This window comes from Tenrec ecaudatus, chromosome 13, assembly GCF_050624435.1.
Source record: "Tenrec ecaudatus isolate mTenEca1 chromosome 13, mTenEca1.hap1, whole genome shotgun sequence".
NCBI classification, from domain to species: Eukaryota; Metazoa; Chordata; class Mammalia; order Afrosoricida; family Tenrecidae; genus Tenrec; species Tenrec ecaudatus.
The window spans coordinates 786,769-1,033,224 of NC_134542.1; the positions used below are offsets into that span (position 1 = coordinate 786,769).

General features: G+C 54.3%; 9 protein-coding genes and 1 non-coding gene across 24 annotated transcripts; 5 read left to right on the plus strand and 5 right to left on the minus strand.

The window, feature by feature from the left end:
* The first annotated feature begins 204 nt into the window (after positions 1-204).
* DTYMK (deoxythymidylate kinase) lies at positions 205-7,088 on the plus strand. Of its 4 annotated transcripts, XR_012779400.1 has the most exons (6): positions 205-384; positions 1,270-1,378; positions 2,138-2,228; positions 2,987-3,229; positions 3,485-3,673; positions 5,793-7,075. XR_012779400.1 is itself a non-coding variant. In XM_075530345.1 (5 exons), the coding sequence occupies exons 1-5, from the start codon at positions 255-257 to the stop codon at positions 5,799-5,801; spliced, it is 582 nt and encodes a 193-aa protein (XP_075386460.1). In that variant the 5' UTR covers positions 205-254; the 3' UTR covers positions 5,802-7,088. The 4 variants fall into 4 exon arrangements, 3 of the variants coding, with proteins under 3 accessions (XP_075386460.1, XP_075386457.1, XP_075386459.1); XM_075530345.1 differs by lacking the exon at positions 3,485-3,673 and having other exon boundaries at positions 5,793-7,088; XM_075530342.1 differs by lacking the exon at positions 5,793-7,075 and having other exon boundaries at positions 3,485-4,264.
* Positions 5,434-19,844, minus strand: ATG4B (autophagy related 4B cysteine peptidase). Of its 4 annotated transcripts, none has more exons than XM_075530340.1 (13): positions 19,688-19,844; positions 16,463-16,564; positions 15,829-15,900; positions 15,439-15,537; positions 15,192-15,293; positions 14,768-14,840; positions 14,230-14,309; positions 13,877-14,052; positions 13,513-13,591; positions 13,285-13,430; positions 13,024-13,080; positions 12,847-12,940; positions 5,434-5,568 (listed from the first exon to the last, which is right to left on the minus strand). In XM_075530340.1, exons 1-13 carry the CDS (start codon positions 19,695-19,697, stop codon positions 5,501-5,503), a joined length of 1,158 nt encoding a protein of 385 aa, XP_075386455.1. In that variant the 5' UTR covers positions 19,698-19,844; the 3' UTR covers positions 5,434-5,500. The 4 variants fall into 4 exon arrangements, with proteins under 4 accessions (XP_075386455.1, XP_075386456.1, XP_075386453.1 ...); XM_075530341.1 differs by lacking the exon at positions 5,434-5,568 and adding an exon at positions 11,471-12,267; XM_075530338.1 differs by lacking the exon at positions 5,434-5,568 and adding an exon at positions 11,471-12,625.
* Positions 19,845-20,322: 478 nt separating this feature from the next.
* On the plus strand, positions 20,323-32,969 carry THAP4 (THAP domain containing 4). The gene is made up of 6 exons (XM_075530337.1): positions 20,323-20,514; positions 21,901-22,913; positions 31,237-31,396; positions 31,719-31,828; positions 31,907-32,010; positions 32,705-32,969. Exons 1-6 carry the CDS (start codon positions 20,438-20,440, stop codon positions 32,822-32,824), a joined length of 1,584 nt encoding a protein of 527 aa, XP_075386452.1. The 5' UTR covers positions 20,323-20,437; the 3' UTR covers positions 32,825-32,969.
* Positions 32,970-35,373: 2,404 nt separating this feature from the next.
* Positions 35,374-42,786, minus strand: BOK (BCL2 family apoptosis regulator BOK). 2 transcript variants are annotated; one of them, XM_075529349.1, is made up of 5 exons: positions 42,487-42,786; positions 41,822-42,070; positions 40,056-40,184; positions 36,165-36,328; positions 35,374-35,942 (listed from the first exon to the last, which is right to left on the minus strand). In XM_075529349.1, the coding sequence occupies exons 2-5, from the start codon at positions 42,039-42,041 to the stop codon at positions 35,817-35,819; spliced, it is 639 nt and encodes a 212-aa protein (XP_075385464.1). In that variant the 5' UTR covers positions 42,042-42,070; positions 42,487-42,786; the 3' UTR covers positions 35,374-35,816. The 2 variants fall into 2 exon arrangements, with proteins under 2 accessions (XP_075385464.1, XP_075385465.1); XM_075529350.1 differs by lacking the exon at positions 42,487-42,786 and adding an exon at positions 42,248-42,421.
* Positions 42,787-66,012: 23,226 nt separating this feature from the next.
* Positions 66,013-71,496, plus strand: STK25 (serine/threonine kinase 25). Of its 3 annotated transcripts, none has more exons than XM_075529455.1 (12): positions 66,013-66,141; positions 66,321-66,439; positions 68,027-68,257; positions 68,373-68,429; positions 68,508-68,616; positions 68,935-69,092; positions 69,177-69,362; positions 69,606-69,751; positions 69,849-69,963; positions 70,047-70,118; positions 70,771-70,907; positions 71,075-71,496. In XM_075529455.1, exons 2-12 carry the CDS (start codon positions 66,410-66,412, stop codon positions 71,112-71,114), a joined length of 1,281 nt encoding a protein of 426 aa, XP_075385570.1. In that variant the 5' UTR covers positions 66,013-66,141; positions 66,321-66,409; the 3' UTR covers positions 71,115-71,496. The 3 variants fall into 3 exon arrangements, with proteins under 3 accessions (XP_075385570.1, XP_075385571.1, XP_075385572.1); XM_075529456.1 differs by having other exon boundaries at positions 66,039-66,202; XM_075529457.1 differs by lacking the exons at positions 66,013-66,141; positions 66,321-66,439 and adding an exon at positions 67,547-67,566.
* A 76-nt stretch (positions 71,497-71,572) lies between these two features.
* On the minus strand, positions 71,573-150,588 carry FARP2 (FERM, ARH/RhoGEF and pleckstrin domain protein 2). 3 transcript variants are annotated; one of them, XM_075529769.1, is made up of 27 exons: positions 150,440-150,588; positions 131,361-131,574; positions 104,255-104,359; positions 103,331-103,373; positions 101,893-101,971; positions 99,550-99,647; positions 98,229-98,343; positions 97,377-97,524; positions 95,100-95,195; positions 92,567-92,730; positions 92,203-92,271; positions 91,713-91,770; positions 89,458-89,686; positions 80,882-81,060; positions 78,840-78,929; positions 78,503-78,636; positions 78,113-78,197; positions 77,515-77,752; positions 76,337-76,467; positions 75,428-75,496; positions 75,072-75,161; positions 73,319-73,401; positions 73,007-73,122; positions 72,689-72,852; positions 72,355-72,462; positions 72,091-72,242; positions 71,573-72,003 (listed from the first exon to the last, which is right to left on the minus strand). In XM_075529769.1, exons 2-27 carry the CDS (start codon positions 131,562-131,564, stop codon positions 71,946-71,948), a joined length of 3,105 nt encoding a protein of 1,034 aa, XP_075385884.1. In that variant the 5' UTR covers positions 131,565-131,574; positions 150,440-150,588; the 3' UTR covers positions 71,573-71,945. The 3 variants fall into 3 exon arrangements, with proteins under 3 accessions (XP_075385884.1, XP_075385883.1, XP_075385885.1); XM_075529768.1 differs by having other exon boundaries at positions 73,007-73,125; XM_075529770.1 differs by lacking the exon at positions 89,458-89,686 and having other exon boundaries at positions 73,007-73,125; positions 80,882-80,986.
* On the plus strand, positions 116,872-116,997 carry LOC142425208 (small nucleolar RNA SNORA20). Its single transcript, XR_012779562.1, has one exon. It is a non-coding gene; the product is annotated as a small nucleolar RNA SNORA20 (small nucleolar RNA).
* A 3,367-nt stretch (positions 150,589-153,955) lies between the features above and the next one.
* SEPTIN2 (septin 2) lies at positions 153,956-170,792 on the minus strand. 2 transcript variants are annotated; one of them, XM_075529901.1, is made up of 12 exons: positions 170,700-170,792; positions 164,061-164,090; positions 163,082-163,202; positions 161,205-161,291; positions 160,466-160,589; positions 159,725-159,859; positions 159,508-159,625; positions 158,094-158,195; positions 157,038-157,183; positions 156,673-156,756; positions 155,911-155,968; positions 153,956-154,058 (listed from the first exon to the last, which is right to left on the minus strand). In XM_075529901.1, the coding sequence occupies exons 2-12, from the start codon at positions 164,067-164,069 to the stop codon at positions 153,957-153,959; spliced, it is 1,086 nt and encodes a 361-aa protein (XP_075386016.1). In that variant the 5' UTR covers positions 164,070-164,090; positions 170,700-170,792; the 3' UTR covers position 153,956. The 2 variants fall into 2 exon arrangements, with proteins under 2 accessions (XP_075386016.1, XP_075386017.1); XM_075529902.1 differs by having other exon boundaries at positions 163,082-163,199; positions 170,700-170,787.
* Positions 170,793-170,964: 172 nt separating this feature from the next.
* HDLBP (high density lipoprotein binding protein) lies at positions 170,965-219,493 on the plus strand. 3 transcript variants are annotated; one of them, XM_075528942.1, is made up of 29 exons: positions 170,965-171,093; positions 200,813-200,874; positions 201,447-201,558; positions 202,874-203,031; positions 203,589-203,804; positions 205,792-205,998; positions 206,124-206,339; positions 206,423-206,629; positions 206,708-206,815; positions 207,244-207,348; positions 207,643-207,721; positions 208,709-208,848; positions 209,748-209,852; positions 209,968-210,081; positions 210,697-210,783; positions 210,864-210,995; positions 213,996-214,214; positions 215,202-215,423; positions 215,499-215,717; positions 215,800-215,938; positions 216,220-216,282; positions 216,695-216,849; positions 217,079-217,183; positions 217,295-217,429; positions 217,588-217,731; positions 218,118-218,297; positions 218,610-218,726; positions 218,819-218,947; positions 219,033-219,493. In XM_075528942.1, exons 3-29 carry the CDS (start codon positions 201,483-201,485, stop codon positions 219,117-219,119), a joined length of 3,864 nt encoding a protein of 1,287 aa, XP_075385057.1. In that variant the 5' UTR covers positions 170,965-171,093; positions 200,813-200,874; positions 201,447-201,482; the 3' UTR covers positions 219,120-219,493. The 3 variants fall into 3 exon arrangements, with proteins under 3 accessions (XP_075385057.1, XP_075385056.1, XP_075385058.1); XM_075528941.1 differs by lacking the exon at positions 170,965-171,093 and adding an exon at positions 196,842-196,989; XM_075528943.1 differs by lacking the exons at positions 170,965-171,093; positions 216,220-216,282 and adding an exon at positions 196,842-196,989.
* A 1,427-nt stretch (positions 219,494-220,920) lies between these two features.
* ANO7 (anoctamin 7) lies at positions 220,921-243,672 on the minus strand. Its single transcript, XM_075529522.1, has 24 exons — positions 243,565-243,672; positions 243,277-243,334; positions 243,207-243,209; positions 236,966-237,105; positions 236,530-236,637; positions 236,027-236,163; positions 235,308-235,365; positions 234,411-234,521; positions 234,069-234,234; positions 233,508-233,598; positions 232,581-232,677; positions 230,930-231,073; positions 230,716-230,853; positions 230,212-230,307; positions 230,027-230,129; positions 229,238-229,349; positions 229,004-229,058; positions 228,092-228,189; positions 227,688-227,833; positions 226,451-226,656; positions 226,158-226,300; positions 222,133-222,223; positions 221,675-221,794; positions 220,921-221,579 (listed from the first exon to the last, which is right to left on the minus strand). The coding sequence occupies exons 1-24, from the start codon at positions 243,670-243,672 to the stop codon at positions 221,508-221,510; spliced, it is 2,601 nt and encodes an 866-aa protein (XP_075385637.1). The 3' UTR covers positions 220,921-221,507.
* Between the last annotated feature and the right edge of the window lie 2,784 nt (positions 243,673-246,456).

Genomic DNA, 246,456 nt, shown 5'->3' on the forward strand with positions numbered 1-246,456 from the left:
ACCTCTCACTACCCATACCCGTTACTACCCTCAAAAAACAACCCCACTCGTCAGCCACGTACGCAGAGTGCGCACGGCCCGAGCTCTCTGCGGTTCGGCGAAGGGGCTCCGGAGGATGGTGCTAAGCGTTCAGGTCGCACGGCTGACGGAGCCAATCCGAGCGCGCGCCGGTCGACGCCGGCCAATAGGGCCTTGGCGCGGGGGTGACGTACTAACCGCGCGCGGATCGCGCGCGACGGAGGCGGGAAACTACGATGGCGGGTTGGCGCGGAGCGCTGATCGTTCTGGAAGGTGTAGACCGCGCTGGCAAAAGCACGCAGAGCCGCAAGCTGGTGGCCGCCCTGTGCGCTGCCGGCCACAGGGCCGAGCTGCTCCGTTTCCCGGGTGGGTGCCGCCCCCGGGCCCTCGCTCTCCCGCCAATGGCGGCGGGGAAGAGCCATCTGCGCCCGGCAGGCCCGTGACTGCCCTTGGGGGTCGCTGGGCGGACGGGGCGGGTCGTGCTGCGGGCCAGGCGCGTGTGGGGACCCCGTCCTGCCAGACGCTGGCGGCCCCCACTTCCCCGGCTCCTACTGCGAGGTTGAGCTGCGCAAGCGCGCTGTAATGCTGCTGCTTGCTCTCCAAGCGGCGGGGACCTGGGGCCCAGCTTAAGGCTCGGAACATTTATCTGCAGCCACTTGGGACACAGGAGTCAGGGCACCAGCATTCCTAATAATTAATTTGCCTGGGCAAGGGGACTAAATTTATGCCCCGTGGCATAAATCATGTTGATGCCCTGCTGCTTTGATTCTTCTGTGTGACTTAATGGGGATGTAATTTGGCGTAGAGACTCGTGCAAACCTTTGTGAACCATCTCCTGAGGGCACTGATGAGTGATCCCAGATTGGGGCGGGGGGTGCCTCACACTTTATACAATCCCTGTCTCTCCCCGTTTATGGACAGGTCTCTGATCTCTGAGGGGTTTTATGGCGTAGCTTTAAAGTAGTGGCCTTGAACACGATTATTAAAATGTAATCAGTGTTCACATGCCAAGGGGTGTGGAAAATGGAGACTTGTGGATTCTGGTTGTGTGGCCAGTTCATCCACGAATCTTAGGGGTTTTACTTTCTTACCAGGAGCCCCCTGTATCTGAAGCGTCACCTGCCCAGTGTTTCTGAAAGCCGTTCTTGTGTGATCCCCAAGTCCAGGAGATGTTGAACCCAAATAGTCCTGTGACATAGATGGAAAGTTTCATCTCCCTTTGACTCGTGTGTGTTTCCCATTTCTTGTTAGAAAGATCAACAGAAATTGGCAAGCTCCTGAGCTCGTACTTGGAGAAGAAAAGCGAGGTGGAGGACCACTCGGTGCACCTGCTCTTCTCTGCGAACCGCTGGGAGCAAGTGTAAAGCCTCCTGCCCCCACCACCCTCATTGTCCCCAGTGCTCTAGTGTAAACAAATACACCCTTGGATCCCTCGCAGCCCCCCGCCCCTGTACTCAGTGGGCAACCCTGGGATTTATGGAATCTGCAGAGTAGGTCTGAGTTACGCTTTTTTTGCAGAAGCGTTGCTTCTTGCTAATATCACCCCTCACTGTGTGTCCCAAGATCTAGGTGACCTTGGGGCAAGTGTCAGGCGAGTGTCACCCAATTCCTTGGTGGCTCTGGGCTCAGAGCCTCCCAGCACTGTTTCCCAGCTGGGTTTACCCTGTTGCAGCTTCACCCTCACCCTTCAGTCCCATCTTTTGTGCTCCCCCCGCCCCCTTTCACCTCGTCTTCCTGCCCTTTGCGGAGTCAGTGTAGGACCTCTGTCTCCCGTGCCCCCTCCCCCACCAGCTGGGGCTTTGCCTTCTTTGCCTGCCATGGTCTCCTGTCTGCCGGTCAAGGCAGGAACCTCACCCCTTGGCCTCCTGCTGCTCCTGTCTCCCTTCTGCCCTTCATGAGTGAGTGCCCCATACCCCCGCTCAGTGCCTTGTGCATGCTTTGCATCACCAGGGTATGGGCCTGTTGAGGGGGCCTTGCCAAGAGTGCCAAGCAGCGGGATGAGAGAGCCACAGCAGAGACCACCCGTGCCCACTGCAGAACTCTGACCCCGCAGCCTGTCAGCCAGCCATGTTTGGATGTAGGATGGGGCGGGCCAGCTTGACACAAGCTCACTTTGCAGGCCTTTAATCAAAGACAAGTTGGACCAGGGTATCACCCTCATCGTAGACCGGTACGCCTTCTCTGGGGTGGCCTTTACAGCAGCCAAAGAGGTGAGTGGGGTGGAGAGCCCTCTCCCTGTAGCCCTGGGGAGCTCAAGCACTCCTGCTGTGATCCCTGTGTGCCAGACTGACTGCCAGTCTCTATACTGCTGCCCCAGGCAGGGATTAGCACCCCTCTTTCCTGCCACTGCTCCTAAGTTTTGCTGTCCTACCTGTCCTGCGCTGTGGTGGGACCAGGCATGGCTGTCCCTTCATCAGAGAACTCTGAGCATCAGACCTCAGCCTCAGGGTATCTTGCCAGGAAGTGGGCCCAGGGTGAGTGCTCCCACCCTTCTCTCCTTCGACTACATATCCTTTACACCCCATTTGCCTGCTCCTTCCATGGTCTGTGCTGCCATCCCATCTGTGTCACCGAAGTGGGAGGAGCTGGGCCCGGGCTTCACTGAAGTACAGTGATGCTAGATTCTCCCACCTTGTCCTGTGGCTGGAACCCTTCCAGGGTCACCCCACACCACACGACAAAGGCCAGCACCCAGAGAAGCTGTGGGAGCAGGGTATCCGTTTGACTGGAGCCATGGCCTCAGTGCTGAGGTGTGGTAGGTAAGCTGGGCCAGGCTTCATCTTCATTTCCTGGTCAGAACTGGAGCCAGCCGGCAGGATCAGGAACTTACATTTTCAGGTTTCCATGAAAACACTAAAGAACAGTTTCCTCTTATGAAGAAGCCCACCACTCCCCCACACCATGCTGACTCCACGCTGTGACTAACATCAAGCCCCCTTGGCTTCTGACATTGTCTCCGCCCACACAGCTCCCCTACCTCGCCTCCTTCCATAACCGCTGGCTCCACCCACAGAGCTTCTCCCTGGATTGGTGCAAGCAGCCGGACGTGGGCCTCCCCAGGCCGGACCTGGTGCTGTTTCTGCAGCTGCAACTGGCTGAGGCCATGCAGCGTGGTGGCTTTGGCCAGGAGCGATACGAGGACAGGGCCTTCCAGGAGCGAGCACTGGGCTGCTTCCAGCAGCTCATGCAGGACCCAAGCCTGGTCTGGAAGGTGAGGCCCCCTGCACTCCATGTCTAGACTGCCCCTGTCCTGTGGGAACCACACCCTAGGGTGCCTTTGAGCTGTGCCCCACCCACTAGGAGCCCCTTCTCCAGCCCCACCCATTCTAGGAGCATGGTTGGGACAGTGTAGAATCACCACCTGGGAAATGGCCACCCCCTGCTGAGTACATGGCTGCTGGGTGGCTTCCCGGGACATTCCTTGGGAGGTCTATGCCAGCACTACCAGCCCGCCTTCCCGGAGCAGACTGTCGACGCCTCCCGGAGCATTGAGGATGTGCACGAGGAGATCCGCGCCCTGACCGAGGAGGCCATCTGTGCCGCTGCGCACCAGCCGCTGGGGGGGCTCTGGGTGTAGGTGCCTGGGCTGTGGGGCAGAGGGATGTGGAGGACGGGCACCTGCACACTGGCTCCCAGCCCCCCATTGCTCATGATGGTAAGAAACAAGTGTTAGAAGTCTCCTTAGATACCTGGTCACTGTCATACCCAACACTGTTTTCCTAAGGCCCCACAGCTTGAGTGCCAGGGCCTTGCCGCTGCTGCTTCATTGTGAATTGTCGGGGCAAACCCTCCTGCGTGGGTCCTGAAGACTTGGCTGCAGGCAGAGGGGAGTCAGTGTCCTGGCAGCAGACCCATTCACTGGGCCTGTGGAGTCAGACCTGCTGGCCCTTCTGGAAGTGGACCAGGAGGGGTCTGGGCCAACCAGACAGATATTGGCAGGCACCTTGAGCAGCACCTGGGCACTAGGGGTGAGTGGGTGACCTGGGAGCCTCAGGCCACACCCTGTGGGGGTGCCACTTGGGTCAGCATCACCTATCTTGGGACCAGGTGACTGCCTGGGGCGTGACCCTGGAAGCTGCCCCTCTCTGCTGGCACTCACAGGGTGCCCACATGGGCCTGGGCATTGCTGTAGGGTGATGTGCAGCTGCACCTGTGCCCACAATAAAGTCTGATCTGGTCTGAGTGTGTCATGCTTCCACTCCTGTACCTGGGCTGCCACCTCTGGGCGGGAAGGCTTGTAGAAGGATGCTGTGGGTAGGGGCCAGCAGGGACTTGTGGGGGCAGGTGGGTGTGGTAGCAGTCTGTTCCGGAGCTGCACAGGGAAAAAGCCCAAGGGCTGGGGGCCTGTGAAGTGTGTGGGGTTGGATGTGGCCCTAATGGGGGGTGAGGGGCTGCAGGCAGAGGGGAGTCAGTGTCCTGGCAGCAGACCCATTCACTGGGCCTGTGGAGTCAGACCTGCTGGTCCTTCTGGAAGTGGACCAGGAAGTGTGGACAGGGGCCCAGGGCAAACTGGCCTGAAGCCACACTCACTGAACCCTGCCCAGCCCACTCCTACAGGGTTTCTCCCTGCAGGTCTGGGAGTGGCCCACCTGTGGCCAGGGCTGTACTGTGGTCCTCACAATAAGTAGTTGCAGCCTGTACTGTGGTCCTCACAATAAGTAGTTGCAGCCTGACTTCAGACACTGGGCATGGGGGAACACGGCCTGCGTGGATCTTGCTTTAGCCTGGTGGCACAGAGGTTAGAAGGGTTACCCTCCCTGAGTCAGCCCACTCCGGGGGCAGGGGGGTTCGAAAACCAAGGTGCCCTCAAGGCAAAGGCAGTGATTTAAGCCCCCAGCCCCACCTTGAAAGAAAGCCAAGGTGGCCACTATGGCAGACGGCCATGCAAGTCCTGAGGGTCAAACACTTGAGTGGGTTTGTGCAATGGTTGTTTCCTGTCCTCTTTCAATTTGGCACCCAGAGGTTAGAGGTTCACCGATTCAGCTTACACGGAAGCCACCGGTAACCCCCCAACCAAGCAGCGTGTGCCGCCTGGCATGCAGAGGACACCACCCAACTCAAAGCCTCATAGTAATTGAGTAAGAGAGACAGCCCTGACGGAGCAAATTGTTCAGTGCCTCCTGGGGACCCGCGTACAACCACAAAATACACTGCCCAGGTGTGCTGCACCCGCACAATCGGAAAGTCCTCAAGGGTAGGTCCCTTCTGACCGCAGCTGAAGAATGAAATAACATCTCACCCTTTCTTAGAGCGTTCTGGCTGGACTTCACACAGGACAGGTTGGTTGGTTCTGGCAGCTGATGGCACTTTTTGTCAGCAACACCAGTCTAAATGCACCAACTCTCCTTCCTTACCGTCCTCTTCATAACCATGAGGTCAGTGAGGACATTGCCTGGGGCAGGCACTCCTTACTCCTTGTTTTAGGCTAGGTTATTTTATAGAACTTTTGTAGATGGAGAGAGGTCTGTATCAGGAAAGTGGCTCAAAGAGTCCTATAAGTGGAGAAGTTCCAAGGCTGGAGGCGCTGACGAGTCCATGGTTGGCAGAAAGCTGTAGAGACAAATGAGTCCAAGGTCAGGTGGCAGGCTGAGGATGACTCCCAGGATAGGCAAGGTAGCAGACTGGGCTCAAGTCCAAAGAGCTGGAGGTTAGGGGATGAATGAGACCCAGTGAAAAGCAAGCAGAAAGCTCCCTAGGTTGACTGGGTCAGGGGTAATCTGAATAGAAGTGTTGCAGCTTGCCCTAATTTCACAATGATTGGTTGTTCCTTGCAGGTCCCATAAAGGAGCACATCGAGCCGCATGAAGAGCTGACTTCTAGGAAGCAGAGAGCAGCACTGGGAGTGGAGGAAGGCTTATTAACAACTTGCACTCCGCAGATGGCACAACCTTGCTTGGTCAAAGTGAGGAGGACTTGAAGCACTTGCTGGTGAAGGTCAACCTTCAGTATGGATTACAACTCAATGTAAAGACCAAAATCCTCACAACTGGACCAGTGGGTAATTGATACATGGAGAAAAGTTTAATATTTTGTCATGCTTGGATCTACAATTAGTGCTTGTGGAAGCCGCAGTCAAGAGATCAAAAACCATCTTGCTGCACACGACCTTTTGTGTTGAAAGCAAGGATGTTTCTCTGAGGACTAAGGTGCACTTGACCTAAGCCATGGTAATTTCCATTGCCGATTATGCATGTGAAAGTTGGACACTGAATAAGGAAGACCAAAGAATCGATGCATCTATATTGTGGTGCTGGAGGAGAGTTTAAAGTACCATGGACTGCTAAAAGGACAGACTGATCTTTCTTGGAAGAAATATGCCAGAGTGTTCCAGAAGCAAGCAAGAGTGGCAAGACTTTGTCTTCTGTACTTTGGACATGATGTCCCTGGAGTACATCACACTTGGCAAAGTTGGGGGCAGCGGAAAAGAGGTAGGCCCTCAATGAGATGGACTGACACCGTGGCTGCATCAATGGGCTCAGGCACAGGAACAATTGTGAGGATGGGGCAGAACCAACCAGACAGTTTCTGTTGTGCACAGTGTCACTATGGGTCCGAATGGCACCCAACAACAATGGCACAACAACAACATCAAAGGGTATTACTAGGTCCTAATGGCCAAACCACCAAGAATCTTGGCCCAGCCAAGTTGACACAAAGCCTAACATCACAGTCCTGAAAATGACATCTTTGCTTATGAACACTCAAGAGAGCTAGCTCACTGCCAGTGGTGGTGACAAGCACGACCGCTTGTCCGTCAGTCTGCCTTACTGTGGGATTAAGTTATTGGTAGTAGATTTGCCCAATGCGATTTGATTTCTTAGCTGCTATTTCTGTGGGCATTATTTATGGATCCAAGTAAAATGAAATCCTTGGCAACATCAATCTTTTGTCTGGTTATCATGTGTATCGATTCAGTTGGGAGGACTTTAATTTCTTAAATTGCAATCTGTATTGAAGATGGTCTTTGAGCCTCATCAGTAAAGACTTCCAGGCCTGTTTAGAGCAAACAAGTTTCTGTCATTTGCATAACACAGGTTGTTAATAAGCCTGCCTCCAATCCTGATGCCACATCCTTAATATATTCTGGTTTCTCAGATTACTTGCTCAGCATACAGATGAATAAGCATGGTGGAAAGATATACCAACATTCCCCTTCTTTAAGCCACGCAGCAGCTCCATGTTTTCCTCTCATGGTTGCATCCTGATCTGTGTCGAAGTTCCACTTAAGCACAATGAGGTGTTCTGGAATCCACATTCTTTGCGATGTTATCCGTGGCTTGTTATGATCCACACAAACACCTTTGCACAGTCAATAAAACACAAGCATCTTCTTGCTATTTCTGCTTTCAGCCAAGCTCCCTCTGATGTTGGCAATGATAATACCCTTCAGAGTCCATCTTGGGTTTCAGACAAGTCCTTGTCAACATGCTGCTGCAATTACTGTTGACTGCTCCTTAAACGGACTTGCCTGTTTGATCACGTCCACATTCTGGGAGCCCTGGTGGCTTAGTGGTTACTCAAGTTAGGCTGCTACCTGCAAGGTTAGCAGTTTGAAACACCAGCAGCTCTATGGGAAAAAGATGAGATTTTCTACTCGTGCAAAGAGTTAAAAGTCTTTGAACCTGATAGGGACACTTCTATCCTGTCCTATTTATTACAGAGTCACTGAGAATTGATTTGATGGCCTGAGTTGGGAGTTTTTGGTTTGGGTCACCTTTGGAATGGGCACAAATATGGATCTCTTCCAGTCAGTTGGCCAGGTAAAGTGATCTTTCCATTTTCTTGGCAGATGAGTGCATGCTTCCAGCACTGCCTGTTTGTTGAAATGCTTGCAGTTGGTGTTGCATCTGTTCCTAGAGCCTTTTTTGCAAATGCTTTCAGTGCAGCTTGGCCTTACTCAACACCATTGGTTCTTGATCATATGCTACCTCTTGAAATGGTTCACCACCAAACCATTCTTTGTGGTACCGTGAGTCTTCCATCTTCTTTGATGCTTCCTGCAGCCATTCACTATTTTGCCCATAGAATCCTTCAATATTGCAACTTGTGGCTCAATTTTTTCCTTCATTTCTTTGTTTGACACATATAGACTGTGTTCTTCCTTTTGGGCTTCCTAACTCCAGGTCTTTGTACATGTCACTATAGTGCTTTTCTCTTAAGCTGCCCTGAGATTTCCGGTTCAGCTCCTTTTTTCCCTACTTTATTCTCTGTTCAAGAGCAACGCCAGTCCTTTCTGATGTCCATTTTGCTCTTCACTTTCTCCTTTCTAACGACTGTTTGCTTTCTTCAAGTATGATGCTTTTGATGTCACCCCACAACTACTCTAGTTTGGGATCGTTGGTAGTCAATGCATCAAATACGTTCTTGGGATGTTCTCTCTCTAGAGTTAGGCGGGGTGGCTCAGGGCTGGGCAGCATTTTGTTCTGCTGTGGGTAGGAAACGATGCCATGGCACCTGACAACCTATTCAGTTACATTTGGCTCTTATATATTTGTTTTGTCCTCAGCTTTAACCAGGACTCATGTATAAGCAATTGATGGTCTGTTCCACTGTTCATCCCTAGCCTTGTTTGGGCTGATGATTCTCTCTTCCCACAGATGTAGTCAATCTGACTCCTGTGTTTGCCATCGGGTGAGGTCCACATGTATAGTAACCATTATATGTTGTTTGAAAAAGTTTTGCAATGAAGAAATTTGGGGGATCCAGCCCCACAATTGTATGAGTCCTAGAGGCAGCATGTACAGTTAAAGAAAATAAGGCAGAAAAAAAAAAAAAAGAAAATAAGGCAGGCAGACAAGCCAGGTATAGGGGCTCATGTTGGGGCAGAAGCCAGAAAGCAGGTTTACGTAACAGCAAACCTCCAGCAGGCACACACATAAGAGAAAACAGGCAGCGTCTTAGCCTTGGAGGTCTCCTGAGCGCACCCTATGGTAAGTATCAAAGTCCACTGCTCCTTGACACAATAATCTGATTGTTTTTAAAGACAGGTCTTCTTCAGTCTCAGAGGGTAACCAGGTGCTTGTAGGAGACATCTTTATAGTAGACACCTTTTTCATGGAGGACTACAGTGGGGACGTCTTTCCGTCTGGAGAATATTTGACCTCTCTCTCCCAGAAAGGTGGAGATCCTCCTCTAACATGACAGTAAGCCTCCCAAGTCCTGTAGTGTCGAGAGTAGAGATTAGGCCAAATACACTCCCTTCCAGGTAGCTCCTCAGTTTCACAAAGAAAGGGTTGGTGTTGCAAACTCCTATCCGGCAGTTTTCAGTTTCCCTTCTATCACCAACATTGTATTTTCCAACCACTGATGTGATCTCAGTTTCCAATTCTTGCATTCTAGTCACCAGTGATTACCAGTGCATCTGGATCACATGTTTGGCCAATTCCAGGCTGGAGACTTGGTAGAATTCAATTTCCTCACCACTGGCTTGGTTGGTTGGAGCCTAAACTTGCGTGATAGTATTAACTGGTCTTCCTTGTAGTCAGAGAGATATATCTTATCACAGATCACATTATACTTCAAGAGCTTGAAATGTTCCTTTTTTGAAAAAAAATTAATGTATTGAAAAAGTTTATATTTAGCATTAGCCAGCTGGACTAAGTTTAGATGATTCTGATTTTGTTGGCAACATCTAAAGTGCCATAGTCAGAAGCCAGTCGAACATATGTTTTCTCCTGATCAAGGTGTTGACCTTGACTACATCAGTGTCAAACAGTTTCTTCACAGTCTGATCTGGTGCTTGTTGGTCTTGACACCCACAAAGAACAGTGTGTTATCTGCGTCTTCAGTGTGGCAGACTCCGTGGTCAGGGGGAACGTGATGATGGCGTAGTGGTACAACTTGTTTCTCCTGGGGGGGATGCTCTTCACAGGGTACTTGGGCTGCCATTTTAGTCTCAGGCCAATCTTTTGTGTGTGGGGGGCTCTGGAAGCCTTTCAGCACAGCTTTCTTGGCCTTGAAAGCCTTTGCTTTGGCTTCCACTTTGGGAGGGGCAGGGGCTTCCTTCTCTGCCTTCAGCGCCATCCTCGTAGAAATCGCAGTGTTCTTTTTGACAACAAAAGTGACATCGTTCCTCTTAACCTGTCATTCCTAGCACAATAAGCCACCACGGTCCAATTCCAAACGGCCAATACCAGTCCATTTTAGCTCACTTGTGCCAAGGATCTTGATCTTCATATATTGTGTTTCAGTTCTGGTGAGTTTCCATTTTCGCAGATTCATACCTCGTACACCCCATGTCCTGATCGTTATTGTATTATGTACAGCTGTCTGTGCTCATGTTGACCTGGGTCCCATTGGCAAATCAAAGTCCCCAAAGCTGTACTCCATTCATGTCATCAAGGTCAACCATACTTCTCCATTCATGCCACCATGGTCAACCCTACCACTCCATTCATGCCATCAAGGTCAACCCTACCACTCCATTCATGCCATCAAGGTCAACCATACTTCTCCATCCATGCCATCAAGGTCAACCCTACCACTCCATTCATGCCATCAAGGTCAACCATACTTTGAGGCCGTCTTCTAAGTGCCTTCCAACCGGAGGGGTCGGCCCACATCTGGTGCTCGGGCAGTGTTCTGCTGCCGACAGTAAGGTTTTCAGGGGTGAACCATCTATTTATTCCTTCTTGCCAGTTGGTCTTTTGGAGACGCTGCTGGAACCTGTCTACCACGGGTGACCCCAATAACATTTGAAATGCTGATGGCACAGCTCCCAGCATCACTCATGAAGAGGCCACCGGAAGTGGGGTACACGGACAGAGGAGTAGGAGCCAGAGTATTAGTAGATGGTTCAGACACTAGCGTGTTTTGGGGGTTTTTTTTAGCCTTGGTACATCGGTGCGTGTAAGCTGAACCCACAGAAAACACATTGGTTGTTAGATGAAACAGGGATATTTTCATAAGAACTAATTTCTACTACAACGGTACATTTTCCCATGCCCCTCTGTAATCGCCCTGCCCTCCCAAGGGTACAAGTGTGCGCAGTGGGAGTGGACCCTCCAGGGTTCACTTGTTCCAGTGGCCACAGAAGCCACTTTGGAGAGGTTTCTATCAGGCACTCAGCCAACAGTTTCCAGCCACGACAGTCAGTTTCTGTGTCCACAGGCACCCAGAGGACATGAGGGTGGTAACATGCCCCAAGTAGTCTAGCATGCCACATGTCCTGCAACCTGGTCACCCCGAGAGTACAGGCTGTCGCTCCCTCCCAGTGTTCCAACACCAGATCGCCCTGAGGCTGGGTACAAGGTCTGTCCAGCCAGTGAGGTGGACAGTGGCCAGCCACCAGCCAAGGGCTGTCCTGATCCATGCACACTGGGCACACATACACACATACACACGCCTGCTCACGCACGGCAGTCGCCCAGCTGTCCCATGAAAGGCCCAGCTTGATGTGCTGTGCACTCCCATCCTTCCTGTCCGGGGACAATGACAACACAGAGACAGGGGCTACTCAAACAGGTTGTTATTTGCCACTTAAACTGCACACTACGCTACTCAGAACGGACACCTTCCTCCTCAGGAAGCCTTTGCAGAGAGCCAGCCCCACACGACCTGCCCCCTGCCCATGCCTCTCTCTGGACACAGAAATGCTAAGCAGGGAGGGAATGGAAGTGGCCCCGCACACACCGTGGCCATGTTGTCAGTGGCCAGGATGAGGAAAAGGGACAGGGGTGTCACCTGCCACCATGGGTGGGGTGGCCCACCAAGTTCTCTCACAGCGAGGCTTCCTGCAGGATAAGAGGGGTGGGCTGTAACGGGACTCCTCTGTGAGGGGGTACCCACCTCCCCAGCTCAGGGGACCAGTTCAGGGCCTGTTGGAGGGTGCTGGGGCTGAGGGTCAGTGGCAAGGCTGGCAGCGCATAGAGGTGGAGGCTGGGTGGCGCTCCCATCTCTCAGTCGGCTGACCTGCCTACCTCTCACCCTACAGCTGGGCCACTTTCAGCTTTGGCCCTAGACCAACAGGACCTTCAGCGACCAGGAGGAAGGTGCCAAGCATACTGGTCGCACGGGAGCCAACATCCTGCTGGGGTCCCCCAACCCAGAGACGAGACTCACATCATTTCAGCTTTGCTGTTGTGTCCCCCCATCTTCTCCCCAAGGCGCATGGTCCTGCTGAGGTAGCCCTTGGTGACAGCGCCAGGGCAGCTTCAAGCAGTGGGGATGCTATGCCCCTGGCCTTGCCGTCTCAGGTCCCGGGCGCTGTGCACTTGGGTCCCGTCAACACGACTCCGTGTCTCTGAGAAGCTGCACACGGGACTTTAATTCCAGAAGAAGAACCACAGGGCAAGGCGCCAGCAAAAAGCGGAGAAAGCTGGTGGGTGAACGCAGGGCTGGCAGTGTTGGGAAGAAGCTTCCGGAAGCATGGAGACCTGCTCTGTCCCTGCTGAGCTCCCTCTCGGCCACCCCCAGGGGGCTTTGGCTGAGCAGCCCTGACTCCGAGGGCAGGCCCGGTTGCAGTCCCTGCCAGGCAGGCAGACTGGGATGGATGAGCTATGGGTGCCAGACACCAAGGGCCAGCAGAGTCTGCCTTAAAGGGACAATATTTCAAAGTCTTCGTCTTCTGAGTCAAAGAGCCTTTCCAGCGGCTCCACGTCAGAAGAATCTATAAGGGGGAGGGAGGGGACACCAGCTCAGCAGCAGCTCTGCCAGACCCTGCAGGACAGGGATTGGCAGGGGTGAGTCTGACCCGCATGCAGCCCTGCACCCCAGGGAATGTTGGGAGGGACAAGCAGGAGCTGCCGGGCTGGGCGGAGTCAAGACATAGCGGGGCAGCTGGCAGCACTGGCACAGCCAGAGAACTCGGCCTAGGATCCGCTCACTCACCCAGGGAGAGGTTTAGGACGTCCGGGCAGGCCAGGTGGGAGGGCTGCTGCTCCACCAACTCGAACATGGGCAGGGCGCCCGGGAGCAGCGACAGCTGCGGGAGGAGGCAGTGGTGACCACAGCTCCAGGTAACCCCAAGGAGGATAGTGCCCCCATGTACGGACAGTCCCCCCTCACCTTTTTGACTTGCTGGCACCAATCATCAAAGTCTTCCTCCGTCTTGCAGAAAAAGCCCTGGAAGGAAAATGGCCCCATGGTTGGAAGCAGGGTCAGTCTCCTTCCTGTGTGACCCTGTGCTCTCCCCGACCCCAGGCCACCCAGCAATGCCAGGCCCCCTCCCCACAGGCGGCCAAGATGGCTTGGCTCTGGTCAGTCACACGAAGGCTCGCTGGTTGTGGGGCATGTGTCCCGGAGCGGCTCCAGGAGCAGTGAGCCTACCACGGCAATGGACGGGTCGAGCTCAGCAATGCCCATGCGGCAGGGTGGGTGTGGGCAGTGAAAACTCTCATCGGGGATGCTGTAGGTGCCCGTGAGCTCCACGGCTGGTTGTGTTGTGTGTGGGTCCAGGTAGATCAGTTCCTCCCCTGCAGGGGTCAAGGGTCAGGGTCAGGAAGCTGAGCCCACCCCACATGGGCTGCAGGGAAGGGGCCGGGGAGTGGCGCTCACCCACGTAGCCAATGAAGTAGTGCGCACTGTTGGGCTTGCCACCAATCACACCCAGAGACTGGGACATCCGGAAGCAGTGCTGCAAGGAAAAGGGTGCTGAGGGCTGGGCTCTCCGGGGGCAGGAGGACCCCCAGCTTCGGGGCAACCTTGGGGGCAAACGGGGTGGGGATGATGGACAGAACCACTTCAATTTCAGTTGCAAACAAGCTAAGCTCAGAGATGACTGGTATTCTGCAGGGGAGGGTCAGTCTGGGACAGAGACCTCGGCCTCAGCGGGAGCCACAGACAACAAGATGAGCACCTCACCCCAACCCCCACCAGCACTGGGGCCAAAGCGGGGAGAGACTGGGGTGGTGGTGCCCACCTTGAGCGTGCCCACATAGGCCTCGTTGATGTCGCTGAGTCCCAGGCGGAGGGGGATGAGCAGCACCAGGGGCCTCCAGGGGGCCGCTGGGACCGGGAACCCATTGCAGTGGCTACTGGGAGGCTCAGGAGCAGCCATGGCCCCTGTGCTCAGGGGCCCACTCCGACACAGCCGCCCTGGGGGAAAGGCACCTGTGGTGGGTCTGAGAAGGGCTGCCCCGCGGAGGGGAGCCCACCACTGCACCTGGCCAATCCCATCTCCAAGGTGAGACGAGGCAAACACGGCAGAGCGTGAGCCGGAAGCATTCCTAGCCACCTGAGGCCCATATCCTCTCCCGGGCAGGGACCACTTACGGATCTCCTCCATGACCACAGTGTTGTCCATTGCTATGTGGACAGCCAGGGAGCTCCAGGTGTCGAACACAGCCAGCTTCCTGTGTGGAACCACATCGAGCAGGGTCATCATGGGCCACGGCTGTAGGGTGGGGGGAGGGCAGTTCCAGAGGCAGTGTGTGTGGGCACTGGGGGAGCAGGCTGCCTGACCATGGTCAGCCCTCAACTGCGAAGCCATGGAGAAGAGGGCACAGCAGAGCGCAAGTCAGCCCAGAGCCTCAGAGTCAAATCCAGAGAGGCCCAGGATGGTGGCAGGACAGGGAGGGAGGGAGCAGAGGGCCGGACACCATTACAGTCATAGAACTAGGGGCAACGCAGTGTGCAGTACCCCAGGGAGTGCAAGGGCATGTGGAGAAGCTCAGTGGGTAGCGCCGGACTGACCAAGCCTGACTTCCCTCATAGCCGAGGGACCTGCCCATAGACAGGACAGACTCCAGAGAGGCAGGACAGGATTCCCGCAGCCCTGCCTCCAGCATGTCTGGAGCAACTGGGCACCTACTTGAGGACCTGGGCGACGGTGTTGGGGCCATACCACTGGCCAATAGACTTGCCCTCGCCGACTCCCATTTGCGCTGCAGAGAGAGAGGGGCAGGCAGGTCAGAGCCTCTTTTGCAGTAGGGGGCAAAGGAGAGAGAAGTGCCCAGGTGTGGGGTCACTTCGGGATGGGGGAGGGAGGGGCTGCGTCTACTCCCTCCCTGGTGGTACAGTGGGTGACTCACTAGGCTGCTAACCACAAGGCCGGCAGTTGAAAACCACTGGGTGCTCCACAGGAGAAAGATGAGGCTTTCTACTCTTATAAAGAGTCACGGTCTGGGGGATCCACAGGGGGAGCTTGACCAGTCTCCCCAGGGTGGCTGTCAGTAAGCAACCCCCTAAGGGCCGCAGATTGGGGTTTCGTGGTGGCAGGTGAGCAGGGCCCGCACCTATCTGGTGGATGGAATAGTAGCTGTCCTTCCTGTCGATGAAGGCATGGAGGACGTTGAAGTAGCTGTCAGGCTGCCTCCGGCGCCGGGCCCACCTCCAGTCTGCAGGACAGGCGACGTTATCATGCTCAGACTTTCTCTGGGCACCAGGTACCCACAGGCCACCCTTCACTACACTGGCGTTGGCCAGCAGCAGGCTCAGCAAAGCTGGGGCTCTGCACCCTCCCTTCACTTGCCCCACGCTCACCTCGGCCCAGGTGCCGGCACAGCAGGGCCTGGGCAAAGATCATCTGGCCACAGCGAAGCATGCAGCCCCAGCCTGTGTCCGACGTGGGGCCGGTCCCTCCTGCGTGGGAACAAGGGACAATCATCGTCAGCCACCCAACAGCAGCCAGGACGCCCAAAGGGATGAGAGTCATAGCTGGCAAATTGCTGTTGGCACCACAGGCACCTGCCACGCCATGGCCCTGACCGACCCGGGACTCACAGCAGGGACCACTGGCATGCCACTGTGCTGCCCCAACAGAGGGACCAATTTCAGCTGCCACCTGCATGCAGAAGGCTCAGGGGTGTCAAGGGGTAAAGGGGCCCCCTAGCCAGCTGCTGCCCAGCTCCTGCCTGAGCTGTGGGCCCTTACCGATGGCCGGGAAGTTCTTCCTGTAGGTAAACCACAGTCTCGAGGCCACGTCGGACAAGAGCTCATCCTTCTCTGCAGGGTTTTAAAATGAAACACAGTACGTGTGTGCATGCGCGCACACACACATGCAGTTATTTTGGTGAGAGTAGTTCCTGAACTGAGAGCTAGCTCCTGTCCAACCCCACGGACACACTGGCTGCTCTGATCTGCGAGGTTTTCAGGAGCTCATTTCCAAAAAGGGCTCTGCTGGTACAGTGGTTTGTAGCTACAAGGTTGGTGGTTCAAACCCACCAGCTGCTCCTTGGGAGCAGAAAGAGGAGGCTCTCTACTCCCGTCAAGAGTCATAGTCTCGGAACAGCCCTGTCCTCCAGGTTCGTCTGGAGTCAACGTGGACTTGATGCCGATCTGTACGGTCTTCACAGATGTCTTCCTCATCTTAAACACGTCTACCACCACAGCAACACGCAAGTCTTCCCAACACATGGGGTGGCCATGCATGCAGTGCACTGCCTGGGTCACTCTGCCTGAAGTAGACCCCTCACCACAGCTCTGGGGCCCTGTGGAAGAAGCCCTGCCCCAGGTGGTGGCCCATCCCTGCAGGGCAGTGGTGGTCATCTCATGGCAGAGCCAGTACCTGTGAAAACGCTGTACTTTTTTCCCAGGATCCACACAGGCTCTGAGGTCTCAGGGAAGTCTTCAAACTCGGCGAATCTGAGTGTGTCGTAGGTCAGAGTCGCTGTGGAACACAGACCGACAGCGACATGAGTCCCAGGAAGCAGGACTTCTGCAGGTGCCCCTGCCCCAGAGCTAGCCTGGAACCCAGGGAGTGAACAGAAACCCCACAATAGCTCTTGTTGTTTCAGGTTTAACCTTCAGTTCCCAAAGGGCAGAGAAAACCACACTGTGCGCTGACGGCTGTTGAGCTGAAACAGTGGTTTCAGCCACCCGGGGAGCCCCTGCCTTGACCTGCACGGCCCACCAGTGCTGACGAGGTGACACAATGGGCAGCCTACTTCAGTGCAACCCCACCTTCCTGTGGGACTTCCCCCACTGTGGGACCACTGGGGCCAGGAAGACCAGTGGCCCCTTCTGGTTTACATCACTGGAGGATGGGAGAGGCCATTCGCCACAACAGCCATGCAGTGGCCAGGCCATCAGGGTGTAGGCTTCTGCCCCCCCTTACCCATGGTGCCAACTTCACAGCTGCTGCCAGAAAGAATCAGTTTCTGGATGCCCCTGCTGGCTTTATGTCTGACAACAGCGCCCCCATGTGGTAAAAACTACAGGTCAGCCGACATGCTAGACCCAGCAGCACTGTCCGCTGACTGCCCCAGAAAGCCCCGCCCATGCCTCAGAAACCCCACTGAGGCCTCCTGAGTGGGAACTGCTGTGGGAAGGCATACGGGTAAGGTGAAGGGTTGGGGGGGCGGGGCACTCCCCAAGCGGCCCGCCTTCCACCTGAAACCTGCGGATCCAGAGGGCCCTGCTGTTCTGGCCCTGCCAGTCATTCATGTGTGGGTGGCAGTGAGAGCAGGTGTGCTTCTAGCAGAGTGGTGCCAGGCTGCAGGCCATCCACAACCTGTCTTCCACTGCTGGAGGCCCCACCATGGGTGAGCAACAAGAGATGCTGGAGGATGCTGACCATGCCCAGCATGTGAGCTTGTCAGTTTCAAGGCAGGGGCGGTGGCCTTCAGTTATTAGTCTTTTACAGGCAAGGACGCCGAGGAGGACGCGTCCCAGGGGCGCAGCCGTCTGTGTAGTGGCACCCGGCAGTCATGGCCTCCCTGGGTGGGATGGGCCTCCCCACCTCCCCTTCCCCCTCCCCCACTCACTCTTCCTATGGCAAAGCCCTCCTCCCCACCCTTTGTGGTCTTGGGTGTTCCAGGCTCTGGATCCGGAGGCGGGGGAGAGAGGGGCACGCCAGCCCCACTACCCACTGACCCCTGACCCTCCCAGGCCTTACTGTCCATGAAGGACAGGGAGACTTTTCCCATCCTCTGAGCTCCTGCAGGGGCAGAGCTCCTGTTCTTTGGCTGGCCATGTGGCACCGTCAGCCATTGACTTCTGCAATGGGGGCAGCACAAGGTTCTGCAAAGCAGGGTGAGGCCCAGTACGCACGCGGAGGCCCTCTGCTTCCCCTATTATTTCAAGCCTCAGTACTTCCGAGAGATCAAAGCACCAGCTCCCATAGACGCTGCTCTTCCTCCATGGATGACCTCGACACACAATTGTACTTTTCCTGGTAACTACGGACCACCTGGTTCGCAGAGTCTAATAGGGATGCTCACACCTGCTCAACCAGCATGGGGTGGGATGGGGGTTCCCCGCAGGTTCCCTCCTCACCTATGAGACCACGGGGTCCCACTGCACTGGGCTCCAGAAACCAGATCAATGGCCTGTGGTGTGCTCTCACTGTCTCTACAGAGCCTTGCATCTACCTGCCCACGGCACCTCAAAGTCCTTCCCCCGGCATCCCTGTTTATCTGTCCCAGCTCAGGCATACCTCTATGCCATCGTACTCCTCCTCCAGCCGCCCTCCCAGACAGCCCTTGGCGTCCACTCTGCTCCTGCTGCCCTGCTCCACTCCCAGACTCATCCTGTCAGGCATCACCACGGGCCTGACAGTTCAGGCCAAGCCCTGAACTTACCACCATACCAAGGGCCTCAGAGAGCCCAGGCCTCCCGCCTCCCACACCCCCTCTGGTCCAGGCCCAAAGTGGCCATCATGAAGCCCTTTCTGCCCCTCAGCCAGAAGGAAGGGTTGGTCGCTTTTATCTGTCCTGCCACCTCCCCGCCCCAAGGTCTAGAACTTCATCCAGCACACGCAGACATCCAGCACATTGGATCTCAGTGCATCGATAATGGGGAGAAGCGGGATTCCCCCCCGAGAGGCGGTGGTTGTGTTGTCAGGGGTGTGCACTTGGGTCTGACTAACAGCGACCCCACGGACAATAGAAACACGGCTGCCAGGCCTGCTCCAGGTAGGCGGAGCCACCAGGCTCCGAGAGATGGGCAGCGTTGTATCAAGAGAAAAAAACACCGCAGCTCACCAGAGCCATCTGCACCTCCATGAGGAGCGACCGCTGTCGGCCCGTGAACACAGCACTCTATCTATCCTGCATGCAGTGGACCTCACACCAGAGTACTGCTGCACACCAATCCCTGCCGTCTCAGTAACGAACAGTAAAGACCACAAGCAGCCAGCCAAGTAGAGGAACCCTCGCTGATGCCCCCCGCCTGCCAAAGCACAACAGTTTCTGAAGCATCCGATGCTTCGGGTTCCCGCCCCTCAACCGGCGTCCCACGGGAGAGACGCGAGCATCCCCAAGCCCGGTTCTCGGAGAATTTACATGCAGTCATCAAGGGTAGAAAAACGCAAAAGTGACCTCCCCCAAAGAGAGCAGTGGGATTGGGGATGCCCTCTTCCTTGGCCGAGCACTGGTCACAGGAACGGGCGTTAGAAGTGCTCGGCGGGGACACCAGGGCCTCCCTGAAGCTTTCGGGGCCTCCGGGCCGGGAAGGGACGCCGGGCGGAGGAAGCACCGGGAACAAACGATCGCCTCGTTCCCCTCCGTGCATCCGAACCCCTAAGTCCGGGGTCCGGCCGGCGCTGACCCGCCCCGGGGCCCGGAGGAGTGACCGCGTTCCCACTACCCGCGCCCAAGGGCTGCGGCCTGACAGGCGAGCCGCGCCGGGCACCGTACCGCTCCCCCGTAGCCGCCGAGTCAGCAGGCACTCCCCGCGGGCGTGTCCCCCGGCGGGAGCGCGGGCCCGGGCGGGGGCCTCACGGCGGAGGCCACGGGGCACAACGGGCGACCGCTACCCACCCATAGGGACCCGGCGTTGAGCGACTCCTCACCTGCGTCCATCTTCCCTCAGCGGCCGCCGACTGACCCGCGGCGGCGTCGCTCCGACGAGTCCACAGCGCGACGCGGCGACGGGGCGCCGCCGGGGCCAATCCGGAGGCGGCGTCGCGAGGACCGGGCAGGGAGCGGAAGCACGCGCCGGGCGCCGCCATTTTGACGTACGGCGCAAGCCGTCGCGCAGCAGCGCTGGCTCCGGCCCGGCTGCGGGGGACACATCACGGGCGACCCCCGCCTAAGGGCGACCGAGCCGCCTCTCCGCTCTCTGACGGTGCGCTGCGAGGTGTGCACAAGGCCTCAGTCGTCCCGGGGTCCCCAGCTTGGACCCCTAGAGGCCGTTGAGCCTGAGAAGCGCGCCCCGCACGCGCCGCGCAGCGCAGGGAGCCGGCCGGTAGGACAGCGGCGTTCCGGCCAGCGCGGCCATCTTGCTGTACGGATGGGCTCCGGGGCGCCCATGTCGCTTTACGGAACCGCCCTGATCCAGGGGCGGCCCTCTCGCCCGCCCCCGGCCGTCCCCACATGCGCCCCGGCGCCCTTGCGCCCCGCGACTTCTCCGCGGGCGCCGTGGGGCTGCAGACCCGGCGCGGCCGTCGGGCCCGAGCTGCGCGCCGCCATCTTGCCGTACGGCAGACGCCGCCGCGCCGGCTCCACGTCCCGCGCCGCGTCCCTCCCTCAGGGCGGTCCGCGGGCGACTCGGAGCGAGGGCCGGGGCCTCGCGGCGGCCGGCAGCAGCGTCCGGGTCCGAGATGGTGATCTGCTGCGCGGCCGTGAACTGCTCCAACCGACAGGGCAAGGGGGAGAAGCGCGCCGTCTCCTTCCACAGGTGAGCGCCTGCCCGCTCGCTCCGGCCACGCCCCCGCGGGGAAACTGAGGCCGGCCGCTCCGGCCCGGCCTCGCGGCCCGCGGCGTGAGTCAGCGGGCGGCGGCGCCGAGTGACCTTGGCCGCCCCAGGTCCCGCAAACCCCGTGTCTACTCAGCGCTGCAGGCGGTTTCCTCGCGACCCGCCACCCCGCGACCCACCCCCCGGCCCGTCCCCCGCGACCCCTGCCCCCGCTCGGCCCCTACAGGTACCCCCCCACCGTGACCCCTTCCCCCGCCCGTCACTCACGACCCTCCCCCCTACAGCCCCTCTCCCGGCTCGCTTCTCCGCACGACCCGCCTGCCCGGAACCACCGGCGCCCGTGCACTGAGAGCCTGGGCGCCCGGCCTAACCCCGGTCCCTTCCCGCGTAGACACGCCCCCAGGCACCCTTTGGGCGACTGGTGGCACCAGGCATGTTGCAGCCCCCTCCGCCTGAGAGCAGGCACCTGGGCCTCCCGAACCGAAGCCAAAGCCCCTCTCCTCGTGTTGCCCAGCGACCGCTCCCCAGCCCTGCCTGGCTCAAAGAGCCCCCTGCCCACAGCAGGCCCCGCTGCAGCCAGAGAATTTAGAACCCCAGGTGCTTGGCCCGAGCGGTGTTTAAACGTCATTCCGTGAGCCATTTGCAATCTCTACCCTGGTGCCGGTCGAAAAAGAACCGCTCACTTTTGCCGTGGGAAGTGCAGCAATTGTTCAACGGGCCGGCTGGGTGGGGTGGTGTCTCCACATTTCCCCTGTTTCCGTATTTTGCTGTCTTTTGTGAAGACTAGGTACTTGGGCGTGCTTAGTGGAGTGAGGGACTTAGAGCCCTGAGGCCACCCTGCACAGGCCAGCCCTGTGGACCCAGGAGAGCTGCCCCAGGGGGTCTTTCTCCTGCCCAGGCACTGGGGAGAGGGATCCCCACTGCTGGATTTCTCTGTCAGCAGCCGCCCACAGAATGACTCTGCTGCAGGGGTCCTTCCTGGAGGAATGCCACCCTCAGCCCAGTGCCTTGGCCTTGGAGGAAGGCCTTTGGGACTCCTGGTTCAGTGATAGTGCAGCAGAGGGAGTGCCAAGGCCGCCCGCCTGGTGTCACTCCCCGGGGCCTCCCTTACCTCTGAGAAACATTTTGCACACTCAAGTCAGCACTTCGAATGGGGCAGGGCCCTGGTCATCTGGGCCTTCAGTGCAGCCCTCGAAGGTGGCTGTGTTCCTAGCTTCCCAGGACTCTCTTCCCCCTGGGGCACTTACCCCTCCCCTGGGGAGGAGTCCTGTGGCCTCCCTCCAGGGCAAACAGCCAGCATTTGGGAGGTCGCGCTTGGGGAAGTGCTGCTCTGGGCTGTGCCCTCCTGACCTTCGCCTCCCCCCACAGGTTCCCCCTGAAGGACTCCAAGCGTCTGCTGCAGTGGCTGAAAGCTGTCCAGCGGGACAACTGGACACCTACCAAGTACTCGTTTCTGTGCAGCGAGCACTTCACCAAAGATAGCTTCTCCCGGCGGTTAGACGACCAACACCAGCACCGGCTGCTCAAGCCCACCGCTGTGCCCTCCATCTTCCAGCCCGAGCAGAGGGGGGCCACTGGAGCCCAAGGTGGTGCCCGCCGGAAAGGACGGAGCCAGGCTCAGGGCTCTGGGAAAGGGCATCCCACAGCACCTGCCGGCCCATCCGCTCCACCTGAGCCCAAGCAGCCAGTGGATGAGCGTGACGCAGCCACAGCCACCACTGACCAGGCAGCCCGGGGCCCAGCCACCCCGTCGCTGGAAAGCCTGGCCACGGACAGTGGGGCGCCCATGAGGGCAGATGGCCAGGGCGAGGTGGGCCTCTCAGCCACATCGGTGGATGACTTCCGCCCACCAGGCTCAGGGGCCCGGCGTTTCATCGGCTCCCTCCACTCCTATAGTTTCTCCTCCCGGCACACTCGAGAGCGGCCACCCGGCCCCCGGGAACAGGGTGAGCGCAAGAGACCCCGTCGGGAAGTGGAGCCGGGTGACAAGGCCTCTGCTGGCCACAGCCCAACCAGCGCCTCACGCTCGGCCACACCGCAGAAGGCTTCGCCGAACCCCTCAGCCCCGCCTGCTGACGTTCCGCCGCAGCCAGCCGCTGAGGCCATGCCTAACGAGCTTTCGGACGCCAGCCCCATGTCCATCAACGAGGTCATCCTGTCAGCGTCAGGCGCATGTCGCCTCATCGACTCGCTGCACTCCTACTGCTTCTCCGCTCGTCCTGGCCGCAGCCAGGTGTGCTGCCTGCGAGAGCAGGTGGAGAAGAAGAATGGCGAGCTGCGCAGCCTGCGCCAGCGCGTCAGCCGCTCCGACAACCAGCTGCGCCAGCTGCGGGAGAAGCTGGCACAGCTGCAGCGGGCCGGCCGCCTGCCCCCTGCCTGTGGTCAGTGCCCGTTCCCTCGTGCTGTCCCTCTCTCTGTCTCCATCTCTCCCCAACCCCAGGGGGTGGGCTACTTGAGTACTTACCAGGTGCCGCTCGGGCACTGCAGACAGCATGTGTCTCTTAAGCAGACTCACAGCGATCACCTTATTGGATGGGGGTGGAGCTGCCCCAGTGGGTTTCCAAGACGATAATTGTATGGGTGTAGAAAGCTCTGTCTTTCGGTGGTTTTAAACTGCTGACTTTGGTGATGAATATCCCAATGCATAACCACTCCACTTCCAGGTCTGCTTGTTTCCAGTCTTGAGTCCCTTGAGGCCTTTGCTAAAGTACAGATTCTGATTCAGTCTGTGGGAAGGCTTTGGAAGTTTGGGCTGTCCCGTCGTTGGGGATAGCAAGGAGGTGAGACCCTGGGCTTCTGCGGTTTGCCTTCCATACACCATACTCCTTGGGAATCCACTACCCCAGAGCTCCTCGATGTGAAGGACGGTCGGCAGACTGGTGGATGGTCAGAAGCGTGTGGGCCTCGCTGCTCTTGGGGGGGGTGGGGGGGTGGACCGTTCCTGCATGTTTGGGTCTCAAAGGTATTTGCTCAGAGGGTGGATCTTGAAGCTCTTGAACAAGCACAGTCAGGGAAGCTTGGAGTCTGGACCCATGGCCAAGTCTCGGTTCTATGTGTCCACTAGGTTGTCGTCACCATCTGACCATTGAGTGGTCTGTTTTCTTACTGTGAAGTAGGCAGGCCTTATACATCCCATCACTGGTTTGCATTCAACACCTTTTCCTTGGCGCCCCACACTCCATCCCCTAATTGTGGCTCTCCCTACTCATTGGGCCAATAACTATCAGGTCAGCAGTTCAAAACCACCAGCCGCTCCTCCAGGGAAAGGGATTCCTGCTCCTGTGAAAGAGTTACACTCTTAGGAACGCCCAGGGCCGTCGGACCCTGTCCTATGGGGTTGCTGGGAATTGGCTTGGACTCACGGCAGCGAGTTGGGTTTGGTTTTCCCTCTGACAGTGATGGCCTTCTCTTCCAAGTCAACGCTGTCTGCTCTCCAGCCTGCTTCTCCCCCTGCCCACCTCGCCCCACACAGGTTTGCTGTTGGTGCCCTTGAGGTTTGGGGGGGGGCAGTCTGTTTGGGTTGAGGCTCCTGCCTCCCAGCCTGTCTAGAAGCAGGCAGTTCTCCTGAGGAGGTGGAACTGTTATCTCCAGCCTTCTAATGGCCAGTTCAGCGTCCCTCTTGGGAGTGGCCCTGCTGGTGCTGGGGATGAGACAGTGAGGGGTTCCAGACACTTATCTGCAGTGTCTCCCTCCCCCACCCCCGGCAGTGCTTCACAGGCATGTTCTCAAGGACCCTAAGGATCCTGAACCCCAAACAGCCTCGGTGGTGAACCAGGGAGCTAGACTGCATGGTGCTCTTCGAGCCAGACACCTAGTCATAGAGCGTGGCCTGGCCTCTGGCTCTACCAGACTTTGGTGCAGGGCTGACCCCTTCCCTGCTCCACAACATGCTCTGCCCTGCCCCCATTGCTGGCCTTGATGGCGGGCCAGACTTCGGCTGATGGGTTGGTTAGGAGCCTTGGTGGCACAGGGTTTAAGTGCTCAGCTGCTAACCAGAAAGCCTGAGGTTCAGTCAGAACCTCCCCCGCCTCCAATCTCTGCTTCCTTGAAGAGTTCACGGCTGGTCTGTAGGCTAGTATCTACTGGAACTGGGGGATCTACAATGGATACAGTCTGGATACAGTTCTTTGGTCTGGATGGCTTTGCTCTGCATCCACAGACAGCCTCTCCCTGGCCCTTGGTGCCTCTCTAGCTCCACTGTGGGATACCTAGATCTCCCCTCCTCCAGGGAGCCTCTGGTCTCAAGGTGCTTGACTGTCTCTTTCCCAGACCAGGAAGCCTACCTCGTGGTTGGCTGCTGTCTCCTGCTTCAGGTCCCTTCAAGGGCTGCTGGAGACCTTGCCGTGGTGTCCCAGCCCATGCTGCAACCCACCCGAGCGCTGACAGGATGCCACCGGTTTCCAGTAGGTAGATGGGGTTGGTATGGAGCTGCCCTGGGAGGTCAGCAGTTCAAAGCCAGCTGCCATTCCTGGAGAGAAAGGTGAGGCAGGCAGCCCCCTAAAGACGTGCCACCTTGGACGCCCCTGGTTTCACATCGGGGCTGGGAGCAGCATCCTAGATCCTTACTGTGTGACTCGGGGCTCTGCTTGTTTAGTGATTCTTGATGTCGGTTTCTGCGAGGGTTTCACCATTGCTGAAGACACCGCCCTTGCTTGTTTCTCAGAGACGGAACCTGGGCTTGGCCCTCAGCTGCTGGCTCGTGCTAAGGTTGTCAGGGTGGCCTCTTGATGTGACTGTGGCTGTCTGCCTGTCCTCTGCCCGGAGCTCAGGACATGGTGATAGGTTGCCTGCTTCTCCGCTAGCTCCCTTGTGTGGACTGCCCGGGGGTTAAGTGAGTGTCATTGGGTGACAACTCACTCCAAATGTGTATTTGTTAGGGAGCTCACACACCAGAGGTCGGGCCTGTGGTTGGTGGCTGTGTCTCAGAGTCAAAAAGTGCTCCCTGCCTGCCAGCCCGCTGTGCCCCAGGGCTCATGCTCAACTTTGTCAGGCCTTGTCCCTGGGTCCTGGAGCACCCTCACTGGGCTGTGTCTACCCCACAGTGACCTTGCATCCCAAAGGTGCCTGCTGCAGGCCTGGGGCATTCCCTTGGTGACCCCCTCCTCTGGGTGTTGGGTCCCAGCTGGCTTCTTCTATGCAGGGCGTGGCTGCCCTGGGCAGGAGGGACTGACCACAGGGGGTTTGGGCAGTGGGTATTGTCAGCAAGTGGGCTCAGCCACTGGAGTAGAGAGCTGGGCCCTGGACAGAATCTGAAGTAGAGGGGAGCAGGGGGAAAGGAGAGGGCAGTGCCAGCCATGAAATTGGGGTGCTCCTCAGGTGCCAGTGCTGGACAGGTCGGAGCTGTACTACCAACTAACCTTTTTACTAAATCCAACGTTTCCCCTCCTGTGCCCTGCAGCCCATCGCAGTGGCCACATGAACTCGTTCCCCTTCCTTATCCAGCTCCTCCGGGCCCCATAGGACAGCCCGCCCCGCCCCCCTGCCCCACCTGGGATTCTGTTCCTGGGATCCTTCTAGGCCTTTTGTTGTAGAGTGAGTGATGCAGCCTCTGCCCAAGTCACAGATCTCTGGGGCCTGTGCCCCCTGCCCACTGTGGCTGTCTGTCTGTTGTCCTAAGATATTCTACCCAGAGAACTGACCCCTGTCCAGCCACAGCCTGCTGGTTTGCATAGTGGGCTGTGAACACTCTGTGTGTACGGTCCTTAGACCAGTCCCTATGGGGAGCAGCCGGAGCCCAGGACCAGGCTGGAAGAATCAGACCAAGTCTTTCAGGCACCCAGGAGTGCCAGCCAGCCTAGACAGAGGCAGCGCCCGGGGCCTGGACCAGGCACCTCCTCGGACCTAGGGCTCCTCTCAGGACAGTTCTTGGAGGGACCTGGGCAGAAGGCCTTGCCACTCACCATGGGTGCCTGTGGCCCATGAGCCTTAGCACATCCTGTGGCCCCTGAGGAGGACTTCCCCTGACCCTCTGTCTTCTCGTCTGTCGAGCTCTGCCTGCCCTCGCCTGAGTTACGAATGCTCTCTGTGTGGCAGGAGTACGTACCCATTCTGTCGTGTATAATTCAAACGGTTCTCTTGTTTAATAATTCAGTAGCTGCTTTTAAAAAACCTGTTTCCTCTCATTGCTGTGCGGCTCGTTGTGTGGGGACTACCAGCCCAGCACTGCAGCCTCTTGCCTTGGTGTCTCTCAGTGGGACCTGTCCCTTGGTCGGCATGGTCCCTGCTGAAGGTCAGCTAGTGGGACCCTGGTCCTCGTGTCGGCAGGAAGGAAATGTGCCTGATGCACCGCACCCACGGCACAGGGCACCCCGCGTGTCCATGGTACCTGGTTGGGGGGTGTTGGTGTCAGAATCAGTTAAAGAAAGGTTGCAGGTCAAAGTTAAGTCTGACTTTAGTACTCTCGGGGCTGGTTTGTCCTGCCCACTCCACCCCACTACCTTACCCCAGGCTTGTGCTGCTGCACAAGGTGCCATACTGCCGGACTCGGCCCACCTGGCCCTGTGCACCCTCTTTCCCAGGGCAGTGACGACAGCAGTGGCACGTGGCCATGTCATCTGCCGCTGCCCCACAGGCCGCCTGTGGTTCGTGAGCCCAGACTTGCTTGTTACTGCCCATTGATGTTCCCTGTGGGCATGGCCAGGCCCCCTGCCTGCTGCTGGGAGAAGGCCCCTGTGGGAGTGTCCAGTGGGCCTGCTGCTCTCAGCCTCCTTTCCCTGGTGGCCTGCTCTGCTGTGCCTGAGACCAGCTGACAGGTGTTTGGCGGGGTGGGATGGGGTGTGTCTCGGGGTCTCTTCTGTTTTCATTCAAGATACGTTGACGTTCTCGGCCTGTGTGTATTTAGAAGTATCTTATGGACTCTCCCAGGCTCCAGCTGTTGCAGTTTCTCCCTTCTGTGTCTTGTGGCCTGAGCAGAGCCTGCATGTGTAGCCTAAGCACATTAGCTGTGTGTGGTGGGTCCTCACAGTGGGTGCTGGGTAGACAGCAGTCATGAGGCTGGTGGGCTGTGCTGTTGAGCCTCAAAGTGCTCCTGGCAAGTCTCCCACAAATGTGCAGATCCCCTCGTGCCCGCATGGGCCCGGGGCCTGTGGGGCTGGATAGGCAGGCCTTGCCTCTCCCCCTTAGGAAACTGCCGCTCCTTACCAACCTTCCTCCCCAATCCACACGACCAGCGGAGCCTGTGCCCTTGTTACCGTGTGGCCCAGCCTCACCTCTGCCCTGTCCCTTGAACCCGTGCCCTCAGTGTTTGAAGCAGCCCTTGGAGTAGGCTCATTTGTTCGTGGTGTTTGGATTACCGTCCCTCCTTTCTGTGGTCTCCCCCTGCCCTTGCCCCTCTGGTGTCTCAGTGACAGCTACTTGAGAGTGGGTGGTGGTGTCTTCCTTGCCCTTGAGCTGGATCCCCTGCTGTGGTGTGTGGCCTGGCAGCGCCGTCTGTGATCTCTGGGCTGCGTTGCGAGGCCTGCTGTGTGGAAGGCTGTACCACTGCCCATCCTCTTCCCCCAGCATGTGCTGGAGGCACATTTTAGAGGTATCACGCCAGGCCTTTCTGCCCAGCCTTCTTGAGTCTGGAGCCCCGCCCCAACCCACCCACCATGTGACCTCACAGTTGCTGGAAGTGCCCAGGGCAGGGGAGCCACTTGCTGAGGGTCACTTGTCATGTGCACTGGGTCGCTGAAATGAGGGAGGGGCTTCCGGAGGTCCCTCTGCCACCTTGCCTTGTCTCCGTCCTCACAGGGCTGTATCTGGACTTCCGGCCCAGGACTCGCTGGGTTACACTGGAACCTGTTGGAGTGGGGGCTGTGTCCCTGTGTGTGACCCTATGTGTGTTTCCTTTAACCCCCGGCCTACTGGGGCAGCCAGAAAGCCCCTCTGGGTTTCAGAGCGTGCCCTGGGCCACGCCCACTGTGATCTGGCTTGTACTGTTCGCCTGTCTGCCAGTGGGGAACTACAACTCCCAGAATGCCTCTCATGGGCCCCGCCCACTTCCGTTGGGTGCTAGCCCCAGGTGTCTGTTTCCGTGAGGCTGCGCCACCTTGAAGAACCTTGGCGAGTGTTGGGCTGGAGCGAGCTGGGGGATGGGTAAGCGTGCTCTTGGATCCAAGGCCAGGAGCGCCAGGCGCAGGCATTGGCGTGCCTTGTGGGAGGCTGGACCGAGGCTGCAGCTTACTGCTGGCGAGCTTTAATAAAGGACCAGCGAGCACCTCGCACCTGGGGCTGTTGCTTCAGAATCGATCTGGCAATGAACTGGGGGCTCGGTGCAGGGGCAGGCACCTGGCCCACCGCCTGCTCTGGCACATGGACAGGAAGTGGGGTACCATGCCGTCAGAGCAGCTGGGTGAACCTGCCCTGCCACCTTCTGTTCATGGCCGGCCCATTTTCCTTGTCTGCATTGAAGTTTACTCAGGTTGAAACATTCAGCAGCAGCAGCCAGGAGTCCTGGCTGAGGGATAAGAGCCCCTCTCAGGACCACCACCATCCTTCTCTGCCCACGGGGACATTTCCACATCCCCGTGGATACCCTGTGGTGCCCTCACATCCAAGCACGCCTCCTGCTTCTGCTGTTTAACAAGGACGTTGCTGGAATGTTCTCGTACTGTAGAGTAGCCCCTGCCCGCCCATGGGGGAGGTCAGCACTTGCTGTCGGCCCTCCATGGGCATTGGGCTCCCTCCCAGTGTCTGTTTGCACTGCCTAAGACTGGCCATGGCCTGCACAGAGTGCCGTGGTTGGTGAGTGGCTGCTGCACAGCCCCAGCCAAAAACACTGGCCTTGTAGGGCTTCTGGCAGCGCATGCACCGTGCTGCCTATCCTCAACCAAGGCCACCCCCTCCTCTTCCCTGTCCAGTGTGGGGCAGCTCACAACTCTTCAGTTGACCTGCCTCTGGTCTGCTACTCTGTCCTCCTGGTGCTACCTCAATCCTGAGACAATTCCTCCATCCCAGAATCTCCAGTGCTGTCCTCTCCCTGCCCACCCTCGCCTCGCTCCTACCTGCCTGCCCTCTGTACTGCCCCCTTCAGAGAGCCTATTTACATGGGCGCCTCCTGCTATTCTTGCCTCTGCCAGTTGTTAGCACGGCTGGGGCAGGAGCTATCTCCCAGCCCCATGTCCCCAGACCCTGGCCAGCCCACCCTAATCATGGTGACACCTGTGGCCATAAGACCTCCCCCGGGGCTGTGTAATGGAGTGTGTCATCAGACAACTTCCATGAGAGATTGTGTCAGCACCAAACCGCCAGGGTTCCAGCCCTCAGCCGCCACTTCACCACAGGAGCCTGGGCCTCACAGCTGGAGTGGCTGGGCCACTCCTCGAGGTGGCCTTGGACTGGGTGTGGTTGTTAGCTATGTGTGGCTGGTCACTGCCTGCTTACCTCTGCCCCACCTCCACTGGCCCACCCCCCAAACCTGCCTTCCCACAGGCCATGAGGTTTTTCATAAAAGGTCTCTGCTCACCTTGGGGGGCAGCAGCTAATACATGACCCACTGTGCAGCGGGGCAAGTTTCCAGTTTTAGAATGGGTCTTCGTTTCTTTCTGTTGGGGGTGGGAGGGAGGGAGTATCTGTTCAGACATCCAGATATGTTCTGTTGTTCCAGCTGGCCCTTTGCCCTGCCCAGGGCCCCAACACTGTGCCCTGTACTTCCCAGGCCCCATTTCCACTTGGATAAGCACTGCCCCCCTTGTCCCTGTGCGCCATCCATGCGTGTCTGCAGACCTGGGCTCGGCCTCCTGTGTATAGATGTTGTAGAAGCTGTGTGAAAGGGACACTCGAGGTCATTTCAGCGTGGAGGCAGCAATGACTTAGTGCGCCTGTGTCCCTGGTCCATGTGGTCTACCACCTCAGCTGAGCTGTCAGCACCCAGTGAGTTATTGCACTCTGGTGTCCGGTGCACACTTGAACCTTCTGCCAGTGCGTGCTGCCTGTGGAGAATGGGGTCCAGCCCTGCACAGTGCAAGTTCTAGGCCTGCCGCCCACTGGTGTCCGAGCGTCGATTCTGGGGTGAATTCAACACCTTTCGATTTGGCCTCTATTGGCTGCCCGGCTTAGCCGGAGGCCAGCTGCTCACTGCATGCGTGCACTCATGCCCCTACCTGGCAGAACGCAATTCTCCTTCCATACATCACCATCTCTAGTGCACAGATGGGTGGGTTTAAGCTACTCACAGAACCTTTCCTACCTCCAGGCCCCTGCTTCTGTACTCTCAGCAGGCGGAGGGGCAGGCCCGCCAGAAACACCCCTGCCTCCACCCTGCCCTCCTGCAGTGGTGCCAGGAGCCCCTAGGGGGCAGCCATGTGCACCATGGGGAAAGCGCTTGGCACATGGGGCCCCTTGGAGAGGGTCTGCCCACTGGGAGGGAGGCCACAACCCAGACCTTTGGTCCTTGCCAGAGGCCCTGACCCATGGGGGAGTGTGCACCTTGCCCACACCTGCTGCCCACCCACTGTCACCAGGGCATGCTCCTGCACCTGTTGCAGGTACTACAGGGCTCAGGTGCCTGGAGGGGTCTCTGCAGCTACCTCAGTTCTGGTCTTGGCCATGTGCTCATCGAGCTCAGGCAGCCCTGTCCCTGAAGAGACCCCACTTCCCCTCGAGCTCTGTCTCCCTGCTTGTGGTCCTCTGATAACTTGCACCACACACTGCTCCTAAGCTTCCACGCCCCAGAGGCAGCCAAGTATACCGTCTATACTCTGACAGCCTGACCTCTGCCCCCAGAGCCCCCTGTGATGCACCCCGTGCTGGAGCCGCTCTCCTGGATGCTGGGCACCTGGCTGTCGGACCCGCCCGGAGCAGGCACCTTCCCGACACTGCAGCCCTTCCCGTACTTGGAGGAGGCGCACATCTCCCATGTGGGCCAGCCCATGCTGAACTTCACGTGAGTGCCTGGCCCCATGGGGCCCGCGGAAGCCCTCCTGCTGGGCCAGCCCCACCAGGACAGATGGAGTGATCTTAAATGAGAAAGACAGTGGGGGGCAACCTTGAGGGAGCAGGTGGTCTGTCGGGGATGTGTGTGTGTGTGCACACGTGCATCAGGGTTTTTGGGGTGAGTGCATGTTGGGGTCTCCTGCATGCCAAGAGTCTGACCTTAGAGCAGGTGCTCAGCCCTGTAGGAGGCAGGGTTGGGCCTGGAGGGCACATGATGGGTGGTGTGCAGTGGGGCCCTGAGTCGGTGGGAGCCTCTCGCTGCTCCTGTGCAGGTTCAATGCCTTCCACCCGGACACCAGGAAGCCGATGCACCGAGAGTGTGGCTTCATCCGCCTGCAGCCAGACACCAACAAGGTGGCCTTTGTCAGCGCCCAGAACACAGGTCCGCCCTTGCGCCCTCTGTGTGGGGTGGGAGTCGGCCAGGGGCCTGCAGCTCCGCCCTGACGCCACCTCCTTGCAGGCATTGTGGAAGTGGAGGAGGGTGAGGTGAGCGGGCGGGAGCTGTCCATCGCTTCCCACTCCATCGCCCGGATCTCCTTCGCCAAGGAGCCCCACGTGGAGCAGGTGAGCTGGCTGGTCTCCACGTGAGCTCCCGCCCCATCCATGTGCTGTGTCCCTCGCTCCATCCGATGCCTAGCTACTCCCTTCTGGGGGGCCTGCTGGGCAGGTGCTTTCCCCCTAGTTACAGAGAACTGAGCAGGCTGCTGTGGTCTGGTGGCTGTGGCCTTGCCTCTGCGAGTGCAGCTGGCTCAATTCAGCAGGTCAGTGTGAGACAGGACCCTAGGGAGCTTTCTCTGCTCGCCATGGCTTTGACAAGGTCCTCTCCTGGCTGTTACGTTTCTGCCCATAGCAGGTCCTGCACCAGGTGTTGAGGACCCGCTGCTGGGGTGCAGGGTGGACAGCCATCAGTGTCATGTGCACACAAAGCCCCTGTTTCCCCAGGTGGCCTCATGGCCTCGGCCTCTGCAGCTGAGTCTGCCCTCATCCTTTTCTAACCTGTCAGCCCTTCTGGTGAAAGCAGAGCCTTGAACCCTCAGGCATGTGGGGTCGCCTCCCCACTGCTGACAGGGAGACGCATGCCTGGCTTTATTGGGATGGACTCATGCTACCACAGGCTGAGTGTCCGGTGAGCGGGGCAATTCTGAGCAGGTGCCTCCTCAGTGTGGACAGCCCTTGTCCTGCCGGCTGGTGGTCACCCTGGGCAGGCCTGTGATGTCCGGGCTTGTGAAGCAGAGCTTGAGGGTCTGTGTCTTCTCAGATCACCCGAAGGTTCAGACTGAATGCTGAGGGCAAACTGGAGCAGACCGTATCCATGGCAACCGCCACCCAGCCGCTGACCCAGCACCTTCAAGTCACCTACCGGAAGGTGACCCCGTGAGCCCTGACCCAGCACAGCAAGGCCGAGGACCATCCCCGTTGGCTCTGCAGTTGGACCATCCTGTGTCCCCGCGTGCTGAGGCGGGAGTACTTTGTTGGGTTCTTGTGATGGGGAGAAACCAAATAAAGGCCTTTATTTTTATGGCTGAGGCTGTGCAGCTGTCCGTGTGCCTCGTCCGCTGGCCTGGCCGGGCCCCTCCTCTCCTCTCCCTCCCCGACCCAGCCCTCCACTCGGGGCAACCTGTAGCATGTCTCTGTACTGGGCTAGGGAGGCAGGCACAGTTTGACTGCAGCTTCCTTGGTTTCTGTTGATGCCCGTGCCTAGATGCCCCCTTACAGAAGTGGACATTGATTTGTACAAAGTGTGCACGGGGTTATCACAGCCATGCCACAGCCCAGTCAGAGGTCCCCTTATATACTTGTCTCCTCCGCTACTCACTGTCCTCTGCGTACACATACTGGCTCCCCCTATGTCCCCTCCACAGCTCACCAACCCCTGCGTGTAAACAGTTGGGTCAGATGTGCAGGAAACCCCTAAAAGATCCCCCCCATGTGCACATCATCCCCTTGTTGGGGTTCCACAGATGGCCCTGCAGCCAGGCCAAGAACCCCAGCAGGGAGGGAGCTGTCAGCTGGCTTTCTGCTATACCTATCCTGTCATGGGTGCCCCACCCCCCTGCTGTGTATGGGTAGACCCGTTTGGTCACAGATCTGGAAAAGAGCACTGGGGGGACCATGACTGCAGAAGGAAGTAGAGGCCCCCTTGGGGGTGGGGGGGTTGTTGGTCCCGGAAGCAGCCTGGGGCAGGCTGTCCTGCAGGGTCTCTGCTCATAACTTGACTCAGCCACCCTGTGAGTCCAGTCGGAATCACAGGGATCCTAGAAGCCGGGGAGCTGTAGCTCGAGATCAAGCACAGCATGAGGGGCTCCTGAAGCCTTGGGGCCAGTTCCATGGTGGCCTGTGCCACTTCTTGGGTCCCTGAAGCTTCCTCGGCCCATAACCATGTTCTCAAGCAGAGCTGACTGAATCCCCGGCAGCCCTTCCCAGCCAGCGGCCTGGCTTCACCAGGCTCTATGGGCTGGGTGCTGTGGCTCAGGCCCTCAGGAGGTGACTCATGGTCTCAAAACCTCAGTTCCAGCATCAAGTAGGCTTTCCTCCGGGACACATACAATTCCCAGGAGCCCTGCCAATGCCTGCCCTGTTGAGGGCACCCCCGCCCTTACAAGGGGGCTGGCAGCCATGAGGCACAGGGAGCAGTCTGCCCTGGCCTCTTTGGGACCTTTTTGTTGTGGGGACTGAGCTGAGTGGGACCCAGAGCCCCGAGCTCGCCCACCTCACTCTTTCCCCGGGGCATCAGCAGCCCCTGGCCATCTCAGTGCCCTCATGACGGGCCAAACAGCCCTGGAGCTCACAGCCATCAGAGCCCACCTGTGTGGGTGCGGTGTTAAGCAGGCAGCGGGGCCTGTGGTGACACAATCCCTAAGCACTGCACTGCTTCCAGGAGAAGCTATGGGGGTCAGCTGCAGTGATTACGGCTCTGGAAACGGGGGCACTCGGTCCCCTGGGGTGACCAGGAAGTAGGGCTGATTGGGTGGCAGTGGACGGCTCTCTGTTGCCCCTCTACCTGGACCACCAGGCACTGACTGCTGGCTGGCACCTAGCAGAACCCACAACGGATGGTAGGGTGGCAGGCGGGGCGGGAAAGAGTGGGTGAACAGCAAACTGCAAAGCCAGGCTCCAGCCCTCAACCGGACGTCCAATCAGAACCCCAGATAGGGTAGCTGCCCCTGGGGGCTTCCAAGACGGTAAGTCTATGGCAGTAGAAAGCTGAGTCTTCCTCCCGATGAGCGGCTGGTGGTTTCAAACTGCTGATCTTCCACTGGGGAACTATTCAGAAACAGCTCCAACGTGCATGAACCTGACACGTTCTGTGGGGCTAGCCAAGAGATACATGGTACAGGATTGCCCATCTGTGAGCTAGAGAGCCCCAAAGGAGACTGGTGGTGGTCAGGCTTCTCAGGGAAGGGAATGCAGGGACTGGGCCGGACAGTGAAGAGGCCAACCAGTCACAGCATCAATCTGCAGACCTGTGTTTGATTGTATTTTCACAAGAACACACCAGGGGGCGTCAGATGGTGGGATTTCTACATGAACTGGAGTACCAAGGTACCCATGTGTGTATGAAAACCAACTCAACACATCACCTCTGCTGCCCCCCATCCAGGTAAATGTCCACCTTGGGGAGCTGCCACCATCTCTGTGGACCAGGGCATGCTGGGCTCAGGTTCTGCAGCCCCTCATGTGCCCAGCCCAGCCCTCCTCCCTCCAGAGGGTCTGATGGGGCAGTGCTGGGGGTGGGAGGTAGGGGTCAGCCCCATGGCGTGGAGTAGCCAAAGGGAGGGGCAGGGTTCCTGCGGCCTTGGTTTATGGTATACCACACGCCTGCTGAGTGCATACAGCTAGTGCCAGGGCACCCAGAAAGATGCCACATGCATGGTTCACCCTGGTGACCAGTGGAAGGGCAGAGAGGAAAGCCAGGTGGAGGCAGCCTGGGGGACATGAGGCTTTATTGGGAGGATGCCATCCGTCCTGGCCCACAGCTCGCTGTCCTGGTCAGGGACACACCCCCACCCTTGAAACTCCGGGCAAGCAGTCCACTCCAGGGTGTGCAGGACCCCTGGGGGTGTACCTGGGCTCTGGCCAGGCCTGTGCACACGTCCCTTGAACACACAGGGCCCATTACCCAGGAAGACTGAAACCAGCTCAGCCCTGGGGGACCCCTGCAGGGACGGTGAGTGCCTGCCCAGACTCCCCGCCTCCCCTCGCCAGGTCTGGAAGCAGAACTCACTAGTTCCAGGGGCAATGGAACTGGGTGCTCCCAGTTCCAGAGCAGGGGCCTGTCCCTCCTGCATACCCACAGGGCCCCCATGCAGGGGCTTGGGTGGGCGAGTGCCTCCTGGTCCAGCGCTGAGGGCTCCTCCATTTTCAGGGGCTCATCTCTCAGGCAGGAGTGTGAAGAAGATGGCTTTGAGGAAGCGCCCAAAGCCACAGAGCGCAGCCACCAGCCAGTGGGCACGCAGGCCGGGCTCCGCACTGACCACACACTGGAGGACGTCAGTCTGGGGGCGGGACAGCCATCAGGGTTTGGTGGGGTGGGCTCAGGAAGGTGGTCCCATACCCACTGCAGCAAAGCTCCCCACGAATTCCACTGAATGCATGATCGGGGAGAAAAGGGGGCAGCTGGACCTGGCCCAGCAGGTAGGATTCTCCCTCCCTGGGTGTCACTAGACCAGGACCCCTTGTTCCCCGTACCCCTGTAGCCTCCCCAGCACCTTGCTCACCCATCCACCTCGCCTCCGTAGCCAGGGCGCCAGGCTCTTGCGTACAAACTCCCCCAGGCAGTCCACCAGGGCGTGGACCATGGCTGGCTGGGCCTGCCGCACACAGTCCACAGCCAGCCCAGCAGCCACTGCATACAGGGACACCACCTTGCCCCATGTGATGCCTGTGAAGAAGAAGCTGTTGAGCATCTGCAGATGGGGGGGAAGTGGGGGTACCCCAGTATAGTCATTGGGTGTGCTGGCCCTTCCCCATAGCCTCTCCTTGTGGGTACTTGGCCAGCTGGCCAGCAGGCAGCTCCAGCCAGGACTTGACGGTCAGTCCTATGCAGATGCCATGGGCCACCACTGCACCCTGCCCACCACCCAGTAGTGCCTGCTGGAAGGGCCAGAAACATCAATGTCATGGGGGCAAGGTCCACTTCCAGGGTTGCCACCCCAGACCTGCGGTCTCCTGAGATGGGGTCCATAGACCCAGCTCCCTCCTTGTCTCCACCAGACGCTGGGCCAGGTGGTCCATGGCTTATGCCATGGTATCTATCTCTGCCTATCTGCATGGTCGTCTCCTCTGGTCTGTTTTTTTTAAAACGTTTTATTAGGGGCTTCCTCTGGTCACTTTGAAGGACACTGGTCACTGGACAAGGGGACATCCTGTGTTGATGGCCTTGTCTGTCATTACATCCGCTGCTGGGGACATCAAGCTGGTACTGATTCATAGCGACACCATGCACGAGGCAGATCTCTGCCTGGTCCTGGTCGCCCTCACAGTTGAACGAGCCCATTGTAGCCACTGTGTCCTTCCATCTCCTCGAAGGGCTTCCTGTAGTTCGCTGACCCTCTACCAAGCTTGATGTCCTTCTCCAGGGCTGGCCCTTGCTGATGACATGCCCACGACCATCTCCAAGGGCCCCTTTTCTGAGTGGGCCTGACTCAGGAAATGGGACTGTCCACGGACAGTCCAGTGACGGGGACAGGGGGCATGCTGGTAAGTGACACTGTGTGCTGTGTTGAGTTTTACATCAAGGGGCAAAGGAACCCTTCAAAGGAACCACGGGCACTGAAACTGGACAAGAGATTCACAAAGGCCCAAGCCCCACTGCATTTCTCACATGAAAGAGAAAAAGAAACTCGGGAAGAGACCTGGGGCACAGCGCAGCCTGGGTTCCCTAGGGGCACAACTGCTGGTGCCACAGGCCGAGTGTAGCCCATCGGTGTGGCAGGGAACGCTGTGTTCTTGTTCTGAAGGTTTCTCCCATGCACCTGTGGCTTCTTTAAAAACCAGGAGAGCTCTGAGCTGCTAACAGGCCGAAAACCTCCCAAATGGCCACTGGAGGCGTGAAGTTGGGGACATGGGCGGGGTGGGCACAGGGGAGCCCCTCATTCCACAAGCTTCCCAGGAAAACTGCAGGGGGAGCAAACACCTGTCCACTCTCCCACAGCGGCCAGGAGGGGCCTGCACAAAGCCTGAGCAAGCAGACAATGCGCTTGGGATGAGCAGGTGTCAGGTAGCCCACCTCAGGCAGCCCCAAAACCCCGCCAGGGCATGCTCCAAGTGGGATTGCAGGCAGACAGCCACTGCTCCTGTTCCTTCCACTCCCACCAGCAGTGCACGAGGTCCTGGTCTCTGCACCCCTTCACCAACGCCTATTAACCTGCAGGTTTTTTGGCAATCGCCATCCTGGGGAGGCCCAAGTGGTACCCATGCTAGATTGACGTGCCCTCTGGGGCTAGTGAAGGAGGCCAGGGGCCACTGTCGGTCAGCGGTGGGCTAATAACCATCAGGTCCGCGGTTCAAACCCACTGACCACTCCTGAAAAACAGTCTGGCTGCTCCCTTGAAGGCTACCAGCTTCGGGGACTCTATCCAGGGTCACTGGGGGCCTGTGGCTGGGTTTGGAACTACCCGTGGGTGGTCGGGGGTTTGGAGGTGGCTTGGAGGTTTCTTGGGAGGATGTCAGTTCAGCCCGTTTTTAAACTGATGGTCTTCTTCATTGGTGTCTTTAAACATTTCTGCCTGTTTCCTTATTTCCGTCGTGAACCGCTTTACTTTGTGTGTGTGTGCTTAGAGCTCATAAATTATTTCAAGAACAATTAGAAATCTAAAGCTTACCCCACTTTACACTTGTAATAAGAAAGTTTCTCTTCAAAAAGGGATGTCAGCCCCCTCACCCCTTAGAGCAGAGCCAGGGATGGTGTCCAGAGGACGTCGCTGCTCGGCCACCAAGTGCTGGGTGCAAAGTGGCCACGGTGACACCACAGCCAGCCAGAGGGCACAGACCAAGAGCCGTTATTAGCAAGGGTGGACAGACTGACAGGACCTGGCAGCCCCACGCAGCCCACAGGGAACCCCCCCATCCCGAGCCCCCAGGAGCCCTCTCCTAGCCCCTGGCCATGACCTGGCTCTGAGAGGTCAAGAAAGCAGCAGTGCTAATACAACTGCAAGGTGCTGTCTCAGGCCCAAGCGCACAGGGTCCCAGCTTCCCTGTGACCAGGCCACCCAAGAGCAGCGGCCTCTCCCCTGCCCCCCCATTGATCAGAACCCCCCTCATCCTTTCTTTTAAAGTCAGCTTGTGCCCCATAAACCAGCTGCCACCACCAGGCCAGGCCAGGCCCTGGGCACAGCTGTTTTCCAAGGAACCTATTCCTCCCTCTCCAGCCAGACCCCCAGGGAACATCCTCCAGGAAGAGGCCCCCTGCCCCCAGTATTCCTGCCATCCCCCCTCCACAGGCCCACTCAGCTGTAGACACCCGCTACCACTGCCATGCAAGGACCAAGCCTGAGTCCACACTCCCTGCCTAGCGGGGGCCTCAGATTGGCTCTAAGCCCCAAGTACAGAGGTGGGAACAGCTTCCCAGGAGCAGAGCAGGGCCCATGCTTGTCACTCAGGATCTAGCCCCGCCCTCTGCCCCCACACTCCTACAGAGCCTGGAAGTCCTTTCCATGAGCCAGTGGGGCCCTGCCCCTCCGCCACGCCCCTTCCAGACTGGGCCACACGGAGCCTCACAACCAGAGAGGTCAGTCAACCTTGGAAGAAAAAGGGGATGGGACTCCCTGAACCCACCCCATCCTGTAACAGGGGAAAGGTAGTGGGGGCGAGGCTGAGCTCTCCCTGAAGAGGTAGAAGTCACCTGGCTGGCCCCTTCCTGCATTGTCAGGTGGGGAGGGTCAGGAGTGCAGTTCTCAGACTGCCAGCCCCTCCTTCAATGAGCACGGGCTGGCGGGGAGGGGCGCCCCATGGCCTGGGCACTGCCTGGGACTGGTTCTCAGACTGCCACCCCCAGGACTCAGGCTGAGCCTGGACAGCTTACAGGGAACCCTGAGCAGGAGCCTCAGTATGAAAAGGAGTTGGGGGCCACCCCTGGGCTGACCAGGCCAGGGCTCCAGGGAGGAGGGGTGCCCTGAAAAGGTGCTGGGAGAGGGGCTGGCTAAGTGCTGCAGGCAAGGGCAGGCGCATGGTCCCCACCTCCTAGGCGTCCGGTGACCCAGAAAGACTGTTGGGAGAGACAGGCTCGGACAGGCTTCTCAGATCCTCCATGGAGCCCATCCACCCCACCCCCACCCAGGCTGCCCTGGGCCTCACCCTTGCCCTGCAGAATCCAGCAGTGGCCCTGCGTGGCCAGGCCCACCCACCTGGGGTTCACCCTCAGAAGCTCCCCCACCGGGGCCCAGCCACATGGTCAGGAGTCCATGTGGGGTCACAAGCAGCATCCAGCCAGCAGCACCCCTGACTAGCCAAGAACTGCCAGCAGACCTGGCCTCAGGCACCCATGTGGGGCCCAGGGGAGCTGCCCAGATGCCCCAAGTCACTGTGCTCTCAGTTAGCTGGTCACGGATAATAAAGAGCTCCCACAGGTCTGTCCCAGGGTGCTGGGGTGTGGTTGGCTGCCCACCCACCTGCAGAGAAGATGTGTGTAGCCACGGCTAGGAAGGCATCAGTCACCACCGTCTCGGACTGCAGGGACAGGTTCAGCTGGCGCGCCACATTTCGGTAAACGCTGGGTCGGATGTGCTCCAGCTCATCCCCTGTGCAGGCACAGGTCACAGGGCCAAGCCCACCTGACCCCCGGGACCCCTGCTTCACCCGGCCCTGAACCCACGGAGCCTGATGCCCCTTCTCTTGACCCCTGCCTGTCCTCACCTGCCCCCATCACAGTCCTGGACAGGGGTCAGGGAAGTGCCCCTAAGTTTGCCTTTGGGGGGTCTGGGGGGTTGGTCCTGCACAAACCCCACCCCCAGGGAGAGCCGGCTGGGCCAGTGCAGCAGGATCTTGGGAGCCCAGCATGGGCTCAGGCTGCGTGGGGTGACTCACGCCGCCCGCCCCCCCCCAGCTGCCCGGCGGCGCAGGCGTGGGGGCAGCAGAGCGAAGCCAGAGAGGCTGAGTCTATGCCCCAGGGCACCGTCCCCTGGCAGGTTCCAACCTGGGGGCCTCCAAGTGCCTGCCAAGAGGCAGCCACCATCCCAGGCCACCCACGCCTACAGCAGTTTCCTGGCCTCACATGTCCCCCCTCAGCAATGGGCATGTTGCCCACTGGACAGCCAGTGATGAGGCCCCCGCCTCCCACAGGCCAGCTGCTCTGTGTCTGATTAATTAAAACGGGAGCCAGGAGGGCCGAGGGGGAGGGGTGCTATGGAAATTTCCCCAACTGGCCCTGCGTTCCCACAGACTGTGGGCTGCTGAGGGCCTGTCCCCCGAGGCTGGCCACTGGGGTCACAACCTATACCTCGCTGCTTCCCCCTGTGTCCTTGGCCCAGGCACTCAGGGACTGGAGGGGGGCAGACCCCTGAACTAGAATTCCTGATGTCCCAGTTGTTCCCCCCACTCACCCAGAACCCCTTGGCCTGGATGAGGCTGAACCCAGACCCTGGGAATAGGAGATGGGCGTAGGGACAAAGGCTGAAGGCCCTGCCCTGCTTCCCCTCATCGCAGGGCAAGAAGCGCGGGGAGGGGGGGGGGATGGGGGGGGCTCAGTAGGCCCCACAACCTGCAGACAGCTGACCCAGGTCGTCTTGACAACTATCCTTGTGCACCCTACCTCCCACCCCTGGCTGCCCCCAAACCCTGCAGGTGCTCTCCACCACCCTTCCTGGAAGCCCCCCAGCACTGGCCCCCACGGAGGGCAACCTCTCATGGGGCCAGAACTGGGCCCAGAACCTGGAGTCCCTCTCTAGGTGCACCCTCTGCACACCTGTCCAGCTCAGGGTTGCTCCTGATCTTTACACCATAAAGTCGCCGGTGGGCGCCCCAGGCCTGCTGCAGTCTGAGGACACGGGGACACGTACAGAGCTGGGAGTTACCGGGAAACACGCATACAGAGGCTCCCACCTCGCCCCAGAGGTCCCCGAAGGTCTTGTCCACCTTGCATCCCACAAGAAAGTGTGGCCCAGGCAGGACGCTGGGGCCAGAAGCCTAGGGCCGAGTTCCCTGAGCAAACTGGACAAGAGGTCTCACAAAGGATTTCAGGGCCCCGCTGAGGTCAGGCCGGCAGCTCGGCCACCGCTACCGCTTCATTCTTTCCAGAGCGCTCCATTGTTTGTGGCCAGAAGGCCTGAAAACCGGAGGCCAGGGGATGGGCCTCCGCGCAGGGGGCGCGCCTAGGGTGCCTCCACCGCGCACTCTCAGAGACCCAGGCCCAGCGCGGTGGGCAGGGACCGGCACTCACCCAGGCGCAGCAGCACGGCGCACACCTCCGCCAGGCGGCCGCCCGGGGGCGCGGCGCGCTCCGGCGCGCTCCAGGCCAGACCGGCGCGCAGTAGCCGCGCGTGCACGAACTCCCGGCCGAGCGCCTTGGCCTGGGCCACTAGCTCCTTGTCGGTCGGCGAGCGGTCAAAGGCGTCCATGATCTCGGCGGCGAAGACGGAGGAGCGCCGCAGCACTTCCATGGCGGAGTCGCAGGCTGGGGGCGCCGCACCTGCGGGAAGAAGCGCTCAGCGGCGCGGCCCAGGCGGGGACTGGCGACCCCGAGGCGCGCGGCCGGCCGTCAGCAGCGATCGCCTCCGCGCGCCCGGCTGGGACGCACTGGGGAGCCGGCAGGGCGAGGCCCACCTCCAATCACTAAGGCCCCAATCGCAGCCAGCAGCTACCCTACCGTGGAGGTTCTGTGTGGAGCCGCCAAGACCCGCGCCACGCTCACCCAGACGGCGGCGGGGCCCCGGTAAAGAGGCGGCGGGGCGGCCCGGTGCCCGGAACTCAGCGACACCCCGGGTTCCGTCCCTGGCCCCGCGCGGGCTCCCGGCCGCCCACCTCCCGGCCTCGCCGTGCGCGATGTTTGTGCCCCGGGCCCGCGGTTCCCATGGCGCGAGGGCACGCCGCGCCCGCCCTGCTCACCTCTCCCGCCGCATGGCGCGGGCGCCGGGGCGGGGTCCTGGCTTCACCCCCGGCTCGCCGCCGACTCCGCCGCCCCGGAGCCTTCCATTCAAAGCCGCGGCGCCGCGCCCCGCCCGGTCCACAGCGCACCCGCGCCAGCTCCGGCAGGGGCGCGCGCTCGCTGGGCCTGGCGCGCTCTCCAGGGCGCACCAGTGGAGTCGGGGAGCACGGGGAGACTCCCCGCCAGCGGGAGGCCCGGTTTGGGCCTTTGCCTTCTAAGGAAAAGGCATCCCCGGAGGAGGAGTCGCGGGGACGCGCCCGGAGCCGCCTTCGGCGCCTGCCGGCTTAAGGAGGGCCGCGCGAGCTCCCCGGGGCTGCGGGGGAGTGTTGGGGGGCGGGCAGCAGGGGTTGGCTTGGGGCGGGGCCAACGAGCCAGTAGGGCCCAGCTGAGTCGCCTACGACCGCCTAGGTTCCATCCTCACCCTGCTATAGCTGACAGTATTATTTACTGGGGGAAGGGGGTTCTGGGGTTCACTTACCGCCCGGCTCCGTCTGATAGGGGATGTCTTTTTCGTGTCGATTCTGTCTGGTGTATGTGTTTCGGATTTCGTCTGGCGCACTGCTGCCTGCCTTTAAGGAACAGAATTTAACCTCAGGGAACCTGGTGCCGGGCTTTCCTAGGCTGTGTATCCGGATGCTGCTTTTCTCCTGTCTCTGTCGAGGCGAGTCACTGTGTTTGCACTCACCTTTGGATCTGTGATGCGTCACAAATAAATTCCCGTGAATGGTGTGCGGTAAGGAAGGAAAGCCCTTTTTTTTTACTCCTTATAAAAACCAACCGACCCAACCCCATATATTGAAAAGATCATCCTTTCCTGCTGAATCGAACTTTTGCCCTAACTGTCCACGGGTGAGGGTCTGTTTCTGGTCGCCATGCAACAGCCTGATTGACCCCTTATCACAGTTTGAACAACAGATCTGGCTAATTTGACTTACTTCACAAATATACCACACTTTACCCAACAAACGTGGAACACCCATTCGGATGAAGAACAAATAGAGACCAACTCCTAGACCGTGAACAAGTTGCAACCAATTTCACTGGACGGAGATCACACAGTGTCCTCTCTGAGTTAACTTGAACTCAACAGTAGAAAAATGACCAGAGATTTCCCCAAATGTCTGTAAATTAAACATCATCTATATGGATCAAATAAGAAATCACAGTGTAGGTTATAAAATGTTTTGAAAGGAGCAGTAATGAAAACACAGTGTCTAAAGCATTGTGGATGCAGCTACTGCAACACTTAGAGGTCAACATATAGCTCTTTTTTTAAAGGAGGAAAGTAACTTCTAAGCTTTTTTATTGTACAAATGTGCTTTACACAATTGATGTATGTATGGATTGTGATAAGAGTTGTATGAGCCCCTAATAAAATGATTTATTTGTTTATTTTTAGGAAAGTGACTTTTAAAAAAACTAGAAAGAAGAAATAAAAGCAAGATTAGAAATCAATAAAAAAGAAAATATCAACAAATGAAAATTTGTTTCTCTTAAAAGCTAACAGAACCCACAAATCCTCAGAAAGATTGATTCAGAAAAAAGTAAACACAATAAATAGAAAGGGGGCCCAACTAGATCCTGCAAACTTTACAAGGATATGAACAATGTTGTGGCCATAAATTTGAGGTTTTAAATTAAATGCAATTTACTAAAACTGACACTGAAGACACAAATAACCTGGATAGTACCCAACTAAATTGATCAATCTAATGCATAATGTAAAACCTTCCCACGAAGGAAATTCTGGGGTCAGTTGGTTGCGTTGAGGAATTTTTCTGTTAATTATCACCATTGAAAACTATGTATGGCTAAAGAGTTGTGTGAAAGTGTCAAGTCGACAAGGGGTGGACTGTGGCAGTAATACAATCTCCTGCCATCTTGTGAAGGGGCGGAGTCTGGCCTGTCAATCAGGTCTCAGCTTGATGACCTCATTTGGGAGTGCTAAGGAAATAAATCGCTTACTGGAGACCAGATGTACACACTCCCTGCATGACATCCCTCTTGACACATGGCGTTTCGCTGATGAAACCCGATCCCTGGAGCTGGAGGAACTACGTGGAGACCCCTGCCAGCACTGCGATGCTTCCACTGCCACTGGATCCGCAAGACTTCCCACCCACTGGCCTGTGATCTTCCTGCATTCGGCGTCATTGCATGTGTTGTGTGAGTCTGAAGAAGAATATATAGACTAGTATGGGACACATGGGCTACTATTGGGTTTATGGACTTGATCTGGACTGGGCTGGGATGTTTTCTCAACATGCAATTGCTCTTTGATATGAAGCTTTCTTATACAAAGAAAGAAAGACTCGCCAGTTTTGTCGTCCTGTGCAAACCCAGAAAGGAAGCCCCCCAGCCCATCCTCGGAGACTTACAACATGTACCCTTACTGCCAAAGACACTCTCTCCAAACTCTCTGCCCTCACTGCCCTGTCTACAGGCCGATGAAAGCAAGTAACCAACCAGGCTCGACGAGGCCCTGGTGGCAGAGTGGTCATGAGTTGGGCCACTCACCACTGGGTCAGCAGTTCAAAGCCACCAGCTGCTCTGTGGGAGAGAAGAGAGTCGCCGTCTTGGAAAACCCGGAGCAGCTCGCCCTGCCTTACCCTGTCTGCTAGGCAAGAAGCCGTCCAAGAAAGCGGAGTCGATGAAGTAGGCCACCAAGGCTCACGAGGCCTCAGGGTTGGAGGGAGGCATATGAACAAGCTTCGAGGTGCAGATGACCCCACCTTGCTTACTGGAAGTGAGGAGGACTTGACGCACTTGCTGGGAGGTTACTTTGAGGACTAAGGTGCGCCTGACACAGCCTTTGGTGTTTGCAGTGACCTCCTCCACATGCAGGAATTGAGCGTGCCAAAAGAACACAGATAGGGCTTGGCAAAAGACAGCCGAAACGCTTCTTAGAGGCAAGGATGATGAGATTTTGTCCCACGTACTTTGGACATGTTGTCAGGGGAGACCAGTCCCTGGAGAAGGACATCATGCTTGGTCAAGTGGAGGGGCAGCAAAGGAGAGGAAGACCGAGCTGGACGGACACGGTGGGCTCAGGCCTCAGAACATTCATGCCGATGGCGCAGGACCAGGCGGTGTTTCGTTTGGTGTGTACAGAGTCACCGTGAGTCAGAACTGACTGCCCGACATCTCACAGCCACACAAGGAGCCTGGTGGTGCAGTGGTTGTGGCTCTCAGGTCAGCAGTGTCTCAGAGGGAGGAGGATGAGGCTGTCTACTTCCGTAGACTTAGGGCCTCAGAAAGCCACAAAGGCAGTGTGATCCCGTCCTGTGGGTCGCTGTGAGTCAGAATGAACTGTGGCAGTGAGGGAGGGAGAGGTTCTGTCGAGTCTGTCTGCTCCCACAGAGATTACAGCCTCAGAAACATCCAGCACTGCATCTAAAATGATTATTTTTCAAAATAAATAAGTAAATAAATAAATTATTGTTGTATTTTATAGACAGGACACCTGGTGGTGGGGTAGGTTAGAGGATTGGCTGCTCAGTGAGAGATCATTAGTTCAAACTCACCAGCTGCTCTGAGAGAGAAAGATGAGGCCGTCCACTCCTGTGACGATGGTGGTTTGGGGAGCCCCGGGGTGGGGGAATTCTGAGTTGGTTTGTACTCAGTGGTAGAGGGGTTACTATTTTATAGGTGGGAGTATGGAAGCTTGGGGACGGGGCAGGGTCAAATTGGGGACACTGCAGCCTGACTCCAAGACTTCTGGAACGTTCCTCCCAGAGAGGAAGGACCTGCATCTGCAGGTAACAGCTTCCTGCCCCACGCACAGCCTCCTTTTTCTCGTTGGAAAGGGTCATGCAGTCTGCTCCCGGCATCCTAGGGGCCTAGGGTCTTGGGATCCCGAGAGAAGGGGTGCATGTGGGGGCGTGGGCTCCTGGGAGAGGGGATGCATGAGGAGAGTGTGGGTTCCCAGGAGTGGGGGCACATGTGGGGTGTGAGTTCTGGTGTGGGAGTTAATAAAGGTGTAGATACAGCAGAGCCCCTATGTCTAGAGCAGGTCTTATCAACAAACTCTTGAGACTGGAGTCCCTCACAACAATTTAAAATTTCTTGGAGAAGACCAAAACCAGGGATGCACATGGTAGACAACGGTGGAGGAGGTGGGGAAAGGAAAACAAAAGGATGAATACAAGGAAGAAAAGGGAGTGGGGTCATGGGGCATTAATCCACCCAAGGGGAGGCTATTGTTTATATCTCCACAGGGAAAGTGGGACCAGACTTCAACCCAGTGTCGCAAGGTGTGAATGCAATATCCCGGCGTGGAGGAGGGACCAGTGGAGAGGTCTGGGAGGCTGGCCCTAGCACCATAAATTAAGTGGATTCCTGCCCTTCCCCGAAAAGAATTTGTTCCAAAGGACATTGACTCTGCAGCTCCGGGAGATGGACATATCTGATCAGAGCACACAGGAGCAGATGAAGGGGCAGGAGGAGAGAGTGGAGCACAGCCTGGCCCACCAGGCCGTGATGATGATGTTCCTGAGTAGAGCAGCCAGTCCACAGAGAGAACAACATGGCTGGCCCTACTATGAGACATGATGCCCCTCAGTGACTAAGGGCGATACAGGGGACAGCACCGGAGACACAGTGTGGGAATTGCACCTGACCTGATCCCACCACACCGAGGCAAATCACTGGGGGAGTGCAGAGGAACAGCAAGGGAATGGAGTGGCAAGGTCCCCAGGGAATGCTGAAAGTGGACTTTGGGGCCAGGGCGTGGTGCCCCAACAGACTGGACTGGAAAACGCTCCTAAGGGCCAGCATACGATCCCTGAACTAACTACAAGCTTTTCTCTTGTGAACTGTTTTGTTCTGTTCTTTGTCAGTGGTTTGTTTTTGTTGTTTTGTTGTCTGGTTGTATACTGTTGCTTTGTTTTCCTCTGTCTTGTTTTCGTGCATGTTAGTGACTCCACAGGTCTGTCTGAATAGGACAGGCTGGATGAACTATCTGGAGGAAAAACAACAGGACCGACAGTTCCAGGGGGACTTGGGGTGGGGGGGTGGGGGGGTAGGGGGTTAAGGAAGTGGTGTTAACAAACCCAGGGACAAGGGAAAAACATGGGACCCCAAATGGTAGAGAAGGGGGAGTGGCAGGCATGGTGGGAAATGATCAAGGGTAAGGTTGCTTAGAGAAGAGGTATACTCTAGTCCAGGTGGCGACGAAGCATGGTAGTAGGGCAGGAGGAAAGTCAAGGGAGATGGAGGAAAGAGCTAGGAGTCAAAGGGCATTCATGGAGGTCTAGACAAAGACATGTACATGCAAATATATATAGGAGGATGGGGAAATAGATCTATGTGTCTATATTTATAGGTCAAGTATTAAGGTGGCGGAAGGACCTTGGGCCTCTACTCAAACACTCCCTCAATGCATGAATACCTTCTTTTATTAAATTGGAACTCCATGATGCTCACTCTCCCGACACAACGGCTGGAGCCAGAGTGGGTGAACAAGTAAATGTGGTGAAGAAAGCTGATGGTGCCCGGCTATCAAAAGAGATAGTGACTGGGGTCTTAAAGGCTTGAAGATAAACAAGCGGCCATCTAGCTCAGAAGCAACAAAGTCCACATGGAAGTGATCGAGTGGTCCCAGGGGGATCAGTTACCAGGCATCACAGAATAAAAAATCATATCATTGACTGCACACCTCCATGATAGGATCGCTGAAGACAAATGGGTGCATAAGCAAATGTGGTGAAGAAAGCTGATGGTGCCCGGCTATCAAAAGAGATAGTGTCTGGGGTCTTAAAGGCTTGAAGGTGAACAAGCGGCCATCTAGCTCAGAAGCAAAAAAGCCCACATGGAAGAAGCACACTGGCCAGTGCGATCACGAGGTGCCAAGGGACCAGGTATAAGGCATCATGCAAAAAAAACAAAAACTATATAAGTGTGTGTATATGTATATGTGTATATATATACCATATTAAATGAAGGGGGAAGTGCAGAGTGGAGACCCAAGGCCCAAGTGTCGGCCAATGGAGAGCCCCTCATAGAGGCGTTTAGGAGAGGAGATGGGTTAATTAGGGTGCGAGGTAGTACCGATGGGGAACACAGCTTTCCCCCAGATCCTGGATGCTTCCTCCCCCCAACTACCATGATCTGAATTCTACCTTGGAGGCCTGGATAGGACAGAGGCTGTACACTGGTGCATATGAGGGCTGGAGGTACAGGGAATCCAGGGTGTATGATACCTTCAGGACCAAGGGTGTGAGGGACGATGCTGGGAGAATGGAGGGTGAGTGGGTTGGAAGGGGGGAACTGATTACAAGGATCCACATGTGACCTCTTCCCTGGGAGAGGGACAGCAGAGAAGGGGGGAAGGGAGACTCCGGATAGGGCAAGATATGACAAAATAACGAGGTATAAATTACCAAGGGCACATGAGGGAGGGGGGAAAGGGGAGGGAGTGGAAAAAAAAAGAGGACCTGATGCAAGGGGCTTAAGTGGAGAGCAAATGCTTTGAGAATGATTGGGGCAGGGAATGTATGGATGTGCTTTATACAATTGATGTATGTATATGTATGGATGGTGATAAGAGTTGTATGGGTCCCTAATAAAATGTAAAAAAAGAAAATAGGAGAAAAAAATGATTAGGGCAGGGACTGTACAGATGTGCTTTATACAATTGATGTATGTATATGTATGAACTGTGATAAGAATTGTATGAGCCCCTAATAAATTGTTAAAATTAAAAAAAAGAGTTGTACGAGCCCCCAATAAAATGATTTTTTTTAAAGAAAAAAAAATTTCTTGGAGAGCCATAAATATTAAATATAGTTAACCCACAGTGAAATCACCACTCTGAATGATGCTCTTTACATGGAACTACAGGGGCCTTATTTTCATTTTCGGCTATTCCGCCGAGCCACACGTAGATGCCCAGAAAGCCTCCGTTTGCAGACCCTGCTCTAGGGCAGGCGTCCTCACACTATGGCCCGCGGGCCACATGCAGCCCACCGAGGATATTTATCCGGCCCACTAGGTGGTTTTCCCTGTTTGTTTTTTCACTTCAAAATAAGATATGTGCAGTGTGCATAGGGATTTGTTCATAGTTTTTTTTAACTATAGTCCAGCCCTCCAATGGGTCTGAGGGACAGTGAACTGGCCCCCTGTTTAAAAAGTTTGAGGACCCCCTGCTCTAGAGCCATACGGTGCGGTCAAAGGTCAAACAGAGCTGGCAACAGTTAGCAATGGGCATGGACCAGGAGGACGTGTCGCAACCAGCCCCAAACGGGACTCTGGCCACCACACAACCTGGGTGATGGGGCTCAGCAGGGCCCTCCCTGCCCCCTGGGTCTAGAAGGAGGCTCCACCTCAAGCCCCACCCCCTATACACACACACTTACACACTCTCACAAACACACACATGCATGTGCACACACACACATATATATACACATATAGGCACACAAATAACCACATACACACTCATACATGTACACATATACACACTCACATATACACATACTCAAAGGCACTCACACAGAGATATACGTATGCAAACATACACACACATATACACATATATAACCACATACACACATATATACACACTCATATATGTACACATGCACACATTCACATATACACATACTCACAGGCACTCACACACAGAGATATACATATGCAAACATACACACTCACACATATATACACACACATATAGACATAATCACAGGCACCACACAAACACATACACACATATACATATACAAATATACACACATACGTGCACACACAGGCACTCACACTTACTCCCAAGACACCTGGGATCAAGCGTGGCCAGTCACCGTGGGCTGCTCTCCACGCCCACTGTGGCCATGCGGTGCTGAGTTGCACCCTGTCTGAGCTAAGGTTTCTGCTTCCTGCAGCTGAGAGCCCCACACACATGGTGAAGGCTCTTGTCCCTGGATGGTGGGAGTGTCATCTCAGGAGGGCTGCCCCTGGGGGGGGCTTATATGTAGGGGGGGAAGACACAAGGACACAGGAGAAAAAAACTGGACCGACGGTTCCGGGGGACAGACATGGGAGAGGGGGAGGGGGGAAAGGAAGTGGTGTTAACAAATCCAGGGACAAGGGAACAGGTGATCCAGATTGGTGGTGAGGAGGGTGTAGGAGACCTGGTAGGGCGTGATCAAGGCTAATGTAACCCAGAGGAATTACTGAAACCCAAATGAAGGCTGAGCATGAGAGTGGGACAAGAGGAAAGTCAAAGGAAATAAAGGAAGGAGGAGGCAAATGGACATTTATAGAGGTCTAAATAAAGGCATGTACATATGCAAATATGTTTATATATGAGGATGGGGAAATAGATCTATGTGCATATATTTATAAGTTTAGTATTAAGGTAGCAGATGGACACTGGGCCTCCACTCAAGTACTCCCTCAGTGCAAGAATACTCTGTTCTATAAAATTGGCATTCTGTGATGCTCACCTTCCTGACATGATCGCTGTAGACAAAGCAGGTGCTTAAGCAAATGTGGTGAAGAAAGCTGATGGATCCCGGCTATCAAAAGATATAGCATCTGGGGTCTTAAAGGCTTGAAGGTAAACAAGCAGCCATCTAGCTCAGAAGCAACAAAGCCCACACGGAAGAAGCACACCAGCCTGTGCGATCATGAGGCGTCGAAGGGATTAGGTATCAGGCATCAAATAACAAAAAAATCATAACATTGTAGATGAGGGTGAGTGCAGATTGGGAAACCAAGACCCATTTGTAGGCAACTGGACATCCCCTTACAGAAGGGTCACAGGGAGGAGACGGGCCAGTCAGGGTGCAGTGTAGCAATGATGAAACATACAACTTTCCTCTAGTTCTTAAATGCTTCCTCCACACCCCCACAATCATGATCCCAATTCTACCTTACAAATCTGACTAGACCAGAGGGTGTACCCTGGTACAGTTAGGAACGGAAATACAGGGAATCCAGGATGGATGACCCCTTCAGGACCAGTGATGAGAGTGGCGATACCGGGAGGGTAGAGGGAGGGTTAGGTGGAAAGGGGGAACTGATTACAAGGATCTACATATAACCCCCTCCCTGGGGGACAGACAACAGAAAAGTGGGTGAAGGGAGATGTCGGACAGTGTAAGATATGACAAAATAATAATAATTTATAAATGACCAAGGGTTCACGCGTGAGGGGGTAACGGGGAGGGAGGGGGAAATGAGCTGATACCAAGGGCTCAAGCAGAAAGCAAATGTTTTGAGAATGATGATGGCAACAAATGTACAAATGTGCTTGACACAATGAATGGATGGATGAATTGTGAGAAGAGTCATATGAGCCCTCAATAAAATGATTTTTTTAAAGACACAAGGACACATGTCACAGGCCCCTCCCTGAGGTCACCCTCCAAACTGGCGCTTGCAGGGGCTGGACAGAGGGTGTAGAGAAGGAGGTGGTCAGGGAGGTGCGTGGGGCTGGGTGGGGTGGATGGTTCAGAGCTGAAGTTTGGGGGAGCCGTAGCCCGAGAGGGCTGAATGATGTGGAGGGGCTGTGGATCAGGTGGGCCATGGATGGATGGGTATGGCGATTTTTGTCAGCTCCTTGGAATTGACACTCACGTTATCATCTGCAAGCACAGGTCATTCACTCCTTCTTCCCCAGTGCATGTGTCCTGTGTTACCATTTCTTCACCAGCTGGAATTCAACTTGAAGAGGAGTGGTGAGCAGGGGCATCCTTCTTGAATGGGACACAGTGAGAAGGCAACACTTTCCTTGAATGGATTCCCTACACCCCTAGTTGCAGTCTCCCCCAGGTCACTCGTTGTCTTCTCTGTGTTTGGTTCCTGGCTGCAACAATGGCCAAGGTCAAAGACAGCCCAGAGGGTTTGAAGCAGAGTCCCCAAGATGTGCAACACACCCCTTGCAGGCCCCGGCTCTGCCCTTGACTGACAGCAGAGCACCTCATTGGGACATCATCTTCCATATTGCCTTCCTGTGGGCTGAACGGCCCCTCCTGATCCTCTTCAAGTTTCCAACAGGGCCCACCTTTTCTCCTGGGCCTGGGGAGGAGGGGCCCATGCTGAGGAGAAAGGGCCCTGCCAGCGGGACCTGTGTGAAGGAGCCCAGAGCAAGGCTCAGGGCTTTAATTGTGGGCCCCACCCTCAGCTAAATGCTTTTTTGGGGGTGCCATCATTCTTTGCCTCTCTCTCCATCAAGCCTGTCCTTGCTACTGCAGTCCCAAGGGGACCCTCCCGCTGGGTCACTTGCCACAGACAACCAGCCCTCAAGGCTTCTGACTGGAAGACTTCATCATTCCTAGACCAGGATAGGATTCAGAAGTTTCTAGAAAAGGCAAAGGAGACGCCAACCTCTCTCAGGGATTCAGATGAATCACTTGACCAAAGATGACGGTGGACACCGGACAGTGAGGGAACAGAGGGTCTCTGACCTGAGCTCTGGAGACGTTGCAGAGCCCAGAGCAGAAGCAGACAGAGGACTAAAGAGAGTGGCCATGCAGATCCTCCTGGCTTGGCCCCAGGAGGCCATAGCCCGGGACCAGCAGAGTCCCAGAGGAGGGCCCATGGAGTGGCTGGCCCCAGGGAAAGGTCTCCCCACACCCAGTCCAGGGCTGACCGGTCAAGACCATGACAGTCTAGCAGGTGGGAGCTTCTCAGAAATCCCGACTCCTCACTTTCTGCGATAGGTGCAGGCCCTTCCAGGAAGGCCTGGAGACAAGTGGTGAGGGGCCTGAGCCGGTATCCACCCCTGCTCAGGGACCTAGACAGGCCCTGTCCTGGGGACACGTAGCTGGTACGATCATGTGAGATGGTTCTGTGGTTTGCAACCCCACTCAGCAGGGAGCCAGAAGTTCAAGCCTGATTCTGAAGAGGAAGTGACAGGAGGGAGGTCAGGTGGATCTTGGCTGAAAGCAGAGAACGCCACAAAGATGTTTCATTGACAAGGCATTCGACTGTGTGCACCATCACAAACTGTGGGTAACTTTGAGAAGAATGGGAATTCCGGGGTGCCCGGTCGTGCTCCCGCGGAACGTGTGCACAGATCAGGAGGCGGTCGTGAAAACAGAACAAGGGAATGCTGCCTGGTTTAACGTCAGGAAAGGTGCGTCAGAGCTGTGTTCGCTCACCGTGTGTGTTCAGTCTGTGTGCTGAGCAGGCCATCAGAGGCGCTGATTACTCTATGAGAAGCATGCTAATTATACTAAGAAGAATGTGGCATCAGGACTGGAGGAAGGCTTACTAACAAAGTTCGAGGTGCAGGTGACCCGACCTTGCTCTCTGAAAGTGAGGAGGGCTTGAAGCCCTTGCTGATGCAGATCAACGACTGCAGCCTTCAGTGTGGATTACGACTCAGTGTGACAAACTCAACACTCACTCATAGCCACTGTCTTACTCCCACCACACAGCTGCTAATGGTCTCGAACCGCCAACCCTGTGGGTCACAGCCCAATGTGTGACCACTGGCCTCCAGGAACTCTCCTCAATGTGAAGGAGACCCAGATTCTGACAACTGGACCCCAAGGTCGCATCATGACCAATGGAGGGAAACCATCAACGTTATCCAGGATTTCACTGGGTCTGGACTCACCATCAATCCTCATGGAAGCAGCAGCCAAGAATCTCAACTGTGCAGGAAGATGTCTCTCCAAGCACCAAGGTGTGAGGGGATTTCGGGAGTAAACAATGAAGGTGGGGGAGGCACTGGAACTGATTATGACCACACAACTCATTTTAAAGGCAATTTAACCATGGGGGTGGGGGGTGTTCTAAAATCGATTGTGGTACAATTCTTGACATGATCAGAACTATTGGATTATATGATATGTGGATTAGGTGGCCAGAATGTAAATAAAAATAAAGACCAAGGTGTGTCCGCCCACACCAGGATACTTTTCGTCTCCGGCTGCATGTGAGAGCCGGCACTGAACAGGGCCAGCGCCCCTCAGACGGGCTGTGTGTGCCGCAGAGCAGCCCACACGTCTGTCTTGGAAGAAATCTGTCCATCCAGAGTGCTCCTGGGGGGTAAAGACGCTGAGCCGTGGTCTCGGGGACTGTGGACACCCTGTCAGGAGAGCCCAGTCCCTGGGGAAGGAGATGGTGCTTGGTGAAGGGAGGGGCAGAAGAGAAGGGCTTCCATGAGATGGGCGGACACAGTGGCCGCAGCCAGGCTCAGCTGTGGGGGTGCAGGTCTGTGCGGCGTCTCCTTCGATTGTACAGGGTCGCGATGGGGCAGTGAGGAATGGGTGGCCTGCATCGTGTTCTGCAGTTTTCCCAGTGAGGCCCTGTGTGCGGCTGGTGGCCTGGCCATTTCCTGGAACTCATTCCTCTGGGTCAATTGATCCATAAGGGAGGGATCAGACAGGAAAGATTCCGGTCAACTCTGGTGAGTGCTGGGTAAATAACTGGAGAATCAGGGGTGGGGAGGAGCCCTGGGGGAGGTGGTGCACATACAGCTGGGCGGGGGTGGGGTGGGGGTGGTGAGCTGGCCACCACAGGGAATTCACATCGCCTCAGCTCCATGTACCTGACTCTCCCTTGCCCCCCCCACCCCCATCCCGCCATGCCTGGTCAGGTCTGGAGGGGTGGGCTGCAGCCTTGGGGTAGCTGTGGGCAGGCACTCTGTCCTCACAATCAGGGGACCCCTACTCTCAGTTCACCCCTTTGGGCAGCACCCAAAAGTGCTTTCTACTCTCGTAACGAATTGCAGTGTCGGAAACCCACAGGGTAATTCCACCCTGTCCTACAGGGTCTCTGTGAGTTTGGTTTGAGGTTTATGGGAACATTGAACACAAATAACTGGACATCCGAGCTTCCCACCCCGTTTCTCCCCCTGCCCCGCCCCATTCCTGAAGGCATGTCTCTGGTTTACATTGGCCACTGACGTTCGTTCAGGGCTACACAGCCCCGGACAGAGCTTGCAGACTAAGAGGAACAAGCAAGGAAGGTCTCCAGAGCACCTTCCCCAGTCAGCAAAGGGAGACCTAGAGGCTGGGGGTCCAACCCCCAGGACGTGGGGCACCCGAGAGGGAGTGGAGTTCACAGGAGGGCATGGGTGGGGCTATGAGTTTGGACAGAGGCAGATATAACTCTGCCTCCTAAGTGTCCCTGCCCCTGTCCCTCTGGACAGCATTCAGCGGTGATCATCGGTGTTCCCCAGGCTGCTCTCCTGTCCTCAAGAGCTGCCCTTCCTTTGGGATGGAGTCTGTGATGTGAATGTTACACTCACCCCACCCGCCCGTCCGTCTGTCTGTCCAGCCCATACCTGCAGCGCAGCTGGCTCCGGGCCTGTTTTTGGAGCCTGATGGTAGAGGGCTTTCTCTGGCCCCAGGTCACCAGCATGTCCCCTTGCTTAGCTCCAGGCCACTGGTGTCTGTGGAAACTGCCCCTAGACGTGAGGGGAAAGCTAACTTTGTCTCCGCCCTCCAGGACCTCTCTTTGGCCAAGGGTCTGGCGCGCTGGTGGAGTTTTGTGGTTGGGGGTCCAGCCCTGCTGCACCGCCCCCTGCCCTACCCCTGGCTTTGTCACGTCAGGAGAGCTGCCTTTACATGGCAGCTGTTGATGTGATCTCGAGCCTGGCATAGCTAGGAAGAAAGGCGTGGCCACCAGTGAAAAACCCAGTGGACCACAGTGGACCACCTGGACAGCAGCTGGCCGCAGTTTCCCGGGCTCTGGGGAAGCCACCTGAGACCACCGCCTCCTCCCTCGGCCACAGCCTCTGGGACACCTGCTGGCACAGCTGCCTTTCCCGTGGGGGTCTGGGGTGGTCTACTCCCTCCTCCCTGTGAAGGAGGGACCCTGAGGGCCGAGAGATACATCATGGGCTGCTAGCCGTAAGATCGGTGGTTCAAAGCCACCAGCCATTCAATTCTGGGAGAGAGATGAGTTACAGGCTTGGAAACCCACGGTCATTCTGCCCTGCCCTACAGGGCAGGAGTGTGTCAGCACGGCTCACAGTGAGTTTGGCTTGGGTTACTCCCTCTGCCTTGGCCCCTCCCCTCCTGACTCAGGTCAGGCCTGCTCCAGTGGGTGACCCACCTCAGGGGCTAGTCGTTGGCAGCCCACCAGGCCACATGTCCCTGTCCAGCCTCTGCTAACTCTTACCTGCTCGAACACCTGAAGCTCACTCGTCCTGGGTTTCCCCGGGAGGTCATCCGATCAAACCACGCACCCCCACAGCCACCCAGGAGGCTCAGGTCTCAGGACCCCGCTGCACAGGACCACTGCCCCGAGGTTTTCTTTTTTTTTTTTTAATATTGAAAATGTTTATATTTAGCATTAGCCAGCTGGGCTCACTTTAGATGATTCCAATTTTGTTGGCAACATCTAAAGCGTCATAGTCAGGAGCCAGTCGAACTTATGCCTTCTTCTCCCCGTCAGGCCTGATCAAGGTGTTGACCTTGGCTACGTCAATGCCATAGAGCTTCTTCACAGCCTGTTTGATCTGGTGTTTGTTGGCTTTGACATCCACAATGAACACAAGTGCGTTGTTATCTTCGATCTTCTTCATGGCAGACTCTGTAGTCAAGGGGAACTTGATGATGGCACAATGGTCCAGCTTATTTCTCCTGGGGCGCTCTTCCGAGGGTATTTGGGCTGCCTTCTTAGTCTCAAGGTCTTGGGCCGCCGGAAGGTGGGTGACGTGCGGATCTTCTTTTTTTTGTGGCTGTGGACGCCTTTCAGCATGGCCTTCTTGGCTTTTAAAGCCTTTGCTTTGGCTTCCGTTTTGGGAGGGGCAGGAGCTTCCTTCTTTGCCTTCGGCGCCATCTTCGTGAAAAGGGGCCCCGAGGTTTTCCCAGGCTGTGACCTTAACGGAGGCAGACAGCCTGAGTCCTCGCCAACACCAGCAGCCCCTCCCCAAGAGCCTCCTGCTACCTGATCTGTTACCTGATCCCAGGATGGGCGAGCCACCTTCCCAATGGGGCTGGGGGAGCTGCTGTCTCCCACCCCTCACAGGGCCTCCTGCTCCTGCTCCTGGGATGGGGAAAGTGGTACCTACCCCCACCCCACCCCCTCCCCCCCTGGCCCCATCTCTCCCAGATGGAATACCCTTTCTTGGGCTTATCCTAAGGCACACACCCCGACCCATGTCTCCACAATATCTCGATACAAGAACATGCCCGCGCTTCCACACCCCTCTCAGGGCAGCCTCCACCACCCTTTCTCTGGGTAATCTTGGGATAGGTCTCTTCTTGGGATGCCCACGCTCCTGTGCACATTAACCAGGGTCTCTGATTACTGCTGGCCCAGCGCCTCCTTCCGAGAGCTTAATCATTCTCTCCCTTTCCAGGGCTTGGGGCGGGGTGGAGGAAGGGCGCCGAGGAGACCCGCCCCAGGGCCCCTGGTCCACAGAGCAGCTTTCTTTCCTTCCCGCGGACCCTTCAGTTAGCAGAGAGCGCTTCTCCCCTGAGCCTGACCACCAGGACGGTTCCAAACAGGGCGGCCTCATGCACCTGGCCCTGCCCTGAGGACAGAGGTCATTCTCAGATCTGGATGCTGGGAGTCCAGTGTGGGGCTTTTTGGGGACAGCCTTCCTGGTCTACCCTCCACCCCCAGTTCGGATCCAGGACACCTAAACTGCGCCAGCCTGGGCCACCCACTCCTCTGCGGCCCCTCCACTTTCCCAGCCCGTTCTCCATGACTGTCTTCACAGACCACCTTGCTGCAGGCCTTGGGGGGCACATTTCAGAGCACCCCTCCCACACCCAGGCTGCTCCAACTCATCGCTAACTGGTCCTAGGCCAAGGGGTCAGTGGCCTTCCACTGTGAGGCCTCTGTCCTGCCCAAGTTCCTCTGCTGGACAGAGAGGCGCTCCTCAGGGCTGAAAGGCTGCCCTGCCAGATGGCCACTTATGGGAGTGGGGTCCCCTCCAGGTCTTGGAGGTCACTCTGCTTTATTTATACCCAACTTCTTGGTGAGGCCAGAGTCCCTCCCCTCTTTCTTCTCTCCATTTCTCCCTGGGGCTGCATGTCTCCCCGGGAGGGCCCTGTGTCCAGCCTGGAGCTCACCCTGCGTCCCTCCCATGTGTCCCCAGGCCTCTTCCTGCTGCGGGCTGGGCTGTTTCTGGTCCTCCTGCTGGTCCTTCTTGCTGGGCACAGGGGCCACTAGGGGGGCTGGTGCTGAGAAGGGCAGGGTTGGGTGCCCGAGGGATGGAGGAAGGCACGGCACCAGGACAGGACAGCAACTTGGGGGACTGAACCCCACTGCTAGGGTGTGTGGTGACTTGCTCCTCAGGGTCACCCAGTGGCCAGGGGCCCAGCAGCCACCACCAGCAACCAGGCAGATGGAGCTGACTGCTCTCCACCGACTCCTTCTGCTGGAAGCAGTGGTCCCCAGGGCTCCTGAGGCCGCAGGTTCCCAGTGTGGACTTCCTCTTTTATCCCAGGAGAGCCCACCCAAGGCCTGACCCCTGGGGTACTCACTCCGCCCCGCCTCCCATGTCTAGCAGCAGAGTCACAGGGGCCAAAGGTCACACTGGCAGCTTGGGGTCTCAGTAGGTCAGTCCCAGAGCAGCTCCACAAAAACCAACCCTCTGCCTATCAGGACTTGCCCCTGGGGCAGCCCCAGGGGGATCCCAACCAAAACTGAGGAAACTGAGGCAGTGTGGTCTGCATAACTCACCCAGTCTCCTACCCCCTGCGCCATGTGAGGTGGGTGAACAGAGCCGAGGAGCAGGGGACACCTGGCAGGGCCCCAACCTGCTCATAGAGGTCCAGGGGGAAGGAGGGTGGCAAGGCAGCCACATGGAGTGGGGTGGGGCCTCTTGATACCCTGAGATACTGAAGAGTGCCCGGCTAGCGGCTTATTTTAGCGATTCTACGAATAGAGGGGTTTGACCAGGGCGGCCCCCCACTCCTGCCTTCTCGGCAGCACTTGGACAGGGTGAGTTGGGGTCCCCCAGCCCACCTGCCCTCCACTAAGCCTCCTGTATGGACACAGCCTCACTTGGAGTGGGCAGAGGGCTCTCACCCAAGAACTAAAAAGGCCCCACCCCCATCCTGGGCCTCCCCCACCCCCACAGGCCCCGCCCCCACAGGGCATCCCAACCAAGGCCCTGTGTCCACCTTGAAGGATTCAAACCAGGGAGTGGAGCTATGTTTTCTGTTGACCCCAAACCAGGGACCAAGTGAGTATGACAAGCCAGTTCTCAGAAGGTGGATCAGCCCCACACGGCCCCTCAGTGTCCCAGGCCACCTGCCCCGCTGGGAGAGAACAGGAGGGCCTCTGCTGTCCCCCACCCAGCTGCCGGGGCCAGAGGACTGGCCCTTCCTGAGACAGCCAGGGGGGAAGGGGAGCCTCCCCCTCCTCCCTTCCTGCAGGGGAGGCTGCTGGCCCAGCTGCCCTCCTGAGCCCCAGCCAAAACCAACATCGGAGGGAGGGAGTGCACCAAGGGGGCGGGGCCGGGCAGCAAGCAAAACAGAGCTCCTCCACTCAGAGAGCTGAAGCTCTTAGCCACTCACTGACCAAAGAAGGACCGAGGGGGAAAAACAAAGGACTGACTGATGTTTTACTGTGACTCTGGTGAAGGCTGACAGGGTGGGCAGACCCCCTTTCACACAGTGATGACAATTCAGACAAGTCTGGTGGCAACCCCCATGGTGTGCATGAGCCAGCCCCTGCCTTCCTTCCTGACTCACTCTGTCCCTGCTGCACTTGTGACCAGAACCAGGTCAGTCTCGGGCTGAAGGTGACGGGAAGACTCTTCTCTATCTGACCAGCGTGCCCGTCCTCTCCTCATGTGGGGGTTTGTCCCACATTTTCTCCCAAGCCGTCCAGGGCGTGTTCAGGTGCCCCTTTCAGGGCAGTTGGTGGTAGTGGCCAGGCACCATCTAGTCATTCTGGTCTCTGGGTGAAGACTCAGGCTATTCTGGGACTAATTGCTTCCATATGTCTTTCGGCTTCTTTCTTTTAATCCATGATGTTTGGGGCATCCACTTCACATCCCGTACAAGTCAGTGTCCCATGATATTACGAAGCATGTCCAATCTATCTTGTGTCTTTTGATTTTCTGCACGGTGGCAGTGACACCGTCCCCGGCCAACTTGTGAGGGGATGGCCTCTGTTGGATGGCCTCATGTGGAGGCGTAGCCCGCTGTGGGAGACATTCCTGTTGACAACAGACACCCTAGAGCCCTGGAGCGGGAGGAGCCCCGTGACATGGAGACCCACGCCAGCGCTGAGATGCTCCCACCACCACTGGGTCTTCCACTCACTGGCCTGTGATCTTCCTGCACTCGGGGTCATTGCATGTGTTTCATGAGTCTGAAGAGGACTTTATCGATTGGTATCTATCAGACTTAAGGGCTTGGTCTGGACTGGGCTGGGATGTTTTCTCAATTTACAAGCACTCTTTGATATTAAGCTCTTTCTTGGACACATATGTCTATGAATTTTGTTACTCTCGTCTACCCGGACTAGCACAACCACTTCTTCCCTAAGGACAAGGAGAGGCCAGTAGCTGTGCCTTGAGGGCTCTCACAGTGGTGGTGGTTTTCAGAACCTGCTTCATGGCATGGCGTTCGCATGTCATACGAGTCACTGGCTCTGAGGACCTCAGCGGAGCTGCAGAGCTCGTCACCAACATCGGCTTTAGAACCTCCCTTTGTTTGGGGGCTCGTCCCCCAACTGCCCTTCCACACTCCTACTCACAGCAACCCTCCTGTGGGTTTCTGAGACGGAAACTGGTGACGGGAGTAGAAAGCCAAGTCTTTCTTCCTTGGAGCTGCTGGTGGTTTCAAACTGCAGACACAGCCCAGCTCACAACCACTACACCACGCAGGCCCCTACACGCTGATGCCGCACCTCCAAGGGACCATTGAGTTATCGATCCTGGAGTTCATATGCAGAACAAACCAACAATAACAGTGTGTTAGGCTGGGTGGATGAGAGAAACAAAACCAGAGACACTTGTGTGTGTGAGAGAGAGCTTTTTCTCAAAGAGCAATTGTATATTGAGAAAACATCCCAGCCCAGTCCAGAGCCAGTCCGTAAGTCCAATATCTGATACTACCCCATAAATTCCTCCTCAGCGTCCTGCAGCACCTGCAATGGTGCTGAATGCAGGAAGATCGCAGGCCAGTGGGTGGGAAGTCCTGTGGATCCAGTGGCGGTGGACGCATCTCCAGGGCTCTGGTTGCCATCAGCGTGGCTCCATGTGGCTTGTCAACAGGAAGGTGAAGCAGGGAGAGTGCGTCCTGCCTCCAGGGAGGCAGAGAGGAAGTTCCGAGCATCTCATGAGCAGGCCACGCCCACAAGGAGGGACCATCAGGCTGTGACCTGATTGACAGGCTAGACTCCACCCCTTCACTTAAAAAAAATCATTTTCTTGGGGGTTCATACAACTCTTACCATAATCCATACATCATCCATTGTGTCAAGCATATTTGTACATTTGTTGCCATCATCATTCTCAAAATATTTGCTTTCTACTTGAGTCCTTGGTATCAGCTCCTCATTTTTACCCTTCCCTCCCCCAACCTCCTTCCCTCTTAACACACTCAAGTTGACATGAGATTATGTAACTGCCACACAAAGTCAGACAGAATTGCAAGCTTTGAAGATCCCAGCGGATGTAGCACCCTGTCTTTATGCCAAGTGACCTTGGTGTCCCTAGAGACGGTGGCCCTTTAGTCCTGCCACAGCCACTCCTCCAGGCGTGCTCTGGGAACCTGGTCTTCCCACGTGCCTGAGAAGAAAGGCCTGGCCACTTACTTAGGATGGACTGGCCTGGGGGTCCTCGCAGGACCCAGGCCAAGTGCCCCAAGGCACCCCTCGAACTATGTGACGTTCCCTCTGGGAACTGGAGGGCTCAGCTGCACACCCCAGCCCCGGCCGGGTCACAGTGTGGAAGGATGGCCTGGCCTCAGCTTGGGATGCAGACTGCTGAGGGACTCAGCCCCGGGGCCCAGAGGCAGCCGGGCCTCTGGGTGCACAGTCTGCACTCAGGAGAACCCCACCCCACACCCCTCAGAGGGGAAACTGAAGCTGGGGGAGGGGTTAAAGTCGGAGTGCTGGATGCAGCCCCTGGATCTCCACTCTGGTGCGTCCATCCTGCTGCCTCTCTTGGCCCCACAGTGGCGTCTTCCCGAAATGGGCATCCCTCAGTCCCCCGCGTCAGCAGGCCCATGTCCCCGTCCCTCTCTGGCCCTGCTGCCAGCCCTGGGCCCCGGGGTCAGCAGTGCCAGAAATGCCCCTAGGGCACATCTTCTGATCGATTCCACAGCTGCCGGACACCCTGCCCATGTGTGGGGGGGCCTGCGCAGACCCACCCCGCCCTAGAGGGGCTGCCCAGCAGCTCAGCAGCAGCGGAGCCCAGCTGTTAATGCTCCAGGCAATGACACTGCTTGGGGAGTGCGTCTGTCCACCATGCTGACCCTCGGAGACAAGGCCCTCTGGGTGGGGGCAGGCAGAGCCCCAGTGTGGTGAACCCCTCAGCCGCTCCCTGCTGGGTCTGCTGTCTGGGTTTACACCTGCCTGGCATGTTTGGTGGATAAGGCTGTTTCCACTGCTGTCTGTCTGTCAGGAGAACCTAGGGTTGGACCAGCCAGCAATTCAGATGGCAGTGGTTGTGCCTCACTTTGCCCCTCCTTTTTGGGAATTCGCTCCCCCATCGGAGCCCTTACTCCCCTCAAGGGCTCTCTGGCAGCCCGGGCAGCCCACTGGTTAAAGCCCTTGGTAACTAACCAAAAGGCCAGGGCTTCTTGCCTGCCAGCCATTGCACCGTGTTTGGAAGCCTCTAAACTAAGCCCAAGGGGCTTCCAGGGGACAGGTATTCTCTGACGGGGACACAATGCTCAAGAATTGTTGGGTGGCAGCTCTGAAGGGCCCTGGGGGTGCCCCCACTGGTGATCACCTAGGGGCCCGAGCCCAGCAAAGACTGGCCAATCTGTGCCCACCAGGTCACCCTTCGGGTAAATTCTGCCCTGTCCTGAGCAGGCCTGTGGCGGGAATCTGGCCGCGCAGGGAAGTCCACTCAGTCGGAGCAAGGGTGGTCAGTCAGTCGGCATCGCCTCGATGGTGGTGAGTGGGAATGAGGACGGAGGTCGGAGAGCCTCACCCCCTTCACCCGAAGGGGCACTCTGCTATAAGTCGTTCATTTCTGAAGTTTTTACTGGTGGTGGGTGAGGCTCACAGGCCCACCACTCAACAATTCAGACACATTCCGTCACGCTGCCCGGATTACCCTCACCTGCTCCACATCCCTGCCCTGTGTCCTGTTTCCACTCTTCCTGCCCGCCCCCCGCCCTGCTGAACTTTGTCCCTGGGCAACGGCTGCCCTTTGTCCTCCAGCGGCTGACGATTCTAAGGCGCGCTTACCCCTCTGTGGCATCGGGCCTTCCTTCGTAGCGGAAAAAACAAAACAGCACAAAACAGCAGCCACCCTCTGACGCAGCACAGGGGCCACGGCAGGGTGGTTTCTGAGGCCTTGAACCTGGAACCAGTTGACAGCCGTTGTTTTCTTCTTCTGAGGAGAGGCTGGTGGGTTGGAACTGGGTGTTTGTCCTTCTGTGCTTGACTGATTTCACCCAGCACGACCTCTGCCAGGCTCATTCAGGGCTGAGGTTGTAAGCCTGCCTCCTTGTCCTGTACAGGTGTGTAGCATTCCTATGTGTGTGCACGAGCATGCACGCGTGTATGTGTGTGAGTGTGTGCATGTGTGAGCGCACATGTAGGTGTGTGAGAGTGTGAGTGACTGTATGAGGGGGTATCCTCAAAAAACTGGAATTTTTTCCCTCAAGCTATGTATTTAAATTTAAAAAAATCATTTTATTGGGGGCTCGTATAACTCTTATCACAATCTATACATCCATTCACTGTGTCAAGCACATTTGTACATTTGTTGCCATCATCATTCTCAAAACATTTGCTTTCTACTTGAGCCCTTGGTATCATCAGCTCCTCATTTTTCCCTTCCCTCCCCGCCACCCCCCATATTTGTTTTTTTTAAACATTTTATTAGGGGCTCATACAACTCTTATCACAATCCACACATATACATACATCAATTGTATAAAGCACATCCGTACATTCTTTGCCCTAATCACTCTCAAAATATTTGCTCTGCACTTAAGCCCTCTGCATCAGGTCCTCCATATTTGTTTTTTACAAAACAATCTTATCTCCTTCAAAGTGCTCTCTGTGACACTAAATCAGTGGTTTTCAACCTGTGGGTCAGGACCCCCTTGGGGGTCGAACAACCCTTTCACAGGGATCACCTAATTCATAACAGTAGCAAAATTACAGTTATGAAGAAGCAACAAAAATACTTTTTTGGTGGGGGGGGGTCACCACAACATGAGGAACTGTATGAAAGGGTTGCAGCATTAGGAAGGTTGAGAACCGTTGTACTAAATACATTTGTCAAATCGGCGATTCCAGTCTTGGAAACATTTTTCAAACTCATCTGTTTGGATGGCTGACAGCACCTCCTTCGTTTTTTTTCTCCACCACTTCTATATCCTCAAATCGCTGTCCTTTCATGACCCTGTTCATTCACAGAAACAAAAAGAAGTCTCACAGAGCAAGGTCAGGTGCGTGGGGCAAGAGTCATACTGGGGTTTGTTTTGCCCAAAACTGGTGCACTGAGATGGCTATGTGAACAGGTGCATTGTTATGGGTTAATGTTAGGGTGGAAATCATCAAACACTATTATTTCCAATGACATGCAAGTAAAATGTGGCCGAAACGAATTTTTAAGAACGATTACAACAATGCGCCGACTGGGAGCTGGATGCAGAGGAGAATGTAGAATGAGGGATATATATCATGGCTGACGTCAGACACACCTTGGTTCAAAGCAGAGATGCCAGAGTACTGGTGGACCACTGGAGAAATGTCCATGAATGGGACACTTGGTGAGAAACCTGTACCCAGACCAAGGGGCAATCTTTGACAGAATAAGAGGCTATCGAGTGGTTTAAAATCAGGAAAGTTGTGCTTCATGGTTGATTGCTGCGGAGGAGGGCCCAGTGTAGACCAAGGGATTGCAGGTGCAGGCAAGGGGTGGGGCCAAATATGGGCAAAAGAGAGGGGTCAGGTATGGACAAGAGGTCATCCAGATGCGGACACGAGGGCATCCAGGTATGAACCAGAGAGGTGCGGGTGCAAACAAAGGGCGTCAGGTGTGTATGTGTGTGCGTGCGTGTGTGCAGGCGTGGACTAGACTGTCTCGGGGCAGCCGGTCAGGCTTGGGGCGGGAGCGGAACGGGTGGAGCTCCGGCGCTTTCCACGGTTCGCGGGCGTGTTTGGACCCGAAGCCCACGCCGGGCGCCCAGCGATCCAGACCACGCCCCTGCCGTCGCTGCCCGCCCTGCAGCCTGCCGGGATATGTAGTTTAGCGCCTATTTGGGCGCGGGACTCCAAGTCCCAGCGCGCCCCGCGGCGGCCTGCGTGCTCCGCCCTGTGGCCTGCCGGGATTTGGAGTCCAGTGTGCACAGTGCCGGGGGCGCGGGCCGTGCGGCGGGACTCGGTTTCCCAGAGGACGCCGCGCAGTCCAGGACGCCGCCGCCCTGCCGCCCCGCCGCCCTGCCGCCGCCCCGCCGTCTCTGCCGCCGCCGCCGTCGTCTGACCGGCCTCGATCCGGCGCCCCCACTGCCGCTGCTCGCGGGCTGCGAGGCGGGTTCCGCGGTCGGAGGCTGCGGGTGGGGCCTCAACGGGCACTGCGGAGCGGGCCGGGGGAGGCCGGGATGGAGCCCCCCGGAGGTGGGCCGCTGCCGGGCCGCGCCGGGCAGTTGGGGGCCGGGAGCCCGGGGCGGGAGGGGCAATGCCCGGGCCGGGGTGGGCGGAGACCGGACGGAGCGAGCGGCCTGTGTCCCCGCAGTGGACTGAGCTGCGGCCGGCCCCGCGCCCCAGCGGACCCCGGCGCGCCCTCGGGCTGCGGACGGATGGTGAGGCGGGCCGCAGGCGGACATGGCTCACCTCCGGGGATTCGCTAACCAGGTGAGTGCCGGCGCCCCGCCCACTGTCTGGGCAAGTGGGGGTGGGGTGAGGGGTACCGGCCTGTGTGTGCGGGGTCGGGTGTGTGCCGCCCAATGTGTGTGCACCGGTGAGTGTGAATGCTCAGGTGTGCGCCAGCGAGAGGTAGTGTGTGGTTGTGCACCTGGAGTAAATACGTGAGTGCGTCTGTGTCCAGAGCAGTGTGTGTACAATTGTGTGCATGTGGGTGTGCAATCAGTGTGTGGGAAGTACCCCCCAAATGTGAGGGCATGTGAGTCAGCGCGTGTGCTTCCATGCACACCATGTAGTGCGTATGTATGTGTGCACACGTGTGCCCTCAGACAGCACTAGGGGCCTATTGTGGGCAGGCGAGGATCCAGGGACATCTTGGAGTCTGTGGGTGCAGGTGCAGGAGCAGCTCTGACAAGTCTGTGCTAGATAAGGGGGAGCTCACACTCGCAGGGTGCAGCCTGTGTAGTGGGGCGCTCACACTGCTGGCTGGGGTGTGTGCGGGGTGGTGGTGGTGGTAGTGTACTCGCATGTGTGTGCACACACAGGCGTGCAGAGACTGAGACACTGAGACGCTTCTGAGCTTGGTGGCTGTCAGCAGGTCAGAGGGCAGTGTGTGAGAGAGGAGACACTGCCTGGGGGTGGGGCAGGGTGTGGACAGGGTTCCTGCTGAACACTAGACCTCAGCATGGACAGGAGGTTAGAGGTCAGGGTCCGGCAGATTCGGGTGGGGAGAATCTGGCAGTGCCAGAGGGGCAGGTTCTGACCAGGAAGCCTGCTGAAGTGTGGCAGAGCAGGCCTGGTGGAATTGCTTGTGCCCTTGGAGGAGTGGACAGGAAGGGAGGAACAACCGGACAGACACAACACCTGGAGCATGGCATTGCTGTGGCTGTGAGCGGCCACCCATGCTGGCCTGGGGCAGGCTGTCCCAGCTGTCCACGAGTGCTGGGCAGAGGTCTGAGGCCAGCTCCGGGCTCTGTAGACCTTGGGGAGCTGGTGCCCCTCTGATGCCAGACGGAGTCCAGCTGACAATGCTGAGTGGATGTTGAGCTCTGCTCTGACAGATGTCCTGAGGAGAGCCCAGTGGACCTTAGAGAGTGTCTTCCAGTGGCCACTCAGAGGTGGGTGGCATCCTTGGAGTCACAGATGCAAGCTTGGGGCAGCAGCCACACTTGAGTCACCTTGGGTGCAGGCCGGTCTGTGGGTGCTGGTTTGGCGGGAAGCCTTGAGGAGGCCCCGTTCTCACCTCTTGCCAGTGGAGGGGCTGGTGGGGTCCCGAGCTCGCTGGCTGTGGCGCCTTTTGAAGTGTGGGTGGGACCAGGTGCTCTGCGACGTGAGCATGTGGAGCAGAGGTGCTCATGTGGAGTGTAGCTGATTTGGGCATTGAGGGGTGGGGATCTGTCCCCACAGATGGCGATGGCCCCCAGGCATCCTAGTCATGCAGCATCCTCTGCCCAACGTGACATCCCTGTCCCCATAGGGGAGTGGTAGGCACAGACCCTGTGGGCTCCCCAGGGTGGCATTGGGTCTGACTAGCCAGGTGGCTGCCCCACGTGCTGACGTCCCCCTCCCCCCCCACAGCACTCGCGCATGGACCCGGAGGAGCTCTTCACCAAGCTGGACCGTATTGGGAAGGGCTCCTTCGGGGAGGTGTACAAGGGTATCGACAACCGCTCCAGGGAGGTGGTGGCCATCAAGATCATCGACCTGGAGGAGGCCGAGGATGAGATCGAGGACATCCAGCAGGAGATCACTGTGCTTAGCCAGTGTGACAGCCCCTACATCACCCGTTACTTCGGCTCCTACTTGAAGGTGCCCGGCGGGGGCGTGGTGCTGCGTCTCCCTGGGGTGGGGTGGTGCCTTGGTCTCCCCGAGGGCTATCACGATGCACTCTGTGACAAGAGCACTGTGGCCGCCCTCCCTGCAGAGCACTAAGCTGTGGATCATCATGGAGTATCTGGGCGGCGGCTCAGCGCTTGACCTGGTGAGCCCTGTCCCCCTGTCACTCTGGGCCCTTGAGTGGTGGGTGGGGATGGAGGCTTTCTCTGAAGTCTTCCCACAGCTCAAGCCAGGGCCCCTAGAGGAGACCTACATTGCCACTATCCTGCGGGAGATCCTGAAGGGCCTGGACTACCTGCACTCGGAACGCAAGATCCACCGAGACATCAAAGGTGTGGGGGGGCGTGACTCGGGGTCCTGGGTCCTCAGACTCCGAGGTGTTCAGTCTTTCAGCCTCAGTTCCAGCAGTAGCCACAGTGCCCCTCTGGCGTGCGCCAGTCCCACTCGGGGCTCTCCAGTTTGAGCATCAGTCGGGGTCTGACCTGTGGGGGCCCCGCCATCTGAAGACGGGAGGGGCGGACAGCCTGAGGCTGTGCGACCCTCTGCAAGCAGTCACTGTGTTCTTGGGGGCGTTTGTCTGTTTCCACGGCCAATGATAGGCCCTCGTGGGGGACCCAGCTGAGGTGGCCCTTCCTTGCTCTGTCATGTAGCCGCCAACGTGCTGCTGTCCGAGCAGGGGGATGTGAAACTGGCCGACTTTGGGGTGGCAGGGCAGCTCACCGACACACAGATCAAGAGGAACACATTCGTGGGCACCCCCTTCTGGATGGCACCAGAGGTCATTAAGCAGTCGGCCTACGACTTCAAGGTGTGTGTGTGTGTTTTGTTTGTTGTGTGTGCTTCCCCTCGCCCGAGGGTGCTGCTAACCACCTGTGTGTGTGCCCACGTCCAGGCCGACATCTGGTCTCTGGGGATCACAGCCATCGAACTGGCCAAGGGGGAGCCCCCGAACTCGGACCTGCACCCTATGCGAGTCCTCTTCCTCATCCCCAAGAACAGCCCGCCCACGCTGGAGGGCCAGCACAGCAAGTCCTTTAAGGAGTTTGTGGAGGCCTGCCTCAACAAAGACCCCCGATTTGTAAGCCCTTCAGAGGGCCCTGCCCGTTCTGCCATCTGGGGTCAGCCACCGGAGAGGGTGAAGCCTCTTGTCCTCCTTATGTGAGCCCCTCACCCCAGCGGTCCAAGGCCCTGGGTCCGGCATGTCCAGTGGAGATGCCTGCGGGTGCCCTGGGTGTGTGCCCCTCCCTGTGTCCGGGCAGAGGCTTCGGTCCTTGGTGGGTGGGCCTGCTCTGGGCAGGTGGGCAGTGTGTGTCTCCGTCAGCGACCCACCGCCAAGGAGCTCCTGAAGCACAAGTTCATCGCCCGCTACACCAAGAAGACATCCTTCCTCACCGAGCTCATCGACCGCTACAAGCGCTGGAAGTCCGAGGGCCATGGGGAGGAGTCCAGCTCTGAGGACTCAGACATGTGCGTCCTGCCCACTGGGCCCTGCAGGCCGGGGCCTCCCTCGGCGGGGGTGGGGGCAGGGCATCCCTGGGTGCTCACACTGCTTCGTCGTCCCCAGTGATGGCGACGCGGAGGATGGGGACCAGGGCCCCATCTGGACCTTTCCCCCTACCATCCGACCGAGCCCCCACAGCAAGCTGCACAAGGGCTCCGCCCTGCACAGCGCGCACAAGGTCGGTGGGTTTGGGCCAGCGCAGGGGTGGGCTGGGGGGCCCGGGCCAGGTAGGGAGCCTCAGGCCGGATGGTTTTCCTGCAGTCCCTGGAGCCTGTGCAGAGGCAGCCGAGGTCCCAGAGCCTGGCCACGCTGGTCCGGCCTGTCTTCGGAGAGGTGAGGGTTCAAGATGGGGAGCTGGCCAGTGGGTGTGCGCATGGCCTCCCCTCATGTGGATGGGTTGCCCAGAGGCATCATTTGGAAAGATGGCCAGTGGCCCCCTGCCCTGGCCAGTAGCGCTGGAGAGTAGGGCCGGGTGTCAAGGGAGACGGGTGCTGGGGTGGGGCTGTGGCTGGGTGCAGGGGTGGGACCATGTGGAGCTCAGTGTAGATGCCTGGACCAGGAAGGGGATGGGTGGGGGTTGGGGGAGTACTGGCAGGCCAGGCTCTTAGAAGCCCTATGAAACTGAGAGTCTGACCCTTGGTGCCACAGGGGGTGGGCTGAAGGCATGTGGCCTCAGGACTGACCCTGTCCTAGCCGTGGCACGAGGCCCAGCCTGGGGGCCCTGGCTCCTCAATGAGCGCAGTGCAGGTTTTGGGCAGTGGGGGGGGGGGGGCCGGACCCTGCTGGCCCACCCCCAGGTCGCTGCATGTTCTACCTATTGGTGTTCACTGGCTGTGTTGTGAACGGAGATGGAAGGGCCCCCGTGAGTGATCTCAGTGGGGGCTGTGGCAGCCCTGTCCCTCGGGAAGGTGGGCGGTGGAGTCTCCCGCCTGTGCGGATGAGAGCTGGCCTGGGGTGGGCAGTGGCCAGCAGCATTGGCCCACAGCTCAAGGAGAAGCAGAGGCAGTGCGGTGGCCGCGCGGGAGCCCTGGAGGAGCTGGAGAATGCCTTCAGCCTGGCCGAGGAGTCCTGCCCCGGCATCTCGGACAAGCTGGTAGCCCACCTGGTGGAGCGGGTGCAGAGGTGAGGGCCTGGGGGGCGGGCCGCCACCACCTTCCCTTGACGAGAAGTCTACCTTCCTCTCGTCTACCTCCGGGGATCAAGAGGAAGCTCTCACAGCCCAGCGAGGGAGTCAGCCAGGCCGGCGCTGCTCCCCAGACAGCATGCTGACCGCTCCCCGCTCCCCACAGGTTCTCGCACAACAGAAACCACCTGACGTCCGCCCGCTGAGGTCCCGCTGCTCAGTGGTGGACGGGGCTACCCGAGTCTCTTCCCCACCCACCCTAGGGCAGCAGCCAGAGCCGCTGGGTGGGGAAGAGCTGCCTGTGAGCCACCTGGGAAGGGAGGCCGCCTCAGGCTTGTCCCTTAGGGCTCCTGGACATGGGAACCTGGCTGTCCCTTCCGGCCGCTTGGACTGAGGCAGAGCCAGGGCCCCTGGTCTTCCCATCAAATGAGGGGGCCAGGGTGGAGGACCCTGCCCCTGCCCCCACCCTGCTCCCACGTGCTCGTGTCCCGTGTGCTGTTTTTTAAGGAAACTGAACTGTGTCCCCCTCCCGTGTCCCAGGGTTAGGCTGTTAGTGCCCAGGACGCCTTCAATAAATACGTAACCTGGCCTCTGTCCTGAGATCAACTGGCGTGGGGGAGGGAGAGGGATGGGGAGGGCAGGTCTGCACAGAGGGCCACACATGGTCTGTGGAGATATTTTATTTGGAAGCGTTATATTAGTATGACCCTCTGTGTCCCCAGAAGGCTGCTCACAGGAGTTGGCAGGACTAGTGCCGGCTGCCAGCCACGCCTTTATCCCAGGTGTCCTGCTGTCTCCAAGTTCACCTGGCCAGGCTGGGCATGGGAGGATCCAACTTGGAACCTTGCTCCCAGACCCCTGCTTATCTGCTCTGGGCCCAGTCAGGCCCTGAGAAGGGTCTGGGGTGCACCACACCAGTCGGTACGACAGATGGCTGCAGGGCTGTCTGCTTCCTGAAGTCACGGTGTGCAGGGGACCCCCTCTGCCCTGGACACACCACGCTGGCCGGCCTGCCCCTCTGTCGTCCTCCGGGGGACTCAGCCCGAGGGGCTTCCTTCCAGAGATGCTGCTTGCCCTGAGATCACCTCCATCCACCTGGGAGGGGCGGGGCGCTCACCTGAGGACTGGGTGTGGGTGCCGGTTTACCTACCCAGGAGGAGGTGGCGCAGGTGGGTGGGTTACCTCTCCAGTGCGTACTCGCTTTCAGCACGGAAGTAGTACACGTGGGACTTGAACTGGAGCTTGAAGACACGTTCCTCGTGGACGCTGTCGACCTCCTCGGGGCGGCTGATACTGTAGCCCAGCAGAGGGAGGCTGGCCAGCGGATAGTCGTCCTGCAGGACAGGGTGCTTGGGTTCCGAGGACCGCCAGGCAGGCCACCCTGCTCACCACCAGACCAGGTGTGGAGGGGCCGGGCTCCCCTCCAAACAGACAGGAGGGCCCCACCTGGTGTGTCTTGTAGAAGAAGAGGCAGAAGTTGGTGAAGACCACCCAGAGCTTCTGCCAGCCGCTGCTGTTCTTAAACTTCCTCAGCAGGTACCCTGACAGCTGGTTCTGCCGGGATGGGGAGGGCAGACACACGGCTCAGCCTACCCATGGCCCCGTGGCCAAACCCTAGGAGCCGGGACCTGCAGGCTCAGCAGATCCCGACTGCTTCCAGTGTCTGCTTGCTGGGCTGCGGCCTGACCGGCAGAGTCCTAGAGCAGAGGCTTGGAGGGAGGGCAGAGGTGGGGAAGAGACAGGTGGGGCCAGGGCACAGGGGGTGGGGTGGGGGGCATACCTCAGCAGCAGCGCTGAGCTCTGCCCTGGACACGCTTGTGTTGCGGAACCAGCACACGTGCAGGGTGGTGTTGGCACGGTGCTGGCCCAGACCTTCCAGGGAGCCGTGGGCAACTTGAATGTCGTCCTCGGACTCCTGCTCTGTGGCAGCCTCGTCAGTGGGTCCTGGGGAGTTGGTGTGGCATGCAGGCTCAGTGGGTGCTCTGCAGAGCCTCGGGTGGCCCAGGTTGGCAGTGTGCTGCCAGGGGTGATGAGGGCCTGCCCTCTGCCCCTGCCCAATATGCTCCACCCGCCCAGGGGGCAGGGCCATGCCACTCACGGGGGGTTCGGGCACATGCAGGGCTTGTCGGGAGTGCAGGGCTGGGGCCGCCTTTCTTGGCTGCCTCGATGGCTGAGCTGAGGTCCCCCAGCCACTTCTCCATCTCTAGGCGTGTGCTGCTGGGGCGGGGACGTGGTAGTGGTCAGCCTGCCCCTCTGCTGGGCACCCATGGCCAGAGCAGCAGGAAGGCAAGATGGGCCTGACACCCTGAGCCCCGGGTCAACAAGCTGGGAGAGGCCGCAGACCAGCTCGTGGGGTGCATGGAGGGGCCCTCTGCAGCCCCACGTCCTGCAGAGTGGCACCTGCTTTTACCTGGCTGCCACCAGGACCGTCTTCTGGGCTGTGTAGATGGTGAAGCAGTGGGGGACAGACCACTCCTGCCTGCTCTCCTCCACCTGGGGATGGGCACAGCAGGGGTCATGGGAAGAGCAGTGCTCGGGGAGCCCACCTCTGTTCTAAGCTACATGGTGCTGAGATGGGGCTGGGTTGGAGGCCCAGCTACTCACCGGGGGGTCCAGCACTATGAGCTGCAAGTCAAGCACAGAGGACAGTGAGGGTGGGACCCCAGGGAGCCAAGCAGAGGGGACAGTAAGGGTTGGCAGGGAGGAGGCCCAAGGCACAACACCAAGTTGCTCCCACACCCCACACTTCCTCACAGCGGTCAGCCAGGAGACAAGGCTGGCTACCACGGAGCCTACCCGTGGGGCAGCGGTGAGAAGGCATAGCCTTCCAGCCAGAGGGCGGGCCCCGCACGGGCCCCACAGAACCGTGTACAACTTGGCACCATGTACAGAGGGTTTGAGTCACGTGCACAGCAGGTGCCCCTAGCCAATGGAAATCTCAACGTTCTTTAAAGGATTTTGTCCTGGGATGCCACGGGTTTTCTACAGGATGCCCGGGTGTCCCTGCCCAGGACGCCACGGAGGCTGGATCAGGGACAGCCGTCCAGTCCTGGCAGCGTCACTAAGTGAACACAGGACTGGGTGTGTGGCAGGGCCTCGTGAGCTGGCTCTCGGGAGGAGGGCAGACATGGGTGGCACTGCCAGTGGCTTCTGCAATGACAGCTGCACAAAGTACTCAGGGCGGCAGCACTCAGGTCCCACCGTGCAGCCAGCCCTGGGACCAAGCTGTGGGCTCCTGCACTGCCTCACAAGACCCAGGGGTGGGGCTGGAGGTGAGGGGTGCAGAGCTGCCAGCATCAGGCCTCCACATCTGGCAGCCTCATGGAGGCGCACGGCGGGAGCCCTCAGGCCTGGACCTGTTAAGAGGACTGGCCCAGGAGGGCCCCTGGAATGGGTCACCGGCCACAGTGCACTGTAGCAAGGACAGTCAGGAGGCCGGGTAAATCCCCCAGCTCATGGTCACCTGGGATTGGTGATGGAGCAGAACTCAGTCCCTTGGAGACCAGGGGCACAGAGACTGGGAACCCGAGACCACGGTCCCTGGGGCCCTTCACCCGGGGTCTCCACTGGCAGCCAAACCCCAGATGGGCTCCTCAGGGGACAATCACCAAGGAGGACCAGTGGCCAGCAAGAGAATGTCCCAAGTGTCGGGAGGGGAGGAGGAGAGACCAAAAACATGGGGGGCAGGAGGGGCTGCAGTGCACTGCAGTGGACTGTGGGCCTGCCTTAGGAGGCCCTGCTCTGTGGACTTGGCCGGCCAGTTCACAGGGAGCCTCCGACCCAAGTGTGGACAATAGCAGCAAGGCAGGGGCATGTGGGAATAGGGCAGTTGCATTGTGGGGTTGCCATTGGTGCTGTCAGCGAAATCATCCACGGGAGAGGAAAGGGCTGGCATTTCCCAGCAGGGAGGAGGGCTGGATGGTACTGGTGCACTGAGGGGCTGCAGTGGGCATGCTGGAACAAGCTGTCTGAGCTGTGGGCTCTTTTAACTCCCCTACCCCCTGCAGTTCACAAGGATCAAGCTGTGTGTGTTTGCAGCTCCCACAACTGGGGGTAGTATGGCCAAGACCTGAAACCTGGGGGGTGGGGTGGGGGGTTATTTCTGGGTCAGAGCCCGGCAGTGACAGCAGGCCAGGTGTGGGGTGCATGGGGCCCACACTCACCAGCATGCCGTGCAGGGGCAGCAGGCCCCGGACCTGGAAGCGGCTGGTCCCTGGGAAGCCCCTGCTGGTGTACAGCAGCATGTCGGAGAACTGAGGGGCCAGGAAGCAGGAGGACATCTCAACTCCTGCCCTCCAGGGTTGGCTCATGGGCAGAGGCCAGGGTCAGTTTTAATTCATCCCCTGCCCCCTCCTTTTCCAACTGATGGTACTTGTCAGCAGCCAGCCCCACCCTTCCCCACCCCTGCCGGCTGTTGGAGGAGACCCTCAGGTACCCCCCACCCCTGCTGGCTGTTGGAGGAGACCTTCAGGCACCCCCCACTCCCACCCCCGACTGCATAGGCCCTGCCCTGACGCACCAGGAAGAACATCCTGGCTTGCAGCCCCTTTGTGGTAAGCTGGCACAGACAGCCCTCCCGGAGGAACTCCTGCGGATGGACAACAAGTCAGCCAGCCTCATGGGCCTCCCCAGTGTCCTCCCCCCCCCCTCGGCAGGGGAGTGCCTTGACCCAAGGGTGGTGGTCAAGGCAAAGTGACAGTGGTGGGGGGGGGGCACAGCGGGGCGGCTGAGGAGATGCCTGGGGAGGGTCGGGTGTGAAGATGCCATTGAGATAAACAGTGCAGCGCAGACGAGAAGGTCCCTAAGCTTTAGATCCAGAGGGACAAACCACGTGAGTTGTGGCAAGGCCGTGTTGGGATTTCCAGCGATGTGGCCTCAGTGGCTCATGAGGGCTGACAGGGTCAGCCCTCTCTGGCAGCACACACCTGTGGCTGCAGGTGACTGGGAGCCCAGGGTCGCCAAGATGGGTCTCAACGAGCTTTGCTCTGTGACCACTGCAGGAAACAGGCTGGCAATGCCACAGAGTTAAGCACAGAGCTGTCATAATCCCCTCTCTCCTGGATGGACCCCCAGCACTGAGGGGGCACCTCAGAGTGACAGGAAGCCACCCAGAGGACCCATTCTGCGAGGCCCAACCCGCCAACAACGGGTGTTCACCACCTCGGCACAGAGGGACTCACGTGCGTGTGTGCGTGCATATGTGCGGCTGGTCAGGAGCAGACTGATGGCTTCTCTGGTGTGAGGTGCCCAGCAGAGGTCAAGTGGCAGACAGAGCCCAGCCTGGTGGCTCCCAGGGTGAGGGGCAGTTTTGGTGATGAGACTCAGGGTTGATGTGACAACCCCGTGACTATAGAATGAAACCCCACTGAATTGGTGGCATGTGGGCAGGTGAACCTGCTGTGGGCAGCCCGCCGAGCCCCTGGCTCACCCTGCCGGGCACCACGAGCCCCTCAATGCCGGCCAGGTTCCGCTGCAGCTCCCTTAGCTTCTGCAGGTTTCCCAGGCGCACGAGGCTGGGCTTCAGTGCCGATGTCACCTCCGTGGTGGCTATCAGAGCATCTGTAGGAGACACAAAGGAAGACAGGTGTCGTAGGTCCAGGGGCCCCTCTCACTGAGTGCTGACCCTGAGCCCAATGGCCACCAGCCACCGAGCTCAGCTTGGTGAGGGGGCGGGCAGGCTTGTCAGTGTGGTTGGCCCTTCCCTGGGGAGGCTGTGGGCTGACCCTGGCCCCCGAGGGAGCATCTAGCTCTGCCAGCCTGGTCCCTATGTGGGGGAGACAACCTTGTCCCGCCCAGCCTGGCCAACAGCCTGGAACCCTGTCCAGTCTCCAAAGATGGGTTTTTTGGAAGGGAAACTGAGGACGAGGGAGGCCACAGACAGACAAGCACAGCAGAGACATGGCTGGGCGTGGAGTCTGACATTTCCCTGGTCTGTGGCCACCCGGGCCCTGGCTCCTGTCTGGGCACTGCCTGTCTAGTGGTGTGGGGTAGCTCCTGTGCTGCAGTCACCAGCCCCTGGACAGCGCAGGCAGCTGTGTCCCTCCCATTTCCAGGTGACTTGAGGGTTTGGAGAGATGGTGGCTGCTCCTCAGGAAGCACCCAGGCGCCCTTCGGGCTCGTTGGTTTGGAATTGGAAATCGCCTGATTCACAACTAATTGCAAAATAGTCCCCATCTACCACCCCTTCCTTGATGTTGTGCCGGGCAGTGGGCAGGCTGGAAGCTGCCACCGTGATGCCACACGGCAGCAGGGTCACCCACGGAGGACATGTCAGCAGGCCCTCTGGACTCAGACGTGTAGGAAGAAAGTCCTGGAGCTTCGCTGCGGGAATCAGTCCAGGAAAAGCCTGGGCGCAGCTGACTGCCGTCCACACTAGTGCTGGATGCTGGGTCCCAGGTGGGAAGACACTCCAGGCTTTCAGTGCCATGAGCATTAGCTGTCCCAGGAGTGTGAGGACAGCGCAGCCAGGTGGTGTCCGTCAGTTGCAAGTGGAGCTGCCCGAGTTCCAGCCAGGAACACCACCACTGACACAGGGACAGGCAAAAGCTCAGAGTGCTGCCCCTCTCACAACGTCACCCAGGATGACCCCATGGACCATCCACTCGCCTTGGCAGTCCGGAAGGTCGGGGTGGCCGGGCGGGAGCTGGCTGCACAGCCGGGTCAGCAGCAGTCGGTAGTGGGCCAGCCGCTGGGCAGGCTTGAGCAGGAAGGCGCTGAGTGGCAGGTAGCAGACTTTCTGCAGCTCGAAGTCCTTGCACACGGCCTCCAGCTTCTTGGAGCACCTGGTGGCCTTGTCCAGCGCGGTCAGCACCTCAGCGTGCCTCTGGAAACAGCCGGAGAATTCCTGAGGGGTGCGAGGGACTCTGGTCGGTGAGCCAGGCCATCACCAGGCCCTGGCACCTGACAGGGCTGTGCAGAAGCTCCTGACTCTAAAATGGGCATGAGGGGCCCTCCACGGCCCCAGGAATTGAGGGGTAGGGCAGATGGAACCCAGCACAGGCAGGCAGAGCCCCGTGGCTCAGAGTGGTGGCAGGAGGACCCAGGTACTGTGGACCAGGCCTCGGAGCTGGGAAATAACTTCTGCTGCCTTCTGACACCAAAGGCCTGCACCTGCAACCCCACCCTGACCCAGTCCCACCAGCACAGGCAGGGTGCAGGGTCCCATGGACCGGCTGGGCAGGGGTGTGGCACACAGGTGGACTACCTGTAGCTGCTGCATGTTCCTGAGCAGGATGTCCCCGATCCTGAGGGGGCCGCCATGTGTGGGGGTGCCTGAGGGTGGTCCCTCCCTGGGCAAAGCCAGACACAGAGGGTCAATCGGTGATCCGGGGGCCACAGTGCAGCAAGTGGCTGGTCCTTGGGGGTCAGGGGACCGGGTCACAGAGGACAGACTTGCCTGGGCCTCCACACTGGGCTCCTTCCTGCCAGGTCCCCACGGGGAGGCAGAGTGGTACTGACACAGAGCTGGCCATGCGCTCAAGCTGAACCTTGACCCGAGCGGGGCTCAGGATGATGTCTACTGGGGTGGGGCTGAGGAGGGGTTGCCACACCTATGTAAGGCCTGGGAGGGCTGCCGGAGTGGGTGGGGTGTTACCAGAGGGCCAGCCTCTGCTCCAGCCTGCGCAGGAAACCACGGTGCAGCTCATACACGGGGTCGATGCTGGAGAAGAGCAGGGTCCTCAGGTCCTCGGGCATGGCATCCTCCTTCACCACGGCGCTGCGGAACCACTGTGGGGACCACACACTGACACGGGCCCTCCCAGGGGCCGGTGCCGACCACACCTCCCAGGGACAGACACACATACACCCCCACCTTCACCCCCCTGCAAGCCCCGCTACGGTCAGGGACAGCTTGTCCCAGGCCGGGCCCCTCCTTGGACAGAGCGCCTGCCTTTGGTGGGCGTGGCCAGTGATAAGGCTGGGCTGCGTACCACAGTGAGGACCTCCAGGTCCTTCAGGTAGGTCCGCTCCGTCGTCAGAATCTCCTTGGCTATAAAATAGGTGTGGTCTGTGGGCAGGCGCTGGAGGAGAAAGACGCTGGTTGGGGGCACAGCATGTCTACCCGCTAGCCAGAGGGGCCATCTGTTCTTGTGTCCCTCCACCCAAGCAGCTCTCGGCAGCAGGGCCTCCCGACTGGGCTCCTGGCCTGTGACCAGGTCCCTGCTGGGCAGTTCACATGGGGCACGGGTGAGCAAGCCGACTCAGAAGTTCAAGGGACCAGACCGGACACCACTGTGACCCTGGGTACAGCGTGGGTGAGAGCAACTACTCCAGCATCTACAGTTCCTGCCTCGGAGGTCAGACAGAGCCGAGCAGTGGCTCTGACGTGTGCCCCCTGCCCTGCTCCCAGGCCCACGGCTTCCCCCAGCAGCCTGTGGGCCACAGCACCCCAGTAACCTAGCTCTGTGAAGGCCCTGGCCTCCCTCGGCAGCCCCCACCTGCATGGGCCTCAGCCGTCAGCCAGTCGGGAATGCTGTCTCTCTGCCCTTCATGCTGGGACAGTGACTTTTGAAGTTGTGTTCTGAAAACCTCAGCCATGTTCTGTTGCTTCCACATGGGTCAGGTGGGGCCTGGGTTTGGGGGCTCCTGCCCTCTTTGTTCTGATGCTCAGGAAGCCCCCACCCCACAATGGGGACAGGGCTGCAAGCCTGGGCTTAGCGAGGAGCTGGCTCAGTTCCTGAGGGTGGAGACCTTGGCCTGCCCGGGAGCCTTGTTCCCGACGTGGAACTTGTTGCTCTTGCTTGATCCCCATCCTGGAGAGATGAAGCTCTCCAGAGTGAGAGCCCAGCCCAGCCCAGCCCAGCGAGCCCCCAGCTCCCATGCAGAGCGGACTTAAAGGGACATGGCTGCAAACCAACCCCAGCATGCCTGGCGGACCCGGAGGGTGAGGGACTGTGGACCCCCAGGTCACTGAAGCGGAGACCACTACCTGGGTCTTGTACCTTTCGGATGTTGTTGGTTCTCACGAGTCTCTATTGGAAAGGGGAAGGTGTGACAGGAGGGCTGCAGAGTCAGTCACCCCGGGGCACTCAGGGACCACGGAGGCATGGCCAGATATGCCAGAGGCCTGGGCAGAGGACCTGCAGAGACTCTGCTGCCCCTGTAGCTCTTATGGTGGGCTCATCCACGTGGAGGGTGGCTGCGACCCTGCCCTACAAGGTCCAGGACCAGGAGGGCTCTCGGGGTGGTGGCCATCCCACAAGTCCCTGCCCTCAGGTGCTGCACAGGTGCCCACCCATCGAGACAGCCCCTGTGCACAGGCTGTAGGCCTCTAGGGGTGAGCAGAGGGGACAAAGCCCTGGTCCTGCCAGCTCCTAGCTGAGCGGCTTCCAGGAAAGCACTGTGGCCCCTGGCTGGCCCAGGGTCCCAAGTGGATGGCACACAGGAGTCTCCTGCCTCTTGTAACAAATGACGGGGGTGAGGGAGAGGCATGGAAACAGAATTCCTCTCCAGTTCCAGTCGTTACTGAAGTGACTGAACTAGACAGCATGGAGTGGGGGCTCACACGCCAACCATCTCTCCACTGGCCAGAGCGTCCAGGGGCTACCCGTGCCCTTCCCAGCCAGTCCACTTCCCAAGAGGTACAGCCAGGAGGGGGGCCCTCACCCACGGCTACGCTTAGGGCACTTCTGCACTGGGCCAGGACTGGCCACCCCCGCCTCGGGGAGCCCTGCCCCCACCGTGTGAAGGCCACTTGAGCAGAGGTTCCGCCTCCACTCGGAGCTCCAAATGTCCGGTCAGTCCAGGAAGTACCCACGTGGCTTACGACCCTTGACAAGCCCAGACAGCTATGCTGTTCTGGGCATTGACCCTTCCCCTCTCGACACCTCCTGCCCCCGCTTGTCCTGGCCTGTGGCCTTCCTGCACAGTGCTTTCCAGGTAACTGGTGAGGAGGGCCTTGGTCATGCCGGCTTCCTCGTCCCTTACACCCAGTGCCCGCCCACTCGGGAGGGGTTGCCCATTGGGTGCCCACCTTGTGTGTGGGCTCGTCGTTGTTGTCCATCCTGGCTCTCCCTGCATCACTGAGGACAGGGCTCAGGAGTGGGGAGGGGCTCCACTCCCTGGGGCTCAGGGTCACCTGGAACGCAGAGGTCAAGCTTGTGGGGCTCTTCTGGGTGGAGGGGGAAGGCTGAGGCGTCTGCGTGGGGAAGCCTACAATTGGAATGGGGTGGGCGTGAGAAGGGCCAAGGGTGGCCGTGCACACTGACCCTGCCTAGACTACCTCACCTGTCACCTCCGAGCATGCAAATTCAGCCCTAGACTATCCCGGAACGCCTGTCACTGTTATGTTCCTGCAAGACACTCATCTGGGACCCTGGATCACGTGGTGTTTCACACCGGACATGAGGCAGGGTCACTGCAGGTAAACCTGACCTCGCGAGGCCCGCATGCAGCAACAGAACTCCCCGGGACTCTGCAGGGTGGGGGTGGGTGGGGGGTGTCTCTGCTCTAGAGGAGACACACTTGGTGTGAGGTTAGGCCCAGGGTAGGCTGGTGGAGGCCGAGGACCTTGTGCTCATGCCCTTGAGTCATCCTGACTAATGCTTTGCCCTCAGCTACAGGAACACACATGACATTGGTCCTGACCAGACAGGCCTTGCATGGATGGCTACCACTGTACGGAGGCCACTGGGGAACTGCAGCCCAGTAGAGAAACCCTCCTAGCTAAGTGCTCATCTGCGAGAAAACAAGCTGTCAACGTGTAAAGGCAATCTCTAAGGGTTTACATCAAGTCTAAACCCAACTGGAACATGCGTTGGAACTCCCTAGGGGTCCCCAGGACTAGAACAAGGAGCCCCCATTTCTAACCATCACCTCTAACTCACTCAGAGGGGCCCGGGAGCGGGCAGCCCACTGGCTGGCCTGGACTCCACAATGGCCGCCACGCTGCAGTGAGGGGCGGGTAGGGAGGGGGTCCCTTTTCACATTGACAAATCCTGAGTGCCAAGAAGGCCACAGCACGGTGAGGGTCTCCGGGGCCAGGCTCCTTGTGATGAGCGGCAGCTGCTCCTCCGGGGGCTGGTGATGGCAGCGTGCTCTTCTGGAATGTTCCAGGGCTGGGGAGCAGTCTCTCCAAGGTGGCATGGCCCCGATGTTTGGCTGCACCCGTAGTTAGCACAGACTCACTGCCCCCCACACCCTCCCCCCCTCTCCACAGTGAGGGCCAAGGGGTGGGCCGAGGGGAGTGCCCGCCAGAGAACGGGGTCGTTCCTGTCCCAGGAAGAGGCGTGTCCAAAGGGAAAGGTCCTGGGTTGCCTCTCCAAGTCCCATCCTTGCGAGCTGGAACTGCATGCTTCCTGCTGCCCCTCAGACACCTGCCCATCTGTCTTGCTTGTCGGTGGGCGGCTCGGCTGGAGGAGCTGGCGCTCACTGCCTCTTGGCACCAACGAGGGCTCTGCAACCTTGCTCACGTTGGGGAAAACCACCCCTGTAGCCAGTTCAGGGACTAAAGTCTCGGGGCAGGGCAGCCAGCACGGCCCCCGGGAATAGACCTCCTGGTCCCAGCAGCCACCTGGTCTCTTCACTGCTTGTGCCGCCTTTGTGGAAATGCACATTCTGGAAAAATGATGTGTGGCTTAAAACTTTTTGCCCCAATATAAACTCACACTAACGTGTGATGTGATGTCCGAACAGGATCTGGTGAACAGGTAGCAAACTGAAGAGGCCCATGAATTCCACTACAATTGAAGCCAGACGAACCTTCAATATTTGGGGAAGCTTGGCAGGAAGGATGGCGAAATTCCGATCTTTCCTGAGACAGGCCTGGGGACGCTGCCCCGAAGAGCCAGCAGTTTACAGAGAGAGAACTCGCTTTGGGGGCCAGACCATGCTGACGGTGGGGAGGCTACGTCATCCGTGTCCCCAGAGACAAGGGAAGATAACAGACAATAACCTGCACTGCTGGCACTCACCTGGCCCCGCGACATGATTCTGGTGGGCGAAGCCAAGTGGAGCAAACTCCCTGCTAGAGGGGCGTCAAAGCTGTTGTCCCAGAGCAGCTGCAGACAGACTCCCCCAGGGACCACACACCCACGGGATCCAGGTCTGGAGCATTGCCTGGGCAAACCGTGAACAGATAAGACTCGGCTTTACGGGCCGGTGCTCCTGAAGACAAAGCCCATCAAAGGCATGGCTGCCGGGAGGGGAGTGGTCCCAGGACAGTCAGGAGATGCTCCCATGTTGCTTGTTGACTTAGGGGAGCACATTCCTTATCAAGAAGGAAGGTTTGAATAAGGTGCGCTCAAGCTTTAGCAGAGCAACGCTGCCCGGGAGGGGAAGCTCTGTCCCACCCCCCTCAGTCCGTCCTTCACGACATGTTCCTGCTCAAGCCGAGGTCTTGCAAGGGTGTCCATGGGAAGTCACAAGGAACCCAGCTTACATTCCCAACCAGGCTCCTTCCGGCTTTACAATCTTGAGAGGTCGCCCTGAGTGTCCTCAGTGAGCCAGCCTGGTTAGGAAGCTTCTGGAGGGAGGGGTTCACGGCTTATGTCTTTGATCACAAAAGCACCTGGAACTTCACGGAGCATATGCTGAGAAACACCACTTACATTCTTAATTTCAATCTTTTAATTCCATTTTTCCACAGGCTTACTCGTCAACTCAGTTTATTTGGATGTTAAAGTACCGCATACTCTTACTAAACGCTTTTGTTCTTTAAGTCAGTCTGCTGTCCTAAGACGTCAGTCACTAGTCACAGCTATTTTGTGACCTAAACACAGATCCGAGACCGTGCATCGGGAGAGGTTCTCAGGCCTGGAGTGGGCGAGTTAGGCCTTTCCTTCGCTGCAGGAAGCTGGCGATCCTCTGTGGCGGCCTTGAAAGCACTCCAGTGTGAGGGGAACTAAACCCTGCCAATCGCTTCATGAAACCTCAGGCCTCCTTGCTCCAGTGGTAATGAGTAACCTGCACAAAGATCTGCCTGATAGTGGAGGAACCACAGGCTATTTGGCAAACTCAACGTCAAGGCTGAAGTTCAACTTCAGGGTGAAAGGGGAAGGTCAAGGGTGGTGAGGTCCCCAGAGGAGGAAGCTGGCAGCTGGGCGGCACAGAGAAGTGGGCTCATGAAAGTGGGCTCATGAAAGCGCTCATGAGAAGTGGGCTCATGAAAGCAGAGTGCCCACCCGGCTCAGAGGCTCCTGGTCCCGAGAGCAGCTGCACTTCTAACCTTGGCTGTGGGCTGGCAGGGTTCACACCCTCAGCAGGGACTATGCAGACAGGGACAGCACACCACAGGCTGCACTTAATAATGAGGCCGTTTACTGGGACAATCAGGCTGCTGGCCTGGACCACAGTGCACCTGTTACTGCTGGGGCATGCGTACAGGCCCTGGGCTCATGGACAGGCCAAGTGCAGTGCCAACCAGCAGTGTCTGTGTGGGAAGGAACTTCAGCACTGCATGGTAGGGACAAGGCTGCTGCGATCCCCTGAACAGCGGAAGTCCTCACGCGGTGGCATGCCCTCAGCAGGACCTGTCAGAGACCCAGGAGAGAGGTTTGGGATCAGAACTGCCCAGAAAGCACCTCCTAGGTAAGGAGGCCAGGCTCAAGGCCAGGGGCTCTGGTCTGCTGTCAGCTTGGAACCCAAGAAGGGAAGAGCCCCCTCTGTTCCCTCATGGGCTATAAGGTGCTCCCGCACACAGGTGAGCATCAGGCCCAGCGCTGCCAGCAGGGCTGGAACAGCTTTGTGAGGCAGCAGTGGGGTCCTCACTGTCCAGGAGACAAGGGACCTCGGACTGGGGCTAGGCCTTGATCAAGGCAGTCCCCCCAATCACACCGCGAGGTTCCTGCCGGCTGGGCCAGACAGGCCATCATCACTGGCTCACTTCAGAATCCAGACCAGCGTTATCTGTTGGGCCCACGGTCTGAACCCCTGACGTGGCAAACAGTGGGCCCAGGCTGCACACTGCAAGAGAGAGCCAGCCCATGTCCTGACTGGCCCCAGGCCCCCAGGGCAGGGTCGACCAACCTGGCACGTGCCTGCCCGACCATACAGGCCACAGCTGACCAGGAAAAAAGCACAGTGCCTAGCCCCCAGCCTTCCACAGACCCATCTCCCCCCCCCCCCCCGCCCCAGTGTGAGGCCAGGGCTCAGGGCCGGAGGTTCTGTGGGGGCTTGGTCCCTGGGAAGGAAGGATGTACCAGTGGGGCTATGGAAGAACAGGAGGCTGCTCTAGGGACTGGTCTTGCAGCCAAAATCAGCTTAAGTCAAAATTACGAACAAGTGGAGGGAAAGAAAGCTAAAAGCCCATTATTGAATTTGTAGTAAATATTTCCTTATTTTATTGAATAATCAATTAAAAAACTCCGAATTAGTACATATCTGAAGGTTTAGAAATGGCAATTTGAACAGTAAACAAATGTACCAGTACCACAAACCAGGCAGAGAAGACGTCCCTTACAGACAGAATGAGCTCCGGTGCAGAGGGAGCCTCACGTACCCTCGTCACTCAGGGTGCATCACAGAGTGCTCCAGCATGCACCCGAGCGCAGGACAGGTGCAGGAGGGGGACCAGCGCCAGGCAAGAGCTGACACAGAGCAGGAACAACTGTGTATGCACCGTGAGCACGGATGCTTTGCCACCTCTGAAGCAGGTGACGAGGTGTAGGGGTGTGTGTGTGAAGGCGGTATCAGGGTGTGTGTGTGTGTGTGCGTGTGCAAAGCTACTGGTGGGTGAGTGAAGGAGGTGTCCAGGGGTGTGTGTGAAGATGTGCGAGTATGTGAAGGTGTCCGAGGAGTGGGTTTCTACCTCAGGATTTCAGGAGTCATGCAGGTGCTCACTGGCACCCAGTAAGGCTAGCCATTCACTGCATGACCACATCGTGACACAGGCTGACAGAGCACAGCCCATGTGGGACACCACCTGCCACCACCCACTGGGGCCATCAGTGACATTAACTGCAGAGGGGCATCCTAATCTACTTCCGTGCTTATAAAATGTCACACAGAAAGGCCCATTTTGATGTCAGTGATTCAGGAATCCAGTACGCACTGTTTCCTGTGGTCAGCGGGGGCAGTTTCAGTAGCTCATGGGTAGCTGCATTGCTGTGAGGCTCCTGAGTATGCAGATTGGCATATATAAAACACCTGGACTTTGGAAAAGTCAATACAAAAATAGACTTGACACCTAATAAACATTCTACAAAGAGCAGAGGATACTGTCTAAGCTGCGTGGAAGGAAGGCTGGTTCTGTCTTAAGGCCTCAGGCTGCCCAGGCAGTCCCCATTCCACCTACCTGCACCAATGCACTTGGCTGTGTGAAGTGACAGAGGACACGCCCCCTCTTGGTCCCCAGGGGCCTCCTCAAGGTACTGGCACAGCAGCAGTCAAGGCCCCACCATCAGGCTCTGGACACAAGTGGGGAAGCCTGTGCATTGGCACAGAGACCCAGGCAGCTTGAGGCCTATCCTGGCCCGCTGATGGGCAGAGCGGGCACTTCAGTGTGTCTCCTGGCACATAGGTCCTGCACTTTATTACCCTCCAATGCTTGCTAATTGGCTGCATGTCCTTAATGCCAGGACTCCACAAGATCCTGGGCCACATGTTGTAGGGACAGTCACAGTGGACGGCACACTCAGGCCTGCTGAGCTGCTCTGAGTGTCTAGTCTCCATCACTAAGGACCATAGAGCTGGCCACTGCCAGACAGCTGGACTCACAGGAGGGTCAGGAGGGTCTGCTTTGGCTGACTGCTGGTGTCTGAGTAGGGCCACACTGCCCCCAGGTGGACTGCCAGAGGCATGAGGAGCAACTCCAGGGAAGGTCACAAACTGTGTGAGCTGCTTTACTGTGGAGGAAAAGCTAGAACTGAAGAATAGCATCCAGGTCTCCCCAGGAATCTTCCCTGAATCCACAGGTCACACGGATACCCTATGTGGTGGCCCGGGTGCTGGCTGCACAGTTGGGGTGGGTGAGGGTGCCGCCCATTCTGTGCTCTAGGCCCTGTGGTTCGTGTGGGAGCAGAGAAGGAGAGGACTGTGGCCAGCCCCTCTGGCATGCCTGAGAGAAAGTGAAGGCGAGGTGGCACGAGGAGGGCACTGTGGGCTCAGAAGCCCATGCTGAGCAGGGAGCAGTTGGTTCAGTTCTAGATCTGGAGCCATAGGAGAGGAGGAAGGGTAGACAGGAGAGGCAAACATCATGATGGCAGCGGACGCCCAGGCATCCCTTCCTGCATGCCCTCTGAAAATGCAAACACTGAAACCCCAGTCGTCTCCGGAGAATGAGATCACCAACACACACAGACAGAAGGAGGAATAGCCAGGCAGAGGATACTCCTGGCCCCTTCCTGAAGCAGGAGAGCCCCCACCCCTGCCATGAGCTGGCTGACCCCTCTGACTTGCAGCCCAGCGCTCAGGGCAACCATGAGGAGTAGGGCCTGGTGAGGAGTGAGGAGGCCATGGCCCCACTAAGGGGCCGGCGGCAAGGCGAGCATGATGGGAAGGGACTGACCAGTGAGTAATGTCCTGCTAGCTTCAGCCTTGGGACTGACAAGGGATGAGAGACTGTGGCTCAGGATTGACGACGCAACAGAGGGGACATCAGTTGGGGGGCCTGTCCCATGCCCACTGGAGCTTGGCTGACGGCAGCCTCATGCCCCCTGGCCGACTATCTGTCTGTCACACCCCTCCCTCTGCCTACTTGGGCAAGAGTGGAGTGCCGGGATGAACCAAAGCCTCTGCAGCAGCCTTGCCCCAGCAGACAGGGCCCATGAAGACTGGGAAACAACACCGAAGGCCCGACACTCCACCAGCTGCCTCACCTGCTTGCTGGCCTCTTGGCAGCACTGGCCTGGGGGGGCTCCTGGCTGGGCACATCACATGTGCTTGTTCCTGAAGTGCCCATCCTGTCAGAGCTGAGCTCGACTTTCAACAGTGAGTCATGGCGGGTCCAGGGCAAGGCCTTGGGAGGGGCAGCGTGAGACTGTCCATCAGGGCACCTATAGGACATCTCCGAGATGGTCAGGAGCTGGGCAATTCAGCAAGGCTTCAGGTTGCTTTCCCGTAGGGCCCAAGGGGCTGCCCTGAGGGGGGGACAACTGGCTGGTCTGGAGGCAGCCCCTTCCTCCTAGGGAGCTCCAGCCCCATGTGGCCTGGAGTGGCCTGGCTGTCACCCCAGAGGCCAGCTCTGGTATTGCCTCTTTGCAGCCGCCTCTCTACCACCCAGTGGAGCGCATCGTTAGCCCTGGACAGGCAAATCAGGGCCTCGCTGAGGCCTCGCAGTAGCAGAGAGCTCTGCTGGGCTTGGGTTCTGAGGGCTGAGACTCAGCTGTGGGGTGGCGAGTCACAGGAAGGCTGAGGCTGTGAGGCCGAGGGCCAAGCTCCATGTTCTACAGAGTGGGCTCCTGAAGCTGTGCAGGGGTGGGGACTATGAGCACTCCCCAGGAGACTCAGAGTAGAGCATTATTACCATTCACAGTGCAAGTTCTCTCTCTCTCTCTCTCTCTCTCACACACACACACACACACACACACACACACACACACACACACACACACACACACACACACAGTCAGTCCATCAGGACACAGGGAGCAGCCAGCAAGCCAGCCAACCACATGGGGTTATTGCCAACACCTCCACCCAGGAGCCCCAAGTGCTAAGTGGATGGGTGGCTGGGGCCTGGCAGTGGTCAGTGGGGGGGTTTATCTACGTGCTCATCCCAGGCCATGGCATTTAGGTGATTCTGCAGATCCAAAGGGAGCCTCTCTCCGGGAGCCTGTGCAAAAGGGTTGCTGAAGAAGAGGCTGGCGTCCAGGGGTGCCTCAGCCTCTGAGTCCCACGAGTCTGTGTCTGAGCCGCTAGAGGCCTCGGTGGCTGTGGGCGGGTAGCTAAGCTGCTCCAGCTGGTCCAGGATGTCTGAGAACTGGAAGGCGGAGCTGCACTCGGAGCGGACGGAGCAGGCGGGGAAGTTCACCAGGGAACTGGCCCCCGACTGCCCGGCCAGTCCACTGGCCAGCGGCACGTTGCTGAGCGAGCTGCTCTCGGAGCGGTTGTTGCGGAGCGAGCTGGTCTCTGAGGAGGCGCTCAGCAGGCTCTGCATCAGGCTGGCCTGGGCCTTCACCTCAAACAGCTCACAGGTATCTGAGGGCCGCATGCTGCTGAGACAGCCACCTTCCTCCTCAAACTCAGACTCGTCGTCATCCACGTCCATGTCCACTGCCTCAGTGGAGTACCTGTCTGGGCTGGCCTGCAGGGACCCCAGGCCTGTGCCACACCGAGACGGGGTCCCCGGGAGCAGGGAGGGTCCCTGGGCGTCCTGCAGAACCAGGGAGCCGTAGGGACAGGAAAACGCCTCAGAGCCTCCGGCAAAGAAGGAGATTTCTGCGGGGTCGTCGTCTATGAACTCCTCAGACACCTGCAGCTGGGGGTTTGTCAATGTGAAAAGAGGGGGTCCCCGCCTGCCCACCCGCCCGGGCCAGCACTCCCCATTAGAGAGGCCACCCTCACCCCGCTCTTGGGCACCAGCTGGGCCCTCCCTGCCCGCCTTCCCTACATCTGGGTCAGAGGTCCTGCTCCCAGCCCCCAGCAGACCGGAGGGGTGAGAGAAGCCAGCACCTGGGCCGGCCTGGGGGCCTGGAGGCCCTGGGGGCCACGTGGTGTTGGGGCTTGTAGCTGAGGCGCCACTGTTCCTGTCTGTGGCCACACTCTGGGGGGCCGTCAGGAAGCAGCTGCTGTCCTTGGAACCGAGCAAGCCTGCCGTTGGGGACCCAGGTAGAGAATAGAAGGCCGCGTGTGCTGAAGAGGGGGAAACAGGAGTCCTGATGCCCTCCGTGAACGAGGCGCTCTGGGGATCAAGACCAGGGAGAGAAAACAAACACATAAAACTCCAAAAGGAGTGTCCTGCCCAGCAGGCCTCCTGCCAGCTCTCCTGCTCTCTTGGATAAACACCCGTACCCCAGGACACAGCTAGAGAGAGCCAGTCTGTTCACCCAGCACAACCTGAGGCCCAGGGTTCCCGTGTGAGCGCAGTCAGGCCTTTCCAAGTTGTGGCTGGCCTGTGTGAGTGCCCAGGGTCTGAGGAAGGTGGTGAGCACTGAGAACCCCAATAGGAAGGAGGGGAGCATCCCGAGGAGCAGAACAGATGAGAGGCAGCTGAGGGCAGAGCTGCCTGCCTTGCTGTCTGGGGACTCTCGATGCCTCGTGCTCTTGTTTGTTCACGGCCGAGTCCTCCCTGGTCATGGTGTGTCATGTGGCTGGAAAGTCCCATGTGAGCGCACACACACGCAACACCAGTGAGAGGGGTGAGACAAGCGTGGAGCCAAACACCGCCCTGTGCAGGGGGCTGTGCAGAGTCCCTCACCTAGAAGCAGCCCCTACAGCCACAGATCAATCTCTGCGCAACGGTTGACTTACCACCATATCTTACTATCCGATACCTGGAAGCTACGTGTAACTGCTAGACTAGTAACACTGTGCCATCCAATTTGGACTTTGGGGAAAAGCAATCAATGATCGAGGGCCAAGGAGTGCCACTGGAGCAGACTAGAAATGTACAGTCTCCGAGCTGCATTCCAGCGACACCAAGCAGCTGCAGGACTTCCTGGCATGCTCCTGCCAGCTGCTTTTCTGCGAACGGAGTGTGGCACAGCTTTCATAGTGCTGTATTCATCGCAGACACACACACATATAATTCGCGCCTGCTTTTTGACCCTCAACACGAGAGCAAGACTTTGTCCAGTTAATGCACACCCTTGACAAAACCCAACTCACCGCCATGGAGTTGGCGCTGACTCATGGCGACCCTATGCTGCCGCCGCCGTTGGCTCTGACCCGGGCGACCCCATGCACAACAGAAGGAAGCACTGCAGGTTCCCACACCACCCTCACAACTGTCCCTATGCCGGCCCACTGATGCAGCCACTGTCAATCCAGCTCATCGAGGGTCCTCCTCGGTAGTAACCCTGTAATAAGACTGAGTAAGAGGGCCTAACCCACAGCACCAGCTGGCTCGTTTCTACTACGTGGTGTTTTCCTGGTTTCCGAGAATTCCACCGTGGAGACAGCTTAGCTATGTGAACCCTTCCTAGGCGGGCATTTACCAAGGCCTCTGCGGCTATAGGAGTCGCAGTCCCGCAGCTGTTGCTCGGGGCACAGAAAGCAGTCTGTGTTCACTGTAGGACAACGGAAACAGGAAAACAGCTGCCACCCACACGCCAGCACTGGGAGCAGAGCCGTGCACAGTGTCCGTCCAGGAGGTTATTCCTTCAGCGTTTCTCCCACGTCCCGCCCCTGGATTTCAAAATCAAACACGGACCCTACTACCTACAGCCGCTGCGTGACCTGTTGTCTTCACTCAATACCACATCTGGCCATGCCCCTGGGACATTCATGTCCTCCCACACAGGCCACACACCATGGTGCCAGAGTGCTCCTTGTCTGGGACTCCGTCCTCACAACAAGGGCCCAGAAACAGGGTTGCTGCTTTGACAGAGGTGACAGATTGACAGATGTGACTAACCGCATTCAGGAGCCCTGCTGGCACTGTGGTCTGAACCCAGAACTGCTCTGTGGGAGGTCTCACTGCCTCCTACTGGATTGCTACGACTCAGAGTCAACTTAGTGGCAATGGGTTTGTTTGTTTGATTTGTGAGAACATTGTCAGATTGTTTTCAAAGGAGCGAAGCTAATTGAGAAGGAAAACAAAAAGGTTGAAAGAAAAACTCAACAAATGAATGGAAAAGACAATAAGGAAGAAAAGCCAACACTGATATCGATGGAAAACGACTCTGTTAACGATCAAGCTCTGCCATCACAGGGTCCCCAAGAGGACCCTGCTCTCAGCAGGTGCATCCCACCAGAAAAGGACTGACCTGCTTGGGCACGTCCACAGTCAGAGCTCGAATGGACATCCGTGTCTTGCTGTGCCGTCTGCAAGAGAGAACAGGTCGTGAGCTGCTGGACGAAAGAGCCAGGTGAGCCACTCCCCTGATACAGGCAGTGCCACAAGGGCCCCCTCGAGGTGGAGAGGGGAAGGGAGCACCACTGCAGAGACAGCAGCTGTGGTCCGGCCGAGTGGATCTGACCCACCCCACTGAGGAGAGCGGGGCCTGCCACAAAACCGGGCTCTGGCGCCTTCTCGGCGGAAAAGCTGACCGCAGACTAAGCTAGGCAGACGCTCTCAGACCCCAAAGTCATGACTGGAAAGGTGCTGCAAATCCATTCAACTCACAAATAAAAACCACTCAAGGGTCAAATACGCATGTATGCAAGCTGCTACTTAGTCAAGTCAAGGTGAACAACATTGAATGCTCATTTAAAAAACACATACTGTACTTCAAGAAGACCCCAGACAGAGCTCACCTTTCATAGGGGATTTTCTTTATTCCGCTGTCTTTCACATAGTCTACTAGCTGTTTTTGAGTTCTGCCACTGTGAATAAAGATTCAGATCTTTTAAAAAGAGAAAACAGTAACCCACACATGAATTAATTAATTTCTTGCATGGACACATGAGTGTATGCACGCATGCTGCCCCCTTGCACACTCTGGACAAGCAGAACCAAGCTGGTTCCTGTAAGTTGGCCTTTAGGAAGCCAATTCCTCACTAACCCGTTTAGTCTTCAGTTATAACATTGTACAGTAGCTGCATGACAGACGAAGTCTCCAGAAGCAGGGGCTAGCCCTCCTTCCTCCACCTCATCGGCAAGTGCCTGGAGCCAGCCTACCTATATCTGAAGGAGGAGCCACGGCTGAAGAGGACTGCTTTAGCTTTCGGCTTAGGTTGATCCAAAAGCCTAAAAAAGGTGTGGTACTCCACACAAATCTTCCAGAATGTCTTACATCCATCTCTGCTGCCCAATAGAAACTCTAAAGTATCCTGGTAAGGCCCCTAGAAAGAAATGCAGGGGTTATGGAGTTCATTCAAGAATAAATACTGGACAAGAGTAAGTAAATTTAGAAAATAGTTCATACAATATGTGGGAAACAGAAAGATTTCTCCCAAGTTGCTTGCAGCTAATGGTAAATGATTGTCAAGTTACCTCCCTGAAGGCAGTCAGTTGCCAGACTATTTACTGTCTGGGCCCACCACAGGTAGGGCCCCGCTCCCTGCATAAGGACAATGGGCTACTTCTCCCTAAAGGCTTGACCATTAGTCTGGTCACAGTAGGTGGGGTTTACACCCTACTGATAATGGTTTCTATGGAGACCCAGAGAACAGGTTACTCAGTGACATCCAAAGTTAGGCTGCCATCCGGAATCTACTATCTGCCCATCTTGTCACATGTATACCCCCAATCCCTCCTCTTCCTATTGCCTGTATGTCCCTAGATTGTGCCCCTCATTGCTGTATTACCCATAGTACAAACCCCTTCCTGTGACGTGTGTCTTTACCTGTAATTAGGGGGCTTACATGCCCCCCCCAAAGGTATATAAGCCTTGGTTAGTAATAAAGATCCCTCTTGACCTCTCATCGGCTCCCTCTCTTCCCCCAGTCCTCACCCCCGGCCCCATTCCCCTTGTCCTCCTTCCCCTCCCCTCTCTCCACGTGGACCACCAAGCAGGGCTGAGGTGAGCATGCTACCATGAAATGTGTCTGATTCCATTATTTCGATCTTTCTTTAATTTCTCGTGCTCTCTTGGACTTTACGATAATCTTTACATATATTAGCCGTACAGTTGTGCCCATCGAACTCGTGATTAGTTGTGGGGGCCGGCCTTTCTCCCACAGTGATAGCATTCCCACATGGAAAGTAAAGCAGCTGTTCAAAAGCAGGCTGTGCAGGCTGCATCGCTGGAGCGTGGATGCTATTTGGACTCGCAGAGCATCTGGGGAATTTAGGTGTCTAGGCTCACAAGTGTCACCACAAAGAAACCGGGGTGGCCAGCCCATCTCTGGGTGGACACTGGCCCTTGGGTGAAGTCCTGGAAACGACACTCTGGACCCGACAAGGCACACTGTGAAGCTCTTTGATGCTGGTCACCAGTGACCTTCCAGAAGGTCGGTGACACTGTGTCTCCACATTTCTTCCCGATAATCTACCAAGGGTTAGCGCAGATGCAGAGCCAGCTCTTAGAAAGTACACTAGCCAGTGAGCAGAGAGAGCTCCTCCTCACTTTCAGAATAACTTTCAGGGGAAAAAAGCAGGCTTTTACTTGTTTTGTAGATATAATTTGGTTATTTGGTATCTCTTCCTTTTTCCTGAGAAGAGACGCTGCTAACAGTCAACAGTAAGCCAGGCGTTCAAGCACTGAGCACATAGAGGCTCAGCTCAGAGCCCAGCCCAGGACGAAGCCCACAGGCCTGGCAGCAGGTAGCCTCTGCAGCAAAGCCCTGCAGTGCTTGGTCTCAGGCCTAGGTGTGGTGGGGCCGACACAAGGACAGAGTTCTGTTCGGCGCAGGCTGGGCTGCTTCTCCCACTCTCTGTAAAGTGTGCTGGCAGGCTAGGAGAGTAAGGTGTTGGGACCCCCATGGTCAGACGCTACAAACACACCATTGTATGACCATTACTGTCTCATGCACGATCACACTCATGATCAGTACGCATTGGTGGTCCTTAGTTGCTGCTGAGTCTCTTCTGACCCTGGTGACTCGTGTGTGCCTAGTGCAGTTGCCTCAAAAGGGTTCAAGGCTGTGGGTGGCTTCTCTGAATCTGATTACCAGGCCTGTCTTCTGAGGAACCTTGGTGGTGGTGGTGGTGGGCTTGGGCTGACTACTGTTGGCTGAGTTGAAGGCTTGATCATAAGACTCAATCTCCTAAGAAAACATGTGAAGCCAGGGCGTAACGACTCCAGAGGGCCGAGCAGGATGGCCCCATGGGGCTCCAAGGCTGTGAGCTGTGGAAGCAGATGGCCGTTTCCCCCCAGAGCGCTGCAGCAAAGCACCACCAACAGAACTCTGCTCTCATGATTCCTGATCAGGGAGCTCTCCTGAGAGAAGGCTGTTCAAGCGGGTTTCTCACATCAGTCATGAGACGATGGGGAGCTACCCTGTGGCCTAGAAACAGCCCAGTCCACCTGGGGTTGTTGCAAGTGCCACCCTTCCCAGACTGCCCAAGCCCAAACTCCAAGACTGTTGGACAAGGCTACAGCTGGCTTGGGGGCCCAGGAAGCTTCAAGACCCAAATTCCAAATCCTTCCTTTCAGCTCTGGTTCTGACTTGATTTGACATTGAATTGATTGAGGAGGTGAATCAAACATTCCATATTCTAGCAGAATAAATTTCCTAACGATTTTAAAAGTACAAAAAGTAATACTTACATGGACTTCTGGGTGGAGTTTAATAAGAAATCTTTTCCGCTTAAAGCTTAGTTTACGGACTTTGGACCAATTGAAAGTATTAATTTTGGTGGTGCCCTGAAATGGAAGAGCAAGCACTTCATAGCATTCATGTAATCTCCACAGCACACACCTGACTTCCTGGAAGCTACTGCACTTAAATCGCATCCTGACGGTGAGGTCGGCCTCCACTCGGGTTTATACCATAAACACAGGCTAACATGGTCTAGCGCATACATGAAGAGAAGCTACAGCAATTTCCGTGATCAGGCACTTTATAGATCAGGCAGACCAGGGCCAACATGAACAGTCTGTCTGGGCCACACTTGTAGACAGGGAGCAGGGGCTGGTCAGGCAGCTGGGCATGGGAGACTTTGGTGTGCATTATGGTTTCAGTGGAGGGAGGGAGGGAGAGAGGAAGAAGGACAGAGAGAGAGAGAGAGACAGGTGTGTGGGGGTATATGCGCTCATAGTTTCAGTAAGCAGACAGAGGGACAGACAGAGACATGTGGGGAGTATGCAGGCATTGACTTGAAGACTGGCTTCTAGACACGTGCTTGCTCTCTTGAGCGACGGTGAACTGTGGTGCAGAGCAAGCAGAGGACAAGATGAGCCTGGCATACCTCTTGCCACAGAACAAAGTAAGCAAGAACTTAGAGTGGGTGGACAAGCCAACATGACACAGGAACTGTCTTGAAGACACTCCCATGGCCACATCTGGGACAAGACAATGTCAAGGTGAGAATAAAAACTCCTTGACACTGAGCTGGTGCTGACTCAGAGTGACCCTATAGGACAGGGTAGAACTGGCCTGTGGCAAAAGCACAGTCTTTCTTCCTCGCTGTGGCTGATGGCTTCAAACTGCTGACCTTGCTATTAGTGGGCCCACATGTAACCACCATGCCACCAGGGCTTCTGAGGTGAGAATAAGGAGCCCGTTTTCACCTGGATTAGCAATCCTGGAACGAGAACGTGATGTCACATGGCTGCCTGTTCACAGTGACAGAAACAGGCCTGGAAGGCCTGTTATTTTTGTACACACACACACACACACACACACACACACCCCAAACAAAAAAAAAACCCAAAATCAAACTCGCTGCCATCAAGTCAGTGTGACTCATAGCAGCCCCTGTGGGTTTCCAAGGCTTAACTGTTGGTGGAAGCAGAAAGCCCAGCCTTTCTCCCTCAGAGCTGCTGGTGGTTTCTAACTGCCACCATGCGGATCGCAGCCTAGTACGTAGCCACACCACTAGGGCTCCTCGTGTGTCTCCTCGAGTACTCTTTAATGAAAAGGAACAATGATCACGGGGGATACTAGCCTGGAAAAGACCATGCCGACGGAGAGAGAAACCTCCACCTCCAGCCCGTAGGCAGAGCAGTCTCGTCTGCATCTGACTGAAGCCCCACAGCAGTGTCGTCAGAGCCGTACCTGCCATGGAGCTAGCTGACTGACTACTTCTGAGGAAGGGCCAGACCACTCCAGCAGCCCATCATCTTCCAATGTCATAGTCATGAGCCCAGGGAAGGAGGAAGGGCCATCCCAGACCAGGGGAGGCTAAGAAGACTCATGACCTCAGCCAGTGCTGGACCTAGAACAGAACTCTTGCTGTGAACAGTATCCCTGGGCAACTGCTGGCAGCAGACTGGGCTCGGGGGGTGGGGGGGGGGAGGGTAAGCTGGAGTCCCCTGCACTGTTTTGCCAATTCTGCTGGACGTGTTAAACTGTTGAGAATAAAGTGTTGTCAATGAAACAGGTTTCTAACATTTAATCTTCCTCCCCAGCACGGCCATGTACTCTGTCCTGCAGCCCTGAGATGGGGAAGCACGATCCACGCTGCTTCAGAGGCAGTTGACGACAACCAGAGGGAGCACTGATGCGCCCGCAGCACGGGGGCGGCCGGGGCATGGCACTGACAGAGGGGTCCAATAGTGCAGGGCTCCACTGACAGCAAGTCCAATCATAAAGAACACAAAGGTTGCAGAGGGAAGGGGGTGTATGTGTGTAGAGAAGGTGACCGCTAATAGGTGGTTTGGGTGGGTTGTCCTAGGGCTGGGGGCTCTGTGACGGCAATGATGGTTACTCAGGCTGACGCAGGGATGCGACACTGCCGAGGGAGACATGGATCAGAGGCCCAAGACCTTGCTCATGAGGATGAACACTTATCAACCTTTTATCTGGAGACCCGAGGAGGGACTGCAGAGCACACCCTGCACACCCCCCCTCACCTTGGCATGACAGGCAGCCAGCCAGCCTACCTGGAACACAAGGACACCCCTGTGGGAAACGGCCAGGTTAATCTCGGTTCCCTCCCGGTCAGAAGCCACGTGAAACCGGACGCCATACATGTCCAGCTTACGTGCAATCTCCAGCACTTGGAAGTCCGACTCGGCCGGCGTCTGGCCCCTGCAGCAAACAGCACAGACTTGTCTCAGAAGCTTCTCCCCAAAGTCAGACGGGGCACCAATGGACATGATGGCACAGCCCCAGCAGAGAAGGCGTCGGGTCTGCCGAGGGTCACTAGTTCACTGTCCTTAAGTTGAAGTGCACTTCCACACACTCTTCCTTATGCAACGGACCAGAGATGCTGGCTCTCAGCTGGGATGAGGGCATTGACAGGGGGTGGGGGGGTGCAGGGAGCAGCATATCTCAGGAGAGCTTCACCGTATACAACAAGCCTACCTCTCCTCAAGCTCCTGGGTGAAGAACAAGGTTACAAGCATGTGGGCTCCATGCCGCTGCCTTGGCACCTATGGGTCTCTTCGGCCTGCCCTAGCCCCTCCCATTGAGTCTCCTCCTCTGCCGTCCAGACAGAGCCCAGCTGCCCCTGGGAAAGGCAGATCTCAACATTAATGGACACTTCTAAGCCCAACAGGAATGCTTCTTCCAAATGGTTACCATCATGCGGCTATGTCTGCAACACTGCGTGAGTTATGAAGAACAACTCAGCGTCTTGAGCTCATGAGCAAAGGGTCTATGGATGTGTACAGGATGGTCTTGCCTAGAGTGGGGCTGTGAGGGGGCAGGACATCACCTTCATCCCAATCTCTGAGCTGCTGCTCCCTGGGCCAATGTGCCACCCATGCAGGGCAGTGACCCAGGAGACTCACGTGTGTTGCCGGTGGAATTCCAGCACCTTCTCCAGAGAGAGCGCCTGGTCAGGCAGGTACTCATTGACTTTGAGGTGCTCTCGGTCCAGCGTCTCATCATAGTCCCCGATTTCCGCTGCGGTGAACAAAGCCAGTGACTCTATGCTCCAGCACCAGACAGCCGTTTGCATGAGCAAGGGGCTAAGCAAAAGTGAAACCACCACCCCGGGTGGACAGTGAAACACATGCCCCTAAAAACCCAAGATCGAGCCATTAATTTTTCTAAATATCTATCTCATGGCGATAGGCAGGCCGGTAGTAAGGCTCTGGCTGACTCTGAGCATGCCTTCCACCTCGGTGCCAGTGCCTGTTAGGTCCATTATTGAAGTCAGCGTGTCTTTCAGGGTCCCACACATTTCTGTAGCACACTGTCCCTAACTGCTGTGGCTTAGGGCTGCAAGTGTCGTGCAAAGAACAGTGAAGCTCAGCAATGCCAGCAATGCACTTCATTTTTGTTCTGGAACCTTCTTCAGTACACAGAGGTAGGGTGGCTTGGAGCCCCCTGAGCTGCCTGTGAGCCCTGCTGCCCCTCAAGTGGGGTCACCAGTGGCTCCCTGCCTGGATCTGGGCACCCCAACTTCTCCCCAGTTAGTGACGGCAGAGGGATAGGGGTCCTGGAGCCACTCTGTCTCAGCTTCCTTCAACCGAAGCAGCACAAAGGAGAAAGTTACAGCTGGACAACATGCTGTGATGTCACGTCCCATGACAATACATGTGCCTCCAACGAGCCTCCCCCGGGTACCAGCTAACCAGTGCTATATAAGGGCCCTGCAGAGCTGCCGTCCACCTGGGACACCCCGGCCAAGTGAGAGAAAGCCCGAGTGTGTGAGCAAGTCCCACCTAGTAGGACGAACATGTGAAGAAGTGGGTGTATCTCAATTCCCACAGCCACCTGAGCATGGCACCCTATCCTACATTTCTGCACTCCCAGCCCAGAGCCAGGTGGCTGCTTCATCCCCTGCCAGCTTGTTTGGGTGACTCCTCCCCTGGCCGGAGAGCCTCAGGTTCCCTCTCCTTCCAGGACAAAGGGGTCAGCTCTCCTAAGGAGGCCTCCCATGGGGCTACGGAGTCCCACTGGGTCTGCTCAGAGACAGCAGGTGGACCGACAGGAAACCCACCCTCAGCACACACCAGCCCCCACACAAGGCATCAGGCTGCAGGCTTTGGCCTCGTGGAGACCGTGAGCCAGGAGGAGCCCCATGCCGAGGAGACTCCTTAGAAATGCCTGCGTGGAAGCCCCACTCTGCCAGCCCTGCCATTGCCATGCGCAGGAGATACTGACACTGCAGGAGGTGGGATGCCAGGAGAGCCGCAGTGGTGTCGCTGCAGGTCAGTTGTCCCTCCACCAAGTCCCTCTTGAGCTGTAGGGCAAACAGGTACCTGGAAAGAGGCAGGGAGCATGCCAAAGGTCAGCACCCAGTCCCAGTGCTCAGGAGCAGGGAAAGGTGGTACCCAGGCCACATGAAGGCCTGAACACAGTCACAAAGGCCTTTAGTCCAAAGGTCAGTTGCCAGTCCAGTCAGATGGACACATAGTGAGGTACCAGGTACCCCTAACATGACGTGGGCTGCAGCCACACCTTCGAGGAGCCAGCTCATCAACTCTGACTACTATGGTCACACAATTTTGTCAGAAACGGCAGAAGCACCAAGCAATGACACAGTATGAAGTGTGGTCGTGGAGGGCTGGGACTTGGCCCTGGAGAGGAACTCAGACCCAGGCTCCAGGAACCAGAGCGGCAGCCTGAGAACAAACATCTGCACGCTCACTCTGTCAGTGAGTCAACGCTGACGGAGTCTATGCAGGAGGCTCTGGCCTTGGAGCTCGGAACATGGACAGACTCCTGCTCTCTCCAATGTTCAAGGCTGCTAACCTTCTAAGACAGCGGTTCTCAACCTGTGGACCGTGACCCCTTGGGGGGGGGGGGGAGTCAAATGACCCTTTCACAGGGGTCGCCCAATTCATAACAGTAGCAAAATTACAGTGATGAAGTAGCAATGAAAATAATGTTATGGTTGGAGGGTCACCACAACATGAGGAACTGCATTACAGGGTCGCAGCATCAGAAAGGTTGAGAACCACTGATATATGACATCCTCTTACACTGAACCAGGGGTATACACTGTAACTTGCCAAATGAGCGGGCTGACTCTTGCCTACACAAGGACCTCCCTGAGTTCAGAAAGGTATGTGGACAAGAACATGCACTGGCACCATTACGACCGAGAGAAGGGAGAAGTACTCCAACTGAGCACTGATACGAGCATGTTGAAATAAGTTACAGGGAGCCATAGATATTAACACGGAAAGATGTCCATGACATGTTTCTTTCTATGCAGGGGAGAAAAAGACCTCAACCTCTGCGGCTCGGAGAGAGTCAAGCACTGTTCTGTGAAACAAGGCTTTCTTGAGAGCCCAGTGCTGCATGGACACTGCTGTGGGGCCGTTTGGAGAGATGCTTCGGCTGTCAGGGTCTGTATGCAGACAGAGAGGGGAACTTTCACTGCTGACAAAGTTTCACTTTTACCACAAATAGGTAGTTTTTCATGACAACAGATGCCCCAACACAAAAGTGTGTGTGTTTCTATGTCACTATAAATCTGACTCCCAGAACCAGTCTTTAGGCTTGAAACCAGGACCCTAGGTTGAAGGATGGCCCTGGTCCCATCATTTCCCAGGCAAACAGTTCAGAGTTATTCCTTCCAAACGAATCTTTTCGTAAGCCACCTCCATATCCGTCTAGGAGGACACGCTGAGCTCCCCCATCAGCCTACCTGGCACCTGAGCACCAGACCTTTCTTGCCTGCAAGAGGCCAAGCTGCTGTGACAGCTACACCCCCTCTAGCGACACCTGGGGCTCTGGGGCTTAAACAAGCTGCAGATACCTTTGCCTTTCTGAGAGGCTCCTAGGCTTCTAGGGGTCAGGTCTGGAGACATTCTAGCCAGGAAGGCACAATGCCACTGCTGTCACTACTTTATTTCTTTTTTTTTTTTAACTACTTTATTTCTTACCTTGGCTTTTGGGTTGTTGCTTTAACTGTTTCTTTTAAAAAAAAGTTTTATTGATATAAAATTCACATATCACACACTTCGATAGTTAAGTCACTTCTAAAAAGAGTTCTATACACGTCATCACAATCAGTTCCAGTGTACCCTTCTCCCTTCCTGAAATTTTATTCTATCAAATGGATACATGCAAGGGTATATAAATAGTCAATCTTCTTGAGAAAAGATATATTTGGTCCTTCTTACCACCGAGTATGTTTCGCTGATAAAGAAGTAAACATATCCCCATAGGCACCAAGAGCTGGACGAGAGTGAAGCGGTCTGCGTTAACCTGGAGACCGTCCGCTCAGCACTGTCCTAGCATTCCAGGTGTCAGTCTCAAGTCTGTACCACAAACCTTTCTTCTACATCGTACTTGCATTGATTTTGTGTAAGACTCAAAATGTTTCTTCTAACTCCCAATTGTCTAGTCCCTTTCCTACGTGCCCATGAGGCTCATCCACTCCCCCTCAATAAGCACACTCTGAGCACTTGGGCAGCCAAGCCGGTGGCCCGTCAATGGCCAAAGGGACGACCAGAGCCCTGAGCATGTCCGCCCCAGCTCGGAAGCGCTCCCTACCTTGTGTATTCTTCTTGCAACTGGCCTGGGTCAGGCGGGAAAAACTTCACAGCTAGGCGCAGCAAGGTGTTCTTTGGGCCTAAAACAACAAAAAATGTCAACTCCACAAATAGTCAATTTTGATATGCACTCCACATGTTACAGTGTACCTGAGCTGGTGCTTGAATGGACTTTTCAAGAAAATCTTAAATGAAATGTTAAGGTATTTCCTACACGTGAGATGGTCAGTCCTAGGTAACCAATCGCAGCAAAGAGAAAATGTAACTTTCTGTATTAAGCACACACTGTCATTTAGAAAACCCTAAAAAACAAGTAGAAGATGGATCACTAAAAATGTCAAATTTAAAAAAAAGTAAAAAAATAAAAATGTCAAATATATGTTGCCCATATTCCCAAATCCTTCTGTTTAGAGCAGAAAGTTTGGGGCTGACAGTGCCTCTCTCCCAGAGTCACTACAGCTGATGGACAGACATGGAGACACTATCATGACCTCCAACTGACAACACTCAAGGACTTACAAATGTGGCCACGTGTCCACAGGCCGGCGCCACACAGAGCACCTCACTGCCGTCAAACTGCCCTGTGCTCATAATTTTGGATTAAGAAAATAATAAATATAAAGGGTTTATAAAGAAAAGCCATAAGATTCATTAGCTGCAGTGAACACAGTATTCTAGCAGTCTCGGTATTTCACAGGAACACAGCCAGGTCACTTCCACACAGGAGAGAAGGGAGCGATTAGTGTGGGACCTGAACTGGCACAACCGTCCTGTACACAGCTGCCTTTCCCTCAGCTCAGCCCCTTGTAGAGAGACGAAGGGACATTCCTATAGGGCTTCATTTAAAAATGTAACAGAGAATAATAAATACAGGTAGATTCACAATTCCGCGTACAACTATTGAACCATGTGAACTACATCATGAACACTGTTACTCTAAAGAGAAATCTCAGTGGCTTTTCATAACCTTAAGAAAAACAACTTACTTTTGGGAGGAGGAAATATTATGCTGATACTGAACAGCATCCCGGCAGTAGTAGGACCACATGAGGTCAATTCACTGCCCTTTTCCTGTCGTATGGAGCCCTGGTAGCACTGTAGGTTAAGCAAGAGGCAGCTAATTGCAAGGCCTGAGCTTCAAACCCACTAGTTATGGCACAGGGAAAGATGAGGCTGTCTGCTCTGGCAAAGGTCCTGCCTCGGGGATCTGGAGGAGCAGTGCTACCTGCGCTGCACAGCCAGGGCTGCGAAGAGTTGGGACGGACTTGATGGTGGTGGATTTGGTTTGGGTTCCTCCTCTCACAATTCAAAATGAAATAGTTAAGCATGGCCAGATTCCCAGGACGTAGGTGGCTCAGTGAGCATCAGGGTGCCCTGGAGCTCAGCACACAGGATGCTACGACAAAAGCGAACAGACCCTTGCAGAAAAGAGTACTCACGTCGGACTTGCCTAACGATGGGCTTCAAAGGTTCGAGCCAGATCTAGGGAAAGAGATGGAGTGCGTTAAAACCCCCTTAATTAGCATCCTAACACACAACTTTCCCAGCGTCAGAGAAACACTCAGTGTGTGTGTGTGTGTGTGTGTGTGTGTGTGCACACGCGCGTGCTGGGTAGGGGAGAATTGGGGAGATGGAAGGTGGGCGCGCCCTGACCCTGGGAAGAGGTGACATCCTAATGCCACAGGGACTGGGCGTGCACCTACCCACAGTCCTTCAAGCACTTGATGGGTGACAAGCGGCTCCCGCAGAGAGGTGCTGCACGCACACTCAGAGCTGTGAACATACATGTTCCACCATTGCAGCCCACCCTGAGTTGAGAAGCAGCGCCTCGTGCAGCAGTCTGTCAGAGCCCCCACGGGAAGCAGCATGCAGGCGCACGGGCCTGTCAGCTCAAGCTTAGAGAAAGGTAAATAGATTGTCTACATCTATAAATGAACTGCTTCCACGTTGTCTTGGACTGTTGAGGGGCCCTGGTGTTACAGTGGGTTATGCATTGGGCTGCTAACCTCAAGGTCAGCAGTTTGAAACCATTAGCCACTCCATGGGGAAAAGATGGAGCTTTCTACTTCTGTCAAGACTGCTAGGCCTCACCTGGAGCACCCCCCGCAAAAAAGAGTGATAGTCTCGGAAATCCACAGGGGCAGTTCTATCCTGTCCTGTAGGGTTGCTCTGAGTTGGCATCGACTGGATGGCAGCGGGGATGAGGTTTTGTTTTTTGACAGTCAACAGTGTGCCAAGCACTAAGTACCCCCAGTCCTCCACCACCCTTGGCCCTAGCCTCTGAGGGTTCTGTGCCAGGGGGTATGGAGACGCTTGGTCCCATCCAGACCCACATCCACAATCGGCACCAGAACCTCACGTACCCAGCATGATGGGGTGTTTTGGAACTCCAGTCCAAAGTAATCAGACTCCACCAAGTTGAGCCGCATCCACACTTGAGTCAGTAACAGGTTGCCTTGACATTTAGGCTGCAAGACAGGGAGAAAAGACAGGGCAAGGATGAGGGAGGAAACCCACTTTCCACACAAACCCCATGGGAGGGAGTGCGCACCTTGCTTCTCCTTGCCATGCAGGGCACAACTACGGTTACCCCTCGATCATAAAACAAAACAGATGTGCTTGAGGCAGTCATGATGAAACATGGATACAAACAATGCTAGTGGATCCCTCCACTTTTACATTCTTGGTGTCGTCTTAAGTCTTTTTCTCTGGAACCTTTGGCTATGGAATAATTTTTGGTTTAGGTGGACATTTTCTCAAATCGTGTTAGGACTCACCAGAAAGGTGAGTCTCACCCATGTCTATGCTTACCAAGATCTCTGGACATTAGGGAACACTCCTTGTTAGCTGCTGAGTCACTCCAGAGGCCCCAGGACTCTAACCACTGTGCAAGAGGGATTTGTGAGAGGCCTTATAGACTGACTCTAAGGAAAATGCAAGGATGGCCAAGAAAATTCTAGAAAACAAAACAGGGGAGATACAAAATGTATTGCAAAGCCATAGAAACCAGACAGTTGGTGCTGGTATGTGTTGACCGAAACAAAGCAATGGAACGGATGAGGAATATGTCAATCCCTGAAGTGTTTCCATCAGTGTGGGGGAACAGCACCCATCTGGAAGAATGTCTTTGCCCCCCCGCCCCCCCACCCCCACGGCTGGCTTGTCTGGAGCTCCAGGAAGGAAGGTCGCTCTGGGCACACTGCAGAAGCTGCCTGTGTGCCAAGAGATGGGCCATGCAGACAGACCCACCTTCATGGAGAGAACACTGTCTTCAAAGACAAGCAGGGGAAATAGCTGCTGCTCACAGCAGGACTTACAACCTACTGGACTCAAAAATCATTAGTAAAAAAGATGAAACAGAAAAATGGGCAAAATGAAGGCCATTGACAAAACTGAAACATAAATGACACTTGAACACAAGAAAGGCCCCTGCCCTTGTCTTTAGAGGGGTAAAGAGGTCACATGGTGACACCACTCTTCACCTGGCAGACTGGCAGTGCTCACTGCATTGGAAAACCTGGGTGCCTACTGGATCATGGAAAGAGATGTGCTCACTGTGGGGGATGGAGGTGGTATAGACCAAACTGGTACTGCCTTTCAAAAACCTGACTATGCACACAGGACCTTAACAATCCACATACACAATGTCACGATGAAGGTTTCACATGTAAAATGCTGCTGGAAAGGTGTATTGTTACTTTGATTGTGCTAGTCAAAGATATATGATAAACCTAATAGGAGGGGTGGGGGGCTTAAAAAATTTCATGGAAAACCGGGAGTAAAACATCATGGACTTTCCCCACAAACTTCCCAAAGCCCATTGTCCATTACAGTGCATCCATCCTGCCCCCAATGGTGGGAATGGACGAGAACTTCAGGGAGTGGTGAGGTAGCCTCATGGGGAAAAATGGCCAAGGTCTCGTGCTAGGAGAAAAGGGGGTGGTGGTGTCAATGCACAGCAGGGTGCCACTCTCTGTGAGGAAAACACTGTCACCATGAGCTGCCTTTGAGTCACTGCAGCCCCATGCACAGCTGAACATATGTCAGCATGATGCCGGCATGAGGTGCAGTGAGCTACTAGACATAGCCAGGGTTCAAATGAAGGGCATGTGTCCCACCAAGGGGACTGAGCAGCTTCCTGATGAAGCAGACAAGGTTAACAGCAGCTCTGTGAGTGAGGGGTCATGCAAATAAGGTGTGTGGAACCCTATGAGGGATTGGTCAGATTTACCGTCCTACTAGGTTTAAAATGAGTCATCCTAGAGACAGATGGGGAACTCGCTACCATCAAGGAGAATCAGGAGCAGAGTAAGTCCTTTGGCCATTGGGCCCCGTGCTGGGAACCTTCTAAACCGAAGAGACTATAGGAGCTGTAACATGGAAGACAGCAAGAGATGATGGGGAGAAGCCGAGGTGGAGGAATGGCAGCAGCAGAGGCAGCAGAACCAGGAGGCCATCAGGAGACAGTGTGGTTGGCTGCCAGGCTCACACTTTCTCAGCCAAGCACTTTCAGGCAGGAGGCTTGCTGACAGTGTGGGTGGCCCTGTGCTCTTGGCAAAGCAAGGCTCCCCAACCCATAGAGCTAAGGGAGGTTTAACACTTGCTTGAGAAGGTCCTGACAGGCCCCTGCAGCAGCAGGCTGTATTGAGTTGTATCCTGCTACCCTAATAACCCGGCAGTCCTAAGTCTGCTCTGTGAGTTCTGTACAGCGATGCCTTCATAAACCCAGCAGAGTGCTGTAGGAGAGGGGGCTGGTGTGAGGGCTGGCAAAATGGAGAGACCTCTACTTCACAGGAATCAGTTTTGTGGGTTGATGCTGATTTCCACCTGCCCCTGCACCCCCATAAACTAAGAGGAGAACAGACCCGTGTGGCCCATCCTCCTTATAGCTCCACAGGGATTTCAGGAGCTGTAATCTTTTGGAAAGAGTTGGCTTGGCCTTTCTTCTGATGCAGTCCAGATTTTAGTTTATTATAAAGCATCACTGATAGCTGCAACTTAGAAATATAAAATAAGACCCACAAGTCTCATGCTTTTTGCCCGATGGTCTTTTCACTTACTGCATAATCACTTCCAATGCAGCACAAGCAGCCTGTGACCTGCCCAGCAGAAGAGGAGCCAGGCATCTTTCCCAGCTCTTCATTTTGCCACAAAGTTGCTGCTGCTCATGCTGCAGAGCAGGGCTGGACCCTGGCTCCCCCACTGCACTGTGGGGCCACCCTTGCCCTGGGCAGCTGCCGTGAGGGCAGACTGAAAGAAGGCAGTGCCCCATGCAGAGCTGTTGCCCATCGTCTGCACACAGGCCTTGCAGCACCTCCAGGAGCCACCCCTGCCCCAGGACACAGAGGAGATTTGGTCTCATCGTCCCCGAATGAGACAGGTGCTCCTCACTCTGGTATGGGAGCATGCAGCTCTGCCCTCACAGCACCAACTACTCTGCGACTCCTGCCAATGTGTTACAAAATCACTAAGGCAAAATTAGACCGCCTTTCCCGGTATATGTTTTAGAGACAGCAAACCATCAGGGCATTTTCAACATGACTTGCCAAACTAATTTTCTCAAAGCTCCAGCACCTTAACTTCTCTGAATAAACCCCACCCAGGAGGGTGATCCTTACCACCAACAGTCCCTTCAGAGTCACTTCTGTCTTCACATGGCAAGTCTGCCCCTCCAACATCTTCCCCATGAAATAGCATCTTCTGGTCACAGAAGTTCAGAAACCATACCCAGTTGAGCTGTAATGCCCACCCCCGTCCCCCCAAAGCCTCAATAATCAGAAGGACCAAATGCACTAAAATGGAAAGATCACTTATATAAGGGAGGGGTACCCCCCAAAAAACCAAAATTGCTCTCGGCAGAGCAGAGCTTTTGTAATACATATTTTTCCCACTCAGAGAGCATCGAGCAATGTGCTCTGAGTCAGTGCACTCAGTGGTGTCGCCTGGGAAGATTCTCTCTGGTCACAGTGAATTTTTATGTAAAAGTAGTTTCGCTTGAACCTCATTTTTCCTGATGTCTGATTTAAGAGAACAGCGTGCAACTGTGAAATTTTGTTTCCTGCTCTGAAAAAAATGCTACAGAAACTGTTACAATGGTGAACACAGCTTACACGGACAGCGTTATGGAAAAACTCAAGTGTATGAGTGGTTTCCTCATTTCAAAAATGGTAAAATGTCAACTGATGACAAATCTCGATTTGGACATCTATCAATTTCCCAAATAGACTAGCATGTCAACTAGTAGTGCATTTGAAGTTCGTTCCACCAGGTCAGACTGTTTGTTAATCCAGTCTTCTATTTAGAGGTTCTGAAAAGATTGCATAACAGTGTGTGGAAAAACAGGCCTTATTGGTGGCAGACAGGGGACTGGTTTTACCACTACGGCAATGTACCTGCTCATGCAGCCATCTCAGTGCACCAGTTTTTGGCAAGAAAACAGCATGCCTCTCTTGTCCCACACACCTTACTCACCTGACCTCGTACTGTGCAACTTCTTGTTTCTGCAAATGAAGACGGACATGAAAGGACAGAGAGTTGAGGGTGTAGCAGGAGTGAAGAAAAAAACAAGGGAGGTGTTATCAGCTAATACATCCAAACACATGAAGCTTGAAAAATGTTTCCAAGAGTGGAATCACAGATTTGACAGATGTACTTAGTGTAATGGAGAGTATATTGAGGGAGATAGGTTTTATTAAAAAAATTCAATACATAGCCATTTTGGGGGGAAAATTTTGCTTTTTTTGGGGGGTTCCCCCTTATATATGGCTTCTGGCACCTCATTCCAAAGCCACTGACAGCACTGGGTCATCAAGAGAGACTCAAATGACACCTGCCCCACAGCTGCTTCCCTAGGGAGAAAGCAGGTTTGGGCTGGAGTACATTCTGCTTGACGTCAGATACAAAGTGCAGGTTGGAAAACAAGACAAGCCTTTCAAGGACTCCATTGTTGCAGCTGGCCATGGACGTAAAGTCCTTCTTCTAGTGTGGACATAAAGCATACTGTTAAAAATTCACATCGACAAAAGTACCATGTTGTCTTGATGAAAATGGGCTATAAAAGTTTGGTCAACAAAGTACTTCTTTATGCTTTGTCTGAAGTACTGTGGGAAATTCTCAAAACAGCTTGACTTTGTCCTGCCACTTGATTATTTCATGTACCCATTTCCAAATCACTTGCCAAATCAAAACTCCTCCAACTCTCTAGATGCCTATACCGATTAGGAAGCTCCTATCTACACATCTAGCGTCATCACTTAAGAGTCTCTTGTCTAGGGATGAGATTAGCAGTGTATCCCCCTTGGTCATCTTGCACTGTGCTGTGAGAACGCTCTCCAGGGCCCACAGGAAACTGAAACGGCATTCATTCCGGATTTTTCAAAAGGTCACCAACATTTTTGTTCAGCATTTCACTCTCACTCTGGCACACTTCCAAAGTCTGCAGTTCCCACAGTCATAAACCAGTGCACAGCACGGCTCCAGTCCACATTGCACGAAGAGCCACAAGGTCTTGTGTTATCTCTCAGCACACAGACTCGTACCAGCTACACTGCAGAAGCCAATGCAGTGTGTCAGACAAGCGGCCATCTGGTGGAGACAGTGCCCACCATCAGAGAAGAGCTGCATCCTTAGTGGCTCCGTAGGTACCGGGTACCGAGCTCTTTCTGGAAGACCTTCTCTTAAACTACTGAAGAAAATAACATTGCCAAACTTGAATCTGCTGCTATGGGAATACCAGCTATCAACGATTGCCTCTCCACTCCAAAGTCATCCTTCCTTGGCTGGCTTTGCGGTGATGGGCCTAATCTTGTGTCCCTGGCCTTATCAGTAGATCCCACCAAGGAGGGGCTGCCAGCAGATGTTTAGTCCCCAGGTGGTCTGGAAGACCCTACAACTCCTATCCCAGTGGTTGTGGCCCTTCCTGGTGTGTATCTCGACTCGTAAGCTTCCCAACATCTAGTGGCTGAACTGCAGCTTTGGGGGAGCAGCTCCTTCCTGGGGTACTCTCATCCCCAGATGGGGCGGATACTGTTGCTAACTGATGAATGCCAGGAGGCTGGCGATCATCATACTGCTTTTTCATTCCATAGCTTTCTATTTCCAAACCAAAAAACTTATTGCCTTTGAGTCAACTCTGACTCATAGAGACCCGGCAGGATTGGGGAGAAATACCCTTGTGGTTTCTGAGACTATAAATCTTCACTATAATAAAGCATCATCTTTATTCTGTGGAGCAAACTGCTGACTGCCATTGGCAGCACAACATATAACCTGTTATGTCAGGTGTGACAGCTACAGGCTCTCCTGTCAACTTGAGTAAAGGGGTAGAGTCTAGACTGTCAATCAGGTAGCAGCTTGATAACCTCATTTGGAGGCTTGATGGAGATAAATAGCTCACTGGAGTCCAGACCCACTCTTTCTGTTTCATCTTCCTGCTGACAAGATACACAGAGTCATGCTGATCCCAGCCAGAGCCCTGGAGCTGGAGCAGCCACATGGAAATCCATGCCAGAGCTGAGATGCTTCCACTGCCACTGGACCCACAAGACTTTCCACCCACAGGCTTGTGATCTGGCATTCGGCATCATTTCAAGTGTTGTTGTGTGAGTCTGAAGAGGCATTTATAGACTGGTATCAGACATGTGAGCTAATATCAGACTTATTAATTTGCTCTGGACTTGGCTGGGATGTTTTCTTAATATACAATTACTCTTTGATAGAAAGCTCTCTCTTATATACATATGAATATCTCTGGATTTGTTTCTCTAGTCAACCCAGACTAACACACCAGAGAAACCACAAAACAGAAAGGTAACATGGTTCTCAGAAGGGACGTCTCAGCAGCGGTGTTGGCGCCTGCCCCCCACCCTGTCCCAACTGTGCTCATTAGCTAAGTCCAGAAAGGAGCCTGGCTGTCAAATGTTCTGGGCCCTATTCACCCCTGCTCCTGCAGCCAGTCAGCCCTACTCAGAAGGGACTGTCCCTGGGAAAATCAAATGGTAGTCTTCAACATTGCTGGTGATAGGTGCCAATGAGTCCATTCTGATCCATAGCAACCCTGTACACAACAGAATGAAACACTGCTCAGTCCTGTGCCATCTTCACAACTGTTTCTATGCTATAGTTCATGGATGCAGGCACATGTCAATCCATCTTGTTGAGGGCCTTTCTCTTTTCCGCTGTCCCTCTACTTTACCAAGCATGATGTCCTTCTCCAGGGACTGGTCCCTTCTGATAACATGTCCAAAGTATGTGAGGCGGAGTCCCGTCAGTCTGGCCTCTAAGGAGCACTCTTCCAAGACAGACTTGTGTGTCTATGGCACACGGCACAATTCAAATGCATCGACTCTTCTTCTATTCCTTAGTCAATGTCCAACTCTCACATGTACATGAGGCAACTGAAAATGCTATGAGTTGGGTCAGGCAGCCCTAACTCCTCAAAGTGATCTCCCTGATTTTCAATACTCTGAAGAGGTTTTGTGTACCAGATCTGCCCAGTACAACCCATTTTTTTAACCTCCTTAAAAATTTTAAAAAATTATTTTGACCTCTTGACTGCAAGCTTCATGAGCACTGATTGCGGATTCAAGCAAGATGAAATCCTTGACAACTTCAATCTTTTCTCCATTGATCATAATGTTACCTATTGGCCCAGTTGTGAGGAAGGATTTTGGTCTTTTCTCCATTGAGTCATAATCCATAAGGAAGGCTGCAATCCATAATCTTCATCAGCAAATGCAAATCTTCCTCGCTTTCAACCAGCAAGGTTGTGCCATCTACGTATCACAATTTGCTAACAAGCCTTCCTCCAATCCTCATGCTGTATACATTCTTCATCGAATCCAGCTTCTCTGATGATTTACTCAGCACACAGACAGAATAAGTATGGTGAGAAGATACAACCCTGTGTTAGTCTGGGTAAACTAGGGAAACAAATCCACAGAAACTCATATGTATAAGACAGAGTTTTATGTAAAGGGTAAGTGTACGTTAAGAAAGCATCCCAACCCAGTGCCGTCCAAGCCCTTAAGTCCAACATTAGTCCATATGTCCGACACTGATATACAAAGGCCTCCTCAATCTCACAAAAACACACGCAATGATGCCGACTGCAGGAGGAAAGCCGAATCAGTGAGCGTGTACGCATCTCAGCGCTGGCAGGGGTCTCCACAAGGCTGCTCCAGCACCCAGGGATGCATCAGAGTAGGTCCATGTGGCTTTTCCTCAGGGATGTCTTGCAGGAAGTGAGCCCTGCCAGCTGAAGCAGGGAACTGGCTAAGACAGGTGTACCTTGGTTCAACCATCAGAAAGCAAGAGACCCAAGAACTAGAAAGGCGAGGCTCACCGAGCCATTTCTCTCTCCACTGTCAGTTAATCCCACATGTATTTATTGGCCGGGTTGGCACAATAAACCCTAACTATCTCAAACCCTGATACACACCTTTCCTGATTTTAAATCATGCAATATTCCCTTGTTCTGTTCATAAAATTGCCTCTGGATTTAGTACAAGTTCCTCATGAGCACAATGAAGTGTGATGGAATTCTATTCTGCTCAAGGCTATCCATAGTTTGTTATGATTCCACAAAGCAGAATGCCTTTCTGTAGTCAATAAAACACAGGAAGTATTTTTCTAGTATTCCATCCGCAATGATTATCTCCCTACTCTCCTCTGAATATGCAATGACCCTCTGATGACTCCCTGTCAATGTACTGCTGTCACCATTGTTGGATGATCTTCAGTAAAATTTTATTTGCATGTGATGTGAATGATGTTGTTCTATAATTGGAGCATTCTATTGGATCACCTTTCTTTGGAATGGGCCCAGAGATGGATCTCTTCTCATCAGTTGTCCCAGTAGCTGTCTTCCAAAGATCTTAACATAGACGAGTGAGTGCTTCCAGTGCTTCATCAGCTCAGGGAAACATTTCCATTGGCAGCTCATCCACTCCTGGAGCCTTGTTTTTGGCTAATGCTTTCAACGCAGCTTCAACTTCCTCCTTCAGCACCACTGCTGCTCATATGCTACCTCTTGAAGTGGTGGAAGGTCGACTAGTTCTTTTTGGTATGGTGCTTCTCTATGTATTCTTTCCACTTGCTTTTTTCCTATTCTTTTTAAAAAATAGTTTTATATTGGCACATAGCTCACATATCATATAATTTAATAGTCCAATCATATTAAGATTTGTGCAATCACCACCATAATCAATTTCCGTATATTTTCTTCTCGAACTTACTGTTATTCTCTGCTTTCAGCCAAGATACATCTGACATTAGCAATGATATCCCCGTTTCCACATCCCCCTCTCAATCGGGCCTGAACCTCTGCAGTGCGTTTGTCAACGAGGTACTGCTGCAACTACTGTTGGGTGATGATCTTCAGCACATTTTGCCTTAGGGGCAATGAAACCTCCAGACCCAGGCAGCCTTCCTTGGAAGGGATTGTGAAAACATCTACAGCTCCATCCAAAACCTGATTTAGAAAACTACATAGTAGCCAAGAGAGATTATCAGACACTTAAAATCAAACTCTGGAAACAGAACCCCAATCTGAGCAACAAGGGGATACCCCTTCATGAGCAGAGCAGACAGAAACTTCACTGACCCACAGCAAGCAAGTGATAGAAGACAACGGGGACAGTCCACAGGAAAAGAGCCCTTCTTCAGAAGCCTACAGGAGACAAGCTTCAGCCAAGAAGAAAAGGAGCGAGTCTTACAGCAAAAGGTGTCCCACAGAATATATAATGTATGTGCCAACCAGTATCATGCTGACATGCAGCCAATAGTAGCTTGTGGACAGCAGCCGCTGGGTTTGGTTTCACTGTCTGTAGTGGTCGGAGGGGCGTGAGGGTGGGGTGGGGAGCCGCCCTGGAGTAGCAGGCGGGGGAACTTGCCCCTCCCCCCGTCGGCTGCTGGGGAGCAAAGAAGGGTTTGGGCTGCTGCCGTCAAGGGCCCCCTGCACTGCCCCGAGTGCGGGCTTTCTGTGCCCGACTTCGCCAATGCCGGGCAGTGCCCGCACAGTCGGTCCCAGCTCGCAGAGTCTCCTCCCCGCCCCGTGACGCCCCGCTCCGTGCAGGGTTAAGGGTCCTCGCGGCCCATGATATTAGAAAGAGCCAAACTCCTTACTAATGATCGGAACCGGAGTCTGTGAATGGCAGAACGCTTGGCTACGTTGGCAGCCAGAATCCAGCGAGGCCCTTGGAGGACAGGTCGGGTCCATTCTGACAAACCAGCCAGAGAGCCCCATGGAACACAGTTCTTGAACACCTGCGTTTTGAGTCAGAACTGATGGGATGGTAGCTGATTCTTTCTTGGACAATGGGAAGCTAACTTACTTTCTCAGTTCTTAATTAAATGCATAAAACTGTGTGGAGGGAGCCTGGTGGCAATAGTGGGTTTCATGTTGGGCTACTAACTAGATCAGTATTTAGAACCCACCTGTCGCTCTGCAAACCCAAAGAAACAGCTCTACCCTGTCTTAGCAGGTCTCCGTGATGTAATGATTATGCATGTGCACGTACACGAAGGGCATGAGCAAGTGCGGGGAAACATCTGGAAGCATTACATGGGAGGCATGAGGTTTTTCCCAAAGAGGTGGGGGAGAAACAGGTAATTTTAATGTTTTGCCTCTGTCTCCTTTTTATCAACTATGAATATACATTATATTTTTAATTTACAAAATATTTCTAATAACTATTATTTTATTACAGTTAAAAAACCCACCTGACTTGAATAATTAAAAATAGCAGCATTCATTTCTAAACTGAGAAAAACTACCATTATCAGAAGCTTTAACTCTTTTTCATCTTTTTTGATAGCAACAATCTTCCAAAACGATCTATCCCCTTTCCAGTGTTCTTAATTTTCCAAATTTAACTCCCTTTAAAAAAAAAAAAAAGGGAAGATTTACTAAAAAACCCTGTGTGCACAGCAAGAGTTTCTCAAAACCTCTATTTGAATTCCTTAATTAACAAGTTAACTGGCTTAATTTACCCATTAGGTTTTAGGTATATTTCATTCATTTTGGGGGATATATTTCATTTCTTAATGTAATTTGCAGGTAGCATGTGCTTTTACTAAAAGGGACAGAACAGATATAAATGGAAGTATACCCAGCTATAGAGCTGAACCCCTTTGATTTAACATGTTTGCTTTAAAAGAACTCACCTCATATTTCTAGCATGTACTTGGTATGTTCAAATATATTTGAAAAGTACAGAAATGTCTAGAACCTTAGGCTTATTTCTGAGTTTTAAAAGGAAATTGTTTTAATGGTGGGAGAGGGCGGACAGAGCTAGCTTACCAGTTTCAAATAAAGCACACCTAGAAATCTATATGGTCCTACATTAGTAAGGAGCAAACAAATCCAAAAAGAATACAAAAATTATGATGAAACTTATGACAATTAAAAATATTTTGAGAAGAAGTGTCGTTTCTATGATTACAAGCACTCCTTTAGGAAAATTCATGTCAGCTAGTTTACGCCAGTCTAAAAGTGAAGCTCTGGGAAAGGTTCAAGGACAAGTGTGGACGATAGGGACTAGGGAGAAATACTGCTTTTTTCCCTTTTCTTTCTGTCACCAGTTAGGGCTGTGGCCCTCTCTGCCACTGTGGCAGGATAAAGCTGTGCTATGAAGCACAAACTCACTCACAGGGCGCTTCACTCATGCACAAAACATTCTGGAGCACTCAGTCATCACAGGGTGGAAGAGCTGAAAGTTTTTTTCTTGTTTTTCTTTTAGTGACTACTCAAAATCTCTAAAATAAAAAGCTCACCATGACTGCCCCTCAACAACCCCACCACCCCCACAAACACAGCTCCAAGGCTCACAGCTGGGGTACGGCCTGGGTGGCCAGGTCAGTCTGTCTTAGGGTTTATATTGCGGAGCAGGGAAAACTCCAAGTAAGCAGCCCTGAGGCAGGGCATGAGGGGGCCTGCATGGTTGGAGGGGTGGGGCGGTTGCATGGCTGCAGTGGACAGTGCCCTGGGGGCTGAGGCAGAGGCCTGGTCTTGTTGAAGTGACTGCTCCACCCTGTCCCAACTGCTGTGTTCTCAATGTTCACTGTCCAGGTTCACCCTTCTCCTCATTGTAACGTATGGTGTCATTTTCATGACATCTCTACCATCCCCCAACTCTTCATTGCTATTTTAGACTTTTAAAACAATTTACTGTATATATTCAAGTATTAGCCGAGTTTTTCAGCACATTTTTAATGCAACTTTTGTGGTAAAATTAGGTGTCTTGGCAGATATTTGGGTCGGCTTATACTGGAGTATATATGATACTTGGGGGAGGTGGTGATAAAGGGGGACTGATATCAAGGAGTCAAGAAGGAAGAGAATATTTCAAAACTGATTGTGGTAAAGATTGTACACTCTTGCTTGATGTGATTGAATGGAATGCTTATATGGAATGGCATCATGTCTAGATTAGCTCCTAATAAAATGGTTTGGGGAAAAAAAAAACTTAAGTAAAACACAAATCAAAACAATTTACTATTACTATCTTCTCTGCTCTGAACTCCAACTTTTGTGTCCCCTTCAAATAAGAGCTACCCCAAACTTAACGCACAGAAAACAAAGTTTGCTCAGACTTGGCCTAACCATGCAACCTTCTTTCCTGTGAAGCTGGACATGTGTTAACGCCACAACCCTCAACTCACAGAGGGGCTGACACAGCCAGTGCCATTCTGCTGCTTAGGGGTATAATCTGGCACATTTTGATGTTGTGCACACACTGTGTGACCCTGAAATCTCTTTCCCCAAAGGAGAGAAGCACGGGGGCACAGGTCCACTATAGAGGGAGGCTGTGAGAGGTGTGACCAGCCATCAAATATGGCGAAAGAGCTACTATGCAGGGAAATGGTCATGACACAGGCTTGGGTCACAGACCCACAGAAGTAGGATGGTCCCTTTCTGGGCCACCGCCCTGGGGACTTGTTTTCTACAATGAACATGTGTTATGATAGAAAAGGCATTTTCCCCCCCATTGATTTGCTGCTATTGTCTGTCAGTGATGTGAGCAGTTATACGCATGGGATAGAATATATGAGACCCCTGCAAATTGAGATGAAATCATTTTCTCTTTTCTGCGTGGTCTGGACATTGGGAGAAAAAAAAAGAAGAGGCATTTTTAAAGGATGGCATTCGATCCAAAAGAAGACCGAGGAGCTCAGAGTGGCTCTTGGTCCCAGGTCTGGAGGAGTCAGATCCACAGAGCTGCAGGGTGGCCTAGGGCTCAGCCGGGGGGATAGCTCCCCACTGGACAGAGATGCTGTCTGGTGCAGTAGGGTGGACAGGCCCCTGTACGACAACAGGAGAGCTTGCCTTCTTTCACGGAGGAGCACAGGGTTCACTGGAGACACCAACACCCATGCTCGGGGGTGTGCACCTCTACAGACCCTCCTGGGAACCACTGCACCCCCATATGTGATATATGTGAACGATGGGCCTTGTCTGTGTTGTTCAGTGAGTGGGGCAGAAGAAATGGCATTAGGAAAGGCGACTGCTGTGAGCAGGTCCAAAGCAGTTTGACAAAGGCAAAAGTGGGCTCAGATGGAGGGCAGATCATCTCCTTGAAGCCACGGTTTCCACCCTGCTGCACCCCACAGAGCGGTTGTCCAAGTCAGCATCCTGGGCTGACCTGACTGAATACCTCACCTGCCAGGTTTGAGAGCCACCCCCTGGGGCGCAGAGGACAAGTAGGCTGTGCAGAGCAGAAGAGCCCCCAGAGGAGTGCTGCTGAGAGGGTGTGAGGAAGGAGTGCAGAGAACAGGGCCAGGAGGGAAAGCAGCCCACAAGCTTAGGCAGGACCCTGTGCTGGTGAAGGACGAGGGACAGAGCAACGCCCCACCTAAATGAGGTAAGGCTGAGGTGGGCACACCTCCATGCGCAAGCCCAGGCCAGGTTTATAGCACAGAGAAGCACACACGCACACAATGCAGTGGCTACCACAAGAGTTACCTGCTTGTAATATTAAACTCTGGAAGAAGGCTCCTTGTCCACCCCCAGGACAAGGGCATGCTACTGTGGGCCCAGGTGAGGGACTAAGCCAGAACCTTAGGGATCCACATGCGCATAGACACAGCTGCACCCAGGCAGACAAGCACCATTTTCAAAGGGCCACATCACCATCAGGGCATGTGCTGGGCAGCTGGGGAGGGCCTGGGAGAACCTGGCCTCTGGGAACTAGCTCACCTGCAACTTCCAAGCACCCTGCCCCCTCCAACTCCCCTCCCCACAGGTGGCTGGTCTCCATGGGACACCAGAGTAGGGCTGTTCCCAAGGTCCCCCTCCTGAATTCAGACTGGGTGGTGAGAGCGCTGAGCCTGAGACCCGGCAGGGAGAGTCTGGAGAGGCAGGATGAGTTGAGGGCAGTGGAGAGGAGGCCTGATGAAGCACTTGGACTGGAGCGTTAGGGGGTGGGGGCAGGGTGCACAGGAAGCCCACTGTCCTCAAGGGGAAGAGAGGAGAGCAAAAGGGAGCCTGCTTGACTGAGGTGAGGGAAGAAAACTAGCACTCAGCTCTTCTCAGGCTGCAAACTGAACCTCTCAGTTTAAGGTGGGGCGAGCCTTGTGTAAGTACAGGGCCCCTGGGCCGGCTGGGGCCACATGTGGGCTCTCAGTTCAGCTGCTGCCTACTAACTGCCTCCCAGGCCGCTCCCTGCCCTGTGCCTTGTTTCCCAAGCTTTCTGGGATAAGCCACATCAAGTGCCTAGCTCTCAGGCACTCCACAGGTGGCTTGTAAGTCCTAATACCCCTGAGGCCCCAATGCTGATCCTTTGCAAGCACTGCAGTAGCCTTCTCCTGCCCACAGAGCAGCAAAGTGGCACCACCAGTGACTGTCACTTTATTAGCTAATGCCTACTATGACACACCAGCCTTGCCTGTGTGTGTTTGCCAAGGTGTGTGCACACCTGGGTAGTGGGGGGAGCTGGCACTGGGCAACAAAGAGTAAGAATGCCCACGTCCCTGGTATGTACCACCCATGCCACATTTCTGGCATCAGTGTCAAAATCATGGATCATCCTTCCAAGACAAAATAACAGGTTTCCATAGCTAGGGCAGGACCACGTATAATAGTTGTGCATACTAGAAACACAGAAAGTCTTTTGTAGGAAGCCTCTATTATCTCCAACTTTGAGACGATGAATTACTAACTTCTCATCTGAGGTCAGACCAAAGAAAGGCCTAAGGCAGTGAGTTTGCCATATTTAGGATGCTTGAGTGGGAGCAATGACAAACATTTGGCTATGATCCTTTCTGGAATTTTGACTATTTCTTCCAGGCCAGAAACTAAACATTAACTTTGTACTGAAATAGCACTTAAAAGTAGTCTAACATGGAACTTCACGATTGAGGATTTGCCCTCCTACTTATCACATATGTAATTTAAAGCTTTTGCAATTCTTAAAAAAAAGCCTATTCTAAAAATTTTGAGTATGGTAAAGATAAAGGAAACATGAAAATTCAGATTAATAATAATTTAAAAACTCTTCATGCTTAATTGAAATTGACCCCCATTGCCAGCAATGGTGCAGAATCACCTTGTGGATGAAATTTCACACAGAACTGAAAAATTTCAAGCAAGATTGGTTTTTTAACAGTATCACTTCTAAAAATTAATGAAAAAGTAGTATCACTTTAATTCACACTAGATAATTCCTTTTAAAAAATCATTTTATTAGGGACTTGAATAACTCATCACAATCCATACAACCATCTATTGTGTTAAGCACATTGGTACATTTGTTGCCATCATCATTCTCAAAACATTTGCTTTCTACTTGAGCCCTTGTTATAATGATGCTCTCATTTTCCCCTCCTTCCCCTCACTTCCTTCCTCATGAACCCTTCATAATTTATAAATTATTATTATTTTGTCATATCTTATGCTTCCGACGTCTCCCTGCACCCACTTTTCTGTTGTCTGTCTCCCAGGGAGGAGCCCACATGCAGATCCTTGTAATCCGTTCCCCCTTTCTATCCCACCTTCCCCCCACCCTCCCAGTATCACCACTCTCACCATTGGTCCTGAAGGGATTATCTGTCCTGGATTCCCTGTGTTTCTAGTTCCTATCTGTACCAGTGTACATCCTCTGGTCTAGCCAGATTTGTAAGGTAGAATTGGGATCATGATAGTAGAGGTGGAGGGAGCATTTAAGAACTAGAGGAAAGTTGTATGTTTTATCATTGGAGGAAAGTTGTATGTTTTATCATTGCTACACTGCACCCTGTCTATACACATGTAAATTACTTATATATGATGATGGGGGAATAGATCTATATGCATATATTTATAGATAATTTCTAAATGCATCGTTTAGATTATGGATTAATAAAAGTTCAGCTGCTGTAAATAACCTGCCCTCAGAAACACCCGGAAGAGCCACTTGGGGGACTCTTGTTCTCTGGCTGAGACCTCTCACTGTGCCCGTGTCCAGTTACTGGTACTACTATCTCCTCACTGCACCCATCAGTAGAGCACTGGACATGTTTCCCAAGGGAAGGGCAGGCTGACCCCCCGCCATGTCCCACTGCTGCTCTGACGGCTCAAGGATAAGAGCACTTGATCTAAGACCAGATTCTGATTTTAAAACCATAGCAGAGGAAACTCCTTAATGAACTACAAGTCAGAACTTTACAAAATAAAACACTGAAACCCTGAGAGATCTTGGGGTATCAAAAATTCCAACAATAAATATTACTGAAAATAACAGATGATTAGATCCTATTTTTTTACAGATGGCTCTCTACCCCAAGTCTCCCCCCACAGTTTCTCCCCTTTCTCTGCACCATAAATACCCTTCTGCATAAATTGTTCCTCGTTAACTAATATAAAGAACCAATAAGTGTATCTTACATAATTATCTTACTAAATCCTCACAAGCCTCAGCAAATGATATACAAACAAGGACAACCAGAGATCCAAAAATACTTATAATTGAGATGAATGCTGATTTAAAAATTGCATCAGTAAAAGTTCCTAGTTCTAAACAGCTGCATAACAACCACTCCAGTGCAAAACTCCATCATGTCCCAACATAGAGGCCACATGCTGTCAGCAGTTTTCTGGGGCCAGTGTCAGCGCTGTGTGCTATGGACCCTTAGCTCCTTCCTTGCCTGGCTGTCATGCTGTGGGGACCAGGCTGAGTAACAGTGCTAACTAGCTTCACCCTAAGGCAGCAGTTGTCCAAGGGACAGTCCCACAGGTGACTTTTTAATCAAAGTGCTCCCTCTTTAGCCATGAAAAAGAACTTCTGAAATCTCATCTCAGCCTGACCTCAACATCATGGGACAGGAAAAACTTCACTTTTCATTGTTTAGAAGGTCTAGTTTTAAACCATCTAGACACATGGGTAGAAAGAACAGACAAGCACGCATTATCTAGGTCAGGAAAGAAATCACGGGAACAAGACACACTGTGATGCACATTTGGTGTCATCAGATGTCTGTCAGCCCCAAAGGCTTCAAAAACCCTCACTGTGACACAGCCTTACCGAGGTTTCTTTGCTCCCTGCCACTGTGACAGCCACACTGTTCACTCACTCTGAGATGCACGGTGGTGGATGGTGTGTGCAGAGCTCAACGCTCAGAAGGAAACCCTGCGAGGGGGCAGAGGCTGGCTTACTCATTAAACACAAAGAAACCATTAGCCACAAGTGCTTGGAAAGAGACAGGCACCAAAGGGTACCTTCAAGCCAAAGCAAAAAAAAAAAAAAGGCATCTGTAGAACAACTCAGAATATTCTCTAAGCGAAAATGACCCCTGGAAGTAAACCTGCGACATCAGCTTGGGGACTCTGCATGGTCACATTCAGAGGTAGCATTTCACAGCTGAGTGTAGGTGCAGGAAGCCAGTGTTTTCCAAGTGTAACATCAGCCAACAAACCCCTAATGTTATAGACACTCCTGCTAAGATTTAAGTATAAAAAATACATAGGTTATAAAATGCATATAGTAAACAAACAAGATAGGTTTTTATGTCTAAAAACATCCTCAAACACACTTGGCTTTTGGAGGCTAGAAAGCTCTTTTTTTTTTTTTTTAAATTGTTTCATTAGGGGCTCATACAACTCCCATCACAATCCATACACACATCAATTGGGTAAAGCACATCTGTATATTCCCTGCCCTCATCATTCTCAAAACATTTGCCTTCTACTTAAGCCCCTGGCACCAGGTCCTCACTTTTCCCCCTCCCTCCCCGCTTCCCCCACCCATTAGCCCTTGATAATTTATAAATCATTATTTTGTCATATCTTGCCCTGTCTGACTTCTCCCTTCACCCACTTTTCTGTTGTCTGTCCCCCAGGGAGGAGGTCACATGTAGATCCTTGTAATCGGTTCCCTCCTTCCAACCCACTCTCCCTCTACCTTCCCAGTATCACCACTTACACCCCTGGTCCTGAAGATATCATCAGTCCTGGATTCCCTGTGTTTCCAGTTCCTATCTGTATCAGTGTCTATCCTCTGGTCTAGCCAGACTTGCAAGGAAGAATTTGGATCATGTTAGGGGGCGTTGGGGGAGGGGGGGAAGCATCTAGGAATTAGAGGAAAGGCGTATTTTTCATGGGTGCTACATCATATCTTGACTGGCTCGTCTCCTCCCCTAGACCCCTCTGCAAGGGGATCTCCAGTGGCTGACAAATGGGCTTTGGGTCTCCACTCTGCACTTCCCTCTTCATTCACTACGGTAAATTTTTTTTGTTCTGATGATGCCTTATACCCGATCCCTTCAACACCTTGTGATCCCACAGGCTGGTGTGCTTCTTTCATGTGGGTTTTGTTGCTTCTGAGCTAGAAGGCCACTTGTTCACCTTCAAGCCTTTAAGACCCCAGACCCCTTTTGATAACCGGACACCATCAGCTTTCTTTGCCACATTTGCTTATGCACCCATTTGTCCTCAGCGATCGTATCATGGAGGTGTGTACCTAATGATATGATTTTTTGTTCTTTGATGCCTGATAACTGATCACTTCAGCACCTGGTGATCACACAGGCTGGTGTGCTTCTTCCTTGTGGGCTTTGTTGCTTCTGAGCTAGATGGCTGCTTGTTTATCTTCGAGCTTTTAAGACCCCAGACTATATCTTTTGATAGCCGGGCACCATCAGCTTTCTTCAACACATTTGCTTATTCACCGCTTTGTCTTCAGCGGTTGTGTCAGGAGGTTGAACATCATAGAATGCCACCCTAATAGAAGAAGGCATTCTTGCATTGAGGGAGTACTTGAGTGGAGGCCCAATGTCTTTCTGCTATCTTAATACTAAAGAGGTATAGCTGAAACCCAGGTGGGGACAGAGCATGATAGTGGGACAGGAGGAAAGTCAAGGAAAATAGAGGAAAGAGCTCGGAGGCAAAGGGCATTTGTAGAGGTCCAGATAAAGACATGTACATATGCAAATGTACTTACATATGAGGATGGGGAAATAGATCTATGTGGCTAGAAAGCTCTTAAAGGAAGCCTACTAACCAGCCTGACTTTTGGTTTCATTCATTCAACATGTATTGACTGAGATGAAGATTCAAAGGGGGAGATACAGACGCCCAGCCAAGATGTGTTATTCTGGGCAGGAAGGACCTTTGTGGAGACCCAGTCTACTGACACAGAGCAGTGTCAAAGGACCCTGTACAACTGCTGCCCTGCACCCTCAAGTTTACATGATGGAGCACAGTGGTTCTCAACCTTCCTCATGCTGCCACCCTTTCATACAGTTCCTCATGTGGTGGTGACCCCCAACCATAAAATTATTTTCGTTGCTACTTCATAACTGTCATTTTGCTACTGTTATGAATCTTAATGTAAATATCTGATATGCAGGATGTATTAGGCGACCCTGTAAAAGGGCTGTTGTGTCCCTGCCCCCAAATGGGTCACGACCCACAGGTTGAGAACCACTGATCTAACAGCACGAACACAAAGCCTCTTTGTACACAATCAGTGTTTCTTAGTGCACACAGAGGGTGGGTGGGGGGATGTTAAAGGGGCTGAGAATACAGGGACTGGTTAAGGGACACTTTGGGCTTTCCATGTTCTGGATCAACAGGAAAGAAGAATTATCATACTGAGTGGTGACTGATCCTGATTACCAAGGGGAAACAGATTGATACTACAAAATGGAGATAGAGATGAGTCGATTTGAATACAGACAGCCCCTAGGGTGTTTCTGAGTACTACCACACCCTGTGATTCAACCCAGGCATCCGCTGACTACTAATGGCTCAGACCCAAACTGGTCCAAAGAAGTTGGAGATTGAAATAGCCCCAAAGTCTAACTCTGTTCTGTCCGGAGCCCCTACCCCTTCTCCCTTGAGTGTAGTCTCTCCCGTCTCTGGGTTCTTCTAATTGTTGCAGTGTCCCAGAGAACTCCTGTTTTGAGGAAATGTCTCATGAGGTGATGGGTGCAGTTCAGTCCAAGGTCTGAAAGTCAGGCAGGTTTTGTAAGTGATGCTGGAGTCAAAAAACACACTTCTCTCCTGGCTCTTGCCAGTGATGAGTTCACACCCCAGTGTTTCTCAGTGAATTCATTTTACATGCAGCGGGTGGCATTGCCGGAAGCTTGTTCATAATTACTCATAGGTGAATCCTATCAGTATCTTTCCCCACCTTCTTACCAGACTGTACAGGGAAAGGTCGTTTGATGGGAGTCACATGGTACAATCAAATTTCCCCAAATGTAGCAATCTGTTCTCCACCCCTGGACTCTCTTAGTCATGCATATATGACCTGGGGTCTCTGGCAAGATGTTTCCAGTAGGCATTGGCCTCCTACTAAGCTAATGCTGTCAGGCTTTCTCCCAGGCCACCCCAGAAACAGCTTTCTTTTTCCCCTTCTCTCAGCTGTAGCATATAAATTCTTACACGCAGTGTAAATAATAGTAACTAAGTTAACCATTAAAGAGTATGGTTCGATTCACACCCTTAACTAAGGTCAGAACACAATCTCATCCCATCCCTCTTGTGAGCCAATAATGCATGCCCTCCAAAATGGTACCACGGCCACAGGCATGGGAATTTCAGAATGATTACACATCACATGAGGAGTTAGGGCTGGAAGGGCCATAGTAATGGAGTATAACTCAGTTCCAATCACCAGTAATTGTCAATGCATTTTGATTGCATGTTTGACCAATTTCAGGCTATAGAACTTGGTGATTAGTGGACTGTGTGTTAATTTGAGTGACAGTTGTATTAACCAGTCTTCCTTGTAGGTTATGAGTATTACCTTATCACTTACTGGTTATGCTTTAAGATAGAACTTTCTTCTTCACATGCTTGGAATTAACTTCTATGTCACTAAAGACGTCAAATCCATTTGTGTTACTTTTTATTTAGCCACTCAGACCAATATTTAGGTCTGATGGGTAAGGAATCTGGAGGGGCTCTTTTTATTTTTAAACCTGTGAACTTTTATTCTTGTCTTTATTTACTTATTTTCAAAAGAAGTACACTGTACATGGTTAGAAAGCCCATCTAAACAAATGAAATCAGCAACAATATCTCACTAACCCCCCCATAAGGGTGGTTCCCTTTCTACTCCCCTGTCCCCCAGTTCTTCCTTAATAGTCTACCCTTTCCCTCTCCCTGTTGATGGCCTCCTTGTAGTCACCAAAGCCTTATCTTTGGGTGTAAAAATCACATTTCTTTTTGTTTTCCCTTATAATAATGGTATTATTAAATATTTATCTTTGTAGGACTAAGTTTGTTAAGCATCATGTTCTCTAATTTTGTCCATGTCTTGCGGTGTTTAAGAGTGTTTTCACTCTTTTATGGACGCATAAAATTCCCTTGTATGAAAGTAACAGTGTTTATCTCTTCCTCTACAATCAGAGCTTTTTCACTGTTTCCATGTGTTTGCTATAATGGAGACTGTTGCAGTAAATGCAGGGGTGCATGTGTCTGCTCATGTTGTCTTCTTTACTTCTTTAGGGTCTACACGCAGTAGAGATGGCTGGACCATAAGATAGTTGGGTTTGCATTCTCTAAAGGAGTGCCATGCTGACTTCCATAGCGGTTGCATAATTCTGCAGTCCCCCAACAATGAAAAAGCATTACAATCTGTCAGCATCCTCTCCAGAATTTATTACTTTCTGTTTTACTGAATTTTGCTACAAGTGTCAGTGTGAGGTAGTATCTCACTGCTGTTTTAGTTTGTATTTCTCTTATGACTCATGAACTTCAACATTTATTCAGACGGTTGTTGGTCACTTGGATGTCATCTTGGGAAATTGTCTGTTTATGTCTTATGTCAAATATTTGTTTGGGTTGTTTGTATTTAGCTTGTTAAGATGGTTTAGTTTTCTTTTTTGCGTGTGAAGAACTAGAGTTGATTTTAGGCTTTTGGTTTGTATTAAATTTGTGTGCCTGTGCGTGTGTACATGTGTGCACACGTGCCTATGTGTACATGCCGTGCAGTTTGTCACTCTGAACTGTCTCTACTGTGACGCAGACATTCACAGTTGACAGATGGCCTTCTGCTGTCGGGACCCAGGCTGGTTGTGACTATGCCACGTGGACAGAGCTGTCCGGCTGAGCTCGGCTGGCAGCCTGTGTCCGTGAACCACAGGGAGTGGCGTGGTGAGACTCCACAGCCTCTTTGGACATTGACCTGGCTGAAGTTTCTAGCTCAGGATGGTTTAGTTTTCTATAGATTTTGGAGATTAGCCTTTTATCTGATGCATTATTACTGAATTTGCCCCTAATCTGGGGGTTCTCTTTTAATTCTTTAAAAAGTTTTATTGGCATATAATTCACAAATCATCCAATGTAAGAGAGCAATCATATTAAGAAGAGTTGTATAACCATCACCACAATCAATTTTAGAACTCGGATAGATATTGAGACCTTCTTTTTGACATGGAATGTGATGTCATCCCTCTTCAAGCTGTCATTGTCTGCAGAGTGAGCATATGATTCCAAAGAATTCAAATTGGCCAACACCAGTTCATTCTAGTTCACTATCACCTAGGATATCTTTCAGCACTTCAGTTCCTTTTTGGTGACATAATTTTCTGAGATTCATACTTTGTACATTCCACATTCTGATTATCATTGGAAATTTGAATCTATTTTTTCTTATTTTGAGTTGTGCCATATCAGCTAATGAAGGTCCCCAAATTATTGGTCAAGGTCTGCCAGCATCATTAAGGTTGACCTACTTTGCGGAGGCAGCTCTCCCCAGTCAGATACTGACTGCTTTCCAGCCCAAGAGCCTATCAGATAACGTCTTACTGGTATTCAAAAAATTTTAGTTGGCCAAAAAAAAAAAAGTTTTTTTTTTCCCCCCAGATACAGATGGCCAGATCCTTTTTTAATCTGTCTGGAAGTACCAGTAAAACCTGTCCACTATGAATGACCTGTTGCTACTTGAAACATCAGAAGCATAATTTCCAGCATGGTAGCAATAGGCAAGTCACCCGAGTATGACATACTAACAGACATGTGTGTGTATTGCTGTCAAGTTAATTACGACTCACAGTGGCCCTATAGGATAGAGCAGAATGGCTCCACAGGCTTTCTGAGGCTGTAAAATTACATGGAAGCAGACTGTCATATAGTTTGGCTGGGGGCTGAAACCACTGACCTTCTAGTTCATGGATGAGCATGTTTAACCACTATATCACGAGGGTTTTTTATATAGAGGATACATATGTATATAGTGTGAGCATGTGCATATGCAAATATCTCTTTTCTTCCCTCCCTTATCCCATGACCCACCCAAACCAAACCCATTGCCATTGAATCAATTCCAACTCACAGTGACCCCTTAGGACAGAGCAAAATTGCCTCATAGGGTTTCTAAGGCTGTAATCTTTTTTTTTTTTTAACATTTTACTAGGGGCTCATACAACTCTTATCACAATCCATACATATACATACATCAATTGTATAAAGCACATTTGTACATTTTTTGCCCTAATCATTTTCAAAGCATTTGCTCTCCACTTAAGCCCTTTGCATCAGGTCCTCTTTTTTCCCCTCTCTCCCCGCTCCCCCCTCCCTCATGAGCCCTTGATAATTTATAGATTATTATTTTGTCATATATCTTGCCCTATCTGGCGTCTCCCTTCACCCCCTTCTCTGTTGTCTGACCCCAGGGAGGAGGTCACATGTAGATCCTTGTAATCAGTTTCCCCTTTCTAACCCACTCACCCTCTACTCTCCCAGTATCACCCTTCACACCCCTGGCCCTGAAGGTATCATCCACCCTGGATTCCCTGTGCCTCCAGCTCCTATATGCACCAGTGTACAACCTCTGCTCTATCCAGACTTGCAAGGTAGAATTCGGATCATGGTAGTTGGGGGGGAGGAAGCATCCAGGATCTGGGGGAAAGCTGTATTCTTCATCGGTGCTACATCGCACCCTGACTCATCTCCCCCTAGACCCCTCTGTGAGGGGATCTCCAGTGGCCGACAAATGGGCCTTGGGTCTCCACTCTGCACTTCCCCCTTCATTCACTATGGTAAGATTTTTTTTTTTTGATGCCTTATACTTGATCCCTTTGGCATCTCGTGATTGCACAGGCTGGTGTGCTTCTTCCATGTGGGCTTTGTTGCTTCTGAGCTAGATGGCCACTTGTTCACCTTCAAGTCTTTAAGACCCCAGACACTATCTCTTTTGATAGCTGGGCACCATCAGCTTTCTTCGCCACATTTGCTTATGCACCTGGTTGTCCTCGGCGATTGTATCATGGAGGTGTGCAGCCAATTATATGATTTTTTGTTCTTTGATGCCTGATAACTGATCCCTTTGGGACCACGTGATCACACAGGCTGATGTGTTCTTCCATGTGGGCTTTGTTGCTTCTGAGCTAAATGGTTGCTTGTTTATCTTCAAGCCTTTAAGATCCCAGACACTATCTCTTTTGATAGCCGGGCACCATCAGCTTTCTTCACCACATTTACTTGTTCACCCGCTTTGGCTTCAGCAGTTGTGTCAGGAGGGTGAGCATCATTGAATGCCAATTTAATAGAAGAAAGTATTCATGCATTGAGGGAGTGCAAGGCTGTAATCTTTATGGAAGCATGCTGCCTCATTTTCTGTGTGATGAAGCTGGTAGGCTCAAATCTTTAACTTTTTGGTTAGCAGCTGAGTGTTTTAACCACAGCCCCTCACCTCCCTGCCCCGGGCTTCTCCTTATTCCATTACTTATGAAAAAACAAATGTAAAAGGGTTAGTGCACTAAATGGACATATGACTTTAAAACCGTCTCCATTTGGAGATTCTGTATCATTCAATATGATTTAAGGAGATATGTACAGGTGTCAAGGAGTGGACTGTGGTGGTGAATTGTGTGTATCAACTTGGCTAAGCAAGGATTTTCAGTGTTACGTAATGTAATGTGAATAACATTGTGCTGTAATGACTTCTCGTGAGGGAACTAGCCAATCAGTGGATAGGGAAGTTTCCCTGAGGTGTGGCGTGTGTTCTGCCTCAAGAATGGACATGCTATTCCGGCCGCAATCACTCACTCTCATGTGCATGCCCCATCTCTGGCTCTAGTCTAATCTGCAGATTTAGGAATGCTAGCCCCACCACTGCTTAGGACATTTCCTTGAAATAAATCTCTTTGGCACTAGTTTTCAAGTAAAATTCCTTAGCACACATTACACTGGTAACTCTGGTGGGCATATAAAAAAAACAAACTTGATGATTATATTTGAGTAGTAAACATAATAAACTCAACTTATTAAAACTTTTGACAAGCTCAAAATATTTTGAAGCTTTCACCAATATCCTTAGGCAGACGATGTCTCTAAAATCCTTAGGCATACGATGACCCAGATCATCAGTAGAAGCAAGTTTCTCAGAGAGGGCTTGTGTCTTACTTAATGACTCAAATAATAAACCTGTGCTTTCCCCCCATTTGGTACCAGTTTTAGTTGGTAAAGATAATGTAGAAACAAACAAATAAATGGTTAAAAATAAACATTAAATAGCATAATTAAAACCACAACATTTTTTAAAACTACAACCTTTTAAGATGTTATAAACCCTGATCCAGCAAATGCATTTGTTATAAATGGCTGTATGGTAGAAGTTCTTCTGACCTTTCACCTGTTTCCTCCAGGTGACTCATATACCAGGAGCAGGTTCAAAGGCTGCCTGGCCTCACCCTAGGCACTCTGTAAATGCTGTGTCTGCTTTTACAACACAAGAGGTGACTGTGGAAAGCTGAACAGACAGGTCTTACCAGTTTCAATCACCACTGCCCTGATGAGATGATATTTTATTTCCTCCTCAAATAAGACCTTACAAAAAATTACTCAAGGTCCCTTGAGTTCTAACTCTAACATCTAGGCACTGGTCATTCACTATCAACACACACACACCACCACCCAACCCCTTCCCCCCCGCAAACCCCCCCCCCCACCGCCGCACAGAAGACTGGTGTGCACTGGGCTTCACAGTAGGAGCTGCCTACAGACAGCCTCTTGCCACCCCTGCCCCCAATTCCTCCACACAGGCCCAGAGCTGGAGTGCAAGGGAGCCTCCTGGAGGTGTCTTCACAGTGCTACCTATCACCCCACCACCCTGGTTTCTCTGCAGAAACTTCCAATACTACCACGCCTCCAGCAACATTTAAGTCCCTTCTCTTGTTCTTATTTCTGTAATGGAGAGCAAGGAAAAGCCTATAAAGATGCCACTTTATGTTAACAAGGAAATACTAGGAAAAGAGAGTGTATTCAATTTTTAAATTAATTATCATTCTAATACTGTTTAACAAAACATAAAAATGTGTTCCACTGTATCACAGGGATCGTCAAGGAGTGAACAAGACTCCTTAAATAGCAATGCCCTTTTGTCAACATTATTGTAACAATCTATTACTTGAGAATTTTCAAAATATAGATTGTAGTATGGCCACCCTTGAACATGAATTATGTTCACACTACATAAAGTGCATTCTATGTCAGGCTGTGTCCTGTTGTTTGCTTAATCCGCACACCTGAACAGGGATTACAATCAACCCATGTCCAGACACACACACACACACACACACACACACACACACAGACACCACCGCCACCACCCCCCATGAGATCTACCCAGATGGCCAGTGGCTTAGTCAGAAAGTCCTGCCACAGTCAAGCTGGCTACAGTCTGTGACCCTCAACACTACTAAAGCCGCGTCTAACAAGAGATGAAGAATGAAAATAACCACAACAACATATGAAGATTCTGGTGAATCCTAAACTGCAGCAGGATTTCAGTTTTCCATGTTGGCATTCTGTTACTTTAGAGTTGATCGAGGGCTGATAAATTGTAAAATAATATGAATGCCCCCAAATTGTAAATGTTTAGGAAGCATATTTTCTGAACTTCAGGTATTGCACGTGAAATTCCTGTTTGCTAGTTAAACTTTACAGTGCTACTGGGTTGACCAAGTCACGCTCTGACGACAGCAAAGCCCCTGGAGACAGTCATATCCAGCTTTCTCTTTGGGGCTCAGAAAGCAGAATCTTCTCACCTCAATGTCGAACGTCTCCACGGTGCCATCAAGCAGCTTCACCCTGACTTGGAGGTGCTTCTCCTGCGCCCGGGTCGGGTTCCGTGCCATCGCTGCCAACAGGCCCTGGCCGGGCTCCAGCGTGCTCACCCCAGTAGGGCTCTGGGCTCCCAAGCGTGTCCCTGGTGTTTGTAGAACTCTGTACGTCCCTTCAATCTCTCCCATGCTCTGCTTGCTAGAAGTGAAGCAGACAGACCACAGAGTCACCACTCATTAGTTGGACAATGAGACAACGGAACAGAAATATTGAATACACAGGGACTCTCTACACTATTTTCTCAACTTCTGGCAAGCCTTTAATTACAGCAGAAGAGAAAGTTCAAAGAGCACAATCAGCTTCTATGAGCGAGGCAGGCATCAATGCGTTAGTTAACCCACAGCCCGCAGTGAGACTTAATGCCCAGTGGTTACTGAGGTTACCATTTGGAGGACCTACCCCCACTCACCAAGTGAAGGGTCTCTCCTCTGCCGGGCTGCCCAGGGCCCCCCATTCTCACACCCCCACTGCCATTATCTGATTCCCCATTGGCTCCAAACAGACCCTGTCCAGACGAGCTTTCGATGTCGGCACAGATTCAGAATCTGTCGGGCAATTCTTAGCTGGCTGGAAGCACTCACAGGTGCTCATTTCTTCTGACTGCCACTCAGGGCAGGAGAAAACACAGAGAAGTCAGTGAGGACTACCAGGCTTGCCTTCTGTGCCAGCTTTCCACTCTTTGGACTTTCTATATCAGCGTCTCACTGAGGTGGCAGGGACACCATGTGGCCAGGAGGTAACTTCAGACATCACACTGGATGACAGCTGGGTGGTGGCCATGAGGATAAGTACTTAGTATCAACGTCCCCAGCACCTGCCAGAAGCCACCCTCACAAGAGCCAGCTATACCACCACCATTTCACAGATAACGACACCGAGGGCTGAGAGGGCCCCGTAACCGGCTTAGTGCTGATCTTGGTGTGCCTAAGTCAGGCCCGAGTAATGGGAGCACTGGTGGCACTGCCAGCTAAACATAGGATTGCTAACTGCCAGGTTGGCAGTTCAGAACCACCAGTGGCTCCTCAGGAGAAAGATGAGGCTGCCTGCTCCTGTAAAGGTTGACAAAGCCATTGAAAATCCTATCTAGGGTTTTTATGAGTCAGAATGGACTGGACAGCAGTGGGGTGTTTTTTGTTTTATTTTATTTTTTTTGGTTTGGTAGCCAGATTAACAAGCTTATCTCTTTGCTGATTTTGACAGCCTATGTCTCAGCTAGAAGTGAATATCAGTAGCTTATTTTTAATTATATTTACTAACAGAAGTACCTTCCCTTTATGGCAAGTTTTGTTCATATATATATAGTGGGAACAAATATATATATATATTTGTTCGTATATATATAGTGGGAACAATTGTGAGGATGAAGCAGGACCAGGCAGTGCTTTGCCTTGTACATAAAAGTCTCTGTGAGTCAGAACTGACTGGCCAGCATCTCACACCACCACTATTTTGGAAAGTTCACTTAAAGAAAAATCTCTTGCAGTGTCAGCAGTGCGAGAGATCCTGGTCTGGCCTGGCAGACAGAGCCCAGAAGGGGGACCCGGCAGCAGATGGTCAGAGAACATGCAGCTGCTGTCGAGAGCTTTTGTCCCACAGCTTCACCTTTGCAGAGTCTACCAGCCCGCCCCACAATCAGTTGGCAGTCCTCGTTGATAGAGCACCATGGATTAGACGGTGTCCGTCCACTAACAGCAGCATTCTCAGCGGCTGAGCAATTATGTAATCTGGCAGTTGTACAAAGATGTAACTACCCTGCTGATGTTCTCTGCTCAGCAGTTGTCAGGAGATTGGGGTGAGATATAGCACCCTCACTCAGGTCACAGTCCTGATTTGACCTAAACAGAAGGAGTTTCCAGGCTGTGATCTGCATCTCCTTTTAATTTCTAAGGGAAAGAAGTGAGCAAAGGAGGGAATGAAGAATGAAGAGCTCAGAGTAGAGTATGTTCAGGGTCCCTGAACTGAGAACCTTCTAGACTCAAGGAAAGACTGATGCCATGACACATGGAGATCTCTGAGGAATTCAGGGCCCTTTCTCCTTCATGTCCCAATATTCTTATTGGGACAAATCAAATGTATTATCTTTTATCACTTGTGTTAGGTTCAAAGCTTTCCATCTTCCCTAACTAAGGCAACCTATCCAAATTCACTAAGGGGATCTTTCCCACGCTCATCTGACATGTCAAACAAGCAAGCAGAAAATGAGAACGCTAGAACCCCTGGGAAAGTAAACTGTAAGTAGTGGAGCAAAATGATGAGGCAGCATGTCCTTTTGTCAAGTTGAAGGGCCATTGCCCTCCCTTCATTGAGCTGTTTCCAACTGCAAGGGACTCAGGCCTCTACCTCTCACTGACTGTACATCTCTGACGCAAACCACAGGGATGGGTCAGGTCAGTGCAGTCTAGGTAGCATCTGGTGTCACCTGAGAGTGTCCCACCAGCTGTGCCCCACAGATAGGAGTAAATCACTACTGTCGCTGATATCAAAGAGAACCAAATGTCTCAGGATGCCAAGTTACTTACTGTAAAACTACTACAACAAATAACAAAAACATGGTCACACAAGACTTTGGAAAACTACCATTTCCATGCCACTGATGGTAACAATGAGTTAGCTGTGTGAGGGTTCTGAGAACCCGCATAAATATGAACTTTCTGATTCCAATTTCACAAACTTTTATTGAGTAGTTAAAGAAAGCACGAGGGAACATGAATGGTGCCCCAATGTGAAAATTGATCAAAAACAAATAAATGCAGTCCACAGCCTCGGCCAGTCACATGTACAAAACTCGAAACAAGCCAGAGTGAGTTCTTTGCAAACAAGGCACAGGAATGGAATGCTTCCTCCTTTCAATAAGGCTACCATCTCAGAAGCATGCATACCACCACTCTTGAAGTCCAAAGTACACTTTTAGAAAAGTCCCATCTTTTCTTTATACTGTTTGGTATTTCCCATTTATCCTTTTTCTGCAGGGGAATATTTCTTTAGGTTCTTTTCTTTGTACGCATTACAAGTCATGTCTAAGACGGACCTGCAGAGCCTAGTCAGGGTGATGGTCACTCCTGAGGAAGAGGGTGCAGGGGTGGCAGGCTCAGCCCTTTCTCATGACCAAGACTGCTCCCTTTAGAATTCATGGTCATACATTTGGTGTGCGTGGCTTTACTACATTTGTGCTTACAAGTTTTTTTATAGTAATAACATACTTTAATCAGGAAACTTCTCATTTAACTTTGCTCTCTCTTTCCACTACTGTGAGGGCTGAGATGAGCAAGTCAGCTAGATTATATTACACACATAAAGAACACCAGAGCTCTCTTGTGGAACAAGTGGTGCACAAGTAGGAACGCTCACAGGCTTCACACCTTCTACACAGCAAACTCACACCCCACTTATTGCTGCCCAGAAGAAGACATATGGTGTGAGCATAGACTTAGAGTCAATGCAAGGCAATGGCTTCTCTTTATGTAGGGACCTTCTGGCCTTGGGCTTATAAATCTGCCCTATGATTGGATTATTTTATATACTTTGCAGGATGACTCTGTTTACTCTGCAAATATGATGCATAAAGTCACCAATATAGGTTAAGTGACCTTGTGGGGATTGGTCAATTTGTGGCCTGGCTGGGAGGGCCATGTCTAGAGATTGAAACAGAACTCATACATATTAGCGGCCAACCTGACAGAGGTAGAAAGAAGTCATGGGGGAGAGCGGGAACCCCCTAAGAGCTATAAGATGTCTACAGAGCTGTGATACCGAAGATGGTACAAGAGCAAGTACAGTGGCACTAGCAGTACAAGTGACAGAAACCACAGGATCTAGAGGGGCTGTGGTGCTGCTTGCTGATAAAAAGAACTGAGCATGCAAGAGGCTTGCTGGAAGAGCAGAGTGCTTCTGGTCACATGCTGTCAGAACCAAAAGAGCTGTAACATTTTCCCTGAGCAGTGAAGAGACCCAAGAAGGTCCAACATCAGAGGCCTGGCTCAGGGAAGCACAAAGGGTAAGAGATGGGCTGCCGCCTTGCAGGGAGCCGAGAGCTGCCCCAACGGAAGCTGTCCCCATTGACTAAAATGATCCTGAGTTTAACCTGTTAATTGTCCTAGAAAAACATGGACTTGTGGGCATGGTCTATGAATTATGAGTGGGCACCACAATGATTACCAAACCCAGTAGAGAAGTAGAGAGTGCCACGTGGAGAGAGCTGGTGTCAGAAATGGTGAAGAATTTGGAGTGGAGATATGTCTGGCATTACATAGAAATTAGCTGTGTGCTGATCTCCCTTAGGTGTATACATGAGTTCAGATGTTAGATTCCCACTAGCCAGTCTTGTCCTTGAGAAACACTTGAGGAAGACCAGCTCTCGACTGAGGAAAACCCAGTGAGGTTGCCTGCTGCTGCTATTCCAGAAGAATTTTCTGCTTACTATTACACAACAACATGACAAACATACCATATTTAATAATTCCATTTTAAGTTTAAGAGAGTCTAGGAAGTTAGGAACTGAACAGAAAATTGCTATGTAACCCGCATGACCTCTGCATGCCAGTTAGCTTGGTTTCTGAAGCAGAGGCATTCTCGGTACTTCCAGTAGAAACACGAGGGTGCCCAGCTAGCAGTCATCAGCTGCAGTCTGGCAGTGCTACCTACGGAAAACCAGGCTCCTGTGGATCTACTTTCACTTAATAATAAAAAACACACACACTGACATAACATTTCCATTTTACCGTTGAGAAAAAAATCAGCTAAAAAAGTTGCCAAGGAATACACAACTCAGAATTGGCTGAGCCAGGACTGAAACCCAGAGCTGGTTACCACGACAGTGTCTCCTCCCAGCCAGTGGCTGACCATAATGCATAGCTCCTCGGCCAGAAAGAGAGTCCACGTTTCATGTCAGAGGATGCTGGCTAGCATTCGTCACACTATAAAATCCCATCTTTCTTGAGACATTTTTGGTTGCCTCTTTCAGGAGGGTGGAAAACAAATTTCTATACGGAGCAACCAAAGCAAACAGAATACTTGTTACCTTTACTCACTCAGCTCACTGCTATTGGCCAAGTTGATTCAGACTTATAGCAACCCTACAGGACAGTGTAGAACTGTGTCCATGGATTTCTGAAGATGCAAATCTTTCATCTATGCATGGAAGCATTGGGAATTAACTTTTATGCTAATGACTCACTGGTGGAATTCTTACCTAGTCACCCAAACCTGGCTGGCCCACCAGGTAGCAATAGAAAGGCCCCTTTGACTCCTTTTCTGAACACCTTTTAGAATGAGTGACCAGACAATTTGGTCAATGCAGGCAAGCAAGTGAAAGCATTTCAGGACTTTAACTACAAGATCAAGACTCAAAATAGCTGATGACAAACAGCTGGCCCTGGGTCGGGTCTGGGAGCTGCTGGAAAAGCAGGGAAGTGCCTGGCTGAACAAACATGAACACATGGGCACGATCTTCCTTCAGACAGGAAGCTGACACAGCTGAGTGCCATAGAAACTTGGCTAGTGCCAGGAGCCTGAGAAGCCAGCAGCTCACCTGCAAACACAGCAGAGTGCTTGGGCAGTGGCCAGATGGCCTGCTTGAAGCCCAAGGACATGCCATGACAAACAGCAAGAAGGGCAGCCATCTGTCTCAAGCCCCTCTGGTGCTGAGAGGGTGGCCTACAGTCATAGGAAGGTGGCCAGCTGGCTGGGAATGTAGAATAAAAAGGCTAGTACCAGTGGTGATACCAAAGGGCACAAAAGCAGCCTAGTGCTGGAGAACCCAGGTCAGAACACCTGTTATAACCCCACCTCTGCTGTGAATCCGTCAACACAATGCTGCCAGGCCCTATAGCAGGGCTGATCCTTCTCAACTGCAAGAATCTCCTATTCTGTGATTGGACAGCTCAATGAGAAAGTAAAACAAAATGTGGTCACAATTCCAACTAGTTTACATTAAAGAGAAGTGCTTGGCTGCTCTCCAAAAGCCGGTGGTTCAAACCTACCAGTTGCTCGTGGGAGAAAGATGTGCTCTGTAAAGATGTATGGCCTTGGGAACTCTGTGGGGCCATCCCACGCTCTCCTATGGGCTCTGATGCCTCAGAATGGATGCCAGCAGGGCTTCTTTGGTTATTGTTTTGAGAAACCAAAAATTGTATTCTCCTAGCCTTCCTCCCTTGTCAGAAAACCAGGGCCAAGTGCCACCTAGAAAAGGAATCTCTCCTTCAGACAAATCCAAGAGTATCTCATAAACGAAGGTTATAGGTCACCACAGTATGTACAAACCTTACAATTTCACTTTTACTCCTTAGGTCTCAAAAAATTGCTTCAACACGACACTGTCAATATTTATTTCCTTTAAATAAATACTGAAATGCATGTGTTATGAAGTGCACAGGTGGCACATCCTGCTCATGCTCAGCTTCTAACCTAAAGGTGGAGGTTAAAGGCCACCCAGTGAGCCCACGGAGGAGACGCCCAGCAACCTGCGCTCCAGACAACTCCCGTTGCTAGGTGTTACCGAGCTGGCTCCACCTCAGCGACCCCATGTTCAACAGAGTGAAACACTGCCCAGCCCTGCAACATCCTCATAACTTGTTCAGCTTGAGGCCACTGTTGCGGCCACTGTCAGTCCATCATGCTGAGGGTCGCTTGAGCCTCTGATCCCTTGAACAGTTCTCTGTAGCTCATGGGGTCACTGTGAGTAGGAATCGACTCAACAGTTAATGGGTTTGGTGGTGGTTTCTGTTCACTGTGAACTGGGTGAAAGTTTACACATTGGTTTTATAGTCACCAATTCAGAAATTATTATTCTTGGTGTAACCGACTGCAATCCCCACAATGTAATATCACTCTTTCTACTTCCTCCCTGTGTTACCATTTCTCTTCTTTCCTACGTCTTATCTGCTTTCTGAGCTTTATCCCTGGACAAATGCTGCCCTGTGATCTCAGAGTTGATTGTTGCACACCACGTTGGTGTGATTATTAACCTTATGGGTTTATCACCTAGTTGGAAGTAGAACCACTAGTGATTTCAGTTTCAGGTCTAAAGGGTGTCTAAAGGTCACAGTCTCAGGGATTCCATCAGCTTCTAGAGGACCAGTAAGCCAGTGTCTTTACTATTTTGAGTTTTCCTCCACACTTTCCCATTCTATCCAGGGCTTCCTACTGTGAGCCCACTCCAAGCGTTCATCTGAATGAGCTAGGCACTGGCTAGGTTTCTGGTTTCAGGGTTCATATGATCCTCTGGACGAATGGTTCCTTGGGTCTTTGATTTCCTTCAGTTTTCTTTGGTTCAGATGTGATGAGACCAGTCGTTGCAACTTCGATGGTCTGGTGTTTTTCTTCTTAGCATTTCTGACCTTCTATTATCAGGTGTTTTGACTTTATGTTAAATACAAAGCTACAGACCAGTGGTTCTCAACCTGTGGGCCAAAACCTCTTTGGGGGGCAAACGACCCTTTCACAGGGCTTGCCCAATTCAAAACAGTAGCACAATTACAGTGACGAAGTAGCAACGGAAATAATTTTATGTTTGGGGGGGGTCACCACAACATGAGGAACTGTATGAAAGAGCTGCAGCATTAGGAAGGTTGAGAACCACTGCATATATGCAGAAAACTAAAGTGGTAAGAGTGGCAAGGATCTTTGAGATAATCTGGCTCAAAGGCTCCTTCTCAACACTTTCCCCCCATATGAAGCTGACTTAACATCAGAATGTTCACAGAGAAGGTGGAAAGGTCCAATGTACTGTTTTGGTGTGAAGGTGAAAAGAAGTGAGATACAAACCTAGATGCAAGTTCCTTAAGATTAAAAGACACACCACTTAGTTTAACACACACATGCACACGCACACACACACATTCACCAACTCCCCTGTCGTTTCTATTTTATCTCAGTTATTGTACTTTTGGGTTCTAAAGCTCCCTTTGTTTCTTCTTTACATATTCCACAGATTTGCTGAGACTTTCTATCTTGCTATTTGCTTCAAGAGTACTTACTTCCTGGAATACTTTTGTAGTTGCTTTAAAGTCTATTATTAGTTTTTTATTGCAGCTTTCATAAATCACTTCAAATGTAGTGACTTACACACGCACTTGGACCATCTCAGCTCCCATGGGCTGGGAGCCAGCATGGTACAGACCCAGGTGGGTTCTTGCAAGGACATGGCAAGGCTTAAGTTAAGGTGTCACTAGCTGGGGATCCCTTGCTGAAGATCATCCAACAACACTGACAGGGAGCTGCTAGAGGTTCAGGCTAGATTCCGAAGAGGAGACGTGGAGCAAGGGAGATTATTGTTGTCAGATGGATCTTGCTGAAAGCAGAGGATCTCAGGAAGATGTCTGTTTCATTGACCATGCAAAGGCATTTGACTGTGCAAGCATAATAAAGTATGGATAGCCTTGAAAAAAATGAGAATTTCCTAACACTCAATTGTCCTAATGAAGAACTTGTACATGGACTACGAGGCAGCTGTGCAAACACAACAAGGGAGTACCACATGGCTTGATACCAGGAAAGGTTGCATGTGCCAGGGTTGTGTCTCCTCGCCGTGCTTATTAAATGTGCAAGCTAAGCAAATCATCAGAGAGCTGGCTTTTCAAGGAAAATGTGGCATTAGGATTGGAGGAAGCCTTATGAACAATATGGCTTATGCAATATGCAGATGACCCAACATAGCTTGCTGCAAACGAGGACTTGAAGCACTCGCTGATGAAGATCAAGGACTGCAGCCTTCAGTGTGGATGACGACTCGATGGAAAGAAAACCAAAGTCCTCACAACTGGACCAATTGGTAACATCATGATAAATGGAGAAAAGATTGAAGTTGTCAAGGACTTTGTCTTTTTGAATCATTTTATTGTGGGGCTCTACCAGATCTTTTGACATTCCATCATTCAATTGTATTAAGTACACTTGTACATATGTTGCCATCAACATTTCCAAAACATTTTCCTTGTACTTGAGCCCTTGGTATCAGCTCCTCTTTACTCCCCTCCCTCCCCCACCAAGGATTTTGTCTTGCTTGGATCCACATTAGTAGCCATGGAACCAAGAGTAGAGAAATCAAAACAGACACTGCATTGGGTAAATCTGCTACTCAAGAGCTCTTTAAAGTGTTAAAAAGCAAGGCTGTTACTTTGAGGACTAAGGTGCGCCTGACCCAAGCCATGGTATTTTCAGTGGCTTCATGTGTATGTGAAAGTTGGACAATGAATAAGGAAGACAAAGAAGAATGGATGAATTTAAATTAAAGTGCTGGCAAAAAATATTGAAAGTACCATGGATTGAAAAAAGAACAAACAAATCTGTCTTGGAAAAAGTACAATGAGAACGCTCCTTAGAGACAAGGATGGTGAGACTGTGAATCGTGTACTTTAGACATGTTGTCAGGAGAGACCAGTCCCTGAAGAATTACCATACTTGATAATGTAGAGGAGCAGTGAAAAATAGGAAAGCCCTCTTCACTCAAGTACTCCCTCAATGCAAGAATACTTTCTTCTATTAAATTGGCATTCTATGATGCTCACCTTCCCGACACAACTGCTGAAGACAAAGCGGGTGAATAAGCAAATGTGGTGAAGAAAGCTGATGGTGTCCAGCTATCAAAAGATATAGTGTCTGGGGTCTTAAAGGCTTGAGGGTAAGCAAGTGGCCATCTAGCTCAGAAGCAACAAAGCCCACATGGAAGAAGCACACCAGCCTGTGCTATCACAAAGTGTCGAAGGGATCAGGTATCAGGCATCATCAGAACAAAAAAATCTTATCACAGTGAACGAGGGGTGGGTAGTGCAGAGTGGAGACCCAAAGCCCATTTGTAGGCCACTGGGGATTCCCTTATAGAAAGGTCTCAGGGAGGAGACGAGCCAGTCAGGTGAGATGTAGCAACGATGAAAAACACAACTTTCCTCTAGTTCCTAAATGCTTCCTCCCCCCACCCCTATCATGATCCCAATTCTACCTTGCAAGTCTGGCTAGATCAGAGGATGGACACTGAAACACATAGGAACTGGAAACACAAGGAATCCAGGGCGGATGATCCCTTCAGGACCAGTGGTGTGAGTGGCAATACTAGGAGGGTAGAGGGAGGGTGGGTTGGAAAGGGGGAACCGATTACAAGGATCTACATGTGACCTCCTCCCTGGGGGATGGACAACAGAAAAGTGGGTGAAGGGTGAAGTCGGACAGGGCAAGATATGACAAAATAATAATTTATAAATTATCAAGTGTTCATGAGGGAGGGGGACACGGGGAGGGGGAAAATGAGAACCTGATGCCAGGGGCTTAAGTGGAGAGCAAATGTTTTGAGAATGATGAGGGCAATGAATGTACAAATGTGCTCTACACAATTGATGTATGTATGGATTGTAATAAGAGTTATATGAGCCCCTAAATAAAACGATTAAAAAACGAAGAAGAGAAATAGGAAGGTCCTCAACAAGACAGATTGACCCAGAGGTGGTAACAATGGACTCAAGTACAGAAACCATTGTGAGGATAGAGCAGGACCACACAGTGCTTTTTGTTGTGCATAAGGTTGCTATGGGTTAGAACCAACTGCACACAGCACTTAATAACAACAAAAGGTACTCCTACAAGGCCCTCTTGTCCTTGCTACCTGTCAGCAAAGTGCCACCTGTATTCCTGGGCTTTCAGCCCACCATCATTGGAGCCAGCAGTAGTATGTCAAGTTCTCAGGCTTTGAATAACTTTGCCTTCCCATTACTAGTTTAGGGGAACCTCAAATAGGATGCAGCCCATAATAGCATTTAAAAATAGATCAGTCAGTACCTTCAATTCTATCCGCAAAGTTTCTTTTGCCATGTAGTATCTTCATAGAAGGAACACCAGGGGATGATGGTAATGGGGTCAACATCTGCCCACCACAAAGTCTTTGTCACAGGATTCTGATATTTAGATTACTGTGACATTAACACCTGCTATCTTAAACAAGAATCGATGTTTTCCTGGTTGTGTGTATGCTGAGTAATTGTGGACTGTATCCTGGACATTTTTATTATCATGGGACTCTGGGTCTTGTTTAAATCCTATGGAAACGTTGATACCTTTGTCTTAGAAGGCAGATGTTCTGGTTGGAAAGAGCCCTGGTGCTGTACTGGGCGATGAATGAAGATGCTAATCACTAAGTCAGCAGTTCAAACCCAGGAGTTGCTATATTGGAGAAAGATGAGCCTATCTGCTTTTAAAGATTTAAATTCTTGGAAACCCATGAGCCAGTTCTACCCCATCCTATTAAGTGGATATACAGCTGGAATCAACACGATGGTAGTGAGTCAAGCTGTAAGAGAAGAGACAAAAGGCAATAGGGTTCCCCTCCCTCAGGGAGGTAAGAATAAGGTGAGCCCCTACTTTCTCTTAGCCCTATCCAGGTCCTCCCCAAAGTAGAGGTTTCCTTCCCCTGGCTCTCAGAGTCTGCATGTGAACAGGCCCAACTCTGAGTTTCAGGCACTTGAGCTGAGGGAATACTAAAGGAAAAAGTAGGAGACTCATTGCTAATTCCGTGGCATTTGGAATTCTGGCCTTGGTGCCAGTCTACTTGTCACCATGCACTTTCAGTAGTCCTCAATGGACTGCTCTGTGTCACATCAGCAGAGAGGGGGGTGGAGTGCAAGTTATTCCATCTTTTCCACATCCATGCATTAAAAATACGTAGAGAGCCAACACCGGGAAAGGGAAGAGAGCCACTTTCAATGTTCTACTTTCTAATTTTCTACATTTTTATCATTGCCCACAGGGATGAGTATGCCACACTGTTGAAGTGGTTTTCAGCAAATTCCTGCATAAGTATGGTGTACTTTAAATGCCCCAGCTGACAGGGTAACTGCAGTGTGCCGCTGCTCACCTTTTAAAGGATAGCAAGAATGACTGTGCTCTCTTCCCTAAGGATCATACATGTTCTTCTTTAAAAACACACCCTCTATTCAGACCTCTATAAATGCTCGTTGCCTCCTAGTTCTTTCCTCTATTCCTTTTACTTTCCTCTTGCCCCTCTATCATGCTCAGCCTTCATTTGTACATTACCCTTGATCATGCCCTCCCAGGCCTCCTATGCCCTCCTCACCACCAATTTGGATCACTTGTTGTTACCTTGTCCCTGGGTTTGTTAACACCACTTCCTCTCCCCCCACCTCTCCCTCTCCCATGTCCCTGCCCCCCCCCCAACTGTCAATCCCGTTGTTTTCTCCTCCAGATTGTCATCCAGCCTATTTTATTTAGACAGACCTGCAGAGATAATAACACGCACAAAACCAAGACAGAGCAAAACCAAGCAACAAAAGAAAACAACAAATAGCCAATGACAAAAAACCAACAACAAAAAAGAAAAGCCTGTAGTTAGTTCAAGGACTGTTCATTGGCCTTTAAGAGTGTTTTCTGGTCGAGTCTGATGGGGTGCCATGACCTGGCCCCAAAGTCTATTTTTGGTATTACCTGGGGACTTCATTGCTCTGTTCCTCTTGTTTTTCTGTTACACGCCCTTAATGTTTTGCCTCAGTTTGGTGGGATCACATAGGGCGCAATTCCCACACTGTGTCTCCATCCAGTGTTGTCCCCTGTAGGGCTATGGGTCAGTGAGGGATGTCATGTCTCATAGTGGGGCTGGCCATATGGTCTTCTCTGTGGATTGGCTGCTCTGAGTAGGAATATTGGCATGTACATATTTAAACATACTTATATATGAGGATGTGGAAATATATCTATGTTCATGTATGTTTAGTATTAAGGTAGCCAATGGACACTGGGCCTCCACTCAAATACTCCCTCAATGCAAGAAAACTTTGTTCTATTAAACTAGCATTCCATGATGCTCACCTTCCCAACACCATTCCCAACGGCAAAGTGGGTGCATAAGCAAATGTCGTGAAGAAACGTGGAGCCCGGCTATGGCTATCAAAAGACATAGTGTCTAAGGCACGCATCCTCCCACAGGCCACATGCGGCCCGCTGAGGACATTTATTTGGCCCACCGGGTGTTTTTGTCCCATTTGTTTTTTTACTTCAAAATAAGATATGTACAGTGTGCATAGGAATTTGTTCATAGTTTTTTTTGTTTTGTTTTTTTTAACTATAGTCTGGCCCTCCAACAGGTCTGAGGGACAGTGATCTGGTCCCCTGTTTAAAAAGTTGGAGGACCCTGGTCTAGGGTCTTAAAGACTTGAAGGTAAACAAGCGGCCATCTAGCTCAGAAGCAACGAAGCCCACATGGAAGAAGCACACCAGCCTGTATGATCACGAGGTGTCGAAGGGATCAGGTATCAGGCATCAAAGAACAAAAAATCAAATAATTGTGAATCAGGGGGGTTGCAGATTGGGGACCCAAGACCCATCTGTAGGCAACTGGACATCCCCTTATAGAAGGGCCGAGGGGAGAAGAAGAGCCAGTCAAGGTACAGTGTAGCAACCAAGAAACATACAACTTTCCTCTAGTTCCTAAATGCTTCCTCCCCACCTATCATGATCCCAATTCTACCTTACAAATCTGGCTAGACCAGAGGATGTACACTGGTACAGATAGAAACTGGAAACACAGGGAATCCAGGACAGATGATCCCTTCAGGACCAGTGGTGAGAGTGGCGATACAGGGAGGGTGGTAGGAGGGTGGGGTGAAAGAGGGAACCAATTATAAGGATCTACATATAACCTCCTCCCAGGGGAATGGACAACACAAAAGTGGGTGAAGGGAGACTTCAGATAGTGTAAGATATGACAAAATAATAATAATTTATAAATTATCAAGTGTTCATGAGGGAGTGGGGAGTGGGGAGGGAGGGGGAAAATGAGGAGCTGATACCAAGGGCTCAAGTAGAAAGCAAAGGTTTTGAAAATGATGGTAATAAATGTACAAATGTGCTTGACACAATGGATGTATGTATGGATTGTGATAAGAGTTAAATGAATCCCAAATAAAATGATTTTTTTTTAAAAAGGGAAAAAAATAAGACCAGGGGCCTGAATTTTAGACAAATTATTCAAAGAACAAAAAACAGAACAAAAAAACATACCCTCTGGGATCAATTTGTTGTTCTGATATTGTGACCTGCTCCCTTATTATTCATTTTCCAAAGTTGGAAAATTATCATTTACTGAAGCAATTGAGATTTTAATCCCAAAAGACTTAATAGGCTGGGCCATTTCTAAAGTCAATTTATCATTTCACGCTTGCCTTGCCAACCACATTCCATCAGCCACTGGGAAGGCTGGATAGGCACCCTCATGCACACACTCTGCTGGGCAATCAGGCAGCAAGCAAAAGCCAAACTAAAAAGTGATTCGTGATAAGATTCTGGGCCCCTCACAGACACTGGTCCCTCCAGAGGCCCTGAGAAAGACCCCTAGTCAAGGTATATATACTGTGATGTGTTTTAGTAAAATTTTAAAAGATATTCTTTGCAGTCTGTTAAGACTGCTATTGTTTCCAGATTCAACTAAGAGCCTGCTGAGCTGAAGACACATTTAGTTTGGGTTTACCAGGACACATTCCTGTTACTGGCAGCCACTTCGGTGTCTAAGTAACTGCTGGAATATAGGTGTGGCTTCTTGGAATATAGGCGTGGCTTCCAGGATTGTTGCCATTCCTGCTGCCCAGCTTCCAGGTGTCTAGACAAAGGAGCAGTACCAGGGGTCTGATGGCAACGTAATTCTGTACTACAGTGTCTGGTGCTAGATGTGGAGGAAAGATCTGAAATATAGGGAGCAGAAGCTGGTGTGTGGAAAATTCAACATTAGAATATTAAATTAAGGATCTACATGTGACCTGCTCCCTGGGGGACGGACAACAGAAAACTGGGTGAAGGAAGATGTCGGACAGGGCAAGATATGACAAAATAATAATTTATAAATTATCAAGGGTTCATGAGGAAGGGGGGAGCGGAGAGGGAGGGGAAAAAATGAGGACCCGATGCCAGGGGCTTAAGTGGAGAGCAAATGTTTTGAGAATGATGAGGGCAATGAATGTACAGATGTGCTTTACACAATTGATATATGTATGGATTGTGATAAGAGTTGTAAGAGCCCCTAATAAAATGATTAAAAAAAGAATATTAAATTATAAGCAGAGAATTCAGTTCTCAGTCATCAAAACAGAAGTTCTCTCTGATCAGAAAAAAACACAATTATAAATGCATCATAGATGTCTTCTCCTTTTTAAAATGTAGCTATGCAAAACAGAATTTATCAAAATTCTTGCATTTCTAGGGTTCAAATCTCTAACTATACTAGAAAGGAAACCAAGTCTACATGTGAAATCACATGTGTTGTGCAAACCAACGATCAGTAACAAACAACATGCCTAATGGAACAAACAACTGGAATTATTTCCATTCTTACTGTCATATGAAGAAGCAAGTAAAGAGTATACAGCCAAAAACAGTATTGGGGAAAACACAGTAGGGAGGTGTGTCAGATAATTGAGAATAAAAATGCGCTTTTCAGTAGGCAGTGACAGTTTTTAATCATTGGTCCTGGAGTCCTGGTGGGGCAATGGTTACTCATTGGGGGCTGCAATCTGCATGGGTGGCAGTTTGAAACCACCAGCAACTCCTTGGGAGAAAAACTGGGCCTTGTACTCCCATAAACAGTTACAGTCTGTGTCTTCATTGATCAATGGCAGTGAGTTCTTAACCATGTGTCTGCTTTTGTATTTAGAATTTGTAATTCTAAATAAATATCACTTTCCAAATTTATTTTTATTTACAATTTTGAATTCCTTTTCTTAAATAGACTCCTCCCTACCCCAATTATATAAACTTCAGGCCCCATAAAATTTAGCTCAGATAAAAACATAATTCACTCATTTCAACATCTAGGGCAGTGGTTCTCAACCTGTGGGTCACAACCCCTTTGGGGGTTGAACGACCCTTTCACAGGGGTCGCCAGATTCATAACAGTAGCAAAATTACAGTTATGAAGTAGCAACAAAAATAATTTTATGGCTGGTTGGGGGTCACCACAACATGAGGAACTGTATTAAAGAGTTGCAGTATTAGGAAGGTTGAGAACCACTGATCTAAGGAGTACCAGGTCTGTAATAAGTTATTTAAAATGCCTAGGGATAAAGGAGCTTAGAAGAGATTACCACAGGAGCAGGCAAGCAGGCAGCATGTCCATTAAATGACAGTGAATGCTATGGGGAAAAATAACTTTGCAGGTGGATGGCGTATTTGCAGTTTCCAATATGGTACGCCTGCATGAGAAGCGGGTACACGGCAGGTCTGCGGAAAGTCTTGGAACACACTGCCACACTCTCACCTCCTGAGGGATCACCAGAGGCCTAGTGGGCATATGCCACCCCTTTCACTTCCCAAAGCACCTCCATTCTCAGCACAAACTTGTAGGGTGGGTATGGGTTCCTTACTCTGCAGATAAGGAACTCTCACTAAGAAAGCTTAAGACACTTTCTGGGTCAAGGTCACATAGTGAATGAATTAAGGAGCAAGGACTTCAGTGTGGGCTGGCCAGCAGCCTTGGTACCACCCTGATTCCATAGCTGGCTGACTCTGGTGGGGTTTAAGAGTGGCAGCATGTCAGGAGTAGTTTAACTAGAGGAGACATACACGCACCATTTCACTCCTGCAATAGCAGAAAGCACCAAGGTAACACTTCTAGGCTGACCCAGGTAAACCCTGAGGGTGAGCAGGTACTTCCAGGTGAGTGTGCAGTGTGCACACAGGCTCAGACTTTGGAGACTGCAAGAGCAGCTGAGGTTAACTAAATGCGGCATGAGGCCAGGGATCTCAGAATGTCCAGAGTGACTAGGAGGTGGCCTACGAGGGATCGTGAGCACCAACCTGAGAAGGAAATTCTGTAGCTGGAATGAGATTTATTAAATTTTAATTTGGAGGAACAAAATGGAACATGAGCTGGGGAGGGGAGAGATGGAATAAAGTATCATCATACACCTTTTGGTTTTTGACTTTTAAGCCAATTATAAATGAAACATCTGTCTTGGAGAAAACAGTCCCAAGACTCTTAAAACACAAACTCCCTACATACTCCTGGATCCTGCCCACATCCTCATGTGTTCTAACATGAGTTCCTATGCACACACTGTTTTATTTTAAAAGCCTGTTTCTTTCGAACAAATGGTTCAAATTGGGCTTGGAGAAGTCTGTGAGCAGGATTGCCAGAGTGTTTTTACTGGCAGTGGAGTATTTCACCATATTGATAAAACAGGGTTTGGGCACTGGATGATTTGTTTCCAAAAGTGGGATTTCAAAATCAGAACACCATGGTTCTTTATCACAAATGGCTGGTGACACTCTAAAACTCTCAACTAATTTCAAGATTAGCCTAATTGACAGACTCACCACCAAGGTGATTGCTTCCAAGAAACACATCTAGCCCTGGGCTTGCGCATACTGTTGTGTGGGACCCTCCGCTTTTCAATACAGTTGCATCTGCCATGGTGAAACCCCAGAGCTGAGAAATATGAAGTGGGTTCTAGTGTCCAGTGACACACTCCATGTTCTTACTTAAGTGAGCAGGCCCTGAGCCTCGGTGGCATGGCCAGGACCCTGACGGATGGGTCCTTGCGTACAGAGCACCATGCTGTGTGCAGGAAAAAACACCATGGAAGCTAAAAGGGCAAGCAACAATAGGCAACTCTACTGCTAGCTGGACATACAGGAAGTATGTATATGACTCAAGGCAGGGTTGTTTTGGAAGGAAAAAGGGGGATTCTTTGTGGGCATACGGATTTAAATGGGCATGCATGGAACTATTCATTCCGATTATTCTTTGCTTTGACGATCCAGTTCTTATATTTCCCTCCAAGCAGAGCAACCCTGCCTCACGACTGCCTAATTCTGCCTCCCCTTTACGTAAATAGCCTGGCTGGTTCTACTGTATTCAGACTCTTTTGCTGCCTGATAATCATTGGTGATCTGCTTTCAAAAGGCAAGTCTTGAAAAATCCCATGGTGTGCAGTGCTTCTCTGTGAACTCAGCTTCTCCGGAATTCAGAAATGACTCCAGGGTAGCTACCATAACAAAACATCTATTAGCCACTTGCGTGTGCCCAGCAGCAAGCTATTGGCTCTTGTGTTGGCTCTGAGTCCTCACAACTGTCTATCAGACCAGAGTCCATTCACATTCATGTGGCTGTTGTTTGGTGTCATCAAGATGGTCCAGACTCCTAGCAATCTCATGTCCCAAAGGACAAAATACTGCGTGGTCCTGTTCCACCTCACAATTGTTATGCTTGAGTCCACGGTTGCAGCTACTATTGTCAACCTCTGTTGAGCATCTTCTTTTTTGCCAACCTTCTCTATCCACAGAGATTTGAGTCTTTCCCGGGAGCAGATAGCCTCATCTCTCTCCTGCCAATTTTGAGGTTAGCGAACCCAAAGCGCCACCAGGCCTCCTTCACAATCACCTGTGAGATAGATAACTTCTTATCCCACTTTTTCTAGAAGCGACCTGAGGCGATGGTAGTGAGTGCGTGAGGCAGATACCTTTCTGCACTCAGCAGGGAGAAACTTCACGAAATTAATTTATGCAAATAAGCGGGGCCGGTCTGCAGTGGGCCCCGCCCCGCCAGCACTGCGGCCAGCAGAAGCCGGCGGCGCAGCGAGGCGAGGCCAGGGCTGAGCCAACAGCCCCGTCGGCCAGCTTCCTGAGCCTCCCTCCACCTGCACTCTTTCGAAGAGCGCCCAGAGCTGCCTCGGCTCGGCTCCACACGGGACCCCGCTCCGTCCTGCCCTCGGCCGCCCCTCAGCGGAGCTGCAAGCGGAGCCCCGTCCTCTCTTCAGCGCTCCCTCACGGCCCCCGTCCACCTTCGGCGGCTCCACGCGGGACCTGGTCCTCCGCCCGCGGCCCGGCAGAGATCACTCCCCAACCCGCCCTCCCGTCGACGGCCCCTCGCGGGACCCCCCGTCCTCCCCTCAGCGGCCCCACGCGGGAAGGACCTCAGTCCCTCCCCCACCCCACCCCCGCAGCGGTCCCGCACCGAAGCTCGGTTCTCGCTCTGCAGCCCCGCGCGGCCCCCAGACACACGGCGGCGCCTCAGACTCACCACAACTAGTAACGGCCTTCTGGGAAGGCCCACCGCCTGCGAGCGGACTTCTTGGGTGGACGCCGGCTGCAGGGCCTGCCTCAGCGCCCGCCCGCCCGCCGCCCCGCGCCCTTACGGCCCTCCGGCCCCGGCGCCCGCGTCCCCTCCCCACCGGCCGGGTCCTTAGCGCCGCGGCCGCAGGCGCTCGCTCAGCCGCCCGTCTGCCGGCCCCGCCCGGCCGGATCCCCCGACTGCCCGCGGCAGCCCCGCGCCCCGCCTCCGCCCCCGCGGACGCGACGCGGATTGGGCCTGCGGAGGTGCTGGGGCGGGGCCAACCGGGCCCGCGGCCTGAAACCGCGTCTCGGAAGCTCCACAGGAGAGAGCGGGAGAGGCGGGGCCAGACCGCGGGGCCAAAGCAAGCCTGGGCGGAGCTTGGGCGTGCTGGGTGGGGCCTAGACTACGAGGGCGGGCGCATTCCGGGACCGGGCTTGGGTCACGCGCGATCCTGAGCATGGCGGGACTTGGCTGGGTCGCAGGGCGTGGCCTAAGCTGATGAGGCGGGATCCTGAGCGCTACAGGTGGGCCGGTCCTAGTTCTCTGAAACGGGCGCGTTCAGGAGCCAGTCTGGGTTTTCCTGGGATCATGAAAGGGGCGGAACCCGCGCGGGTCCATCATATGGGGGCCCAGTTCTCTGGGAATGCGCTTTCCAGGACGGATCCGGATATCGCGCAAGACTTGGGGGGAGGAGGGGCGAGGCCTAGCTCCGTGGGCGTAGCGCTTTCTTTGACAAGATTTTGTCCTGAAGCCTGGGATTGGTGGTGCGCTGCCGCTCTCCTGCCTTGTTCCCACCCTGCCGGGCCCACGGCCAAGGACGACAGTCTTAACAGAAACATTGCTGGCCTTGGCCTGACCGCCCACGTGGGTGGGAGGACTGCATCATGTACGAGGGAGGTGCCCTCACCCCAGAAACTTCTCTCCTGGAACAGAAGCAGGTGTCCGATGTCCATCAGAATGCCAATCAGTCCTGTCTTGTCCGGTACCAAGTCACAAAGTGCTGATGCTCCAAACAGTTCTTACCAGTTCTACACAATACAACTGCCCCCCTCAAGAACCACACACGAGGTGTCTAAATAATAGTCCTTTATTGATAAAAGGTTAGTTGTAATGAGTATAAAATTGCTGTGTAAAATAAGTGTTGACAAAATACATCTCTAGGTGAAGAATCTCTTCGTAACAAGAGTGCTGCTACCTGTGAGCCAGTTCAGTGAAGTTTGAAATCTGTTCAAAGTCCTTAAGTGTAGCCAGTCAGCCCTGCAGAGCCAGTCCTAGGGGGCAGTGGGCCCCAACTAGTACTTTCTCTTAAACAGATGAGGTATAAACCGACTGCAAATGCGTTCTGACCACTTTTTAAGGTTTTTCTAACATGGTTAGTTGACCGACTGCAAATGCGTTCTGACCACTTTTTAAGGTTTTTCTAACATGGTTAGTTGATAAATAGCCCTAATAACTTCCCCTGGCTGAGGTGTCCTGAGAAAGTCCTGGCCACTCAACTGAGGAGGGGATTTAGCAGAGTGCCGTGTATTTTCACAAGTAGTTTTTTTAGTGCTGGATTTGGCCCCTTAATCTCTGGCCAAAACAACTGCCCATGTCCCACCCAAATCTAATCGCCTGTCTCTACACTTGGACGAAACCTAGATGGATAGCCTGCACTACCCTGCACCATGGTACCGCATTCTGGGAACACACCTCCAAGCCCAGAGCTTTGCATACCCCACAGGAGGGGCTCACTGGCTACGACTGAGAACTGTATTTCACAAAATAAAGAGAAACGATGGCTGGAAATTAAGGAACAAAGTCACACTGCCTCTTGCCTCTCACTGGAAAACCACTGAGATGCCAGCAGCAGAAGGCACTTTGGATCGTAGCTGCCTGGTGACCTAATGGGGTTCCCATCACAGAACCCCAAGTCCCATTGCTGGGACGATCTATACAGGCATCACAGCAACACCCCGAGTAAAGTGCAGTATAAAAGTACAAGAGGTTGATTTCTCCAAAGGCCAAATGAATGTTAATTTTCTTTCAAGTGTCTTTAAAATGGTGGAGTAGAAACTGTGCAGACGAGAACCTTGACGGCACGTCCAGAGGGCTATGGGGGGCTTAGTTCCTACAGTGCAGTGTTGGCCACGGCGGCTGTGGAAGGGTAAGTGGCGAAGGCTGGGCACTTTTATATATTCACCTTGAATTTGAAATTTAAAAGGTAGAAACCTGCATTTCGTCAGAGAATCTGCTCTGTATTACTGGGCAGAAGGGATCTGTGCAGAGAAGTGACAACGTGGGGCGGTAGCTGCAGAACCTGCTCAGCAGACTGGTGGCTGGGGCCTGGTGCCCTTGTCATCAGGGACTGCCGGGAGTCCAGCACCCGGGGTCACCCAGAGTCAATGAGGATTTGTTTCTACACATCAACAAGCCTGTTTCTCAACATGTGGTCAGTCAGGCCGGCTGAGAGCTGGGAAACCCAACTGCTGAATGGAACCCGGGCTGACTTGGAAACCAATTCTGTGTCAGTGGTTAGTAAAGGAGAAAGGAAAGTGAAATTTTCAACCCACAAAGAGAAAGAATAATATAGCAATGAAATAACAAATGTTACAGTACTTCGTAACAAAAATAATAATGTAAAAAGAAGTTGCATTCTCAGGTACAGGTGCTGAAGATGTCAACGGCACTCCTCCTCTGCCTTCACAGGAAATATCCCCATGTGACTCATCTGGAATGTTCTATCGTGGAGTTGTTTTCTAGAAAAAAAGTCAACAGCACATTTCCACAGCAGCAGCCCAGGCCCCGCTCTGCCCCCTGACGGGGCCCTCTCTCTCTGGAACAAGGGAACAGCTAGAGCAAAGGTTGGGTGACCAGGACTTCGGGCTACTGGGAGCTAGGAGCCCTGCTCAAAACCAACCTCACTGCCGTTGAGTCAATTCTGTTTCACTGGTGACCCAGAAAGGGCAGGGGAGAACTACCCCCGATGGTTTCCAAGACGATAACTTTGTACGGGAGCAAAGAGCCTCCTCTTTCTCCCTTGGAGCGGCTGGTGGCTTCCAAGTGCAGCCCCCTTACTAACAGGACTAAGCAGGCTGCTGTGCTGTCCTGGGAAGGCATGGCTAGGGTTCTATGATGACAGTCATCTTTGAGATACATGGAATTATTGTATTCCTGGTAATAGAAATAAAATCATTTCAGGCATCTTCAGTTTTCATGACCCAGTAACATGGAAGCATAGTCACACCTTCTTGGGATGCCACAGCAGCCCCTGTGCCTGGCCACTCCCCTCAACTGGTGGGTCTTGAATCCACCTTTCAAGTCTTCTGGGAAGGAAATGGTCTGGTGGGAGGACAGCTGTCTGTTGTCTACAGGGGTGGACACTTCCCTGGTCCTGGTGGAATTCTCTTGAGCCTGGACTGGAGCCCAGCCCACATGAGGATGGGAAAGGATGTGGCCTCCCACTCGCTCATCTTCCTCTCTTTGTATCACCTGATGCCGTACCTCACACGTGGTGGCCATGTGCGCTGCTGTCACCGTCCCCAGCCTGCATCTGCATTTGCATCTGCGCCTGCATCCGGGCAATCATCTCCTGCATGCGGCGAAGCTAGATAGGGGTGGGACACATTCCTCTCAGTTCATGCTCTTAATGGGCACATGGTGTTCTGTGACCTTCCAGAGATTTAGCTTCTAGGCCTTTCCGAAACATGTACCATGGCCACACAAAGGTCTCTCATCCATCAGCAAGGGAGGACCAAGGACAGAAGGTCCATGGAAGAACCGCAGCTCAGATGAGACATGAGGCCTGCGCTCTTCGACCACCAAGGCAGGAACAGCGGGTGATGCTCGGGACTCAGTGTTAAATGGAGAGAAGTGTTCGGCTTTGCTGGGAGCCACCAGGTCTTAGCTGTTCAGAGAACAGTGGTGTCCACCTGCTGGTCTCCCTGGACTAGGTGCTTTAGAGCCCCCTTTGCCCTCCATGGATCTCCCCGCTGCATGTACAGGCTGTTCTCCTGAGCCCACTTCCACAATACTACCTGCCTTTTCCAACCTTTCCTCCAGATACATGCTAGAATCATGGGTCACCTCTCCCTAAAGGGAAGACTCGGCGCACACCTGGGCAGCCCATGGGGCTCTCTGGGCCTTGCAATGGTGCCGTGAGGCAGTCAGTTAAGACGACCCTTCTGGCCGCAATTCCTTACGTGAGGCATTACAAGTTCTGGGCTCTGCCCGTGGCTCTAATGCTCATTTGGAGGGAGTTCTCTGCTCGGCTGACAGACAGGATTTCGGTAGGGTTAGCAAAGGACATCAATCAAGTCACACATGTTCTTTCCTTGGAGGGGTGGCCCTGCTGAAGGACAAAAGCCACACCTCAAAGCCATTCTTGTGTGTCTGCGAACCATCAGAAGCCCAGGAGCATCAGAAGAAGGGCACGTTGGAGATCTCTGTCTAGACATAGTCTGAGAACAGAGAAGTCAGAGTCTCTGCTTTGGAGACAGACCATGGGCAGAGCAAAGGAGCCAAGCCAGAGCAACAACCAGCATTATCACTGTGAGGCAGGCCCGGGGGCTGAGGACCAAAGTGTGAAACTCAATTACGGCTGAGGAGTAGTGCTTGGACTAATGACTATACCCTTATTTTTCACTGTAGGGTAACTTAGTGACTTCTCTAATAAACCCCCATAATTGGTTTTGAGTTTTCTCTCGAGTTCTGTCTGGCTACTGCAGTGAATTCCTGCCCCAGCACAGAGGCAGGTGCAGTGGGAGGAATGCTTGGTGTCAGAGCAGGAAAGCGGGATGGAGGGTGGGCCCATATCTGAGTGCTGCCTCGTGGCAACAGGGAAGCCAGTGGACAGCACAAGGCTGCTGCTGCTGCAATAATGCTTCACTCTATTTCTCAAGTGTTTCCTACCTATGTACAGGAAAACTGTGTTGTTGTTTTTTTAAGTTGGCAATATTGCCTTTGTTTGTTCCGCTTTAGCTTAGGTGTTCATGAAGATAAATACTCGCATTCAAAGTGAGAACCGGGAGAGTCTCAAAGGAGAAGGCTGTGCGACCCATGCACATCTTGAGCACTCACACCGCAGTCTGACCGCCCCAAGCTGTGGACTCGCACTCGAGGCGGCCTCACCCGCCGTCCTCAGGTCTGCAACGGCTCTGGGCTATCGTCAAGTGGACTGCCAGCCTGCTCTTCCCGCAAGGTCACCACGCTCCCGCCTTCTCTACGCTTTCCAGTTAAACTAGCCAACGCGGAAAAGCACCTCACACATTATGTCATGTCCCTGTGAAACGTGCATGTGATTGTGTACCAAGAAGCTTCGCAGAGTCTGTGAGAAAACGCCATTACGTTTATTTCCATTTCCTGACAAACTCTGCCAAGCCCCTTGTAGATCTCTGTAAGAACTTAGTAAGTTAATTAGAAATTATATGATCAGAATATAGAAATGCTTGTCTACTTACTTCAGCCTCCTTTTCCAGCAAGATCTGGTCTTTATTCACATCCTCAGTTTCTACTTTCCTAAGAGTGGACAGAAATTTACAATGACATTATCACCATCACAAAGTTGGCTCTCGCTGACCACTTCACGACCCTGTGAAGCATGTGAAGGGATGCACCTGTTGGTTTTCTGAGTAAGAGCACAGGTGAGGAGGGCGCATGGGTGAAAAGAGGCAAGTGGCCCAACCCGGGAGCACCAGGCACCTTGCTGTGCTGTGCTAGGTGATGCCGGCACAGCATGCACTGAGCCGACCCTTCACCACAGGCTCCAGCACAGGCCAGTGTCACGCCTCACCATGCTCAGGCACCACACATTCCCAGCAGCATGCCACCGGAAGCAGAGGGAAAGGGGGGGAGGGCGGCAGAGCCAGCACAGGTGGGCTGGCCCAGACACCTTGGTGAAGCTATTGTTACTGTCCCCCTTCCCAGTGTCTGCTGCACCTCTTGCTTATGCGCTCCCTGGCATACACTGTGGGGTGACGCCAGAGCTGCTCAGTAGCAAGGAACGTGCATGGCGTTCCACAGCAGTGCACAAGATGGGACCCAGCCGTCCTGTGAGGGCTGCCAAGGCTGCCCAACCCCAACTAGCAAGTCTCTGGGGCACCTCCAAAGAGAGAGCCCAATCTCACTGATGAAGCTAAAGAGCGGGGCAGGCAGCCCGCAGGAGTGCGACGTGGGGAGTCACAATAGGGAAGGCTTTCAGGGGACACAATGACTTGGACAACCTGCCGCCTCTCTTGAGCCTCTCGGAGCGGAAGTTCTCATAGTGGAGGTCCTGGGTCACCTCCTGGAGGTCCTGCATATGTGTGCTGGAAAAGAAGATGATGCCCGAGTGGAGCCACACAGTCCATCCGACTGACACAGGACCATGCTCCAGGGCACACGGACACAGACACTGCACCACATGGGAGGGCACGCAGGCACTGGGTCACAAGGAAGGGCAATCGCCCACATCCAATCACTCACTGGATTGCGCGCTGAGACAGACAAGCATGTACTACTAGGACATGCACCGACACTGGACTACATGCTAGGACACATGAAGAGTACAGAACTGGGCAGATCCAGCGTCAGGCCCCGAGGGTCTCACATGAGCATGGTCCTCAGCTTCAGGAAGTCGTTGTGTTCAGGGTTCTCCACCTCCACCACCCCCCACGGGTACAGGCGGCCTCGGACCTTCTTGCCTTTGGCTTCAATGAGTTGGTTGGATCCCACGACCGAAAATGGGATGCTGGCCTAGAGGGAGATAGGAAGCCAGAGTAGACCGAGGGCCAGGCTTCCAGGGGAAGTAGAAGGTTCTGGCCTGCTTCCTGGAAGTGCCAGCCGTCTACCACATGGGGCACATCACAGCTACAATGAAAACTCAGAAAAAGAGATCTCCAAGTAGAGGAAACCTACAACACCCAGCTGCCCAAGGTGTTTGGGTTTTAGGGGTTATCATTCCCCCTAACAGTTTCCAAGTCGCCACATGCAGACTCTTGAAACCCAAGAGTACCTGTGGGTTATCAGCAGGCAGGATAGAGGACAGGGCTCTGGGTGGTGGTATCAGGTGGGGTGGGTGCACACCTCTTCCACTCCCACCTGTTCCTTTGGCCTCTATTGGCTGTTTCAGCAGACAGCATCAGAACCAAGGGCAACAGGAAGTGGGCTCCCGGTGAGGTTTTAATAGTGTTTGCAAAATGTGACTCCTCTAACACAGCTCTTCCAGCAAAAACCTTGATTGAACGACTATGCTGACATGATTCAGTTGGTTGATTACACGTGCCATCCTGCTAGGTAGAAACAGAGTCATATCAGAAGCAGGATGGCAGGCTCTCTAATACCAGCAAGAGAGAAGAGCCAGGAATGGAGCCTGCACTTAGGACCCCAAGGAGATGGCAGCTGAATCAGTCAAAGTAGTGGGCCACCCAGTTCAGAGTGGGTAATGCTGAGGGCCTTAGGCAGAGGGCTGGCTTGGGGAGTGGGTGCCAGCAGACACTGGTGGGGAAGAAGCAGGGTTTGCTGATCATAGAGCTGGAGCTGAGCACCTTTGGGGTGAGGTTAACTACAGAGTGACATGTCCCTTGGTCATTTACTGGTAGCCAGGACAGAGGCCTGGGGCAGCCCAGAGGTCACTCCCATCGTGTGCCAGGGACAGCGTTCTCACCTTGAGAAGCCTGGTCTGCTCTTTAAAATCTTCATCTTCGTCTGACTCTGCATCAGGTAAGTGGTAGATTTTGATGCTATGCTCTTCGATTTCATCTAGAATCTGAGAGGATAAGCAGACCAGACACAGTCAGCAGATGCACCCAGCTCCAGCAGCTCCTCAGGCAGAGATGTTGCCCAAATACCACAAAGAATCACTTTCCAGCAACTTTACGAGCTGCCGGAAATAAGGCTCCACATGGCTTTCAGAGAACCCTCCTCTGACAGACCATCCCCAGCCAGCACCTTGCCATCAAACACGTGCTGCCCTCCTGCCAGCAGGCCCAACCAGCCAGCTGCACCGGCACGGCAGGCCCCAAGACCAAGTATGGCAGAGCTGCAGGGCGGGATGCTGTAGGCGCAGTGAGTAGGTGGTTCCCGAGGTGCCAATGGAGGAAAGACGTGGCCTGTCCGGCTAGAACAAGACCCCTGGCTAGTGAGGGGCAAAGGCAAGAAACCAAACCATTTGGTCAGCAATGGAGGATTGGCTGGGCTCCAGGCCAGGAGTAGGACATTGCTAAGGGAGCAACCAGCTGGCAGCGGGGGACCACAGTCTGCACTATCACCCAGGCGGGTGGGCAGGCAGGCAGGCAGGAGGCAACACCGCTGCGACAGGAGCAGAGCCCACTCACCCTTGCATGAGGAACGGGTCCAAGGACTACTGCACGCTGCGTGCACCCCTAGGCACTAGGAAGGCTGCAACTCTGCTCCCAGGGCTAGCCACTGGGGGGTGGGAGGTGGCAGAAGACACCCGACCTCACCCTCTGGTCATGAAGGCAGACACTGCGTAGGACCTTCCAAACTCAATGTGATCAAAGACAGCCCACCTTCTGCTGCGGGCCACATCAGGAAGACCCCCTACCTCACACCCTACAGCCCACTCTCAGGCCTTCTAAGGGGAAGGCTGCTCTCATTCTAGGGAGTGGGGACCATGCAGTCGGGGTTTTCTGCCCCGAGGCCCTCATGCCTGCTGGCCTTGCCCTGCCGTCTATATGGCCTCTGCTAACCCAAGACTCAGCTTCGTGGGGCTGGGGGCAGAGTGGAACGCTGACTGCTTCTGATGTGTTGAACTCAGAGCATTTAGCCTGGGCTGGGGTAGGAACTGCGGAGCCTGTGTGCAGAGAGCCTGCAGACACGCTCCTTTCTAGGTTAGACAATGCATGTCTATAGGAGCAGGAACAGAAACTCCACCTGGGCGGACTCGATGGCACAGGGCTGTTGTAGGGCACCCTCACCCCACCAACACACACATTCTGCAGTCCCAGGAAAGCAAGTCTGAAAGTAACTGCTAGTCAGCTCGATGCTGGGATTCGTGAAGGACACCCAGCCAACCCAGAGCAGCCCAAGGCCCAGTCCTCAGGCAGGCTGTTGCTCACCCTCTTCTTCAGGCGCTCCCGCTCCTTCAGCGTCAGGGTGTCAGCCTTGGCGATGACGGGCACAATGTTCACCTTGTTGTGGATGGCCTTCATGAAGGCCACATCCAGGGGCTTCAGCCTGTGCCCGGGAGCACACAGGAGAGAAGAAATTCGAGGACTCGAGATCTCTACCCACCATCCCTGCCCACTCCCCCATGGTCCAGCCCACCCGACTGACCCGTGCCCGAAGGGCGAGATGAAGTAGAAGCAGCAGTGGACCCTATTGTCGACGATGTGCCGCCTGTTCAAGCCACTCTCGTCGTGCAGGTAGCGCTCAAACTGCTCATCAATGTACGAGATGATGGTCTTAAAACTGGGGCCCAGACGATAACAGTCACAGGGCGCACAGGCCCGGCCCCTTCCTCCCTCCCTCCCTCCCTCAGTGTCTGCATGACTCCAAGACTCAGAAAACCTGCTTCCGGGGTTTTGGGAAACTGGCCTGAGGGGGCCAGGCAGTGTGGTGTGTGGGCATGCAGGGAGGGGGAAGCCCAGTAGATGACCTGCACCGCAGCGATGGCTGGCTCCAAGGGTCTCACTGGGAAAAAGGGGAGGGGGGTGTCCCAGAGCACACACATGACCTGTGCTCTGTCAACACTCACTGCCACTGAGTCAAAGCTGACCCACAGTGACCAAAGAACAGAACAGCCCCGCCCCCGTGGGTTTCTGAGGGACTCGATTTCTCCTGAGGATCAGCTGGTTCAAACTTCTGACCTTGCAGTGCTCAATGTGTGACCCACTAGGCCACCGGGCCCCCACCTGCTCTGCAAAACCTGCATTTTACAAAGTCCACATTGGACAAGCAGGCTCATCCTTCTCTATGCTGTCAACTCCAGTGCAGTGACCACCCCTCACTCATACACTCAAAATGTGCAATGTCACTAGAGGCATAGCATGGCAGCACCCACACAAGTGCACGCACCAGTCTCGGCAGTTGATGGCATCGCCATAGCCAGGGGTATCCACCACCGTCAGCCGAAGCTTGACCCCCCGCTCCTCGATCTCCACCGTGGAGGCCTCAATTTGGACAGTCCGCTCGATTTTTTCTGTAAAGCAAAGAGCTGTTCACGAACAGACCTTGAAAGTCAGCCTCAGAGGAGCAGCATCAGACTGTGTGGGGAGGGAGGCCTGTGTAGACTAAAGCTCAAGGTCAGCAAGGACAGGGTCAAGGCAAGATGGACATGCCCCGCCGGGCGAAGAGGAGGACGCCATGATAAAAAAATGAGTTGTTCTGCCCTCGGATATAGAAGTGGAGAATTTAAAAGCTGACACAGAGACAAGTGAGTGCCCTTGCCCTAGCCATGTCTGGTCTGTCAGGGGACCTCACTGGTCCACCCCACAAACATACAGGGATGCCTACAAGGTCCAACACCTGGACCACGTTCACGCCTTAGTGGTCCTCTCTTTACTGTACATCCAAGTGTGAAACCCTCTCCTCAGTCTGCCCACCAGCCAAGGAGAGGCTGCTCACCACCATTTCTGATGTAGAAACTGTGCTCAGAGGGCCACCCCCCTGCTCTGCAATCCCCACCCCCACCCCCCCACCCCCCCAAGTCCATCAGAACACTGGAGACAACAGCACGCGCAGCACTGCTTTGGCGCCCTCTGCTGGCGTCCATGAGAGCTGAACCCAGAGACAGGCAGAGTGGGCAGGGGCTCACCAGCAGCTCCGGGGATGACCCTCTCTGGGTAGAGGTCAGTCAGGAACAGGCTGTTGATGAGCGTGGACTTTCCCAAGCCTGACTCACCTGTGGTGCGAATGAAAACTCTGTCACAATCGTGTCCACATGGCCCAGACAGTTCTGCCCTCCGAGGCCCCTCTGCCCCAGGCACTGTTCTCAGCCACGTCCTGGCCCATGACCTTTGCAATGCCTGCACACGGGCACTGCCACCTCGTCCCTACTGGCTACTGGGCCTGAGCCTCTAAGGCCTGTGGTCTAGACCATGCCCTTTCTGGCAAAGGGAACACAGAATGGGCTTACAGTTACCTGCTCTGCAGACCACATTGCAGGAAACTGAGCCTATCCATTCAACAAGCCATGGGACTGGGTGAAGGGTCAGAGCATGCTATTGGGGCAAGACACGGAAACCTGCTCCGCACCTCCCTATCTCCCACCAATGCTGGTGGCCACCCATTCTAGCTTCCAGCACCTCTGCTCCTGCCGGGCACAGCATCCACTCAGGCACTGAGGAAGCTCCTGCTCTCTGTAAGCACTGGACTGTACAGACAGAAACCCACACTGAGGCTCAGACCTTACCCCAAATGACTCACTTGTCTCCGGCTCGTTCTATCTACGACTCAGCCCATCTACCAGAGGCATGGACAAACCCCACACTGTTCTTGTAGGCCATTCATTAGGCACAGTTCCCAGCACTTTCCGTCTCGGCTAGCTGGTGTGCACCAGGGTGAGCACGCTTGCCAGGCCGGGCATCTCCATTTGTAGACAAGGCGGGGACGTCCCATCCTTGCTAGGAGAACCCAGGAGAGGGAGAGTGAGAGGCGCAGGTGGCTCTCTGAAACCCAGTGAGAATGGTATCAAGAACAATCATCACCGCCTGGAAGGTGACTACCAGTGAGCGACCAGGGCACAACTTCTCATGACAGAGCTGGCGTACTCCACAGCTGTTTCTCAACAGCAAACTTCCAAATGTACGTGAAGCATGTATGACTACTTCCCGTGGAGTGGGCCCACTGTCGGGAGAGGGAGTGTGAAAGGTGCCGCAGGCAGCACGCATGTCAGATGTGACACGCATGCAAAGAGGAATGTGGACAGGAGACCCAGGACTGTGTGTTGGACACGCTCTGACCCATGACTGGGGAGAAGAGACACACAGGAAGAGAACTGACCACGGCGAGTCCGCCTCCATCCACACGCTGAACCCACAGGCCAACGTCCTGCGCAGCCCAGCAAAGCGCATACTGACGGCGCAGGCACCAGGGGGCCACGAGGTAGAGTCAGTGTGGGGGAGCCTTTCCTCTAGCTGAAGACTCGTCGTGTGTAATCACCTCAGAGCCTGCTCTGAAGTTTCCTGCCAGAACCTCTGGCTCAAACAAAACAACACAGGAGGCTGCTCAAGAGCCGTCAGATCTGGGGGACCTCTGCGTGCTCGCAGTGCTCCACGTAACACGAGTCTCCGCCACCTCAGAGAGGAGCACGTTGGCAGCCCCATTCAGTGAGGAACGGTTGGGCACCAGGAGACAAGGATCCAGAGGCTTGCTACTGCCGAGTAAAGATAACTTTCACCCCTTGCAATAAGTGACACACACACACACACACACACACACACACATCACCACTCAGCAAAAACTTTCAACATCCCTACCCCACACCTGTGCCCCAAACTTCCAAGTCATTTGATTCTGTCATCAAAAATTTTCCACCTTACATCTCAGACCCTAAAACTATTACATTCCACAGTTTGGGAACAGGGGGTAGTCATGTTATTTAGTCATTTAGTAACTTATTAAATCTAATGACTAATTAATTATATTAAAAGACAAACCAAAAGTTATTAAACTGGTACACAGACTTCTTACCAACAACCATTAGTGTGAATTCAAAACCTTTCTTCACTGATTTTCGGTGAACTTGATTGGGAAGGTTTGCAAATCCAACATAGCCAGGAGTTTCAGGATTTATAAACTGAGCTGGTTGCTGCTAAAATGAGATTTAAAAAAATAGGGCTTTAGTGGTTACTTTGAAAATATGAGGGAACATCAAAAAAGATTATAGACAAAAAAAAAAAAAGATTATAGACAAATGGAATTAAAAGATGAAAACGTCCCCCAACTTTTTATAGCTTTCTCGTATAAACAATGTACATATTCTAAACTCTCAAGAACTAGAACAATATACACATAAACTAAGACTTTTAAAATGTGGTAGTTTTCATCTTGCCTTTTTGTTTGTGTTCCCCAGTGTGTCGACAACTAAAAACCCTTCTATAAAGAGGAAGACGAAACCTGGACAAAGAGTTTGCGTCTGAGGCCAGCAACTCACAAGATCAAGGACAAAGCAGAGCCAGAACCACCCACCCTTTCACTGGACTCTGTACTCAGCTTGCCCCTGGCGTGCTCTCAGGGCTCAGAGCCCATTTGCAAAGGTGGGTCCTCAGACACATCAGAACTCTCTTTGGCCGTTTCTCATTGTGCAGTAACGAACCTCAGTGCCTTCAGCCCACGGGCACAGCTGCTGTGCAACGGTTCAGGGCGAGTCTGCTCCGGCATGGGGGTGGACCATCATAAACCCAAACCCATGCTCATCATAAGGATTTTAATCCATATCTAACTGGCTTAACAGGATTTTCCTGGTGTACTGAGGAACCAGACACCGGGACACAGAGAGAGCTTCCCGAATGACAAGCCCACTCCATGTCCTCTGGTCCCAGTGTCTCAAATGCATCCATTGTCCCAATGCAGCGAAGCATGGAGCACGGGCACCGGGATCTTGACCGTAAACCCTGTGAAACTCCCATGGGTGCTCTTCCACTGCAGCCCTACCGAGTATGGCTCTCACCTTAGACATCTTGAGCGAAGCTTCGTCAACCTGTTGGAAAACACACACATGTTTTTGTATGCACACGTTCAGGACGGACAGATTTGGGTGACCAGGCCAACAAACAGAACTACAGTCACACTGCCACACCTTAGTAAGGCCCTGTCACCTCTTCCCGCCCCATTCATCTGCAGGCGAAACTAAGCACTGCAGACTCTGAGCCCCTGGCCCCTTTCAATAAAAAGATACCCAACCCCTTGTCTATGCCATGCCCTGGCTCTGGGTGCCTCTGTAGTGGTCAGAGGGGAGGGGTACACGATGCATAGACACAAAGTCCTTAAAGTGTTTCTGCAATGGCAGAGCAGGGGAAACCCTCGGAGCTCCAGGAAGAACTTCCAATGAGGCCAGACCCAGACTGTCCAAGTCGCCCCGCCAGGTCCTAGAGTCAAGATAGAAGTAAAATGGAAATGGTAGGCCCGAGGAGAGATGGAGGAGACCTCGGAGAAGCCTCTGGCACAGGAACAAAGCAGGAAGGAGGGCGGAGAGGCCAGCTTTGGTGGTGGTGCCAGATGAAGTAGTCGATAACTTGTGTCCAAACAATAGACAAACGTGTGACGATGAAAGAAAAGCATAAAATCACAGTGGACCCTGCTGAACCCACTTCCTCTGAGTGAGACGGATCCGAGAGAACATCCCACGAGTTTCTATGGAACAAAGATTTGCCACAGAGAAATACAGTCCAGTCTAGGGAGATAGAAATCTGGTACTACTGTCTTGCACATTGAAGCATGACAAGGAAGGATTTCAACTTCTAACTGGGTTGTGAACCAAATCCATTCACCTGACTCCAAGCAGGGTCAGAGGTACACGCCCATTAGCATCCTGTCATGGCTTTAGAATCTTGGAAGCTCTGTATAGTTCTCCTGTGTCCATCTGCAGCTTATATGTCTAACTCTACTTGATGCCTGCAGATGGTGCATCACCAGCAGCTTAGAGGAAGGAGGAAGAGTGCCTTGTATTATTACTTTTGGGATGTCCTCATGAGATTGAAATTTGTGAGCATCATTAGAGCTGATCCAGATAAGACAGAGCATCCCAGTTGCCTGTAGTGTCCTAAGGACCAAAGAAAATGGCCAAGGCTCAGGAACCACTGACATTCAACGATGTGGCTGTAAAGTTCACCCGGGAGGAATGGCAGCTCCCGAACCCTGCTCAGAAAACCCTGTATCAGGATGTGATGTTGGAGAACTATTGCAACCTGGTTTCCATTGGAGTCTCTCTCTGTTGACTCCCTGGGAGACACTGCAGCTGACAAGACACATGGAACTATGCGAGTGCCCTCAGCTGGAGAAACCACGTGGACCCATGCCAGCGCTGAGATGCTTACAACGCCACCGGATCCAGAAGACTTCCCACCCACTGGCCTGTGATCTCCCTGCATTTGGCATCACTGCATGTGTTTTGTGAGTCTGAAGAAGACTTAAAAAGGTATTTTAATCAAAACCAACAAAAACCTGGTAGAGGGAGTAAGAAATCGCCCTCACAAACCAAACCCAGTGCTCTCCCCTCCTGACACCTAGTAACACTACGGGTTTCTGCGAGTCAGTCTTTCGGGGAGCAGACATCCTCTTTCTCCCACTAGCATCGCATTTAGCCACCCAGCACGTAACCACGGCGCCAACAGGGTTCATCAATCAAGCTGAGCAACTACAAACCATGACCAGAGTCCTCAGATCAGGACAACCAGCCCCCAAGGGGAGGAGCCAATTGTTCTCAGTCAGAGCCGGACCTTGTGGCACCGCAGACACAGCCAGCTATGTGCCAGGTGGAGGACATCCATGTAAAGTAGGGACGAAGGCTTTAGGCAGGCAGGGAGAAGACAAGGAGATTGTCAACCGGGGGTGGGTTAGGGTGACAATGACAGAGCACAAAAGGGACATTATGTGATTATGGCCCAGGGAGCAATTTATAAAATGACAGACCGCTCCAATCTAACAGCCGAGACAAGCCCCCACAGCAGGCGGAGACATGCACAAAGCAAAGGCCTTGAAGGATACCGGCAAACTTGGTGCCAGTGCCGTCCTCTGGTGAGGCGCTAGTGCAATCTCTCAGAGCTGGAGCGTCCATCAGCACACTGCCAAGACCACAGAAGAAAGGAAAGAAAGGGCATTTTTTACAAGGTGAAAGAACAGCACAAACCTGGTGTGCAACTGGGCCCAATTACCAGTGAATTGGTCAGACGAAGTCCAAATGTCGCTAGGACAGTGTTTTGTAAATGCAATTAGCACTTACAATCAGCTGATTTTAAGGAAGCTAGACTCAACATAAGTGGGCCTTGACCAATCAGTTCTGAATGTTGAGAGCAAACTCTCCAGACTGACACAGAAATCCAGTGGCCCAGAAGATTTCTGATATCAGCCCCACAATCACAGGCCCCAGATCAAAGCTAGCCAGGCTATCCATCCATCTACCCACCCACCCACCTGGCTGCTGGCTCGGCTTCTCTGGAAAACCAGGCTCATCCACGAAATAAGAGAACACAAATGAAATTTAAATTCCTCATCTGCATATGAAAGGTGGCCAGTGAAGACCTGAGAAGAATGGATAGGCCTGAGCTGGGGAAGAACACGGAAAGCACCCTGGACTGCAGCGAGGAGGAGGAGAAAGACGTACAGCCAGTGTGCTCCTTAGAGGCAAGTATTTTACATACTTTAGACATGCAGGAGACACCAGTCCCTGGACAAGGGCATCATGCCTGGTAAAGTGGAAGGGCAGCAAAGGAGAGGAAGGCCTTCCAGGAGATGGACTGACAGTGACAATGGGTTCGAGCATAGGAACAATAGGATGGAGCAAGGCCAGGCAGTGCTTCATTCTGTTAAGGTCGCTATGGGTCGGAGCTGACTCAACAGCACCTAACAACAATAGAGCTCTTAAATCATAATTTAATAAAATTAGAAGCAGCAGAAGATAAAATATCCTCAATTGTTTGGAAAATCCCAGGAAAACTCTGGGAGCAAGGGAGTAACAAAGGTGCACCCCAGCTACCCAGAGAGCAAAAGCCAGACAAATGCGGACCTACAGCACCCAGCAAAGCCGGGCTCGTCAGATTTCGGGGTTTACAGAGCTTCACAATCACAGAACACTGAAAGAGCAAAACGTTGCATTAGGACATGAACAAAATAACTTGAAAGAAAACAGAAACTCACTGCCATTGAGTTGATGCCAACTCAGCACCTCTGTGGGTTTTCAAGATTGTGACTTTTTACTGAAGTAGAAAGCCCCATCTCATTCCAAAAGAAAACGATTAGAAATGAATAAAGAGAAAAACCAAAATGAAAGGCAAATAAATCCAAAAGCTGGTTCTTTGAAGCCATTTTCTACAAACTTGATTCCAGGAGGAAAGCAGGTCTAGCGCAAATACAGTAAAGGCAGGGCAGGAGAGATCCCAACACAGAAGATGCACCTGACAGACATAGCAATCTGGGAAGGGGGCAGGGACCTGTCCTGGACCCTGAGCACCACCAAGCAGCTGGTTAAAGACCACCCAAGGCCAAAAGGAGCCTGGGTGAAATGGTGGATTATGCCCTTGACAGCTAACAGCAAGGTCAACAGTGGGAAACCACATGAGAACGATGAAGCCTTCTACTCCCATAAAGAGTTACAGTCTCAGTAACCCACAGGAACAGTTCTACCCGATCCTGCAGGGCTGCTGGGAGCCAGCAAGGACGTAACAGTAGTGTGTTCTGGGTTCAGTAATGAACAGGGACAAAGACCAGCCAGAATTAAAGCTGAATTCCATCTAACACCAAACAGGGAACACCAACGTCAGTTGTCACCCATGCCCATTGAGAGCGCGCAGGAGAGCAGCCCTTCTTGCCCTGGGAAGACAGCACCATTGTAACAACCAACGCAGGTAGAGACACACCAAAGAGGAAACAAAGGACAAATTAAAGGTCAATGTCACCTGTGAGTGCACATGCAAATATGCCAAGGAAAAAGTGTACTAGTGATCAGGACTCCAGAATCTTGTAAGTCAACACAGCAACAGCTTAAGGGAGAAGAAAAGTCATAAGCAGATGCTGAAATTCAACAACTAATTCTAAGAAAAACACTATGCAACGAAATGGAGCAGCAGAAAAAGGTCAACATAATTTGGAAGTCCTTGTCCAAACACTGGAATGAATGCTAAACTATTTAAACAAATGGAATTTCGGGCAAATGATAGGCAGGCCCATGACGGGACCACCACCAGAGGGCGCGGCACTCCTCAGAATCCTGGGCCATTAGGATAAGCAGGCCGAGGTCCAGGTTGGGAAAGGAGACAGAAGCAGAGGGAAGAAGGCTGTCTGAGTGGGCTGCAACCACAAGCAAGCCAAGGCCCGTAACCTGAACAGAAATCCTATCTGCTCTGAAGACCTTCACCCAATTCACAACAAAGTTGAAAACACACAATCAATAATTAGGCAGGGACACATAAAGTGCTAGCCTCAGCAGGCACAGGGGCAGGTCTCACTATGCCCTGTAGGGTCCCGATGAGTCAGCATCAACTTGATGTCAGTGAGTTTGAATTTTCTTTTTTAAAATATGGCATGGACAAGAAAGACGAAGGATTGATGCCTTTGAGTGAATGATGATGCTGGTGAAGATTCACAATACTATGGACTGCTGGAGTAACAAGCAGATCTGTCTTGAACCAGAAAGTTCCTCAGAAGCAAGGTCACATTATCAGGAGGCACCAGTCCCTGGAGAACACCATGCTTCTTAGGGGGTCCGTCAAGGGGATCGATTGCCACAGTGGCTGCAACAATTTTAACTCATTATTTTACTTAAACACAACGTGGTTAGAAAAAATCCCCCTCACAAAATGCAGGTAGAAAGCAGTGTCTGTGGAATTTTTTGTCACTACACTGAAGTCACATAGAAGGGACAAATAACCCTGAGTCTCCCCTTCTGTTCCTGTGAGTGATTAAAGACAGGGCCCTGCTATCTAGTTAGTCAACAAAGACATCCTGAGACAGGCTTAAGACTTCAAGAACCTTATTGTTCTGTTTGCTGGCTGAGGGTCAATAGTTGTTTGGCATGGCTACTCTGAAACCTGAGTTAATGTAAAACATGCATCATGAACCCACAAGTGTAGATTTCAAACAGGACTGACAAAGACAGACAGAGACCGCTCTCAACCTCCTCACTGGGTGTCACCTTCTAAGAAAACTTCTAATTCTTCCCCAGACTAGGAGCAAGTAATTGGCTGTAGCACTCAGGGTGAACATAACTGTATTTCAGGGGACATAATGGGCTCACATAGCAATGACTGTGAGGAAGGCACAGAAGCAGGCAGTGTTCGCTTCTGTTGTGCGCACCTACCACCGCCACCACATGCTCTGCTACCAGTGGACGTTAGTGACCAACCAAAGTGAAAGTTGGAAGCACACCTGGGGTTTGGTGAGTGCCATGCTCCAGCAACACCGACCAGCAGCCTTCTATTTAGTGTAAATGGTGGATGCCTACCACGAGGGTCTCCTAATCTCAAAGTAGCCAAGAAAAAAAAAATCTCCTTCCAGGTGGAGCTCAGGTCAGATGTTAGTGGGTGTTCCTTATGGGTTGCCCAATGCTGCCTTCACCCACAGAACAGCGGATTCACCCAATTGATATGAGATTAGTCTTCTGTTTACACGCCTCACCCCTGAATACTCAGAATGTCCCTGTATAGCATGTGCTGATCCAGAAGACTCCGAGCTCACGGTGGTTGGAAAGTCGGTCTCTGGATACTGGAACAGAACAGAGTGGATGCTGCACACCATCTGACACCCCCCCCTCCCGCCCCCAGAAGCCCTCAGGATCTGCAGTATAACCAGGGCAGTAAAGGTCGATGCAGGGCCCTGGAGGCTCCAGGTGAGGGTGAGAAAGGCCACAGCCTGGCGACCTGGGAAGCCGGTGTTGCCGGTCACTTGTCAGTGAGAACCCACCAAACTCGAGGCCGGAGGGTAGTGGCCGGGCGGAGGCCCTACCCACTCCGCGGTCACCTCGCCACCCGGTCCCCGAGGGCTTTGCCTGCTCGGCCAGTCCAAGGCGCCCTCCGGCCACCGACCTCGGTAAGGACGGGCTCAGTAAGTCTGCACGTCCATCCCGGGAGCCCCAAGAGTCACTCTCCGCCAGGGCTCGTTGGCGAGGCCCTGACTCCGAGAAAATGGCCCCGTTGGGGTGACCACAAGATGGCCACAGGATGCAGGCTTGCTCGGGACTCTGCGGCCCCTCGAGGACCGCCCTACTGCGCGGCGGGCCCGAGTGTGTCTCCTGCGGGCCAGAGGTCGGCCTGGTCGCCCTGCCCGAGGCTTGGAGGCCCGACCCCGGAACGCGCCCCCTGCGCGCCTCCGGAAACGGGGTTCCTGGGCAGGAGGACAAGGGCGCGGGAGGCGGCGGGAGACCGGGTCCGGACGGCGGGGGGTGGGTAGAGGCTGGTGCCTGGACTCCCCAGTGGAGAGCGACGGGGGATGGGTGGAGACAGACTCGGTGGCAGTCCCCGGTCGCCCCTCCCCCACCTGCGCTACAGAGCGCGGCCGGCCGCCGCCCAGGGGCCGGGGTGACTGGAGCCGTTCCCAAAGCTCCTTGGAAGGGCCGCTCGTCTCCCCCGAGGTGGTGGAACTCCGAGCAGAAACTCACCAGCCGATGAGCCGAACACCAGTCGCGGACTGTAAGGAGCCCAGAACCCGCCCAGAACCCAGAGCCCGCCGCCGCCGCCGCCGCCGCTTGTGCCCCGCCCAACCCCCGTTCTGCGTCATGACGTCGCTCCGCCCCCGCCAGCGCTTTCCTCTCGTGTCCTTCCTCCCCGCGAGTTCGCCGGCCTCCAAGTGCGCAGACGCGGGCCCGAAGGTGTCGGCCGCCTGTGCGCAGGCGCAATGCCCCTCCCACGGCGGTTGGCCATATAGAGGCTGGGGGTGGGGGGGGGAGGTCAAGCGTAGCCTCTTCTCCTTTACCAAGATGGCGGCTTGTCCCTGTTTCGCCACAGTTTCTACCTTTTGAGCTTGATTCTCTTACGCTAATAAGAGTGGAACAGGTAATGTGATTCTCTGTCTTGTGGTAGGGAGGATGGGGGAAAAGACATTTGTTTAGAAGGAGCTAAGTGACCATTGAGGAGGCGAGAGGCGGACGGGAGGAGGGTAAGTGGCAGTAAGAGTGTGGAGCCATCCCGGGGAGGGGGAGCCCTCGCCTTGATGCTCTCCTCCTGAAAGATGGCGGCAGCACCGAGCTGCGAGAGCCGGAGCTGAGCCGGGAAGGGGAAGAAGAGCAGCCGAGCGGGGCTGGTCTAGGCTGGTCGACCGTCGTCTCTATGGTACGGACGCCTCGCCTCGATTGGCGCCCACGGGTCACGTGGGGTTTGCGCGCCGCCGCCGACCATAGAGTTTGGCCCCGGTCCCAGCGGGGACACGGCCTTCCAGCGCCGGCTACCAGCCGGTAGTTGGGGCCTACCGCCTGGGGGTCGTGAGCGGACGCGACCTGTGTGCCCTGGCCTTTGAGTTTCTCCTTCTGGCCCGGGGACGAGGTGCGATCTGGGGAGCGCCCTTCAAGCCCACCCCAGCGGCATAGCTCAGGCCTAGGAGAGTGAAGTGTCCGACTGGGACTTAATCTACTCAGGAGCGAGGGCTTGAGGTCCCAGCTTGGAGCACCTTCCCCCTCCTCCCGTAGGACTTGGCACCCCAATGCCCGCCTGATCCTCCTGGTTTCAGTGCACGAACCACGCGTGCGTCTGAAAGTGAAGTGACAAGCTTCCGAGTCCGCTAAGGAACCGAAACTGATTGACTCTGGTGCACCGTTAGGTGTCTTTCCCAACTGGCTCCTTCCGAAACCGGCTCGGGGCTCAAACCCGCTGCCATCGACGACTCATGGCGATCCAGTAGGACAGGCTGGACCCGTGGATTTCCGGGTAGAAAACCTCTTTATTCCACAGGACGACACGTGGTCTCTAATTGCTGACCTTGTGGCTAGCAGACACATATGTAACTCGCTATGCCATCAGGGCTCCCTTATTTCCTATTTCAAACCAAAATGCACCGCCATCAAATGGATACTGACCACGGCCGATACTGTCCGCATGGGTTTCCACAATGTCAACCACGGGAGTAGAAAAGCCATGTCTTCTCCCTGGGAGCAACTGTGGTTTCCAGCTGCTGACCTTCACAGCAGCACCTAACTGCTCTGCCGCCAGGGGTCCTTCCTCTGGGCTAGACAGCTCTTATCTCCTCACCCACCTGCTTTAGGAAATGAGACTCGCTCGCTGGCTGCCAGTGAGTGGATGCTGAGATTGTAACTGTCTACCAGAGTAGACAGTCCAGTCTTGCTACCTCAGAGTTGCTGGTGGTTTTGAACTGCCGAGCATGCAGGTCGCAGCTGAATGCATAACCACACCACCACGGAGCCTTAAGAAGTGAGAGGGTCCTGTATAAGCTGAAGGGGAACAAATTCTGTTGGGAGTTCCATTAAACTTAGTGCTTATAGTGCAAGAGGGCATTATGACTGGTACTCTGTGGTGGGGTTGGGGTTGTGGTCCAAGGACTAGATCTGTAGGCATTGTGGTTCTGAGGGGGTGGCGGTGAGTGAGTAGCTTTTAGTGACAAGACCACTTGTGTGGGGCTTTATTCTGTGTGTCAGGCCCTCAGAAAATGGCTTCACGTTTGTATGGTATCTTCTTAAAGACAGCCTCCCCATTGGCGACACTTCTCTTAAGCTCCTGTGAAAATGGAGCTAGTCACTTTTAGGGTATGGCCTAGGACACTTGGTAGGCTGCGGCTCATGGAGCTTAATGGTTGTTCAGGGAAGTGAGCACCTTGGACGAAATCTAGTGTTGTTTGCAACACGAGCATCCCGAGTACCACCAAGTACCTTTACAACTCAGATACTCAGAAGCAGTGCTTGTTTCCAAGTTGAGAAGATGATTGGCTAAGAATGACTTCCACTGCCTGTATTCCCAGCTCACTGGGTGTGAAATGCAGGCTATCGAGTTTTAGACTCTGGAGGACACTCGAGTATGTCGCTCCGGGTTGAAAGCCAGTTGAAGTGTTTACGAGGAGGATTGAACTTTGCTGTAGCTATCACTACTTCCTTTAGGGGCATGCCTCACCTCATGAATCAGCGCACCTGGTAAGGCCACGGGAGTGGGAGCACCACGTAGGAAACAGCCGTGGTGCTTAGTGCCCGTGCCCTCCCACTTCCTCGCCGGCTGTCCTCACCAGTGGGTCGAGTTGACTCGAAGTGGCCTTTTCCCTACTTGGTTTTGTTATTTTAAGCTTCTAGGTGTCTCATGGTCTTCTCCCACAGTTGAATTCCGGAAACATTTATTGGAAACTGTAGGCACTGTTTGAGGTTCTGGGGTGCAGGCATGAAAAAGAGACTCCCTCCATTTCCCTCAAGCAGCTTGTGGTCACCCGTGAAATAATTACTTATTTAAAAAACGACATCACAGTGTCATAAAGGCAATATCAGAAATACATGCAAATATGTGTCTGGAGGTAGGAAAGAGGTGAAATGATTACCTGTAGGAAGGCTTTCACAAAGAATGTGGGCCTTGGACTGGGTTGTAAAGGATGATAAGTGATTTTTCTGTGGACATACAGGACTGGCTGGCTGTTGTTGAGGAAAAACTAGTTTATGCAAGAGGGATGCCTGACATTTATGGTTGGGAGGTGCCTGAGTGACCTGCTAAGAGTCCAGGGTGCTGCTGATATCTCAGAAGGTGTAGAGTTGGCTGAGATCATGGTGTGAAGGGCTTTGCGCCCTTGAGTCCGTACTGCAGAAGACTCTCCAACTTGGACTGGATTTCAGAAGGTTGCACTGTGCCCACGGACATGACTTGTGACCATTGGTGGGTCAGATAAATTTCCCATCTGTGCTTCCTGCTTGTAACAGAATTTTTTTTTTACCAAAAGGGCTTGAGCCATGGTGATTGGTGCTTGTCTTTGGCATGGCTATTGGGGTGAGGAAGTGGGGGGGGGTGGCTTCTCCTGTGAAGCAGATCCAAGCTCCCTGAAGAAGGACTACCCACAGCTGAGCGCTCACCAAGGCCAAGATCGCCTTGTGAAGGAGGCTCCAACCAGAGGAAAAGCAGCTGGCCAGTGCCAGGCACCAGAATGTCTGTCCCCGAGAATGCAGTGGCAGAGTAACACAAGAGGAACCCACACTAAAAAGCTGGTCACTCAAACTTGTTTTGGACTGAAGCACAGTGCATTTTTATGTTTCTGTAAAACTTGTGTTGGGCAGGGTCTGACCTGCTTTCCACAAGATCAACAGCCCACGACGGAGCCCTAAAAGGTGGAGGTTAGACTTGCCTCTACCCTCCAACCATCTTAAGGATTCTGATATCAGCCGTCACCTCCCACAGCCTTCTTGCCTTCTCTGCTGGTTCTCGAGTGTGTTGAAATAGCCATACAGAACTCAGAGACCATACTCATAGTTAAAGGGTTGCATGGAGAAGTAACAGGATACAATTCAGGCTTAGAAATGACCGGGATACAGTTCTTCAATTCCGAAAACCTCTTCTCAGCCATGCCTGCAGGCAAGCATTTTTCTGGCCCTGTGGCCCCTTGTTTTCTAGCCTCTACCCTCTGCCCTGCTCCAGCAAGTGTTATAAAGCTCTTTAGCGCCAACACCGAGTTTCTGGTATCCCACTCCTCCAGCATGCCTCTATCCAGGAGGTGCTCAGCTTCCTGAGTGTGCTCTGCAAGAAGTCGACCATGCTGGCTTCTGCCACTCTCCAGGTTCTGCTGCCTCTGCTTCTCCTCGCCTTCTCTGATGTTACAGCTCGTTTTCTCATTTGCACACACTCTCCTGGGTCTACAAAGTTCAGTGTGGGCGGGATCTGAGTCCAAAGGTTGCGCACCATTACTGGCTACTCTCTGATCATCGTGTGACCCTCCTTCCTGCTCTGGGATGGCTCATTTTAAGTCAAATGGGATGGCAACACTGACCAACCCTCACGTCTGGGTTCCATGCTCTGCGCCCACAAAGGTGCTACTTCTATTTCTACGTTGTTTGGAGGCCTTCGATTCCCCGGTGCCACAGTGCACCCAGCCATCGGGCATGAACAACACAGACAGTGACCACAGTGTCCACATGGAGGCGTTGACTGGCCGCAGTCTGCAGCATCAGTCTAGAGTGGTGTCCCTGGACTGCTGCTGTCCCAGTCCCAGTAAGGCTCTCTAAAGTATGCCCCACCCTCTAAGGGAGGCATGCTGGTGGACGTTGCTTGACACCCTGAAATGCGGCTGTTAGTTTGGTGACAACGCAGTGCCCTTGTACGCAGCCCCTTTTATTGGCATGCCTGGCACTAGCAGTGAGGATGTCTTTTCCCTCATAGAATGTATGAGGTCTCAGGCTTCTAGGGCAGCATGTCGGGGAAAGTACTGATCTCCCACGGCTGCAGTGGCAGTCAAATGTTGACACGCCCCCCCCCCACACACACACACACCGACACTACGCTCTTGATTTTCTCTGCTGCCGCTGCGCTCACCGTTCCCTGCACACTGAGGCGGTGGGGGCGAGGCACTCCAGCCTCTTACTTGGAGGAGGATCTGTCAGGGTCTCACCCAGAAGGTCCTGCTCCAGCTCCCCTTCCCTCCCCCTCAGGTTAGCGTAGGACAAACCTGGGCCACACAGGCCAGGTCATGCTTGTCACGGGAGCTGGACTGTGGCACAGCTGCTCTGGTCATGAGCCCAGAAATGTCGGTGTTGGTAGAGCTGGGCCGAGCTGGCTTGCAGTCTCACAGGTTCCATAGTGAGGAAATGCAGCACAGGGATTTCTTGTTGCCCAACTGAGGAGGCCAGCTATACGCCCAGTGTGGGCATGGACCTGGCTTCGCTCACTGGGGCTGCCATGTTCACCTAGTCGTAGCCCTTGGCTTCTAGAGGTGTCAGCCCCGTATGAACAGGGCTTTCTTGGCATGGCTGTTGTAAAAGTGAAAGAGCCACCTGGGGACTTTGCCACCGATGTATGCGGCGGGCCTCACCGTGCTGCCTGCGGAGCTCGTCTCTGGACTCCTTTCCCAGCTGTGTGCGCCATTTCTGTGCCATTCTAACCATGTTTCCACTTTCCCATCACACTGTTGCACCTTCCAAAGACCATACTCAGTGGGAACCTAACTGGGGAGCCAGAAATGGGGGCTCAGCTCATTGGAACCCTGCTTTTTGGCAGGGTGTGGATGGCACCTCCTACAGGGTTCCCTGTGGAAGGCTTGGACTTGCGGTGTGTAAGTGAGGTTAGGGTTAGGTGTTATATTTTAAAATGAAACAAAGGGTAGCAAGTGGAGAGACAAAGATACAGCAGGGGGTGGGGGCTGGTCACAGAGGCCCAGACAGGGCAGTAAGTGGCTCTTGGAGAGGCTTCCCAGGAAGCGCCTGTGCTTATAGTTTTGTGGAATTTGTGTTTCATGAAGCTTCTCAGTCCTTGTCAGACTGTGGGAGCAGCAGACAGCATACCAGGGTGCCTGTGGCCCCTGCAACAGACCCAGGCACCCAGCATGGTGGGGGGCCAGGCTAGGGCCCCTTGCCTACGTTAACCAGACGTTTAGGCCGGACAGTCTCGGGCTTTAACAATTTGTCCCACGTCCCGCGGCGTTTTTAAAAAGTCCTGACTTTTGGAAAGAAGGCATGGCAAGCTAGGGAATGGCGGGAGAACGGGAAGGAAATGTACGGTTTTCAGCTGCCATGTGGCTATTTCGCCAGAATATGAGTTTTATCAATGGTGTCCCGCTTTACCTACGTAAAATCTGGTCACCTTACCCTAGCCCGGGAGGTAGAATGAGCCTGACAACAGCCAGAGGAGTACAGGCAGTACTGCACAGTCATCTGCACCTTCCCTGCCTCCTAACACCCCGGGCCGCCCTTGGCCTTGGTGAGGGGTGCGTGGTGTGTGGGCCCTGAGGCACAGGTTTGTGTGAGCATGCCAGGGCGAGGCTTTGGGAGCCCAGTGTGAGAGCGGGGCGTGTCATGACTGGGTGTTTCTTGACCTTAAAGATTAGGAAGCTGAGGGTCTGTCGGAGTACTGCCCTCCTCTACTAGCTCACCAAACTTGTTTACAGTGGTGGGAGCCGCCCAGACACTCCAAGCGGCCAGTTCTGTGGTCTGTCATCAGGATGCACAGGTCACAGGAAGGATGGATGTCACCTGTAGAAGCCTTGTTTCTCACTGCTTTCTGTACCCTGCAATGCACCCTTGCCAGCCCAAGGTGATCCCACCCCAACCCCCAGATCACTCTCCCACCCACCCCCAACCTCCCTGCCCGCCGCAGTGTCTGGAGACTTTGTGTAGTTTCACAGTTGGGACTGCTTGCATCTAGAGGGCGGAGTGAACAAGCTACATTGGATACCCCCACACGAAGTACTGCCTGGCCCCGGTGTGAACAGTACCTCCACTGTGGTCCTGCAGCACAGCCTTCCAGCCAGGGAGAGCCATGGTTCACAGTGTGGCCGAGAGGAAGGCCTCCGGAGCTTCTCGTGCCCTAGCGGCCCTTGCTGGCTGGGGCCGTTGCCGTGAGCAAGGAGATGCAGCTGCTCCGACATGCCCAGTGTCCCTGGGTGGCTGTATTGTTGTGCTCATTGGTCCAATCAGTGATGGTTTATTCCTCCCTGGGTGCTTTTCAGAAAGTAATTTCAGGGTAAGGAGGCTAGTGATTGGTCCCCAAGGCCCTCCAAGCAGGGGCGGGTGGCAGGAGGCACCTTGCCTTTGCTCAGAGTCACCTGGTCACGGTAGGCACCCTGTGTGTGTTTGGGGGTGGGAGGCTACTCCTTGGAGGAGTGGGGCTGAGGAGGAGCTGCATGCTACCTGCATGTCCACCCTGCGGACCTGGTGGCCTCCATGGGTGACTTGAAGCTTTGTTCTCTAGCAGCTGATATGTGCCTGGTTAACAAGCCACTGGCACTTGGGCATCAGCCTGGCCGATTCGGGCCCTGCTCCTCCCCAAGAAGACCAGTGACTCCTGCCCTCTTCCCTTCGGCAGGCTACCCTGGTGCTTGGCCTTGTTCTGTCACCTGCCCCTCAACTTGACTCCGGCCATTCTCAAGCCCGACCAGACACGTGGTCTTTTCAGACAGGCCAGGACCATTGATGCCTGGAGTGCTGTCTGGACAAACTGGCCGAGGATGAAATTGTGGGGCTTAGCCCACCTGCTCACTGAAGGAACTGGTCTTGAGTGCCCCAGGGGCATCGCAGCCTAACTCCAGGGAAGACGAGCACTCTTCTGATAGACCCTAGGTAGCAACGACTTGCATAGCAACCGTGCCTAGCCCAGGGGAGGCTCGGGAGAGGTTGCGGCAGCATGCTGCCTGGGGTGTGAGCAGGCCAGGGTGCCCTTCTCCTGGGGAACAAGCTCCCAGGAAGGAAAAAGGGTGCATGGTGCAGGGTGGGACTGCGGCTCCGGAGGGTGCCGTTAGGTGTAAGGGGTGGGGCTGTGCTGGAAGGTGGCCCACCCGCCCTCAGGGGACTCAGTGCCTACCTGCTTGTACACGGACAGCCCTCTAACTTGTAAAAAAAAGTCTGGCTGGAGTGATCCTGTCTGCCTTTCACCACAAGGTGCCCAATAAGAATAATGATGAAGAATCATCACATCCCTGGGAGGGGTCTTGGGGTGGTGAAGCAGGAGCCACTGCAGTGTGTGAAGGGGCTCGGCAATTCTGGGCTCTGGGTAGGTCTTGTCATTAGATCAGCGGTTCTCAACTTGTGGGTTGTGACCCCTTTGGGGGTCAAATGACCCTTTCACAGGAGTCGTCCGATGCATAACAGTAGCAAAATTACAGTTATGGAGTAGTAACGAAAATAAATTTATGGTTTGGGGGTCACCACAACATGAGGAACTGTATTAAAGGGTCATGGCATTAGTAAGGTTGAGAACCCCTGCATTATATGGTCTTGTAAGGTTTGCTGCTTGTGGGGACCAGCCTGGCACCGGGCACTCATTCCTGCAGCAGAGGTGTGTGTTGTTCAGCAAACAGCGTTTCTGAGTTACACGTTCCCTTTTTCTGATTAACAGGAAATTAGGTGATGTGTATCATCAGTTTACATCAGTGTGGGAGAGAGAAATGCTATCTGAATGCAGTGTCCAGCGAGTTGTCACCCAATCTGGACGCTCTCCCCACAGGACTCCTGTCACCCTCAGGGGCGTAGGGATGGTCCCTGTGTGGACCTGAAGTCATGTGGGAAGTGTGTGTGCATAGCTTCCCTGCGATCGCCTGGTGGTTTTTAAATGGATGAACTTTGATAACCAGTTAGATGAAAGATTCTGAGAGCGCTTTGCCAAAACAGCCCCATTCCCAAGAACACGCATCTCAGAGTCGAATGGCCTGGCTGAATTGACAGCCTTAATCACACACTGTCTCATCTACCTTGGGACCTGAAGAACTGGAAGGTACCCCACTGCCACTGATGGCTCTTCTGCTCAGGGCCATGGTGGGTGGGTCGTGACAGATGAGAGTAAAATGTGAAAGCAGCCTCATTCTTGAAATGTCCAGCCATACCGTGTGATGGAAACAGGAGGACTGCCTGAAGCTGTCCTCCTGTGACACTTCTGAAACTTGTATTCCGTCACCTCACATATACCGGGGCTTCAGAAAGGATGCAGGGCATGGAAGGGAAAGACAACGGTGTCTGCCCACTAGCATTCTGGCTCCTGAAGTAGGACATGGCGCCGGACAGTACAGGGACGGCATCAGCTGGAAAGTCTCTTCTTGGCTCCATCTGAAATTAGCTAGGGTTACAGAGTGCACACCAGAAACACTGCCAGGAGGGACAGCACTGTTGCACCAGAAATACTTTATTTTCATTAAAAAGTCCCACTTACATGTACCCATATGCCAATCATACCAAAACACTGCCAGTTGCTGTCTGTACCTGTGATATCATGTTAATTAGTATTGGTGAACCTGTATCAGCAACTGTTTTAAAATGAAGTATTAATTAAAAGATGAGAAGAAAAAACAAAAAGCGGCTTCTGCTTAGTTGTTGGTAACTTAACAAAAGTGTAATTCAGTGTGGGAAGATTGTACAAAATAATGTTGCTTATTATTCATATAATCTAAAATACTATAGGAAGAACATGCTCCTAGTATCGTAAATTAAAAGAACTAATAAAAACTCAAACCTCAAGTTGCAGGAAGCATCAGAAGATGATGATGGAAAGGAAACGCAGTCGCTATGCCAAAAAGATCGTCATCCGTGAAGAAAGCACAAGGTCATAAAAAGAAACAGGAGTACTGCACAGTTTAAGATCAGGAAAGGTGGGTGTCAGGGTTGTATTCTCTCACCAGACTGTTGAATCTGCTGAGCAAACCATCAAAGAAGCTGGACTACGTGAAGAAGAATGCGGCATCAGGATTTGGAGGAAGGGTTACGAACCGCAGCTGTCACAACCTTGCTTCCTCAAAGTGAGGAGGACTTGAAGCCCTTGCTGATGCAGATCAAAGGCTGCAGCCTTCAGTGTGGACTACAGCTCCGTGGAAAGAAGACAGCATCCTCACTACTGGACCAAGGGCAGCATGATAAATGGAGAAAAGATTATAGTTGTCAAGGACTTTGTCTTGCTTGAGTCTCCAATTAATGCCCACAGAACCAACAGTCGAGATTAAAACAGACATTGCATTGGGTAGCTCTGCTGCCCAAGACCTCTTTAAAGTGTTGAAAAGCAAGACTGTTACTTTGAGACTGAGGTGTGTGTGACCCAAGCCAGGGTATTTCCAGGGGTTTCATGTGGGTATGAAAGTTGGACATTGAAGAAGGAAGACAGGACATTTGAATCATGGTGCTGGTGGCGATTATTGAATGGATCCAAAAAAGAAAAAGAAAGTACCATGGACAGCCAGAAGAAAAAAACGTGTCTTGGAAGAAGTACAGCCAGAATGCTCCTTAGCGGCAAGGATAGTGAGACTTCATTCACGTACTTCGGACATGTTGTCAGGGAGACCAGTCCCTGGAGAAGGACATCATGCTTGATAATGTAGGGGGGCAGTGAAAAAGAGGTAGGTCCTTGACAAGACGGACTGATTCAGTGGCTGCAGCAGTGGGCTGAGTTCTCTAATATAAGAACGGTCGTGAGGATGACGCAGGGCTGGGCAATGTATTGGTTGTGTTGTGTACAGGGTTACTGTGAGTCAGAGTGACTTGATGGCGCCTAACAAGAAGTGCTATATTTAAATAACATAACTACATCACAGACCATTCTAAGATTAAAATTGATAAAGCATTACTAAGGATTCTAGGTCTGCTAGGAAGAGGTCTGGGGGTGGGGTAGGGGTGTTGACATCAAGAGTTTACATACTGAGTGACACCAACCCTCACAATAGCACTGCCAAGAAGGTGGCATTTGCTAGCTTTGGAGATGGCTTAGTATCTGGGAGGGGCAGGCTTCAGCCTACTCGCACTGATACATGGGTTTTCTCGGGGAGCACTGGGGGAGACTTGGTGAGAACTGAGGTCTTTGCTTCTTTCCCCTGGAGACGTGATGTCATCTCCATCCTGTAGGTCTTACACGTGCCCACCACCCGTGGATGTGTGGTGGTGTGGAAACGAACACTAGGCTGCTTCCTCTCTGGGTGGACTAAGTCCTCAGAATGTCATGGGTTGTGTTGGCATTGGGAATCACCTCTTTTCTCTCCCAGTGTTTTCTGATCCAGTGGTATGGAAGGGAAAAATTCCAAACTGCACTAGAGGTGAGAGCAAAAGAGAAAACCTTTGCACACAGAGCCTGGCCGCTTCCTTCAAGATGGGGCTAGTGGATGAGAAACATGGTGTGTTTCGCTCTTGTTCTGTTGAGAGTCTTGTGGCGTGCCTGTTGTGTGTACATTCCACAGGACACAAGGAACAGAGGTAAGAGTTGGCCAGTCTCTGGGGCATTTTTGAAGTGACCAACTTTTTTCCTACCTCTGATGGAACTCTGGTGATGTAATGGTTATGCATTGGATTGTGATCCGCACGGTCGGCAGTTCAAAACCACCAGCAGCTCATCAAGAGAATGACCAAGCTTTCTTACTCCCATAAAGTGTTACAGTCTCAGAGACCCACAGGGGTCACTCTGAGTCAGCACTGACTTGATGGCATTGTTGACTTGCTGGGGATCTGTCATTGTGAGAGGTGCATGTTTCCTCCCTCCGAGGTGTCACCGCCTTCCTGGACCAAGCCCCGTGTGGTCCTGGCGTGTACTCTCTTAGTTCAGTTCCAGCCTGGTTGGGCTAGTGCTTCGTTTTATGCTGAATGTCGGGTGGCTTGTAGTCACTCTCGCTTTTGTTTGTAGCATCCACTCATTGCTTGTGGGAGACCAACAGCCCCTGACTTCCCTCTGGGGAGCCATCCCTTCCACTGGGTACCTGCCGGGTGTTCTGGGTGACTCTAGTCCCAGCTGCATGGGGGGCCCCAATTGGCTGTGGCTGTAGACAGATGACATCCCACTGGCCCCCTTGGCTACAGATATTGGCCCCTTAATTGGCTTTAAACCCAATTAATGCCAGAAAGATACATAAATAATTTGTCAAGCCCCTTGGGGGAGGCGACTGTCTTTCCTTGGGAGCTGCCAGGAGGTACCGTTGGTGCCATGTTTAGCTTGATTCTGCAGGGGCAGGGGTGATGGAGCATCCCTTGTGCTTTGCCCTTCTCTTCCCAGGGCTCTTTAATGGCTCCTTCTTCTCGGGTGAGTTTTGATGGGTTTGGTCAGACATTTTTGGTCTTTTGGTGGTGGTTTCCATTTCACCTGCTCTATTTGGTTTTTAATGTCTTTCCTCCATTCCCCTGGGCTCCCCTTCATCTGGGTGCAGATATTAAACCCCTGTGTCCTCTGTCCTCGGTCTTGTTTGGCACAGTGGCCACTTTGGTTTGCCCTCTGACACAACTTTGGGAGCATCTTGGAAATTCTGATCAGTAGGGCTCTTGCTCCTTTCCTTGTAACAACATATTTTTAGAAAGGCTTTTCCTCGGATTGGAAGGGCAGAATGCTCTCTTCTGTGCCCATCACCCAGTGCCAACAATGATCTGCAGGTTGCCCTCTCCACGTAGCAGCATGGGTCCTGTACATGTGGGCTTCAAACCGCATGTCTGAGGCTATGAGCAGCCCCCTTCCATCCTTGACAAGCTTGGTCTGAAGGTTTCACTGCTGATTTGATGGTGGTTTTGTCTGGTTTCATCGGCATCTTAGTTTACAGTCCTTGCTGTAACAAATGAACACAAATGTGCTAGCCTGAAACAACATGCCTTTCTTCTCCTTCCCTCCCCCCTCTCCTCTTCTCTTCAGATAAGAAGTCTGAAGTCGGTTTCAATGGGCAGAAGTCGCTGTGTTAGCAGGGCTGGGGAACGTCTGGCTGAGGGCCCTCTAAAGCTGGAAAATCATGAGTACCAGTTAATGTCATCTGCTATATCAAAGAGAAACCCTTTCGCCCACCGAGGACGGTGTGCAAACATCCAATGGCCCTGGCAGAGGAAGGTCCTAGAGGTTCCGGGGAGGACCCATCGCCTTCCCCAGCTTCTGGAGGCCCCCGGCAACTGATAAGCGTGGGTTTACTTGTGCCCATCCACTCATCTTCAGCACGAGTAAGCAATCACAAGCAGCCTGTGCTTACCTTGATTTCTGGGTTCTCTGTTCTTGGCAGGGATTGTGAATGTAAAGAGAGGCTTTGGCTCCTAGGCAGGTGCGATGTGGTTGGAGCAGAGACAGATAGGGCTCAGCCCTTGCTAAAGCACAGTCTTTGATGTGGTGAGAGACCGTGATCAGCAAGTCTGTGCTTGCGTTGCTGGGGGCCTTCTGAGCCCAGGCCAGCTCCACTCCCTGGTCCAGAGTACTCTCCTTCTTGGAACAAGGCTTTACTGTCGCTATTTCCAAGGCCGCATGGCTTTTTCTCTCCTGGTCAGCCCCTTGGCATCCCTCTCACAAGAACATGTCATTCTCACCCTGGAGCTGCACAGCATCACCCGTCTCAAAAGCCCTCAATTCAACCTAACTATTCACAAGGTCTGTTCCTGTGGGAGGCCACGAATACCTGCTCTAAGGTGCCAGGGCTGGGACCTGGGTACTGAGGCGGAGGTGGGGCTAGAGACCATCCTACCCCAATTGGCCGTTACAAAATGAAGAATTTGTCAAATGAGTATTGGACTACTAACCACAAGGTGGGCGGTACAGATGCACTATGACTCTGGGTAAAAGGCGAAACTGCCTCTTCATGTGAAGACTTTACAGCCTCGAAAACCTGCCAGGGGGTTGCCTTTGATAGGCGTGCGTCTGCTCGTTGGCATTTTTACACAAAGAAAGTTTTCCTTGCAACTTTGACTATCTTGAAATACAGTTTTTACTGGAGAGAGAGAGAAACAGATTGTTCTTCCTAAGTTTAGAAGGTGTTGGAGATAGCAACTTCCAAAGGTGACAATTCATGGGTGTTTCCCCTCGTTTGTATTTGCGTCTGTAGTAAGGGCAGAGGAACTGTAGGACAACCGCAAGACCATCTGAAGTCAAGACACCAAAAAGACAGCAAAGAAAGAAGGTGCCAACCTCGGTGTCACAGGAGACCGTTCAGCAGTTTCAAGAGGTAGCACAGGATTAAGGACATGAGTTACTCAACCTGTGCTCAAAGGCTTTAGCAGAAAACGAGTCTGGGGACTGATGGACTCATGATTAGAATGTCCCAGCAAGCTGCCGCAGCACTGGAAGCACTCACTGGTCTGTGCCCCAATATTTGGAAGACAGTTACCCGGCTGACTGACGGGAAGTGATTCATATTTGTGCTCATTCAAAAGAAAGGTGACCCAATAGAATGTGGAAATTATTGAATGTCACGATTACTGTACGCAAATAAAATTGTGCTGGCTGTAATTCAGAAATGGTTGCAGCAGTACATCAACCAGCAGCTACCAGGAATTCAAGCCTGATTCGGGAGAGGATGTGAAAAAGAATATATTGGTGACATCAGATGGGTCGTGGCTGCAAGCAGAAAATGCTAGAAAATGGTTTACTTGTATTTTATTGACTATACAAAAGCATTCGAATGTGTGGATCCTCATGAGCTGTGGATTACCGTGAGAAGAATGGGAATTGTAGAGCATGTTACTGCACTCATACGAAGACCACGAGGCAGTGGTTCAAATGGAACAAAGGAGTTGTTTAGAATGCCAGGCCTCGACCCTTGTAGTCACAGCCAAGAATGCCAGCCGTGGATGCTCCCTGGGCTCCCCGGTGTCACCACTGTCAAACGGGGCTTCCGGAAGTTTGTGGGACATTCTGTGATCTTTTCAGTCCATTTCCCCCCTAACTTTTTGAAGCCCTATCATATTACTCTATAACACCATCATTTACATAGTTTTTAAAGAAAAAGAGATCAAACTTTGAGCTACCCGCAAATTGATGAGGAATTGGGGTGATTTGCCATGTTTGTTTCGTTGGTTGCTTTGGATGTAATTTGGTTGCCCCAAAGCATGGGTTGTGAATCTGGCTCCCATAGCTTATCTCATTTGGAAATGGATTCTCTCTTCTCTTCTCTTCTGCCTGTGTGTGTCTGGGGGCCTCTCATTTACTTTTGTCCTCAGCAAAATCTCACTGCCATCAAGTCAATGACAACTCACAGCCAGTCTGTTGGACTGGGTCGAACTTCCCCTTTGAGTTGTAACTCTATGGGAGTAGAAAGCCCTGTTTTTCTCCCAAGTAGTACCTGGTAGTTTTGAACTGCTGACCTTGTGAATTTCAGCCCAACTCATAACCACTAGGGCTCCTGTGTCCACCTCATGCTTGAAGACTGCTTGCTCCCCTGCACTGCTCTGAGGCCTGGCCACCCATTGGACATCACTTGGTTTCCGTGATGCTGGGCTTTCCCGGGAGCATTGAGAACATGCCTGTACAGAAATGCTAAGTGTATTCCAGGTGGTGGGCTTCTGCCGACTGAGCCCCCTCCAGACTCTGATCCAAGGTACAGGGGCAAGGCCCAGTGCAGGGCTCTATGTTCAGGATACAAAGCTGTGAGTGTAGCGTCTTTGTGAGCTCAGCTTCCTTCCTTGGTTTCCCTTCTTCCTTCACTCCCAGTTCCTTCCAGCGCTGCAGGCTGGCACTGTGGCTGAGCCCAGGGTGCCAGTGCCTCACATGGGATGCCAGAAATGGGGTCTTTGCATTAGTGCAGTGTCGTGGTATCACTTTCCTGGGGGACAACTTTGTCATTAAGCACTTCCAGTGGATCTCAAAAACTGAAACTCTGTGCCACGGTGGTGATCCCAGCTCAAAGCAACCCTCAGAGGATAAGGAAGTGGTGGAGCTGCCCCTGTGGGTTTCCGAGACTGGCACTCTTCACAGAAATCGAAAGCCTCGTCTTTCTACCTTGGAGTGCCTGGCGATTGTGAACTGCTGACCTTGAGGTTAGCAGCCCAGGGCTTGGCTTCTTCAATACCAGGGCTCCTCTTCCAGTGAATCCACAAATCCAAACACCGGGTAAGGGAGGCTATTACTGAAGTTGGCACATGGTCTCTTGCTCTACACACTGTGGAGGCAGACCACGTTGGGAAGGTGTGAAGTGCCCTGTGTCGCCCGGGAGCCATCCTGGAGCACAGAGGGGAGGTCCTGGGGAACTGGCAGATTCTCTGACTGGGTGCCCCTTTGTAGAAAAGCCATCGACAACTGTTTGGGTAAGATTGGGCCTAAGATGAAGCTTTCACATTCTGTTTTTCAGCCCTGCCTTAGTGTGCTCTCTGTCCATGGCAGAGCCCACTATCACCAGTGGGATTCTTTGCCATCTGTTGTGGCAAGTAAAAACTCCTGCAGCATCAAGTGTTACCCTGACCAAACGGAACTTTTTCTTGACATTAGAGGTGGAGCTGAAGAGAGTGCCCTCCCTCTGCCCCATGCCCTGTGCCCCTTTGAATCCAGCTTGCACGTGCCACCTGCTCTTCCCAGAAACACCGTTACGGGGGTGGGGCGGGGGATGTACTCGCCTACACATGGGCAAGGGGTGCATCTCCTTTCAAAGTAGGGGTGAGTGCCTTCAAATAGTTTCTGGAGAATATGAGGCTTGGAGACCTCTGGGGACTCCCCAGGTGGCATGGCGCTGCTGCTTCCCTGTAGGCAGGCTTGGCCTCTCCAAGGGTGGAGTCCACTTCTGGGAGGCTCCCCTCCAAGTGTCTTTGGAACCTGAGACCAGCTCTGTAGATGCTGAACCCATGCTGCCAAGCATGTCCCCTCCACTGGAGGGAGAGGGCAGTGGAGAAGCACTTGATGATAAGAGTCCGAGGCTGCAGTTCCGTGTAGAGAACACACACAACCTCACAGCTGCATCGATGACACCTGGGAAACAGAAACAGTCGGAGTTGTCGGGGATCTCCTGTCAACCTTCATGGAAGCAGCAGTTAAGGAATCATAGAATGTGCATTGCACTGGGCAAATATGCTGCACATGACCTCTGTAAGTTGTGAGATAAAGAGCAGGGAGGTCACTTTGAGGACTGGTGTGCCTGACCCAAGCCAGAAGACTTGATACATTTGAATTGTGCCAAACAATAGTGAAGGTACTATGGACAGCCAGAAGAACAAACAAGTCTATCTTGGAAGAAGTACAGCCAAGAGTGCTCCTAAAGAGGCTAGAATGGCAAGACTTCATCTCACATACTTTGGCCGTGTCAGAAGAGACCAGTCCCTGGAGAAGGACATCGTGCTTGGTAAAGGAGAGGGGCAGTGAAACTGAGGAAGGCCCTGGACAAGGTGCATGGACCAGTGGCTGCTGCAGGGCTGGGAGCCCGATCCACAGCGCCCAACCAGCCACAAGACCTGAAAGTAAACGAAACAAGTGAGAATGGTTCCAACAGTGTATTTTGTTTGCCTCAAAAAAGCTAAAATCTTATTTAAAAATAAAGCCAGCATAGAATGATTGATAATATTGTCTCATTGAGCGTTCATCATGTAAGGGACCCTGGTGTCACTCACAATCATTGTGTGCTTCCTAGCAGTTAGAACTGCCCGCGGGAGAATGGGGGCAGAATGCCAAGGTGAAGTGCTGGCCTCTAACTGCCGGGTTGGGGTTCAGACTTCTCCCCCACTGCTCTGAGGGAGGGAGATGTGTTGTCTGCCCCCCTGGAAAGGGGATAGCCTTGGACCCCTGGGGGGCAACTTCCCTCTCTCCTCCAAGGCCTCAGTCTGCCATAACTGCCTGTCTGGCCACATTCAGGTGTCGGTGCCCACAGGCTGGCCCGCACGGCTTTGATTGCAATCTCCCGTCTCTGGCACGATCCAGTAACCTGACTGGCCCTACGCTCGTCCTAAAGCCTGGACAAGGCAAAGTCATGCGTGTAAACACAGTCCCTGAGTAAACAGGGCTCATTCTGGTGGGGACTTCCTAGGGGCCAGTCTCTCCTCTTGTGCAGGTGTTGTACTTAAACTCTTTGACAACCTTCAAAAACCCTGAAAGTTACACCTGCAAGCCGTGAACCCTGAGTGCCTGGGCTCTTGAGCCAACGGGACTCCAGGTGTGTGAGCAGGAAGCCGAGTCCAGGTGTCCGGCAGCCTGGGTCTACATGCAGCCTCCTCTCCCGCTCAGTGACACACTCTGGAGTTAAGTGTCACGGAAAAGAATCCTGCTACCCTTTCAGTCACTTCCTGAAAAAATCGAAACTGACAAAATTAGCCAGGGGCCAAGGCACCGGCAATGGGGTGGGGGCGGGGGTGGCAGGGAGCCTGAGGGTCTGAGGGAAACCAATGGTGGGGACAAGTGACAAGAGTGAGAAAGGAGCCTCATAGTTCTCCATTAATGAAACTCCTCCTCTTGTCACCTCCCTGAAGTGAGGCGCAGGATAGTCACTGCCCACTGGAGCTTCGGCCATAGCAGATCTCCCAACCTTTCTTCCTGGGTGCAGCTGTCTTCCAGTCACCAGTGCTTTATTTCAGTATCCAAACTCAGTGCCATCGAGTTGATAGCGACTTAGAGACCCTATAGGCCAGGGTAGAACTGCCCCTGTGGGTTTCGGAGATTGTTGCTCTGAACGGAGTGGGAAACCCCACGGAGAGGCTAACCACTGCCAGCAGGGCTCCCTTGTCTGTACAACCTGGCAGGTCGAAATGGCTGTCATAGTACGACTTCACACGGAGGGATGAGAGCGTCTCACCTTCTGCTTGAACCGGCCAGTGGTGTACTGGGGCCGTGGGGGCAGGGGGACAGGTAAGAGGCTCCAGCTTGGTGGCAGCCTTTTAGGTATGGCAGGGCCATTCCCCAGGGACAGCCACGGCTCCCACCACTCTGGAGATGCTCTCTAGTCCTGTCTCATCAGTAACTAAACAACTGAGCCATACAAGCTGCCTCTCAGTATGTAAACACATGGCCTAGTGGCTGAAAGTTGATGGCTCTCACTGCTGGCTAAGGCCAGCGGGTGGGTGTCCTCCCAGCCTTTCCTGTTCTAGAGGTCTTCTCTCCTAGGCCCAAGTAGGCCTTGTGAGCAGGCTGAGGGAAGAAGCTCGCTTCTGCTCCTGTAGACGTACAGCCCCTCCAGGGTCACCTTTGGCCTAGGTGACAGGGTCACTTCTCCCAGTGGGTCCGGGAAGCACTAGAACCTGCTGCCCACAGGGTTTCCAAGCCCCTTCTCCCTCAGTGGTGAGTGGGCTCTACCTGCCGACCTTTTCATTAGCAGCTCCTTGGGGTGGGGGTGGGGCTGTGGGTGTCCTTCCCCCTCTGGCTTTCTGAGTCACCTTTCTGCAATCAGCTGCTAAAGTTCCACCATGAAAACAAAGCTGCCAACATGCACAGCTTTTGGAAATGGGGTTGCATTTACATAAAATTTTTGGTCTAATTAGGGAGAGTTGCAACTTCTATGATTGTTTCAGCAGGTGAGCAGGGCATTTCTCATTTATATAGATAGGTCTCTGACATGTTGCTAAAGCTTCTGGTCAGAGTCTCCGTAAACCATGTATTCCATTGATTTCTAAGCATCTGAGTTTTGTACGCTTCTAATAGTTTGTGGCTGTCATGTAGGACATGGTTACTTTGAAGGTATGGGTTGGGTTTCAGTGTGCCATCAAGCATTCTGAATCTTCTCTGAACAACTGCTGTGCAGGCAGAGCCTCCTTGCCTTGCTCCCTGGTGGGACGGTCCTGGACACTGAAGCCAGATGCCCGCTAGCCTTCCTTGTGATCCTAATGTGTGTCTGGGCTGGGGGAGCTTCCTGGTAGAGTCTGCCCTGCCATGTCATTCTAGTATCCAGGAATACTCGATCCTTTCCCTCCCCTCTGGGATTACTGTAGGTGCTCTGTGTAGTGGTTACAGTTGGACTGCTTTCTATCTGAATGATCGGCTGTTGGAAACCAGCAGTGGCTCTATGGGAGAAAGGCAGGGCTTTCAGTCACAGAATCCCATCGAGGAGTCCCTGTGAGTCAGCATGGATCTTGATGGCAGTGAGGGGAGTAAGCGAGCTGGGATTACTGCCACAAGTTACCACCACTTCTGTATCACAGAAGTGAACTCAACCGGCCATTCCTATGTTACTTTGACACCTTTGGAGTCTTGTCTCCTGCGAAGGTTTGGTGCTTCCCCTTCTGAGTCCCTTCTCCCACACAGCTCTGCGCTGGGGATCCAAGTGTCCCCTTAGTTGCTGAGTCAGGCTTGTTCACCAACATTCTGAGCTGTCTCTTTTTGAGGATTTTTAGGTTGGTTGGTTGGTTAGTTGGTTTTCTGGGATGAAGAGCATTGGTTATTCAAATTTTTCTACTTGTAATTGACTCAATTTGGGTCACTTATTTTCCTAGAATTTACCCATTTCATCTGCCCCAATTGTTTGGTTTTTTGTCATACTTTCTGAATAGAATTCTCACATGGCTTCTAGCACCCTGTTGTGTCTGCAGTTGGGTCCCTGTGTAGACCTTCTCTTTCTCCGACCACTCTGGCTGAGGTCTCTGTGGGCTTGTGAAAGACCCAGCTGGAGGTTGTTTCTCCTCTCTATTGAGTGGTTGGACTCCACGACCTTCTCTTCTTGAGCTCCCTTACTTCTGTAGGCATATGCTATTGTTTTTCTAATTCCAGGAGGAGGAGGATGGACTTATTGCTTCAGCATAGTTCCTTTTCACTGGTGTGGTGGCTTGAGGCTAGAAGCTTGCCCTCCCAGAAACACTCTGACTGCGTCCCAGGAGTTTGGTACATAACAGCTTCATCCTTCAGCTTGAAATATTTTCAGATTCCTACTTTGATACTTGCTTTTATTTATTTATTCCTTCATTCATTCATTTATCTATTTATTTATTTTAAGGAGCAAATTTTCATACTTTCAGGTTTTTGGAAATGTTCAGGTTGCCTTCTACTTGGCTGTGCTGTGATCAGAGAATGCAGTAGCCTGGTGTTACTGGGTTCCCCTCCCAGGTTCCTTCTTGCCCGGGCCTAGCCAGTCACTCATAGTGTCCCGAGGCCACCAGACAAGAGCTTGTCTTTTTGACCACTGGGCTCCTGGTTACATAGGAAGGGATCTTGGGCCCCCCCCCCCCAAAAAAATTCAAAGCTATGTATTTAAATATTTTTACAAAACAACCTTATCACCTTCAAAGTACTCTCCATTGCACTTAATACATCTGTCAAATCTGTGATTCCATTCTTGGATACATTTTTCAAACTCATCTTTGGATGGCTGACAGTAACTCCCTGGTTGTTGTTGTTTTTTCTTCGCCTCTTCTGCATCCGCAAATTGCTGTCCTTTCATGTCCCTCTTTATTTGAGGAAACAAAGAAGTCACACTGAGCACGGGTAGGTGAGTCAGGTGGGGGGGGGGGCAAGAGAGGCATGCTGGATTTTTTGCCAAAAACTGGCGCACCGAGATAGCTGTGTGAGCAGGTGCTTTGTCGTGGTGGCAAAAAAACTGTCGCATACTGTTATGAAATCTTTTCAGAACCTCTAAATAGAAAGCTTGATTAGCAGTCTACCTGGTGGAACGAACTCCAAATGCACTTCAAGTCAGCATTTTCATCTGTTCGAGAAGTTGATGGCTGTGCAAAATGAGGTTTGTCATCAATCGCCCTTTTACCTTTTTGAAACAAGAAAATCATTTGTACACCTTAGTTTTTCCCATAGCGCCATCCCTGTAAGCTGTGTTCAACAACACAAGAGTTTCTGCAGCGTTTTTCCATTGTAGGAAACAAAATTTCACCACTGCACGCTGTTCTCTTAAATTGGCCATCACACATACAAAAAAACAAGTTTCAAGTGAAACTGCTTTTATGAAAGAATTCACTCTGATCAGAGAGAACCTTCCCCAGTGATACCACTGGGTGTACTAAGAGCAAGTTGCTCAAAATGGGTACTATGAAAGTTCAGCTCCGCCCAACACAATTCCGGGTTTTGGGGGGCACCCCCTCATATGTGTCCAAAGTAGGTGTATTCATTATGCCGTTTTAATCTTCTGTCCTGTTTCCATCACCACAATGTATCTTTCATGGGAGTAAGTCTGAATGCGTCCGCTTCAGGTAATGTGTCCGTTTTTAATTAATTTATGGGTAGTATATGACTATTAGGATCCCACTCTTCATCAGCATTAATTAGGCTTTGTTTGGTTTTATTTTATACTTATCCTACTTTGCCCTTTAGGATGCTTTCTTATCCTATATAAAAGTAATGCCACCAGCCTGCTCTAAGGAGTCCTGATGGTGCAGTGGGTTGTGCAGGCTGACTGCTAACTGCATGTTCAGCAGTTCAGACCTGCCAGCTGCTCTGCAAGAGACAGGCAGGGCTTTCTGACTCCCACAGGGGGTGGAATTTGCTTGTGGCGCTTCCATCTCTTTCTTCTCTCCCAGCGGCCCATCCTTGTGTTTCAGGATTTCTAATAGTCTGTGCAACTTGGTTCTGTCATCTCTCCCTCCCTGTGTGTTTGACTTCACTGCACTTTCCCAGTGCTTGCTCACTCCTTTCACTGCCTAGGTTTGGATCTTGTCTCTTTCAATACTTGATGCTATTAAACAACCTAGACGGTAAGTCAGTGCGGGTTGTACTGAATACCTCTCAACCTACGAAAAACCTGTCACATTCGATCATTTCCATTTGAATGAAACTGATTTTCATTATGAATTCCTGACAAAGGCTAAAAATTCTATTTTGAGCCTCTTCCCAAGTAATATCAAGATCTGAGAATATTGCAACTTCAGTCTCCGCCCACCTTGTATATTGCTACTGTCTGGTGTTTTAACTGTACCTGATGCTGAGTGCCTCTCCGGTTCTGTTGTTAATTAGCATACTGCTAGTGCTCACTTTCTTAGGTCGTCTAGGATATTGGTTTTCCTTCTGTGTGCCTTTTTTGTGCAAGTCACTTTGGGAGGTGTCATTCAGGGCCCTGGTGGGCCCGTTCCAGAGCTCAGTCTGGAACCCCAAGGCTGTTCTGCGTGCCTTGTCAGCTCGCTGAGAGGAGCCTGCTCAGGGCAATAGCCTTGTGTTCCTTACGCCACCACTGTTGGTGGTTCTGATGGATTGGATTGTGATCACCCAAAGCCATTGCTATTGAGTCGATTCTAATATAGGGAAACCCTCCCTGTACAGGGCTCCTAATGCTGCACATCGTTACAGGGAAGATGGCCTCATCTCTCCCAGAAGCAGCTGCCGGGCTCAAGCAGCTGACCTTTTGGTGAGCTGACCAAGACCATGGGTCGGAGGGGCCGGAGGGGGAGTGGATGATGGGTTGAATTCCTAACCCTGCAACCTGTATGTACTTGTTTTGGAAAAGAGTCTCTGAAAAGATGTTATCAGTCAATGTGAGGCCATACCAGGGTGGGGTGGGTCCCCATCCAGCTCCAACAGTGTTCTGAGAGGGACAGACTCCTGCAACCAAGGGACTATGTGGCAGGCCTCGGCCAGCGTGCCCCTGGGCATACCCAAGCCCTCTCCCTAAAGTCGTTGGGGAGAGCTAGGCCCAGAGCTGGGGCAGTGCGCTTGAGTTGTAGAAAGTTACCAGATGTTGACTCTCAATCGCTCTTTCTGCAGTGACTTGCCCTTGGCTTACTTGGTCCTCATCCTTCAACTAGATGCAGGGCAGTTGTGGACTAACAGTAACTTTCCATGGATTTGCTGGGTGTGTCCTTTTGTAGATCAGCCTTCGCTTCCTCTCTCCACCAGTTTTTTTTTTTAACAATTTATTAGGGGCTCATACAACTCTTATCACAGTCCATACATATACACACATCAATTGTATAAAGCACATCTGTACATTCTTTGCCCTAATCATTTTCTTTTTTTTCTCTTTTCTTTTTTTACATTTTATTAGGGACTCATACAACTCTTATCACGATCCATACATATACATACATCAATTGTATAAAGCACATCCATACATTCCCTGCCCCAATCATTCTCAAAGCTATCATCCACCCTGGATTCCCTGTGCCTCCAGCCCTCATATGTACCAGTGTACAACCTCTGCCCTATCCAGCCCTGCAAGGTAGAATTCGGTTCATGGTAGTTTGGGGGAGGAAGCATCAGGATCTGGGGGAAGCTGTGTTCTTCATCGGTACTACCTCGCACCCTAATTAACCCATCTCCTCTCCTAAACCCCTCTATGAGGGGATCTCCATTGGCCGACACTTGGGCCTTGGGTCTCCACTCTGCACTTCCCCTTCATTCAATATGCCTTCATTCAATATGGTGTGTGTATATATATATATACATACATATATACACACATACATATATATGTACACATACACACCATACACACATATATATCTTTTTTTTTTTTTTTTTTGCATGATGCCTTATACTTGGTCCCTTTGGCACCTCGTGATCGCACTGGCCGATGTGCTTCTTCCATGTGGGCTTTTTTGCTTCTGAACTAGATGGCCGCTTGTTCACCTTCAAGCCTTTAAGACCCCAGACATTATCTCTTTTGATAGCCGGGCACCATCAGTTTTCTTCACCACATTTGCTTATGCACCCATTTGTCTTCAGCGATCCTATCATGGAGGTGTGCAGTCAATGATATGATTTTTTTGTTCTTTGATGCCTGATAACTGATCCCTTCGGGACCACTCGATCACACAAGCTGGTGTGTTCTTCCATGTGGACTTTGTTGCTTCTGAGCTAGATGGCCGCTTGTTTATCTTCAAGCCTTTAAGACCCCAGTCACTATCTCTTTTGATAGCCGGGCACCATCAGCTTTCTTCACCACATTTACTTGTTCACCCACTTTGGCTCCAGCTGTTGTGTCGGGAGAGTGAGCATCATAGAGTTCCAATTTAATAAAAGAAAGTATTCATGCATTGAGGGAGTGTTTTGAGTAGAGGCCCAAGGTCCTTCCACCACCTTAATACTTAACCTATAAATATAGATACATAGATCTATTTCCCCATCCTCCTATATATATTTGCGTGTACTTGTCTAGACCTCCATAAATGCCCTTTGACTCCTAGCTCTTTCCTCCATCTCCCTTGACTTTCCCCCTGCCGTACTACCATGCTTCGTCGCCACCTGGGCTAGAGTATACCTCTTCTCTACGCAACCTTACCCTTGAACATTCCCCACCAGGCCTGCCACTCCCCCCTCTCTACCATTTTGGGTCCCATGTTGTTCCCATGTCCCTGTGTTTGTTAACACCACTTCCTTACCCCCCTCACCCCCCCACCCCAAGTCCCCCTGGAACTGTCCGTCCTGTTGTTTTTCCTCCAGATAGTTCATCCAGCCTGTCCTATTCAGACAGACCTGACTCCAGTTTTTAAGGTTTACTCTCATCTTTGGTGTGAGTATAAACTGCCCTGTTAGCCACCATTCATTGGGGAATGTTATGTCTTTACATTCTAGAATATTCTCAGAAATTGTTTCTTCTTCAATCTTTGTATCTTCTTCCTGCTAAGCTATTAGATACATTGACTCCTCCTTTTTACTTTCTTCGTCTCTTTTGCATATTCAATCTGCCTTCTTTATACTGTTACTTTTGTATCTTTAATCATTTAAAACTTTTTTGTGATTCATTCTAATAGTTCTGTCACTTGAAGTTCTTGCATGTGATTCAATTTCAGGCCCCCTCTTCTTTGAAGTTGGGGTGTTTAGAGACAGGCTGTGGTGGTGGTGAGTAGATGTGTGCAAAGGCTGAGTGTGGCACCTACTTCGAGGTATGTGCCCCTTAAAGTGGGATTGATCTAGTTTTGGGCTTTGTTTCCTGGGTGTGTGTGGTTTTAGGTACTTGGGTCCTGAGGTCCACCACCCCCCAACACGCTGGTGCACAGTCACGGGCACCCTCCCCCAGACTAGGTGCAGTAGGCCCCTGGGACCTTGCAGTGGTAGAGGCACAGTGTGCGCCACCAGAGACTGGCTGTCCAGTGTGGACTGGCCGTGGGCTTCGGCCTTTTACCTGCTGAAGTTTGCCCCCCTCCTCCCTTTTGTGCTGTGTGCTTCCGAAGAGCCAGCCTCACAGCCCCCTTCCGGGGTCATTTTTGCTCCTGGCTTTCTGGGGGTGGCGATTCATTTCCTAACTCCTCCACCTCAGTGCCACGCCCCAGAAGTTGTACAGCACTTTTGAAACTGGTAAGAGCCCCTGGGCGTGCAGCTGCGTCAGGACGCCTGGCTGCAGGACCGGATGGGGGCGGCTGGACAGTGGTTGCAGGGTGTGGCGACCCCCCCCCCGAGGGCTGGTTCAGGGCCACAAGGCCGGCAGGGCAGTGACTGCGGGGCGTGGTGATTCCGTGGGCCAGGCCTTGTGCAGGGGACCCAGCTGCGGGGCGTGTTGAACCCCGGGGGCTCTGGCCGGGGAACCCAGCTGCGGGGCGTGGTGGCGCTCAGCGGGGCTCCGGGCTGGTGGGACCCTGGCTGCGGGGCGCGGGGACCCGGGGCCAGCCGGGCCGGCCCGGCGGGCGGCGGCGTGGGCGCTGCGTCGGGCGGGGCGGGGCGCCGGCGGCTGACGTGTCTCGGCGGGATTGGAGCCGCCGCCCTTTATAGCAGCCGGGCCGCGGCCGCCGCTCCTCCGAGCGTCCAGCTTCTCCCGCGCGGACAGACGGACGGCGAGCGAGCGGGTGGCCCGCGGACAGAGTGAGCGAGCCGGCGGGCGGCAGGGCTGGACCCGGGGCACAGAGGGGTGCAGGCGGGGAGGAGCCGGGGGCGCGGACCGCTTCGCCCGAAAGTTTGGGGCGCGGGGGCGGGGGCGCTGCCGACGTGGAGGGGCAGCCCGCGGGGGAGGGGCGGGCTGAGCTCCTGGCTGGCGGGGTCCCTCGGCCCGCGGCGCCCCTCCTTCCACCAGCGCCGCGGCGGCCAGTCCCGGCGGACGGGGGGTGGGGGGGGGCACCGGCTACGTGTCACTACTGCGCATGGGCCGCAGCGTTGCCGGAGGAAAAGTGCGAGAAACTTTCCCAACTCCTGGCTCTGCCGCAGCTGGCGCCTGCGCCGCCCAAGCTGACCCTCGTACTGCGCGGCCGGCCAGAGGGGGTCGCATTTGCAACCCCCCTCTCCCCCCCCCAGCGAGCCAGCCCAGCCGCTGCGGGGGAGGGGCGCCGACCTGGGCCCAGGTTGGTGACGTTGGCGCGTCCGGCGGAGCCCGCGGCGCGGCCCCCTCCCCTCCTCTCATCTCATCCGTCTCTTACCTCAAACCTTCCCGGTCCGGGGTGCCCCCAGCCACTGGTGCCCCTTGGTAGATAGCCCTCCCAGCACGGTGCGGTCAGAACGCGGGAGTCCGCAAGGCAACTGCTCTCGCAGCCTCAGTCGGGACTCCTGCTGCTCACGATCCTGTGCTAGCCCAGCTGGTCTGCATCCTAAGGAGCGGCCGCATACCTTTTCCCACAGGGAAAACTCTTGGGGTGCTGCCGACCCCTCCCCTCTAACCTTAGGCAAGAAAGACCGGCAGCTTGGGGACCCCGCACGCTCTGGTGGGTCGTGTAGGCCCGCCACCTGCTGCTGGAATGGGGGGTCAGGGGAGGGGCGACTACGGCGCCGCTGAGCTCCAGCAAACTTAGACAGACCCTAGGTTAGAGCATGAAAAGTGCATTATGGAAAAATACCGAATTTGGATGAAAGCAGAGTGGGTACTGTGCCTTTAAGCTTGTCCCCCCGCCCTGCGCTCTCGTGGCGGGTGGGAGGGCCCTGCTGAGGTGGCAGGCTGGGTGCTGGCTTCCAGGAGTTTGTGAGCCGGGCTGGCCGGCTCGCCCACACCTAGGAGGAGTAGGTGGTAGGCAGATGGCCTCTTGTGGACTCTGGTTGTGGGCGGGTGTGGTTTCCTCTGGGCAGTCTTGGAGATGGGGAGCACTCAGAAGTGTCCCCTAAAATACGAGTAACTTTGGAAGACACCCTCCGTGCTTGGCCCTACTGCATTTTAGAGGCACCAAGGTGGCACACTGGGTTGAGTATTTTAGCTGCACCGGCTTTGAAAGAGATGAAGGTGTCTGCTCCTGTAACAGCTAGCAGGCTCAGAACCCCGTGTGGGCCCAGTGCCTACGGAGGTCAGGTGTGGCAGGTAAAAGGCTCCTCCTGGGCTCGCCCTTTGCAAAGAGGGTTCCTTTTGAAGAGGGAATTGGCAAACTGATCCATTAAAGAATTCCTGTTTCGCAGCAAAAATAGAAGATTGCGTCCTTAATCAGAGTCCTTGCTGTGGTGTGTGTCTGTAGGCAACCATGTCTGGCACTGGGTCGTTCCTGTAGCCCGTGGAAGCGAAGAGCCCACCTCCCAGTTCCTCCACTGGGCAAGTGCTGGGCACCGTCTCCTGTCCAGGAATGCCTTGTGTGCTTAGGGCAGTTTTTAAAAGTCAGATGTGTATGTCATAAGAACAGGTATGGGCCATGTCTAATGTCCTTCAAATGTCTGTTGTAGGTTGCGTATATTTCTGTAGGAACGCTGGTGGTGTCTTGGTTACCCCTAGGGCTGCAATCCTCAAGATCGGCAGTTTGAAACCCCCAGCCACTCTGGGAGAAAGATGAGGCTTTCTACTCCTGTAAAGAATTAGGGTCTTGGCAGCACACAGTTGTAGGGTGGCCTCTGATCGATGGCGTTGGGTTCTGGGTCTGGCATCTTTCCATGGCCATGCGTTGGGCTGCAGGGTCGGCAGTTGGACTCCAGCAGCTGTCTGCGCCCACAAAGGTGTTCAGACTCCCAGGCTCGTAAGGACTGCTCTGCTCTACTCCATGGGGACTGACCAGGCAGCAGTGGGCAAGTGGGTGGGTTCTTTCTATGTGTGGAAAACATCGGCAGCATCCAGGGGCGCTCTGGATGTGCTCACATGGTCATCGTGGCAATGCTGTTTTAATGCACCAGTGTCTTGTCACAAGCCATGAACGTTTGTGTCCTGGGTGCCCTGTAAAAGTTGTGGTGTCTGGCTCTGGGAACATTTTAGCATAGGTGGACCTCAGGCTCAGAATAGGCTAGTGTGGGGACGTGGTGATGGCGGGCAGGAGGTGCCAGGAGCCTCTGGATGGGAGGCGAGCAGCAGGGCTGCCAGGTGTGCAGGAGCCTTGTGGGGACTCCGGGGAGCAGCAGCAGAAAGCTGCCCCTGTCGAGAGCCCTCGAGGGAATGTGAGTGGCAGTCATAGGCTCCTACCCAGGGTGACTGAGCCCCCCCCCCCCAGTGGGAGCAGCATCTAGATCCAGTGAGACCCCAGGGGACAGTGGGCAGCTGCTCCTTGGTAACTGGTCTGCTCCTGGGAGCTTCAGGTAGCAGGTGAGAGGGCATTGGATTGGGGGCAGGAGACTCTTGCCTGAGCACAGAAAGAGCTAAGGTGAAGGCCTTGGGGAGGCTCACCCAGGGCCCCAGAGCTGCTAGGTTCCACTCTTATCTCCCGGGGTTCCCAGCCTTCCCAGCTCTGACAGTGGGCCTCCTGAAGACAGACCCTGACTCTGAGGCTGTGGGTCCCGTATAAGCAGTCTGGAGCTCCCTGGGGCCAAGTGGGGGTGTGGGGCAGAGCAGCTGGATAGCAGACGGGGTGGGAGGACACATGCCACATCTGGCTTCACAGCCAGCAACTCCTGCCTGCGGGGGGCTGCTGCCAGCCCCTCCCCATGGGTGGGTCTGGGCCCCAAGGAGTACTGACTGTTGTAGCTCAGCTGGGGGCTCAGTGGCAGAGTGGGGGCTGGGCAACTTTGATCTGCCACCTGCCCTGAGGCTTGGCACCTGGACCCTGCCCCACATTACATTGAAAGTTCCACTGCTGTGCCCCCAAACACCACCACCCCCATCTCCGCTCCTTTCTGAGCATGCACCTGACAGGTGGATCTTTGTGTTGCTGTCTGCACGGAGTTAGGGTGCTCTTGTTCCTGTTGCTTCTCCTAAAGGGAAATCTTTGAAGAGCTGCTTCTCAGCCCGCCGCCCCCCCCCCGCCCCCATCCCACTCCCCTCATGTTATGATCTGGCTTCTGAGTCCTGGTGCGTGAAAAGGAACCAGAGACTCGCCCGAAGTGACAGCAAGGACAGCATGTCTCTGCCCACAGCGGCCCTCGGGGGCTTTCTAGGGCTGCGGGTCTGTCTCTGTAGCTGCGTCCCCCCTGGGCTTGTACCTGGAATGGCCTGAGTTTCACCTAGACTGTTGCTGGAGGACAGTGACTTCTGGTTACTTGGAAAGCAGAGCGGGCTCAGAGCTGGGCGTTGGGAGCCTGTCGTTGGTTCCTGGTTCAGCCTGGGTTCCCTGATCTTTGGAGGGTGAGTCTCTCACTCCGTGGCTCCATTGGACCTGGCCACTTTAGGATCTCCCTCTGCTCCCTGGGAAAGCCCACTCAGGAAAGTCTGGCTGGTCGGGCTTTGACTATTCCATTTGATTGAAAGCTGATGGCTTGAGCTTCAACCCTAGACCCATCTCTGGTCTGGCTGAGAAGGCAGTGACCTTCACCGACCTCCACACAGTAATGATGCTCTCTTCTCTCTTCCTCCTAACCTTAGCAAAAGCTGGCAGGCTGACGAGCGCCTCAGGACGGACTTTCTGGCTACTGACCGTTTTGCTGGTAAGTTTAGACACGGAGTCTTCACCCCTTCTTCCCGTCCCACCACTGTGTGGGACAAAGTGAGCAAGGCCCCCTGAGAAAATGCCCGCTGTGGGCTTGCCTGGGGCATGTGGGCTTAGTCTGCCTACAGGTGGAGGGGTCCTGCCAAGATAGCCCAGGAGCTCCCAAACCTGGCAAGGTGCCTTGCTGCTGCCCACGGGGGCCATGGGGCGCTGAATATAGTATGCAGATCCTTGATCCAGCCCCTGAGTACAGGGCTAAGGCCAACCCCGGCTAAAGCACTGTGGCCATGGCCCAGGCTCTTCAGACATGGGTTGAGCTGCTCCCTCTCTGGGCATCGCTGGGCCCCATGGGCTTGTGGCCCTTGCCAAGTCATGCGTTGCCCAAAACCGCCCCTCCGCAGCTTCTGTGACACGGGGCAGATGCAGGTCCCCCAAGACACCCTCCCTCTGTTACATTTTCCCCTTTGCATCACTGATAAGAGTTTGGTGTGACAAGAGCCAGGTTTGTGGTCCATGGCCTAGTGGGCTGGCTTTGCCTGTGACTCCTTCCTCCTCGCCCTCCACCCCCAGTGCTTGCCCCGGACACGTGGACACGTGCCACCAACCATGAGCTCTGTGGCTGTGTTGACCCAAGAGAGCTTCGCTGAACATCGGAGCGGGCTGGTTCCCCAGCAGATCAAAGGTAACAAACCCCTGCCCTGCAACCTCCCTGCGTTGCCACTGTACTCCCCCCTCCCTCCCCTAGCCGTGAGAAACTGGGTCAAGCGTCTGTCTTGCTGCCTGTCTCCACTGCAGCAGGAATGGGTGACTGGTCCTGAGACATTACTAGAGCAAACAGTGCCCAGGAGAACTTAGAGGATGGGCTGTTTGGTGCCTGCTGGGAGCCCTGCCAAAGCTGTGGTATCCCCATTTGGCTCAGCCCAGGCCTGGCCACCAGTGCCCTAGAGCAGCATCAACCAGTAGAACTAGGACTTGGAGGTGGTCTTGGACCTACCTTATCTCGAAAGAACCTGGCAAGGTTCATTTACTTCCTGAGTTCAGTATGTGGGTCTTCGCCAGAGGAGCATCTCGTGTTAAGAACCGAGGTGCTGTCCTGTTGGGGGTGCAGCCCATCGCTGTCCAGAGGAAGGTTTCATCTGAGGTCCCAGGGCTCAAGTGTCCCGAGGAGGGTGGTGTTGCGGAGGGGTGCATGGACCTGTGTAGATCCGAGTATAGCTCAGTTCTTCGTGGAGTGTCCGTTCTCAGGTTAAAACTGAAACAACTCTTGGAATTCCACTTGGCCAACCAGCCAGCGGGGCTTGGCCACCACAGCCCTTGGGGCGTGTCTTCCAGGTTGGGGGGTAAAGCTTTTATCAGCGTTGCCACTGTTTGTTTTTTGGGGTTCTTGGACCTCCTGGCCGGGCTGCCCGTCTGCCCGAAGGAGGTGTAGGCCCAGCTGGTTCCAAAGGTTAGTGGGGGGGCGAGCGGGGGAGGGGCTGTTGTCCGTCCCAGGATCCTCTCACTGAGTTCCTGTGAGCCCATCACTGCATAGCCCCAAGGACCTTCCAGAGATTCCCCGGTCACACCTGCTCCCCTGGAGCCCCCGGCTGGGGGTGGGGGGCAGGTCTCCCAGAGCCCCCTGCCCGGGCAGCAGGGTGCTTCTGTGGCTAGCCTGGCTCTGGCAGTTAGCGCAAGTTGAGGCTGGAGACCTCCCCCTTTCACAAAGCCTGTCTCCTGGCACTCGCTTGGCACGGGCTGAAGCAGGCATGGCCTTGCTGACTTCACATGGGGGGCAGGGCACACAGGGACTGTTCTCCTCTTGAGTTTGCACACTGTCCCAGTGGGCGTGGTGAGAGGGTACTGGACTAGAAACCTGCCTCTTGTGGCCTGGTACCGTAGCTGTGAAGGGCACACTTGTGGGTCAATTGGTGTTGTTTTATGTCACAGCTTTTGAAGTCTCTTTGTCAGGTCCTGCTGGCAGCCACGTGCTTCCTATTCATCTCTGTTCCCCTTTCCAGTTGCTACACTGAACTCGGAAGAGGAAAGCGACCCTCCGACCTACAAGGATGCCTTCCCTCCCCTTCCTGAGAAGGCAGCCTGCCTGGAGAACACCCAGGAGCCCGCCGGGGCCTGGGGCAGTAAGATCCGGCCCATCAAAGCCTCTGTCATCACTCAGGTGGGCACCAGGGACAGCTTCTGCCTGTACCCCGTGAGAACACGGTGACCCCTGCTCCTGGGAGGGCCAGGCACCAATACCTTCCCCGGGTTCCCACCTGTGGGCCCATCATCCCAGGGCACTCTGCTGTGCAAGTCTGACCTGGGTGTCTGCCCAAGTTTTGTTTCCTGTAGGCAGCCTTGGGTACCACCTCAGGCCCCTTGGTCTTCACATCCTCGCCCACCTTTGATGTCCCCTGTGCCGCCTACCAGCCTGATGATGGCACCACCTCCATTTTTGTAGTTCTAGGCAGGACCCAGGCCCTTCTTGGTCCCTCACAGCAGCCAGCATTGATATGGGTGCAGAAGTTACCAAAAAAGCTGGCACCCTCCTTTCCAAGAGCCGTCAGGGTACACCCTCTGAGCATGCTCAACCTTCCCCCACCCCCCATCCCAGACTCTTGTCTCTCTTGCGGTCTCCCGTCAGCACAGGCTGCTGCTGGTCCCTTGCTGTTTGTGGGGCGAGGACTGTCTCCCAGGTTCCAGCCCGTACCTCTACCTGTGTGTCGATCTGTGCAGGTGTTCCACGTGCCCCTGGAGGAGAGAAAGTACAAGGACATGAACCAGTTTGGAGAAGGTGAGCAGGCCAAGATCTGCCTGGAGATCATGCAGCGTACCGGTGCCCACCTAGAGCTCTCCCTTGCCAAGGACCAGGGCCTCTCCATCATGGTCTCAGGAAAGCTGGACGCCGTCATGAAGGCCCGGAAGGACATTGTCGCCAGGCTGCAGACTCAGGTAGGTATGATCTGTGCCCCGCACTCAGCCACTGCCTTGCTGTGGCCCCCGGACCCTGCTGGGACTTCTCCCCTGGTACTATCCGCGTGGATGAGCTGAAAGGAACAGGCTTGTCCCTGTGCATGTGGTGCTGCTTTGGGAGCTGGGCTGCTAGGGCGAGTCCAGGTGGCCAGCTCCGTCCGCACATTTGCTAGCCCTTCCCTGGGAGCCTCCATTCCAGCGTGAGGGTCGTAAAGCAGCCCCTGAGCTTTGGCTGCAGGCCATCATCTACCTGTGACCACTGTAGGAAGATCAGCATCTTAGTAACCTGTAGGGTGCTCAAGCTCCTTCCACCAGCCCTGAACCTGGGCCTCTCAGGAGGTAGGAGCTGATCAGAAATGCCACAGGTAGGAACCAGACCTCAGGGTGGGCATACACCCTCTGTCTCTGACTGGACTGTGTGGCCTGGACAGGGACCCTAACCCTCTGGTGCTAGGGAGCGGGACCACTCAGTGTGTGGAAGTTGGCTGTAGGCTGTCATACTTGTGTCTTCTGTGTCTGCCCAGCCTGCGCTTCTGTGAGGGTCACTGGTGGGGGTTGTCCTCACAGGCCCTTGGTTGGCCCTGAGTGTCCCTGTGACTGGCAGTAGTCTCTCCACTGTCCTGTCTGTCCATCTGCAGGTGGCTTCTGATTATATTCCTTAACAGAAGCCCTGTATTGTGGGTGCCCGGGCTTGGGCCACCCGCCCTCCACTCTCTGGCACTTAGCATTCGGGACTTAATGTCTTAAGGTTTGGTCTGAGCTGCTTCCAACCCCATATTTGGGCTGCCAACCATCAGGTCAGTGGTTCAAGTCCACCAGCCACTTCATAAGAGAAAGATGAGGTTATCTCGTCTTGGTCAGTTGGAGTGGTTTTCCGAGGTCCTACAGGGTCACAGGGAGCGCCCTGTGTTCAGTGGCAACCATGCTTTGCTGCCTTGATGTCTGCAGTGGAAGGGAGTTTGGCCTTGACCCCAGGGCCCTCACTGAGCTTTGTGTCCTGCCAAGAAGGGCACTGTGTGGCCGCATCTGCTACAGCTCACGTCCAGGGCCGCTGGCCCTGGGTGACTGCACACAGACCCTTCTAGATACTCCTGTGCCCGGCTCTGTGTCAGCGTGCCCATCATGTCACAGGATGGGGTGGCAGCAATGCCTCCAGGTGCAGACTTCGGAAAGCCGTGGTCCCAGCCTCACCCAGAGATGCCCTTCCAGCATGGAGTGGCCCTCCCGGGGTTAGACAGTCCTCAGGAGTGCATGTGGACTGGGGCTGCTGATGCCTTGATTCTCCTGAAAGAACCACGCCCATGGGGACTCTTGGTGTTGCTCCTTGGGGGAAGCCTCAGTTTGTTCTCAGTGTTGTGTGTGGTGGCCTCGTCAGAGGCTGCCCATCGTCGGGTGGCTGGCACCCCTGCTTCCTGTGTGGTGGCTCTGGCGTGTGTCCCTTGGGAAGAGGCAGGAGTGCTGTGCTGTAGAGCCAGGATCAGGGTGGGCAGACAGACAGATGGACGGTCCTCCTCAGCTCCCTGACCTTCAGGCTCTTCGCCTGGGCACCTGTCACCTTTCCAGGGACAAGGTGTCGCCTTCACTGGCTGAAAGGTTTGTGTCGAAGACGGCCACCCAGGGGTGCCACGGCTTTTGCACGGCCAGGGGCAAGGAGCAAGCGGGCCCCAGGGCGTGTGTGTGTGCGGTGCCCTCCCCCACTCACTCATGGTGCACACAGCAGCCCTGGTGAGCGTGGCACTGACTGGTGTTTGTTTGGTTTTTTTTTCATGGTAGCATGCTCACCTCAGCCCATGCTTAGTGGTCCTTGTGGGGAGTTCCCGAGAGCTGAGAGAGAGAGCAGGAAAACTCAACTTTATTGCTAAAGTTTAAGTAGTTATAACTTTATTACAACTACTTAGGGGCGTGATTACAGGTAACCACCCGCCACAGGAAGGGCAGTACAATAGCGGCACTGACTGTGTTCTAGGCCTCGGCGACTGTCCCCATTCCCAAGGAGCACCACCGCTTTGTGATCGGCAAGAATGGGGAGAAGCTGCAGGACCTGGAGCTGAAGACGGCCACCAAGATCCAGATCCCACGACCTGATGACCCCAGCAGCCTCATCAGGATCACGGGCACCAAGGAGGGCATCGAGAAGGCCCGCCACGAGGTCCTGCTCATCTCCGCCGAGCAGGTGACTCTGGCGGGGCATGAGGTCCTGCTCATGCTCACCAAGCGTGCGCCAGCTGCTAGGTGCACGGGGGCTGCCCACCCAGGGCCTGGACAGGCACCACCATCTCACTTGACTCTCCCTCCCAGGACAAGCGAGCGGTGGAGCGGCTAGAGGTGGAGAAGGCCTTCCACCCCTTCATCGCCGGGCCCTACAACCGGCTGGTGAGCGAGATCATGCAGGAGACGGGCACGCGCATCAACATCCCCCCGCCCAGCGTGGGCCGCTCTGAGATCGTCCTCACCGGGGAGAAGGAGCAGCTGGCGCAGGCGGTGGCGCGCATCAGGAAGGTGTACGAGGAGAAGGTGCTCACACCGGTGGGGGTTGGAGTGGGGGTTCACGGGCTCGCCCCTCTGCTGGCCCCTGACTGTCCCATGGCCCCACCCAGAAAAAGAAGACCACGACCATCGCTGTGGAGGTCAAGAAGTCACAGCACAAGTACGTCATTGGACCCAAAGGCAACTCTCTGCAGGAGATCCTGGAGCGGACAGGGGTGTCTGTGGAGATCCCGCCCTCAGACAGCGCCTCGGAGACAGTCATCCTCCGTGGTGAGCCTGAGAAGCTGGGCCAGGCGCTGACTGAAGTCTATGCCAAGGTAAGCGGGCAGAGAGCCTTGCTGGCCTGTGAGCCTGAGCAGCCGGCAGGCACCGCCACACACTTCCCTTTTCCACAGGCCAACAGCTTCTCCGTGTCCTCAGTCTCTGCTCCCTCCTGGCTGCACCGCTTCATCATCGGCAAGAAGGGGCAGAACCTGGCCAAGGTTACACAGCAGATGCCGAAGGCAAGCCATCACTTCCACGTCTGATGGACCCTTGACCAGCACGCCCAGTTGGGCTGTGGTGTCAGAGCTCTGAGCAGCTTGCCAGGAGCAGGCCTCGTGAGGAGCCTGGTGTCCAGTGCGGGTCCTCTGTCTCTGTGCAGGGTCTTTCCCGGGGAGGGGGGAGGGGGAGGATGGTCGGTAGACACATCCCCACACCATTCATTCATGTTCTCATTCGTGTTCTCCTTCAACTTTGTTTCCCAGGGACTTTCCAGTTCCTCTGCTTGCTCCTGTCTGGTCCCACAGCTGTCACTGCTGACAGGGGAGCTTTCCACTAGTGGCAGCGGCCATGTCCTGAGCTTATTGCCTCCCTGGCTGGGTGTGCACATGAAGGGGAGCCATCTCACTGTCCCTGGTCTGACTGCCCCGCCCTTTTGTGATGCCTGCAGGTTCACATCGAATTCACCGAAGGCGAGGACAGGATCACACTGGAGGGGCCCACAGAGGACGTGACTGTGGCCCAGGGACAGATCGAAGCCATGGTCAAAGATTTGGTGAGTTCTGGGACCTACTATGGGCCATGCTTCATGTAGGTGCATCAGGGTGACTCCTGAGCCAGGGGCAGACACGCACTCGGACAGTTAGGGGACTGGCCACCCTCTCTGATAGAGTCATGGGTAGCGAGCTGAGATGTATTCTGAAGAAGGGTCAGGGAGGGAGCGCACGGGGTGATCCTGAGCCAGGAGGCTGCATGTAGCCACGCTTTGGGCCACCTTTGTGCATGTGGCCAGTCATACCACGGGCTTCAGGACCACACCCCATCCCGACACCACGTGCTCTTGCTGCAGATTCACCGGATGGACTACGTGGAGATCAACATCGACCACAAGTTTCACAGACACCTCATCGGCAAGAGCGGAGCTAACAGTGAGTGAACCTGGGTGGGGGACTCCTCATCACATCTGGGTGCTTATGGAGGCGTCCCACCTGTCCAGTTTCCTGCTTCCTGTGCCCCTTGGGTGGAGCCAGGGCTACCGCTTGTCCGTCTGTCTGTGGATCCCACTGGCTGTGATACTGGAGACTGCAACTAGCATTTTGAAACACTGGCAGAGCCAGCCATGGGGAACAGGCTTGGTTGGGGCTTCCAGCCTACAAAGTGGGAGCATAGGGAGTCTACTTCCAAGCTGTTCGCCCCTAGAAACCTTCCAAATAGCCTCCGGTTGGGGGGCACTCTGCTTGAGGGACCTCGGAAGAGCTAATGCCGGTTTGTAAGGTCTTCCTCCGGCGCCAAACAAGAAGAATCGGGAAGTGCGACTCCAGGACTGTCAGAAGCCGTTGGGAATGAGATGGAGCCACATCCTCAGCCTAAGTGAGCCGAGCTGGACGGGTGCTGACCACGCCAGTCAGCCTCACCGTGCCAAGCAAGACGGACTGAACACAAATGCTAGGATCACATCTGTAGGTGTCTGAGAGAGCCAGTGACTGTTACCGTGTTCTCGTCTGGAAAGCCAGCGGCACAGGAATGGAAGAGTTCTGCACCTCTCCGTCTGAGACTGATCAGACGTGTGGTCAGGCTGCATGGGTAGACAATGACTGCACCGAACTAAGGGAGGCTGCTTGCTGAGCACCGCGTTCACACTGTCACACTGCATGACAGCCTCGTCCACACTCTCACCCTGCATCGCTGGCTGACCAGGAAGGACACCTGGGGTCTGGCCTTTGTAGCGGGCGGCCAGGCGGGCTGCCCAGGAGGGTCTGGCGGGGAAGTGAGGTGTGAGGTACCCAGACAGAGCCTTGCTCTAGCACCCCAGCAGGAAGGCCGGCTCCGTATTATGGGGCGGTGGCAGTGGGTGTGCCTGGTCTCTGGGATTAGTGTCTCTGCTGTGGCCAGACAGCTTCCATCTTGCTCCCCAGTCAACAGGATCAAGGACCAGTATAAGGTGTCTGTGCGCATCCCACCCGACAGTGAGAAGAGCAACCTGATCCGAATCGAGGGCGACCCGCAGGGCGTGCAGCAGGCCAAGCGGGAGCTACTGGAGCTCGCCTCGCGCATGGTGAGTGAGCCGGGCACAAGGTGGGTGGGTGGGGCGTAGGCTCCCAGCTGCCCACGGGGCCACTGGGCTTGCTAGAGCCCTTTCTCTTCCTTGGGTGGCTAGCCAGACTCACTGAGGTGTCAAGGTCCAGGCTGGGAAGTGCTGCCTGCCATGCAACTGACGCCCACAGGCAAGAGGAAGGTCCTGGGGCTGGGCACAGCCCTCGACACTGTGCTGACTGCCAAGGTGGAGGTGTCCCGCTTCCCTCCCTTGCCCACCTGGGGCTCTGTGTTGCAGAGCCACTTTGTGTTCCTGCGAACATGGGTGTTGGCCTGCTCTTCCCGACCCTCTGGCCATTGCTGGCCACCACCCTGCTACTCAGTTTCCCCTGAGGGGGAGGGTGCAACTGGTTTCTGAACCCTCATCTCTGTCAATCCAATCCAGGGTCCCCCATATTTGTGGAAACACCCTACTACCTGGCTTTCTCTTTTCAGCTCAGCTAGTTCTTCTGTAATCCTGCCGCCTCCAACAGGCTCTTCAGGCCTGTTCTAATCCTGCACACAGGAGGCAGCCAGGTGCTGTGTCCAGGGAAGCTTGCTCTCTGCCCTGTATGCACTGGACACTGGCCAGAGGGCCCACGTCTTGCCCTCACTGATGGGGTCCTTGCTCTGGTTCTGACACTGGGTCCTGAAACTAGAACCTGGCACTGGGGCCTGCGCTGGACTGTGTTCAATGTCAACATCCCGTTAGGTGGGTGGGCGAGAAGGTGTTGGCAAGAGAATAGGAATCTCGCCATGGGGGCTCGGGATGCTTAAGGAGCCTGTCTTGTCTGGGCAGTGCCCAGTCTCCGGGCACCATCATGTCAGCAGGAGGGGCGCCGCCCACCTGGCCGTGACATGCAGCCCCCGGGTCTGTTGCAGGAGAATGAGCGCACCAAGGACCTGCTCGTTGAGCAGAGGTTCCACCGCACCATCATTGGGCAGAAGGGCGAGCGCATCCGCGAGATCCGTGACAAGTTTCCAGAGGTATGCTCGGGCCGTGTGGCCTCTAGGGAACAGGGCTCAGGGTACCGTCTGGCGCCGGGACTGTGGGGCCTGAGGAGTCACCGGTGTCTGGGGCCTGTGGTGCTCTGTGTTCCAGGTTATCATCAACTTCCCAGACCCTGCACAGAAGAGTGACATCGTCCAGCTCCGAGGGCCCAAGAACGAGGTGGAGAAATGCACCAAGTACATGCAGAAGATGGTGGCCGACCTGGTAGGAAGGGCAGGTGGACACTGATTCTAGCTGACCTGTTAAGAAGGGTGGGTGGGCAGGCACCCTGACCTGGCCCAGCCTGGGCTCTGCACAGACCACAGTGGCCTCAGAACGGCACACTCGCACTTGCCCAGAGCAGGGCAGGCAGCCCCAGGGTGGCCTGGTGTGTACAGCTCCAGCAGGACTGCCCTGCCTTGGCAGCTGAGTGGGTGAGGGAGCCTCCACTCAGGGTGACCGATCCAGCGCCATAGTAAACGGTAGTGTGCCTTGGCATGCGAGAGTTGGAGGGCAGGCCGCCTGTGCTTCCCAGAGCCCCGCTGAGTGGGGCCTCTGCGGGCTGTTCCTGCCTCAGTCCCAGGCATGCCTCCCGGGTGTCCTGTGGCCAGCCTGGACTCTACTCACTCCCTGGTGTGCTGAGGGTTCTGCTGAATTGACGACCTGTGGGTCGTTGGGCAAGTTGTCCAACAGGCTCCCGGGACTGACTGGGGTGGGAGAAAGGGAAGAGGGACCTGAGACCAGCGCATCGCCCATGGCCTTGTCACGTGGCTCCAGAGGCTGCACGCATGCACTCACCACAACAGGAGTGGCTCAGGCGTCGTCTGTGTTTGCTTTAAGGTGGAAAACAGCTATTCCATTTCTGTCCCGATCTTCAAGCAGTTTCACAAGAACATCATTGGGAAAGGAGGCGCCAACATTAAAAAGGTGATGGCTCCGCCAGCCCCTGCCCCTCGGCCCGTTTGAAGAAGGGCCTGACCTCGCTGCAACTCGGCTTTCCTTTGTAGATCCGAGAAGAGAGCAACACCAAGATCGACCTTCCAGCCGAGAACAGCAACTCCGAGACCATTGTCATCACAGGCAAGCGGGCCAACTGCGAAGCTGCCCGGAGCCGGATTCTTTCTATCCAGAAAGACCTGGTAATGGCGGGCTTGGTGCTATGGTGCCAGTGCCCCTTCCCACGGCCCGCCTGTGGAGCTTTCCCCCGACACTCAGCTGTGCCCGCTGCTCCTCCGTGCAGGCCCTGCCAATTGGTTACACTCCCGCCAGTCACAGTGGCATTGCCCTGCCGGTTAACCTGTTGAGGGAGCGGTCCGGTCTGCTGTGTGGTCGGTCGGTGGGAGGAGGACACACAAACCTCCCATGTAATCGGCATGTGGTGCTGCTGCTCTCCCCTCCAGACGCTACGTCTTCTTCCTCTCTGATGCCGGCAAAATTGTTTGCTGTGTCTCATGTTGAAGTGCGTTTCTTTCAGGCAACTCACTTGTTATCCCACCTGAACATCTGTCTTGTGACGAGACGCTTAGACCATTTGCAGTTGGGTGTTCATTCCTGTCGCGCTGTTTGTCTTCTACGGGTCTCATCTGCTCTGTACATTTTGTGCCTTCTTTGGGATTGCCTGTTTTACAGCTGCACGTCAGCGTCCGTGCTGCCTTCCTGGACACTGTGCTGGTGTGACCAGGCTGCAGCAGGACTCGGAAGGATGTCTCCAACCTCCCGGGGTTCCCTCCGAGCAACTCTGCACCTTCCCTGCTTACCGAGAACTTCAAAAACTTTGCTGGGAAATGTGGTGATGTTTTCATTCCATTTGCCATAATAAGCTTTTGGATGCTGCCCGAGATAAGGGGCGCCTGTTCCCCACCCTGGTCTGTCAGGGATAAAGAGATGCAGACAGTAACGGGCAGAATCTTGACGTATTTACCAACATAATTGACCGTTTGTGTAGACTCATCTTAATTTTGTTTCTGCTTCAAGCAGCTGTCTGGATATTCCTTGTCCTGCAGGTCTGCTGGTGGTGAATTGTCTTGGTGTCGTGTGTCTGAATTACTGTGCTTTTATTTTTAAAGGGATTTTTGTGGCTACGTTGAATTCCCCCTGTAACATTGTTATGTTCTGTCAGTTCTGCTCTGTCCCCCACGTCCGTCCTTCCTGATGGGGAATCTGCGTCAGGCTTTATTTTCCACAGTCTCTTCCCCCTGGCTGTTTTAAGATGTCGCTGTCAGTTCTGCGCACACCATTTCTCCATGGACTTGTGTTCATGTGTCCTTGTTCCTGATCCAGTGAGCTGTGGGGTGTGTAGATTGCTAGTGCTAATCACATTTATAGGACTTTTTCTTTTTTTAATCATTTTATTGGGGGCTCATACAACTCTTATCACAATCCATACATACATCAATTGTGTAAAGCACATTTGTACATTCGTTACCCTCATTCTCAAAACATTTGCTCTCCATGTAAGCCCCTGGCATCAGCTCATTTTTCCCCCTCCCTCCCCACGCCCCTCTCCCTTATGAACCCTGGATAATTTATAAATTATTATTTTGTCATATCTTAACACTGTCCGATGTCTCCCTTCACCCACTTTTCTGTTGTCTCTTCCCCAGGGAGGAGGTTATATGTAGATTGTTGTAATCAGCTCCCCCACCCTCCGTGTATCGCTACTCACCACTGGTCGGTCCTGAAGGGATCAATCAACTGTTTCCAGTTCCTATCTGTACTAGTGTACATTCTCTGGTCTAGCCAGATTTGTTAAGTAGAATTGAGATCATGATGGTGGGGAGGAAGAAGCACTTAGGAACTAGAGGAATGTTGTATGTTTCATCGTTACACTGCACCCTGATTGGCTCGTCTCCTCCTCCGTCCAGTTGCCTACAGATGGAGTTTGGGTCCTCACTCTACACTCCCCCTCATTCACAACGATACGCTTTTTTGTTCTTTGATGCCTGATAACTGATCCCTTGGCACCTCGTGACCACACAGGCTGGTGTGCTTCTTCCATGTGGGCTTTGTTGCTTCTCAGCTAGATGGTCCCTTTTTTTCCTTCTTTTTTTGGTAAATTGTTCCTTTCTTTTCTCTGCTAATCTCTCCCTCTCTCTCTTCGAGGACTCATGGTGGGTACATCCACGGTCCTGCTGATCTGGCTGCCGGCCACGCGGGCACAAGGGCCTTCTTTCCTCCGAGCCCACCGCACCTCAGGCCGTCCTCAGCCCGCCCAGCGGGTGCTTGCTCAGACGTTCCCGTTCTCCTCTCTGAGGCTCAGTTTTGACTGAGTGCCCCGCCCGGCAAGGAGGCGGGAGCCACTGCCCACCTTGCAGTGCAGGCATGGGTGACACAGCGGCTTCCGTGTCTTTGCCTGTTCTGACACCTGCACCAATTGGTTTGCAGCAAATTGCTGCTTTTTGCCGCTAGTGGGTCAGTTTTCCCCTGTTCCTTGCCTGGTATTTCTGGATTGGATAGCAGACTTTGTGGAGTTTATTTGGTTGGGTGTTGGGTGTTTCTGCATTCCTAGAGTTTTAAGGAGCACTGGTGGCATTGGGAGTTGATCGTTAGACAGCTAACTGCAAGGTCATTGGTTCAAACCCACCAGCTGCTCCTGGGAGAAGGACGAGAAGCTTGCCCCGTGAACATTGACTGACTTATCATCTAGGAAATGCCGTTTGAGGGAAGTCGGTGTGAACCTTGCTCAGTTGGCCCTTTGGAAGGAAGGCCTGCTCGGGGCTGTGTTTGGTCCATGATTGGCTGTGACTAAGGTCCAACCCTTTTAGAAGGACACCCTGTGGTGCAGCTGTCTGGTTGGCCCCCTGCCCACCTCCAGCTCCTCCCCCACCTCACCGTCATGTCTGCCTTGGAGACCACCTCATACGTGGTGTCTGCTATGTTAGTTGTTCTCAGCTGGAAGCAGAGTTCTGGCCCAGGGGTTTCACAGGGCAGGAGGCTGCTGGGAGCTTCCAGGCACATAGACCTGACTGGGCTTTCCATCTGAGCACTTTTGTTTCCTCTACCTCCCCTGCACCTCCCCAGGGCCCTGAGCCACCCCCCCCCCATCTCCATGTACCCTGAAGCGGTGGCCCCATTTGTGATGTGTCCTGGGGTGTGCAGCCTGCTCACTGCACTTCCAACCCCCGCTGTGCTCGTCTCAGGCCAACATCGCCGAAGTGGAGGTCTCCATCCCGGCCAGGCTGCATAACTCCCTCATTGGCACCAAGGGCCGCCTGATCCGGTCCATCATGGAAGAGTGCGGTGGTGTCCATATCCACTTTCCCGTGGAAGGTTCCGGAAGCGACACGGTTGTCATCAGGGGGCCTTCCTCAGATGTGGAGAAGGCCAAAAAGCAGCTTCTGCACTTGGCTGAGGAGAAGGTGAGCACCCCTAACCCTCCCCTGGGGGGAGCACCCCCCTTCCCCCACCAGTGTGCAGCAGGAAGCCTATTCTCCGTCCGCCGCCATCTGCTTGGCAAGCGCGCTGTGCCCTGGCCAAGGGCCACATGCTCACTGAGTCCTGTGCCCAGCTCCATGCACTGCATGGAGAAACGAGCCTTCAGCCTCATGGTCTGATTCGAGCTGTGTTTAGTGTAACTCCTGACCATCATCTCAACAAGTGGATGACGTGGGAGATGCTACCCACACGGTAAGCAGCATGAAACCACCAGCCGCTCCGTGGGAGAAAGACGAGGCTTTCTGCTCTGCTCTCATAGAGACATAGTCTCAGAATCCCCCAGGGACAGCTCCACCCTGTGCTGCAGGGTCGCTGGTTGGACTCCACTTGCAGGCAGGGAGCTTGGTTTTGTGTTTTGAGGTGAAGTGGCATGAGTCTCGCCACTCTGTTCTCGGGAAGCAAGACGGGGCAGTTCTGCCTGCCCCTCGGAGTCCCTGCGCTGCAGTGAGTCCGCTTGCTGTGCGGACGGGCGTGACCTCCTGCCGGTTGCTGAATTGTGTGGTCCCAGTGGGTAGGTGGTTTTGTGGGTGCACACCAGGCTTCCTGGAGCTCACTCCTGACTCTTCCCGGTGAGCAGCACTCCTTTCTCCAGGTGTCTTGTGAGAGCAGCCGGCAAGGCAGGCCTAGTCCTCACGTGTTATTTGGGGCCATGCTCTCCTCTCCCTGTCCAGTCTGTGTCGGCCAGCTCAGTGCGAGGCCTCTGGGGCTTCCCTCTGGTCCTGGGCTCTGCTGTCCTAGTAAACCCCGAGTATTAGGACACCTCCCCGGCCCCGACACCATCATGTATCTTGTGATGACTCAAGGATCAGCTTGGACACTGAGGCTGTGCCCACAAGGGAGCTACAGGCACTACCTGCCTTGGTCTCCATGCAGTCGGCTGATGGCAGGGTCCTGCCTGGGTGTCTCTGCAGCAAACCAAGAGCTTCACGGTAGACATCCGTGCCAAGCCCGAGTACCACAAGTTCCTCATTGGCAAGGGGGGCGGCAAGATCCGCAAGGTGCGTGACAGCACGGGCGCCCGCATCATCTTCCCCACGGCTGAGGACAAGGACCAGGACCTGATCACCGTCATCGGAAAGGAGGACGCTGTCAGGGAGGCGCAGAAGGAGCTAGAGGCCCTGATACAGAACCTGGTAAGTAGGGACCCCACCGCCTGGTGTTGGGCAAGTGGGTAGGTGAGCGCCAAGCCCTTATGTCTCTGTGCACAGGACAACGTGGTGGAAGACTCCATGCTGGTGGACCCCAAGCATCACCGGCACTTTGTGATCCGGAGGGGCCAGGTCTTACGGGAGATAGCAGAGGAGTATGGAGGGGTGATGGTGAGCTTCCCGAGGTCGGGCACCCAGAGCGACAAGGTCACCCTCAAGGGTGCCAAGGACTGCGTGGAGGCCGCAAAGAAGCGCATCCAGGAGATCATCGAGGACCTGGTGCGTGCGCGCCCCAAGGGACTGGGGTGCCCCTGGGTGTGCTTGGGCTGAGGAGTGAACCCCGCTCATGCCTTCCCTCCAGGAAGCCCAGGTAACCTTGGAGTGCGCCATCCCCCAACGATTCCACCGCACCGTCATGGGCCCCAAGGGCTCCCGGATCCAGCAGATCACTCGGGATCACGGTGTGCAGATCAAGTTCCCCGACAGAGAGGAGAACCCAGGTAGGTGGTGCCAGGATGGCCAGTGCTGCGTGGGCCTCTCCCACAGCTACAGTCAGGCGCGCCCATTGGTTGCTGACGCCCGTCTGCCAGGGCCATGTGGGAGGCTCACAGACAGGGTGTTTGGTCAACATCCATCCACTCGGGGTCTTCTGGGTGTCCTGAGCAGCTGCTTGGTGGCCTGCAGCTCTTCTGACGGCACCAGCCTGGACCCCGGCTGCGGGGAGGGGCTGCACTTGTGGAGCTCTGAGGTTCTGTGTCCAGATCTGTCCATCTGTCCTTAGCCTCCTGGAGTGTGTCTTGGCTGAGCACGCAGCCCATTGGCCCCCTGCCCTCTGGAGTGGAGTGTGAGCAGATATGTCGCAGCCATGGCTGCTTGCACATCTAGCACCCTCAGGAGCCCTCACCTGCTACCAGGCACCCGAGCACGGGCACCCACGCTTGCTCACCTTTAATGCTCTCCACACATCTTTCTGGGTACACTGTGCTCTCCATTAATGTGACAAACACGGCACTGCCTCTGGCCAGGCTGCCCTTCTGCACACAGCCCTTCAGGGGCTCAGGGTCTAACCATGCAGTACTGTGCATGCCACCAGCTGTACCCTGGCTTTCTTGAGCCCCTCCCTTCTGGCCCCTGAGCCCGATCTGCCCCAGGATCCTGCCTGTGTCTCCCCTCTGCTCATAGAGGTCTGAGACCTGTGGGGCAGCTGCTGCCTTGGTCCTCGGGCTGCCTGCAGCTCCCCTTGCCCTTGACCACAGCTCACAGTTTGGAGCCAGCCATGCAGGAGAATGGGGACGAGGCCGCTGAGGGGAGAGATGGCAAGGAGGCTGAGCCCGGTTCTCCAAGGAGATGCGATATCATCGTCATCTCAGGCCGCAAGGAGAAGTGCGAGGCCGCCCGGGAGGCCCTGCAGGTGTGTCCCTACCCACCCCACCCCCTGCCCGCTCTGGGTGTGCACGTGCGCACGCAAGGAGTGGGTTGTGCTGGACATCCTTGGGGGCCCCATCCAGTCTGTGCACGCAGGTGGGGTGAGTGGAGCCGCCTCCGTAGGAACCCCCACAGCCCAGCCTTTTCCAGCTAATATCCTCAAGACTGCCATGTGTAAAGGCCTGTCCACCCTGACCAAGCTGCCCCTCCTGCAGGCATTGGTTCCTGTCACCATCGAGGTAGAAGTGCCTTTTGACCTGCACCGCTACGTCATCGGGCAGAAAGGGAGTGGGATCCGGAAGATGATGGATGAGTTTGAGGTGACCCTGTTCTTGGGGATGGGCATGGGGCTGGGGCTAGCTGTCTCGAGGGGACAGGGCCCACCGCCCCCACTGGCACAGCTAAGCTGGTGGGTGCTGATGTCTGCGCAGGTGAACATACAAGTGCCGGCCCCTGAGCTGCAGTCTGACACCGTCGCCATCACGGGGCTGGCTGCCCACCTGGAGCGCGCCAAGACGGGGCTGCTAGAACGTGTGCGGGAGCTGCAGGCCGAGCAGGAGGAGCGAGTGAGCACCACACTGCTCCCCACCCAGCTTCCCAGGGGGGTCTGGGGCGCCCCAGAGGGGATTTCTTCCCAGTGCATGCCTGGCCCGTTTCCTCTCCTCCTGGGGGCTGGTTGTGTGGCAGGCAGGGACACACCACTGACCGGCACCCCCTGCCCCAGGCCCTGCGGAATTTCAAGCTGAGTGTCGCAGTGGACCCCAAGTACCACCCCAAAATCATAGGCCGGAAGGGGGCTGTGATCACGCAGATTCGCCTGGAGCATGACGTGAACATCCAGTTCCCCGACAAGGATGATGCCAGCCAGGTCGGCGGGGCGGCCGGGGCCCCTGGCTGCTCGGTCACTGGGGTGGGCAGTCTACACATGTTGCATCCCTCATGCCCTGGGGAGTGTGAGCCTAGCAGTTTCAGAGTGTTGTGGGTGCTTAGCTTGTCCTGTCTACCTCGCTCCGTCCCCAAGTGCAGGGGATCTGGCTGGCCCATGGTACTGTCCCTGCCACAGCCAGCCTGTCGAGGCGACCCCTCTGAGAGGGGGCAAGCACAGAGCTGCTTCCACGTTGCCGTGGGGCAGGGGTGGGGAAGGGGCAGCGCCCTCCCATCAGGCTCCCGGCTGCTCTCTGGACACTGTGGGACCAGAAGGCAGGCAGCAGGCTGGTGGCCAGCTTGGTGCCCTGACATGGTCTCTGCCCGCAGGAGCAGATTACCATTACGGGCTACGAGAAGAACACAGAAGCAGCCCGTGACGCCATCCTGAAGATAGTGGGCGAGCTGGAGCAGATGGTCTCCGAGGACGTCCCGCTGGACCACCGCGTCCATGCCCGCATCATTGGTGCCCGAGGCAAGGCCATCCGCAAGGTCATGGACGAGTTCAAGGTGGGCCACTGAAGGGATGCCCATAGCACAGCATACAGTCTGTGGGGACTGTCACCCACACCCCCCCCAAGCGTCCCCTATCCTGTTCTGAGACCCCCACAGTCACCTCGGGGGTAGGAGAGGATAGGGGCTTATGAACCTGGCTTTACCACTCTGGTGAGGAAGGACCCAGGTGGCCTGGGGACCTGGCCTCTGCTGTCATGCCTGAACCATGGGGACATGTGCTGTCAGACCCCAGGGAGCCCTGCTGATGGGTAGTCCTGAGGGTGTGTGCCCAGCACCCGGGCCTCGGCTGACTGACCCTCCTCCTAGGTGGACATCCGCTTCCCTCAGAGCGGGGCCCCAGACCCCAACTGTGTCACCGTGACGGGCCTTCCAGAGAATGTGGAGGAGGCCATCGACCACATCCTGAACCTGGAAGAAGAATATGTGAGTTTCTATCCCCATCCCCCCACCACCACTGAGGGAGCGCAGGGCGGGGTGCTAGGTGCAGCCGGGACCTGACTACTCTGTGCCCACAGCTGGCCGACGTGGTGGACAATGAGGCGCTGCAGGTGTACATGAAGCCCCCGGTGCACGAGGAGGCCAAGGCCCCATCCAAGGGCTTTGTGGTGCGGGACGCGCCCTGGACAGCCTCCAGCAGTGCAAAGGTGGGGCGTGGGCACATGCCCAGGATGAGGTTGCCAGGTGGGGTGGGAGGGGGACATCCCACTGAGCTCGCCCTGGTCCCCACAGGCTCCGGACGTGAGCAGCTCGGAGGAGTTCCCCAGCTTTGGGGCACAGGTGGCCCCCAAGACCCTCCCGTGGGGCCCCAAGCGGTAATGCCAAGGAAGCGGATGTCCCTGCAGCCCCAGCGCTCCCGGTCTGCCCACCTGACCAGCTGGCAGCTGGGCCGCTCAGTGTCGCCGCTCCCCTCCCCGCCCGAGGTCTCGCAGGAAGCCTGGGCGGCCTTGGGCGCCCACAGGGGCCTGCCCTCAGGACCCGCCCGGCCCTGGCTCCGGGACGGCTCGCCACGGTTCCAAACACTAAACAAGGTCATTGAACATTTCGCCACCGCCACCAGACTGAGCTTCCCGGCCCCAGCATGTCCGTCAGCATTCTGACCTTCCTTCCCAGAGCTCTGCCTCTGGCTGGGAGTCAACTTCCTGTGTCATGACCTCAGGAAATAAATTTCCTCGACTTTCTAAAAGCCAAAACGTTTGCCCTCTTCCTTTCCCAGCCCTGCAGGAGTGCACAGCAGGGCAGTCATCTGGGGCTCCGGCCAGCCCCGACACTCCCCTTCTTTCCTGCCAGTCTGTCTCCGCCCCCACCCCCACCCCCACCATGCACACACCTGCCTTCTCTACCTCAAAGCCAGCTGGCAGTCTCGCCTAGGGCAGTGCCACCCCCCAGGGCCTCCCCTCGTTGTTGAGATGTCTTGGTTGGCCAGGTGTGGCTTCTGCAATGGGGCCCGGCTGCAGGGGGGCCGGGCAAGAAGATGCCTGCTCTTGGGCAGGACAGGCGGAGAGGTCTGCAGGTGGAGCTTGGTGGGTGCCGGCCCGCCCACCTGCAGAGCCTGTGCCAGGGGAGCTGCCCCTTTCCTGAAGCCAGCAGAGGTGGCCACTGTCCCCCAGAGAGGGTCACTTCCACTTCAGCACACCTCTCCTAAGTGTTCACCATTTGGCAGCCCCAGCTCCTGAGCCCTAGACCAGCCTGAGGCTGACTGGGCAGGCGGGTATCACCCAGTGACCTTGGCAAGGTGAGGAGGGGTCTCCTTCCTGGCTCAGGCTCCCCACTCTTGAGGGAAGGCCATCCCCCTCCTGTCTGAGCAGCTGGAGCCTCACCTGCTCGTCCCTCCCCCTCCCCGACGTCTTCCGGAGGCTCTGCTCGCCCACACCTCCCTGTTCTCAAGGCTGTGCTGCCGCTCACTCCTGCAGTCCCGGCTGTGCGGGGCTCCAGGCAGCTGTACCTGCCCGACTGTCTTCCATGCCCTGGCTCCAGCCCTTGGCCTTAACTGCAGACGAGTGACCGCGCTGGGGACAAGAGCACTGGGACTTGACACATTAGCCAATAAAACCTGAAATCGCTTCGTGTGCAAAGCCTCTTTGTGCCTAGGACGCTGGGACCCCGGGTGGGGGTGAGGGGGTCAGTGTGCCTCTGCCTGGTCTGCCAAGCAACACACATACACACATACATCCCCACCCCCATCAGCGTGAGCAGGTCCCTCCGGGCAGCAATACTGATGCTCCTACCAGAGGGGTGGGGGCCTGTTCCAGTTCCCAGTGCCATTTCCCAAGAATGATTCCAAAGACCACGTGCCCCTCAGCTGCCTTCGCAAAGCCTCATTCCTGGCCCAGGCTGATGGCCAGGTGGCCATGGCTCCCGATCAAGGGCAGCATTTAACACACACGTCACTGTGCCAGGAGCTCTTGGGGTCACAGGGGTTACATGCCGCTCTGCTAACTGCAAAGTGCAGCCCCAAACCGCCCGCCAGTTGGAGGGAGAGAGCGCTTTCTGCTCTTGGAAATACTGTTAGTCTGGGAAACAGGCAATTGCTCTTACTAGAATCGATGCGGGGAGGGGGCGGTGCGTCACTCACTGCTAAGGACACCCCCAAAGGAAGCAGGTAGGCCCTCGAGGGCCGGTGTGTTTATTCTGCTCAGCATGCCAGCATCCGGGGCCAGTACAGGTGGCAAAGCAGAGGCCAGTCGGGGTCCCATGTGTGCACTCAGCTCTGAGACCTTTATAGCACAGGAAGGCCTGGGAGAGGGTCTCACCCTGTGTTGGCTGCTCCTGCTTCAAGCCAACTCTGGCCTGGGCCCTCTGAATTGAGTAGGGTTTTACCCGGGTGGTGGCTGAAGGAGTGAGCCCTGAGGGAAGGGTGGGTAGAAGGTGGTACAGGGCCCCGGGCCAGGTGGGGAGGAGATGCAGCAGCCCCCTCGCCAGCTCTGGTCAGCATGGCCTGGGCTGGGCTGCTGCCTCATGCTTTGCAGGGAGCCCACTGTTGAGACGAGTGACCGCTGCAGTGCAGCCACCAACGGGTTCCGGCGGGCATGCCGGACGTGGGCACGCCGAGTTGTGGGGAAACACCAGGCCAGCTCTGCGGATGTGGGGCCAGGATTCGGTCACTGGGGCCTTTCCAGATGTTGAGACACCATACTGCATTGCCTCCTCCACAGCTGGGACTCTGTCAGATTCCCGGAGCCCAGAGCGACGGGATAGGCTGGCCCCCTACACTTGTGGGCTCAGACTCGCCTCTGAGCCTGGGGGCTTGTCCTCGGCCCCGTGTGTCCCAAACAGTGCCTGTGTGCAGGAGGGGTGGGCGGTCAGGCTCTAGACTGGAAAGACCAGCAGGGCCTCAGCTTGGTGCAGCTTCCCCGCAGGGCTGAGGGCCTCACCTCGTTCTCGGCCAGCGCCTGCTTGGCCAGATAGTATTCACGCTTGACCTTGATCTCCACCGCTTCAGGGATGTCCGGCACAAGCAGGTCCAGCAGCTGGCCAATGGAGAAGACCACATGCTGGAAGCAGAGGAGGCTGGGAGCTGGGCCGGAGCCGCCTCTCAGGGACTGGCTCCCCACCCTGCTCCCCAGGCTGACGTGGACCAGTACTAGTGTTGTGTAGCGAGGGGCCGCTGGCTGGGGCTCTCAAGAGCTGCCCATTCACAGGCTCAGGGGTCAGTCACACCCCAACCTAGACTTACTTCCCAGGCTGGGATGGGGTGTGCTGAGGAGCTGAGACCAAGTGGCAGAAAGGCAGTGCCGAGACCCTCTACCTTGGTTCTTGCTGACCATAGTCCCCCAACCCACAGCACCAAGGCAGAGAGAGCCATTGGCGAGGCCCAGCAGCTGCCCAGTACCTCAAACACGATGACGAAGGCCAGACGGATGGCCAGGAGGCTCCAGTAGGCCCGAGAGTAGTGTCCATCATCATCCCGGAAGGCCCGGTACCTGTGAGTGCAGGACACCGAGGGACCCAGTGTCAAGGCACTGTTGTGGGCTGCCCTGGGGGCTTTGTCCTATGGGCCACACATATTCTGGGAGGAGAGCCCTCAGCCACACAGCCCAGCAGTGAGGGAGGGGGGTCAGCCCTCTGAGTGGGCGGGGGCAGGGGAGCAGAGCACAGACAGGTGGGAGTCCTGGAGGCAAGACCACGCTGTCGCCAGGGTGGCTGTGGAGGTCAGAGCAGGAGCTCCATCTACTCTGACTCAAGGGCAGAGGCTGAAGCTGAGCCAAGATGCTTGCTTGGCCTTCCATTTCTACTAGAACCCATCCCAGGAGGTGGGTGTGGCCCGAGAGCCACAGGCCATCTACATGCTGGCTTGCTGTGACCCAACCACCTGATGAAAGCAAAGCAAGCACTTGCTCCAGGAGAGAGGATGCTAGACCTCCAGTCACTCGGGACAGATTCCAACAGCAGGCACAGAGTGGGGGTAAAGGGAGTGAGGAGACATGTGAGTGGACAAGTAAATGTAGTCTGAAGCCTAGAGAAATGATAGATGGCAGACAAGGGACCCACGGGGGATCCAGGACATAGGCTTTTACAGAGATGCTTTCAAATACCATGTTTGAAAACCGCGTACTGGCCAAGAAAGGCTCTCTGTCCTGGGGACTAGAGCAAACCCGTGCAGACAGTGAGCACAAGAGTGGCCTGTGTGTGGGTAGGGGGCACAGGGAGGGACTGCTGGGTGCTGTGTATAGACCTGTGCCCCAGGCTCAGCTCTGACCTGCCCATCAAAAGCTCAGACGGTACTGGGATTAGAACAGTCTCCCACAGAACGGGAGCGCTTGCAGGCCCCGGGCCCTAACCTCTCAGGTGCCCACCTCCACACACAGGTGCACGGGGCCACCCCACATGTCTGGGCCTTCGGAGCTAAGTCATCTGCCTGGTTTTCTAACAGCAACCTATAGCAGGGCACGGCACGCAGCTCACGGCTTTGCAGCCGACTCACCACAGGGTCCCCAAGGGAGAAAATCATCACATCAGCTCCACGGCCTGAACTTCAAGCTGGGTTCCCAGCTGCTGTGGAAGCACTCATGTGGCATGGGTGGCATGGCTCTGGCCAGAAAAGTGTGTTACAGACAACTATTAAAAGCTCTCTAATCCAGGGTCCTGCCCTGTGGGCTTCCCCGTGGGAACTGACAGTTCAAATCAACGAAGGGATGCTGTAACAGAAAAACCTACTTCAGGGCCCAGAAGGGTCTGAGACCACAAGTGCTCCAGGGCAGCCCCTAAAAGTCCCTGCATGAAAGGTGGTCATAGGGGGCCGGCCACACAATGCTGCACTGGACAAGGTCGTCTTCTGTTAGCAGAACAAGGAGGGACTGCCCAGACACACAGTTACATAAAGCCATGGAACATACTCCCGGCGGGGGAGCGGGCGGGGGGGGGGGGGGGCTCGCACAGAGCTGGCCTGGACTACCGGTGTTGACACACAGCCAAGACTTGGTTCAGCTTGGCCAACCACAGAGGCCGAGGCTCGTAATACCACCAACGGGCCGCATCAGTCTGCACCACTACAGTGTACTGTCTGAGCAAGGGCCACAATAAAGTCCAGGCTGCACAACAGTGGGTGAGGCAGCAGCCACATCCTACTCCTTGCCCTTGTAAATGTGCAGCTTTGCAGAAATGGGAACACCGGTCAGAAAGTGAGAGATAAAACAACTCATCAGTTAATTGATTTTTAAAAATAAAGTGAGAGGTCATGAAAGTCGAGAAGCTCAGACATCAACAGGAAAAGTAATGCCAGTCTTGCTTAACAGGATGGACAAGGAGGTCTGTGAGAAACTGACTCTGAGGGAAACAGGACGAGGACTCTATTCCCTAAAATATCAGAGATAATCTGGAAAGCTGGTATTCCACAGTAAGAAAGTCACCACTTTGGTAAGTTAGAGATAAAGTCCAAGCACATGATCCTGCTTTAAATATTCTTCCTACAGATTCTCCCCTAACAGCTGTGCTGCCTTAAAGTGAGCATGTGGTTGATTCTGTCTGCCTGTAGAAGCAGACACTCTTGTTACCTCCTCCCGCCACGGCACCCATCCCCCCCATGCCTTCCCCCAATGCAGGTGTTAGGTTTCCTCACCTGTGAGCTCAGGGACTTTACTGTGGTTACCACCCACCTTGTGACGCATGTAACTGCTGAATATGCATGTCTTATGGCTCCTACAAACATCCCCAGACAGTAAAGATTCTCTCTGCTCAGACCTGGCGGCTGAGACCATGACTGTCCCGGAGGTGAGCATGCTACTATGACATGTGTCCGACTCCTTAATTTTCTCTCCTATCTTCAATGACTTTACTATGACCTTTATATATTATCAGTGTACAGTTGTGCCCTGCGGTTGTCAAAGACTGGTTTACTCTGACAGAGGATCCCTTAGCTCATTCTTAGAGGTGAGCATTGCCCTGAAGGCGAAGACACCACAAGTAAACTACAGGCCAGCCCCTTCCTCCATGGGTATTTAACCATAACACAGGGGGAGCAAGTCAAGCTCAAAGGCACATTTAAAGGATCACCCACCACAATCAAGAGGGGCTTCTCTTATCCCAGAAAGGCAAGGTTGGTCCAACATATAATCAATCAATGCAATGCTGTGTTAAGTGCTGCCCAGTTGGTTCCAGCTCGTAGTAACTCAATGGACAACCAAAAGAAAGACTGCCTGCCCCAGGCCACACCATTCTCACAACGGCTACGCCTGCACCCATGGATGCAGCCACTTTGTCCAACCATGCTGCCGGCGGCCTTCCTCTTCTCCATGCAGCGTACTGCGGCAAGAGAGCTACGGAACCGCCCACTTGAGCTCATCTCCACTGAGGCAGGCAACGTGCTGGACAAAGCCCACCCTCTCGATAAAAACATAACAGGCTAGAAGTAGACGGGAATCGTCTCAACTTGATGAAGGGACTCACGTGTAAGACACACTCACGGCTGACATCGGGAGCAGAGGGCAGCAAGAGAGAGGAAGACCCCGACAGGGTGACTGATGCAGTGGCTACAACACTGGGCTAGGGCACAATGACTGGGAGGCTGGCACAAGACGGAGGCATCTCCTTCTGTTGCACACAGGGTCCCTGGGAGCTGGGACCAGCTCGAGGCACCTGACACCGTCCTCCTCCTCCTCCTCACCATCTCCAAGGAGAAAGAGGTCTTTTTTTGGTAAGAGACCAGATGGTGCCACCGGCTCTGCTGACAGCATGACCCTGTGTGTACAGAACCCCACAGAGCCCATGGCCTACGGAGCGAGCCCCGAGGGCTGCAGAGCGGCGCACAAAGCCAGTCAGGTTCCCAAGATGCATGAGCAGGGAGCCATGCGGGACGCCGCTGAAGCCAAGAAGCCAGTCTGCAGCAGCAGCTGATCAGGGATGGAGGGACTTGTGAGCAGAAAAGTGGTAAGAGCTGCTTGCTGGAGGAAGGCTGGGCGTGCTGATGGTGGGAGGCTATAGACTACCTATAAGGCGATCTATAGAAATGCCAAACTCACTGCCACCAAGCCCGTTCCAACTCATGGCAACCCCGTAGAACAGGGCAGAACTGCCACTGCAGGTTTCCAACACTCTCTTTTCAACTCTTATAGGCATAGGAAGGCATTTCTTTCTCCTGCAGAGCTGCTCGTGGTTTTGAACTACTGACCTGTGGTTAGCAGCGCAACGTGTAACTAGGGCACCGCCGGAGCTCCTTCTACAGAAGAACTAGAAGGAGCAGAGAGCTGGGTCCCGCCACACCGGGGGTCCGCTCAGACTCGGGCGGGGGGCGGGGGCTGCTTCCAGGGTCAGGTTTGAAGCCGTGGAGGCGGCGACGTGCCGGAATGCAGGCGGGCCCCGCCGTCCGTGGGAAGGTCCTGGCCCTGGTCTCCCGCCCGCCCCCGCGCCCCCCGCACTGACCAGCACGTGCGGTTGTGCGCTGCGCTGAAGGCGGGTGGGGCGCGCGCCAGCGTGAAGTTGAGGAAGCCCCGCAGGTCCCGCGCGTGGCTCCACTGGTAGTAGGCGCGCGGCAGGAAGTCGGACGTGAAGGCGAGCAGGAAGGCCTGGCGGGGCGGGGCGGGGCGGGTCTCGACACCCCTCCGGGAAGCCCGGGCCCTGCCCCCCCAGGCTCTGCCCGCCCGCGTGGGCGCCGCCCCGGGGGTGGCCCCGCTCCCGCCCTCCCGGCGCCCTCCCGCGGGTCAGCGGGGCCTCACGTTACTGATGACGGCCAGGTGCGTGATGGCCGCCAGGATCGGGAGCCAGATGCCGATGTCCTGGGCGCGCTCGGCCACCGGGCGCCGGCGCTCGCGCACGAACTTGCGCGCGTCGAGGCGGATCTCCACCCAGTTGTTGAGCAGCGCGAAGAGCGGCGCCAGCGGGCAGGCGGCCACGAAGATGGTGAGGAAGCCGAACTGCAGCACTGCCCGCGGGCACGGTCGCCGTCAGCGGCCACCCACCCACCGCCACAGTGCCGCCGAAACGCCTGCCACCCGTGCGTGCCTCCCACCGCCCTGGCTAACCTGCGCCCCTCCTCCTGTTTGCACTCAAGTGGACACCTCCGAGAGGCCTGCAAGCCCACCGCCCCTCACCTGCTTAGCTGCACAGGGCCCTGGCTGCACAGCCTATGCGACCAGGCTCCTGGCTGGTGACCCCCCCCCCCACACACTTAATGTCCCCTACAGGGGCAGAGACTCTGACTGGCCCCACCTGACCCACCTGAACTTGCTCTCATTGGAGGCGGGGAGCGGGGTGGGGGAGCTCAGCTCTGGCCCCAGGGTGTCCCTGTCCACAGCACCAGTGAGCAGCACACCCCATGGTGTCCAGCACACTCACAGCTCAGCACCAAGAGAGCCCAGCCCTCCAGGTGAGCAGCTGCCTCCTTTAGCCACAGATGTGGTTTCCACTGTTGTCCCTTTCTGCCTTGGTGCTGGGGAGCTTCAAGTGTCCCTTCTTGATCTCCTGTGGCTTCCCATTCCTTCTGCCTGGTACCTTGGGGCAGACCCTGAGCCACATCGGCACTTGAGATGGAGACCCTGCCCTGGGGTCCAGTAAAGCGTGGACACCCATGGTGCTTCTGGAGAAAATCAGCTCTAAGTATAGCCCGGACCCTCCAAGCATCCTCCAACCTACTACCAACCACCTGCCCTCCCCTCCCTATGTCAGGGGGTGTCCCCCACGTATTCTGGGGTCGAGGGAGAAGGAGGCCGTCGCCTAGGTCATCTGTCAGCTCCCCCTGAGCCACCTGAGAACTTCTTCCCACTGCACTGCCCTCTCCCACTCTTGGCTGGCCTTTCTGGGTGCCCCCACATCCTTCCCAGTCTGGGCAGGCCTGGCCCCAGCAGGGTCCCCTGACCGCAGCCCCCATCTCCAGAGGCCTAAAGGGTCAAGGCTGGCCTGAACAGGCTCATGGAACCCAGGGCAAGAATGAAAGGCCGCTGACTTGGGGCCTACCCATTTCGAGGTATTCATCGAACAGGCCCTCACTGGGCAGCAAAGCGTAGTCGGCCTCCCAGGGGGCCTGCTCAACAGCCGCAGAGGCCCCCCCCTTCCTCTTCTTGGGACGGAGCCGGAATTGCTGCCACCAGCTTTGTAGCTTGCTGGAGGGGGACAGGCAGGAGAGTGAATGTCCCTGGCAGGGAAAACCTGAGTCTGCTCTAGGGATGGGGGCTCCCTCTCCACCCACAGCTTTGTTTCTCATGCTTGGGGGGTTCCTTGGGTGGGGGCTGCGTCAGGCATGGGGGTCAGATATCAAGCAAACGCAGGGCCAGGCTTCTCGGACGTCACCACCCCACTCATGCAAGACCCTAGCAAGCCCCCCAGCCTGGCCCGCTCCCACCCTGGGCCGGGGTACTCACGGGAGGAGGAGCTCCTGGGCGTTGTTCAGGAGCTGCTTGCCCACCATGATGACCAGGAGCTCCTGGGCCAGCTCAATGAGGCAGCCCCCAGCAGCACACTGCGGCAGCCAGGCTCCCATCAGCCCACAGCCACCCCTCCCAGAATCCCCCTCCTGACCCCCCCACTACCGCCAACAGGGCTTTGGCCACCTGTGCATAGGGACATTGCCACCTGTGCTCAATGGAGAATTCTTAGAGACCTTCACAGGCTGCATTAGACTGTGGCCTGGAGGGGGTGGAGGGTGGGCAGGGGTGTCCTAGGCACCAACATTTGCCTGTGAGAGATAGCCTGGGACTGTAGGCTCGAGTCCCAAAAGGCGTGCCCTAACACAAGGTGACAAGCATGCCCTAGGGTGTTGGGAAGACTGTGGCCGAGCCAGGGAAGGTGGCAGAGCACCATTCAAACACCTGCACCAGCCACCTGAGCCCTCAGCCCCTCAGCCCTGGCTCTGTGGTCGGAAGTGCCATGGCCAGGGCCCGTGGGAAGTCCTTCATTTCCCACCTTCCGTCACTATGGAGAGCAGAGCCACTGGATTGAGGGTGCTGGGGCCCCTCTGAGTTCCCCCAGGTGTCTGCCGCCCACTCCCCACCCCCCTGCCCATGTCCACCCCACCCCAAGTCTCCTGGGGCCAGTTCCCCAGCCCCCCTGCATGTTCTGTAAGCAAAGGACCCTCTGGTGTTTACAATCACCCCCAAGGCCCCCAGAGCCCTCTGAGGGCAGAGACAGCTATGGGGGAAGGGCCAGGGACCAGCTGGGGGTGAGCCGCTGTCCAGGCTGAGTGGCCAGTGGCCGGTGGTTTGTCAAGTGGCGCGGGGGCGGGAGTGGGAGTGGGGAAGGACTCTGTAGGTGTGATCCTGGCTCCAGGCACTCACCTCCTCATTTCGGATCCCGAACAAGGTGTGGTAGTTGCCTGGGTACCCCACAAATCTGCAAGGACATCTTGGTCAGAGGCCGTGGCTGGTGGGCCTCCTCTCAACAGCCCACCCACCCTTTCCCAGACTGTGGCAGCCTGTCAGGGGAGTCCACTCTCTGTGTTCCACCTGCCCTCCAGGCTGGGGCATCCCCACCCCTGCCCAAAAGCCCGAGGTGGCTGGGGAGGCCCACACCTGCCCTTGAAGAAGGCGATGTAGACAGGGGAGGAGTAGAAGTTAGCGAACTGGAAGATGAACACTTTGAGGGTGAAGGCGTCCTCAAACTTGGTCTGCGTCCGGTGCATCTCTGCAGAGAAAGCCCGCTCAGCCCAGAAGGGGGTATAGCCCTGCAGGGGGAGGGGGAGGTAACCTAGCTGGGGGTGGCAGGGACACCATTTATTGGGGCCCCACTATAAACATCAGCACACAAAGCTTTATACATGCACATGCACACACATACAGCAGACATGTTCACATATAGTCGTGTACACACATGCACATGCATACACATACAGCTGACACGTACATATAGCCATGTACTCCCACACATGCACGCACATACAACAGAGAGGTATACATGGTCGTGTGCAAACATGTACGCATTCATATGCACACAGCAGACATGGACACGCATGCAGTCATGTACTCATACGTGTGCACATGCACATACACAGCAGACATGTGTATAGTCATGTCCACACATGCACATATATGCACATACAGCAGGCATGTACATACAGTAATATACTCACACATCTACATGAGCACACACAACAGACATGTGTATGGTCATGTGCACACATATGTACGCGTGCATGCACACACAGCAGACATGTACACATGGTCAGGTATGCGCACACAGATATCACAGCATCCTTGTCAGCCTGCAGGCCCCAGCACACCCCTGCCCCAGACCGCCAAGGACCATTGGAAGGCTGCACTGGAGACCGGTTGGCACGGGACTCATGTGCCGGAGCCACTCACCCCAGCGCGTCAGGATGTGGGCCAGACCCACGTAGACCTTGGAGAGGATGAGGATGAAGATAAGGTTCACCACAGAGCCTGTGAGGCTGGCGATGCGGGATGCCTGGTGGGAGACAGCCTGGTCAGGGGGTGCTGTCCGTGGTTAGCTCCACCCCTCCACCCCCTGGGTAAGAGCAGAGCCTTACCCAGGCCGCCAGGAAGGTGTTCGACCTGGACACCACGATGGACATGATGGCACGGTACAGGATGATGGACACAAGGCACATGACCACCACAGCCACCTGTGGGGCACGGAGCATGGGGGGCTGGGAGCGAGGACACAGACCACCGTGGTGGGCTGCCTATGGGGCCCAGGACACTGGGGACAAGCACAGGACCATCTGTGGGGTGTGGGACTTTGGGAGTCAGGGCAGGGCCAACCCAGCTGCCTGCAGGGCCAGGTGTGCTGGGGGTGAGGGTGTGGGCACAGGCCCCTCTACAGCCTCCCTACAGCCCACCCGGCTCCACGCCACCACCTCATCTTCAGTGCCTCTCTCGTCTAAATCCAGTGTTCCTGCATGCGGCAGCCCCGACTACTGCACCACAGCATGGGCTCCACGTGGTGTGCTCCCTGCTCTGGCTCGGAGTCCAGGTAAGTGTGACGGGGGCCATCCTGCTGGGGCAGTCGGGTGCAGAGTGGCCATAGGTACCATCATCAACACCACCACAGAGCCTGCCAGCACCCGCCTTGCACGGCTCCTTTCGGGAAAGTAGGGCTCGTCCTCGCCGGTGATGGGGTTCAGGGCTGTCGTGGGCGCCGCGGCCGCAAACTGTGGTCGAGGCCTCTCCTACAGGGAGCAGGTGTCAGCCTGGGGTGGGGTGGGAGGCAGGGCAGGGGGCCTACCTGGACAGAGGACGGCCCACCTCGATGTCTTCGTAGTCGGAGCAGCCCCAGCGGTAGGCCAGCGTGGCACCCCGGCGCTTCCAGTACTCCAGCAGCAGCACCGCCCAGAGAGCCATGAAGAGGCTGAAGAAGACCGTGCCGCCGTGGTCGAACAGCCGGCCGGCCTGCATGACAGCAACCTGTGAGTGGGCTGGGGGCTGCTGTTCCCACACCAAGCCTCGGGCTGGAGCCCCGGGCCTCTCACCCAGCTCCTCCGTGAGGAATTCTACCTGTGCCCCCAGATGCAGAGCTAGTCCCCGGACACTGAGCTAGTCCCCGGACGCAGAGCTGGTCCCCGAACACTGAGCTAGTCCCCGGACGCAGAGCTAGTCCCCGGACGCTGAGCTAGTCCCCGGACGCTGAGCTAGTCCCCGGACACTGAGCTAGTCCCCAGATGCAGAGCTAGTCCCCGGACACTGAGCTAGTCCCCGGACGCTGAGCTAGTCCCCGGACGCTGAGCTAGTCCCCGGACGCTGAGCTAGTCCCCGGACACTGAGCTAGTCCCCGGACACAGAGCTAGTCCCCGGACGCTGAGCTAGTCCCCAGATGCAGAGCTAGTCCCCAGACGCTGAGCTAGTCCCCGGACGCTGAGCTAGTCCCCGGACGCTGAGCTAGTCCCCGGACGCTGAGCTAGTCCCCGGACACTGAGCTAGTCCCCAGATGCAGAGCTAGTCCCCGGACGCTGAGCTAGTCCCTGGACGCTGAGCTAGTCCCCGGACGCTGAGCTAGTCCCCGGACGCTGAGCTAGTCCCCGGACGCTGAGCTAGTCCCCGGACGCTGAGCTAGTCCCCGGACGCTGAGCTAGTCCCCGGACGCTGAGCTAGTCCCCAGATGCAGAGCTAGTCCCCGGACACTGAGCTAGTCCCCAGATGCTGAGCTAGTCCCCGGACACTGAGCTAGTCCCCGGACGCTGAGCTAGTCCCCGGACACTGAGCTAGTCCCCAGATGCAGAGCTAGTCCCCGGACGCTGAGCTAGTCCCCGGACGCTGAGCTAGTCCCCGGACGCAGAGCTAGTCCCCGGACGCTGAGCTAGTCCCCGGACGCTGAGCTAGTCCCCGGACGCTGAGCTAGTCCCCGGACGCTGAGCTAGTCCCCGGACGCTGAGCTAGTCCCCGGACGCTGAGCTAGTCCCCGGACGCTGAGCTAGTCCCCGGACGCTGAGCTAGTCCCCGGACGCTGAGCTAGTCCCCGGACGCTGAGCTAGTCCCCAGATGCAGAGCTAGTCCCCGGACACTGAGCTAGTCCCCAGATGCTGAGCTAGTCCCCGGACACTGAGCTAGTCCCCAGACGCTGAGCTAGTCCCCGGACACTGAGCTAGTCCCCAGATGCAGAGCTAGTCCCCGGACGCTGAGCTAGTCCCCGGACGCTGAGCTAGTCCCCGGACGCTGAGCTAGTCCCCGGACGCTGAGCTAGTCCCCGGACTCTGAGCTAGTCCCCGGATGCTGAGCTAGACCCCGGACGCTGAGCTAGTCCCCGGACACTGAGCTAGTCCCCGGACGCTGAGCTAGTCCCCGGACACTAGCCTCCAGCCACTAGTTCTTGACACAGAGCTGAGAGGGAATGCTGAAAGGGGATACCAGTTCAGAGGGTGACGAGTAGGGCCCAATCCCCAGGGGGGAGTCCTGCTCCCACCTGGACCTGGGTGCAGGCGCTGGACAGCAGCCAGAAGGGGCAGTCGGCACACAGGGGGCACATCTGGAAATGCCCCTCACTGCTGCACAGCTCCTGCCTGGGGGTGGGGTGGTAACAGTGAGGGCTGAGGGGTGCCACCACCACCTTCCCCTCCCGCCCCTCCCCACATCAGCCTTGCCAGACCCACATCTCTTGGAAAAAACAATTGTTTTAAAGTGAATGAAAGGTGAAAGGTCAGGGGTGCCAGGTGGCAGGGCAGGTGAAGGAGGGAGGGTGTGGGGTGTGTTAGAATAGAGACACCCTGTTCTGTTTGAAGCTGTGATGGGGACTCAGGACATGATGCACTTGTCAAAGACCCCAGGACTGCCGTGCAGAGAGTGGTCCCTGGGCCAGCTTGGGACTGACTGTAGATGCCAATCCATCCCTCGGTGGTGACTCACAGGGACCCTACAGGACAGGGTAGAACTGGCCCTGTGGGTTTCTGAGACTGTACGTCTTAATGTGAGTACGAAGCCTCATTGTTCTCCCGAGGAATGGCTGGTGTTTTTGAAATGCTGACCTTGCGGGTAGCTGCCTAATTAACTCTCAGCAATGGGGCAGGAGGGGGGGAGGGGGGCCTCTCTGCTGTCTCTCTGAGGCGGCATCAGAATGAGGCAGAGGCTGGTTTTGACTGGAGCCTTTGAGACGGCAGCTCCCTCCAGGTGCTGAGCCCAGTGCCAGTCCGGACTGCTATGAGGAGGCAGGGCCCAGAACTGAAGGAAGTAGGCCCAGTCCCCAGCTCAGGCACCCCTGTCACCTGGGTCAGCCTTAGGGACACCCACTCATCCGATCCTTGAGTCTCTGCACCTGGAAGAAGGGGGGGGGGAAGGACTCCCCTACTCCCCTACCCGCAGATGCAGGGCTGCTGGCCTGGCTGTGGCCACTCACGTGGGTATGTCTGAAAACACCAGGAGACAGCCCACCAGGAACACCAGGCTGCCCACCACCGCCGCAGGCAGCAACCAGCCTGTGTAGAAGCCTGTGAACCGGGGGTGGGGATGGGGCATGAAGTCAGCCGGGGATGTCGGGGACCTGGTGGCGGTCTGCAGGGGTCAGCCAGCAACCTGGTGGGGGTGCCCAGGGCTGCGTCAGCGAGCGTGGAAATAGCCAGTGGGTGTTCGGAGAGAAGGATGGACAAGTGGGCAGACACAGAAGGGGGTCCAAGTACAGGCAGAGGTGAGTAGGGTGGGAGGGAATCACAGCAGAGAAGGGGGACAGAGGACCCCTTACAGCTTCCCAGGAAGTAGTATCTTTGTAGGGATTAGGGGGTACTGCGTGAATGGGGTTCAGCCCCACTATGTAGGTTGGGATTGGGATTGGGCCCCCCATGGCAACACAGCGGACGTGTGGGAGGAGAGCTGGCTGGGGAGGAGAAGGGTGGATGGGTTCCCTTCCCTCACATGGGCACCAGTAGCCCTTGTGCCCAGCAGGCTGAGCGGGCACACTCACCGAGCCAGGCGAAGTAGAGAGCCACCTTCTCCCCGAAGTAGCCACGTACGTGGTCCAGTGGCTGGTACTTGTTCCACTTCCCCCACCGGGCCCAGTACCGGCCCAACAGTTGACGCTGGCTGAGGATCTGGGGCTCTGGCCCCTCCAGGGGCAGCGTGAATGGGCCCTGGGGACAGAAGCCACCTTACCACCCTGTGAGGTCCTCAAGATCACCCAAACCCGGCCACTGCGTTGGTCATCTGGGCACTCTGTCCACTCGGCTGGCTGCCCCGGAGGCTCTTCTCACAGGCTCTGTACTGGGTATAGGGCCCCCGGGCGGGTGGGCAGCACCTCCGGACTCACGTCATGCAGGGGGAATGCGGCCCGGAAGACCCCCTCAGACAGCAGCTGGTCAATCCCAAACAGGCTCTTCTTGTGGTGGCCATATGGGGTCTTGGCCAGGATCTCAAACAGCTGGGGGTGGAGGGGCATGTCCCTGGTCACTTGTCATGTGGCTGTGGGACAGGGTTGCCTACAGCCCTTGGTGTTAGTGGGAGGGCTGACAAGGACCCCCCCCCTCTGCCTGGGCCTAGTTCTCCTTGCTGCCACCACCCCCCTCAGCCACCCCTGGGCAGTGGCCAGTTGACCCAGCCCTTGGCTCTCCTCCAGATAGTCAGCATGTCATGTCAGAGTACACACACACACACACACACAGCCTGTGGGCGGCTATGGGGCAGCAGCTGGGTGCCTCTGGTGACCAGCAGGGGGCAAACTTCCCCCCCGCCCCCAGGCAGCCTGTTCTGGGTGCCACCCGGCCAAAGACCATGGATCACCCCTGAGGGGCCCCTGAGCACCCCTGCGAGGGAGCCACTGGCCTATGTCACATGACCTGGCTCTGTCCCCAGCAGGGATGCTGTGGCTACAGGGTCTGAGGTTGGCTGACAGTCCCATGTGTCCCTCGAAGTGTTCATTCTAGGCCTCAGGGACAGGGAAACCCTCTGGGCAGTGTGGGAAGCCTCCTGCCCACCCCATCCTGGCTGTGCTCTTTCTGGGCAGTGAAGGAAGTTCCCCCTCGCACATCCATTTCCGTGGGCCCCAACCGCTTGCCCCAGGTAGAGGTCATGGCCCTGTGATCACCCACAAGCCTCCTTGCACCCTGGTGGTTGTGGTGGGGAGGGGTGGGTGGGTGCTGAGGCTGTCCGAAAGAGGCTGAGTGCTTGGGGTCAGGCAGGTTCTAGGGTTGGAGGTCTCAGGACTCACAATCTGGTGCCTGTGGGTGCTGGTGAAGAAGGTGTCCTGGTTGTCACTCCCCAGGAACCTGTGGCAAATGGGAGAGAAGGGTCCAGGCTCACGGGCACATGTGGGACACACACACGTTTGTTCCCAGAGCCCATGGCCTGACACCTGTCCTGCAACTACCACCTGCCACATCACGTTCGACCAAGACAGCACTGGCCCCTGGCCCCGAATCCCACCCCATCCATCCCCTTGCTCACTCCGCTGTCGTGGGAGGGAGAGTGGAGCCTCATGCCCTGGCAGCAGTGCACGGGCACAGCTGGAGCACGAGATGGAGCAGGGGCCTTCCCTGGCCTTCAGTGTCATTGTCATCCATCCCTGCAGGAGAGCCCCTCGCCTCCGCCCTGGCAGCTGTGTGAAGCCCGGTATCCAGCTGTCCGGTATGTGAGTCAGGACGCTGCCTGGACTGGCCACAGCCATGTCCTGAGTCCTGGTCAGACCATGATGACGGGACCTCTGCTGGCCCTCAAGGTGCCCAGAGCAGCAGGAGGTGGGTCTCACAGTGTCCAGTGCCAGCAGAGGGAGCTCATCTTCAGCCTGACCAGCCCACCTACCCTGACTGCTGCAGGGGATTCTGGGCTTGAGAGCTGGCCAGGTGACAGAGGCCAGCGGAGCAGAGTGAGGCTCTGGGCAGCTCAGGCCTTGTTTGCACAAGGGCTCCCTGGGCCCTGGGGCACCCTTACCTGGGCAGCTTGCTGGCTTTGAACTGGCAGGTGTAGTACTCGGAGGGCACATTGGGCACCTCTTCCTGCAGGATGTTGGGGATGCCCAGGGCTGCCAGCAGCCAGGCCGACCAGTTGGAGGCCTGATTGGGCAGCTCCTGCAAGGACACATCACATGTGTCCACTCACTGCTCAGGCCCATGGGCAACCCTCCCCTCCCCAATAGGGCTGCCAGGAAGGGGCCCAGCAGGGCCACTCCATCTAACCCAATCCCAGGGGGCTTGGTCAGCTCCAGGAGCCGTCCTCTCCACTTGGGCAGTGCTGGGGTCTCAGCGGGGCTCCGCGGGGGCCCAGGGCCAGTCTGAGTCAGTTCCAGTAAGCACTGTCTGTCCCACCCTGTCCCAAGCATGCCCAGGGGTGGGTGGGGCGTGAGCAGGAGTCCTCCTGTGCTGTGCGCACTGCACTGGCTTGGGGTTGGGGCTTTGAGACCCTCCTCTGCCCCCCACCCCCGTGTGCCCTGAGACCTGTAGTGGTAGCTTCAGGCGCAGGTCTTCGGCATAGTAGCAGAGCACCGGCCAGGAAGCACTGAGGAGGATGTAGTGCACGGCCAGGGCCTCCTCCTGAACATCACGCTGTGGGGATGGGGCGGGCCAGAGCTGGAGGGCTTGAGTGTGCGTGCGTGCATGCGCGCATGCACATGTACAGACACAGGATGGGCGCCATGGGGACTCCCCGTTTCACATGCAGACTCATGCAACAGAAGACCACGTCTTGGGATGGTCAGAGCGCCCCGCCCCCTCCCCCCACACAGCTTCTCTGCTTTGTCTGCTTGTCTGTCTGAGGCCCCAGTGCTCGGGGCAGTGGTGTCCAGCGGCTGGGAGCTCGTGCTATGCAGCAGCAGGGCACGGGGATGATGACAGGTCCCTGAAGATGAGGAATGTCCACACGGACCCCAAGTACCTGGTCCACACACAGCCCGGCTGCGCGGAGGTTGTCCAAAAAGGCCTCCCGCCAGGCCCGGTGCCCGTCTGCCTTGTCTCGAGTGGTGCCATCCTGCTGCCGGCCCGGCTTCAGGTCCTCCTCCCACACAAGGACAAAGTCTGCAGAAGACCAGCAGGGACAGAGGCATGGGGACCAGCCCAGGAGAGCGCGGCAGGTCCTAGCCGGCCGCTCGGATCTGCGGGGAAAGTTGTAGCCCAGCAGCCGGACACGCTATGGTTTCTGTACGCCTGGCTTGTAAATTATATCTAATCAAGTTGTTCCGAATGTCATTGACTATTTAAACCAACAAACGCAACAATGTTGTGTGAGACATAAAATACGTGACACCAGTAAGCAAAGAAGTGGAAGCAAGCAGGTTGTAAGCTTATTGCAAGGTACAGAAAATAATGAAAGTAGAATTTCAAAGTACGTTGTCATAAGTTGTCAGCATTTCTAGAGAAAGCGTGAAAGAAAATGGCATGAAGGGTGCAGCAAGAAAGTAACAGAGGAGATGGAATTAAAGAAAAAAGTGCTTGATCCAGATAAGAGAAGGCAGGGAAGGAAGTGTAAAAGAAAGAAAGGGGCAAGCAGGGGGAAAGCTAACAATGATCTTAAGCCCAACTACAATTGCGCTCACATTAAGTGTAAATGATCTAAATGCTTGGATTAAGATGCAAACATTATCAGGCTGATGATTAAAAAAAGAAGATCCAATTTTAAGCAGTTTATAAGAAATACGTATTTTTTCAGGCAAGTATAACGAGAGGGGATTAGAACTATGTACTCATAGCTACATGTTAAGAATTCTGGCTACAGATGGACATTGGGCCTCGACTCAAGTACTCCCTCAACACAAGAACACTTTGTTCTAACAATCCATCATTCTGTGACGCTCACCTTCCTGACACCAACACTGAAGACAAAACGGTGAATAAGTAAATATGGGGAAGAAAGCTGATGGTGTCCATCTATCAAAAGATATAGCATCTGGGGTCTTAAAAGCTTGAAGATAAACAATCGACCATCTAGCTCAGAAGCAACAAAGCCCAGATGGAAGAAGCACACCAGCCTGTGTGATCACGAGGTGTCAATGGGATCAGGTATCAGGCATCTAAGACCCAGAACAAAATCATACCCAATGTGAATGTGGAGGGGACATGGGGTGGAGACCCAATGCCCATCTGTAGACAATTGGACATCCCCTCACAGAGAGGTCACAGGGAAGAGATGAGCCAGTCAGTATATAGCAGTATAGCACCAATGAAACACACAACTTTCCTCCAGTTCTTTGGTGCTTCCTCCCCCCACTATCATGACTTCACTTCTACTTTACAAATCAGATTAGACCAGAGCATGCACACTGCTACAGATAAGAGCCCACAACACGGGGAATCCAGGATAGACAAACCCTCAGGGCCAACAATGAGAATAGAGATACCAGGATTAGGGGAGGGTGGGGGGAGAGAGGGGAAATCAATCATAGGATCAATCTAGAACCCCCTCCCAGGGGGTCAAATAATGGAAAAGTGGGTGAGGGGTGATGGAGGATGATGTAAGATATGAAAATAATAATCTATAACTTATCAAGGGTTTGTGGGGGAGGGTAGGCAGGGGAGGGAGGGAGAAGAAATGAGGAGCTGATATCAGGGGCTCAAGTGGGAAGAGAATGCTTTGAAAATGATGGTGGCCTATGTGCAAATGTGCTTGACATACAGATTGAATGTATGGATTGTGATAAGAGATGAAAGAGCCCCCAATAAAAGTTTTTTTAAAGAAATATATTTTTAAAATATATTTAAATGTGTTATTGAAATGCTCAGCAAACTAAAAAAGCATAGGATCCATACCCACAGAAATATCCTACAGCGAACATACTAACTAGCATCAGAATCAACAGTGAAATCCTGAAAACTTCACCCCGGAGGTAAGGAACAAGAAAGCCCAGTAACACCAATTATACCCAGCACTACAATGAAGGTTTTCCATACATAATAAGGCGCGCGTGTGTGCCTGCGCGCGCGCACACACACACACACACACACACACACACAAGAGGGAGGGAGACTAAGTAAATAGTTTATCACAGAAGACATGTCTATGAACGTTGAAACTCACAAAGAATCTTCAAACTATGATTGCAGTCAGTCAGTACCTTATCAAGGTCGTGGATCTCAATCCCTTATCAAATATCCACTGCACTCCTATATCTTCTCAACAGATAAATAGAAAAGCAAGGTGAACACTTGCACCAATGTATAAAAGATTTGAAATAAAAAGTTGTGTCTGAAACCTCAAATGCCTAGTTCTTTCTTAGGACAAAAAAGTGACGCCCACAACACTGAAGAATTAACTATTTCATTGTTAGAGACAGCCCGATCGAGGCCTAGGTAAATGCAGAGAAACGAAGGCTAAACACAAGACCAACGTGGGCTCGTGCTTTTAAAATGCCTTTTGAGCATGAAGCCTTTCCCATCTTTTAAGTGATGGGTTTCCAGGAAGTGGGATTTTTAACAGTGTAAACGCTAACTTAACGCCAACCAAATGAGAATTGTATGTGCTGTGATAAGAACCCCCAAAAGGAAGTCGTCGGGGAGAAAAAATGATCCCAGAGAGAAACGGGGGAGATGAGGAGCGGAGGGAGGGAGGGAGGGCGATCCTCTGTAGGTAAACCGCTGCAGGGCACCGACCTGGTGAGCAGCAGGGAGAGCCACAGGACACCGTGAGGATGGGCGATGGAGAGAAAGCTCAGGACAGGGCAGAAACAACCACTGAGACTCATTACAACCCAAGCAGCCAAGGAGCTGGGTTTCCGTCTCCAGGATAGTCATTTATAACGAACCACGAGAAAGCCTGAGGGGGAGGGCAACAGAAATATTGGCTCAATGCCAACAAATGACAGAGATGCCCATTCTTTTTGATGGGCACTTCCCATGTGCTGGGTTCTAAAGACACCCTTTACAAACTTGACAAATGGCTCTAGAACGAGGCAGAGAGGACAGGGAACTGGTGAGTGTTGAGGTCAACCTTGCCATGAGACCAGTCTTTGAAAAGAAAGATTTCATGCCAACATCTCTCAAAAATCGAACAAATATTAAACAACAAAAACTAGAATTTCAATGCAGCAATGTATCAACATGATAAGATGTCACAAATATTTGGAGCTCAGTCCCTCACGGAATGCAGTGGCGAAGAGATGTTCTAAAGCGAACTAAGTCAGCAGCGAGGAAATCGTGCGTCTGTGTCAATAGATGCAGACGCTTGGGGTTGGTGACACCGAGCAGCATTCACATTAGAAAAAGAAACAAAAAACCCCGAGAGGGAAGAGAAGTGCTAAAAGCTGAAGGACGCGTGGACACTAGTCAAATGGACAAATGGATCCTGCGTACATCAGTCTCCATGACCCTTAGACCCAAGGAACTGGAAGGTGCCCCACTCCCACTGCTGACTGCTCTGAAAGGGGTCCCATTAGAAGGTTCTGGATAAAATGAGAGAAACACGTGACACAGAAGTCCAAATCATATGAGACCAAGCTTGCTGGTCTCCCCCCCAGACCACCCCTCACCCCCAAGACTGTGACCCTTGCCCACAGGCCTGGAACCAAACGCACTTCTGTGTCGGACTCACTGATCCTTGAAGGTGGATGAAAGGGCAGCCTTGACTAAGGACAAAGGCCAGAGGGCTGGCTGAGAGGAGTGGACAGGGGAGCCCGGGGGGCAGTGGGTGAGCGATGCCCATGGAGGGGCAGCAATGGATGAGCTGAATGAGAATGTGTTCACCTGGATTGTGGGACCTGAAACTGCGTCTGCCCGCCTTCCAGACCTTCACTTCATTCACCAGGAAGAGCTTCGAAGAAAACCCTTCTCCAACGTTACCAATAAAGGCAGCTTCTTGCGTTTCTAGAGTACCCCTAACAAAGAGTGCAGTAAGGCATGTGTGGCAATAGACATGCAACCATGACTGCCAGAGACAGAGACCCCTCTCTGTGGGCACCATGATTGTGACAAACAGCTACCATCTGTTTTGCGTTATCAAGTGACTTTTGCAAGATCACCGCAGACAGCCTCAATATCTTGACAAGCCCGATTTATTTAAAAGTAGCTGTGACAAATAGGGAAAAATCTCCAAGGTGCTGTTTAAAACCAGCGCTGCCCAGGAATGCAGCTGCACACTGATGAAAGAGCTCACTGGAAACCAGGTTGCCGAGAGCCGGACAGCGACCGTGGGCCTGCCTAAATGCGGCCAGGCACCAGTTCGTGGACAGAAAGAAAGACTGTATCGTGCGAACTTTGGAATTTACAAGAGATAGACAACGATATCTCGGGCACAACCTATCCCTCTTCAAACAGAACAGAAAGACACACCTGACTAAAGTACTAAGCACCAGACGTTAGCGGCTACCAGCCACCATGTGTTGCTTCAGCTTGCTGCTGCGGCGGCTCCTAACTCAGCTCAGCCTAGCAGAGCAACGCGGCCGTCCACTTGTTGGGGTCCAGCCCGTTGCTGCAGCCCCTGCGACGTCACCTCCTTGCAGGCCTCCTGCCTTCTCCCTGACCCTCTACGCCACCAGCAGGGTGTCCTTTCCCGGGAACTGGGCCCTTCTGCTAAGTTGCTCAAAACACGAGACAAAATCATTTCACTTCAAAGGCTCTGAAGTCCAGCATTCTGACTACTTGCTCCAAGGAAGACGCGTTGTTGTTTTTGTTGGCTGCTCCCTACTCGCAGTGCAGAGTTGATGGAATCTTCCTGCCAGAACCATTCATCGGGGATGTCCATCCTTCCCCGTCTGTCTTCCTGTCCAGTGTCCAGCGTTCACGTGCACACGGGGTTCGGCTGAGTCAGGCGTGCCGTAGTCCTCCCGGCACGTCGTTCCTCCTTAACACTTTAAAGAGGCCTTATTTCATAGCGGGCGCAGCCAGGACCTGGGCGTCACCTGACCTTGACGGGACGGCTGCTTCCACGAGCACTCGCTGTGTATCCAAGCCAAATGGACTCCTGCTCCAGGCACCGCGGCGAGGTCCAGCTGTGCGGGTCTTGGTCTTCTCCAAACCGGGTGGTCCAACATGCGGAAGGCTGGCCGTCTTTGGCCACCCTCCTCACTCTCGGCGAGTCCCAGGTCTGTCTCCGACCCTGGCGACGCCTCCTTTGTTTGGCCCCACGGCTGCAGGTGCAGGTGCCCTTTCCTCGGGCCTGGGGGATCACTGTAAACCTCCCGTGAAATGAGCAAGCAAACAACGGCACTGCTTGTTTCCCACAGAACCTGTGTTCAAACATGCAGTCCATCAGTGAAGGAGGAACTCCTGAGGAGAAACAGGCCAATGGGCTGTGATGGGACCGGTGGGGAGACACGACTGCCGCTGGCCGAAAGATGGACCTACTTGGGACAAGGTGAAGCAACTGAGAGATGAAAAGATAAGAAGGGCCGGTGGGGAAGTGCTGAAGCCCTGCGTGGGCCAGTCGGGTCGGGGGGTGGGCATCCTGACCCAGCAACCTCGACCCACGAGGGATGCTAACCACCAGAAGGGGCAATGAAGTGAAGGGGCCCCCTCAGCGCTGCCTGGCAAGCACTGGGAGGGAGGCTGACAGCAAGGTTGAGGCTCAAAGCCACCAGCTGCTTCTCCAGGGAGAGATGATGCCATCTGCTCCCCAGGTGCTGGGAGCCCTGGGAACAAGGGTTCTCAGGGCCCGTGGCAGGAGGTCCCTGGATGGCAGGGGACAGCGAGGAGGCCAGAAGGCCAGGCAGGCAGGGCTAGAAGCATACCAAGGGAGGAAGGTGTGAGGGCCGGGGTGGGGACAGGACCCCAGCAGGTCTGGCAGGCCATGGTGAGGGTGGGGCCTCACAGAAAGAGGGGAGCAACTGGAGGGTCCTGAGTGGGCAGGAAGGGGTAGGTCCTTGCCATCTGCCCTCCGCGGGGTCCCCTGGCTGCTTGGTGGGGACAGTGTCAGGGTGAGGGAGAGGGCAGTGGACTGTAGAGCTTTGAGGATGTAGAAAGGTGTGGGCTAGGAGCACTGCTGAGGCGTCTGATGACCCTGAGCCTGGGGTTGAAGAAGGGCAGGCAGGGAGGCCACTAGTTAGTCCCATGGGCAGAACTAGGGGGCGGGCCTCCTTGTTACTCTCAGCACCCCCATGGCAGAGCACCCCCACTCCTGCTCTTCTCCTGCCCAGAGTGAGACTGTTTCTGGAGAGTCAGCTGGGGAAGGAGTTCATGAGACAGGCCAGCACCTGCTGTCCTCCATGGGTGCCCCATCTGGCCCCACCCCCAGGACCCACACAGGTGAGGGGAGGGGCTCACCAATCCTGGGCGTGGCAGGGGTCCCCACCCTGCAGGTGGCTTCCTGGGATCCACCCTGCTGGGAGGGAAAGAGGTGCTGGCCTTTGACCGAGAGGGGGGGTAGGGGGGGGATGAAGCCCAGCACCCTGCGACGCCCGTCCTCCGGGGGTCACATCTTGGGCAGGTGGGCAGGGGCTTGGGAGGCAGAGCCCCAAAGCCAGATCTGTGCAGCCTCCCCTTGAGCCTCCAGGGATTTCACAGTCTGGATGGGGACATGGGACACTGCCCTCTGTGTCTTACCTCAGTCACACCAGCCGGGTGCAGGGCCGTGCTCCCGTAGGAGTCCCCCTGCTCTGTCCCAGGGCCCATGTTGATGAGGACGGCACTGTCCTCCTCCTGAACTCGGTGACGCAACATCCCGCTCCTGGCCCGCAGGACAGAGGGTGCGTGAGACCCACCTGCACCCATGGCCCCCACTCGAGATGGACAGGTGTAGACAGACCCCCACCTGCAGAGGGGCCGGGTCTACTAGATGGAGGGGGTGCCTCATGGGGCAGGCAGCCGATGGCTCTGCAGGCACAGTTCTGTTCCCCTCAGCCACCCACTGCTCAGCCTTCTGGGGTGCGGTGTGGAGCTGGGGGTCCAGAGGGCCACCTTTGCTTGATTCCTTGTGGGCAGAGCTGCCCTGGCATAGGGCACCTCCTGGGCCACTGGTCCCCGACTCAGGAAGCCCCAGGGCAGGAGGGGATGAGGGCAGCATGTCTGGGACACCTGTGCTCAGGAGAGCTCACCCGACCACCCTCCAAGACTCTAGGTTTTTCAACCCTCTCTGAGGATGGCCAGGGACAGAGAGGCCCAAGGACAGAGGGGCCCGGGACAGAGAGGCCCAGGACAGAGGGGCCAGGGACAGAAGTCCCAGAGACAGAGGGGCCCGGGACAGAGGGGCCCGGGGCAGAGAGGTCCAGGACAAAGGGGCTCAGGATAGAGGGGCTAGGGTTAAAAGTCTCCAAGGCAGAGGGAACAGAGACAGAGACCCCTTGGACAGAGGGACCCTAGGAACAGACAGGCCTGGGAGAGAGGAGCTGGGTCAGGCAGACCCATGTGAAGACCTGGAGCTGTCCTGCTTCCCCAAAGTTGAGTAGTCCAGGCTGCAGTGCCAGTCAGCCCACTGTTTCACGCAGAACTCAGGTGCTTGGCCTGGTGCCTGGTTCCTCCTGTCCCATGGCCCACTCGCTATAGAACAGGTTCCCACCTGGTACTGTGGCTCCTGGAAGCTTCCTCAGAGGTCATGGCCACCTCCCAATGGAAGCGTGGTCCAACAGCAGAGTCTGGCTGGCCGAGGGCAAAGACCTGGGTGGAGCTGGTGGCCGACACACCTGCCCAGTACTGTCCCTCTGTCCTGGCTGGGCAGGTCGCACCTGGCCCAGGCCACGGCTGGTGCAGGCAGGAGGGGACTGATACGAAGCTGGCTGTGGGGCCAGGGCTCCGGGATCCTGGGACAGGCCTGCCTTTGTTTGAGAAGGGGGAGTGGGGCCTGCTCTTTGCCAACAACCTATTTCCTTAACCCCCTCCCCCCACCCCAGGCACCATGCAAACGCTGTGGGTGGCCAGCTGAAGGCCAGCGGGTGGGGCTGTTTGTTTAGTGAGCTCAGGGCTGTAGGAGCAGTGGCTGGGGAGGCTGTCCTCAGTGCCCACCATCTTGGTCTGCAGGCTTCTTTGCCTGGGGAGGCTCTAGGTGAGAGTAGGGGTGCTCTGAGGGTGGGTGGGTGTCAACCTGGATGCAGGCCAGCCCCTGACCTCTCCTGGGTGGCTTCAGGCCCCACGTGAACCCAGGGAAGGTCCCAGGGTTAACTCCGTGGAGGGCTGGCTCTGTCCAGCCCCAGTCCTAGGGTGTCTGTCCCTGGAAGAGCCTGCTCAGATGACAAGGCTCCCGGGCCCCTTGCAGGTGCACCTGCCCGCTGGCTCACCCTCCTCCCCACCGCCCACTCGTTAGAATTCAGAGCCCAGTGCCTGGTCCTCGATGAGTCCATCTGAATGTGGCCCTCTATGCAGCCCATTGAGAGCTCTGGGTAGTGGGAGAATGCCAGTGACCTGGGAGCAAGGCAGGACACAGTGAGGAGGCCTTGGTCTGACACCCCAGGCTCAAGTCTGTGAGGTGGGCCCCATTTTCCCACTCCTGCTCTTGTTCTGGCCAGTGTCTGGCAAGGGGCTCTGCCGCTCCCAGGCCAGCTCTGGCTCAGGACCCTGAGTGTGAGTGTATGTGTGTGGGGTCCCTCCTGGGCGCAGCCTGCCCACACAGCCGTACTGGGGATCCAGGCTGTGCTTCATACGGTTCATGGCCTGCTCAGCACTCAGGTTGCATTGAATCTGCTTTGCAGTTTGCAGTGAGGAGCCCAGGCTTCCCATGGGCAGTGTCTGCTGACCCCCAGCTGGAGGGCTGGGGGCTGCTTCCTAACCGCCCACCCACAGGACCTTTACAAATACAGTCCCATATCTGACTACTGTGCCTCAGGACTACAAGCCTGCCTGCAGCCGGGCCACCACACCGACCCTAGGTGGCAGGGAGAAGGGTACCCCATTTCTCAGAAAAGCTGGCCATGCGGCCAAGCCCATCCTTCCCACCCCTCCTTCTACTCCGTGCCTTCCCCAAGGCTGGTCCAGGTGAACCCAGGTCTGTGTGTCCAGTGTCTCAGACGGATGCAGCCCAGGCCCAGCTGTCCTCAAGTGCCTTGGGGCACCCACCCGACCTCGGTAGCTGTGGGGGTGTTAGCTGCATGGCCCGGGCGAAGACATATTCCAGTGCAGGCAATGGGGTCCTCATTGTCCCTGTGCCCAAGGTGCCCTGCAGTGGTGGAAGTCACCAGGGCTAGGGGGCCCAGTGGGGGGAGGCTGGGCACTGGTGACAGTAGGTGGAGCAGTCTACACAGCCTGTCTGAGGAGCTTGTCTGGTCAGCCCAAGGCCAGGGCTTAGTGACCAGGCTTCATGGGAAGCAACACCGCCATGGGGGCCCTGCACGTCTCAGGGTGCCCCCAAACCCAGCGCCTCCGAGGACAGAGGCTTTGGCTTAGGTCTCACAAAACTGCGAGCTTCCCATGCATCACATGTTCATGGCACTGCAGTCCAGCAGGACTGTGGGGACAGGCATGTCCTGCACTTGCGCTGGCAAGTCGGGGGAACCTGTGTGGGCACTGTTCACTGTG

Bases quoted from the DNA above. Each gene is read 5' to 3' on its own strand.
- DTYMK (XM_075530342.1), top strand. From the start codon at position 255: ATGGCGGGTTGGCGCGGAGCGCTGATCGTTCTGGAAGGTGTAGACCGC. The intron at 1,379-2,137 runs GTAAAGCCTCCT...CTCACTTTGCAG, and splicing joins GCGAACCGCTGGGAGCAAGT to GCCTTTAATCAAAGACAAGT. The intron at 3,230-3,484 runs GTGAGGCCCCCT...TTCCCGGAGCAG, and splicing joins ACCCAAGCCTGGTCTGGAAG to ACTGTCGACGCCTCCCGGAG.
- ATG4B (XM_075530338.1), bottom strand. The intron at 13,431-13,512 runs GTGAGCGCCACT...TGACCCCTGCAG, and splicing joins CTACTTCATTGGCTACGTGG to GGGAGGAACTGATCTACCTG. The intron at 12,941-13,023 runs GTGAGGGGGGAC...CTCCTCCCGCAG, and splicing joins GGTGCCAGCAAGTCAAAAAG to CTGTCGCTGCTCCCGGGCGC.
- THAP4 (XM_075530337.1), top strand. From the start codon at position 20,438: ATGGTGATCTGCTGCGCGGCCGTGAACTGCTCCAACCGACAGGGCAAG. The intron at 20,515-21,900 runs GTGAGCGCCTGC...CTCCCCCCACAG, and splicing joins CGCGCCGTCTCCTTCCACAG to GTTCCCCCTGAAGGACTCCA. The intron at 31,397-31,718 runs GTGAGTGCCTGG...GCTCCTGTGCAG, and splicing joins CAGCCCATGCTGAACTTCAC to GTTCAATGCCTTCCACCCGG.
- BOK (XM_075529349.1), bottom strand. From the start codon at position 42,041: ATGGAAGTGCTGCGGCGCTCCTCCGTCTTCGCCGCCGAGATCATGGAC. The intron at 40,185-41,821 runs GTGAGTGCCGGT...GTGCCTGCACAG, and splicing joins CGCCGTGCTGCTGCGCCTGG to GGGATGAGCTGGAGCACATC. The intron at 35,943-36,164 runs GTGAGCAAGGTG...TCCCGCCCCCAG, and splicing joins TACGGAGGCGAGGTGGATGG to ACTGACGTCCTCCAGTGTGT.
- STK25 (XM_075529455.1), top strand. From the start codon at position 66,410: ATGGCTCACCTCCGGGGATTCGCTAACCAG. The intron at 68,430-68,507 runs GTGAGCCCTGTC...GTCTTCCCACAG, and splicing joins GCGGCTCAGCGCTTGACCTG to CTCAAGCCAGGGCCCCTAGA. The intron at 69,964-70,046 runs GTCGGTGGGTTT...GTTTTCCTGCAG, and splicing joins CCCTGCACAGCGCGCACAAG to TCCCTGGAGCCTGTGCAGAG.
- FARP2 (XM_075529768.1), bottom strand. From the start codon at position 131,564: ATGGGAGAGATTGAAGGGACGTACAGAGTTCTACAAACACCAGGGACA. The intron at 78,637-78,839 runs GTACGCAGCCCA...TGGTCCCCACAG, and splicing joins ACCTGGAGGTCCTCACTGTG to TGGTTCCGCAGCGCCGTGGT. The intron at 72,463-72,688 runs GTATGCCCCCCA...CCATCCCGGCAG, and splicing joins AGCTCAGCGCTGCTGCTGAG to AACCAGCTGTCAGGGTACCT.
- SEPTIN2 (XM_075529901.1), bottom strand. The intron at 159,860-160,465 runs GTGCGTGCACTT...TCTGGGCCCCAG, and splicing joins GCCATCAACTGCCGAGACTG to TTTTAAGACCATCATCTCGT. The intron at 158,196-159,507 runs GTGAGCAACAGC...TTATCCTCTCAG, and splicing joins GGGAGCGCCTGAAGAAGAGG to ATTCTAGATGAAATCGAAGA.
- HDLBP (XM_075528942.1), top strand. From the start codon at position 201,483: ATGAGCTCTGTGGCTGTGTTGACCCAAGAGAGCTTCGCTGAACATCGG. The intron at 206,340-206,422 runs GTGCTCACACCG...GGCCCCACCCAG, and splicing joins GGAAGGTGTACGAGGAGAAG to AAAAAGAAGACCACGACCAT. The intron at 206,630-206,707 runs GTAAGCGGGCAG...CCTTTTCCACAG, and splicing joins TGACTGAAGTCTATGCCAAG to GCCAACAGCTTCTCCGTGTC.
- ANO7 (XM_075529522.1), bottom strand. From the start codon at position 243,672: ATGTTGCGTCACCGAGTTCAGGAGGAGGACAGTGCCGTCCTCATCAAC. The intron at 235,366-236,026 runs GTAAGGGTGCCC...CATTTGCCACAG, and splicing joins AAAGCCAGCAAGCTGCCCAG to GTTCCTGGGGAGTGACAACC. The intron at 221,580-221,674 runs GTGAGGCCCTCA...TCCTGCACACAG, and splicing joins AGGCGCTGGCCGAGAACGAG to GCACTGTTTGGGACACACGG.